Source organism: Anopheles bellator, chromosome 1 (genome assembly GCF_943735745.2).
Source record: "Anopheles bellator chromosome 1, idAnoBellAS_SP24_06.2, whole genome shotgun sequence".
NCBI lineage: Eukaryota > Metazoa > Arthropoda > Insecta > Diptera > Culicidae > Anopheles > Anopheles bellator.
This window is the reverse complement of record NC_071285.1, coordinates 1,753,178-1,969,208: the sequence shown is the minus strand read 5'-3', so window position 1 is coordinate 1,969,208 and position 216,031 is coordinate 1,753,178. Positions and strand designations below refer to the sequence as shown.

Genomic DNA, 216,031 nt, shown 5'->3' with positions numbered 1-216,031 from the left:
GGTGGACCGATCGGTGTGAAGCGGTTAACTGTGGGAGGTTTTGTAATTCCTCTGGTGGTGGGCGTCGTATCCTTCGGAACACCCTGTACCGCAGGATCAACCGGAGTCTACACCAAGATTAGTTCTTACATCGATTGGATCGAACGGGAGGTAAACCAAACTCTAACCTACGGAGGTAAGCCTAACATACAGGATAAGAAACAATGGCAAGAGCCCTTAAATTGTATTGCTTTCAGAATGTTCGAAAGGTTTGACGTGCTTACGACCCAGAAATTTGACCACAGTTGATTTTGAAAGACACACCCCGTTCCAGCGGTTTGGTTTAATCTGGGACGACACTGCGCCATCCTTGTACGAATGTGGTGCTACGCTGATCGACTACCAGTATCTGCTAACGTCCGCATCCTGTGTCACAACCGATCGTGGAGATCCAAAGTACGTGTCTTATGATGGCAAAGAACGTATCGCCGTAGAGGATGTTTATGTGTCCCCAAAATATATTCGAGGACGTCCTGAAAACGACGTCGCTCTTGTGAAGATCGTAAAGTTCACCAATCCAAAGGTACATCGCCCGTCCTGCCTTTGGAACCGCCGTACTGACGGCGAATGGAAGACGGGCCCTAGGTTTAGGGCGTACGGACCATCCGCCCCACTCGAGTTAAACAATACGTTAGTTAACAAAACGATTTCAATTGACCCAAAGAAACAAACAACTTGTCAAGCTGATGGCGGTAGTGATTTAATTCGCTGCCACCATGAAGTCAACATGGCACCTGGAGTTTGTTCGGTGAGCTTTTCCTGGTTACAAACCGTCTTTAGGACAACGTTTATGTGAACGTTTTGTGTTGTTCCAGATGGACTATGGAGCAGCAGTGACCAATGTTCGAAAAATCGAAGAGGATCCCAATTACATCTACGGCGTAATATCATCGCTCAGTAAGGATTGTGGATCCGGCTTGATCACAACGGACGTTACGCCACACATCGACTGGATTGAATCGATCATCATCCGGCGACGACACGAAATGCTCACGTTTTCGAACTAGAGCGAGACGAAACGACGCAAATAAATGAATAAGCCCGTATTCATCCTTTCGGTATGACAAATCCTCTTGTTAGCGCGCGTCCATTTTATTCCAACGCTCGTGTTAGTTGTTAACAGTTCACCCAATTTAAGGTCGGCCCGGCCTATCAACAAATGGCTCCGTTCATTTGCATAATTAATAGACATTTAATTACAATAATAACAAAATTCATGGTGAATTAAACCCCATTTTCGCACCCTCGTAACGCACCCCCCGGGGGGTTGGTCGACTCCAAGGGGGGGCCCCACGGTACGCACCTCTATTTATCTTTTACGCTGCGCTCCCCGTGGTACGGCCCCGCGCGAGGCAGCATTTGTCACAGTTTGTGGGCAGTCCAGCTAGTAATTTATTGGATGGCTTGAGTGACAGGTTCGAGTGGGAGTTGTGGCCATCCAATGGGGCCACCGGTTCGACCAAGAAGGTTCGTCTTCTCCAATCGACGGCCGTGGTTAAGTCTCCCGAGCACCGGTGCGGCTGGGCTAAAGAGGAAATTATTTACACCTATTGTGGGGCCCTTTAATTTATGCGCATTGTCCGCGTGTGACAGTGTTTTATGGTGAACACGACCGTACCGTGCCGTGACTGCTGGCGAAGGATTCGCCCAGCGTAGCTCGTAAGGTAGCCTCATTTGCATCGCTATCAGAGCTTCACACGGAAGGTGTCAAAAACTTAATTTAGCTGAAACACCCTGCGCTTGACTGCTCTTTCGCGTGTCCGGCGTGCTCGTTGGCGTAATCTTTTCACCGGTGACCACGAGGGAAGCTCTCTGACCAGCGAAAGAAGTCACCGAATGGCAGTGTATCACCCCGTTTCGATAGATTGAAACAATCGATCGAATCTCGTGCGAGTCCTTTTTGGGACCAACTTCGTTGTGGAATTTTGAATTGAATTTTCGAACTCCTATCATGGCCCTTCCTTCCTCGGTGGGGCCAACCTTCGCCGCCGCTCGGACATAAATGATGGGCCGATGTTATCAATGTATGTAAATTTTATTACCCTCGCATTATCGCACTCACTCATGCGATAGGTGAATTAAAGGAAAAACAAACGAGGTTTCCCGCCGAAACCCGGGGAGTCCACATGTTTATTGATGTGGTCACACACAATCCGGCCAAATTGAAAGCCACTGCGTGCCGTGTGTTTTGGGAGATTTCAATTTGAAGAGGCCAGCCAGGAACGGGAATAATTGACAAGTGACAAGCTCACCGGCCGCAGGCATGAAAGCCGCTTCTTCGTGTTTTAAACTGATGTCACTCGCTGGTAACGTGCGGAAAATGTTGAATTGTTACTGAAAGGTTCGATTCGATCTGTCAGGCGCTAAAACGTTGACTGAAAATTCGGATGCGTTGAAAAATGGCCTTCCCTTCACGGACTCGGATTTGATTAAGGTTGCTGGGCCTAGGCTTCCTGCCATCATTTCCTGGTGTCCCGGGGGGCCGTTTCCCGGGATGAACCAGGCGGGGGGAGGAGGCACAAAGTTCATATGCCACGGTCCGGCAAGGATTTTCACATTTCCTTCGCACGCAGCTCGAACGAAGCCTTCGGGCGTTTTGGCTGTTCGGCCCGTTTCGTTTATTTTTAATCAACCGCAAGGAACTTCATCTCGGTGCCGTGTTCAAGATGTCCTGGGGTCGTCTTCATACGTCAGCCGGAGCCCGGGCGCTGCCTTGTGGTCTCTCTTTGGACAAATTTTCAGCCATTCAGCTGGCTGTCCGAAAACAGTGTCTATTTTTTCTTATGATAAGTTAGTCCCGGGAGACAGCAAGTCAGGACGACCGGTGCCCGGTCCCTTCCCGGTCGGAAGTTTGAGCGGGGAAGAGTGGTCCACATAATTTTCATTACCATTTTCCATCAAATGTGTTTCCTGATATCATACGGCAGCGGGTCCGCGTCCATATTGATAAGGGTTTCCGGCCGTACATGACTCCTGGCTGGGGCCTGCGGACAGTGATAAATCGCTTATTTTAATGTCGTGTATTAGCACGCGGAAGGAACACGGAGGATTGCCATACGGCAAACTCATATTTGCAAAACAACGATGCTGTTTTGAGAAGGAAAATAAGCGTAGCAATTATTTGCCTATCATTCTTCATTCGTCGAACCAGAAGCGCGGTGTAGCTTGGAATCTGTCCATAAGGATATGCGGCGGACGTTCCGCTGTTCTCAAAAATTACCGTAACCGATTGGCGCAAGAACACACAGAAAGATGATTACTAACATATCTGACATTACCATACGATACTCGAGATGTCACTACGTGAACCTAGCCTACTGCGCTATCCGTCGGGCTGCGGGATACCTCTGCTTGCTACGTTCATCGACTCAGAAAGGAGAGTTTCAATTTAAAGTCCGTTTATATTGATCGCAAGAGACGACCAAACTGGACCAAACCAAACTGAGATCTTAAACGATGAAGGCACTTGCAGTGACGGTACTCCTGCGATCCAGCGAGTTTGTGGTTTTCCGGTCATAGGTGATGCCGAAGATGAAGAGTCCGAGGACAGAAGAAGCCGCACGTTTAGGTACAAGAAACAAGGTTATTCAATTAGGCTCAGGCAGCACAGCCACTAAGTTTGATCAGCGGCGGATGAGAAAGACCACTCTAACTTAATTATAAGTTTTTCATACAAATTTATGTTTCCGGCGAGGTAGATCTTACATGTCCCGGCACATACACAGACACATATGCACGGCCGACGCTGGCACAGATAACAACTCAAGCAAACAACCGGCCCGGACCTGTGTGCTATCGTTGCAATTTTTGTCAAGCCGGGCGAAGGATAACTTTCGGCTTTTCCGAAATTTTCCTCCGCAGCAGCAGTGAGCCGAGCCGAGCCGAGCCGAGTGTATATATAATTTATTTCATAATTTATCATTACTCCTACGGCTCCGGCTTTCATTTCATGCTGCTGGAAAGGTAGCCCGGGAGTCGTGTACCTCGTCAGGTACGGAGGAGTTCCGTACGAGATTAATGAAAGTGGTCGGCAGGATGGGGGTGGACCGAGGCGGAAAATTCTTGCGTCCAGAGAGGACGCCCACCCATACACACGGGGACGGGCGGGTGGACGGCGAGCCAGGACACGCCAGGCGTCTCGAATGCGGACAAAGTTATGATTATGATTATGCGGTTTCTGCCTTCGGTTTCTCGGGAAGCCAGGGCCTTGGCCCGGTTAGATTAACGAACGTTGGCCGTCCCGAGTTGGGCCGAGTTCTTGTGAAAGATAAATAGCGTGCGCGGGCGCGGGTGGGTAGGTGGAGCGCTTTCAGTTCTTTCGCAAGGACCATCGGCAGACGACGGACGGTCGGGAGGCCGCCTGATGGCTGGATGCACACAAATCAGCATTCACTTAATTTGGGATTCATATCACCCGATTAATTATTAACAAGTTAAATCTGACGTGGCATTGATGATGAACTTTGATTCTGGGCCCACCGGACCGGGGACCGAGTGGAAGGATTCTTGCTACGGCCACTTAGACGGCCGTCGCGGTTTCCCATCGCTCTGCGGGTCGATAATGGATGGGTTTGGGGTCACTGAACGCACCGCTTGTGTGTGTTCATTCATCTCCAAGGCGCTTCCTTATGATGGACTTTAATTGGGCGGACAGAGACTTTGATTTACCGACACTGATCTGATTCATCCGGAACCCGACCCAAGAGTTGTTGAAAAATTTGCCGCTCAATTAACACATTTACGGTCCCCGTCCTCGCCCTCAGATTTACGGTCTTATAATTACTGAACTTAACTGTAAAAAAATCCTTACTGGGGTAGAAAAAAGAAGTGGCCAGCAAAGCGTGCCGCACAAATTTGCGGACGCCCTCGAAGACGTTGCCAACTCGAGGGTATCGAGAGTCCGTCCGACAACACATTCTCAACCCTTTTCTAACCCAACCAAACTCCTTCCGGCTCCCCCGGGAGGAACAAAGGAAAAATTAAGAAAACACCTCCACTGGGACTTGGAACCCCGCGGCGGGAGCCCTGTTCCGGCGGACGGTGGTTAGAAAAACCTTGGCACCGCGCTGTCAGCACCAATTAGCACCGGAAACGACTTTTTGACGAGTGGTGGCTCTAATCAAATCGAGATTTCATTTCATCCCGGCCCAAGAGCTCCAGGGCCACGGAACTTCCGACTAACTTCGGTGTCGGGGATCAGCCGGCGGGGAAGTCAAAGAAGTCGCCATGAATGCCAATTTAAGTGCCCACAGTCGTTTAACCCGACACGAAGAGGACGAAGGACACTCGTGTATTAAAGATGAGTTTTGAAACTTTTCCTCGCCGAAAATATGAATAAAAACTAAAGGGCTCGGCCCCCGACCGTACTTCTTTCTTTGCCCCTTTTTTTACGTCAGCTATTGGCCGTAATGGCGGCGATAGAGAAACTTTCCGTGGTGGTGACACGCGAAAATGGCTAAACAATGGCCCAGCCAGGGAGCGTTCGGACGAGGACCAGTGACTTGGGTCGTTTACGCGCTTAATGTTGCTTACGGGACCACATTCTTTTCTACGTGTGTCGAAGGACGTCGCCGTTTGGGCGAAAAGTTTTATCCGACGCAGGCATATGAGGATCCTTTCTTATAGCCGTCTATTCATTTTTTAGTATTCTTTCCCTGGGCAAGACGTTATCAAATGGCCGCTAGCGTGTTGATAAGCGACCGCGGGCTTTAAAGTTCCCGTTTTTGAAAGTGCGAAGCCATGGTTTTCAGTAAGAAGTTCTGCCCCAGCAAAAACACGCTAAGTGACGACGTGACTCGCCAGTGTCCTTAACGGGCGGTTCGGACCGACCCGATCCCGATCCGACGACTCGCGAAAGAACGTGCGAATATGCGAAATGATTCAGTGGCTGGCCTCGGGCATCTACGGTTCGCTGTCCGCCTAGTCCTGGTCCAGCCGGAAGTTGGTGGTTGATATAATAATCCTAGCGCACACGCGTGCGTGCACCATCATCCGGCGCCGGGTTGCGCGTTACGGGCCGCCGCTGGCGACAAGGACTCGGTGGATCGGTGACGGGGACACCGTTCGACGATGGGATCGTTGTGGGAATTTCAAATCTCAACAGGTTCCTTCACTTAGGAAGGAACCGCTCTCGCTCGCTCGCCATCTAGTCAACCCGTTGTCTTCGCCGGGTCGGGCCGGTCCTGGCAACTTTATGCGAAATCCGTTCCGGTCGTCCGTTCTGGCGAGAAGATGCCGCCACACATGGCGGTGGTGAGTGAAGTGAATTTCCGTCCCGAACCCCTTTTCGACATGACGCCCTCGGCGGCGGAGGCATTCTTGATGATTTGCTTTCCTTCAACGCGGGCGGAAGATGTCGCTGTCTTTCGGATGTTACACTGTCGTGGTAAATCCCTCCGGGGGGTCCAATGCCGTTACGAAATTCGCATACATTTTGGGTATCCGCATCGTCAGCGTGTGTTCTGCGGTCACCCCAAAACCGTGGCACCACCGTTCTCGTGCATCGGATTCTTTCTTCCAAAAACATATTCGTAGGCCCTAAAAAATATATATACCTTTGCGTGAGAGAGAGGCAGGATGTGCTTTTCGGTTTCTACTTAATAAAATCAGGTTTTCTTTATGCTCGAAACTAAAACAATCCCCTGGCATCCGGCGGCGGCGGCAAGATCGGATGATGATGATTATGGTTACTGCCGTTTATTGATAGGAATCCGACCAAGGATCTTTGGCACGTCGTTACCGGCAATCATCGGCCCGGGTGGCCATTCCGGTGTCGAAAACAGGCCAACGGAGACCAATATCCGGTGTGCCTAATCGTGCCCAGCAAGAGATTAGCCATTTTCTGCAAAGATAGACACTATCGGCGTGAGCTGCTCGGTCGATTTGTATCGTATTTTGTTGGGTCAAACTCACTTCACTTTATACGGTCGCCATATTGGCTAGAAACGTTTGCAATTCGCAATGACAGGTGTCAGTGGCTCGGTTCCGATTGAATGGGTTGCTTGATTGTGTCTGAAAAAAAAACACAAACCGGCATCATCAACAGGGTGGCGTTGTTGCACTCGCATCCGACGCCGAAATTGAGAGCGAACTGATTCTTCGTGGCAATAAAATTTTGCATGCTTCCATCTGTCGCGGTTTCGAATGGCCACCGTACGCCCCTCCGATCGATTTCGAATCCCTTCGCACGGTGAACTCCTAAGCCTGCTTAGATTCGAAGTGCAGCGCAGTGCATCATCGCCAGGACGCTAACCCTCGCAGCAGCAGCAGCAGCAGCATGTCGCGCGATGTTGTTCGGCACACCCTTCCTGTGTTGGCCCCCGCTATTTGCCACCAGCCTCTATTCCGATCCGATTGCGGGCTCGCCGATGAATGGTGCGAAATTTATATCAATAAATATTATTTATTCACTTGTTCCGCGGCTACGACTGTTCCGACGACGAGCCTCACAGAGAGAGAGCGGCCAGCAATAATGTAAACCCGCAACCGATCGGGACGAGCCATCGCTGGTCGCCATTTGAATATTAATTCAATTATGTCCCTCGCAGGACCATTTTGAGAGGTTCCTTCGCCGCACTGCCTCCCTGATTTTCGACTTGTGGCTTTGCGCGGTTTCCGGAAGTCGGACGACGACGACGACGACGTATGTCGCAAACCGGTGATTAATAATTTACACGCGAAGAACGCTCGCTCGGCTCACTGGGAAAAGGACACTGGGCCAGGAGTGGGCCATACTGTACCGAGCAAACGCAATTATCTTGCGCGTACAGCGCGCACAATTTTGTGTTTATTTGACTCGCACAGAGGGCCGCAATAAAAGGTCAGAGCGGCGTGAAATTTGCCGAAACATTAACACACAACGAACCCGTTTGACACGCTAACGAGGAACCCACCCCCCGCCCGGGAGGGAGGGTCCTTTATTATGGTCCGAGAAGCGAGCAAAATACTGCCATTGTAATATTGATTTGCTGTTCGATTCGTTAGGCACATTATCTGATGGTGATTACTTTCTCGATGCTGCAGGAGCTTTTTATTTAAACGCCCAAAAGGATGTTCCAAAATGGCCGTCGTTTCAAGTCGCGCCACCGGAAGTGGAGAATGATTAGGATGAGAACAGTACATTAAAAACCAAAAAAAAAACCGGGAATAATTTATTAACACACGATTGCACGTGAGATTCATTTCGGGCTCCCCGCAACAAATGACTATCCAAATGGTGGAGTGTATTAAATGAATTTGTTGCCCTCCGAGCCGCGTTCATTCGGCCGGGCCAACCGGATTCCGGACACCGTAATTCAATCCGGTTTGCGAAGGATGGTAGATTTTTCCCGGGGAACTCTCCGCTCCCCGTATTCCGCACCATGTGTTATGATTATTGTGCTAGGAGTTCCTACTCGCGCCCATCATCATCCTTCATGAGGCCCTCTCGTGTGGCCCTCCGGTACCGGCGGTACCGGTGCACCCTTCCGGCAAGTCCTTCCGGGGGCGAACAGGAAACCAAAACGCGGAAAAAATAATGAAGACGTAACCTCAAACCTGCTACTCGCATCATCGCCCGGCTGGCTACGGGACCGGCGAGTTGGCCATTTGGCCAGGTCCGGATGGAATCACGGATGGGCATCAAATTTTTCTCGCTCCGTTTTTTTTCTGGCCAGTGTGTCCTACGCCAACTGGCCCAAGAGTATGATCATATTTTATTGTTTTTTCCTCACCCATTTCTCACTCCTGGTTTTTTTTTTTTGGTGCTGACTCCCTGTCCTCAGACAAATTGGCCATTTCGCTTCGGACTTCTGACTTCTGTTTTTTTTTGTTTATTGCCCACGCGGATGCCGGTGTGCCGGTTTCATTTTTCTCATCTGTAATCTAATTTAAACATTATAAATCTTATATTTATATGCTAACTGTTCCGATCCCGGTGCTCGGGAAGCGGAAACGGAACACCCGGCACCCGGCGGAACTCCGATTTGCCGGTTTCCTGGCACTCCATCCGGGGCCACCGTGGCGCCCGGATACACAATAAAGAATAATTTTCCTCTGAGAGTTCACAGGCCGCCCCGCGGAGTTCGTTGGTGATTATTTTAAATTGTATTCCCCAATATTGTGTCTTGGCGTCCGTGAGGAGTTCCTGGGTGACAGTTTTTAATGCATAGCTAATGATTATACGATCCGCAAGCGGTTCTCCCGCCCCGCCGTTGCGATCGTCAGGATTATTAAAGGTGTAAGGAACGGCTCCGGACGAAAGTGAAGTTGTCGTGCCGCTCCGAATGCTCCCATCTTAGGCCGCAGTGTTTTGCGGTGCCCCCCCCAGAACTCGGGCCCGAAAAGTTTGTCCGACGAAAAGAAACGCTCGTTGCGTAATTATAGCACGCGGCCACGCGGCGCGACGGGTGGACCGATTTTTATACGTCTCCGATGAAGAAGACGATGAAAAGTATCACTCTCCTGTGGGTGATTGTAATTAAAATTTTAATTTAACGACACTTTCGCTGATTAAAAGTTAATTAATGTGATGAGAAGGTGTCGCGTGTCGGTCGCCCGAGGTCAAGGAGTGAAGTTAGCGTGCAGATCGCGCTACGCAAAAACACTGTATTTGCGCGAAAAACACTCGGAAAAGCATTCGGATTTTTGGACGATGAAAAATCGAGACCACTCGCGGGTGAAAGCGGGAAACGGGGGGTAACAAAACGGAGGGCTCAACAGTGGAGACGTGCAAAATTAATTTCACTCTAGCTGAGGGTTGGTGTGCCACTGAAGGCAATATATCTTCGAAACAAAGTTAGCTAGCAAACAAAGCCGTGTGGCCAATTCCGGTTGGTCAGCCTTCAGGCGTTTGAATTTTTTTCCTCTCCGTTCTCCGAGGAAAGATGAAAACAATGCCACCGTTTTTGGGGTGGCCATAACTCAAACCGTGTTGGTCACCGCGGGAAAAAAAAAACGGCAAACTCTGATGCTAGAGTTACTTTTTTGTCGGGCGATAATTTTCATCTCGTCCAGGCAATTGGCTACACATAAATCATGGTCTCAAGTCACTCGTACGTATCAGATGGGATTTCTTTCGCTAGCCAGAATTCCTTGGAGAGTAGCAATAGTTGAAGGAAATGCCGTACTAGACGCTGAGTCGCTAGTTACAATCGGAATCGGAATCGTAGGTTTTATAAGAAGCTATTCAAAGTGTTGAAGATCATTTTTCGCATACTTTGATACCAAAATGTTTCAAATCTAACAATGCCGTTACCAGTGAAGTGAGACATTCATCCGAGATTAATGAAAAAACCGTCTCACTATGAAAGGCAAATCAAGTCTGGTAACAGTCGAGCCAAAGAGCATGTTGGACTAAGTAATTTGAACAATTAAAAGAAAAACATTAAATCAAAATTCTATTAAAAGCTGCACAAGCCTTTTGTTACTCTGTAAAATAAATTTATTGATTTTCGGTGTGCACTGTCCTTTCTTCAACAAGTGCAGCCAGAAGGTATTTTAAATGAAGCCAGCGCAATAATTAGGATTGACAGCGCCACTTAGCGTGAATTGAAATCGAGGGTGGTGCCAGTAACTAACGACCGCACGCACTAGTAGTGTCCAGAAAGGGTGTTGCACATGCAAATACGCACTTCTCTTTCTCTCCCTCTCTCTTGCTCGCTGCATTGAGTTTAAAGTGCAAGCGCAATGACCGCAGTAATGCATCCTGTCGGGCGTTTTGACAGTTGATGCGTTAATTGACAGGAACAAATGTTGTGATAATTGATCAGAGATCAGAGCAACCAACGCTGGGAGGATATGCCGGGAAGAGTCCTGGTGTCGATAATTAGTGCAGTCGCAGTGCCTCCTTGCTCCCTAGCTGAAAAGCCACCCGCCATTCCCTGGCCACGTGTCGTGCTTAGCAATTATTAGTTCGGGCTGCTGCTGTAACCAAGAATCTGTTCTTTTGCGAATCCAGAACCATATTGAGGGGAGTGTGATGGGCATCCTTATGGCCTTCCGCGTGTTGTGTTCTCCCCCGGGGGGTGGTCCGGAATCGCGTAGCGTAAAATTTATTGTTTTATTGCCACACTATAAAGCAGTCAACCCGGCTCCGGCTCCCGATGCGAATCCGGTGCGTCGAAGGAAGGAACCCCGCCGTACGTTATTTGCAGCCCATTTCCCAGGCCACCGCGGTAAGTAAACAACAAATCTTAAACGGTGTTAGCAATTGACGCCACATGCCTAGAGCGGTCCTGAGCGATGTTTACCGAGGTGAGACCGACGGCCGTTCGACGAACAGGATTGGCAAACGAGACATTTCGGCGACCCCCCGAGGGACCCTATAACCCGCCGGCTCGGTGAAAGTCGAACTCATTTGTGCTCAAGCTGCAAGAGCTTGAAAAGAAAAGACAGGCAAGGATATATAGCTGGTGCTTCCGGTGGCAAACAACAACAACAAGGTTGGACCGATATGTCCGGAGTAATGTCATCCGAGCGACGTAATTAACACGTCACAGGTTCGGTTTCGGTGCCCACAGGACTCCCACGGGGCGCGCGATCCTAGCCGGTGGCAACAATCTTCCGGTGGTTTTAACTGTCAAATTTCATTAGTTCCACTTGGCCACCTACCATCAGGAGCTATCCTGGGTCGGGGAATCGCTCCATAGGCTCCATGTTGAGGATGTTTTTTCAATCTAGCCACCAGAGCTCTGCATGCGCTCCGCTTGACACGACACTTGCCAACTGCGTTAAGAGTTTTAACCTCAAAAAACGACCGGCGACCAAAAAACACATTCTCACACTGCACACCGACCACGCGAGACTTAGAAATTCATGAAAACCCCGGGCAAAACTTCATGAATAATCAAGTAAATTTTAAATTGTCTTGCCACCGGTAAAAACGTTTCCCGCGGGACCGGCAAAACCCCGCACCATATTAGGCGCAGCCAGCACCACACACCCCCACTCACAGTGTATGTGGGCCACCAACAACAACGGAAAAAACCCCACAAATACTTACCGTTACTCGTCACTTGTTTCGCCACCGTGTAATCCGGCGGTGAGTATCACCAAAGCGCCTACTACAGAAAAAAAAACACGAGACCCAAAGCGGAAGCGTGAAGTCCATCCGGAAACTGATACTCCAGCGCCCCTGGCATCGGAAACCCGAAGCGAACCGAAAAAAAAACCATGGCCCCTCAGAAACCGCAGTAAAAAAAATGCGTGGAGTCGAACCACGCCGGTCCCGGCCCAGCCAGGATTTAATAAGTGAACGGGAAAAAGAAACTCGCCCGGCCGTGGAAAAAGAAAGTGAATAAAGTCCGGCCGCTGGGAAAGGGACCGAAAAAAAACAACGCAACACAAGAGAGCAACCAATTTCGAACAAATTGTCGGCTCCTTGTCGGTCAAATATTTGCTTTTCGCTGATTGAATTGCTTTTGTTTTTGCCTGGTGCCTCCCGTGCGCCCCGCGAAGGTCCCGTCCGGCTGGGCGAGGTCCCAGAAACACCGGGCGGGCTGGCTTCTAAATTCTAGCCCGCGGTGGCCCGAAGGAACGTCCGTCACAGCTGTCACGGGAGTCCTCGAGCGGGGAGTCAATTTTAACAAATTACGCCGCAGATTGACGTCGTCGTCGTCGTCGTCGCGGTACTCGCGGCCCGCAAGGATTCGCATCCGCCGGGGTCAGAATTAGATTGGGATTTTCGAATCGGGCACCGACCGTAAGGAGAGCCAACAAAAAACCCACCCCGAATCGACATTCAGCGCCGGCAAACGTCAGACCGCGAGACCGCGGCGCGGCGCATCCTAATTGAATCAGATCCGCGAATTGAATTATTCTTCGCCGCGGTCGGATGGGAATATTTGTCATTCTGCAGATTCGCGGTTTTACAAAATGCCTGCATTCCGGTGGCACTAGCCGCTGTCCCGGCCATCGGGATATGGTCCCATCGGGTGAGAACTATTAAATCGGCGAGCTGGCTGGCTGGCTGGCGAAGGAGTGCCGGCAAACTAGACGTGAAATTCGTGAACGGAATGGAAGAATTGCCGCCGGAAGGGTGACCCCAGGAATTGCAGCTCCCCGGGCAAGGTGAGGTAGAGTCTAAATGAGCCACTGGCGCACTGAGGCATTATCGGCGGTAAGTGAATTATGCGCTCAATCGGGCAATGAACCTTCCCAAAAACGGTGAATCGCATAATCGAGTTTTTGCATTACACAGCACACGGTTCGGAGGCAACTGTCGGAGGCAAATCGGATAATTTCCTTGCCGGATTTCGGGGTGGCCTGGCAACGATTTGCATAATTTCTTTAACCGTAATGATTTAATTGAACCGCCACGCTGGTGGAGGCATTTTAGCGGGAGAAAAGGCGTTTCGTTACCCATTGCATTGCTTAATTTATGATTGATTTTGTTATGATTGATAATTGAACTAAAAATTAACAGAAAAGTTAAAACATAATGCAAAATACGAAATGTTTTATGTTCCCTGCATATTGTGTTTAGTGAGATGGGAATTTTCACTTGGCAACTGCTACATACGAGCAGTGATCAATGTGACTTCATTTCAATTATTTGTTTCAATGATTTATTTGGCAGCTAATTACGATTTACATGTTCATGAATCATAGTCTGTTTTTTTTATTCAAGCGCCATTCAATTATTTATCGCATTTATGGGTTTGGCCCTTCAGGTTCAGGAACATTCAGCTTCGTTCCCGGTTAAGATAAGATCGGTAGCTACTACCCAATGTCAATAGTTTTACTAAAACCTTATCGTTAATCATTATTCCATAAAAGAACTAAATCAGAACTAACCATGCCATCTTGGCTAAACTTTCGGCAAATAAAACTGCTCACTCTCCTAACGGCGGACGTTGTCCTGCGACGGCCGCCATGCTTTGATGACGGCAATTTAAAATACAAATACAAATGAAATGTGTGCGGTCAAAACCGGACAACTCCTTCCCGACATCGTCGTGGTCGCCATCGTCTCCTGAAGCAATTTTCCTCTTGACCAAACAACGAAACGCCCGCAATCGAAATTGCCTTTGGGCCACCACGTCGTCTGCCACCAAAAACCCGGAGCATCTCCTAAGGAGTCAACCCGTTCCGCCGTCGCGGTTCACAGCTGCTGGCCGGCAGCCAGCCTCATGTTGTTCTGTAATTGACTTTCACCGTTCCGTGCCAAGTTTGCGTAACCCGGTGGGGCGCAGTGGGATCGCACCGTTTCACCCCGTGTGTCCGGCAGCCATGAAACGTATCCTTCAAACGGAATCTTTAACTTAACTCTTCACCCGAGGCCACCGGAGAGGCCCGGCGAGAGAACTGACCCACGGCACGGCACGGCCGCAGCAGTAGCCGGTTCCGGAGGGAATTGCGACATGGAATTGTCGAACGCCGGGACATGTTTAACTTTCGCAGCTCGTCAGCCGCCGTCGCCCAGGCCCGGGCGAAGTCGCAGGATATACAATTTATAATAAACGAGATGTCCGACGTCCGTTTGTCCGACGAAATGAGTTTTCTCCTCGCGTCACCAGGCTAATTTCCGACTGCCAACCGGTGGACACCGTGGAGTCTCGGGGCTCCCAAACACTTACCGGGAAACCGGGGCAGGATCGCAACACGTAGTGGCGCGCAAACCCATAATCCAGTTCCCCCGTTCATAAACAGGGACAGAGAGTAAATTGAGATTTATGCACTGTCTGTGGTTCAACCGGTTCACCGGATCCGGATTTCGGCAGGCGACACGCACGCACGCACGTAACGAGGACAATTTTTCGGGATTTTAGGCGACGGCCGAAAAATCCACTTCATTGACCGGCGGCATCCTTCCGAGTGGGCCCTCCGGCCGAGAGGACCAAACCCGAGTAGGAGGAGTGGGCGAAAAAGGTTATAAAATTATTTATTATCCTTATTACTTTTATGCGCCCACGAAAATGAGGCGAGAGGTCCGAGGTCCCCGGCGGTCCCTTCCACAGAACCCCACGCGAGGGCCGCGGGCCATCCTTTGAAGATGAAGGCACAGCCAATGTAAGTAAACCCTACCGAGGACGGCAAAAAGGTCACCCGCCGTCGTCGGTCGGTGGTGCTTTTATTTTAAAATAAATTTAATGTTAAAGGGTTTTGCCAGCCAAAGCCAAAGCCAGGCTTCTGAGGACCTTCGCTCCATATGGTGCGCACCACTCACACTCGGGTGGCACATTTGCGCTGCTAACGAGCAATCCGAGGTGTCCGGCCAGGGATGATACCGAGGGCCGGTGATCGGGACGCAACCGAGAAGGGACGTACCCTGGAAGGGGTTAAAGACCGGCGGCGGGCTGCGGGAGGGTTTATTGATATGGAAGGACGCGCGTCATCCATTAGGCTGATAACGAGTTTTGATGGGCGAATAAAAGGCTCGGCCCTCTGCCGGTGAAATGCGGTTATAAAGCAGCTGATTTGACGTGGCCGTGTGCGTTATTTATGTCCGCATGGAACGACGTGAAAGTGGCCCGATGAAAACGGGTCCTTGAAGATTGGCCTTTGAAGCTTTATCCACATCTGATTTAAAAGGTTCCGGCGAAAACGATTAATCCTGCGTATTGTTTTTTTGAGGGTCATTACCAAAGTCTGGAAGTCTTTATTGATTGCTTCATCCGTTTCACGACAGGGCAGGCTTTAGGAGGCAGAAAAACAGTAGCTCCAACAGTGACACCACGGAAACACCCAGCAGCAGGGCCATCAACCCACCGACGTTGGCCACAAAGTCTAGCAATCCGTACCGGACACTCCGCACCGAAGGATAGAAGTGATCCTCGCCAACGTCCACCAGCAGCTCCGCGGTGAGTGAGTCCGTTTCGTTAGTCACCACAAAGTATAGTTCCTCTTGTAGGCTTAAAGTACTCGCCTTGTAGCTGTATCCATAGTCCAGACAGGCCGGAAGACAGCTGCAGGCCCACCGGAAGTACTGCGATCGAGGAATGGCTTCGGCACGCATTTGAGCGATCGCATTTTTATCGAGCACGTCGGACGGCCGATAATTGGCACTGGCGTTGCAAAGGGCCATATCGTTAGTCCGAGGCATATACTCCAGGACACAGCCCCGTTTGTCCCGGAACATTCCTGCGTGACACTCGAGCTCGCAATTATTTTGTGTGTAGATGGCAAACAGCTTCAGTGGGTTTTGGACCTGCCGGTAACAACCGGTGGTGTGTGCGGAGAAGTACCTCAGGTACCGCTGAGTGCTAGTCAGGCTCGGCAGAACCTTCAGCTGGACCTTCGTTCCGATCACCACCGGAACGGGTTTGGTGGGCTTGAAAGGAAAATCGATCGGTGAATGAATGTGAACATCGACGGCAGGAGTCGGACACTGTTCCGTGTCATTCTGGCCATTCTGGATGAATAGTATCCTTAATCGGTACCGTCCGGAAACGTCTTGGGCAACCCGGGGGTACTGCTTCACGAGGACCGTCTGACCCGGCACTGGGTGTTCCCTCCGGAAGTCCCAGTTCTCGATAGGCCGGCTACCGTTTGTGAGATGTTTCACGTTCACAACGCTACAACGCATAATGTAAATATATCATCAGAATGATCGGATCCTTTCAGAAACGTTTTGTTTACCTCTGGACATTGAAGAGCTCCTCCCCGGTGACTCCATTGAAGGTGTAGCAAAGACCCCGCTCGGTCCGCACCGCATCCAGCACACTTTCGCAATCGCTTGTACACGCGTCCTTCCAGCAAATTAGCCCGCAAAACTCTTCCAAACGTGGTGTGGCTTCACCTGAGCAACCGCTATATCCTTGGGGCTTCCGAGGACAAATCGTGACGGCCGGAAACGGAACACTCCAGATGGGCAACGGTCTCTCGGCACGCACCACCACCACATTCGCGGCGTCCGCTGGGTCTCTAAGGCGCTCGAAGTTTACCATCACCAGGAATCCGAACAGAGCGGTCAGGCAGACGGTCACACCGAGCCACAGGATCTTGAAGGAAGTTCGCCACCCGGGCACCAACACGTACCGAAGCAGCGGGGACGAGCTGTTCCGTAGGTAGTCCACCAGAATTCCCGCGTCATTGTCCGGCTTCGCTGGAAGGGCTGGTCCTTTGGAGCTGTGTTCGTTCTCTGGCAGCGCAGCAACCTTCACCATCGCTGGGCGAGTTCCGCGGACTAGGCGCACTGTAGGCAAAAGGACTCTGCACTGCAAATGCCACAGCACAATGACACGATGATGGATGACTGGTCGACATTTCGAAGTACGAAGTTCGACCCAACACACCCATGGAACCCGGGGCGAGAGTGTTCCGAGATCTTATCTGCTGGCTCCTGGGTGACCGTGGTTCGTTCACATATAGGAGTGGTTCATGCTAATTAGGATCGTAAAGGTGACATAATCCAAAGGGGTTTTTTTTTTGTTCGGTGGCCACTTCACACAAACCCAACTTCCAGGTGGTTCCAGCGTTGCTGCTGCCTGTTCGCAAAAACCCCAAAACTGGCGGTCGATCGATAAGTCCGGCATGATTCATACCCTGCCGAAGGACCAAGACCATAATCTCTCCCCCCAACAGGACGCGGTCGGTTCTTCTGATTTACTGAATCATTAATAATTCGATCATCGATTCATTAATCAATGCTCTGACATCGGGCTGATTACCAATTTGGGCGTCCATCAGCCGTTCGGTGAACGATTGGAACGAATGAATCTCGATTTGCGTCGTTCTCGGCCATTCGAACCATTCGTTCGTAGCGAAATCTTCATTTACTCACCTGAAGTTACTTTTCGTTCGAAATTTGAATAAAGAAGAAATCCGTTAAGCAAACTGAAGGGTTCGAATTTGAAGGCTACTAGGATCACCAATCAAATAGGTGGTCCAGGAAAACGCAATCTAGTTGGCCAAGCTGACGGGACCGGTTGATGATCCCGGGTTGATGAAGTTCGTTATCCCACACCCCGGACACCACGGAACACATCATCTTGGCATCGCCCTCATCTTGGCTTCGAGATGTGGCCACTTCTTTGAAGAAACTGTTTATCTTCACCGAGTTCACCGAATCATATTCGACGCCTTCGTGATGGGCGAAAATGCAATTTCAGATCCGAATTCTTTGCGCGACCTCTGCCACGACTGACGGACGGACGACGACGACGACGAATCCTGTGCCGGTAATGAAACGATTCCGTTTCGCCTCCACAAGCTGTTGGTCGGCGAGCCGAGCTTAATTTCTTTCCCGCCTGGCAGTCATTTCATTTGGCCCGTCCCCGCTCGGGCTGCCTGGGAATTCATTTGGGGCGGCGGTTAATCCGGTGGGAAATTTCTTTGCAATTTGTTTAACGCGCCCCGGCCGCAGCCGGTGGATACGGTTTTGGTAGTGGCGGGACCTTGGCATGGGTTGGTACGGAGGTAGCAGCTCGCCCCACCGCCGTGAACCGTAATTAAAACGAGTCGGGTACGTGGCGCGTATATGGAACGCTCCATTTGCAGGATGAGCTCACACGTCGCTTGTCGCCCGGCCGTAGAAGGGGTTAAGACTTGCCAGTGAGCAAGGCGAGTTCATTCATCATTGCGAGGCACAGGGTAGGCGGCCAAGCTGTTGTGATTTTCGTACTCTTAAAGAGCGCAACCCCTTACATCAGGGGGCCCGGGGAGCCCGAGGTGACGCTCAATTCTCACTCGGATCATTTATATTAATGATGAAACCATCCATTTAAATTATTAACCAAACCGCCATTTGCTTTGCATATATACGACATGTTTAGTTACTCCGCTCGCCCGCCCGTAGCCCAAGAAGAGTCAGGGAATCCCGGGAGTTCCATCGATTTGCTGGTGGCGTTGAGGCCAAATCTCGGCACCTATGAGTGGGGAAGTTTTGGGACATCAAACTCCTGGTCTGGGCCCGGTCGGTAGTGGAGGTCGAAGTTCGTGACGATTTCAGCGACGCTCCAGTGGGAATGGAACTTGATGCAGGGATCAAGACGCTGCCACTATTTCTGGCCTTCGACAGGGAATCGATAGGGTTCCGTTTAAAGGTGCCTCCAGACTTCTGTACTGATTATTGAACGGCGATGGCTTCAGCCTTATTAGAAGATTTTTTCCAATATCAAACATAGAAAGGATGTGGAGGAACTTTAGTTTAAAACGTCGAAAAAGACGAGTAACTTCCTCCAACACTAGTATCCTTATGGGCGTGTGCAGTTGGGGACATTTTTCGAAAAAACAAGTAATACGTACCCACCTTACCGGGCAATGCTTGCGAGTTCCGAGAGGGAAAGAAAAATGTCGGACCTTTAAACCACCCGCGAGCCCGAGCCCGAGGACAGCCTCCTGAGCTTAAGACAGCCCACTGTCTGCAAGGAAGGAATGGAAAAAAAACCACGGACCGGAAGGCTAGGTCCTTCGTCCTTCGCCCTTAGTTCCTTCGCGCGGCGAAGCACATAAAATATTTAGCAGGGCGGAGATTTGTCCAGACTTCGTGTAAGGTGCCAGTGTACATAACATAGTCTCTCGTCTCTCTCGCTCTCTATCGGTCCTTCTCCGGTCACATAGAGCCCCCCGTTTGGCCCCCCACATCGGGTCCGGGCTGCTGGGAAAGTGATTGGCGTAGTGCTCCCCGAGAGCGGTCTCGTCCCGAACGGACATGCGCGCCAGCTAGCCAGTAAAAAGCTTTCACCTACATTTCCAGCCACACCACCCGCGCGTGTTGGGGAGGGCGCGGCATTGAAGTGGGATATCACACGACGCTGTTGACGGAAGTGGTGATTTGTTCCTGTTTTTTTTTGTTCTCGTTTCCACCAACCATTTAGTACAACGAGGCTCCCGGAAGGTGATAAGGAAAATGGCGACTGATTGGCACAAGTTTTAGCTTCGATTCTAAAAGAAAAATCGAAAGTATATTTGCGTCCACGCGCCCTTAGTGATACCCGTAGTTGCGGCCCTCCTCGAGAATCACCACGATCGAATCGAGCGTCTCCTGGGCCGTGGGAATAATCTGATCCGGTGGCAGAACGAACCCGTAGCGTCCGAGATCACGCAGCTCGTACGCGTAGACCAGCGGAGTCCGCAGGACTCCCTTCACCCAATCGATACTACCTCCGGAGGCAACGTCTGCAAAAAAAACGGGGCAAGGTGACTTACTAATGTGACGGCGAGTGGAGTGACCCCAGGAACTTACAAATCGCTTCGGCAATATTGCCCACCTTGTAGCTGGTACCGAATCGCTCCTGCAGCTTATTGATCGCCTTCGTGCCAATCGCCACCTGATAAGGAGTTGCGGCAATTAAGCTCTTATCATTCCAGCCACCGATAACACCGAATGGGACCTACCGTTTCGACGTAGTTATCGAGACGTGCGGTCGTATGGCCGTACGGGATGAGCAGGAGTTGCGAATAGGCATGGAACGCCAGGTAAGTGCTCATGTTGTCCAGCGTACCGATGAAGTCCGCCAGTTGCCGAGTTTCGGGCTCCGAGAATGCGCTGGGTCCAGCGAACGTGTCCGAGCATGGGACACTGGAGGCACCACCCTCTGCGGACGATAGAATTTACCGGGTTAGCCGGTCCGGACAGGAACCTATCCCTTAGCTCCAGGGTAACACTTACGCATAAAGTTGTATCCCCAGTTCCGGTTCGGATCCGCTCCACGGCACAGCGAGCTGACCTCCGAGCGCGTCTTCCGCCACTGCCGGTCGGTCGTGTGGGTATACTCGTACCCATCCGGGTTGGTCACCGGGAACACGTACCAATCGAAGTTCTCGGCAATCTGGCGAACGCTGGCATCGCTGGAGGTGAGCAGCTCGTTCAGGACCCAGGTCACCGTGGCGCCACTGACCCACTCTCGGGCGTGAATTAGACTCTCCACAAACACCGCCTTATTGCCCGACTTGTACGACACTTTCACTCCCCTGATGGGCCGACCCTCGTAGGAGTTACCCACGTTCAGCGGGGTGACGATGCCCGGGTATGCCGCCACCAACCCATCCAACCAGGCATAGATCGCATCGGTCCGATAGTACGCCGTCCACCCGAACGTATCCTTCCGGTGGTCGGCCTTCGATTCCGCGTCGAACAATTGCTGCAGGTCTTCCGCCCGTAGGTCCACCCGAAGCGCGTACTTGGCGCGGAGTTCCGAAAAGTGTCCTCGCTGATGTGGAGGGACCACAAGCAGCACTTCGGTGCCGACTTTCAGCGGCTCACTCCAGAACCGGTATCCATCGGGTTGGGCGTTGATCGCTTGCAGTAACTCCAGTTGCCGATCGGTTACGATCTGCACCGCGTACAGCCGGTAGTTGTCGTAACGGGCCTTCTCGGCCGTGGCCGTTCCGAGTAGGACACTCAACGCAACGAGGCACAGCAGTACGATCTTCATGATGTGGGGCGTCAGAGAGGACTATGCGATTTTGGACGATTGTGCCTGAGTTTAAAGCAACAACATCAATTCGCTGGGCGGATAGATTATGGGCGAGGAAAATCCGAACCGTCATTGTCTCGGGATACAGGTGGGTAATAGGCAGAGATTGTACTATCTTCGAGTTGATAATCTGGCCGCGGCAAGTACAGAGCAAGAGCCACTCAGGGCAATAATCATCGTAGCCGCGTAAATGATTGACGTCTAAACGTTCGATCGCCGATCGTAAAATGAATTCTTAAGGTGTTGAAGTCATAAAAAGAACGGAGCTGCGGAGGCACGCTAGACTTCTACGGGACAATTATGCAAAAATGTACCCATAAATTATCCGAATGTCCACAATTATCCTTCTTCTAGTCAAGTTCCGTTTTTTTTTTTCATCCGCCAGGACGTCAATCATAGGCACCTCGCAAACCAACGCCGGGACACAATTAACCCTTGATGGTGTGAGTGCGGCCAACTTCAGGTTTCATTTCACCACCCGGAGGACCACCCGGAGAGGGGGCCATTTGGCCTCACATATGTTGACTTCTGAGGGCAGACCCTCTCGAGGGGTACGTAGAACTCCAGCAAAAAAAACGGATCATTAATCATAAAAATCTTTGCCTTTTTTGCCTTTAACAGACCGACCTTCGTTGGCCAATTTATTCCGATTCCTGGTTTAGTGGTAACCCAAGGCTTTGCCTTCCTCGAGGATGACGATGATCGAGTCAAGGGTTTCCTCTGCCGTCGGGATGATCTGTTCCGGTGGTAGCAGGAACCCGTACTCGCCGGTATCGCGCAGCTCGTACGCGAACGTCAGCGGAGTCCGGAGTGTTCCCTTGACCCAGTCCAGACTGCTGCCGGAGGCTATATCTAAAATCCCGGATCGATTTAGTGTGTGGCACTTCGAAAACAATAACCGACTTCGAATACTTACAGATAATTTCCGCGATATTGCCCACCTGGTAGACGCTTCCGTGCCGCTCCTGGAGCTTTGCGATGGCCTTCCGTCCGATGTCCATCTATAGTGGCGTAAGGCTCATGAGTCCAGATAAGCATGGGAACCGCGATAAGGTAAACACTCACCAACTCATCGTAGTTATCGAGAGGCTCCCTTGTGTGACCGTACGGCACCATCAGCAGCTGGCCAGACGAGTGGAAGTCAAGGTACGTCGATAGATTCGGAATACCGCCGATGTACTGCGACAGAGTTCTGGTCTCGATCTCCGAGAAGGGCGAAGGTCCCGGCCAGGTATCGGTGCACGCAATGGGCGAGGTGCCTCCCTCTGAAAGGAAGAAGTCGGAAGATTACTGCGTGACCTGACCGAGATTACAACGAGAGCTTACGATTAAACATGAAGTCCCAGTTACGGTTCGGGTCCGCCCCGTAGCACAGGACATTCTGCTGCGAGCGGGTCTTTCGCCACAACCGGTTCGTGCTGTAAGTGTACGCGTATCCGTCCGGATTGGCCACCGGCACGATGTGCCAATCGTAGTTCTCGGCAATCTCACGAACCGTGGGGTCCTCCGAGGTAAGCAACTCGTTCAACACCCAAGTAACCGTCGCCGCACTAATCCACTCCCGGGCATGGATCGTTCCCTCGATGAAAATGGCCGGATTGCCTGTCTTGTAGGACACTTTAACTCCGTGGATCTGTCGTCCTTCGTACGTCTCCCCAGCCACAATGGCACTAACGACACCGGGATGTTCGGTTACCAGCGTCTCCAGCCAGGTGTTGATATCCTCCAGCGTATGATAGGCGGCCCATCCGAATGTTTCACGTCGACCCTTCAGCTGGCGGTCAATCACATCCTGTAGGTTTTCGAACGCAACCGAGGTGTGCAGGTTGAACCGTTCGCTGAGCTCTGCGAATTCGGCTGACTTGTGTGGAGGAACCACCAGCTTTACGGTGCTGTTCAGGTGGACGGGATCGCTCAGGAAGGTGTAGCCATCGGGCCGTTGTTCGATGAGTTGAAGCAATTCGAGTTGGTCCTGGCGGTCAATCGATAGCTTGAGGACACGATAGTTATCGTAGCGCGCCGGTTCGCCCTGAACCGACGACGAAAGGGCTGCCAGAAGGCAGATCACGATTCCGACTACACTGGACGGTGCCATTTCGGTGACTGAAACCATGGGGCCCGCTAGTGGGATTGTGAGGTAGGTCGAACGGTTCTTATCGACTTCTTTCAAGATTATTTCCCGAATGCATCTTTCATTCAATTGCTTCGCGATAGCAAGAACTAAGGCACTAAAACAGGTCTTGAGATAGTGGAACAATGGAACAGGCCATTGCGTCAGATAAGCCTTCAGGCGGATTGATTGAAGGTTTCGATGAGTGATTAAGGTGAACTTAGAATTGTTGAATGAAAGGCAGCGAACGGTCTATTACAACGGCAACTAGATTGCGATTGGCGTTAGCCGGTAACGTATTCCCGCTTGTAGTATTTCAATGACTACTAGACCATAGTTTGAAGAATCAGTGTTCAATTTTGACAGCAGTTGAATCCTTGAACATTTTGTTGTCCGCAAAAATCAGGAAAAGAAAACTCAAAACAATCTCCTTTTTGGGGTTTAAAAATGTCCCAAGACATGTGTGCTTCACGAACTCCCTACACGGTTTAATCGGCTGCTTCTTCCACATCCCTTTCCGGCCACTTATCTTATCGTCTGTGCCATTTGGAAAATTTTACAGTAAATTTTGTTTTCCCGCACACGCCACGGAATGCTTTTAACAGCAAACCTTGGTCCCGACAACATTCCTTGATGTTGTTACCCTCGACTTAATGTATTCTTTGCGTTGTTCACTCTGCATACGCAAACGCAAACAAGACACAAACGACCATCAGGGCGACCCGACCATTACGACACAGGATCATTGTTGTGCGCGGATGCTAACGCGGATGGGGCAATGAAAATGATAAGGCCCTTCGGGGGGGTGTAAGTGACTCCGAGAGTGGCCTTTTGCGTGGCCCCAACCGAACAGCGAAGAATAAAAAAATCCCAAACCGTTTACCTTGCGCCAAGCATTCGGGATGCGCGACGGGAAAATATTATCTTCCCAAGATTATTAATCTGATGAATATCGAATGTGAAAGGCACCGTGGTTCCGGTGCCAGGGCTCGCAGCGCACAACAATCAAGCGCTTCGCGGGAGCAATAAATTTTCCCACCGAGCGGCGCCTTATTTCTAGGGGCCGAGGATAAAGCATCCCGAGCGAACGCCTCGCGGAAGGCGTTTCGGGGGGGCCAACAATCTCTTCCGTAAGCTAATAAATAAATAAACCTGCCCGAACAAAAAAAAAAAAAAAGATATGTAACATCCAATTTACATACGAAAGAAATGAGGCCATCGTCTATTGCTCGTTCAACGTGGAGAACGCGAAAAAAGGGGGAAGACACGAGTCGGCGAGCGGATCACTTATGCTGTGTAGGGCATCCGAGATGAGTCCTGGGACGGCGTCCCCGAGGTTCGGTGTGGCATCGAGGCCTATTATTTTTATTCCACATGATCCCACACCGTGGGTTTATGGAATAAGACACGGGATTTTTCTTAAATGTGCTGTGTGTTGTTATCAAGCGATTTTCTCGTTGTAAAACAACCTCACACCCGGACTCGTGGTTCAGCTATTCGACTGGTTCCGTAGTTAAAGTGGTGTCAGGCCATGAAATTAAAGCGACGGGAACTAAATCTCACTGATAGCGACCCATTACCGAGATGACGCGCGCGAGGCGATAAATTATGCCACGAGTACACTCAATTTAATGCTCCATTGGTCGTTAGTCTGTGATGGAACAACAACGTTTACATACCGACAGTTTCGCCAGCCGTAAAAAGCGGGTCCATAAACCGCGTCGGCTCACTCTTGGGCCGCTTTGAACCTTTCGAATCCATCATGCCTTGTCAGGGAACCCTGTGACAGAACTAGGAAAAGGCTCATAATTCAACCATCGAACTGGACGAAAAAAGGGTCCTTCTAGTACTATCGGTCACCACGTGTGCTCCTCGGACTCCGACTGCGGATTGTCGAACTACCGAACGCGCGCATCAGGACCACTGTCGGGGCTGCTCCCCAGGGGATTCCGAGGCCGCCTTCGAAGAAGTTGCATTTGTTTCTGTAAGTGCGAAGAGGGGCCCGACGAATCCCGAATTATGCCGGCCTAAGTAACGACCTGCTGGACCAGGAAACGGTGCAGGATCACAGACAGGAGTTTCGTTGGAGGGAGATTTGCGCAATCATTGCGTCCACGCCGGGTGGTGGTCGCTCCTGTAGGGCCTGGACCCGGGCGGCGAATGATAAAGGATTTTATTGCAATCACGTAACTATTGTGATGGGAATAAATGTATTTTTCTTCCCGGTGGTCCGTCCCGAGCGCTTCGGTTCCTTCGCTCGGGCTGGGCCGTCCTATGGTCATGTTAATTTTTCATCTTCCAAACTGCCACCCAAGAGCGACCAGGACGAATGGGGCGCGACCCACCAATCGTTGTGATCTTCTCCGGGCCAAATTGTTCTATCATTCTCCGGCTGATGGGTGTTTTATTGTTTGTTGATCACGACAATCGGTTGCGAAACACACAACTCCCTGGCGGGATCGGCTCCGAGTGTCCTCTGGTTGTCTTCGTGCGGCACCCCTTCAACACCACACACATTCCCAACCCGAATGTGCACCTGAGTCGACTGGATAGTCGGTTTTTTTGCGCAACTTTTCCAAAATAATTTGTTATCCGTTTTTTTTGCTGTGGTTTGCCGCCCAAAAAATGGGACGTCAAACCCGTCAATCGTCGTCGTCGTGAGTGTAAAACTTTCGATCCGGCCGTTAGCAAATTACCAAACGGATTTGTTTGCGCGGGGTGGCGGGAAGGAGTTGGGAAGGACGCGTAATCCCTTTTACCAAAACACAAATCAAGCCGATCGAACGGTTCCGTTGTCGACAAGATGCGAACCAAATGCAAATGGAAGTGGCCGGAAAATCCCTTTTTCCCTAACCGGTCCCTACCGTCTTTGAATATGAACGTATAAATAAACGAATTTGGACCGGGGACCGGGAATGGAAAAGGAAAGGTTTCGCCTCGAACCGGCGTTCGTCAATCGACGGGGAGTGACAGGACCTGCAGGGGGGGACATTAAGGGACTCGGGCGCATATTTTTGACGACGACGAGGACGAGGCAAATTGCCTTAAACAAAATGCGTTTTTTATGTTTTATTGATGGAAGTGATAATTAATATGAGGGGAGCATTGATATTGCCGATACCGATTGGATTGATGGATTGATGGCACACCGAGAGCCGGTGACTTCGCTGTGAGGATTTCGCCTTCCGCCTTCGATCCCATTAACAAATCCAGTTTTCCCTCGAAATCCGATCCGCCGGTGCCCGGGAATATCTAATTGAACGGTGGACACCCGCTGGCTGGCTGAGGGTTGTTCCGGTCCGGCCAATGATACGGGGGACGGAACGCGTGGTTTGTTTGTTTTCGATCATTTCGTTTCAGGTGCAGTTGTGCAATCGACATAACAGACATTTATTAGACCCTCCTTCGACGCCATTGTTTGAGTTTTGAATTAACATAACCGCAAAAACCGTGTCGCCGAATCCCGAGCAGTGATGGAAGTGAATACTCCTCTCCAGGAATGAAGTGTCAATTGGCGTCCTTTTCGGACAGGCTGCTAAAGAATTCATTTTTATTACTCAACGCCGCAAACGCTGTTGGGAAATTTTGTCAAAAAGATATTTACCCAACAAAAACGGGCAACGATAAATGGTTTGCACCAAATGAACGCAGCCTTATTCTTGGGGATGGCCACGGGCGGGCTCAGCCGAGAAATGGGTACTTCCGTCAAACGGAGTCGCAGGGACATTAAAAATTTATTAGATTGAGCCCCGTGAACCGCCCCGTGGCCGTTAACAGGGCGCCCGGCGGAATGACGGCGTTTCTTTTTCATTTCTTTCAAGGCTCCGACGTTCGAGGCATTGCGTCGCGCTATGCTGCGCTTATGCTACGCTACATAAAAATATAACGAGATTGTCAACTGGGGAACGACATTCGCCAGGACATTCGGCTGACGCGGGGCCATTGCGCAACTTTTACGAACTCAAAATTGTTTAAAGAGCCGTATAATAAATTTGTTATCCCTCCAAGGAGTGTTTTAATTTTTTGCACCGGCCCCTTCACCGGCTGCCATCATTCGCCACGGTCCGCGGTTCGCTTTCTTAGCTCGCCCCCCGAAAGAGCCCGAGGGTTGGTGCAGTTTCGGTGCAGAAAGTTGTGCTTTTAGTCGGGCAAGAAAAGAAAAAAATTCGAGGACACATACTCCGAACCGCATGGAGAATGAGCGAATTGATAAACAATTGCTTTATCAAATTTAAATCTATGAACCCGAAGGAGAGGAGCAGGAAGATGCCTGGCAAGCAAAACATCTCGGAACCCTCGGGGCGTTATTTTGCGCGGGTAAAACAACACACATTAGCTTATCTTGCCCTGGCTTGGAACCTCCGTAGCATAATTCTTAATACCGGGCGGGAGCTATGTTTTGGCGCAATCCATACGGGTGCCATTACAGAAATTTGCGTAGCGCCGAGAAGGCTCTTGGCGGATGATTTGCGTAATCGTTTTATTGGAAGTCACTGCGAACTGCTCGGCAACCCGCCAAAAAATAGGGAGAGTGCGCTTCGTCGCGGTCTTCGGTAATGATGCTCGTCAATATTTAAGATTTGCACACCATAATCATTATGCGGCTTGCGCGAAAAACGAAGCGATAAATATTGGAGGAAAAGTTCTTTCGTTCGTGTCTCTTTGCGTGAGGGTTGCTTTCGAGTGGGAAAACCGCGTGCCTATTTAACTGTAGCACGCTGATTTAACAACCGATTCCTGTACGTCTCCGAATCTATTACAGATCGATGTCGTAATGGGCGCATACGCGTGAATAGATAATCCATTTTATGTATCGTTGAATGGCGTTCGAATGGTGTTACAAACAGTCGACAATTACCATGTGGGCGCACACACCGTTGGCACCGTTTCAACCGGCTATCGACGAACCCCGCACCAGGACGAGTTCGATGCCGGCAATTTCAAATGATGAACCTCGCTGCTGCTGGGGCGCCGGCCCGTGTTCGACAGGAGGTAATACACTTTATGGTGCCCCTGGGAAATAACAGATTAAAGAAATACTCTAATTTTATTCACCATATTGAACGGCACGTTCCGTCCGATCCGAAAGCACAATGCCAAAGACGGAGCAAAACTGCAACTAGAACACAACGCTCGAGTTTCTTTACAATTCACCTTACCCAGCTCCGGTTTTCGATCGATTTGGGCCCGAAACCCCGGGACGGATTGGCGCAATTATCACAGTGGAAGTGTGTGAAAATGCAAAAAAGGAAACCCTCTCCGAGCCATCGAACAGCAAAATGTTGGCAAAAAACAAGTCCCGGGCACAAGGTGTATCATGTTTAATTTAAATACACCCAACGCGACCAACCAATAACAATTACCATACAACCCGGTCAATTCTCGGGCTCGAATAAATTTCCCATAAAGTACTCACACCCCACGAACGAGCCGGTGGCCGGGTTCGGGTTGGCCGCCGTTGGGTGACCGGAAGGAAGTCGGTTCGGTTTGCAGTTGCTGTCCTGTTTAAAATTAATCACTTGCCCAAAATGGGTCCCAGCAGCAGCAGCAGCAGTAAATCGTGCCTCGTCAGGCGCGGCGTGCGTCTTGTCCAATGCCAACCCCCACGAGACACCGCGCTCCCAGTTGTATCCCAGGAACAGGAATTGCTTTTATTTGATAGTCCTGCGACCGAACGCCATCTTCCAACATCGTAACGGGACCCAGTTTTCTTTCGCCGAACGCGCAATTACCAAAATTAATAAAGAGTAATGCATCGAATGCATCGATAGGTCGATTGTTTTCGCGCCGAGTTTGCCACCCATTTTCGCGCAAAAAAGGACGAATGCACATCTTTTGGTGGGGGCCGCAACGGCCGCGATGGGAATTGCGGTGCGGTGCCTCACCCCCATCCGGCGGCGGGCCAGGATTCGGGGCCGGAAACGGAGCACAAAAATCCCACTTCATTAAATTTACGGTTTATTTATGATCGGACGCATTATTAATTATTATTTCAATTCAACCGAAGTTTGCAACTCGCCACTCGACAACTCGGGGTGGACAATTCGTGTCCGTGCCAATTCGATTGTGGGAGGCCCAAATGACATCCACCGAACGCCGGGCGGGATGGATGCAACATTATGTTTTATGTTTGGGTTCGTTTTTTGCGTTCTCTCCCCGATGTGTGTCGTGCTGAAATTTATGCGCTCGGACCAAACGAGGCTGAATTACAATTTATTTTAATTAATGGCAATTGTACCGACAAACAGCTGGTATCGGTAATTTGTTCACCGGGCGGCAATGTTTTATGGCTATCCGTGGACCCGTGCCTGAATAAGGGCGTTGTAATGAAGAACGGCCACAGAGGTTAATGTGTTGCGGTGGTGGAGGACTGCCACTACTATTTGGAGTGCCCCGGACGTGTTTCGCGAAATTAGCCAAGAGCTTAAACGACGGGAAGCAAACTAAAACAATCCCCGGTTTTCGATTCCGCTTTAATGTTTTCGACTTCCAATAATGATTGTTTCACCCAAAACAATTGGCATTGTGCTGCTGGAGCGTGTGCTATTAGTAAGATTATCAGCGAAACCCTTTTACGCTGATCGGACGCTGCCAAGGGGACATCCGATTTGGGCCATTCAATATGCAGCATGTCGGGCGCTTACATAAACAAACAAATTCGATTGTTCCGTGGTGCTCAGGAAAACAAAGAAATGGAATCCACAGCAAACCCCGAACCTGGACTTCAAACACAAACATGAAAGTCAGCTCACGGTAGCACCACATGTATCAATGGCCACCGAGTCTGCCGTGGAGGCTTGAAAAGCCATAAATAATCACTTTAGTTACGGCTCATCCCATCAAATGGTTGAAACTTTTCCCGGACGACGCTAAGCTCAGGAGGCTGTGTCTCCAGGACCTGGCTGAGTTCGAAATAGATCCTCCGAAACACCTTCTGGCCGGCCTCTCGGTATCGGCTCGCAGCTTCACCCGAAGGTCTAATCCATTGATACCCACAAGAAAAGAAAAGGGATTTACCACCTGGTGATGGTGGTTTGACCCTTGCCCGGCCCGTCCTCTAAAGCCTACGCCGCACGCTACGGCTCCTGACTTTGACACCTTCTTCTTCTTCTTCTTGGTCGGCTTCCGTGCACTGTGTACACTTCTAATAATTTGTATTTATTTGTTTAATTTCACGACTCGGCGTACTCGGTTTGTTTTCGGTTCGTTTGGGGCCCCCAAAACCGCCTTCTGGTTTCTGCGAAACAAGAAGGCGCACTTTCTGCAAAGTCATGTTAGGGTTTTTACCGTCGTGGTCGGTAAAAAAAGGTGTTAAATCTTCGCGCTCCGCCATTGTCGAATTCCTTAACCCGGTGGCCATCTCTCTCTCTCCCTGATCTGTTTAATCTCCTCGTTCCGTCCTGTTTCGCCATGTTTTCCGCTTTTCTCAGATGCGATGGTTACTATGTTCGGTGTGTGTTAACCACTCTCGGGAGTTGGACACCCGGACCGGAATGGAATATTTACGAAACATTCAATTCGAAACACGGCCGAGGTGGCCACCTCACAGTGCCCGGAGTGTGTTTTCGCATTCTGAAGCAGTTTTTACGTTCCTCACACAATCATCGTGGGTTTAGCACTTTTCCGTGGAAAAAACAAACATACACAGGTCGGTCGCCAGCATCCTCAACTTTCAATCGAAAAAGTTGGCATGTTGGTATGTTGCTATGGCGGCGCGACGATGATGACATGCTAAGCCCGGGTGGCAGCCGGCAGCATGTGTGCAGAAGCATGATTAATGGTCCAGTGTTATTGGGAAGTTTGTTGGAAATTTTCTTTCTGCCTTTTTTAGCACGCAGACACGAATTTTGCTGTATTCTGTAGCGGTGCACCGTTTGTAGCATAAAAATAAAAGTCCTATCACACGTAGAAGAGATTAGCAGCGCTTGTATCAACCTTGATAGAAGGAGAAATTCGACGACCAAGATTGTTAAAAGTAACTTAAACGACGGCCTAACGAATTGAATTTTCTCACACACTTCTCAGGGTATTCGAGGTCCTCTCGGGGAATTCTATGTCCGAATCACGCCCCCGAACGCGCTAGAAGTCTTCCAAAAAATATCCTCCGATTATGACGCTTTAAGCACGGTCGGATTGTTCTAGGCCCACTCCTTGGAACGGAAGCATTAGCTTTCCCAGCTACGTTCCATTGGCTTTGAAGCGGTACACGTGGTTCCAGTAAGCTTCCGGTCACAATCCTTCAGCACAGAGACAAGCCGCACAATTCGATACGCTCGCGCCCATTAAATGTGGGTTCCTTCGTCCAGCAACAACGAAATTCCGGCATCCTGCGGCGCTCGCATATCTGGCATATGCAACAATCCACCCGGGAGCGTGGAACGGGCCCGAATGACCAATCTGCAACCATCGCTGGTCCGTGTGCTCGTTGGTCAATTTAGAAATTGATGAATTTATGAGTCCCCAGCGGGGAGAGTGGGCCGCTTTTTTGCGGTCACCTCGGCCGCACTATCTAATGGGATTAATCAACCCTTTTTCCACGTGTCTGTGTGGGCTATCTTTTTACCTCTTGCTTTCCGGCCCGCGTGCCCCGGCCTAGGACGAACGGTTCCCACAGAGACGAAGGCGGGGCACCGATGTCCTGCAGGGCCGATGGATGCCGATCGGCCGACACGATGGGTGGTGATAATCATCGGTCGACCCAGGAAGGACACTTCGGCCGTGTGTTGGGGCCCCCTGCTCGGCGACGGGGTTCACGACATGTGTCACTGCGGGATATTTATGACCGAGGACCGGTGTCCGGTACGGGACATTCCACCGCATCGGGGAGGTGGAAACGGATTTGACCCACTGTCCGCCATGTGGAGGGATCGGAGTTTTCTTTCGGGCAACAAAAACTTTGGGAGTTTTTCTAGGGGGATTCGTTTGCATCGGGGGAGGGAAAAACGACAGGAACACTCCCCGTTTTGGGGCGAGTGGGCCCAGGATTATCTGTCAGGGAGGAGTGCGCACCCTCGGACCGAATTTATCTCAACCTAACCCATCGGTATTTAAACTTCCGGTCTCCAAAGGAATGCGAGCTGTGGAGCTCTCAAGTGGTTATCTAATTGTTTTGAAAAGCCTGCCGGGCTGATCGAGGACCCCGATACAATCTCCGGTAATTTTTGTGTAACACGTGGACGACTCCAAGTTTGTTTCCGAAATGTGCTCAAAATTTATTTTTTCTCTACAGGAATGGAGCGGGAATAAATCAATCACAAGTCATTCATGAGCAAGACTAATTACCTGATCCGCTATGTCAGCATTCCCGGCTGGGTGTTACATTCCAATCCGTTCCACCCCGAGATGGCCGCAGCCCCAAACGGACCACATTCTTGAAGTGCTCTTCCCCAAACAACCGGCTCCGGATCGGGAAACTTAAATTGCGGCACCAGAGCCGACAGCATCTCGGAGATGGTGAATTAAAAATCATACACGCCCCGGGCACGTACCAGTGTTACTAACGATTACATACGCCATTGCCCGGTCCGAGGCGTGGAGTACGTGCATTCCATGCTGTGGTAAGAAATCCACAAGCATACAAAACAACCCGACACCCAGCGAACCGAGAGGGGTCCCAACGGAGAACCGGAAGCCTCGCCAGCACCGTGTCTGCTGCAATCCAATCATTTCTTCATTAGTGAAAATGAGCAAGTGTGGCAACCGGAGAAGTGATACCGTTACGGCCAGCAAAGGAGGCTGGAGCGAAGGGCTAGGAAACAACGAAAAACCGGTCCGAGTTGCACCCAAAACCCAGCAAAAAGTAGTGCACAAAAGACACTTCTCCGGACCACCAGAAAAAGGACCCGCAAACGAGATCGAAACACGCCTACTTCGCCCTGGCTTCTCGAGTCTTGTTTTTCCCGACGCCACGAAGAAGAAGCGCAACAAGTTTTTCGCGTGAGTTTTCTTTTGTTTTTTTCACGTTTTCCTCAGCGTGAGCGTGTGTTGGTGAGCGCGAATCTGTCGAGGAAGTGGGAGGAGACTCGCAATGGTGGGGAAGCAGGCGTTCTCGGTCGGAGCGAGATAGCTAGATACCGCGCGGTGATTCTTTTTTTTGTCGCTTTCCACAGGGAAAAGCACAGCGAGTTGTACTAAAAAGTTTTCCACCAAACACTGGCACTGGGAGGAGCTTTCCGGTGGGTCTGGGTGTCTTTAAATAAATAACGGATTTGTTTTTTTCGAGTGCCTTAGAGAGTGTTAGGGTGAAATTATCACTCCGGGAAGGAGATTATCAATAATCAGGAAGGGAATGTAGTTCACACTTCGTTGCTTTAATTCGTAACTATTGCCCATCGAGAGGCTGACTTCCAGCGTTGTACTAAACGCGCGCGCACACGGGGTCAGAAAACTTATCCTGCGAGCTTACAGCGAATCGTCCCGAAAGCTTCCGAGTCACCCGAGAGACACAGACGAGGCGGAGCCTACCACAAGGGACCGATGAGATTTCACTCCGGAGATATCCTTTTCGTCCTGCTGGGACACACACGCTTAACGGTCGCCCCGGGATGGGAATAAGCCAGCATAAGCATAAGCATAAGTGTGAGCAGCACCACCGTCCGGATCCGAGGGATTGTAAATTATTGCGCTTTCCCCAGCTGACGGTGCGAGCGAGATGGCACCAGGCAGCACGGGACACGGCCGGGAGAAAAAAGGAAACCTCTCGAGTCGCGAGTCGCGCGCGGCGTTGTAACCGTTTGTTCATTGGTTCGCACGGAGCACGGGTTTTCCCGGAGTGGAGTGAGATTGGCGCGCGCGTTCGCGTCCATTCGGAAAAGCCGTCGTCGTCGTCGGCCGCCGCGTGGTGGCCTCGAGAACCCGAGAGGACGTTACGATCGTAACTTTGGCCCGTGCGGATTTCAGTTGGGGTTTAGCAGCCACACGGGACGAACGTTTACACTCTCTGGAGGGATCTCGTCGCTTCCTGTTGCCGTCGCCGCCGTGTACGTCTTCTGGTGTTGCGTATGTGTCGCGTGCCCGCCGATCGACTCCGAGTAGTGTTGTGTGTGTGCGGTGTGTGTGGTGCGGGTCCTTACCCAAATCCCGAGTCAATTTCCCGAACCGGGAATAAACGCAACCAGAGCTCCGATGCTGAATCCGGCCTGAATCCGGCCTGAATCCGTGTCCAGCTTCGGCTCACCAGGGACCCAACTTAGGAGAGACGGGCGCTGTCCAAATCTGAATGATTATCTGAACACCTGTGTTCCGGACGGGAATCGACGGTTGTGTGCGCGCGAGTGTGTGACTGTTTAGTGTGCTTAGCAATCGAATCCTGTAGGGGGATCCTGTCTTCCATCGGACCGGGCCCAAAACGGAAGAAAAATTGTGGTCCACGGTGTACGATAACGGTCTAAAGCTGCGTTCGGACGAGACCGTGCCGGGCTTTAGCTCGGCCTCGCCCTGGCCCACCCTCGAGCTGGAATGGGGCCGCAAGCTGTATCCCTCGTCGGTGCCACGGGGCGCCGGAGGGATGATGTTCGGGCTGCCCCCGTCCGGGGCCGACATGAACCAGCCGCGCGGCCCGATGACGTCGCTCAAGGAGGAACCGCTCGGGGCCCGCGCCTGGATGCAGCCGGCCGTCGATCAGGCAAAGTAATTACCCCAATCCCCGATATTAAAGCTTATTAAAGGTGGTCAGTGGCCAGTGCGGTGCGCGGTTCATAATTCATCCTGCTGGTCGATGACACTCGGTGTCGCGTTATGGTGGTGTCCGTACGCCGCGACCGCGCGCGGGACAACAATTAAGATATCAGGACGCGATAAAAACTCGCCGCGCGCGACGCGACACTTTTGGGGCCACGGCGCGGATTTATGATCGCGATGCGCGCCCATAATTTATGTGCCTAAATTTGTTCAATAGCCACAAGCTTAGCCCATCGATGACGATGCCGATGACGCTGATGACGCGGGCACCGATTCAAAAGGGTTCGGCGGGCCAAAAGAATCGCACACACCACGGTGTCAGATTAGGAACGCTTTTTTGTCGGACGAGAATCCTGACCGGTATCCTCGCACACACACACAGAGAGTGGCGTCCCCAAGCGGCCAGGATGATGGGCCTTGGGGGCCTTGGGGGCCTGGGGGCCTGTGGAATGGATACCCAGTTCCGGTCCGTTGTATTTGTGCGATCCCGTTGAGAGCGTTGGGGCAGTCAACACAAAAAAGAGCCGAACTTCGGCGAAGACGACGACGCCAGGCGAAGGATTCGTGCTAAGTGACTAATACGAATGTTTATTTTAACACCACTTAAAGCAAGGGCCACACGTCGGTGATCTGCCGGCCAGTTCCAACTTTGTGCCGTTCCCTTTTTTTCCCGAACGGAGAGCAACTTTCGCGCATCGCGAATCTGCCGTGTCAATCTTCACACCTTTTGTCGGAGGTTCTCACTTCTCTCGGGATTCCTTCTTTCGATCTGCTCCGGTTCCCCGACGGTGTTCGACGTCCGGTGGACGGTTAAAGTTTTTCTCGTTTAGAAGAGAGGGAAGATTATCGCTCTCGGGGAAGAGGATGTTGGACAGATTCACTTTGATTTGGGTGACTTCGTTTTTGTTGTACATTAAATGGCCAGATGCTGTACCAGATGTAACGGTTGATAGAGAAGCAACAAGAACAAGTGTTACACGGATCTTGATTACAATTTGTTTCGTTCGATGGATGTTTTTTCTAATGAGTTTTGTGATTTTTTTTAGTTGCTAAAATAAGAGCTAGAAATATTTGTTAATGATGGCAGGCCATTAAATGCTGTTAACATCTTCGTTAGTCCACAATTCGTCAACATATTCCCAACTTCTAAGAGTTGTTTTATTACCAGCATTATCTATGAGGCCAATTTGTGATCCACAGCACTCACGTTGGCCGTTGGTTCCCAAAATAAATTCTGTTCGTCGAAGAAAGAACGCGCCATCTTACAGGACCAACAGCACCACCATGGCAGGCCCATTATCGGATCGGAAATGAGCTCCGAATAATTAGATCCTAATTAACGCTCGATAATAAACAGATAACATCGCCCACTAATCCGCCCTCATACACGCACGGCGGATCACCAGTCCTGGCCCGTAAGACGTTTACATAATTAAAGGATTGTGTCCGGCCCCGCGAGCGTGATAGTGACCAATTTGTGTAGCTCTAATTTTGGCCACATCAAACCCATCAAGGCTAAAACGGGCCCCCGTTTGGTGATGGGAGCGATGAATGGAACGGTCTCACCTTATCAACCGTGTAGTGCCCGAAAATATCGCTCGCAGAATAGCGGCCTATTTGATGTCCTTCGTCCTTTTTGGGGGGAGCGAACTGATGCGCCCAAAATTAGATGGGGGGGGGCATTCATTAGAGATTAGGCGGATGAATTGTTTCCCCGTGATAGGATGTGGTCGTAAGTCGTCTCTTGTTCCGGGACGAAGAAGCGCAATATTTCGACTGAATTAATGAAAAACTAGATGAAAAATTGAGCATATTTCTTATTCCGAGAATGATAACTGCGTTGGTGCAACTAGGAACAGGAATTGCTCTTTAAAAGCTTTGGGAGTCGGTGGGCCGCATCAGACGCGCCCTTCAATCAACACGCTTCGAGCATCCCCCTCATAACCGACAAATTGTGTTGGGCCGATTGTGAAATTGTTGATCGGTACCACTCAACTAAACGATACTCTCGCCTCCTGGTCGCCAATACCAGGCTTTGGGCCAGTGATGATTGCATACTCAATCGCTCGCTCACCCAATTCCGGTGCCATTTCCGATGCGGAACTGTGCAAATGAACGCCTCGACACGTCATCATGTGTCGGTGATAACGAGATGACGGCGGGCGGGCGGGCAAACGATCGGCATCAAAGCAATTTCGGGTCCATAATTCGCTCGGCAGCATGATGTGTCGGTGGCCCATCAAAACCGGGCAATTTGCTCCGGCTGTTCTCGTTTAGCTTGTCTTTTTTGTGGCTGCTGCTCCTGCTGCCTTATTTTGTCGATCCAAAGTGCAGCCTGGTGGTGGTCCTGATGGCCAAACGATTAACATCGGTTGGCCATCCTTGCCAATCGATTCGTAGTCCCGGAAGCACGTCCAATCCTCTCGCGTAGCGACGAAACACTCATAAACCCGATGTTGCTCGGATGTTGCTCGATGGTAATGATGAGGTTAAATTCAAATTCAATTAATCCCACCCGTAGTGTGTGACATCCGAGAGTGGCCGGGGAGCTGTCTCCAAACCGCAGAACGGTGGTGTGTTTGGTGGGATGGCCGACTGTTTGCCGTTTGGCTTCCGATGCCGATGTCGTCGTCGGTTAATGATAAACGGATAACGGTAAACGGATTGCCGATGTGGCTTTCGGTAGTTTGTTGATTGGTACTGAGGTCAGAAGTTTATTCAGCAACGATTTGATTGAATTAATTTTCAATTTATTAAGCGCACCGCGAGCTGCATGATTTATTTTCGCCCGAACATCGTTTCAAATCAAACCGTGTCCGACCGTTTGCAAATTCAATTGTTTCCCAACAATCACTTCACAATAAGATTATGCTGGGAAGAAGAAAAAAAACACGGGATTCACGAATTTAACCTGTCAATCGATTTAACGGTCGCTAATCGAATTTCGCACCCGGGGCGGAAGTGCCGAAGAATGCACCAATCAGCGCCACACCGACCGGCGTAATCGGATTAAATGCATTGCGTGAAACCGCGAAAATAATGCCACACCAAGCGGCCGCGTTTAAATTAATACTATCGCGATCCGATTATTGGATCCGGCCAGCGAAATGTGTCCTCGCAATCGAATCATTATCGGGGACGACGCGACGAAGACCACTATCGCGCAACAATAATCGTTTCGGATTAATTTCGATTGTTTATTGGCCACGGGTTATCGGGGCCGGGTGCGCGCTGTGGTCGCGATATGTCAATCGTCGACTCAATTACTGTCACGTGTAATTAAAATTAAACCACGTGTCGTGCTTCCGTGCCGGCTTTAAATGAACCGCTTTTTTTTTGCCTTGGGTCCCTGTGTGCCACTCCGGATCCGCTTCCGTGAATTAGTGTTACACGAACCGGGGGGCAAGTGAATATTTCATCCCGCCAGCCGACTTGTCCGATTGGGAAAATTATAGCAAATTGGACAGTATGTCACATTCGGACCTCGGGCTCGGCTCGGGTGGATAAATTTTCAATTTTCATGCTGCTCCTGCTGCTGGCCGCGTTCCTGGCCGTAAGAATGTGTCACAACCTCTTGGACAGTATGTCATTCGATCACTTTCGGGGATGAGGGGTCTCGGTGAGTTATTGCACGTTCTTTGCGCGAACAGTCCCTTGCGGGTTCCCGGATCCTATCCGGTCGCTCTTGCAGCTCACGGGACCACTTCGTACACATTTTTTTTTTTGGCTCGTCTTCCACACTCACTTTCGCTTGGCCTCGGTGGAGGGCTCTGGCGGAACAATCGGAACATCGTAATTCAATTATTCACCTACCGGTGACCGGTTTCCCGCCCGCCGCTGTGGGCCAAATATGTTCCGGCCGACCGATCGGACAGTGTGCAGTGAAGGCCGGGTGAATCCATCCGTAACCCTTCCTGGCCGCCGACGAGGGCATGAGGGCTCTCGGGTGCTTTATGACTTTTATTTTCGTTTCTGATTTTTGGCACACGGCCTGTCCTTCGTCCTTCACTTTTTCCTATCCAAACCGGGGGCTGCTTCTTCGCCATTGACAGGATCCAATCAAAAGCTACGACTGCACGAATTGCTTGCAGCCTGGATAAGCCTCGTGGTCGAACCATTAGGGGTGTCCGTTCGAGTTCATGCATTATTATTGACCACCGAGCCCATCCGGTTCGGTTATGTTCCTTTGGTGCTCTTGGACAAATAACTTACGCCGTGTGGAGCCGTGTACTCTCTCTCGGTCTCGGTGTCACACAATTTATCAAACCGATAAATTTGATTAGTAACCAATTTAAATTGGCCACGGTAGAGCTCGGTGAAGCCAAAGAATCGGACCGAGCCCCCTGCTGCCAAGTCTTTCGAATTGCTCATCTCGATGCTGGTGCAACGAACGGGCAACTAACGGCCGAACCATGGTCGCCTCCCTTCGAAGGACTAACTTGAAACGTGTTAACCATACATGAGCTACGCCTTCTCGGAGACTAATTCGGGACACTGGACCGAATGCTAGGACACAACCACAAACCATCCTGCGCGATGCTCCCGCTGCAGGCTGTGGAGGATCATATTTTGTTTATTGGCCTGGACTCGGTCGGATGCGGCCAACAAACGCATCTCGAAGGGTGCAACGTTTTGTGGCCATCGACCGCCTCGGATGATGGTGTGCCGTCCGCTGGGACTCTCTGAGGCTCTCTCAGGGCTCCAGCTTCCCAGGTCCGGTTCAAAATCGCATCCATTCGGAATATTCCGATACTTTAAAATTATGCTAGAAAGCAAGGGTTATGCTTACACAAAATAATGAGAAAATTTTGTCCAAAACTTAACTAAGTTTTCTGAACAAATAAATTCTGATTTAGGTGTGTTCCCTCTCTGTCTACCGCATCGAACTATATTTTCACCGCATCACAGTATCCTGTGCCCGGCAGACGAATTCGAAGCACAATGTTCAGCCCAGCCCCCGATGGTAACGATGGTAACCGAACGGGAGCTCGTGGTGCGATTTTGTGGTTACCACCGATATGTGCAATGGAAATCCGGCGGCAGATATAGTGCCACAGTGTCACTAGTTCGATTTCCTACCCGAAGCACCGGGGATTCCAGCCGGGGCGCCGACCGGAAGGATGCTATCAATATGTCGATGAAATTTTATTGGTCGTACATTTGGAATAAATTTGCACCGTCAGGTGTTAATGAGAGTGCATCGAATCGCGGCGGCCGCGATACGCATCGTAGTGACCCGAGGACCTGTGTTTGATTTCGTGCTTCGTGGCGAATCCAGCACGGAGTGCAGTAGTGTGTGTCCGGAAAATTGTTGATAGTGGTTGAAATTCGAAGAGGAATTTACACGGCCAGAGCTAAGACACTTTCGAACCTTAAGGCTGTTGATGGTGAGCTGTCGTTAAAGTGGAGCTCGAGTAGCGAAACCGAGTGTCGAGTTCGCAGTTTCTAATTGCCCCCTGATCGCGAAGTGCTGCAGCGACAATCGGTTATCATAAATTAAATATCGCCCACGAGAGACGAGGTTCTCCGAAGACCGCCGGCCGGGTCCTCCTAAATCTCTATGCAGCCGTACGTACGCCACTGAAGCCCCGAAGGCTCGGCCCGGTGTCCGATAACCGGGCCACCACCGGGTATCGCTAACGATGTGCCGTATTTCGTTCGCAACGGCCAAACCGAATCCCAAATCCTCATCGAAGCGGAACGGACGGAGTTCAATTAAATTTTACAGCTCTCCAGCGGCAGCAGCGAACGGCTCGAACTTGGTCGAACATTTTAGCACCGTGCACTAGAGTCCTTACCGTGCATCGAAGTTTCTCGTCCTGCAGGGAAGGGATGCCGATATCGCACCGCGTGTCCTTGTGCCTGCCTGCCCGCTGTTCTTACGTTCCGTTTCTCTTCCCGTTTGCAGTTTGGGCATCGGACGGGCCCACTTCGAGAAGCAACCGCCAAGCAACCTGCGGAAGTCGAACTTCTTCCACTTTGTCGTGGCGCTGTATGATCGGGCCGGGCAACCCATCGAAATCGAGCGGACCGCTTTCATCGGTTTCATCGAGAAGGACCAGGTAGGGACCACGAGACGCAACAACCGTGTGTCCTGGAGGCACGGTCCACGCGTTAGGTCTCGCGCCACGCTCTAAACATGTATGATTCTTGCTCTCCACCTACAGGAATCGGACGGTCAGAAGACAAACAACGGCATCCAGTACCGGTTGCAGCTACTCTACGCTAATGGTAAGTACCGCAAGTGCACCGTTTAACGGAGCCAGGAGCACCATGAGTTGTGAGAGGTCCCTCCGGTTCCCCGGCACCGAGATGTAGGTAAAGTTTTAATTAGCACAACGCTTCGTTAGGCGCAGTCGTAGGCAACCTAGGCACTTGTCATGTGCAAACAGGACGCGGCGCATAATTTATGCAAATATTGCTGCATATCGCACTCGTCGTCAAAGCGCGCAGAACTCACATGTTGAGCCAACGCGGGTAGCTCCCGCAAAAAATGGCGAAGATTTGCCCAAAAACAGGACCAGAAGAACCATATCGCGAAACAAACACGAAAAAATCCGGAGCGAACAAACATCCTAGCGGTGGTGCCGTGGACACTCACCGGAGCGCAGAGCGGCGCGGAATAAAACATTATGCTCGGTTTAGCATAATTGCATAATTCATGCCGCTTTTTTTTTGTGCTGGAAGATTATCCTCGCGCGGGACCAGCGTGTTTGCAGATTGTTAACGTGCAGCGCGCTCTGTCGTTGCACAAGCTAATAGTCAGACGAAGCGGCCGCTTTTATGAAGCTGACAATGGAATGCCTGGTTTTTCTTCCGATTTGGAACGTTAATGTCACCTGAAGCTGGGCTGTAGAATTTTCGGTGTGGTTTTGAAAAATGTATCCCCGAACTTCCGCCGGATTCGAAGGGGTTGGCTCTGTATTTAATTTATAGGCAAATAGCGGTTCGGTTTGGAACCGGCTGACTTATTTACACAAAGTTACATTACTCCACGAGCGATGGAAAGGTTAAACTCCACTTCAGGATAATTATACACACTCGCTACAGACCTCCGGGTGACGCTCCTGGTGCAGATTACTGTTTGAAAAATGCACCCTTCCGGTGAGGCAAACGATGCAGGGGTTTATGGGAGTGCATAAAAGCCGGATCAGTGTTTTACCCATTTTTCATCATCGACCCCACACACTGATCGGGCGCGATTCAGCGGCGTTTTGGCACGCGTTTCCCTGGGTCGCCACCATTCCCTCGGGCAGAGAAAGTGAGAGTTTCTACCGAGCATAATGACCACCGGGCGTCCGGCCGCTGCGGTCCTGCAGCGCTTCTGTGCAGCAGCATTGCGGGTTTGTGTTTGTAATAAATCAAACAAAACAATTACGTCGCCATTTTCAAACCCCTTTCGGCCGGACCGTGGACCGCCCAGAGGTCCAGCTGGGCCTTTAAACTTCGTCCTTCCCCGGATTGACCGCCCGGGAGTCGGAGTCGGCCGCTTATGCTTCCGGCAGCGATGCTCGAAGAAAACGGTCTCACATTGCCGGACCATTTGCATATGTGTTTGTTGGGCGCAAAGTTTATCTCAAAGGAATCAAATTCAATAAAATGCCCTCTGGGCTCTGGGTTAGAGTGGGCTGAGTGTGTGTTGTGAACACGGACACCCCGGAAGTGTCGCTTTTTCTTCCCGATCACTAGGCAAAGGGAAACAGCACAGGAGCCCGGAAATGGGAGACCGTCCTGCCTTTGGTTTTATAAACAAATAAGATTTTGGCCAACCCAATACCGTCACCCAGCCCCCCGCTGACCACAAAACCCTCAGCCATTGGTGGCCAAAGTTTTGCCGCCACATCCTTTTGTGGGTTCCTGGTCAGACCGGACCGGAGAAGGAACAACTTTTTTATCTCCTTAATTTATCCAATTAAAATTAAGTGTTTTGATTCTTGACCCACACACTGTCTGGGACACCGCCACCGACACATACCCAGGCACACATACGTAAAACGGGAAGTTCCCGGTGGGATTGGCGAAAGAAAAAGCCATCCGGAACTGCGGGGAAGGTCCTTCGGTAGACTGTGGCCGATTTTATGATGTTTTCAATTATTGAAAGACACAGGACTAAATCTTATTACAACGAGCTCGGAGCTGGGGACCACCACCACCACCGGCTAGAGGAAGTATTATTAAATTTTGAACCACTTTATGGTGTCCAGCGCTGCCATATCGGTGGTTTAACCTGCGAAACAGGAACCGGTTTTGATTATTTTCTTGATGCTGTGTCCAGCAGCAGTTCTTTCATTGTTCTTTCTCTCTCGCTTGCAGGTGCCCGCCAGGAACAGGATATCTTCGTGCGACTGATCGATTCCGTAACGAAACAGGTAAGCCAACCACAGGTCGTGGGGGTCTGCGAGGATCCCAGTTTATCGGGTTGTGAAGCTCATTGAGTTTAACGTCCTGGACCAGGAACCTGCACTATAGAACCTCGTTTTACAGTTGCCTATAAAACTGTCAGTGACGGAGTAACGAAGCGAACGCGGTCAGCACCAGCCGAGTATTGCTCCGAGTCGAGTTCGCGCGGAACTTCCGACAGCAAGACAGAAACCCCGGGGCCCCTGAATAATTAAGCAATGGCCACTACACGAGCTATCCGTTTCGATAACCGTCTGCATAAACGTAAAATGCAACGCGGGGCTCAATACCATGCTCTCGAGGAGAATACTCAGTTCTGCACTTTCTGCATCTTCAATACTTAATGCGATAGTCTTCGATCTGGTGCGGTGCAACCGGAACCACCACCGGAGGCTTCCGGTACGGGAGTCAATTATTTACACTTTTCTAAACAATTTACTTCTGGACTAGATAGGTACTCCGTCCGGTTTGGCGGGCACAATGGCAGGGCCTATCAATTTCCTGATTTGTGCCCAAGACCCCATAAAAACTAACAACTTCATTCCAATCACGCGCCCGGCGGTCCTGCGTGGATCTTTCGGGGTGCGTGCGAGGATATCCATCATTCACCGGCCAGTGACACCCCCTGGTTGGCTTGGCTAACGAGTCCTGTTCCGGATGCGGAAAAGAACTCGGTGACATTTGTGTGCGAGGAGAAAGCGAACCCTCGTCCCTGTGCCTCGAGGCTACCATATGTCGGCCTAGGCGGGCCTAGCGGACTACGGACGAACCCGCGACAGTTGTTGTTTGACTGTGTCCCGGTGGCAAGTGAATCAAATCAAAAATTAACGCCTCATTTGATACAATTCGTCGGGCGCAATAAAGAGAGGGATCCTTCGGCGGTGCCAGGGCGGCCGGTCAAGTGCAGCTTCGCGTGAGTGGGGTTCAAAGGTTCAACAATGGTTGTTTTGATTGGGATGCACTTTTCGCATGGTGCAGCACCAGCAGCCTTATATTGTGAGCGGGTGAGTTCATTATTTCCAGCAGCCGTTTTCTTAATGAACTTGCTGCTGGGGACTGCGACTACAGGATGATAAATGTTGACGCGGCAACCCGATCAAAGGAGGCAAAGTGGAAGCAAAGTGAACAGTTTGTCCGTCAGCCGTCGTTAGCCGGTGAGGCGAGGCCTGCTTACGATCGGTCCATATGGTTGTAATTGTTGCCAGGACAACGTGTGGTTCCGAGCTGCTAATTTCACCGGGTTTGAGGTTCCTTTCTGCGGAGGTTGTAAATCATTCGAAAACTAGTTAAAACTGGAGTTTTCTGAAGCGATTGCCGGGATTGAAACAAGAAAAACGATTACACATTACGCGTGTAATGGAGGTTGTTGAAAGAAAGTCAGCAGATCCCCCGAAACGCCTTACGCCGTAAAGCCCACGCATTCGTTACCGGAACCCGGGGCTTCCTAATGGCCGTTCCCCGGCTGATCCTAGACTAATCCAATGTAAGACCCAAACATACATCTAAAGTACGGGCAACCTTTCACGCAAATCCCTCTCCATGCATGTTTCGCCCGGAGGGCGAATCGAACATCTGTAAATCAATTAAATTCTACTTACCGGACACTGACGATGGCACATGCTCCGCTCGTTCGGCAACGGACCGCACGGCATTATCATCGCACGTGAGGAAAGTGAGAAAAAACACACGCAAAAGGATATTTTAGAAAAATTGTGAGGATTTCCGCACATGTGGGCCCAGCCCAGCCCGTCATCATCACTGACCTACTGTTAGCGATGGTTCCCTGAACCACAAATCCCTGCGGCTCGCCCTCGCCGAGTGCAGAAATCTATTAGCCTTGGCTTACAACCACTGATCCGGAAGCTAATCCAGCTGGAAACCCGCCAGCCAGACCTAGCTAGAGACCAGACGGTAGCCGGTTTTTAATAGGCCACAGGGATGCCGTGGCCTTGCCGAAAAGCGAGGGTCGTCCGAGGGACCGGGGATGAGCTCAAAATTATGACAGCTTTCGGTGGAAACGTAACACCAGACAGACAGAGACGCCGCAGCCGCAGCCCGGGTGGGGGAATAATAAATTGGGATCTAATCTTCCCTGGTGCTGGTGGTGCCGGTGGAAGAAAGATGATCGCCCGAAGGGCACAAGATAAAGTGCTGCTGATAAAACGGCACGGCACACCGTTCGGCTAATTTACGAGGACTTCCGCATAAGGATTCACCTTGAGGATGGTCATCATCACCTCTTCGTACTGGCCCCCGATGGACTGCGTCCTGGAGCCACCTTTTTAATTGGTTTTAATCGACAACCGGCCCACACGTCCTTGATGGAGGAGAGTCCATGTAGCCATCAGTTAAATCCGCATGGGGTCGAAATAAAAGCATTTTGGCAAATGAGCAACCATCGCCCGACGTTCGGCCAACCCTCACCCAACCGGGGCCATTTGTTGTTCCCCCGAACGAGGCTCAGTCGCTACGAAAAGGTTATTATTTCCAAAGGACACTCGATACCACCACTTCTCCCCGGGCACGGTATCGCTTTTGTGCATCAGCCGGTCGGTGGCAGGATGGCGCACAAGGAGGATCGGATCATCGCCACTATGGTAAATGGTAATTTGATTCACCCCTTCTGGCAGGGACATTGGCAGGGCACCCCTCGGAAGGGACGATTGCGCCGAACTACACTTGAATGCGCTAACGCGGAAAACAAACTTCCTACCACAATTCCCCGGTCCTTTCCGGCGTGCGTTCGCCTATGTGTGTGTCCTGGCCCATCAACTGGTGGGCAACTTGAAGGGCGAACAGGGCCAACATAACTCACTTCTCGCAGCGGCGGCTCGGAACAGGAAAAGGGGTTCGGTGCTTATCGGCGAGTTTGAATCACTGCGCCACCGCCCTCGGAGCCTTATCGACCGGCGGCCGGTTTGAGCAGGTTTCAAATTTTTTAATCCGACACTCCGGCGTGCCGGGTGTGACACGCGGACACTTTTTTAAAAACGATTGGGCGTTTCCAGGGTCATTCCGGAATTTCGCCGTGCGTGCCGTCGGAAGCCTAAGAAGTGCGACGAATCGATTCGGCTCGAGCCCAGAGTTGGTCCCACGAAGATTATCGGCATGGAATGCCCACACTGCCGCCTTTAAAGGATCTAGCGTTTATGGAGGGTCACGGTTTGTGTTTTGCGTACGGGTCTTCAATCGTAATAATTAAGTTTAATCCACGCACCAATCGCTAATTGATTCGTTGCCATTTTGGGCCTCGTTTGCCTCGATTGAAGGGCCAGTCGCCCAATAGAGGTCAACCCGTTACTTCTCTTCGCGACCGTTCACCGACCGCCGAAAATGCGGTCATTCGGCAAACGCAGCCAGCTGACCGAGCTGGAAGTCATGGAACGCACTGAAATCCGAACGCCAAAAAAGTCCGCGAAGATAAACAGCAACAACAATGCTGCCCCATCAGCAGCAGCGAAAAAAAAAATGGAACGGAACAGAAATTGTTATGCCCTCAGCCAGGAAGGACGAGATTCGGTTCTGTGCTGTTTCATAATGCATGCCGTGGCACCGCGCTCCGTGGCCTCGCTCCGTTTGTTTCGCACTGTCCGGCGTGGTCCGGAGCCATAACATAAAAAGCATCCCCCGAAAACCCCCCCCAAAAAAAAAAACAACGAACGAACGAAAAGGGAGCCCGGGACGTTTGGTGACCGCCAAGTGCCGCGGTGCGCGCGCTGTCGACGACCGACCTGACCGACCGTTTCGGATCGTTTTGATCCGCCGCCATCCGTCGCGGGTCCGTCGTTTTTCATCATTCCATAACGGAATTTTTCCGGCCGCCCATAAACGGCCAGCGGGCCCCGAAATCGTTGCCCTTTCGGCCGGGCGATGGATGCGTTGTTTTTGTTGCTGGCCCCCCCCGATTTTTAAAGGGCCCGTGGACTGTGAGTGTCCTTGCCGAAGGAGGGGGAGAGCCTGCGTACCGGTGTAATCTTTTAACCTTCCGCCCCAGTTAAGCCGTGTCCGGTCAGGAACGAGTGCGTTAGAAACGGGCATTATTGAATCGCGGGACTGTTTTGTTTTCCGGCAACAATCCGACAAACCGGGATCCGGATCGAACGGAAGTGTTTCACGGTAAACAATAGTCGATGGGGCCGATGGTGAGAGTGAAACATTTATTATGCTGTAAAGTGCCACTAGAATGAGCGATTGACCGGTGAGTATGAATAATGAACTCACAACCCGGCCCATTGCTTATGTGCTAAAAATTGCCGAAAAAATCGCTAAATGTTGCCACAAACGACAAACCTCTAACCTCGGTGAATTGACACAAATTAACACTTTATTCACGGGTTCAGCGGGGCCGCAAAAGCGAAACCGCAGCGAAAAACCGGCAAAACGGTCGCGTCCTGACGATGGCGAACCGACCGGGAAGCAGTAAACAGGAGCCACAAAACACTGCCAGCCACCGTTCCGCGAGGTTTGTTTTTACGTTCACAGTTTTCCGATGCATCCGGTTTTCCACTGTTGGACGAGACGGAACAGCAAAAAGTCTGCTTTCGAAGCAGACTTTTGCATGTGCACCGATGATGACCCATGGCTTCCTGTTAAAATTTTCAGTTAAAGCTTAAGCCCCGTTTTTTTCGGACCCATTTGGCCTCCCTTCATCAAGCAAATCCGGGGGGCCGGGGACCGGGACGGGGGGGACACGGCCGTGTCGGCGGCGAACGATGTGAGATTGTTGTTTACAATTCAAATCATTCTCTCGGGAGACGCCGTTTATCCGCCGACTGTTCCGTTCGTGCGGGTTTTTTTGTTGTTCCGCTGGAGTCGTCGTGCGTTGGCCGGCCTAAATCCGGATACCGGGACCGGGACTGAGTGCTGAGCACTGATTACATGACGTTTAGGTTTTTATTTTCGGGTTCCGAACGGCGAGCCCAGCGAGCAATTAGATAAATGGAGCGCGTTTTGACGCGTTTGTTTTGAGGTGGCCGCCGTAAAGTAATCGAAAAGCGAAGGATAATAAATGTTGCGTATTGCGTTATTTTTGGGGACCTTTGATCTGAGTGGGACTTTGAATTTTTCCTTTGATCCGCACGAGTCCTGTATGCTGATCGCTGGTCGAGGGATTACGGATCAAGAGAAAGCAATCGATCACGGGCGGCTAATCACGAGGATTCATCGAAATCTCCATCGCGTTATGATAAATAGAGCAACATATTTGGTGGCGCACGCGAGGGGCCCGCTAACGACCAAGGACCTATTAGTGAGGCCCTCGGAAGTGAGGGTGCCCATTCGATACGGTATTTAAATTTGCTTCCCCTCGATCCTGGTCAGCCGTGCCGCGCGAGCATCATGCAAACAGATGCGCCGCTGCGAAGAAATGAAGAAATCAAAAAAGGAAAACTTAATTGTATTTGTTTTGCCTTACGGTTCTCGGTGCAAGGAACATGACTCGTGCCAACACGTGGTTTTCCGTGCTGGCCGCCACTTTCCCTTCCGGGGCTGAACGAGAAACCAACACGAGCCAACAAGAAGCTGACACGTGGCGTTTCGGGGGCTTCTCGGCGCGCGCGCGCGCCACCGAGCCACGTGGCATCGATAATCGGAAAATCAACGGCGGGCGGACCAAGAGTGCAATGGGGGTGTCTGCTGGATCGTCGTGGCCGAGACGACCGAGAAGTGATTAAAATTTACACAATCACTACCGCTTCCGTTTCCGTGCGTCACGTGACTACGCACACTATTCTGCGGTCCCAAGGACACCCAGGAAAAAGGCGAACGTTCGAAAAGTAAACTTTAACATGCCTGCCGAAACGCGGGCGGACACACGTGAGGCGGAGCCGGACATAATAATCAGCTCAAACGGCCCCCGTGCGCCGGGCGTTGTAATAAGAGCATAATTGATGGTTCGAGCGCTGGTCACTCCGAAAGCGATCTTCGATCTATTTGTTTTGCATTCGGCCGGGGGTTTTTGGAGGGAATTGATTGGATTTGTCAGAATGGATGAGGGCTTAGAGCGAAGAACGGGCATCGCGAAAAGGACATCGCATCGCAGCAAGCAGTGAGACAGCAAGAACAACTTCCAAGTAGACATTGCTCTGACGAAGACCGAAGTTATGATCCGTTTTAAACTGTCAACCCTTCCTGGATGTAGTTTGTTCTCAGTGCGGACTCCTGCAACGAACCTGAAATTACCGGAATTGAAGCCGAAGTGGCGGTGTAAGTTGTGTCTCTGCGTGCCAGCGAAGCGTTTGTTTCGCATCAACTGTTTAACAACTGAATTTTTTATGCTCAGAACGGCGACCCGTGATCCGTGTAGCCTCCAGGCACCAGACCACGGCACCGTCGGATGTGAAACCTGTGTTTTATCGGCCCAGCCCCGGTCACTGTTTACCTTAGATATTATTACACATGGTCAGAACAACGGTGAGGCATCCACAGCGGCCGGGCACACGTCTCGTCCGGTCTGTTTGTCTTCCAAATAGTTGAGTCGCCCCGCAGGTTGAATCCTTGCTGCACGCGCGCTCGCGCCGTGATATCGGTGCCCTATCCGCCTCACGGTCCGTAATAAATGCCCCAGTTGACAGTATTATTAATGGTCAGCAAACAGCAACTCTGGACCAGGACCGGACTGTGTAGTGTTGTGGTTGAAGAGTGGCGTAGGAAAAAATGGAGAGAAAACCTTTAAAAGAACAAGGACACTCGGTTGGGGTTGCTGTGGCCCGCCGGGCAGTCCAGCGTTCGTCCGGTGATCCTAGATAACGGATGGCCGAGGTGGCCGAGTGTCGGTCTGCGGTTTGTTTCCACTTTGAACCGGCCACAGGAGGACTAACACCTACCAATAGCATCATCGCCAGGTCGTGCAACAGTGTGCGTGGCCGTGTGGACATAAAACAGGGTTTATTTAGCCATTTAATATCGATTCTAATCGTCGAACTGCAACTGCCTTGTGTCTCTTGTTACAACTCGCTTATTTGTGCTTCCTTTTCTCCAGGCCATCGTCTACGAAGGACAGGACAAGAACCCGGAGATGTGCCGAGTACTGCTGACGCACGAGGTCATGTGCAGGTGAGTGCCAACTGCTCGTTTCACTTTATTACTGTTGAGCGGTCCTGGACCGGTCCGTTTTCTTTTTGTTTCAACTGGAAGCTGGAAGCGACCCACAGGCCCTCCCCGGTCGGTTCCTTGGGCTATCAACAGAATTCCCCGTCTGGCAGCACGAAGAGTTGGCCCCAGAGTTGACAGCAACTGCCACAGCGTAATCCGCTTTCCGTGTGCTCAGCTTCCGAAGGCCACTTCAGTCAACTGTCCTCTTCGGACGGGTCGTTTCGTCGAAAAGGTTAACTACAGCCGTCGCCGGAGAACTTTTCTTCCTGCCGGGCCGTCCTGCTATCAGGCAGGACACCCCGGGAATCGTGTCGCCATCGCACGGTGCGCCGCTTTAACTTTCTGCCCTAAAAACTTCGGCGTCGGCCCAATTTTCGTACGAAGCGTTACGAAGCGTTACGCGGGCATCCCGAGGAGGCAGCAAAAATCGTGGAAAAATGTTTACGTGTGCCTAATTTTATCGCCACCCTCCGGAAGACCGAGAACGCCGTCGTCACCACCGTGTCCGCCGTGGGCAGGAAGGCGCGGCGTGAAGATGGTGATCTCCCCAGGGAGCACGGCATCGCCTTGCGAAAAATCGAACTTCTGTCGATGAATGTCCTCGGTCCGAGGACATTTATTTCCCCTTTTTGGTCCCGGCGTAGTCCCCCTAGTAGTGCGTGGTAGGTGCGTGTTGTAGCCATTTTGTAATGCCCGAGCAAAAATCTATCACCAAATGTCGGCCATCGAAGGGCGCGGGGTTTTGTTTGCTCTTCGCTGCCCTGCCGGGCATCTTTAAGGCGTTTCGCAACGCCGGACCGGAAACGGGTCGTAGGCACAGTGTTTTCTCTCTCTCTCTCTCTCTCTCTCTCTCTCCGGCACCTCTGGTGACGCTCTGGCGAACAGGAATTGGATAAAATTCCGTGTCCCGTGCCCAATCAATATTTGGGGCAAAGTGATAAAATTGCTAAAGGACGACACTTTTCAGCAACCGGCGGCCGGATGGAAGCGAAGATATTGGATGAACGAAAGTTTATTTTTATGTCCGATTAAGCTTCCGAAACTAGTTCAAATATGTTCACCGAGCCGAACCGAGCGAGTGATGGGCGCCGATTGCCGGCCTATCGAGGATACCGAAGGATGAGCCAAAAAAAAAAGGGTTCCATAATATTGTTTATGGCATGGTACAAATCAACGTTTTCGGGGTTTCGATTTGCAACGGTTTATCGGGCTCGGTCCGGGAAGGTCTGCAGATAAAGTCTCAACTTCATCGAGGCAACGGAGTGTGAATTCAGTTAGCAAAAAATTGTTTGCTACAAAAATAGTGAAGTTCGAAGCAACCAAAATTTGAATGAAACTTACTAAATGAAAATTTGTTTTCTCTCTACTTTACCCCTTTAGCCGATGCTGCGACAAAAAGAGCTGCGGAAATCGCAACGAAACACCGTCTGATCCTGTGATTATCGATCGGTAAGCGTGCCATTGCGTGCAAAATTTATTCATGGCCATGTGCCCGTCTCGAGTCGGGACCGCGGGAACTTCAAACTTACGACCAACCATCGTGTAACGCGAGCCAGTCCTATTGCAAGCCAATCCAGAAATGGAATCAATTTACCCACACACGCCGGACTGTCCAAGGACTGTAATGGCCTTAACCTGCTTAGAACATCGTCTCCGAACGGTGGACGGTAATTGCATTAAAAATTATCCTTCCGACCGAGCGAGATCCATCAAACGGCGGAGATCGGAACGCCGGTCCCGGTTCCCGTCTAACCTCATTTTCGTGAGCGAACGGTGCCGGCGGTTCACGCACGGTCCCTTTCCCAAAAACCGTTCGGCGTGGGTGTTCCTTCCGAGTAATTTTGGCAATCCGCAGCCCGACACAACCGTCGATGTCTACATCAACCGGCCAGGCGACCGACCGTCAATTGCTGCATAATTAATACAAATTAAACCCAACCTTCCAAGCCCCTGGAGCGCAGCACCCGCCGATTGGGAGTGCCCGGGCCAGGCCCCGGAGGGCACGCGGGAGGACTCCCTGCGCCATTCGGTGGTTTGGAAAATTTGTAAAATACTTGAAATAAGTATTTCTTTTCGAGCCGAACTTCGTTGGTGATCTCCGGCGACCGCGACGACGATGGTCCCGGGTTGGTCATTGAAATTCCGTGCGTTGACGACGGCCGACGACGCGCTCTCGCGCTCCAGGATGATCCCGCGATGGACAGTTGCAGTGATTGTTTGCAATCAATTCGCAGGACCGTCCTCGGCGGTTTTCTTACGTTCGCCCCGATTTCCGACTCAATTCATCGCGGAGCGCGCGTGCGGTTCTTGCTTTATTTATATTCCCAGCCACCGCCGGTCGCCGTTTTTGCCGTGCCGTGCGCGATCCAATCAGGATCGCGCAGGAAAATATGGGAAGGACAGGTATTTTTCTGATTGACCGAGACCACACACGAGCGCGCGGCATTCGCGGCTCCTTCCCGTGCTCTTCCTCCGGGTGGACCTACACGGCGAGAGTGAGGCAAAAAAGAACGGCCAACCTCCGATCCGATGTCCGATGTGACGAAAAACGACGCGCGTCGCTTGCGGGGATCGACGGCGCAGATCGTGCACGTGCGTCGGCGCAGTTACACAGCAAACCCCCGGCGATATGACAGCCGATCAAGATTGTGACGCTCATTAGCGTCATATATTTCATCTATTTGACACTTGCTCGGCAATATTGCGGCTGCTGGCGTCGATCGGTTTCGAGAGATCGGAGCGCGAGCTTATTATCGTCTCATTAATAACCGGCCACCTGAGCGTCTCAAACGGCTCAACGCTACAAAAGGATACATCCCGGGCGTGTTGGCCACATTCCAGGTCGCACTTTATCCGCTCCACAAATGGTCACTCCAAAAACGGTAGATCACAGGACACGCGGCCAGCGCACTGAGCGGGATTCCTTAACGCACCGGCACCGTAAGAATCCTGGAAGCGATCGCTTACACGATCGATTTGTCGGCGGAATCCATACTAAGTTGTGTCGCATCATCGAAACCAATAGTGTTCTGTCGGCGATCTGAATTTGGGAAAGGGGATCGATTATTTAGTTCATAGTTTTATCCTGATGTTTAAGCTCTTATAAATTCTCTGAGAGTCCAAGAGTAGCGAAAAAATCACGCAAGGATCTTCAAAGCATTTTTATATAAAAATTGTAAAAAAATCCTCAAACTTACGTCTAAATAATTTACCCTGCTTGGAACAAAGTCGTTGCTCATGGGTGGATCTGCTCCCTTTTCCTTTCTCGGCGCAAGCCATCGTGATCCTCGGCCAGAGAGGAGGGTTTTGCTTTCTTCACCGAGATCGGCTCGGTCAGCCTCGACCACCATTCCAGCGGCTGGTAAATCCGTCCGTTCCGTCAATAACTATATCGTCAACGGCGACGACACGCAGCCGGGGCCGCCGACGTGACCGCAAGACAAGCCGCAGGACCGCAAGACGCGTGTACGCCGCCGTCGCGGCTTTATGGTGCGCGTTCGCGGAAGCATTCGCGGTGAGCGAGCAAAACAATTGGCCATCATCAAGTGCGCACCGGCCAGGGAAAAACGTGGACGTATGTGCAGTCCTTCGGCCGCGCGTAACCCGCGTCGGATTTCGCTTATCGCGCACCAGTTAAGCTTCCGCGCGCTCCTTTTCTTTGCGCTACGCGGCATATGGGGCGAAATGGCGATACATAATTCATCTTCATCAGCTTGTTTTCCGTGCACTTTGGATGCCTGTTTTTCGCTCCCGGTCCCGGTCCCGGTCCCGGTCCCGGTCTCCCTGGTTTTTGTCGCCAGCCGACCGACTGGCGGTCTCGCATCATTTTTCCCGAGCCAGACCCCCGAGAAATGGTCCGAGACGAGTCCGTGCCTTCAATATCCATATCACGTGCCATTTTTGACTTTAACAATAAACATTACAAAATTGGCATCACAATCATCGGGCCGTCCTTTATTTTTATTCAATTAGAAGACCCGTCGGCCGCCCGGCGGAACTGGAGCGAACGCGTCAACGCGTCACGACACGGCACAAAAAAGGGACTTGGGAGGGGGGCAAAAGACCGGCTTTTCTCTGATCCTACTTCATCCGGGCTCTCCGAGGCACCTCGGGCTGTCCGTCAGTGGATCGAATCGCACTCGGCCATGTGTCTTGTTGGCCGTTGCTACTTTCGACGACCGAAGGCGATGGTGACCAAGCCAAGGCGAGGCGATAGGAAAATTGTTCCGAAAAGACATCGATAACATTGTAACCGAACGCCTCCTTCGATTGTTTGTCGTGGCCGAACGTCACCAGCAATCGACAGAAAAGTAGGTTCGGAAGGATTAAAAATGGGAACGTAGCGAAGATGCACACGTGGCGTTCCAATTGTCTCCAACCGGGAACCGGGTCTTCATCCCGGGGGACTCCGTCTTGTAACTCACTCCAACCGACTAAAGTCGCGTATATGCGGGCCCATTAAAATTCTCCATCCGAGTGGCCGGGTGGCCACCGGGATCGCCGGCGACAAACGACGAATTAATTGAATCTTTCAAAAATGTCGGCAATGCAAATAGAGGTGCCACACACCGCCGACTCAGGGGCGAGCGTGTCCGCATGACTGGCAGACCCGCGACAAGAAACACGCTTCCCCGGTATTAGCATAAAATGGAGCCGATCCACCGACCGGAGGACCCTCTGCTACCTTTTGCGGATCTTGCGGCGCACGGTCCCTGATCTACCGCAATGTCCGGGCGAAGACGGAGCCTTCATGTGTCACGGTGGTGGCATTCGACTCCGGAGGTCCAATCGCTGGAAACACTCAGGACGCGAAATAAAGTAGCAAAGTGAAGGAGGCAACAGAATGCGAGCATCAGAGACCCCCGTGAGGTCGGGTTTGGTTTGCCGATGCCTGGGCTCACTTAATTTGTAGCCCCGGCAATATGGTGAAGCATCTTTCCCGCTATGGAACCCTCCGGTTCGGTTCCAGAAGGCTCGCCGGTTTTTTTTATTTTGTTGCCCCGGTTCGCCGCAGAACTCGAAGTCGATTGTATTTTAATCGGTTGGTTCAGTTGGTTCCCTAACAGCCTTCAAACGACTGGCGGCCAATGCGCCTTGGACTCTAACGAGGGTGCCACTTTAGACAAATTCTTCACCGCCGCGGTGCTTTACCGCAGCTAGACCCCGGGATGGGATGCGTGCGTTTGTCTAGGAGGTGCTGGGGCCACTCCTGACACGGCAGGCACGAAAAGCTTCCTTTTACGATGTGGACAGCAAACGCGCGCGCGCCAACGCGCTGCTGCTCATAAATATTTCATTTATGTGCCCGTGCCCGTGCCAGGAACCGGCCACCAATTTATCCACCCGCGACCTCGCTAGGAAATCGCCGACGAAAGAAGACGATGTATGAAAATCCCTCCTTGACGTGGCCATAACTTGAACTTGAACTCTGCGCGGTCTCTGCGCAAGCGAAGCCGAGCCGAGCCAAGAACAATCAAATAAACTTTAATAGGATTGATTTCTGGCGGACCACGCGGACCACGGGAAAGCGCCACAGCAGAGAGACGGAGAACCTGAATCGAAACCAGGCCATCGGCAGAAGAATGTCTTTTTGCGTAGCTTGTCATAACTTGCCTCTTCTTCGTCAGGAATTCCTGCCGAATGGCCAAAAGCGCTTCGGCGAGGGTTCGACACCGTCGAACCGGGTTCGACTCCTGCATATGCTCCAGCGACCCATAAATGGAAGGGTGTTCCGTCCACCTTCTGCGACCCATGATTTATGACTGGGACCAATCTTGCTGCTAGGGTTCGTGACGCAAATATAATAACTGAGAGTGACAAAAAAGCGCCGACGGAACGTCAAAAATCAAGTTTGTCAGATGGTTGAATGAAAATTCATAAACTTCGTCACCGCGGCCCCAGGTTCTTGACGTCCTTTCTGCTGGTTTGCTAGAGCGTAGCCACGTCCCCGCCATTAAATTAAACATTATTTAATCAAGCAATTAAAATTGATCGAAAACTGAAACTTAGACCAGAGGTTGACCACCCGACCAAATAGGGTGGGTCGTAGGTGTACCAATGGACCAGCACCATCACACGATAGGAGCTACGCATATGCGTGCGGACAACAGTTGGCCACGCCAGAAAAGGTGGAACACCTTTTTTGGACCGAGTCCCCTTGCTGCACGGCCAGCACTCCTTTTAGCGGAGCTGGAGCTGTTACATGCCAGGGCTTTGAAATCGTCGATAAGGCCTCGGCTTCGGCCCCTCGGCTTGGCCCCAGCTTGGCTTGTAAAGGGTTCGGATTAATTGGATGTCTTAAATGGGGATTTATGACACCCTTACGGTGGCTTGACGGATTTTTGACATTTTCGCACCTCCTTGAGCGGCCCAGTCGGACCAAGCCCCGATTCCGATCGTCGGGAGATTGTTGTCTTAATTATCGATCCGTTACGATCCGCGAAAGGCAAACGGATTGATATCACGGCCAGCCGATCTGCACGCGGGTTGATCGAATCGAAGGCATTTTGATTGATTTGTTAGCTCGCCTTAAAATAGCCCTCGCAACGTTTACTAGAAGGAGGTGCCATTTGCTACCATCCAGCAATGAAACAATCGCACTAAATGGTGTCTGGAAGCCGTTAACGTAGCCTGTTCCCCAAATTTTCACTTCATCTACTTAATTACACACGCAAAGTACATGCATTAATACCGCCCGAACTCGCCCGGTTGTAAGCGTAAGTGAATTCATCATCATTTAGTCGGCCAATTATCGAGTCGCGCAGCGTGGGCAGCCGCCATAATGAGGGTCCCATCGTCGGGACACGAGTCTTCTCCGAAGCCACGCAACGTTACGACACACGCGAACGCAATTAGCGTTCACGTGGACACGTATCACACGCACGTTGTTGGCACACATGTTTCGAGTTTCGAGTCGCTCCAATTTCTTTTTCGGGGGACCAAACTCCTAAATTTGCTTCCTACCCAATGTCGGGCACGAGGACGATTTATTTCACTGTTCAGAGTGTGTGTCCCTGCGTTAGGTAATGAGCCACGGGGAACTCTCTGGGCCCCGGTAATGGATATCGAGGACGCTAGTCCTATAAGTCGGAATCGAACGCAACGCAAACGCATCTTGCCCGTGGTGCGTTGCATTCCGGTTCCGATTCCGGTCCGGGTTGTCTCGATCGATTTTTCCCCGGGCCAAGATAAGAAAGGATAAATGGGCAATGCAATGGCCGCCTCGCTCGCCCGATGCCCATTGCTCCCATTTCGAGCGCCCTCTGATGCTGATAACGCAATTTCAAACTGTGCAATACGCACTGGCCAACGGCCGCCATCCGGATGTTTGGTGCCGGACCGACGGGAGGTTTGCGGACGGAGAGACCGTTCCTGGGGTGTGCGCGCCAGAGTCGTGTTCCGTACGAAAACGGACATCGCCTCAAGTCAATTTCGGAAAATATGTAAATTCGATACTATTAAATTTTTGCCATTGCGATAAATTTGCCTACGGCCGCTGGCAGTGCGATGCGATGCCGTGCGATGCGATGACCGGTGTCCTAGCCCCTGCTACTACTAGACAGCTTGTCGGCCCGGTCCCCGTTCCACCACCGAGCGGATCTGAGAGGATCGACCGGGGCGAATGGACGGATTGGCGAGAATTGGCGAGAACCAACGAGAACCGGCAGCAGGCGGCCGGGCGGGCGGGCGGTCGGACAGGCTTCGATGATGGATGACAGCTGTCCTGCGACTGCGTTCGGCCCGGGTCCGGACCTATCCGACTCCGCATCTAACGACGGCCGCCTTCGGGCGCAGACAATATAATTCAGTGCGATCCAGTTTCTCCGGCGCTAGGGAGAGGAAAATTTAAACTGTCACAGACCACTTCTGGCTGGGAGCAGGAAAAAAGCCGGAACACACGTCACCGAATGCGGGTGTCGAATGTCGAAGCGTGTTTTGTAATAAAGATGCAAATGGGCCTAGGAAAATGGAGCGGGCGAAAAAAAAAGAGGACGCGAACGGAGTGTCACGTCATTCGATTGCCTCTCGGTAACAACTTGTGGCGGTCAGATTGACTATGATGAGTTTCGCAGACCGCAAGATTAAGCACCTTGCTCACTACAAGATTCTATCCATTTCCCACCACCAATTGTTGACCTTCCGGTAGTGTCCGAATGTCCCTCCCGCCAGTTCGCTCGTCTTTCATAATCACTTTAATGTTACGTTTTTTTCTGTTGCTCTGACCGTCGTCGTAATCGAGCACCTTCGTGATCCCTTTTCTGAAGCTTTTTCGTTTTTTAATTTTCCTAATGCACGTACGACAACCTCCTCCGGACCGGGGTTCCGTTTACCGGTGCCACGCAATGACCAGGAGCATGGAGTCTATTACACACATGTAAATGATGGGTCTAGGTTCGCCGGAGCATGTATGCCAGGACCATCGGTTGCGCCACACCAGGTCGTCGTGGCGTGACAGGACCGAAAACCCGGCTTCTACCCGCGTGTATGTGTTACATAATCGGTCCGAGTTATATGAATAATTTAATCGGAGCATTTAACTAACTCGCACTCTCCTGGCCACGGCTACGGACATCGTGGACATGTCTAGCGTCCCTCTACAACGTTAGCATATTTATGGGCAGCATAAGAGACCCGGCCAGGGACTACCGGAAGACCGGACTCTCGCCTCAATTTTTTTTTGGCATATTCGACTGACGGCTGGTTGGTTCGTCAGAAAGTCAGCTCAATTGACCATGTTCAAGACGTTACATTTTCATAATTTTTAAAGTAAGACAAAATTGTATTGACGACAAATATCTTGAATTTTGCGAAAGAAAAGCGATAAAACCAACAAAAGCCATTGATTTGAAACGCGTTCAACGAATCATGACGAAATTTGCCTACAAAACAGAGACAGGGGGCCCACAGCGGGAAACGGGATCGCGAAAGATGGATGGCCGGCCGAACCGGATATTGTTAGCGTTGTGAGGGTTGTGCGGCAAACAAAACAACCCACAGGAAAAAGCTAATTTTCTGCAGACTCCTCCGAGTGGCTAAAAAGATGGCTGACTCAGTGACAAAACAAATGGCATCAAAAATCCGTTCCATCTTTCAGCGCAAACAGTCCTTTAAGGGTTTTTTTTACACACAAAACGATAAGCCGTGGCAACCGGAAGGGGATTCTGTTCATTGCTTTATGACCGGAAGAAAGCGAAAAAAATGTACTTTCTTCCTGAGCGTGGGGACAGACCGACACCACGGCACGGTACCGGGTGAGATCCTATCGTGTTTTGTTACGGCGCTGCACTCCGCCAAAAAGACACTCGCAGGCGGCGTATTTTGATATCCCTATAAAACGATAGTCTCGCTTCAGGAATAGTGAGAAAACGACACACTTTGCCAATACCGGCCTCTTCTGCGTGTGTGCGTGTGGTTCGACCGTCCACGTTGGTGTCCGTTTTGCGGCCCCTATTTTCAATCGCACTCGCTTGCGCCGTATCCTTTTCATCCGCGCCCCATTGGATGCGGCTCGGTTCAGGGGGTTTCCCACCGAAACAGAAAACAAGGACACCGTGCTATCTGGGTGTCCCTCTGTGTGCGTGCGTAGGAGGGATAGTAAAACATGCGAAACAAGCGTGAGGGTGTCAGATAAAAATGAAAGATGCATTGGCGGCCATCGACGGGTTCGACGGGAAAATGGCAAATCGGCCCCTCGGTCGATGCAACCTGCTGCTGCTGCTGCGCGTCGTAACAATTACAACAACGGGGGCCGGTTGGCCAGAAATGGAGATAGGGTGACTGGACTGCAAAATGGTGGCCAGGACGAGTTTGTTAACGAGCTGATAACGCCGTGACGCCGGCGTGCTTTAAAGCGGGTTCGATTAAACCGGCGCTAAATTGGAACCGTTTCAACCGTGAACTGCTTTTTTACTGTCTTTTCCGATCAGTTTGAAATATTTTTCCGGAACCGGTTAAAAAAGGACTCCGATCTGCTGACCGATTGCTTCCGCAAAAACAAAGGCGTGTGCGATTACGTAGCGCTCAAGTAATTTGTCCCCCATTTTTCACACTCACCGGTCGTCTTTTGCGTCGGCCACGCGAACTGCAAACTGCACCACACGCATCCTGCGGAAGTGCAGCGCGAACTCGCTTCCCTCTGGGGCCAGTGAACAAGATTAATGTCCATGCAACGGGTGCATTTTTTCGGGTTCTTTCAGCAAAAACGCCCAAAAAGCGAGTGCCCAGAGAACGGTCCGCTGTTCCCGGGGCCTTGGATGTCCTGTGGCCTCGATTGCGCGCTCCTCCTTGGGGACCATTTTGTCAGTAAATCACGACTAATTAATTCCGGTTAGTTCCCGGTAGCTCGCTGCTGCGTTCGGGCCGTGGCATCACATCCCGATTGTGTATGGTGATTCTATTTGGCCCGCCTGCCGAGGATGCGAAGAGCTTTGCTTTTTTCCCACTCTCTCTGTCGCTCTCGGTTCGACTCCGCTTCCGGTCGATGACAAATCTAACGCACCAAATCTTCTGTCTGCGCCATGTTGCCCGGAAGGGATCCCCCCAGGGACACTGGCAACCACCGTCACAGGATGCGAAGGATGCAGCACGGAGATTCGTTTCTTTCGGGAAGCAATCGAACACGGTGGCGACACCAATCACAACCCGGGAACCGGAAGCGGAAGCGAAAGCGTTGTCCGAAAAGGACGCACGAGAACACTAAGTAAAACAAAGACTTCTCGGTCGGTATCAACGGCCAACAATCTTAGATGACAAAGGATAAAAGGGTGACCTCGGAAAGGGCGCCTTCGATGCGTTCGGAACCGAACGGATTCAGCGATTCTTGCGAACCCTAATCTTGGGTAAAAAGCGATCCAGAAGCAAATATTTAAAAAAACGAATAGAACGGGCGAGGTAGGCAGGGAAGCACCAATACATGCGTCGAGAAAAATCGATCCATTTGCCATACAGAAAACAGTGGACAGAAAGTTAGCGATGCATAAAACACTCAACAAATTCAGTCTCTATCCGTTGACCGCTTCCGTTTTTGGAACGATCAAATTTCGGGATCCTTGGTCTTGCTGCTGGCCGTAGGGATGCCGTTGCTGTGACCACCAATCGCCAATGAAAGTTTATCGAAAATGGATTCAAAACAAATTTAACTTATGTTTCGTAACGCTAACGTAACGCCTTCAGCAATAGGTTCACTTCAACAGCTTCTAGCGATTGGCTTGCTGCGATGTAAACAAACATTGGCGATGGCGACAACGTGCCCTACTGAAGTCGCAAAACAAAAAAAAACCAAGCTGCCAAAGAAGCGTTGTGAACAATGAAGCGCCGCAACGACCGAATTTCGTGAAGTTGCCTCCTGCGCGTAGGCAAGAAATAAAATAAATCGCCTATAAGGCGATTTACTTTATGATTTCATGATTCCATAACCATCACCCTCCGCAGCCAGAGTGGCCTTGTCTCAATTTCGGCTCCGGTCGAGCCGGTCCCTTCCCTTCCAAGGGTTCGGGCGCAAACACCTAAGACGCGCCGACGTTATGATCCGACAGGCAATAAAGAGAGGGCCGCCGGAAGAAGACGGTGCAAAGGAAGCAAAGCGAATCATGTCGCTGCTTCGCTTCATGCTATCCATCGCCATGGCTGCGCCTACTACGACGATCTTTAACAAGGACGAAGAAAACCCGTCACGCCACGCGCGCGATGGAGACGCCTGGTAGCTTACGACGCTCTGCGGGACGGGGGGCGAACGCTTTCTGTTCGGCTGCCCCCCGGAAAATCGGATAAGCCGACTACCGACCGCACCGAACGCGGCAGGTAACGGTGCGTGAGTAAGACGATGAAATAAATTTAATTTCATTTAATTTATCCCATCCGGCTCCGAGAGAGGGTGGCCCGGACGAAGAAAGGACGAAGGTTGTTATGGAGCTGCCGGCCCTGGCGGAACAGATTTTGGAGGTTTCGAGGACCCTGTTGCCCGTCGTTATAACGGTACCCTGACTGATCACACCGTGGCAACTGGATGAGAGATAATCAGCGGCGATAGTGCGGTCGCGTCTCCATGCGTTGGAGGCCAATTTGGAATGATTATTTATTAATTCTTATCACCGATGGCTCTGATTCGGTTGCAGTACGTGTTTTCGTCCTTTGGAAAAATGCAAAAATGCTTCCTAACTACTCAAAATCACGCCGACGCCATGATTTGTGGTAATAAACCGAAGCAGAATCCTGAGATCGCCGAGTTGCCCGAAGCGGACGATAATAATCATGGCGAATGACGATGGCGCGATGAATCGTATTGATTTGTTCCCATTTTCTTGTGCCCTTTTGTCGATTGTTAAAGTTGAACCCCGGGTAGAGGGATGGAAATGGAGCAAAACAGGTTTCGGAAACAAATTCGGACGGAACCGGAAGGCCGGAATCGGGCGGCCGGGGAGGCCCCATACAAAAAGGCGTTAAAAAAAGGTCAAGATTTAAAGCCATAAAACGGCGTGAGGGAAACAAAAGATTTCAACCATTTTCCGACCGGCTATCCGAGGGTGGGTTTCCGGGTTGTTTGCAGTGCCGCCTGCCGTCTCTGTGTATGTGTTTGATTGTTTTTCTTGCCTTCTTCCGGTCGGGGACGGGTTGGGGGCCCCCCTCTTCCGAATGGCCGAAATGTGCGTTTTACTGCCCACCGACCAATTCGCATTCCTCCATTTTATTGCCTCCAATGTTGTCCCCCCACCCTGGAGGTTGGGTGTGTGGGTTTCTGGACACCCGCTGGCCACCCGAAGACGTTTGGCACCACGACCAACAATCGGTGGCCCGCCGTGGGGAAGCCTTTATCTGGAGACGAGGGTTCCGGGCGACGGCGATAAAAAGACGGAACAATACGGCCACGGCTCGGGGAAAACTCGGCATGAAAAACGCACGAAACATCGCCATCACCATCACTATCATCGTCGGCCTCCTCCTCCTTCCCGGACACACGGGCTTCATCAGTTCTTTTTCCGGATCGCTGTTCCTGCCTACGTCCTGCTGGAACGTCCGGCGAATCCTGTGCCCGAAGTGTGTGCGACGGTGCGTGACTTGTTCACCCTTTTTTGCGTGTCGGCGTTGCGTTTGTCTTGCCTTTTGCGCCCTCGAAAGCGAAAAGTGCCAGCCAGTTTTGGTCCTTTCGTTCGGGAAAAATGGCGAAAATGTCTCAAACTCTGTTTGGTTCGTAAGTTAAGATCGTTGAAAAAATGCTGGAATGTTAGAAATTTGTAATCAAACTCAAAACAAATCCTTTCGATTCGGCCCTCGGTCCTTCCGGTAACAGTTTGCCCTCCTGTGAACCCTTTAAAGTCTCACCATGCCGCTTGTAATCGCTAACTGAGGCAACAATCAGGATGAATTTCCACCAAAAAAAGGAAAGTTCGTCAGGACGCACAATACGACGCTCTAATAAACGCTCCAGAACAAGTCCTTATCCAGTCAAGGCGAGTTAAGTGAAACAACGCCCCGGGCTAATAAAAACTAACTGCACGAACGGTACTTTCGCTTTCCGGGGACGCGTTCCGAGCAAAATGGCCGGGGTTTGCGCTCCGCTACGCACATCGGGACATCATTGCTACCTTTATCAACATCGTTAGGAGAGTAATGGAGACTCGGAACAAGCACCCCCCGGAAAAGAAATCAAGTGAGACATGTAGTCGTGGAGTGAAAAAAAAACTCAGACAAGATGGAAGCGTAAGGAAGCAGGAAGTACAACTCAACATCCGCCGACCGAAGGACGGAAGGTGCTGCTCACGTCCTTTCTGCCATCGTTCATGTACCGGAAATGTTGGCTATCGCCAGGAGGAGAGCCCTTCCAACGCGCAGCAGCTGTTCCAAGGCCAGCCGGGAACCCTCCATCCAGATGAGGGGACGTCTGCATAAATGTTTGCGTAAGTGCGTCGCCGCCGTCGTGCGGTGGACACGCTGCTACGCATGTGTTTGTTCGCCACTTGGCAGCACGTGAGCCGACACGACGACGACGACGAGGACGAGACGACGAAAACAAACCATTTACCCAACAACAAGTCCCAACAGCATGGCGTACCGAAATCCCAGAGGCCCCTCCACGGCTCTCCGTCCCTGCCTTGCGAGGGTCGGCTCGCTAGACACGCGCCCGGCGGCGGCATCCCCGAGGAGCTTCTCCCCTCTCGCCGGTCGACGGTCCGGTTCTGTTGAAAGAAATGTTTCTTTCGCTACGCCCGAAGAAGAAGAAACACCCTCCGGCGGGCGCAAACCCGGAACCCGTGGGGATGGGGGGGAGGGCGGAAAGATTGTATACTTTAACACCCGCACACACACACACGTTGTGCGTTGGCCACCCTTCGGACCAATACTTCCTCACGGTTGCGCGCGTCCTTCTTGGTGGCTTCGGCGAGAAGAAAATGCCGGCAAAGCCGGAAGATCGCAGCAATAATAAAAATGTGCGTAACGCGCACATCCGCCCCCGTGTGTATGTGTCTGTGTGTGTGGCGAAGGAAGGTGTCTGACATGTCCGGCGTGGAGGGGCGGAAGAAGCCAAAAAGGAAAAGTCAGCCGAACCATAACAAAGAGCCGGGCCACCATCTTGGAGGGAAATCTGGACAAATTTCCACCACATCCCGCAGCACGGCGGCGTTTCCGCAAGGATACGCCGACCGGGGTACAAGGATTGCGCCGGGGCCGATGTCCGGTGGTCTATTGTTTGGCTGGTGTATTGGTGCACTCTACTCTCGCCTTCGGATTCCATTTTTCATTGCGAAATTCTAAGCCAACAGCACTCCCACACTCACGCAAGGAGGGGCCGGCTCGAAATGGTCAAGGAAAATCGCATCAAAAGGACCACCGATCGAAGCCGACCGATACGTTGTTACTGGCGTGGTGTTTAAAATCAATATCGATTTCACTTTTCTTGCTCCTGGATGACTTTTCACTTTTTGCGGGCCGATTTTTCCACGCAAAATATCCTAGTAATCCTCTTAATTAAAGTTACTTTTCGAAAGGAGGCTAAAAATGGGCAATTCATAATTGGACCGAATTAGGGCTGACGGAGGCGCTTGACCACCGTTGTCGTGGTTCAATTGCGACGAGTTAAACTTCCTCTTCGAAGGAACAGCGAAACATCCCGACGACGACATGTCGGCGATGCAAAACCCCGTAGCAACCGCGGCAACCCGTAGCAACGGCAACTGCTACGTGATAAGAGGATTATGGTTAGAACAAAAGGGATCCGAAGGACGCAAACACAATGACGCGTGGGGCGGGAATAAAAATGGACCGAGAAAAAAGATTATATTCCGTCCTTCATGTCGTCGGGCGCGTCCTTCATGTCAAGATCCGGCGGTGACGATAGGAGCTCGCAGGAAGTGTGTGCGACCGAACCGAGCCTTGAGCCCAGCACGGAACAAACCAGAAGTAAATTAGATTCACCGCGATAAGATTATGGTCCGCAATCCGAGAGAGAGAGAGAGCGAGAGAGAGCAAGGATGGCCACGTGCAATGGATGGAGGCTCTATTGGCTTAGGTTTTCGTTGTCAACCGCCCAAAGATTACAGTTACCAGGATTGATTTGTCCTTTCGCTGTGTAATTAACCCACAGATAATGTCGGCCATTTTTGTAACACATTCAAGTGGCTGTTAAAAAAAGTCCCGAAAAACCCATCAATTATGCACGAGTGCACCTCGCGTTGTGACGACATATGTTGTGACTTGTTCGAGTGACAGCGCGTTCGAGAGCTCGGATCAACCAAACGGATCCCGTTCGCTCAAGGATCATTCAATTAATCAAAGAAGGCTTCGAGGGTCCTGCGAGCGTGTTTGACACTTTACAATCTGTCACCTACCACGCGGTAAACCCCTTTTTCTGTCGCTGTGTGCCTCGCGAAAAGGATTACGACGATGGGTTGCAATTGTTGCACAATTACCCTTCGTTAGTTTAAAATGCGGAATTACAAGTGGCACTCGTGAAGTGAAGATGCCCACACTTCAGGGCTGACCACCGGGTTCTTCCGAGTGCGGTGCTTGTGGTTGACCGACGCTTGGAAGGAAGGATACTCAGCAACTGAGAGCTAGTCAGGAAGCTATAATTCTGTCACCAACGGCAACGGCCGTTGGGAAGTGTTGTCAGAAGTGTCAAAACTGTTGCCCCCGGATGCGCGAGCGAAACATCTGCGAAAGAATGGGCCGTAGCCGTAGTAAAAGGACACCACAATTTGTCCGCCGAACAGAACGGCCCCGTGGGATGCTGGGAACCTGGGACCGCGATGTAGTCGGGAAATGGGAACAGGAAGCGGGTTACATGCCCTCTGGGCAATAGAGACGAACATTTGCATAAGGCGGTGAAGGCTTCTGAGAACTATTCCCAAAAGTTGTAGTCACAAAACACTGCAAGTTACACGGAAAACTATAGGTTCATGTAAATTTATGTTTCATGACAGGAGCTGCTGGCGTCATATAGGGCCTGGCGTCATGTTTTGCTGCAACGAACAAGCAACGCATTAACGCCATGCAGCTTTCCAAACAACGGCCATATTTCCTGGGCCAAAATGGGCCCAGTGAGAATGGGAAGTCGGTCGAAATCCAGGCCGAGGACCTCACCTTTTTCTGACCTCTGGCCGTCTGGCCCGGATAATATATGGCATTGGTTTCAGTAATCAGGGCTCGTTTCATACACTCATCCGACCGCCTGGCCTTCTGGTCATCTGCTCTTTTTACGGAAACAAACCCCATGAAACAAAACAAAAATACAACAGGATAATCACTTGCTTTGTGAGCCGAAGCATTAAGGTCATCAACGCGCAGGCAACGAACAAAAAAAATGGCATAAAACACACATCTACGTAACAACAAACTCAAAGCCGGGCGGGCACCCTTCTCTCTGTCACCGGCGTGGCGATTTTTTAATGTCTCTTGTGTCTCTTCCGGTCCTGTGAGGATGCTGTTTTGTCGCGCCCCTCGACAGAAAGCACACATCGCGGACATCGGTTCTCAATTACCCGGCACAGATCCGGCCGAGGCCGATCCGACCCTTACCCATCATCACGGCCTCCCTACCTGCCGGATGTGAAAAGTCAACCCAACCCAGCAAGCAAATCGATCCCCACCGCCAAAGGACAAAAAGGCGAATGCGAGCGCGCACGCCACAGGAAGCGAGAAGAGATTTGAAATGAAGTGACACAAAATAAATATGGTAATTTTCACCCCACCCGGCTCAGGATCGGATGCTGCCGATGCCGGCTTTTTTGTTGCCAATTTTCTTCCTTGAGTGGTACTTCGCCGAGTGCTGCTGATTCAAACACTTTTCCGGAAAAGTTTAGCCACGATTCCGATTAATTCGTATGGCCATATGTAAGTTTATTAGTTCCCTTTTTGGGACCCCGGCTACTCCAGCTCGTTGACGGGATTTCGATCCGCGTACTAAGGCTGGCGGTGTCCACTGACCAACAATCCGATTGTCGGTTGTAAACTTTGTGGAGTTCCATCGAAGAACTGGCAAAATTAGCATATGGAGGAACGGAGCGACCGATCTTGGGTGGACCTTTCGGGCCACATACACCACCCCAGAGACGACGTGCCCTTTGCTCTTTGCCCGAAAAGGAGCAGGCCGCGGGCGTCATCCGACACCGCACAACCACGACCAGACGTGGAGGGCACGTAAAATCGTAACAGATTTCGGAGCGCAGCATACAAGTGTCAGTAATTGATTAGGGCCCAGGTCTCGCTCCGCAGGACCTTCGGATCGACGAGTAAACAGATCGCCCACTTTCGTCGCGACTCTTCGACGGCTCACGGGTGAGGGCTAGACTCCGGATCCTCCGGGTGGATGCGAAGATGATGGATGCGTTTTTGCGCCTTGCACTAACCGAACGGAGGAGGAATTGGCCTTTAAATCCGACCAGCCACCGGCCAAGGTTCATAGTTTTTTTTTTTTTTGGGCTAACGTGTGGAACGGTGGCCGATCCGGTTCCCCTTGCCAACCAACTGTAAATAACCAACTCAATTACCATGCCTTTGTAAATATTTTATTATTTTTGTACTGTTTTCCTTTATTAATAACTTCTGGTCGGGCGCTCGCAGGACATCGGGCGGCGGCCAGATCGGAAGCTGGTGCCGGCGCGTTGTTAGCGAACAGCCCTCCTCGGTAGCCTGCTCGTGGCTACCCGCTGAGTGTCTATTTAATATGTGATTTGCCCACTGGCAAACATCTGTTAGACTTTTGCGCTAGGTTAGGGTTCCCGTTTTCCTCCTCTTTTTTTGGCCCACCTCACTCGCTTTGGTCGCTGTTTTTTCTGTAGGGGTTCCGAGGCCACGCTTCTTCACGCCCTCGATGAACGGGAGTTTGTTGCTGCTACGAAAGTGAAACTATATCCTCTTGTTCTGACCACACACTCCGGATGCCCCTTCGGATCCGTTACTTGGATAAGCATATAGCGCGCCTCGAAGTGCCCAGCAGGATCCGGAGTTTGCTTCGTGCTTCGGGGGTGATGATTTGTTTCACTCAGCTCGGCAGGAGGTCCTGAACTGAAGTGGCATTATGCAACTAAATGCACTTGTTTCGCCAACTTCGCCAGAAGGAGCGACGGTGGCAACCCTCGGAAATTGATGCTAATTTTTGGCGTTCTCTGCGGCCCCGCGGCTAATGGGCAGGTATCGGATATCCTTCCGCGGGCGGGTTCGTCAGAAGGGCAGATGAGCTGCATTGTGTGGATCAGTTTCGTTTTTTTTTTTGTGGTCACAGTTCTGGATGAGCGGAGCCACGGAAATTGCTCATCTGTCGCAGATTTGGGTCGGCTTTGTGTATTAGGTTACGGCACCCGATCATTAGCGAGAGAGAGATGCATCTGGCCGATCACCTTTCTCCTCGCAGAGCGCGATTCCATTTTCTTTTACACATAATTATGCCACTCATAACTCATTCCGTGACTCTAAATATGCAAATTCCGTCCGTTTACTGTGCAACTATTGTGTGCGCCAAGATTTATTACAGGCGCTGCAGGACGACAAATTACTGTGGAAGGGCCGCGGCGTCAGGTAACGGCTTCGGCGTTAGTCCAACACACTCACGGCAGGAAAAACCGGGAAAAAGTTAACGTAAATTAGACACAAAAACTCGGGACTCTCCGGGCTCTCAGAACCGTTTATGGTAATTACGGATGCTTCTACGCAATAAATAAATCGTCCCAGGCAATTATCAGAAGCACCATTTTGAATCGGACCCGAACCCGTCGCCCCAAGACTCGCGAACCCCGACGACGATCTTGACGGAACTCCGGTGGAACTCCGCGGGGAAAGAAACTCCGCGCGTAGAACCTCCATAAATCAGGACCCCGGACGGAACTGTGCAGGCCACTTCAGTGATTTGTGAACACGCGGGGCCGACTGCTACAGGACCGATCATTTGCATACGAACGGGGAGGGCACAGAGTGTTTACACGCGGACACTTTCGAGTGCCCGGGCACACAAACAAACATCTGACACTCCAATAAACTGTGTTTGTCATCGAGCGCATCGGGCCGCCCTTCAGATGACAGAGTTCCCGACCGGGCGCGGCGATGTCCCCAGGCGATGTTAAAAATCGGTTCAAAAATGGGCCACGCTGCTTCCGGTTGGACGGAGTCGTACCCAACAAGTTGTTTTTCCATTTGAAGTTCCGTTAGGACACTCGGCGTCAGTGTTTTGGACCCCCGAGAACAATCTGCCGGCTGGCTGGCTTCCGTGGTGAATCGTTTAACGGAATTCCTCCAAATCCGATTCTCTCCGGGGAGTCCTCGACGGGTGTGTCAACGGATTTAACCTCGGGCGGTGGCGGTGGTGGGTCGTAAACTGTGGTGCGATTTTACGAGACGACACTTTCGTTGAGCGGTGTCGCCCAATTTGTACCAATCAGTGCTCCGCCTGTGGAACGTGCCACACTACGGCACCCGAGAGAGATCCGGAGCCGATCGACCAATTTTAAAACTCCATCTTCAAAGAAACTCCTTCGCCCCGATTTAACACCCTTTTTTTCTCGCTCTCTCGGCTCGTTACAGATTTTTCCTTAAGTTTTTCCTCAAGTGCAACCAAAACTGTCTGAAGAATGCTGGCAACCCGCGGGACATGCGACGATTTCAAGTGAGTATTAATCATCAACCTGTTGCCTGAAGTGGAATGAAATAGAATAAATCATAACGCTCCAGGCTCTTGAGGGCAAAGCGGTCAGAAACAAAAAGAATTTCAGCAAAGCAGGTTCCAATTTTTGAATGCTCCAGACTACGGACTTGGCCGAGTGATAAACATGTTCCCAAAAGATTAACGATGAAAAAGCAAAAATGTTCAAACAGATGTCCAGTCCGGGACCGGGACCATAAATTCGGAGGCACGACCCTCAGCAACCTTCGGTCGGTTTGCCCTCAGTTTTTGGCCTGACGTGGTAGTTCACGTGAGCAGCTGATAATAAATTGTCCCAAGATGGATGGTGGCGATGGAGAAATTAGTACAAATAGCGTCATGGCCGCCACGGTTGGGCTAAAAATAGAGCAAGGAGCTTCGTTTGCTCCGTGTTCGGGATAATGAAAATGTCACCGCCTACTTAAAGACGGTGAAAGAGCGCTCTGAACCTATCAACGAAACGAACGGAAATAAATTGTGTCCGACTCTGCATTGGACTGTCTCCCCTAAGTTTCTTTGCTTGTTCTTGTTCCGTTGGTCTTAGCACTGATGGGACTGATCTCCTTTTCTTATTTTAACATCTTGCTTTACACGCCATTACAATGTAATTTTGCTAGCGATGGCTGCGGTGCAGTGAACCAACTTCTCCGGTCACCATGGCAACCGAGTGTAGTTAGCTAAGTCGATTCGCATTTTTTGAGATCCTTGAGCCGTGTCCTTGAAGCATCTTGACACGCAAATCATAACGCGCAGCGCATCTTTTTATGCAATTAATTATATTCTTTTTGTTTGTCTCTTTCTTCCTTCCTTCCCCGCCCGCACCGCACACAACCCAAAACGCCCGCTTCCCCCGTTTCCCCCCGCAACCTTCGCGTGGTCACTCGCGGGGCCACTCCACCCGCCGACGGCCCAACGGTACCCTCCAATTACCCATATATTGCAGGTAGTGATAGCGACCCAGGTGGCCGTGGACGGGCCTCTGCTGGCCATCTCGGACAACATGTTCGTCCACAACAACAGCAAGCACGGGCGCCGGGCGAAGCGGATCGATCCCGAAGGTACAGCCAACTCACCCTTGGCAATGTCGGGCCACCATCTGGCCCCGGACAGTACGTACGACGGTCGGTTTCAAAATTTATTTCTCAAAAACAAACCCAACAAACACTAGTTTCTAGGACCTTGTTTTTTGTTTTGGAGTTAGGATTTTTGCGTTCCATAGTTAGGTTTGTGTGGTTGTGTCCTTTTTCCTTCCTTTTTGTATTTTTGTATTAATTGTTACTGGTAGAAGTGCTACTGTGGTGCTTTTTATAGTGTTTTTGATTTCCCGTTCACTCGTTTACACACAATTATTGTCCCTTAATTGGCCTCAATCCTTTCCGGCGAGAATCGGCGAGAGCCCGCGCGGTGTCAGAGTCAGAGGGATTTGCGTGATATTTTCCCCACGGCGCAATGGCCAATAAAATATCACGCACCAATGGCTCTGGCCTCCGCACCGCACCGCGGCACAGTCTCCAACCAGCCAAATCGCAAAACCCGGAAAGACTATTTCTGCGGACGTCGTTCGTACTCAGGAAGTGCACGGAAAAGCTCGTTACAAACCGCCACCGCCATAAACTATCTTTAATAATCGGGAGCGCATTCAAAGTTGGGCGCATCTTACGCGGATCATAAATTCGGCTTCGATTCGAGAACACGGAAGAAACTATCGCATAAATCAGGACAAATGATGCTGCGAGCGGGTTGGATCCGACGTTCCGACGTAATCGGAGCGTTAAAGTGGAAAGGATTTATCTGACGCTGAATTTATCACTTGGCATCTTTTGAGCAATTTTTCCGAAATTTTAGAACTCCGAAGTCTCGTTAAAATCAATCCATTGTCCCACCAAGCCCTTCAGGTTCACGGTTTGCGTCAACCCAGAATCGTACCGGTAATGAATGTGGTCCGTACGCCGTGGTCCACTCTAGGTGGAAAAGCAATTTTCCCACTTTCCTGCCAACCACGGGTCAGACGAGTACAGATTGTGTTCACTTGCAATTAAGTTTCTAGTTTTCCCATCCGGCTCTGGGCCTGGAATTGGAAAATCTGTCCAGCTCCAGGGCACGATGATGATAACTGCTCTTCGGGCGGAATGGAATATTTGGTCGCCTCTTGCTCGCGCTGATAACTTGGGCCCCCTGAGCAACATGTGGTTGAATTTTTAATTTCGCGTCCAGGACTCGGTCCGCGGTGGAGGAACTTTTCCCCAATCTCCCCAACCCGACCCCGAAACACGCGGTTACGGTTTGAGAGACAGCTTTTCCGTCCAATTCCGACACGGCCGCCTAGAAACGTGCTCCCTCAGCACCCTGTCAGCGAAACCGTACCATAACCGCTGCCGTCCACCCCGTTTGCAGGCATCTACCCGCCGCTGCCGATGGCTACGCCCTGCATCAAGGCCATCTCACCGAGCGAAGGCTGGACCACGGGCGGTGCCCAGGTGATTATCGTCGGTGATAACTTCTTCGACGGGCTGCAAGTCGTCTTCGGGACGATGCTGGTCTGGAGTGAGGTAAGTGAGCACGGCACTGAGTGGCCGGGAGCCGGGTGTCTTAATTAATTATCCCTTTTTGCTATCGCCAGCTTATCACCTCGCATGCGATCCGAGTTCAAACGCCACCCCGCCACATACCAGGAGTCGTCGAGGTAACCCTCTCCTACAAGAGCAAACAGTTCTGCAAGGGTTCGCCCGGACGCTTTGTCTATGTCTGTAAGTAGTCACCGAAGAGCTGTACGATCCAGCTTCGGCATTCTGCTAACTCTTCTCACTCTGTGCCCTCGGTAGCCCTCAGCGAACCGACGATTGACTATGGGTTCCAGCGACTCCAGAAGCTGATCCCGCGCCACCCGGGTGATCCGGAGAAGCTACCGAAGGAGATCATTCTGAAACGGGCCGCGGACCTAGCGGAGGCACTCTACTCGATGCCTCGCTCCCCGAACAGCTCGTCCGGCTTCAATTCCTACAGTGGCCAGCTGGCGGTTAGCGTGCAAGATGGCACCGGTCAGTGGACTGAAGGTAAGGCGTTTGGTCTACTAAATTATCGAAGCGGAGTTGTTTATCGGAATCCTTTTCCCCCCAGACGAGTACACTCGGGCCCAAAGCAGTAGCGTTAGTCCCCGGGGTGGATACTGTAGCAGCGCCTCGACGCCGCACTCGTCCGGTGGCGGATCGTACGGAAGCAGCAACGGGTACACAACGGCACCCAACATGACCGGGCTGTCGTCTTCGCCTGCCAGCGTCTTCAATTCCACCACAAGTGAGTGAGGCTGTCAGGCGCGATTGTGGACGTCAGTAGCTAACCGCTGACCCTGATTAACCCTTCACAGGAATCAACGGTCTGATGAGTGGCGGCAGTGGCTTCAGTCCGTACTCGATGACGACTTGCGGCACCCAAGGATACACCCCAAGTCCGCTGGCGGCAACCACCACGACCAAATGAGCCACGCAGCCAACCGATGGTGAACCGAACGATTAGTTTGTAAAAACAGTCACCATCACCGAGAATGTTTCCAGCGACGACGAAATAGACGATTTTTGATATTTTATTTTTAGTTAATGATCCCGACTTTTCCGCGTTTTTGGTTACGTGCAATAAACTGAAACGAACTAACCACTAACCTACGCAATACTTAGCAGTTCACGGTCCTGTCTGTACAGTTGTGTAAAGTATCCGTTCATCCGTACAGAGTTGCGTCGATTGTATAAAGGAACGAGTAGGGAACCGAAGGGGAAGCTTGCCGGTTATACGACGGGGGGGGAGGGCGAGCACGCCGCACTCTTGTTGGCGTGTATTATTATTAAAGTAGTTAAATTTTTGCCAAAAACAAAACCAGAAGAAAAACCGTAAGCTTAGAGCACGATGGAAACCAAAAAGTGGAAACGAAAAACTCACGAACGAATGCAACGAACTAGGCGATCAGAAGCGATTCATGTAGTGTTTTAGGAAACTGCGTAAACGGGAACGAATCAATCAATCGTGAACATATCGCAAACGAAATTAGGCCGTGGCCCACGGCGAACATATCTTTATAAACTTATAAACGAAAGCAAAATGGTACACAAATTTATCGCAGTCTAACTAATGAACATAAAAAGCATTAAATTCATACACAATCTCAATGTCGAAACTACACCACAATCTTATAGTCACCACAAATCCTACCAATCAAATCAAACCAATAACGGCCAAACACGAAATCACACAAACTTTTGATACAACCTAATACTGATTTCTTTTTTAGCGTGAACAGAGCTGCAACAAGGGTGGTTGTCTTCGCTAACTCGCAACCGGTTCCCGAACGCAACCCGCACACAAGAACCGGTACCAGCAGAATCGTATACGAGCTCGCGTGAAATAATGATTTTCAAGGTTTTGACTTTTTATCCGTTACTACGTTTCTACAAGACTTGTGATTTCGAACTCGCGACCGCTCATTGGTTACTCCCCAAACACAAAAAACCAAAAAAAGCCTGAGGACGAAGTTGAATAAAATGTCGCAGGCACCGGAAGTAATAATTTATTGGTGTGAACAAAATAACAAACGGAATAAATGTGTACAGTAAATGAGTTCATCAATTTCAGCGATTTCAGTTTTGACAGTTCTGATCCGAAATGAATTCGTGGTATTTTGAAGAGCTCGACTCGTGTACGAATCCGTGAATGAAATGAATGAAGTGAATCAAACAACTTCCTGCTAAAAAGAGTTGCAATCTAAAAGTAATAGAACGGTAAAAGCAATGGGTTTCTTTGTTCATTACGATACTAAAGAAAGATAATCCATCTTGCTAACAATTTGAACTAGTCAAATGGTCGGTAAAAACCAAATTTGAACCATCTGTCACGGCTCAGTCACTGCTGTCACTTCAGGCTGTCATCATCTGACAGCAAGATTCTGTCATCAAAGCTTCCCAAGTTTCTGCAGAGCATTGCAAAGTTAACCACGGAACGACACATAACTCAACCCGTTCGTCTCCGTTGAATCGTTTTGTATCGTCCCCGTACTGCACAAGGAATCCTTTGGGAACTTTGCAGTGCATTTCAGTGGCACTCTGCCTGTGCGTGTTTGTGTATTGCATTTGTGTCTCACCGGGAATGAATTGGTATCGTGGTGTGTGGTGGTGGTAGAGGAAGTTCCTCTTCGTGCGTGGTCCGTTTTCGTCAACCGAACGGGCCATCGTGGAAATTGGTGCCCCCAAGTGGAGAAAAACAGGGCTCGTCATCATCTTGGCCACTCGTCGTTCTTCGTCGGCATCGCTTTTCCCCCTTTGATTGGTTGTCAAAAGTTGGAAGGAAGAAAGAAAGCGGTCGGGAATCAAGGTAGGCAGGAAGGCGACGTCCCAGGGAAAAACATTAGAGCGAAAGAGAGCGCGCGACAGTGGGTGTGAGTGCGTGAGCGAGCGAGCGGGCGAATGTGGCGAAACTCGCGAGAAATGGTTACGGTTTGTTTTGCTGCGTGAGAGCGTAGAGTGAGCAGTGAATCGATTGTCGCGAGTTTGTTTAGCTCTTGTGCGGGCGAGTGTATGTGTGCGGGGCTTGCCAAAAGCCGTGCACTTGGTTTGGTGGCCAAATCGTGAAGTGCGTGAATTGCCATCTTCGTGTGTTTTCACGGTCCACGCTCGCGAGAGGGCCGTTCGCCTGTGGGGTGAATCCGTGCTCCCTTCTCGGTGTCGCAGTGAGCAGCCAAGCGGCCAGTGTGAGCAGTGAAACTCACGTGTGAGCTCGCCCATCTCAGCGGTGCACATCGCGTCCGAAGAAATGCTGTCAAAACCGGAGCCCAATCGGGTGGCTTGAATCGCTGGGGTCGAAAGGTTGCTTTTCCGGCCGTGCCCAAGCGCCCCGTGTGCCCATTCCGGAAGTGGCCGCTGCGGATCGTTGTGATTTCGTGACCGATTGCACCAGCTGTCAAATCATCATCTCATCGACGGCACAGCATATCGAAGAGGGATTACTCATCTGAATCGCATTTTGCGTAGTGCTCGGGTGATTTCGTCATCGCCTCGCGGTTTACGGGGTTTTGCTGCTGACACAACCCACGGGTTTCGTGCGGTCCGTCGTGCCACCTCCTCCGTGTCGATTCTGCTAACAAAAAGTGCGTTTTCAGATTCCAGAGCTCTGCGTAGTTCTGCCTATTGGCCATCGGTTGTGGATCATTTCTCTCGGCACCCTGCGGCCAAACGTGCAAGAGTGTATGTGAGCGTGTTTGTGCCGTGTATACGTGTGTGGGAAGCCAGCACCACTTCAACCTGTCGTCGCGTCCCGGTCCTTCGGAAGGGTAGTTTCCCTTAGTGTGTAGCATAAGGGAACCGCATCAAAGTCACCAATGCTCGACGGAAACACGTCGTTGGTGATGCATTTTACACCCATCGCGAAGGCCTGGAGCAAATTCGTTACTGCATAAGCGCAAACGTTGACAGAGCCAGCAGAGAAAAATGGATGCCCAACAGCAGCAGCTTCCGCCTCGATCTGCGTACGAGATGGAGACCCAGGAATCCCGATTTGTAAGTAGTGACAGGTTTACTATTTTATTCGAACGCGAATTCGCTCCTCTTTAACCACATTCCTTCGATACGCTGTCGCGTCACAGTTCGTCACCTTGAACAAGGCCACGGTCATAAATCTGTTGTACGCTCAAATCATTACATTCGTGGGGTGACGGGCACAGGCCATTGTTGTGAACAAAAGGGGTTGGTGTGGGCGTTTTTCCGCCCCAGCCCCAGCACGCTTTCCGTGGGCCCAAGAATGTTTTGCTGTCAGAGAAGGGCAGCGGACGGACCAATAGGAATTTTGGACCATCGACATGGTCGTTCGAGTTTGCGCAACAGTTTGGTGCGAAATGTGGAACATTCGCGTCACTTTCGGAATCGCGTCGGACTTCTCCCGTTGTGTCAACGTGAAGGATGGCCAGACGTAAGTGGGGTCTGCGGCCCGTTCGGCCAACAACAACAAACAACAGGCTTTTGTTTTATTACCCACAACATAATCTAGTAGCCGGACTTTCATTCAGTGCATCTTATCTGTTACCGATTTGCTGTGACCTGATTGCCGGGTTGAGGCGGTGATTTCTTTACCTTTTTACCTTTCTTATCAGTAGTTGAATCACTTGCATCACACTTGTGACACTGCGCTTGGACGGATTCAAAACACAGCAACCCACACCGCGTGTTCCTTCTCGAGCGGCTCCCATTTCTTCGTGTCAACGAAGTAGCCTCAGGCGGGTAACGAAAAAATGCTTATCAAATTCCTCGGTAGACTTTGGCACGATGCCCGCCACACCGCAGCATGTTCTCCAGTCCTTGGAAGGCACACAAACTCGGTATTGTTCGCATTTGTGCTTCCTTTCCAGAGGCGGCCACTTTTTATTGGACAATTTTCTCATCTATTCGGTGCGTCTTAAGGCTGTCAAAGGTGGTGTATCAAGTGCTCCTTGGCTTTGATGACAAGTAATGCAACGTATTTTTTTTCTTCCTAATATCCTCCAGAGAATCGATCGGATCCGCGCTACTGGATACCGCGGAAGTCATGCCAGCTGGATGGATGATCTGGACGGGACAGATTGAATCACTTTCGCTTTTAAAATTGTTTATTCATTCACTGCCAGCCTTTCGCTCGCGCGGCCCGCGGTGGCCTTTCGCCGGCGACGATCGCCAATGGCGACAATTGACGTTTTTCGGTTGCCATCGGACCACACCGATGGAAGCGCCGCGGCTCGAAAATCTTTCTGCGGAATTTCACTTATCTTCAGCTCGCGCTCCGCGAGGTAGATAGCCGCGTGCCGGTTTACGAAATTGAAGGCGCAAACCCCTTTCGTTGGTGAACGAACCTTCTTATCACTCCGTTGTCTGTGTGCCTCGGGAAGATTTCGGGACAGGTTTTTGTGGGACGTGCCACCGTCTTTCTCACGTACCGCGCACCCTTCCGCCGGACCGAGGCTGCAATTTTGCTTTATCTTATGCTACAAAACCGTTCCGTTTCAACCCGAGCGCCCGATGCACCATGATTCCGTTCAGTTATGCGTGTGTTGGTGTGTGTTCGCATAGCTCCAAACCCTATTAGAGCGGAGTGGCCGCACTAAGAGGAGACGGTGCCGCCTCTGGAACACCTCGTTCGCCCGTCGGTCGGTCGGTCGGTCGGTGAAAGCCAGCTCTCACGTGCTGTGCCCGGGCGGGCTCACACTCTGTGAATGTCTCACGCACACAGGCGCACCGGGCGCACGGTCCGGCACCATTTCCGTGGCAGACGGAGAGTGCACATTCACACGAGACAACGAAATTAAATTAAGAGGCAGAATTTTAATTTATTAGCCATTGAAAAGAAACCGAGCGAGGGGCCTCGCCTGCCGCCAATTGATGGAGCAGCAAATGCAATCGGAGCAGCAGGCAGGGGGGCCGGGCCTGCTGGCATCTGGCGCGTGGCGTGGCGGGATGATCCGCGGAAAGGGTGCCGTAGCGTGCCAGTCGGGTTCGGTCCGGTGGTCCGGACCTCTCTCTTCGGTCTCTTCGGCCCTCCGCCAATGATTGACTGTTCGGCCGCGATGCAGCTATTTGTCCGGTTCCCACCAAGCAGAGCTTTCGATTGCGCCCAGTTCTTATCACCCAGCTCAGTTGGTAATACAATGGCCCACAAGTAGCCACTCCCACCGTGGTTGTGGTCATTTTGCAATTCTTTTTGTCACAATAAACATTGCGGTCCGACGTCGCAGGCTCCGCAGGGTGCCAATGGTGAAAGGTGTGATGTTAATTAGTCTTTGCACTTTAAGTGCATGTTAATGTAAAACACGGCAACAGCTTAATCTCTCGGCTCGGCGCGGAAGAATGCGCTCCAATGCCTTGTCAGTGCCATTTTCGGTTAACTTTCTTTCTAACAAACAACGTGTTCCATTAGCCTCGGAATGGCTAGAGAAACATGTGTCCGACAAGGGGTTGAGATGGATCGAACCGATGTTTGATCGAACGCGATCATCATCGCGGCGGATGGTCAGCGGACCACGTTGCTGGATTGCGATCGCTGGTGGTGCGCGATCATGTAACATTAATCGGACAGTTTCCGTCGTGCGCCGGTTCCCGCGGATCTTGATTCCGTTCCATCCGCTTTTCGTTCGCTTTTCTTCCCCATATGACGTCACTCTCGATTCCACGGTGCTGCTGCTGTTAGGAATCCGCTCGACTGAAGTGATCGCACTGTGTGTCTTAAAGATTTGGATAACGCGCATAAGATTGTGGCTCATAAATGTACCACTCCGACGAGGTGCCCTCGCGAGACGGAGAGCAGATAACATCCGTCAAATGGCAACGAGGAGATACGAGTTCACGCGGGGTGGCCGGTTTCGCACGGCTATCACCCTCTCGGAGGAGAGAAATCGGGGCTCGGTTCGCAAAAGTTACGCCCGGCGACGACGGGGCCGTCCGACGGTTCGTATCACCGGCGAAAGGAAAGTGGCGGTGCCCTGTATCGGTGCAGCATAACTATCATTTTCCGCAGGCCGCCTGGGTGGGGGATTCCTCCTCGATACGGAACCGTCGTGACCCCTTCACTACTGTTATGATGATGGTGATGGGCACCAGTTCCTCGGCGTGTGGCGAAAGAGTGTCCTCCTTAGCGCGGCCCGCTCGGCCTTCACCTCGGTGGGAGTAAAATGCGTATAATTCCGGCCAACGGCAGCAGTTACCTGCACTTAGCATTCGGCAACCTGCTTTTCTCTCTTTTCTGCCGAAAATGCGCCCCGCTGCCCGGTCACTAATTGCTCCGAGTTTGTTTCGCTTCGGTTTTTCTCCACAAAGAAACGGAACAACGGTTTCATTCGGAATGCAGTTTTCGGCCACACATAATCCGCAGGTGCACGTGGTGGTACCCGTGTTTATTGAGTCGGCGGCAAGGCATGAGAAATCGGGCTCGGTTTATTGCCTGTTTCAAAATATCGCATTCCAAGCATGTTTTCGCACTCGAGCGACGTACCTGAGTCCCCAGAGGAGGTCGTAAGCTGGCTTTATTAGTGTATTACATGTGTTTTTACAGGCTCAGTGCCTCGAGGGACCTACGGCAACTAGGGTTCTTGAAGCAACATAACGGTGGACCAAACGACGAAACGATATTTCCAATCGCAACATCGATGATCATTACCTAGGACCAAAACAGGGGGTCGGTACCGGCAGGGTCGCCGAGACACCCACTCTATGTGTCGGCGGGTTTGGCCTCATTGCTAAACCGCGCACCGGTTTGTGGGTTAGTGGAGTCGCAAAAACAGAGAATGGGAATAAATAAATAGAAGGAAAGCGTGGAGTGGACCTCCCGGTGGGGGCCGGCCCAAAACGCGCGCCACCTGATGGATGGCAGCGACGAAGACCGAACCGGTGGGGGGGTGGGGACACCATAAACAATAAAATTTAAATTTATTGACCACTTCTGAGAGTAGAAAGTGCATCCCGCCGCCGACGCCAGGGGGAAGATTAGAGTTTCGCTACCTTTTTGGAGGCTTTCCCCGGGGACGCCCGGCAGGGTTGGGTATGCAAAAACAGAACCTGGGATCGAATAGGAGAATCACAGGAAAGCTTCCATCCGCAAAAGGAAAGCCAAACCGGGAAGTAGCTAATGGGTTTTGGGTGTGCAAAGCCCCCCGATGGGCCGAAGGAGAGAGTCTCCGGTGAGAGGTGAGTCGTCGATTTTTCAATCGGCTGATTCCATTTTCGGAGCGAATCCATTTCTATTTCGGTCCCACGTCGTCGCGCCCGCGATGCACAACGACCGGGACGGCGTATTGTTTCGAGTGAAGGAAAAAGAAGCAACGCATACACACCGAGAGACCGGTCGTCGTCGTTGGTTTGGTGATGTCACTTGGCGTTAGAATCGGGCATCGTCATCACGCCCGATCATTAATTCGCCGCGACATGGTTGCGTCACGCGGAATTCGGTTGATGGGCGATGGGCTTAATTGAAGGTGTCTCGTCTGGTCTGGCCGCTGGATTCCCCAGGAACGCGTGTCGATTTCGCCTCAAAAGCGGCCGCTGTTTTTATGTTTAGTTTCTGCGAATCCTGCACACCGGGGTATAAATAACACGTCTCCAAATGCCGATCCAATGATATCACTGGAAAAATGTCTTCATTTCCGTGGAAAGCACCAGCCCAGTCGGGCCCGGCGAGAGAGTGGATTTAGAGAAGAAGCTGTTGCTGCATGTTCCGAGAAAGGGAACGAAACGCACCGCGCGGATCCAACGGTGTGTTGGGGGTTGATTTCAAATCGCGCCTTTGCTCTGCTCCAGCTAATGTATACAAGGGCGAGAAAAACTTGGCCCTCGCACCCCCTCAAGTAGGTGCTAATGGAGAACCCGGGCACTTTTGATGCCGGACCCCGCTCCGCGGTGAGTTGTACTGGGGGACGGCAACATATCAAAGTCCCATGATTACCAATAAATTGTTTTTAAAAACCTAGCCCAGTAAGCGATTTTCATCAATACGCTTAATTGGTAGTCGCCTTTTGAGGCTTTATTTATTTGCCGGCCATTTTGCTTACATAGTTGGCGACGCTCGTAAAAACACGCACACCGCCTGCCAAGAAAATGTGTGGGCTTGTTGTTGGGCGGCCATGAATAAATTTCTTCCCATGTCGTCGTCTTTTGGTGGCCGCCACCGTTCGGTTATTGATTTAACATAGTAGCCACTGGGCAAAACATCATACCGCACGGTAGCTTATGCGGTCCGCAAAACAATAAGAAATCGACCATTTTTACGTAGTTCATTTTACACCAGTGTAGTGTTTTGTGCTGATTAAAAACTCTTAAAACGTGCCAACTCATTGGCCGGTCGGTTCCGGTGCGGTGCTTAACTCGGTAAAAAAACGGAATATGTCTGCTGCGTGCACCTTCCGTGGCAACCGAAACGTCAAATCATGCGCTGATGAACCTCATTCAATTAATTACTACCATTAGGAGGGATCGCGGCCGCACACGAATCAGCGTGTGAGAGTTCTTCTATTAAGTAATGAGAGTTTGGGGATGTTAGTTTAGTCCGAAAAAGAGTAACAGAAATAAGCAATCTCTGCGTGAAGGTTAAATTCTAATCAAAGTGTGCGTGCTGCCTGCGAACTCCTTTCGCCACCATCATTTGTCAACGATCCAACCACAAAGCAATGACTTCATTCATTGATAAATATTTAACACCGCTTTCCGCTTTTGGTCTTTCCTTCCCCCGGTTGGGGTGGTCGGTCCATAATTTGTCTACGGAGTTGCCTGCCATCCCCGGGTCGGTCCGGGAATCATTCCCCGGTATTGTTAAGGACTTTGACATTCTGTTTGTACTTCACCACTGTTTATCGTTTGACAGCCGATTTGACAGCTGCGCTGTTGCTTGCCGTCGGTCATAACCGCAGTAGGTGCGGGAAGCTCGCGGCTTCTCGCCCACGCGCGCCCCGTGGATGTGATGTCATGGCCGCGATCGGTCGGGTGGGGTAGTAGGCTAGGTTGTTTACCTGCTACTACTGGCACCAGTGTCACTAGGCCGCCGCCGACACCCTGCACTTTGTGTGCGCGTTGGCGCTGGCGATGATGCTGGCGAAGCTTCAATAAAGGCGACTCCGTAGGAGGGTGTTCGAGGTTCTGCGCGCTCTGTCTGGGGTCACTTTCTGGCTTTTAGCGAATCTGTTAAAAAATATATGCCACTAAAATCTGTCCCCGGTAAAGGGGTGCGTGTAGGTTGCTTGTGGCGAGATATCGAGCGCTCCGACTTGACCACCAAGCCCGGTGGACATTGTCACCGCAAGGTCGAGTTCCAGACGCGAGCCATATAATGGGTAACGTCCTGATCGGACGCTTGAGAAACGTTTATAAACATCTTAATCTTGCCTCGGTACAGCATGGTGAAATAGGATAGCTTTTAGATTATATTCACCATTTCCGTGAACCGCATTCCGACATTCGTAATTACCCACAGCAGCAGCAGCAGCCTGTTATTAGGCACGAAAAACAAAACCCAGAACAAGAATGGGCGCGCATCGGGCGAAGGCGTTGGATTCCAAGTCCGCGCAACATAACTCATTAGGGGGGTATGCTATCTGAAACCTCACCAGCCCGTAAAATCATAAGCGGAACGCTTGTTGCCAGGCACGAAGACCCCTGCAGAGCGCGGATAGACCTCGGCTTGGAGCTCTGTCGGGTCCGGGGAGGGCGATCCGATTGCGGGCGTGTTGCATTTCCTTTGCAGCATAAACAAATCACAGCTGAAAACGAAGCGTCGGGTTGTGTTGGATGTTTATGCTAACGCGGGCCACAGGCCACAATCTCGGAACAGAGACATCGAAAAATAGAAACATCAATGCGCGAGCGCGCCCTCTGATCCGAGTTCGATCGGAGTTCGATGGCTGGCCGGGGATCACTTGGTGAAAGGGCACACAACGGTTCCATCAGCCGGCCGTTTTCGATGGAGCTACTCGAAAGAAATGTCAAGACGCCGCAAGATGAGTCGTTGCAGCGACGGCGGAACTCTGGTATGTGCGTCGTCTCTTTGTTCCGATGTGATGGCGATGGCGTAACCGCGCCGCCGCGCTATGGTTGGTGAACTTGTCCGAACCGTTACATGGAACCAATGCAACTGAGTTTTTCATAGACAATCCATTCTTTTCGGTCCACCGTTCGTCGTCGTCGTCGTGATCAATCGGATGCCTTCGATGCCACAACATTAAACGGTGGGCCGTAGTCGTCTGTTCGTGGATTCGTTTTTCGATTCCGATCACTAGCCAGATGATGCAACCAGATCGTTTGTCAAATTCCGCTACGTTCTTGCCCGCCTGTTGTAGGCGGTCGCCATATTACCGCTAATTTATTTATATAATACACTTCGTTTTCGGGTAGGACAGCTTTTTCAGCGTGTCCCCCCCGGATTGCCCGTACATTCCTCGCTTGCGGCTTACGCCATCAAGGCACTCTGCAGCTCACATCGGGGCGGCGCATCGGCGGCACTGCTTCGTGAAAGCTTCCCATTTCCCCGTTCCCATCTGGCACACTTTCCCGGTTTTAGGCTGGCCATTCCGATTGCTCGCTATTTGGCTTCAAAGCGCCTCTGTGGGAGATTGAAAAGATATTAATGCTGCCACATGATGGACCACCGCTCTGGGGTCCGAAGGCGTCGCCCTTGCTGCTGGAGGGCGATGGTTTCCGCCGTGTCCAACTCAAATTCCTCCAATCCTTCGCAGAGCGACTCTTGCTGTGTGCTCTGTTGACCGCATCATTTTGTCAGGGCTTTCTCCGCTGCTCCACTCCACATTCGCTTCCGGAGAGATATCGGATCGAATCAAGTGGCCGCGACAATACATAACCCTTCGCGGGGTTTTAGTAGAGTGTGACGAATACATAACCCGTGCCTTCTGTCGGAACCGCAGGAAGATCAGGTGTTACATACTGGCTCATACCGCTAATGATCGTTGTTCGTCTTCCCAAATAACGCTACTCATCTTCTCCTCGTCTCTGGCTGGCCGGAACGGATCGAAGGGCGGGACCTAAGACCCGTCAAGTTGTTACTGGCTCTGTCGGGCGTCCCGTACTTAAGTGACCTAACGAGTAGCGTCATCTCTGAACTCTGAACGCTCAGTTGCCACACACTCAGCGTGATGCTAATTTACTTGTCCACTGTCCGGTTGCTTAAGCCTTCTTTCAGGAGGTCCCAACAACTTGTTTTGCAATTCAAGTGTTCCATTCTACGCAGAGCGTCACATGTACACGTTCGACGTCACGTTTAACGCGGAAAGGGCTGGACCACGCGACATGCTGTGGTCATGCTTCAGTTTGTTGTCCACGGCGGCCGGGCACGTTGGGAAGAAGTTATAAAACTGGCCGACCGGCCACACGAGCCGCGGGGAAAATCGTTTGTTGGTGCCAACCCCCGGGGGTGGCGCAAAGTTGCGCGTGTTCGAACCTTCACTTTCTCCGGTGCGATTTTGCCCCCCTCTTCCTGTCGCAGCTCATTTGCCTATCCACCACCACCTCGGGTCCGACGGGTTGTGTGTGTCTGGGAAAGTGTACCCTCCAAGAATGTCGACCTACAGCAGAGCCGCTAAGCAGCCAGCAGATTGACTTTCTCCGTAAATCTGGGCGCAGTTCGACCCCCGGAGGTGAGCCAGAGTACGGAAGGGAGGCCACGCAGAAGACGGTCAGGTGTCGTAATGGCACATTAACCAGCGGCACCACCGTCACGACTCTATTATCCGCGCGAACAGGGCGACCGGGCTGGCCTGCCTGCGGTGTGTCCTCCTTCGGCCCTTTCGGAAGTCACTGGAAAATGATGCATAAATAACGTTTCATATCTTGCATCTCTGTTGGGTCCCCGTGACAACATAGTTTGCTATCTACCTTAGCGTTGGCAGCTCTCTGTGTGGCTTAAGCTCATGACCTCTTGGGGTGTGCCGCCTCGCTCTAATTGTACTCGTCGTGAGTCACGGTTCAGACGTCGATAGTTTACACCTTGCTTCTCGTGCACGGCGCCGACTGTAACACCTGCGCCAATTAGTCGGGGCCAGCAGACCTTAATCCGTGCTCTGAATTTGGGTAAAACCCCTTTTTCGATTAGGATCCTTTTTGGGGCTCAACTTTATTTCTGGAACTAGCACTGGATCGGATCGAAGAGCGTAGCAAACGGTTGTTATCAATATGCAAACGAGATTGTTCCATTCCATTATCGGCGAGAGCGTGGTTTATGTGCATAAGTTTGAGTTCTCCAACAAACGGGCTGGACCTATGGAAAATAGGACCCAAGATAGAACAGCTTCGCATGTCTGAGTGTGTTGTGGCCACGTTCAGTCACGTTGTACGTCAGGATGATCGGATCGGCAACAAACTAGCGTACCCGTGATCTGAAGCACTTTGGTGTCTATTTACTGCACGCATCGCGAAGCATGTAAAATTTCGTTGAAGCCGGCACAGCTCGGGGTTTGTGTTGCTGGAGTTCTAGTAATTTGATTTGAGACTTCTTCTCGTGCCAAGGTGATTCTGTTTCAAACGCCTCCATTTTGTTACGAACGAAGCCCATCGAGACCAGGGCGAGACCGCAAGATCGGGAAGGCAAGTAAACGATGCGTCCGGGCGATGCAAGAAAATTCCATTCCGCGGACGAACGCAACATAAGCCGGCGCTGCGATTGGGCATTGAACGGGTGAACGGGCACGGGCCCTGCGCCGCCTCACACCGGTCGCGTGGCCGTTCGTCGACACTTTGTCCGCCGAGTAGTTAGTAGGTGGTTTGCAAAAATGTGCAATTGAACGGAAATTATCATACCACAACAGGAGGGCCGTGCGGTAGTGGTACGTGGCCAGGAAGGCGTGTTATCCGGTTTGCTGCAGTCACGAAGCGCTGCGCTTTCATTTCCTCTCCGGCTCGGCCGATTTTGCTTTCCACCAGCGTTTTTTGTTTTCTTTTTGGGTTGATTGATTGCCTCCATTGCCTGCGAAGGATTTGGCTCGTCGGCAGTCCGTTCTGGTGTGCGGCTCTAACGGAAGGAAGACTTTCGTGCGATTGATGGACAGCAGGACTTCCGCTATCCGCGTCTGATTTATTAGCCAATCGGTGATCTCGTCTCGTATAGAAGCGCGTTCCAGCTACAAATCTATGAGGCATTCGGCATTCAAACCACTCCAAAACTAACGCCCAAACGCATCGATCTGTGCGGATATATTATTCGGATCGTTAGTCCCTCGAGTCGGAACACGATTTTAGCATTGCAAATAACATTCGTTTTACTCGTGTCGTCAACCGGCTAGTTGATATATTTGGAAGCTTCCAAAAGTCACGGTCTTGTTCCATTGCTACGTCTTCAAAAAGCCCCCCGGGGCACGGCACGGAGCACATCATTCTTCGAGAAAATAATCCTTCGGAGGTCGCCAACGGCCAACGGAAGTCTGTTCTGACAATATTTGTATTATGATTTTGGTTCCCAAATCTCCGGCAACTCCGCGACGACGGATGGGCAACACTATCTTTGTGATGGAGCCGTGGTTGACGGTTGCCACACTGCTTCGTGACTCCTGACTTAATGATGGTTAATCCATCACCGGCGTCCCCTACGAGTACGAGAAAGATTTCACCGCACCGGGGTAAAGCCTGTGGCCTGTTGTAAAATAAACAATTGTTTCCGAGGCTCGAAAGAGAACTTTCTTTCACCGTCCCCTTTCGTCAAGATCACAATCCTTCGGAGGCCCCGGGTGTATCATCTGCCAATTACTGGCGGTTGAAATCTATGATCAATTTATCTCTCGAAGCCGCTCTACGCGCTACGATCACGCTGGTAAGCGGATCAGTTCGGTACGATCTTTTCTCTGAACCCCCTCCGGGTTGCTGATCACAATCATGCGTGGTGCCTATGGTGGACTCTCAAAATGCTCGTGTTAATGAGCAAACGGATCGGTTTCAGTCCGAGCATAATCTGTGATATCTTTTCCCCGCCGGGAGTTCGTCAGGTACCGAACGACCAGCATATAATGCGCGTGGCCACAACGAGGAACAGTTATTCCCGGACCCGGTGGTGCTGGGCCCGGTATTTAGACGAGAGTTTATTTTTAAAATAGTTCAGCAAATGCACGCGCGCATCCAGAGAAGGCAGCTGGCTCCGTGACTGGCCTGACGCATCGAAAGCGTGCGGAAAGTGCACAATTTATGCTGTGCCGACGACCGCGTGTCCCGAGACCGAGAGTTTTATTTTTGCGCACCAATCGTAAGCCGCTTACGGAACAGAGCCGAACGGAACGGACTCAATTGATTTAGCTGTGCCACCATCGAGCATATTTCTTTTACTATCTTCACCTTAGTATCGTTATGCTTCCGATGAAGCTTATCGTGTTGGTTTGCGCCGTGCCCAGTAACGCGAAAGATAGCTTAATTAAAAATAAACTACGAATCCGTGATAGTGTGTGGTCATCTAATGGTTTCCTGCCGAAGTAAGCCTGCTCCTGCTGCATGATGTCAGCGAGAGCGGTGGCCAGTCCGTCTGGTTTTTGGGGCCACGATGCATGTCACGCCGTAATGAGCGAATGGCGTAAAAACTGGCGATGTGAACATTAATAATATACAGCAGCTGAAACGACGCACCACGCACAACAACATGACTTGCTGCTGAACATAAACAAAAACGCGGGTCCGGATGATAAAAATCCGCCTCGGCCACGCATGCTTTCTTGTTGTGCACCGCGGGACAAACGTGACCGCTGACAGATGACTACAAATCGAATCGCTGGCGGTTTTCCGCCCCGAGCCGTGAAGCGACAATGAAGCGTGTAACATTTAAAAAAATGGAACCGTTTTCCGGAACCCCTCCGAAACGGCGGGAGATGCAGATAAAATGCTGCACGCGCCGCAGTTTGCTCTCTAAAACATTGGGCCAATGTTACGGATCGAACCGAGCTCGAATCGCCCGCCATCGACTGCTCGACATTGGAACTGGGTCATGCTCAATGTTGTGCCGTGAAAAACGAAACCATCGGCGGCCCCAATTACATTGCGGGAGGAGAAACCGGGCGCCCCCTTTCGATTTCAAGCTAAAGACCATCACCCCGCCTAAACTCCAATGCAGCATAAAATCGGTGAATTTCCATAATTAAATTTGGAAAAATACCGACGCCCCGCGGCGGCCACCGGTTCGGTTTGACATCCGTTTGAAATGCTTTTAAAATGCATTCATTAGCACCAGAAAACGTTTGCCGATGGCCGCCGCCGCCGTCGCCGCCGCAGACACTTTCGCCATCCATCGTCCAAGAAATGGCCAGTAGTGGGGTGCGCACTGAATTATCGATTTCTTCGCCGACCCGGACCGACCCAGAAACAGCAAACAGTATGTTGCGGCTGCCGCCTTTTTGGTGAAATGGCATCAGCTGGTTCGCGGATTGCGAATGGAAAACCAACTCACGGGGCCGGCCCCGTAATGCTGCAAGCGGGTGGGCCGCGTCTTCACGGGGTGGTCCACAGAAACCACCCCTACGTAATCGGCTGCTCCGGCGGCGGGTGCGGATCTGTGGATTTAATTGGAAAAGTTTTCTCCCACCATGCGGAGAGTAGTGTTGCAACGGAATCGGCAGTCCGGGCAGGCAGAGGACCGCGATGGGATTAATGAATTAGCACGCTAACTGGCTTATGGGATTGTGACTGGACTGGATGACCGAAAAGCGAGACAATCCCCGAAAGTACTCCCGAAAGGCCATCGTTTTTCTGCCACGTAACGACGCCCCGGACTGATACAATTCAATTCTCGTCATAGTGCTGCCAATTTGTGGTGTGGCCCCCGCCGGGTTCACACACCCATTAGGCACGATTCTGCACGCCTCTAACTAGCGTTACGGCAGGGCGTTATGCCTAACGATTGGCGTGATTAACGATGTTGCATATTAATACGGCTAAAAAGGCAAACACGGAGAGCAGCAGCATATCAGAGCCCGGCTTTAACGGGAAAGGTAAACAAACTCACCTTATCCACGACCGCCCAAAACCGGCTGCGGGTCGTCGGTTGACGGGGGGCGCCCTAGGCGCGGATCGTTCACCTTTAACCCGAACTCTTGACTTTGGTGAGAAAATGAGGAGCGATTTGAGGTCGGTCGGCATTCGGTTGTGCCGTTATTGCGTGCCGTGGCCCCAGCGCCAGAGGTCGCACCGTGGAGAGCGGGAGAGCGGCAGTGACTGCTACGGACCGGTGGACGGTGATTATGTTGAAAAACCGGTCCATAATTATGCCAATGTACATAAATCCACACGCAAACTATCGGCCGATGGCGGCGCGCTCGTGTTGTTGTGACCGGGACGCATTCGTTGGGTGGGACCGGATAACAATACAGGAACTCCGTGAGGGTGTGTGTCCTTGAAGGACCTCCAGAGCATCCCGCGGATCGGTGTGTGGGGAAAAGGAAAACAATAAAATGATACGTCGTATGGCCTCGTGGTCGACGCTTGACACACATCGGCAGAGCTCTGGCCTTCCGCGCCGAAGGGCTCAACACCTTGGCAAATCTCGTCATCTGTTACATAGGGCCTTGTCACACTTTTCTGAAGCTGTTTCGGCCACATTGTTGTCGCTTGGCAGGAATAATTGTTGTTGTTGACAATATTGTTTTCGCTGTTTGCGACCGGGATCCCTCGAGCGGTGTCGCGTAGGCCCTACGACGAAACAATGGGTAGATTAATCTTGGCCTTTTTGCAACTTTTTCTGCTTCGAATGCGCCGTTTGTAGCTGCGTGTTGCGATACGCAATGAAGTAATAGACAGGCCTCTGGTGACACTCCAAACCCACTTTTGACTGAGATGGGAAAGTTTCGTTTCGGAGACGTTGGTACATTGCTGTTGGCAATGGTTACTAGATCGCTGTGGTATACGTTTGTGTAAGGCATCACCAAGTCATTCTTCATAGTAGCATGGTTCTTATTTCTAATGGTCAAAGTAGACATATTCATCGTTCTGCTTAATATCTTTACAGGCCAAACAGAAAGCGTCCGTCAAGTGGCTGCTCTCGAAAGCGTACAACAATCGTGTGCCAGACATTCTGAAGGATCCGTTCTACCGGGACCACGAAGGCCAGGACCATCTGAAGCCACAGATCGTGGTCGGACTGGGTAACGCATCGATCTACTGTCAGGTGTTGAGTAACATCTACTCCGACCCGAACTACCAGAGCCTGAACCACTGGTCGATCCTGCAGACCCTCTCCCGGAAGGGCGTACCAATCAACGAGTCGCCCGATCAGCCGCTAACCGAGACGGTTCTGATACAGACGAATCCGCTTAGAATTGTAGGTTGCCTGCCCATCACGGAAAAGGTGTCCTTCCTTCTAACCCATTATTCTTCGTTTATCTCTCCGCAGAATGCACATATGGCTGTGATAGAAGCGCTGATGGTGTTATACGCTAAAGAGGTGGCTTCCAGCGGAAGAATTTCCAGTGCTTTAGAAAGGTACGAATCTCCCCGAAACAAAGACCAAATGTTACGCAACATTAGCCCAGATTCGGCCATCGACGACACCGCGGCGGTACACCTGCACTTGTTGAAGGCGAGCTCTGGGAACGTAAACCACATCATCTTCTTTCTTTCTGTGTGGAACGCCTTCGGAGTGGTCGCGCTAATGTATGCAGTTCGCCGTCGGATTATCGATTCCACAGCGGGGTCGGGACGGTTCTTGATTTCCATAGTTACGAGACTGGACCGCAAAGCTCTCCGTCACGCTGTTTTTAAGACCGTCTGTTCTCGGAGCAGTGCATGTCACGGCCCATGCTGTGTTTGCTTTGCTGTCCTATGCTTTTTGTCGACAGTGGGTAACTAGTAACTGTAAGGTTTAGCTGCGCCTTGTGCTGTGTGGTTCGTCTAATTACCGCGCTGTGCGTAGCATGGATTCGAAAAGGTTCACATCCACAGTTTTATCTTTCACAGTTGAGAACGTTTCTTCCGCGATTCCGCCACATGGTTGCTGAGATGACGACAAACCTGTGCTTCTCAGTTTGTGGGGCATAAACCAGTTTTCTTGTCAATAATCCAGTGGTCAGAGCAGGCCACTGGCGGCAGTGTGGGGATTGTGAACGCCGACGCATCCGAGAGGCCCCGACCGTGGCGGGTTCTTTTTAAATGGACTCAATTTCAAGGCGCTGAATAAGATTACGGTCGTGGAGCGATAGAAGACCCAGCCCGTGCAGGTATCAAGCTGGCAAGGTTAAACCCACGACGATTTTTGCACACGATTCGAGAAGTCTCTCCAGAAAGAGACCATTGTGAATCTCTCTCGCTGTGTGACCGTAATTTAGGAGGACGAAAGCAGGTTTCTACGACGTACTGTTGCGCCGGTGCCTCTACCTAGCACCGGCAAGGTTCTTCGTGCCATTTAACTACTCTTGTTTTATATTGATCTTTGCTCTTCTGCGAAACATCTCATCGGTAGCGAAAAAAAGGCGATCCCACGAACCTTCGCTACGATCAATAAACCGGGCCCATGTCAAAGCAAGGTCGTAGCTTTCGTTCCACCAGCAAACTTGCACTGATTCTGCTCCGTCATGTGCTTCTCATTTTTACCTAACTTCCGCGAGGCGGATGAAACGCTCCGCAAGCTGTGCGACGTTAGTTCCGAAGTTGGCTAATCCGCTTTCCTCGTCGTTTGGGTCGTTTCTTCCAACCTACAGAATTTCGGGCCGTAGTGTAGCGCCAACCGTTCAGCATCATGAACCTGCCTTACTGAATTGGATTTCGCATGTGATCGGTGCGCTGAAGAAGCGCATCGACTACGAAGTGGCGGCCAATGGAGGCAGCGGAGCGCTAGACGAATACGTAAGTTTACCCTCAGTTTCGGCAGTGATTTATAGAGCAAATAGATCATAATCGCCGTCCTGGGATTGTTTCACTTCTTATGAGATCTAGAAGATTTGCTTTTTAACTCATTCTTGGGCGTTCCTCCTCCCCGAAAACAGGGTCAACGGCATCAGAGCCCGGACGTTCCACCTGTACGAGACTTTCGGGAACTGTGTGACGGCGTTTGTTTGGCTTATCTAATCTCGTACTACTGTCCCAAACTAGTTCCTTGGCATAGCGTTAAATTCAACCACGTACCAACCATTGAGGTGAGTGTAAAATGCGTGTCCATATGTACCCTTTCTTCGATGGAAGAACAGATTGTATTCTATCGGTTGCGCCAGCCAAGCCACCTACCTTTTATGGAAGGTAAAGTTACGTAACGCGGTGTAGATAACCCCAAGAAAAGAATAAGTGGTTATGGCCATACCGGGCCTGAGAAACATCCGTTTTCCGTTGTTTGTTGTGCGCACCGATCTATGCTGCGACCGATTGAATACAAATGTCAACCTTTGCTTATTCAAATGTTTTATTTATCATGTCACCCATGTCGCCCCACAGGATTCAATTCACAATATTCTGATAGTTAGTAACTTTTCCGAGCGAAGTTTGCCATACAGCGTGTTTCACATGTCACCAGAGGACATCACCTACATGCGGGGGTAAGTGTCTGGCCCCCCGTTCGGGGACCGGGAATCTTTAATGCAAACCACCGATAAGATTGGATAATTTTGCAAACATTTGCTTCTCTTCTCACAGTTCAATGAAACCCAACCTGGTCGTGCTGCTGGCGGACTTGTTCAACCTTTTCGAAATCCATCCGGCCAAATGTGTCTGCTATCCGGGCATGGAGCAGCAGCCCACAGGTAAGTTCACGGCAGCGCGTCCGCTTCTCCGTTGGTCGATTCAAAGTGTGCAACGCACGATAACACGGCCGTTTGCGCAATCCTAAATCGACTTTCGCCATTCATCATCCGCGGAACATCGATATGCCCGTCTGATAGGATGTCAAATCTGAATCCAGCAACATTATCGCCACATTCATCAAATCGCCTCCAAATTATTGCATTATCAATCCATTTACACGTGTCCGCCCGCGATGCGCGTTACCTTTGCTTTTGATGGCCCATAAATTCGGATTTATCAGGTGTTTCGTGGAAAACAAACAAGTTATTAAGAAATCACGGATCGGGTCGGTCCGCCACCTCTTTATCTTTTGTGTTTTTATTGCTTTTTATGATACTAAACGGAGTCAATTAAACGTTTTCGTTCGGTTTCTTCTTCCTGGGTGTGGAAAATGTGGATTGATTATTGACTACTAGTGTTGGTTATTATTTTTACGATAACACTCCGGCAGCTTATTATGGTTTTGGGTTTGAATGTTCACGCGCCTTGGTCAGGTTTGGTTGTTTGTTTCTTCACATCTATCTGTAGCTTTGTCCATATTCCCAGACATTTCTTTCGGTTTACTGCCGCATCTTGCGTTAACATTTCTATTCCTTCCAATCATTTCCCTCCGATGGTGTCCGTAGGTTTCTTGACTGCCTGTACTCTATCTTAGTTCCTTTTTCCTAAAAAAAAGGTGGGTGTTATCAGCTGAACGTGCCCTTAGTCGTTGTATTGGCGGCTTTCAAGTAGAGTAAACCTTCAATTCGGCAACCACGCACATTCCAAAGTTAGCGCTTCCCTCATTAGACAGGCGGTAATGATAGGTCCGCGCACGTAAAAATGGAACAACAATGAGCAAATTTGTAAAACAACGGGTTCTCTACTTTGAAGTTGTTAGTAGGTACACCACTACCATTGTGACTTCTTTCGGAGAGTGTACCTCTCTTGATTCGCAAGTTTTATCATAGAAACTCCAACTCACTCATAAATAGTTATCTGAACTTTCGCTCTTATATGATTGTATTTCGTTGAACTACTATCATTATCATTCTTTTACTTTATTACATATTGTGATAATTTTGGCTCAGTTGTTATGGTTGTACGCTTTTTTATCATAACATACAGCCTACAGTCTGTACAGCTTTCTATAAATATGAGGCGCGAAAGAAAATCTTCTGTTCGAGATGACTGTGTTGGGTTTCGTTTTTCGTTCTGTAAATTCTTAATTTTCATTCAATTACCATCACACCAAATACAGCGAAAAGGGCAAACCATCATCACCACCATATCGGCATCGTGTTTCCTAGACACACCATCCTCATTCGTACGAAATTGGCCTGTCGCCAGCAGCATTCACGCCATTCTCTTCATGCGCATCACATTTGTTTGCTCTCACGGTTCCCTTTCTGGGCATACTATATTTGCCACCAAAAGCTGTACTCTAGTCTCTCGGGGTCTTGCTGAACTTTTGGTGTCCGCTATTTGGCGAATTTTCGCACGTGGTACAAATGGCTCACGACGAATGTGGTTCGATCGTTTTTCCGCCGTTCGTTCTCTTCTTCTTTGCATCGGTCCCAAAAGTATCCTGTAGGATGCTTCTTCTTCGGAAATTTCCCCTTCATTTTCCCATCTGAAACCACGGACTAAAACTGAATTTCCAACACTTCTCGTATGTCTCTCCCGTGACCCGCGCGCACCAGACGCAGCCGGAGCCGGCGCTACCAATGAGCACGGCATTGCCCATCGCAGGGGTTTCGCGAATCAACCGACGATCGCGGCCATTCCCGATTTGCGCCCCGGGCTCGATTCGCCACCGGGTAGCAGCGGCGGTAGCGGCACCAGCAGTAGTGGTGGTGGTGGCGGCGGCGGTGGCGGTACTGGCAATGGTGCCATTAATCGACCGCCATTTCAAGGTCTAATACTATTTCTTTAACTACTTTCAACCCAAAACAAAGTCCCGTTCAAAATCTAAAAAAACTACACACCGCAACGATGTACTAGATTTGTTTTTGCATTCGTTATTTTGTTCATTTAAGAGATTGTCGTTTGCTCTTTTTAATTTGCTTGTTTAGTAGGGCTCTCTTTACAGTTAACTTTTTCAGTTCAGTTTACTCCTTTGCAACATTTCATCTTTTATGTTTCGCCTATATTGTTTTCTTCATTAACTCTATTTGTTGTGTAGTTTTCATTTGTGTTTCATTTGTTTTTCATTTGTATCGTTCAACGTAGTGAGCATCTCATCCTATATACTTTTCTCTGATGGAGCCATAAGCATAAACGCCATTTTGTTTCTCGTCTGTTTCGTTGTTGATTTAGAAATGTTTTCGATTTTATCGCTTATCGTAGAGAGAAAATCCTTTGCATGAGCCCGTCCACCTGCCTGTGCGTAAAGCGCGCGATGTAGCTACATTTCCTTACATCGATCGTTTCATCCGCATCGCCTTTGGGGGGTGGTGCATTGCTTTTAATCACTTTCTCCTCTGGCCGTTATCGGTGGTTTGTAAAACGCACTTTTTGTGTCCGTTTGCTTCCCCGGGTGTCATGTTTACTGTGTTGTCTTAATCCACACGCGGAGTGTTTATTGATGCTCGAAAAATCAGCCATCGCCCCCGGGGCCCCCAAGCGTCATGTTGTATACCTGTTAATCGTGTTCAACAAATGCGTAGAGAAACGTGTGCTTCCGCCTTACGCGATCGGTGTGATGCGCCAGAGTGAACAAATTGCCTTCCTGCGCCACAAGCGAGCAATAGACCTTTGACAGTTCCTCTTTTCAAACAGCAGCTGCACGGGTGGCATTAGGCGGGAAAATGAAACACGCCTGGGAGTTGGGAGATGAGTCAGAAGTGAAACAAACCTCCAAAGACACCAGGGGCCAACAACCCAACTGTGAACAGCCAATTGATTGCGTTAACAGTGTGTTGCGCAACTGAATTCAAACATTAAACTCGATTTTGTTTCGAAATCGTTTTCTCCTAATTGTATGACATAAACTTATTTTTTATTGTACTTTATGCAGAAAGCAGCGACTGTTTCTCATGTTGCATGTGGCAAGAGCTGAGAAAATCACCTCTTCGAATGGCGGGGGCTTAAATATGCCTGATTTTTCGTTTGCTCCGTCACACCGATCCCCGTGGCGTTTGTGTCGGTCTCCGCAATTTGGAGCAACATGGAAGAATTTTAATGCTCTCCAGGTGCGAACCGTTGTTCAGTTCGTACAACAACACCCTTTTTGGGGCCACAAAACGTGTCAATCTGTGTACAAGGAAAGGAATGCGCAGCAATGCAATGCGGTTCTTGTTCATTGTTTCCGGCTTTTACCGGGCCTACGGAGCCCAGGGAACTGGAGATGATCGCTTGCCGTTTTCCTGCCTACAATGAAACACATTTTGCGGCAATTTCTCGTTCCCATTTCCCCGGTTTTGTTTTCGGACAGATCACGGATCGGATCGAAATGTATCACATCCGGTGCCGAGACACGCGTGTTCCGAGGGCCCCTCCCGAGGTAGAGCGGTCAAAGGGAAGGTGTACAATTTTGTGAACACCTTCCACTAGTGTTCGTTCGCGGCCCGCGTTCGATTCGCATTTCTTGCCAACACGATCACTTTCAACGACTTCCAACAACGACGGTCCAATAGTCAAATTGGGAGACCGCGTCGTCGGTCAGGTGGAAAGCTGTTTTCTCCACGCCTTCCAAATTGGGGCCTCGCATCGTCGCACGAATGTCACTGCCGCAACGGCAAATTTTGCAGTTCGCTGTGTCGTTTTTTGTTTGAAGATAAATTTGAGAAATCGGGCAAAGAGTTAAGTTTTCGCGCGCGAGATCTGACCTGGCTCGCTGATGATTACGGACCACCACAATAACAGGGTTGCTGTTTCCCTCCTCCAGATCACCGGCGAATTCTTCAATGCAACGGTGCGCGGAAGAGATCGCGGGACAAGCAACCCGCTCCGCTCGCCCGGGAAAATGGGAGGGAAAAAGAACCGTTTTCCCTCTGTTCGCGGTGGGCGCGACCGATTTCGTAAACGTCACCAATTTGGTGCGTTTTACAACGACACCGAGCCCTGTGCCGTAGAGTTTTGCTTTGTGTGCATTCCTCCGGTGTTTCTTTGTGAGCGCATTCCAGGCCAATATGGGAATCGCAAAAACAATCCCGCCCAATAGACTTTCAAAACGAGCCAATTCGACACTTCCGCCATCTCGTGGTGAGCGAGCGGCGGGTTTATTTATCTTTTGCCCGCGGGTCATTAACGATCTCCAGGCCACAGGTTTCTTGGTTGCTGAATGTCCATTTTCGGCAACTGGCTTGTGGGTGATCGTTTATTGCGGGCGCCAGAAATGGGCTTCCGGAATGTGTGCCAACTTGCGAAACCAAAGATACGCGATTGGTTTAGGTACTTCGCTCTGAATGCTTTAGTCGCTAGTATATGCATCACTGAATAAGTGGATGCTTTTCAGGCTCTTTGAGCTCATTAGCTTTGAACGCCGCTCCATTCTAAGCACCGGCACGTACTTACGCACGCACTTCAATTACAGTTTGGAAATTTTGGTCTAATTTGAAAAGTGGCCCCTCGTAATAGGAAAATTGGGCAGACGCCGGCGCTCCACACAAACACCGGGTTTCTCGCCCCACAGAAGTACCCCCGCCAGCGAGAAAGAGTTTTCGAGATCGAGCGTCTTCTGCTCCGCCCAATCTTCTAACCCCGGTCTTCAGCTGTGGCCTTCCGAGACAGAGCGGGAACGCGCATATGTGCCAAACCCGTACTGCCGGAAATCACCGGAGCAACCGGAGACCGAGATCGAGAAAGGAAGAAAGAAAGAAGATCATTCGCCGCGCGATGGAAAATCGTAGTTCATTTCACTTTCATCGATCCGCTACTTTTTGACCGGACCCGGGAGTGAAACTTGCGGATGTTTGCTTTCGATCGGCGGAGAGCAGGGGTGATGGTACTTCCGATGGGCGACGGTGGTCGGACCGATGAGAGGCGCACGTGCGTGTGCCTGATTTGGGTGCCGGTTGAAATACTTTAAAATTACTCTCTCCCCCCAGAGATGTGGAGCCCAATTTTCGGTTCATTGGTAGATAGGCTTTAAACGGCTCCGTATTTAGAGCGATTATTGCTCCTCCCCGCTGAGCTTACGCGGTTAAATGTTGATTAGTTTGGCAGGCCAGAAGTGAATCAAACTGCATCTCTGCACCCCGAAGCTTGGCTTTTTGCATGCATTCTTTGGCTTTTCTTGTACGCTACTTGCTTTCGTTTCATCGCACTGTTCGCCATATTCTTTGCTGACCTCTTTCCAGACCCAGTCGCCCCGTTCATTTAGTGCTTAAAGTAATCATTTATCCGTCTTAGTTTTAACCATTTCTGTTGCCGATGATTTTCTGTTGATTTCGTGTTGTGTTGTTCCCTTTTGCTTTACTTATCGTTCTCTGTCTTCTTCAACCGGATTGTGTTTGGTTTCACTGCGTGTTAGACATAACGGATGGTAGTAGATTGTGTGTTTGTGCGCGCCAAAATGGAGCAGAAATGATCGGGTGTGAAGTGCTTCACTTTTCTAACGCCACTTCTTTTTACAATATTCCTCGCACCAACCGAACCTACCGCGCAGTCAATCGGTCGCCATCGGCCAGCACACTCAGGAAGCACATTGCGAGTCGGGAAACACCGGAACAGCATCAACCGCACCAGTTGTACCAACAGCAGCAGCCACAGCCGCAGCCGCAACATCAGTCACCGTATCAGGCGGATCCTGATGAAGGTATGCGACGGAAGGTAAACTGCTTTGCACTGTTATCTAATACGTTTATGCTTTTAGGATTCGTGGTACACAGAAGCAAAGGAGTGCCAACGTTGTCATCGATGCACGAACCGCTGGTGCCGGCCAGGATACGACAAGCCAAGGAGAAAACCAACAACGATTCCAAAGCGGAAGAACGAGGTATGTAGATGGTGCAATGGACACCGTTTTCTTATGGTTCCATTTTTCTGTTCTATCGCGTTTCGTTTTCTGAATTCGTTGCTTTCGATTGCGAATTAGGAGACAAACTAGCACACTTGCGTAATATAGGTTCTTATAGCAAGAGGCACTTGCCGCCAAACATACATTCAGCTTCTTTTGCCGTTGAGTTTTATTTCCGCACCATTCCGACCGGCGCAATCACACCCATACGGATTGAAAAACAACGTTTTCGAGGCTGGAAATTCGCCAGCTTTTATCGCCCATCTGCCACTGGCTGACAATTTCTTAATAAGAGTCGTCTAGAAACTTCCAACACAGCAAAAGTGGCCAATGAACGGCCCCGTTTTCCCATTGAGGATTGCCCATAAGAGCGTAATAGGGGAGCCATTGGAACCACGCATCATCGAATCCATTGCGCATCCATTTTCTCTGTGCGTACTCTCTCAAGTTTTACGAAAATGGCACGCCGCGTTGATCGCTTATCGCTCTCTTTCTCTCTCTCTCTGCAAAATTACACATTTTTGATTAGTTTTCCTTTATGACACACCGCTGCTACGCATCTTACCTCCTGGGCCGCGTACTGTTGTAGTTTCGATTTCGTTCCATGTCTCTTTTATGACCTCTCAATCATCATGAAGGGGTTCAAGCACGGCGTGATCTCCGCCAACCGTAACATACCGGCGAACAAACGATTTTCGTTTTCGCACCAACTTATGCACCCGTGCGCGCCGATTACAGCGAAGCGTGGCGAGTTGGATGGTTTTAGAATAAAGTATGAGGTGAGCAGAATACGTTTTGCTATCATTTCAATCGCTGCAAACGAAATGAGGTTTCGCCCTTTTGCGGCCGTCCGGTGCTGCTAGCTTCTTGCGCCAAAATGGGAAAGTGGATCGCCCCAGCAGCCTGCCTTGCTAATTGCCGCTTGTAGAGCGCCCCGGTGAGCTCCCAGCCAGTGCCACACGGCGCGAGACAGCGGAATATAATAAAATGCGCCTAAGAGCGCGAAGAGAGTGGCACAAACATAAAACTATTACCCAGTACACCCCTACATTTTCGCTAAATTATCCGAGGACCTGCCAACTGACCACGGCATGCGTTCGAGCCACATACGGTTTCTTCTCTCCGCGTCTCCCTCTCTCGCTCTGCTTGCCATTTCACCTTCACTGAACCATTTCATGCGGTGAAAAACTGTATCGAAAATAGAGAAGAAAAACAATGCACCCAAACGTGAAGTTCCACCTACCTACTACTCGAGCGGCCAGTCGTAGGGGCCGTCGCGCCGTCTCCTTGTACTGCACGGCGGTGCTTCGACCACCTGTGGTCGAACGGTTGCGGTTGGCACCACCCAATAATGCACGCCAAGCTGGCCCTGCCAGTTAGTGTGCGGAAGTGGGCCCATTCGTGACGACTTCCAATTGTGTCTGGTGGTGGTTCGTCGGCCCCACGGGGGAAAACTGTGTCCGGCTCCGTTGTTGTTGTTGTTGCGACGTTTTGGTCAGTGCAAAGAAGTGCAAAGAATAAGACTGGCGACTGGCCGACGAAAAGGGACAGCGTCGCGTCGCGAGATCCGTTAGTTCTGGATGTCGTTGCGGTTCGGTGATCAGCTTGGAGAGGGGACGATATGGCGCTTTGTGATGGCTTTTGAGTGGATGAGTGGATGGCCCGGGGTAGCGTTTGAGTTTTGAGGAAAAAAAAGAAAGGGGGCAAGAACCGTTCGAAGAAGCTCGGGGCAGTAACTTGCGCCAAAAGCAGAACACTGCGAAACGCCGCCGAGTCACGATCGTCTCTCCGGATTGGCAGAGTGGTGGCTGCAATGGCCCTGTTCAATCGGTTCGGGCTGGATCAGTTGTTAAATCGGTGTATTTTCTACGTTTTCAAAACACTTCTCGTGGTGCTTCTAGGTGATAGCATCCCGGCTGGTCGGCCAAGCAACTGGGAAGAGTCGCGCAAACCCAGCTTCTCAGGTAAGGCCACGTCGATTTTTGTCCTTCCATAGCTCATCTTCACTAACTTCATGAGTGCGCTTCGCTCGCTTGGTTCAGTTTGGATAGTCAGCGATAGTGTTTTTGCTTTTCACTTGTTTGCCGTTAAATATTTCCAAATTCCCGTGAAAGCTTTTTTTCTAACCAATGTGCCACTGCCGCCCCCTCTGCCGTTTGATGATCGTGTATATGCGTCTCTCTCTACAGGGCGACGGTCGCGCAGGAATTCGTTCAGCGATGATTCGCAGCTGACGATCGAAAACTTTGGAGGATCTCAGGATCAGCTCAACACCGTGGGCCGTTTCGAGCGGGAGCGCAAAATTTCCAACACAAGCCTCACGTCGATTGAACCGGTCGTCCCGGCTCGATCCTCGTTGGCCGATGCTCGAGGCTCGATTCAGTTCGGGTACGATACGGATTCGGGCAACGAGAAGCAAGATCGTGACACGGAAAAGCCACCCGGCAGTGGCACGTTGCGGCGTCACAACAGCACCACCCTACATTCCAGCGGCAGCGGCGCCAGTGGCCATGGTTCGACGAGCGGTCGTGGTGGGTCGGTTGAGCGAGATCTTGTCGATGGAGATGCTAGCTCGACGATGGCGCCAAACGTTGTTGGGGGAATGGCTGCAGCCGCCTCCGCCGCCGCTGCTGCTGATGTGGAGCTCACCCCTCGCCGCAAGACTTCCTTCGCAACACTGCCAAACAATACTACCACCTGGCAGCAGCAGGCCATAAGCGTGCAGAAAATGGACGATGTTGGTAAGTGACACCGGGTTCGAGTTATTTTCTGAGCGGCCACCGGTTAATGTCGACTATTCAATTGTAGATGACAATCAACCGCTGGAAGATGCCACGAAAATCTCAACGATTAAGCTAAAATTGGAAGAGAAGCGTCGTTTGATCGAGCAGGAAAAACGGCGCGTCGAATCGGCCTGGTCGAAGCAGTTGCAAACGGTTGGCAAACAGGCATTCTTACAAGCTATTAACAAGGTGAGGGGATCGCACTGGAACCGAGAATGGTGGGGAAACGGGCGTTGACTAATGCAAAAGGTGGTGTCCCGCGTGAGAGAGCTGGTGTGTAGATAGCGGAAGATGGTTTGTCACTTTTGGGTTAAAGACCCTTGGTCGATGGGATCGGAGTAGACGTAGACAGTAGTACTGGCAGCTCACGCGGCGCCCGCCCCGTATTTGTGTTGATTATTATGTACGGTAGGCTCTCAGTGTCTTGGAGTGAATTCCTATGTTGCTAACTCTTTTCTTCTCGGTTCCAAGTTTGTAGCTGGCACACACCCGTGCGATCACGCCCTTGCCAAATTGGCCACACTATTAGAAATGTACAAATCACGTTGTGACTAATTGTAGTTATCTGCACCATGTAGGTTGGGCTAGTTTTCGTACAGTGAAGATGCTGTTCTTCTTTGGTGGAGAAACACGATAATGCGTTGCGTTCGAAGCGTTCCCTTGCAACATTTCCCACTGTTCCCGTGTCTCAGAACCCATCACTTGAGTTTTCTGTGTTCGAGTTCACTCGGTTGTCGTTGCTATGCTGCTTTATCGATTGCAAATTGTTTTCATTTTGGCAACAATACGCATCACGCCCTTTACTATTGCTACCACACATTAGTTTGCAGATCCATACCATTTATCTGCTGTTTTCGCTTTACCTTTACCGCTCATTTTATTGTTACAAACACACTCCGTTTCGACACAGGCTGTGTTCTGCGCATCGTGGTTAGATTGTGTGAAGCACCGGCCAACCAGTGTGCGTTTAATATCATAATTTCAGTCGGTACAAGATGTGAAAGAATCAAGTCATGATCATGCTCTCAACTACTATTACGTTTATTTTCTTTCATTTCGTCCTTTTTGCTGCGCTGCGCCTGTATGCAAAATCAAACAACCCAACAATCGACCCACCCAAACCGACCTGCGGGTACACGTTGAGGCATTATTCCTTCACCACCACCATTCCACCATCAACACCACCGACGGTGACCCGTGACATCACCGTGTATATATATGTATTGCTCACCGATATCGAAATGCCAAAAAACCTTCGCTTCCATATATCCCCCACGTGCCCGTTCGTTGTTGGTCACGGGACCAAAATTTGCCGTTGTGCAGAGTAAAAGTGGCAGTAATGTCCCCGGTGAACCGGAATCCACCTCAAAAGAATCGATCGATGATGGGGCTACGGTAGTAGAGGATGATGATCATCATCATGGTGGTGTAGTAGAAAAGGCGGAACGGCCCTGCTCTCTCAAGGTACTGTTTGTGCGTAGTTCCGAACCACATGTGGGTGTTTCTTACTTTTTACATAACATGTTTTTCGTTTAACTCCCCGTTTAGCAAAGCATATTTTTCAATTGGGCCTTTAGAGACGTAACAAAAGCGATCACTAACATTATTAATAAGTCATTAATATAAGATCTTCCAGTGCATGGGCTTATTTTAATGTTAAGTTTCAAAATTCGCCTCTTAAAACGTATAGGGGATACTTTCAACAACATTTCAAGTGCGAAGGGTGCAGCAACTAATTGTAATTATCATTATCTTTGTGTGTGTTTTTTACCGAATAATGGTAATGATACAACGCGTATAATTAGGATTTGGATGACCACAGCAGCAGCAAGTATGAGCAAAAGTGGAATGCACAAATAATCGAACCGAAGAAGACTCCCGATCTGGAGAACATGGACCTGGAGCAGTATCAAGTAAATAACGTGATCCTTTATTAATACTTTATGTTGTTTGTTTTGGTTGTTTGCTAGTCCGAGAGTACGATTTAACAATCGCCACCTTGTTAATGCCATTTCCTCCTTTTTAACATTTTGTAATATTCGCTAACAAAATTCACACAATCGCTCATTCTCCGTTTTTCTTCCATTATTCTTTCTCTGTCTCTTTTTCTCGCGCTCTCGCTTTTGCGCTCTAAATTATCAAACTCAAAACGAATCTGTTCCAACCGTCATGACGTGTGCTGTGCATCTTCCTTGATTGGCATTACTACTAACCGCTATCATCGATCCTCACGCTGCATCAACAACTCCCCACCGGCGTCTCCGGCTCCGGCATATCCTGTTGCGCTTCATTTTCTTCGCTAACAACACAACCGATCATACCAACATTTACCAAAATAAATGCCAAAACACAACACATACATAAAACAGCAAAGCATTTCGAAAATGAACAACAACTTGCACGATATTCAGGCGGACATACAGCGTCTCACGCATCAGCAGAATCAGATTCAAGCGCAAACGCTACAGGCCCAGCAGCTACTGCATGCGCAGCAGATAGCCAATCTGCTTAATCAGGTAAATGAACTGTCTTAGCATTGAGATCGGTCCTAAATTATGATACCTCACAGAAGCTTAAACGTTCAAACGTGTGATAACCATTCATGACGACCACTTTGTATTTTGCGCCAGACATGTTGCTAGTACCTTTTCGTCACGTTCACTGTTTGCGTATTATAAGCTAGAAAAGAGGATGATTGAAGGGATTGATTGGAATCGTGTCGACTAACTTATCTTTCGACCATTGCAGCAATATGGTTCCCAGCAAAGCATCCCGGCGTCGACCTACCGGCCAATGAACACCGGCCCGCTGTTCGGCTCTAGTCCTCATCTACCGCAGCAGCAATCGTCTCCGATCAACTACGGAATGCGTCCGCCTAGTCGCGATCCCTACCTTTCGCAGCACACGATGCAGTACGTGAACGAGCAGGGCCAGTACATACAGGCATCGCCGCAGCAGCAGAATCACATGCAGCCCAACTATGGACCCACCCACCAGACGCCGCCCCATCATCCCAACAACCTGGTGTACAGCCGCGAACATAGCCAAACACAGCTGATCGGTGATCAGAATGGTCAGTACCGGACCATGGGCAAAGAGAGTCATCAGTACTCGTCGAATTCCTACCTGAACATGGACCAACACCATCAGCAGCATCAACAGCAGCAGCAGCAGCAGCAGCATCAGTTCTACCACCAGGACTCAAACCACTACCGGGATCCGTATCAGCAACAACAGCATCACCACGGGCAGCAGCAGGAGTTGAAGGATCCACAACAGGCGCCTCACGGCGGTGGACAGTTTTTCTTGCACGACAGTGGTTCGACTCCACCACAAGCGCCACAGCGTCGAACGTGGGCGCAGTCGGCCGTAGCGGCCGGAGTCGTCGGTGCCGGTGCGTCACCGATCATTCCTGGTGGTGGCTCAAACAGTATGGTTGATGTAAACGCCTGGAACCATGGACCGGCGTCGAAGGGTTACAACAAATCTCCCGCCCCGAGTGGAGGCTTCTCACTCCACCACAACGGCGACGGTGACAGTGGGTACGGCGGTGGCGGTGGCCGCGTAGGAAGCGGCGGCAGCGGCGGTAGTCAACAGTCATTCCAGAACCTGTTCGAAGTGCATCATCCCCATCATATGGTTGGCCAGTCGACCGCCAGCCCCCAGCACAACAAGGTGCGCAACCAAATCTCTCAGATGATGATCAGCAGCAACGGTAACAGCCCGTCCGCAGCGGGTGGTGCGGTGCACCATGACTATCGCGATAACCGCAGCATGCCACTGTCGCCACCGATCGATGATATGGCCCCTCAGAGTATCTCCTTCATCGGCGACGAAGATTCGGGCGATGTCGAGATCAACACATCGAAGGGCGCTGCCAACGATAGTTACAGCTTACGCCAGCAGCAGCACCAGCAACAACAGCTGGATGCACTCTACGGCAGCATCAAGGGTCCGGGAGCACACAGGACGAGTGGTGGTGGCGTTGGGGGCAACGTACAGGATCTGGACAAGCACCTAAGTAAACTGAACATAACAAGCGGTAACCGTACTTACAGAATACCATCACCCACGAGGCCGAGCCTAAACTCGAACAGTTTCCATGTAAGTGGCACCGAGCTCGTTTTCGTTTGAGCGCAAATTTCCTTACGTCTCTCGTTGCATCCCCTTCGCAGGACCCGCAAGACGACGTGAACGAGAAAGGGTTCTACATCTCGTTTGATAACGAGCAACCGAAAAGACCAAAACCACCGCTCCGGACGAAGCGCTCGCCAAAGAAGGACAAACCACTCGCTGGTGTCGAGTCGGTCGATGGCGAGAAACGGCGAGACAGTCTGGGCGATAAGACCTCGTCGTCGCGAGGTATGTGATCGTTGAGGCGTGAAAAGTGGCGATCGTTTCGAGTTTTCGGTTGGCTTTTGACATTTCCGTGCCCCTCGGCGATAATCGGCGCTTCAATGGCCGAAACGTTTGATTGTCTTCCGGCAATCGACGCCTTACCCCTCGAAACGAGGTGTTGGTGGAGAAAAACAACCTAGGTCTAGTCTTAGGCGGTGGCAGTTAGTCATGCGCAACGGAAAACAGAATACGAAGGGAAAACGGAACACCCCCTCGTGGATGCACGCTGGTCATCGTAAAAATTAACTTTCTTTTCTCTTTTTCCTTGCTTCCGTGTGTGCTGCTATGCGTCGTCTTGCTGCGTGCCCGGGTCGCGATCGCGTGCCGTAAAGTAGAAACCAATGCCAACAATTTCGGTACGTTCAGTGTCAAGACGGCCAGCAGTTTCTCGGCCAACTTCAACGAGGAACACAACGCTGCGCACATGCGGAAGAGCATCATCGCGGACAACAGTGGTTCGTCGCCGTTCGAGCCGGTGATGCACAAGGTGAACGTCACCGGCAGCGGCAACAGCGCAGCGTCTACGCAGGCCGCTCTGATGATGCATCAGATGATGGACGGTGCTGGGGACCGGCGCCACACGCTGGATGCGGATGTCGCCATCATGAACAATGGCCACTATGGAAGCCACAACAACAGTAGCGACGGGTACGGCAGTGAAACGGATCGGAATGCGAAAATAGTGATCGATGTTGCGACCGATCAGGTAATGCTCGTCAATCTTATGTTTGAGAAGAGATGCATCAACTCAGTGTTTCTGTTTTCCCCCTTTCGTAGAACTCCGTGGATGAGATGGAACGCAAGAAGGAGAAAATTATGCTTCTGTCGCTGCAGCGACGACAGCAGGCCGAGGAGGCAAAAGCGCGCAAAGAAATCGAAGCCATGCAGCGGCGCGAGAAGGAGCGCGAGAAGGAGGAAGAGCGTGCCCGTAAGAAGGAAGAACAGTTTGCCCGCCGACAGGCCATCCTGGAGGCGCACAAAATCAAGAAAGCTATCGAAGAAGCGGAGAGAGAAGTATGGCCCCGGAGCGGAGCCCAGTAGCGTTGGCCATGGTGGTAACTTATTCGCGTTCCGTTGCAGGGAAAGACAATCGATCGTGAGCTACAGATCAAGCACCAGCAGTATCAGCAGCAGATACATCAAACGACACCGACACCGGCGGCAAAGATGCGCACTCAGAAGTTGAGCCGGCCGCGACCGAAAACGATTCACGTCGAGTCGGGCTCGGTTGATCTGAGCGAAGCGTCCAGCCTCAGTAGCCGGGGCAAGAAGGGCTCGAACTCAAACTTGACCGGTAAGTGGCGACCATTATTTAGTTACTAATCCCAGGCAAGCATGACACAACATCGTTGGCTTTCTACCACAATCGACAGGCCATAGAAGGCCAGCGCCATTGAGGGACATGAGTACGCGTAAATCCCGTCCATTACTCGTATTGGTGATTTTGATTCGGCCTTTTTTCGATTCCGTTTCATTTTCGCTTTTTCTGTATGTTCTTATGTTTTGTCCTTTTCTTTTTCTTTCTTCCCTTATGTGCGTCCAATCTATTGTTTGTTTCTAAATGTGTTTTATCTGTGTGTGTGTGTTCGCGTGTGTGCATTTTTGTTGACGTTCGGCACCGTCGCCGGAACGATTGGACTGGTGGACACACTAATCGCATCACAGGTCTCGGCATGCACAGTGCCTCGAACACGATGCGCCGAGACTACTACCGGGGATCGCAGGATTCGCTCGCAATCAGAGGTAATGTTTGGTCTAGTTTTGTTAAGTTTTCCTATTTTAGCCTATCAAGGGGTCCAACCCTTACTTCCGTGACGTCGTACCCTGATTGTTTGTATAGTTTTCGTCAAGGGGGTTGCGTTGGAATTGGAAGAAAGTTACCGACCACAAAGAGGTAACAGTTCCCAATACCGCGGTGGCGGATGGTGATGGGTGGTAATATGTGTAATCTCTATTGCGCGATGTGTTCATCGAAAAGTGTCGCCACGAGCACGTGAAGGTTTGTTACATATTGAAAGCCGATCACACTTTGCCTTGCTTTGCTTGTTTGTAAATAAATGACACACTCTTTGGGCCTCGTAAGATCCGTAGCAACAAAGTTGATGAACGGGGTCACCAGTGCCGATTGGCATACACATTCTAACAATCTTATGTTTATTTCTCTTTCTTTCTTACTCCACTCCGCTTCAACTTCTGCACCGATGTATCGAAATATATTCCACTAAACTTACTACCACTATCGCGCGGCGATTATTCACCATCTGTGGTCGTGGACTCGATCCATTAAATGGTGACCACCGGCAGAATCACCGGACGAGTATCCTAGCAGTAGCTCGACGCCCATTGGTCGCCGGGGATCCTACAAAACTGGAAGAGGTTGGTGATGGTCTCTCTGTCTAAGGACGTCTTTACGTTGCGTCTTTAGGCGACGTTCGTTTGTTTCAGTTTCTGTGATAAACATATATTTACTAGAATGAAATATGCTTCCCAGCAGTTTACCCGTAGTGTGCAGATAACAAAACTAACATCTTCAAACCGTTCCTTGATTCCCGTTAACAACAGCATTGAAACAACTACTAACAAAAGTGCACACATTTTCTTGTTTTGCACCAGAGATGCAGTTAATAGAAACTCCATTTTATCATCATTGCATGCTCGCTTATGTAAAAGTTGGCTTAATTCTTCTTTACTTTTGGTTTTGTCATCTAGACATTAATGAATTTCTCACGATTTTCTACAACCCAAATTCACGCGCTGCTCGAGAACCCGAGATTCGAGATTCGCTAACCAGAGCCGGAAGGTGGACGAAGTGCGCTCTTATAATCACTTTCGGAAAAGGGACCTCCCTCCCCCTATACACTGTTTGCTTTTGATACATGTGATGGCCATTTTTCTACTTTTGATTTGGCGAAAACTACTGGGCAGATGGATTTTACGCTTAGTATTATTTCCTTTTCGGTAGCACACAAATACAGATCTCAAGCACACAGCTCTTCGAATGTATCGTGAATGGTTTAACCTTCTGTTACGTTGCTTTTACGTTTCGTCGTAGTCTTTAGCAGATCAATTATTTCTAGGGGGTGCCAGAGCGCCCGCGTTTTATGCTCCCTTTTTAGTGTCGCCGTTATTCCCCGTTCCTTCCGAGAATAGTACAGCCATCCCCTGTGTTGTCGGGGCACACGGGGGAAGATCGTACTCCCGTTACCATCCATCGATCGTCACACAATTCCTTATGCCTATGTATGTGTGCTTCTTCCAGAACCAGCCACAATCGAACGGGGTCGTACACTGTCGCGTATCTCGCTAGCGAAAGGTGCCAATTTCCGGGGACGTAAATCGAACTCCCTGATGAATCTATGCGGTAAGAATCTGGTGCGCCGAAACAGGCAGCAGCAGCAGCACCATTAATGAACCTCATACCCTGCAAACAAGCCTCCTCTCTGTTATATGGGGTCACACAGATGGTTATGGTCATTGCACAGAGCCTATCGTTCCCTCACCGCCAACAGACGCCTCATTCTGTCAAATAATGGTACTTCCTTTGAGGCGTCCTAAACACCACCACCCAGCTCAGTAATGACGGGTATTACAGGGTTGTTGATTCACAAGTTATTAACGTTTATAGAAATATCTATTTTATCATATCTCTATGACTTACAGTATGGGATTTTTATCTAATCTCTCTTTCGGTTGCTGTCTTTTTATCGCTTTGATTTTGGTGTCTGTTTCTTTGATTATATTTACTTCAATTTCGTGATTTCTTCGCACACTATTTTCGGATGTTACTCTCTTTACTTTCACACACATCTCCAGGCACGTACAGATTTGCAGGACATTTGTTTATGTTTCTATGTAGCTTAAATCAATGGGTTTGGATGAGAATCTCTTGACTGTCTTTGTTTCCATCTCCCTCTTTCTCTCTGGACAACGAAGTGCTCTCCACTTTTAGTGCAATTAGATTCAATAAAGAGAGTGGCCAGTTATTGTGGCTAGCAGAGCGACCCTGAGGGCAATAAACAAATCGTTCCGCACCCAGCATGCGCGTCGACCACGTCATTTGCGTCCAGTTAGTGGCGCGTCTCTCAAACATATCATAATTTCGCTGTACGATCATCACCGCAACCGTGCTCCGTATGATCGTATGGATCGTATTTTTAGCAACCGGAAAATACCACACTGCCGCGAGAGCAAAGCCTCTCTTCCAGAACCGTCTACCAGTCAGTTGATGGTGCGCCGTGATCGTAGAGTGGTGCATTTGTTTGTGCAAAACCGACACACTTTTCTTACACAATGCTGCTATGTGTGGCTTGTGCCACAATTAGCAAAGTTCCATTGTCGCACCCGCGGCACCACGACGATGATGGCGGCGGAGATGCGATGGTTCGATCTGCCTTCCGTCGAACAGTGGCATTTCCGGCATCGTTTCGGCTCGATCAATTGGCGGAAGAAAAGGAAAATCTTGCCCATTGGTACTGTGATCGGTGCTTAGCTGTAGCACAGTGCCGTACTAGAGTCGTGCCCAGAGGTGATCGCGGGCGAAAAACGGATCAGCTAATCGAACTGGTACGGCAATCCGGCGAACGGCAGCGAATGGAAGAGGAACGGACGTTGTTGTCCAAAGCGAACCAGCGAAATTCCTCCCGGTTGCAGGAATGCTTGGTCACTGTCTTTCGTCGACTAACGATCGAAAACAGCGCTGCTAAGGCGTGTCCGTTAAAAAGATCACCTAGTGCGATCAACAAAAAACGTAGTGGTCAATCTTCACACGATATTAGTGCGACAAATCTGCGAGATTCTAAAGACAGTATTGCTGAAGGTAATCGATTTTCCGTGCTCTGGTTGAATTGAGTTCCCGTTCGTTCGCATTGTCCTAGTTGGTCGAAACGCTTATTTGCTAAAAGTAACTCCAAGAACAATCCCTTAGAAACACTAACAGTTTGGTACTAACCGCATCGATTAGCAATCAGTAGCTAGGTTTAGTAGGAAAACACTCTTAGAGGCACAACACACACTTTTAGTGGTAGGCAAAACACGTGCGGGCAGCAATTGGCAGCAATCTCGTCGAAGGTCACAGCAGGGGGTGACAGAGGATGTGTCCACTCCGCTCTCTCCGGATAAAGAATTATCGCCATTTGTTTTCGCCATTTTCGCCGTGTTACTCAAAAATCATGTGTGATTGTGGGTGTGTTTGTGAATTTGGGTTAGCTCATCACATTTGAGGTCTACATTTACTTTCCATTTTGCACTGTTTTTGATTCTTTTCTTCATTCATGGTGTTGTTAGTGTTTTTTTGTTTCCAATTTTACGTTCAATGTTTCCATTATTTTCTTTAAGTTCTTTAACAAACACTCATTATATGTTTTTGGTGTCACGTTACAAACAAATTGGGCAAATAAATCAAGCAAAATTCAATTTGCTGCTGCTTGCCACAGAAAACACCCGCCGCCGGTGCTACGAAAACAATCCTTCTATGCAACTGTCAAACTTTGGATGAATCGAGTAACCCCAGTAGGATCTAGTAACCTGCGAACGCCAGGGTCATGGAACATCCGCCACTAGATGTAACTGTGGTTATTCGATGCAGCCGACAGCCCCATAACTCTTTTACCTTCATCCTGTTGTCCTGCCTATCCTTCTGATAACACGCTTGCCCTTTAACGTTGCTATCTGCTTTATTGTGAAAAATCAAAATGGAAAAATTACTGACTCATATTTTTTACCTTTCTACCCTCCACTTCACCATCCATCTTCATGGCACACTATGAATAATTGTCTGAACAAACTCATTGCGCCTGTGTGCCTGCTGTGTACGTGCTGTGAACGTGTGCTTGCTGCGATCGGAATCGAATCGCTGTCGGATGATTGCGATCGCTACTAACGCCTCTCGACCGTGTCACGCGCGCGCTGTGCCGCAACTTTCGCATGACACCCCAGACTCCGATTCCGGACTGGGACGTGCCACACCACCGAGGCGAGCACCGTCGCCGGGAATGGGACCATCGAGCCGGCATCTGCCTTCGCCCTCCGGGCCAGGCTCGTTACCGCCCGGGTTGATAACGAAACGGCGCGGCTTCGACGACGGGTCCAGCGATATCTCGTCGAACGCGAGCTCCATGATGGATTACAGTGGTCTGTAGCGCGGAATAAGGATCATCCATTTTCTAACCCGCCCTTACCGGTGCTTTTTTATGAGGTGTCCGTTTTGATCTAACTAACCAATCCCTGGCCTTGATTTCCTCCTCTACAGGGCCGAGACTGTACAAACAACCGGCAACAAAGTCCAACCGTGGCATCATACTGAATGCCGTCGAGTACTGTGTCTTCCCGGGTGCAGTTAACCGTGATGCCAAGCAGAAGGTGCTGGAGAAGATTGCCCGGTCGGAGGCGAAGCACTTCCTGGTGCTGTTCCGCGACGCCGGCTGCCAGTTCCGGGCCCTGTACGGCTACTGGCCCGAGAATGAGCAGATCATCAAGCTGTACGGTACGGGACCGAGCCAGGTTGATGATGTGATGTTCGACAAATTTTTCAAGTACGTTGCTCTCGTCCGCTTTTGCGTGTGGTGTTCCGGTTTAATTCGCCGTCGTTTTGCGCTCTCTTTCAGATACAATTCGGGTGCTAAATGTTTCACCCAAGTGCACACCAAACACCTCACCGTCACGATCGATGCGTTCACGATACACAACTCGCTGTGGCAGGGAAAGAAGGCGAACCTGCCGAGCAAAAAGGACATGGCGCTAGTGATTTGAGGGACGTATCTCCGGCGTTCCCAGACCTGTTCCACCATCATTACCACCTCCAAGGGGTGTCCTCCCTGTGCGCGGACGGCGGCAGCACCGCCGTCATCATCCGCCGGGGCGTCACCGTAAAAAGTAAAGTCTTGTGCGTACGCCAAGGATATATTGCACTTGCCCTGCGCCACCCACCTCTGTTTTCCCTCCCCCATTTTGGTATTCGTTTAATGAGTATTGTATATGGCAGTTTTGGTATTTTCCCTCAGGGAAAAGTTTGCATGATTTACTTTTTGATGATTTTTCTTTTTCTAACTGCCGCTCGCGCCCAACACGTGAAAGATAGAAATAAAGGTAACCAACCTCTAACCGATGAAAAATAACTGATAAAAGACACAACATTTGCTTGCGAGTCGAGAAAGTGTCAGCTTTTAGGGCTCCTTGTTTTACAAATTTCGTCGTCCGACATTTCCATTGCCCACAGGCCAAGGCCCTGTCCGGATGGCACCCCAAAAATTGCTGGGCTTTCGAGTGGCAGCCTTTTGATTCCGAAGCCTTAGTAACTAAACCGTTTGTTGAACAATTTAGCCAGTTTCTGTTTGGTTAACTTCTGCGTATTATTTTCAACACTCTCCCGTAAAAGTTTTCTCTTTTCTTTTGTAGCTATAAATCATTAATCTATGGTTTAGGAATGACAGTAATTACGAATGCAAACTGATAGTTGTTGTAACATACCATATAGTGTTGTCCGCTAAAGAAGGAAGAACGTGAATGCATTACAATCCGCAGTAACTTATTAACCAACCATTATTATTAAACGAAGATGCGGTCGAGATGATGGTCGGTGGATTGAACATTAAACACCCTGATTATAATAGCGTCGTATGCTATCATTATTCGTTAATTTGTTTCATCATTTATTCTTCTCTTTTTCTCTAACTTTTGAACCCCTTTCACCTACGACGAAGGCAAGTCGTTGTAGGTTATAAGACTCATGCGCAGACTAACGAAGTAAAAGGAATAATTCGCATAGATATTAAATTAATATTATTATTAACTATTACAATAATTTGGACCGTTCAATGATCGATTCTTCGGTCCCCAAGAAAAGGTAACACGATTCCTTCTTTCGCACAGACCCCCGCTCCCTCACGGTCAGGGTCGACAGACAGAAACAAGCGCGGAGTTCGCGCAAGTAACATCGATCCCCGGTTCTTAGTGCGTTTGTTGGTGTCTTTTTTGTAAAATAGTCGCTTAAGTTTCCAATCAGCCCTATCACGGGAGGGTCACATTCGAGACCCCTAACGGTGGTTGATCACGTTTAACGAAAAATAACGAGCGCTGTGGGCGAAAGGATGATTACAGTGGAAAGAGAAGATAACGGAAACAACCGATTAGTCGACAGAGAACTGTAGTGGAAAACGCAGAACTATGTCCTTTTTATAATACTTAAGTTAAAGCAAAAAGAACAAATATAATCGTTTTTATTAATAACTTTTTTGTTGTTTTTATTTTCGTTCATTATGTTACTTTTGATTATGTTTTATTTTAATTACTTTTGTTCACCAGCAGCGTGGTGCAATATATGCTTGTAAGTGACGAATGAAGCGAGGCGCGCCGCAATACCCCACGTTTGCCAATACTAATCAAACTACACTTTGTAAGGCAAGATCCCGGATCGTACAACGTGAAAGCAGAACTGGAACAATGACGGGGACGAAGGAAGGGCGTGCAACACACAACTCTAACACTCTACTATCACTTAGCTAAAAATTTGTGAATATAATTCTCTAGCCACCATTGTTGTGCTACGGACGATTTTTGCAAGTTTTCCAAAATATTCACGATCGTGGCGAGAGAAGTATGAGGAGGAAGTAAACGTCTGGACAGCGTCCTTTTGCCCCAGTACCGATTAAGTTGTGTGTACGCATTTTTATCGACTAGCGAATGCCGGAGCGGACGGAGCGGTTAATAGAAGCCTTCGTAATTTATTCGATTATTCCTCGTCTAGCGATGGATGCATTGTAGGAAATCGATTTATTTAGCCAAATAGGTCCCCGGATGTGGGTTAAAATGATAAGAAACCAGTTTCCGTCGCACCTGCTCTCGATGTCCTCAATTGAAGAAAACAAACGCAGTTTCTAAATGAACCTTAGTCCCCAGTATATAGTGATCTTTAGGACGGCAGAAGCCGATCGCCCGGGAGACGGGAGTTACGGTGTTACTCAAAGTAATATATCATTTTTATGTCGTTACTATTGTAAAATACTCTCCGCTCTGTGAATAGTGGCAAAGAACAGGTTACGGCGTTACATTTGAGTGAAACGTTTCGGAACTTTAAACAATGTTTGGTGATTTCAATCAAAACCCCTCCGGCGAAAGTAGCGAAATGGTTATGCGCTCTATTATTTGTGCGAGTTGTTTAGCTTTTGTTTGGTTTTAGTGTTGTTTAGAGCGAGCTGTTATGTTGCAAAAACAAAAAACAATAGAGAATGAGCCCTTTATGTTTTGTGCGAATTGCTCCTGATTCTTATTCCTTATTACGCTTCCAGGATTTGAGAGAAACGTGAAAGTGTAATGAAGTGAGCGGGAAAATCTTGCACATTTTGTTGCCTGTGAATGTACGATAATTAAATCAATCAATAAAATATTTCAGTAATCCGCCTGGTGTTGTATTGGGGACCAAACATCACACTCCGTAAACGAGATGGGGGAACCTTTTTGAAATCATTATTTAAAGTCATACAAACTTTTGCCACGTAGTGTAAATGTGTTTTTAGCACAATTGTTATTTAGAACAAATTTTCTTACATGAGAAAGAGCCATATTTTTTTTACATGAAAAAAAGCCATATTTTGATATGTCAAATCGAATGGGTTCAATTTTTTCACTTACAAAAACGTGGCGTCCTGAAAACGCTGTTCAATAAAACTCATCGTGAAACAAGTTTGTAGGTTAATTGCCGTTGAAAACTTATAAACTTAGAAAAACCCTTAATTGCCGTGAAATTTACAACCTTTCTTTGTTCTGTTCTCTTAGTTCTGTTCTTATAGTGGCAGTGTAAAAATTCCACTTACGCTTACGCGCTTATTCCACTCCAGAAGGCCAATTCAACATAGAAGCCGTCCCAAATTGAGGTTAAGGTAATGTCCCTTCTAAACTAACATGTGCTCTTGCTTTCGTAAAAATGTTTTAACATGCTCCTCATCACTTTACAGATGAAACTGTTGGGCAAATTTCCACCGTATTTGTGTTCCGACCGCAAATCTCGTTTGAATTTGCTAAATATGTTTCGCTCGATCAACATCGACAAAAATCATCATCAAAACAACATTAATATCTTCATTGTCCACGAAAAATTGCATTTTCAACATAATGCAAATTTTTAACATAGTTTAAAGTATGGGGAAAAAAGTTTATGCAGAAACATGAAAATTCGCTACAAAGGACAACCCGAATAAACTTAATTGATCTTCGTTTTTTGTGACGAATAAATCGGTGTTTTGTTAAATATTCCTCCCGATATCCCGAGATGGGCAAGCGCTTTCAGGTAGACAGGTAGGTCCTGAATTTTTCTGTTCTCAGCCTCCGGTAGGCGTTGTGGCCGATGCCGGATCTCTGCAACGGCTAATCCTTCAGCGTTGTTGAATAGGTTCCCCGGGTTTCGTAGAACCGGCGTTACAGCGGGATTGGCGCAGGTAAAGCAAGGATTGCCAGTAGTTCTTTGGCACCTTTGCCGTGGTGATTCTTATCTTTTCTTCTTCTTCTTATCTTCTTAGTTCTAGTTTCCAACCCCTTTTACTGTTAGGCAACAAATCCAATTAAAGGACAATCCTTTCGTTTCCTTTATATTTATGGTCTTGATTTTGATAGTTCTTAGCCTCACTTCGTGCACGGTTTCGCAAGTGAAATAAAGTTATGGCACCGTTTTTTATCTTAATATTTTATTATTACATTTTTATTAGTTGTTTAAATTTGTCGATCTATACAAAGAGATAATTTACGCGTTTCGTAGCACTAGAACACGATGGTATAAACGAAGCTTCAATCGAATTGACAGCAGCAGTTTCGTCAGTCGTGATTGGTTCAAGGGTTGGAGGGGAAAATGGCACTTGGTCAGGTTCGTCATCAGGTTTCGAAGATCAAAGTAAGGTTCAACATCGGATGGACTCTCAAAACAGCCAGAAACCAAGTGCACAGAAAAACTGAGAAAAAAATTTGGCCGGATTCGGACGCGTTTTGTGTGCGCGCGTGTGACAGAATTTCCCGTCGAATTTAACGTAAACAGTGCACAGTGTGAAGTGTCGACGCAATAGTAAACTCTAACGAAACCGTGAACACAACCGAAAGAAGTATAAAGTACCAAGTGCTCGGTAACCCCTTTTCTCTGCTGGATGTGGAAATTGCTACCACCTGAGTGTGCGGTGGTGTGCGTGTCTGTCTGACGTGAAAAGAGTGCGTACGTGCGCGAGGTAGTGTAGGACGGTGTGTATTTGTGAAAATAACCAACAACAATAACAGCAACACAGCGGAATAAGATTGCGCAAAATGCACACGTTCAGCGAAACGGGTACGGGCGTTCCAGCGTTTCTGGCAAAACTCTGGCGCCTGGTTGAAGATAGCGAAACGAACGATTTGATATCATGGAGCACGGTGAGTGTTGTTGTTCTATTGTCGTCCTGGGGTCAATCTGCTGAGTCATTGTGCGTGGTGATTGTCGTGTGGTTCGTTGGTTGGGCAAGTTTTCACCTAACATCCGCAGATGTTGTTCCACAACGGTGCTGTTGCTAGAGCGAGAGGCGAGATGTGGCTCTAGGCAGAGTGTCGGAATGTGCGAACGAGACAGCGCAAGCTCGACGCAATAGTTAAGAGGTGGGGAAAGCGGCTCATAAGGTCGTTGGGAATAGTGTAACAAAGATGGCCGCCCGTATGTTTTTGTCGAAATAAATTCAACCGTTCAACACAGCCGGGCGTTCATCCGTTTCGCGTTCACCCAGAAGGTTCACTCGTTCATTGGACAGCAAACAGTGCTTGCTTCGTGAAACAACAACAAAGTAAACCATCGCCCAAAGGCAAAACAACAGATGACCGATCGATCGCGGGGCCCAGCAACATTGGGTGACCGGTTTTTGATTGTTTCTGTCGGCAGCAGCAAATTACCTGTTTTGTTGTCGTTGTTTTTTCTGCTGGCTCGACACCAAGTCGCCATTGACGTAGTCGCGTGTGTCCTTCGCTGAAGGTTCTTTCGCTAGGGGTGTGCGTGCGCCGTGTACAGACGGTATGATGAAATGCGTGCATGATAGGTTGGGTGAGAATTTAATGATCGATTGATGATTGTTTTTGGAATACTTAACGGAAACGAATCCAGTCCGTAGTCCGTATTTATCCATACAACAGAACCAGATTGTTGTGCCCATACTCTTATAAACAGATCAAGCAAATCTATCTTTTTCCGTAACTTTTATTGGCGACCCACTTTATTTACCCCCACTTGTGATCATTCTATGCCGTCCGCAAGTTCGTGGAATGCATACGGTTCACTCATCGGCAAATCAACAAACCTGTGTCTGTGTTTGTTACCGGTTGGCAGCTCTTTTTTACGTAACGCATCAGGCTGTGTTTTCGTTTTTTGCACCTATTTTATCATTTACAGCAACAGCAAATGGTTCCAACACCACGTCATAGGCCAACATATCGATTTGTTCGCGGCAGTTGACCGCAACTGTGGCCGTATTTGTGCGTGGTTTGTGGTGGCGAAACAATGCCGCACACCAATACCGGCCGGACGGGGATTGCGCTTAGAAAAATATAAACATTCACCCCAGCGGAGAGTGAAATCAAAATCGATCGCAAACATTACAATCCACGCGCACCGTCAACCTTCCTTAGCACAGTCACTTGGCCCCGCTACTGGAAATGAGCTTTTAACAAGAGTCCTTGAAAATGGAAAGTATGCATACAGGATCGCGAGGATCAATTTAGCACGAACACAGTAACGGTACGCGGCGGCCAAGGAGGGCATTGAATAAAACTATGACACTTGAAGGAATTGGAATTTTCCCACAGCTATAGTCTCGGGCTCGACTAAATAGTACGATCATACTGCGATTAACGGCGGTGATAATCGTCGCCGCTACGATTCTCGTTCTATTGCGTCGCGTCGTACTTTCTAACCTACACATGCAACCACATTCACCGGCCTGCGATTGCCGCGGGCAGAGAATAAAAATAGGCCCAACGGCCGCTGATTGTGGTGTGGTGGCCGACAGTCTCCACCACAGCAAAGCACCAAACATTGAATACACCTACAAATTGAGGCATTTCGATTCGCACAGGCGCGCTATTGGTTTAGGGAGGTTTTGGATATTCTTTTTTGCATTTGGCTGACAGACGATACGAATTGAGTTATTGTAAGAGAAATGGTCGTTGTCTTGTTATGTAAATTTCATAGATTTATTTTTAATTTCTACAGGCCACTATTGCCCTGTGTCATCACTCTGTTTTGTCTCATTTTGTTCGGCGTTGAACCATGCCCAACACTACTGAATAATGAACCAGAGTCAACAGTAAGGGGCCGGCATTAGCTCAACAACCTTCCTTATCAATACGAGCTTACAGTGGAAACGCACGGCATAGTTCTGCGAGGCAAACCGCAACCAACGATAATTATTGTTTGTGGGTTTTATTCTGGCTTCTTTTTGTGACTGATTTCGTTTTTCTGGTCAATGAAACGATGTAGCATCCTACTAAAAAGTTACCTCACAGATAAGTTATCTTTCTTATCGGTCGAAGGTAACCGATCATCGCAATCAATTTTTAGCAGCGCAAACTTGTAGTTCTGTTGCAAATGGGAAAAAGGACTACATTCCGCTTGTGCTTTCGGCAACCGTGTCCGATACGCTGTAATCTCTCTCAAAACTCAGTTGTGGTTCTGCGCGAATCAACGACACCAACCAACCAATTTCATGTCTCAGGCAACATAATTGTGTTCCAAGACAGCTCAAGCGCTCACTATCCAATCTAACAAGTTTGTCGCTCTTTTTGTTATGCAGGATGGTCGCAGTTTCATCATCCAGAATCAGGCACAGTTCGCCAAAGAACTGTTGCCGCTTAACTACAAACACAACAATATGGCCAGCTTTATTCGGCAGTTGAACATGTGTGAGTGTTACTCTTCCACAGTCTGGTTTCGCCCATTGCTCCTTCCGAACTGCGAATGAGATTTTTGTTGCGTTTCTGCTTCCAGATGGTTTCCACAAAATCACATCGATTGACAATGGCGGCTTGCGGTTCGACAAGGACGAGATGGAGTTTACACATCCCTGTTTCCAGAAGGACCATCCGTACCTGCTGGAGCACATTAAGCGCAAGATTGCTACCTCGAAGCAGCAACAGTTGCAGCAAGCACAGCAGCACCAGCAGCTGCAGGACGACAAAAGCGCCATGAAGCTGGAGGCGGTCAGCCGGGTGCTGAGCGAGGTGAAAAACATGCGTGGCCGGCAAGATTCCCTTGACTCCCGTTTTCAGACGATGAAGCAGGAGAACGAGGCTCTCTGGCGTGAGATTGCGATCCTCCGCCAGAAGCACCACAAGCAGCAGCAGATTGTTAACAAGGTAAGGTTGCGTAGCACGGTGTGGGCTACTCTACGTGACCCACCGTCGTCGGGCCGGCAAGTTGGTCAATGCATGTGTGAATTTATTACAAGCTCAATATTGTTTCTCTCAAACCCTCCGCCTCGGTCGTGTAACGAATCAGTTGTCGCGGTGGCATTTGAATATTTTAATTTTATGTTGATAATTTCCTCAACTCGTGCACGCACCCTCCGCAGGGCCCCGTGAGGAGGCCCGATTTTTGCAGATGCCAACTGCCTTTACCCTACAAACGATCTTTCAAAAGTAAAGTTATGTATTTATACGCACCGATGGTTGGTTTTTAACGAATAATTTGGCCTCGTGAAGTCACTCTTCCATAAACGGAGGATTGATTATTGGTCGTATAATTTCATCTGATTGCGCCCAGTCCAGTCAACGCTTTAAGCGTTGGTGACGGTTTCTTCCTCTTCCAATCCGCGGTTCGGACAGGCTTTGCAAACCAAATTTTTTGATATTTGAAACGACGGCGGGGTCGTTTCATGATATGCTGTTATGTTCAGTTTGGCTTCGTCTGTAGCAATTGTCAGCGTGTCAAACTGATGTTTTAATTCGTGCAGAACAAAGGTTCAAGCATCTGTTTCACGCTGCAGTCTTCGGAATGTTCAGAATAATCTGACATAGATCATTGGCCTTTGGCACAACATCCCGACTTAACTGTGTTTGTTCTTCAGCTCATCCATTTCTTGGTCACAATCGTTCAACCATCACGCGGAGGCCTCGGTACGATGGGCAATGGCAACAACAAGCGCCGATTCCAGCTTATGATCAACGAGGCACCACAACAGGCCAAAGTAAGTGACACACGAATGTTGCTGCGAAGCATCTGTTCTTTGTTGTTCTGTTTCCGTGCTGGCAATGTTGTATTTTCTCATTTTCAGGTTAAAAAGCAACATGACTTTACTGATAGTGCAACCATTGAGGAATTGGGCGAAGCATTGGAAGAAGTGGCCTACGCGAATCAGCAAGATCTACTGTAAGTAACATCCACAGAAGATTCTTTTGATGCACATTTTATGTTTATAACAACCAATAGCTATTATGCATTGCATAAAACCCTTACTCGCGGTGCGTCTTATTTCAGACGTGTCGGAGACGAGATAATGATTTACGTTTGTAGCATGATATCTTTAGCGATCAACTTTAGTTAGGCCAAATTATGATGGTTTATGTTTCGAATCGATCGATTAGTACATTTTTGTCGACTTTCACTGCCTCGTGGTGTATTTTGTTCACTCCAATCAACACTCCATACCGGTGATAATCCGCTTTGTAAAGTCATTTCCAGTTACCACCTATTGCGTTCTGTCCCGTTTCACTATCGGCTTGCCCTGGATTCAGTATTTTGATTTACTTAGCATAATTAAAAGCCTCTATGTATAGTTTCGCATGATTATTTTTAAGTTTCTTGACACTGACAAGTTCGTTAGAATTGAGTTAATCAAAATGTAGATCGTACTTTATTTGCTTAGTTGTAGTTTGTTGTTGTTGTACCGCAGTATTGTAATCGAAGCCCTAGAAAACTATCGTTTGACCGCCTTGTGTTTGTTTTTATTGCATTTTAATTTGTAACATCGTTCTGTTTTTTCCTTTGCTTCATTTTGGCTGTCGCTTCAGCCGAGTATCCTCTGCGTTTTATCAACAAGTATTCGCCTTGATCCAAAACTCTCTACCATTTTCTGCTCGTACCGTGGAGTTTTTCTATTTGTTCTTGCATCTTCTTGCCTACCACTCCTGTTGCAGGTCGAAACAAGACAAGAGCAAGAAAGTCAAAGTTATCCCCGTCATGTCCGGTCAAATCGTGCCCACCTCATCGTCCGTCGGCACTACGTCCGCCGTTACTGGCAAGGGGACTTCAGCTAGTGGCGCTAATAGTAGCGCAATCGTTAGGACCGTTAATGGTAGTAGCATTGTCAAGGAGAATATAGCACCGGGCGTCAAGAAAGCGAAAAGGTAATGATCGAAGCGAAAAATGGCCACCAAAACTGATCGCCACTTCACTTCCGACCTCTGGTTTTCCCGCTTCCTTTCGCTACCCTACACTATTGGCGGAAGAAACCTATTTTCGATGGAAGAATTTATATGGATTTATGAAACCAAACCGTGCTTTAAATGTTAAGTCTTTTGATTTGTTTAGGATATTTTCGTTTTTCTGCTCCTGTCCCGTTGTTTCACTTTGCAAAGTCCGTGGTTCGATGCGAGATTTATTCTGATCCTCGCGATTTTTGTGTTTAATGTTGTCTTATTCTTATGTTGTATTTCATAAAACGATCATCGTACATTTTTCATATTTTGTGCTATATACTACGTCCATTCGTTATCAGTATAGTGACAGTAGTGAGTAGCAAAAATAGCAAAACAACAACAATTCATACATTATATAAATAAGAAACAACAAGTGCGGAAACCGCGGAAAAGAATCCATAAAGCGACTCTGAGTTCCCAACAAACACTATGCTCTTAATAAGTGAAACTAATGAGTAGGGAAAATTATGTTTAAGGAACCACCAACCGATGCTTCTATAAGGCTTACCTCTCATCTTGAACACTCCTCAGAAAAAAAACAGGGCTAAATTATTTTTTTGGTTAGACTGACAGAGATTTTCTATAATTCTGTTGTGCAACAGGAATTCGGAAATACCAGAGATCTCGTCACCGATGTCGCAACAGGGACGTTCGCCGTATCGCACAGTAACACCATCGCTCTCCGCCGGCAGTCCCACTGGCAGCGTCGCTAGCAGTACCAGCGGAGGAGCCGTCTACGGTGGCAACAATGGTGGTGGTGAAGATGGTGACCTAGACGAAGAAGTGTTCTCTCCCCACGGATTGAATAGTGCTCCGAGTATGGCGAAACAACCGCGCAGTAACAGATCGAATGGCGCACGAAACAACGGTACGAATCAGGCGCCACTTAGTTTGATCGAGTTGATCGAAAGTACGGTCAATGGCGCCGACGACGATGAGGAGGAAGCCATCTACGGGGACGAAGACGTCGATCAACACGCCGCCTATCTGGTGGATCATGTGGACGAAGTAGCGAACCCAGAGATTGGTGCGATGTATCAAGATAACGGTGAAAACGACATGATGCTAAACACTCCGATGGTGCTTCGAGAGATGGAAAAGCAAGAGCAATTGAAGCAGCAACGGGAGCGCCAACGGCAACAGCAACAGTCGACTGGGAAAGGCGGAGAAAGCTTACTAAAGGGTGTGACGATGGCTACGAGAAGTGGCAGGCCGCAGCGTAGCGTCGTTGGACAGAAAAGTCTTTTGACCGCGAGAACCGCAGCACCCGCAGTAGTACCTATGAAGACGGGCAGAACTGTCCCAAAATCTACCGTAGCACCTGTCGCGGTTTCCAAAGGAGTAAAGAGGATTAGCGTTGGAGGAAGCGTCAAGAAACAATCGCTGGCCGCGAACAACGATCAACCGCAACAGATCGGTGTGGCACCAGCTGGACCGTCAAACTACAGCGGAAAAGGCCAAGGCAGCAGTAACAACAGCCCATCGCCTCCACTGGCGGCCGTAGTTGGTCCATCTTTCGATAGTGGCGATGTATTCGTTACGACACCTGCCGATGTCGTCCCGGGTGATATATTCGAGGATAGCAGCGATCAGACGATGGGGTCTGGACTAGGAGTGAAGGATGGCAATGGCAACGGTAAACGATCGCCGATGCTCGGTTCGTTCAGCCTCGTCGACGGAGGATTCTATAATCCGAACGTTAACATGAACGAAATGAAGGCCTCACTCCAGAGACAGCAACTGCAAGGACAGCAAGGTGTCCAACAGGGCGGCGTACAGCAGGTTCCAACAGCTATCGGCGATGGGCTAGACAATGGAGAAACCCACGATGATGAATTTGATGAAAATTCTCTCGATTCTAATATGATGCTGAATCAGGCCACCGGCAACCAGCAACACCAAGATCAGCAGCAGCAGCAACAGCTGCAGCTCCAGATGCAACCGCAGCAGCAAGATCAACAATTATCGAAGTTCGTCAGTAATGATGCAGACATGTCCCGTTTAAACACGGTGTTAGTACTTTTATGACAATTGAATCTGATATACTGAGCGGTGCACCGCCCTTTGATTGCCTTCGTCGTCAAAATACCAACACCGAGGTTTTACCGAGTACACAAAAGATGTCACACATTCGAGCTCTCCACGTGCTCCACTTTCAATGTACATTTATGTATTACAAATCATTCATGTCTGTATCTGCATCCCCATGCATTGAATCAGGAGCATTCACTCCTTCGTTGGGCGATCCACGATCTTCGTTTTTCCCAGTAATCATTTTGCTTTAGGGAGGGCTTGTTCTGCTTCTGTCAACTAACCATCCTCAATGATCCGTCTTACTATTTAGTTCTTTTCGTTCGCTTATGGTGGTCATTCCAAATCGTCAAATGATTATGAGTGATCGTGATCGTGATCGTGATCGTGGTGAATCATTTATGCACAAGGAATCACGAGAAAATCGTGATTAGCATCTACGGTTAAAGACTGTTGGTGGGACAATGGAGAGCTCGGTACGCCAAGGGATAGCGACGAAATTAATCGAAGGGCATTGCACCTCTCTTCTGTTTTGTTTCTTCCACTATCAATGTTCTTGTTTCTTTTCCTGTGCGTATGTTGTTTCTTTGTTGCGCTTTCGTTTTAGGGCTGAATACGGACAGCACATTGACACGGTACAGAACGATCTCGATTCATTGAGAGAGCTGCTGAAAGGAGACAACTATCAGATGGACGCGAATGCCCTGCTCGGGGTAAGTGTGATGAAAGGCTATAAAATGGGCGCTTTACTAGCCTTGAGGGACGAACGGCTGTTCGTACGCACGTTAATGCTTGTGTGCTATCGACCGTTATCGGATGATCAGTCTGCGGACCATTCAACTTTTCTTCGATTTTAATTCTGCATATTGAAAAATTGTCAACTATTTTTTTCCAAAACATTGATACATTTTCTTAATTCAACCACCTTTGGACGTTGTTTGGTGAATGTTTTTGTACAATTCATCAGCAGGCAGCTTCAATCAAATGGTCAACTGTTTTAATTGACTTGCCATTGGTTGCATATTTTCAAGGCCTACCAAGGCCGCCATTGGTTGGTGTGCTTTGTCACATAGGACAATATTACCCGATTTTTCAAACAAGCTTAAAATAAACTCCTTTTTCATGCTTGACATTTTTTCTTCTCTTCCTAATATGAATGTAAACCCCAAATGTCGTCCTAAATCAATTCACAAACCGAAACCGAAAACTCAATCAAAAAATTGACACTTTTTTGCTTGGAATTTGATATTTTGGTATAAATCAATAACCCTTGTTGTACTACACTGCATACTCCTATGGCGCTGATGATGATGACGATGATGGCGCTGTTGCTGATGATCGTGGAGCAACTACTACATCCCGAATGCCGGAATTGGATTATTAATATCTTCACAAAAACATACATTTTAAACAAAACATGAACAATCCAACCCGATCGATGATGATCGACGCACACAGACGGCAAACTCGACGACACCTCCGTACGGTCGAGTGTACTTCCCGTCATGCCCGTTTGATCAGGATACCCTCAATAAGGTTAGGACCGATGTAAGCATTAGAGACTAAGACCTTCGGTCCTGTGGCTCACGAGACGGGCGCATATGAAACGGATAGGAAAAGCAAGAACGAGAAACTTGTCGTCGATCGTTTATGTCAATGTTTAACTCCTCGTATGTTTGATTGGTTTTTATATGTGGAAATACCCAAAATGCAAAAACTTATCAACCTTCTAACCGCGAAACAAACTCAATATTTCGCAACACGTTTCAATCGATCGTTGGCGTTGTTGTCGGCCGTTTTCGACAATGTTTCCTCCTTCATCTACAGCACTTCCATGTTTGTATGTTTTCCAGCTTTTCAACAACAACAATGAAGATATGCTCAACTATGATTTCCCAATGAATCTGCCGGATTTGATGACGGACGAACAACAGCAGCAACATCAGCAGCAACAGCTACAGCAACAACAGCAAGGCAGCAATGAAAAGTCGACAACATCTGACAGCCCGGCCCCAGGTACGCTAGACCGGTAACCAGTTGCGGCGAACGGCCGTTACTGTAGTGAACGAGACATCCGTAATCAAACAGTCATTCAAACTTTTCCATGATTCGGGACTTGTTTCCCAAACTCTAGTTTGTATGCGGAAAGTTTAAAGACATAGTTTCTAGATCATTAAAATCATTGTGCTTCTTCATGAACCACGCACTGTCACTGTGCAGATGAAACCTTTCCCACTATTATCCAACATTTTACTTCCATTCTTTAATGTAAGCATCCTTTTTCTCACACGCAGCAGCGTCTATAAGAAAGATTCTGAACTGTCGATCGGTCAGTTGTTCCTTTTTCCACTTCCTTCCTCATTTCGCTTCCCTTGTATCGTTTTTTTCTAGACGCTTTTGTTCTGGATAAAATGATCTTCTTCCAAATGATAAGTTAGTTACTTTACTTGATAAGACATATGTTTTTTTTCAATATCGTTTACTGATTAGTTATTTGAGCTTTGGTTGTTTTCACCTAAAATTAAAAGCTGTCGAAACACGTTTCCACTTTGTGTCCTCGGTACTACCACCGCATTCGGTGTGTCGCGTAGGACGGGTTTTGAAGGTTGTAAGGTAACTAAACTCTAAAGCCGAAACAAACAGCCCTGCTGAGCAATCTACACACACACATACACCCTCCTCGCAAGATACTGTCCCGCCAACCTGCCTGATTGTACCCACAGTTGAACAAAATAATTCAACTTGCCTTGCCAACTCACAGAATCTCTAATCACAATCTGACCTTCTTCCTTTCCACAGGAATGTCTGTTGCGATGCAAAGATATGGTTGATGATGAGATGGGGATGATATGAAATAAAATGGTTGGAACAAAGAGCATGAGGATAGGATTTTGAGAGCAGGATTTCAATGAGAGATCGACCTCCAACGATCGCGACTGTGATCATCAATAAAAGGGTAATCCCCCGCGTGCGTGCATGTTAAAGCGACAGAGAGAGAAAGAGAGCTTCTGTGTGTGATCGTGCGTGTCACAAACTCGTGAGATCACAAGCGAACTACTAACAATAAACCCACAATCTCTCACTCTCTCTTTCTCGCTGGTACACAATTGGCCAAGGATCAGAAATGTAACCCATGAATTGTGTCATAAAGATGGAAGAAAGCTGTTTCATTTGCTGTCCATTGCTTCCCAAGCTCCGATTTTTTTTGAAAATGTGCACCTTCGATCACTAGTTAATGTATCTCTCCGACTTTGCTGTCTTTGAAAAGCTAATGATGCCATTACACAGTTATGTTGACAATGAGAATAAGAATGAAGAAGCGTGCCGGCATGCTGCAGACGACTGCCGTTATTTGAGGAGAGCTTGGATTTGGTCGGTTTGGTCGGGCTAAAGAAAGTAGAACTTGTAGGCGAATGGCCCTCCGTCGGTGATCGTCGTCCTAGTCTTCGTCGTCGTCGTCGTCGTCGTCGTCGGTGGCGGTTGAGTATAGCGCGCGCGCGAAAGGAAGAAAAGGAGAACAAGAAACCCACAAGTACAACGGTAGAAAGGAGGAGATATGGCCACGATGGTCTCTGTCATGGAACAGTTAGAAAAAAAGATACGGACACAGAACTCGAACGGTCACCTGCTGGGCACAAGGTACTGTCGTAGTATATTACTCTTTTGCATTCACCATCTAAACAAAGGGCAATTTATTATTTTGTTTAACTTTTGTTCCGTTGTACACGTTTCGTTTGATTGATCTTTAAAACTACATACTTACACAAACACAAAAAGAAACATGTATCTTTTACAACACTACATTATCTCTCCTCATCTCCTGCCATCTTATCCTTATTCCTTATCCTCATTTGTGTACCGAAAAGTGAGGTATTTTGCAGGGAGCAAAGAGATAACAAGAATGTGAAGTAAAGGGGAACACATCTACTGAAAGAGGTTTTAAAAGCAAAAGTCTCAGGTCCGTATGATTACGATCGTTTTACTTGAAGATGGTACATCAGGTATTTCCATTCCTTTCCATTTAATTGACGATCTAGAAATAAATTTCTCCTCTTTTCATCAAAAGAATATTCAAAGTTCCTAACTAAAGATTGATATGCCTGTGTGCCTCGTGTTTGGAATGAATAAATGGTTACGGTTTGAATGGTGGACAAATCAGGAAATATAGCTGAGGCCTTCCTTCATCCAGAAGCATAGGTCATCGGGTTGAACATTGCTTAAGATTGCGATTGTGTGCGGCCAACAAGCAACAGCAGTGTGTGAGCGAGAACAATGAGAGCTTTTATTGTTTATAAGGCATTTATTTTAATTAATCCTTGAACAACAACAAACAAATTAAATTCAAAACTTCAGTATCGACATCCGTAATGCGAGTTTACCGTTTTAGTGTACTTAGACATTATTAACCAATTCTGAACAATCAAACCTATATCGACAGTTACTAATTATTCATCTTTTTGTCGTTTTTTTTCCTCACATCTCCCGTCAACATTCGCGCTCTGAAACTTTTGAAATTCTGCCAATAACTGGTGACCCATCAACAGGAGGACAAATCATGGCTTACAGAAAGGGTAATTCGAACGGTAATTTGTACAACAACAACGGCGCCATCGGTCTGAATGGGCTTGCTCACAACGATACAAACGACGCATCTGGTTTGCTCGGTGGCAACAATTTGATTGGCACCGACGGAACCATCGTCAGCGGAGACTACATCGATTTGAATGAGTTACTAAACATGGATCCGAATCCTGGTGCTTACTACAGCGATGAGAACTCACTGGTTGCCTAATCGGTAACCACCTGCATACATCTCTTTATCTTGATTGATAATCATACGGGGACATTCTAAACATCATGTTCGAAGAGGAGCTCCGCTGCAATATTCAGCGATCAGCGACATGAGGCTAGCTGGATCTTTGGGAGAGCACCTATTAGATCGATGGGGGCAGAGTACAGCCTAGGTATGGACAAACCGCTGCAGTTCCGCCCGTCCAAGTGGTGTAAAAATTAGTCGAGCCCTCGTATCGAATGGATCCTTTAAATCATGGAAATGGATCGTTCAACAAGTAACCAAACGTACCAAGTTCAAATCCAACCCTTTCGATAGAAGATCAATAGATCAATGGTTGCTCTCATCATAGATATCCAAACTTACACATTACTTTAAACATTTCGTTGCGCCCTACAAAGCGCACCACAAATTTACTACGCAACCTAAAATGAATGCGTTTTCTTTTGTTTAAACATCAGACCGGGTGCCCGGATCCCCGCTGGAGCCGTCGTTCTGTAAATAGGGAAGATAGGAAGTTCGATAGAATGCAAGAAAACGTGTACCTGAGAGCAAAAGAGAGACAGAGAGGCGGCCGATTTTGTTAGTGTACGACGAGAGAATCCCGATTGAATCTGGCATCGGGCATTAGTGCGAGTGCCGTGCCGACGTTCGTTTTACGTCGCCTTACGTTTGGTAGATAGTCCGTTAGTTATTTCTCTGGTCCCCACCCAAAAAACACGAAGTAATCACAGAAAAATAACATGGTGAAGGATGCTACAAAGCAGAACAAGAACTATTATAACAAAGATATTCTATTACAACATTATCTTATACTCTTACTAAATAGGCAAATCGTTAGGCCAATGTCCAATAAGATAACCGGTCATTGAAGCGGTTGTCCTGTTTAACGTTTGTCAATTATAGTGTCTGATCTTTTTACATATATCCGTGCTGTTTGCGCGTGGCTGGTCGACCTGGCCTTTGAACAGTACGACGATCCTTCGCTCCTAACATTTGTAGTGGTACTGTAGAACGTACTGCATTTCAGAGGACAAAAAGGACGTTTCGTTTCTAGGTTAAGGTCTCCCGCGACGGCAGTTTTGTTTCTTTTGCTTGAGTTTTCGTGTTTTATTAATGTTTCCACCATTCATAAGTAAATAACGATTAATAGTATATCCCTCGTAGCACTCTCGTGCAATGGGAGTCTTTCAGTTATTATCGGCAATTCAGTGTGTCACTTTTTCGATTAACAATTTGATTGAACAAAAAGAAAAGAACATTATGTGCATTATTCAGGTAATAGACACTAGCGCGGGAACTGGAGGAGCAAATGTGTATATGCATGCGAGGCAAAGTTTGGCCAAATGGATGGCCAAACGTAAGATTAGATTATGTGTGGAAGGTACGAGAATATAATATGTACATTAAACGCTTGGACACTAAAAAGGATCTCAGCGGTCGGCTATTTATTTCATGCTGAAAGAGGACCGTCGTAACTCATCCGCATCCGGTACAACACATCCGATCAAGCGCATCACTTGCGCTTGCCCCCCTTGTTACCAAATTTGCCCTTCGAACCTCCCTTGTGGCCGCCGCCTCCAGCTTTCGGGGCTTTCTGGCCGAACGTTTTGCCCTTGTTGTGCCTGTTGAGGCCCTGCTTGTTGCGGAACTTTTCCGCACTGATCTTCACGCCGCTCATCTTGCGCTTGTCTACTTTGTCCATCTTTTGTTTCTTCGTTGCGTCGTAGCGAAGCTTTTTCACGTTCTTCGAGCCCACGTCGGTCAGATCGCGCTCGAAGTGGGTAAAGTTCTTCGACTTTTTGTTCCGCTTGCCACCAGCGCCACCTGCGCCGTTCACCGCCGCTGGCCGCCGATCATCACCATCGTCGGTGGCCGTGACGCGCGTAGGACGATTGCGAATCTTGGCAAGCTTCGCCTGCACCATCGACACCTTGCGCAGTTCCTCGAGGGCACGCTCCTTGGCCTGCTGTTTGGGCGTTTTGTTGTCAGCGGCCGCTGCCGACGCCTTTCCTGCACTCGCTTTGCCGGGACGGGCAGTCGGGGTCAGCTTCGGTTTCTTCATCCGCTCCTGGTGATATCGCACCGGATCGAAATCGTCATCATCTTCCTTGCCGCGGCGCTTCCGCTTTTTAGCCTGTCGCTTCTCTTTCTCCTCCGCCGCGTCCTTGCCCTCGAGGCGGAACTTTTCGTCCCGCTTTTCGCGTAACGTCTGGAACCACTCCCGGGGCGGTCCATCTGCGTTCGGGGCCGGCAATCCCTTCAGTTTACGCTCCGCACTGGTCAGCTGCTGCTCCGCCTGCCGGAGCATCTTTTCCGCTCGCTCCTCCGCCAGCACCTTGTCAATTTCCGACTCCAGGGCAGCGACCTTCGCCCGATACTTGTCGACTATCTCAGCCGGAATGATGCGGTTCTTGACCGGATTGGACGCATTCTTCACGATGTCCTTCACGATCCGGCGCTCGAGCTCACCGGCCAGCGATACCGACACACCTGCCCGACCGGCCCGCGCCGTCCGGCCCACACGGTGAATGTAATGCTCCATCGTGGGCGGCATCACGAAGTTGATGACCGTCGTAACGCCACTAATGTCAAGACCACGGGCGGCAACGTCCGTTGCGACCAGCACATCGATCTGTTCGTCCTTGAACGCCTTCAGGGACTCGAGACGCTGCGCTTGCGTCAGGTCGCCGTGAAGTTCGCCTGCCTTTACGCCCAGCAGTCCAAGCAGGATGCGCAACCGATGAGCGGTCCGTTTTGTCTGCACAAACACCATACAGTGGTCGTGGAACGTGCGGCAAACGAGGGCGGCCAGAATAGGTTCACGATCTGCTTCACGGCCCTCGCGCACACGGATAAACTCCTGGCGCAGGTTGAACGCGACCGTTTGGTTATTGTTGACGAATATTTTGACGGGCTTCTTGAGCGACACGGCGGCCAAATCTTTCACCTCCTCCGTCATCGTGGCTGAGAAGAGCATCGTTTGCCGGGTGGCCGAACAGCTTCGAATGATTTCTTTCATCTGCTCGGCAAAGTACTCGTCCAGCATACGGTCGGCTTCGTCAAGAATCAGGATCTGCGAACGAAAAGGGAAGCATTTCTACAGCGACCAGTACCAAATGGTAGCCCCAGTTTCATGTTGCTCTATTGTATCAGCGGTGAGACGACGATCGCTCGGCGATCGAGATCACTTCACCCTAAGGCGTCATCTTCCAACCGTCAACCGGTCGCTCTGAGCGCAAGGAATTTTCATCATTATAAAGCAAAGACGGAAGCTTAAGCCGTGCCGTTTGGCGTCATCCTTACCTCAATCGAATCCAGTGAGAAGCTGGGCGTATTTTTGATGTGATCAATCAACCGTCCCGGTGTGGCAATGACGATGTCGGGATTCGTCCGCAGCACCGCTTCCTGCGCCTTCACATCCAAACCACCGATCGCGATGCCCACCTCGACGCTGGTGAACTGTGTTAGCTGTTTGGTCACCTGGTAAACCTGCGCACCGAGCTCACGGGTCGGCACGAGCACCAACACGCGCGTCACGGCTTGGGCCGCGTTTGGTTTGTACAGTAACCGCTCCAGCGTGGGCAGCATATAGGCGGCCGTTTTTCCGGTTCCGGTAGCGGCACAACCGCAAATATCGCGCCCGAGCAGTGCGATCGGAATGGTGGCCGCTTGAATCGGTGTCGGATAGATGTACCCCAGGGCACCGATCGCTTTCATGAGCGGTCGTGACAGGTCCATCTGGTAAAACGATTGTATGTGTTCGTTCGCGCCTTCCGCTTCCTCGAAGTAATCCTTGGCGCCATCCTCCGTTTCCTCCTTCACCTCAACCGATGGGACGGTGTCCCCGTTTGCGGCAGCCGCCCGTGCTTTTTTGCCTTTACGCTCCTTCACCTTCATGTAATCGTGCTTAAGCTCGTCGTCGGACAGGTCGACCTCCGCATCCACCACCGCAGCCTTATCGTCACCGTCCGCATCGCCCAGGGCATCCGCTTCCTCCTGTGTGCGACCCCGGATCACGTCGGCAATCTTGTCGTCCACCTTACCGCGGTTTTTGCGCTTCACGAAGCGCATCAAATCGTCCCACGTGTCGTGGTTGTACTCCTTGACCGACGATACGAACTGAAACGTGCCATCAAAGTCCCCTTTCTTGGCCGTCCGCATCTTGGTCGGTTGATAGTCCACCTCAACGTCGGATTCCTCCGAAAAGTCTTCCACCTCGTCCTCCTCGTTGATGGTTTTGATGAGATCCATCTCACGATTCACGGCACCCGGTTCCGGTTCGTCGGAAACCGCCACCGGCGTCACGACTTTTTTCGTTTTCCCAGCGGTCGGTTTTTGTTTTTTCTCTTTTCTCATTGTTTTGGCACTACGGTGGAAATCTGAAATGTGAAAAACGGGAAAACAGCGGCACCGTTCGGATCGGTTTCTCTCGATGAACAAACCGCCGGAACGCACGTGTGTTTACAAAACGGTTCGATGTGACAAATGTCAGAATTTTACCAGCGATTTCTACCCGAAATCTACGGCGGCTCGAAAACCGGATCTCAGGAACTCAGTCGAGTTCCGCAAGTGCTCGAATACTGTCAGTACAGAAAGCCACTATAAAAGGTATTGTACTTTACTAATAATGGGAAATAGGTAAATCACATTCAAACAAAATTCTGTAATCAAATGTGCTAAGAAGCAGACGTATTTAAGGGAAGTATTTAAGAAGTCGAATTCCTGAAACGATCGGCTAGTGATAAAACTGTCCTACTGTCATTTGTTTCTCCATTTCTTTTCATCTACAGCATCGAAAACGGCGACTCCAGCAGTGAGAAAGAGATGGGGCGAATTAGCGTTATACAAATTCAGCTACTTTAAAAATGAGCACCCTTGAACCGTCACTTATGTGCGAAAGCGAAATAGCATGATCCAACAATCCGCCTCGACGCGACGCGTACGACAAAGCGAGACAACGTGAACGATGGTGAGTGATCGCAAAACGGTGCGCTGTGTGAAAACAGCAGTTCAGTAGTTCAGTTCGGCCGTAGAGAAAAGAGAAATATGGATGATTTAACGGTTATCATTATTTCGCGATTGTAAAAGCCCTCTTTCGCGTGGCCAGTGTGTGCAAAGTGACCGTGGGTGTGGCATTCGAGGGTAAGAATTCGCTCCGTTTTTGCAGCCTTTCGAGGTCCAGCTGACAACGGACAGCAAAAGTTGTGGCCTTTGCGGTTCCACCGAGTGTTACATGAGAACACGGGCAAAGGTGTGTGAAACGAAGCAAGCTTTGAAAGGCGTTTCTCGAAATTCGGCGACGATTAAGGGAAATAAGGTGACGAAATAGGTTGTTGTTTCAGCGCAAGTGTCGACACGGGGCAGTCGCGGGTGCCGGAAGTAAAACGTTGTGACCGGGGAATTCCTTTTGCAAAGTGCAGCTTGTGTGTCCATCTTTGTAGTGCTCTCTCTGTCGCACTCGTGCTTGCGGTCGGTTCTCTCTTGCTCTCTTTGCTGTCTGGCCGTAGCCAGAAAGTCGTTGAAACGCGCTCTCACATTGTGCGACAAGTAAAACAGAAAGCCAGAAAGAAAACACAGCTACCGTTGGGAGCGAGAGCGAGAGGCAGATAATCGATCGAAATGAGATCCATTCTCTCGCCGACGAGTGGCTCTCGTTCGTTTTCATTGTGTCTCATGTGGTGTATGTGCGGCTTTGGCATCGTTTTAGGTGGTGTGTGTATGAGGTCAGCGCTTTGCCGTTGAAAGCAAAAGCAAAAGCAAATCACGAAAATCAGTTATCATCTTCGCAGAATAGTTTGTTTTTTTTCCAACAGCTAACCGCGAGAAGAAGCTAAAGCCGGCCTGGTTTCAAACCGGTGTGCCCACGGGATGTGAAAATCTGTTCCAAAAGTGTAGCAGCATTCGGGGTTTCCCATCATCGTCTCGTCGCTCTATCCTTAGCACAGTAGGCGGAGTAGGACTCTACGCCATGGTTTGCTGGTTTACCGAATAGAGTGTTTCATCGGCTGTTCTCGAATTTTGTCGAACTCTTCGCAGACCGAGATGTCCCTCCGTTTCCGCGACAACCCCGAGTAGGCCAGAAGTGAACGCGTAAGCCGTAAGTGTGTATGGGTGCCAAGCAAACAAGGGACTGTGGAAGAGGCTGCGATAGAGCGAAAAAGCAGCAGAAAACGAGTGCCGATAATTGCTGGTGGTGATGTTGAGGTGTTTCGTCTCGAATGTGGAAATGATTGTCTTTTGAAACAAGAGAAAAATCGTTTCATTCACCTGCTTACGCATCCAACTTCCAAAGGCCGTGAGAAGTGTGCATGTGTAGTGGTGATATGATGCATGTCAACGACAGCCCGTTTTCTTACGTGATTGCTACGATCGAAGGAAAATCGAACATGAAATCCCGGTCTACGCTTTGCAATACTTCAATCATTTTATTGGCATGGAAAAGAAATCGCGATCAATGCTCACATGTTGCGCGATACCCGGCGACGGTCCAAGAATACGGCGAGTGGTTTTCAGCTTTTCAGGTGGAACTCATCCCATCTTCCTTCGGGGAGTTTCCCCGTTAAAGCAGAGCTCCTGAATTCGAGCAGATACGCACCGCGTTGACGAAAAGGTGCATAACAAAACCGACGAAAACAGCAGCCCAACCGACCGACACTGTCGCTGGGCGAAGAGCGTGAAAAAACCAGTTCGAGCCAGTTTTTTCTCCGTTCTTGCGTCGTGAAGTGAAAGCCTGTTCCTGCGCTTGTGTTCTGATGCTACGTCGCCCGTTTATGTTCTTGCCTTATCCCAATTCGGCACTGCGTGTACGGCAGACGTCAAATAGTTCGCACGCACACAAAGGGCTGCGGGAAGTGGCCAATATAAATAATAATCGATGAGGTTTTAGCCGCCGCATCAAAGGAACAGCCGCACAGTTCTTGCCGGAAATGTGAAAACCCGTTTTTAACCTTATTATCTCCTCGTTTTAGCAAACGCCACCGGAAAATAGTTTTAAAGGTAATACAAAATGAGTGAATGAGTGAATTAATACCAATTCGTGACGGCCAGTGGCCAGCGGTGTACGCGTGTTTTATGATTTTGAACGCTGAACGCCTGTTGTGGGTAACGGTTGGGCATCGGGTGACGCTGTCCACCACCAAAGAAGAAGCAGCATCGTGTGGTAGTAGTGCGTTTGTTCGACAAAAGAAACCCCGGGAACGTCGCAGTCGACGGATTGCCGAAGATGGGTAAACGGAACGCAGCAGCCGCCATTGTGGACGCAGATCGTTTGCCACAGTTTGAAACACCACCGAAGCGTGCGAAACATGCCACGGCAGCGACGGTGGCACCAGTTACGCAGCAAGCGGCCGTTCCTGTCGCAGCACCACCGGTCACTCCGGCACCATACTCTCCGAACCTCAGTGCGAGTGAGTTTACGCTCAGTAAAGAGTTTGTCGACGGTACGCTGTTGATGGATTTGACGCTTAAGCAATGGCGCATCGGCAAACCGATCGGTAAGCTTCTGACGGAACTGCGCCCTGGCGGGGGTACAACTTACACTACTGACCCGCGCATACTGTTTTGCGCCGCTCTTCCACAGGCAAGGGTAGTTTCGGTGAAATATTTCTCGCCTCGGATAACATCGAACAGCCGGTCACGAGCGAGAACGCGGAGTATGTGGTCAAGATTGAGCCCCACTCGAACGGGCCACTGTTTGTCGAAATTCATTGTCTGCTGAACACGGCCAAACGCTCCGGTAAGTTGAGGAAGGTTTGAGTTTTGTTTCCCCATGCGCTGTAACGTTTGAAATTCCATACTTTCGCTCTGGTGTTCTTTTCATTTTCGTCACGTTCCGGATGGGTTTGTTTACGTTTGTAAGTAGGGTCCCTCCATTGAAAGTCCTACATAAAATAGTCGCAAACAAGCCCCTTCACGCGAAGTGATAATACGACCATAGCTTTTGTGCCCTTGAATTGTCGCATTACTAATTAATTGTCAAGGAAATTCCGAGACCAATCATCCGTATCGTTTTACGTCTAGCAACAACGTATTGTGTTGCATTGTTTGTATGTGTTATTCATAGTTTCTATTGAACTCAGCTCGCCATTCTTGATGTAAACAATCTAGCGGCCGTTGGAAAAATGTATGTCAAGTGGAACAGCTGTTTGTAAACAGCTCTGCCTTGCGGCGCGTCTAGTCGAGCTGTCTACCGGCTGTGTGGTTTCGAGCAGTTTAAATGCTTCGCTGCCAATGGTTGCACTCACACCATGATGGTTATCGTTGATAAACATTCTATTGATGGTGCATTTTTATTGATATGTTGTTTCATGAGCAATCGTTTCTATGAAAAAAAGAAACTAAACATCCTCTTGTGCATTTCAGAGTCCTGTCAAATCCCGCCCGGAATGCCAGAGTACATTGCCTCCGGTTCACACCTGTTCAAGAACCAACGGTACCGGTTTCTCATCTTGAAGCGCTACAGCCGTGATCTGCACTCAATCATCAAGAACAAGCGCGTCGATCCGAAGAGCATCCCGGTGATCGCCTGTCAGATACTGGACGTGCTGGAGCATTTACACGATCAAGGTTACGTGCACTCCGACATTAAGGCGGAAAACTTAATGATTGGCACGGTTGTTAGCGCTAGCAGCAGCAAGGCGACAAAGAACGGTGATCACTGGCTCCATGGTTCGGGGTTAGTAGCTGGGAAACTCGGAGCACAAGGTGGCAAACAACTGTTCCACGATGAAACAGACTTTGCAAAGGTGTCGGGAGAAAGTGGATTGCAAAATGGTGGTGGCTCGCTGTATCACCACGTTCCGCAAGATCATCACATCGAGATGTGTGGTGGTCGTTCGCGCACGCTTCGTCCACTGAAAACGGTCACGTATCGCGATTTGAGCGACGACGAGGATCGCACTAATGGCGCTGCCGTACGCAGCTCCGCACGACGTGGCCGAGGTCGTCGTAGGAAGAATCCGGACGTATCGTACACCTACTCGATCTCACCGCGCCGAACGGCGAACGGCTACGAGGAGCTTAAGGCAGCGACAGAAGAGGCTCACTGGAACGAGATGTACCATCACAAGCAGCAGAGCCGAGCGGCAGCAGCCGCAGCAGCAGCAGCGGCGGCGACCGCAGGTAATGCCGGTCACTCGCATACCGCGGCACCACCGTTACGACTTTCCTCCCCAACACCGGCTCATGATCGAATCCACCTAATCGACTTTGGGCTGGCGTCAAAGTTTATGAACTCGGGAGGTCAGCACCGGCCGTTCTGCATGGATCAGCGCCGGGCGCACGATGGAACGCTCGAGTTCACTTCGCGCGACGCACACATGGGAGCTCACGTGCGCCGCAGCGACCTCGAGTGCCTCGGGTACAATCTGGTGTACTGGAGTCGCGGCTTTTTGCCGTGGAAGGACGAAAAATTGCTCAACCAGCCGGAGCAAGTGCACCGCATGAAGGAGTACTTTATGACGGATGTGCGTGAAATGTTGCGTCTCATCTACGGCGAAGACTGTCCCGCGTATTTAGGCGAGTTCCTAGCGTATGTTAATCAGTTGACGTACGACGCGCGCCCTGACTATCAGCACTGCCGGGCACTGTTTGTGAAGGAGATGAAACGGCTTGGCGGACCGGTGCCAACGCGCCACCAGCCGCTCCGGCTGGACTTGGAAGCGATTGAATGCGGGAGTGTCTCTCTGACTGCACAGGATGAAGCCGAAATTACGAACAAAATCAATCACGTCAAATCGCTCATGAAGCTGGGCGGTGCCCTGTTTCCGTACCGCGAAAGTACGCCACACAGTAAGGCGACGTCAAAAAATCTGCGCTCGAAGCGTAGTGACGTCCGAAATTTGCTGCTGGTCGGTGGAATGACGTCCGGAGGCGGCGGCGTTGCAACTCCCGGAGCGAATGGAGCTACCGAGGAAGTGGTGGCTGCGGGGGTTTTGGTGAACGGTGGCACACTTTCGCACACGCAGTCAACACCGATAGGAACCCGCAAACGGGCGGAGAAAAAGTTTAGCTGTGAAGAAATCTTCGCCACCGACGCCGATCAGATCGCGCGCGATCGCGTCGAGAAGGAGTTTGAACGGGCGGAGCAGATGCAAGAGGAAACGGTCCGGCGGTACAAGGGCAAACCGACGTACGCAATACAGGAGCAGGAGGAGCGCAAACTACGGACCGGCCACAGTGTGGGTGCGTTGGAGTACGCAGAAAGTGAGGACTACATCAAGGGCTACACGAAGCCGATGATGGACATTCTGCGCAAACGGCAATCGCAGCTGTTTCATGATATCGAGGAGGAAAGAAGACGAAAGAGAGCGGAATCGACGGAGGTGGATCAGATGAATGGGCAAGACGAAAAAGAAGAGGAGGAAAGTGACGTGGAGGACGACGTCTCGGAAGATAACGCCGAGCTGGATGAAGACGCAGAAGAAGAACAGGAAGGTGACGAAGAGGCGGAAGAGTTGGAAGAACCGGACGAGGAGTGTTACGAGTATCACTCGTCCAAAGGATCTTCCCATCGTAAAGGACACAAAACAGAGGACACCGATAGTGACTTTATCAACGATGGAGGCTGTGAGGAGGAGGGGGCAGAGGAAGAAGATGAGCAAGATAGTGATCAGGAAGAAGGCGAAGAGGACGACGAAGACGACGAGGAAGAGCAGGACAGTGATTTTAACGATCAAGAGAGCACGTACGAAAGTGACGAGGAAGAAGTAATCGAGCCTTCACGTCGCAAGGGAATGATAGCCAAGAATGGCATGCGGCGTAGCAAGGGTGGTCACAAGCCGAACGGAGGTTCGCGAAAGAGAGTGATCGAACAACATCCGGAACCATCAGTCGCTATGATCGACGTTCGAAAGCGATCGAAACACGCTAACCTGAGAAACCTGCAATCCAGTCACAACTTCCATGTCGGAACCGATGGAACCGATAGGGCGGAACCGGAAGCCACTAGGTATGGCACGGGATGCGGTCGTCGTGATAAAAGTAAATCGCGCAAGGTGCATCGAACTGTGAACGAAGATCAGCATCATAACAACAACAATAGTAACAAAGTGTACTACGATGGCGATGTTGATGACTCCTCGCACGATACGGCTCCGGCCAATCCGATAGGCGGTGGTGCGAACCGCGAAATGCAGGCGGATCGCTCTGGGAAGTATCAGTACGTGAAACGGCGCAAATCGGGTCTCCGGGAACGGATCCGACCGACGGATCGGGGCAACGATTACCAGGACAATCTACAGCGCAAACGGAAGGCTGCGATGCGGAACAAAAAGCGCCGTGAATCGGCGGCCCTGTCCGCGGGTGGTCGTATGGCGGAGGATGGATCGCAGCATCATCGGGGGGCTGAAGAGGATGATTGCCTAGACGAGTCCGGTGTGGACGATGACACCTCGCGCAGCAGTCACCATTCGGTGGAGTCTTCATCGTCAATGGCATCAGGCACAATGTCCTCTTCGTCCACGTCATCGTCGTTTTCGTCTTCCTCGGTCTCCCGCCGACGCGCCCGTCGGACGGCCAACGCTTCCCGCGACAGCAGCAGTCACCGTTCTTCCGTGCGGCGAAGAGGCAAATCCGAAGCGGCAACATCGCTCAGCAGTAACGGTAGCCGTAATGGATGGAGTCGCTCGAACTCGCAGCACAGCAATCGTTCGACGACGAACTCGTCCTCACGCTCGTCCTCGGTGTCGGCTTCGACGCTTCAGCAGCAACAGAATCAGGACGACCATCATCATCATTACTGCTACGGTGGTCGGGAGACGGATCACCATCATCAGCCTGTCAGAAAACGGCTTGCTACCTTGCCGGAGGATGACTTCTTGGGTGACGAAGACGACGATACACGCGATGTCGATTATTCGCCGATTTGCACACGCGGCAAGCGCAAAACGAAAGGTGCCACACAAAACGGTGGCCCTGAGCATAAGTCAACGATATCCAACGTTCGCCGACGGAATGAATCGAAAGGTAAGAACGCACGCACACGATATTTGAGCGAAAGGGAAAAGAATGCCTCCTCAACGGTAGACAATGTTAAACCTATTTCCAATAATTAGCCGATGTTTTAGCGAATTGTTTGTTTCTCATTTTCGCGACCACCTTTCGCGTAGAATTGACCTCCTTTTATCTCCTTGTTTTTGTATTACTTTTCTCTCTTTCCTAGGATCATTTTCCTTAACCTAGGCGTGTCGCGCGGTGTTAGTTCAGCGTTAGTTCAGAGTGTGTCAGCCTTCTCCCGTGGGACGTACAGAGCCATCGGTCAATGGATTCCTAGCTGTTGAGTGTCCGATAAAATTCCCCTCGTTTAACTTTCGAATGCCTCACCACCGGCAGGATCTGAGAGAGTTGTTGGCACCCCGTTTTTTGAGTACCGTGTTCAGGAGGGCTACCCATTTCGTAAACGTATTTGACTAGTTTACAGTGGCAAAGTGACAACGCGAATGGAAGAAAAATACTCCTCTGTACAGAATATAAGACTGTTATAGTTATAGCAACTAGTAGAAGATTGATTTAAAACTAAAAATCGTATAAAGGGGCGGAAAGAGAGCGAAAGAGCGGAGTATGTAAATATTGGCCCTAGCTGTTTTAGCATAAGCTTGTAGAAAGTGAACAAAAAACTGAGTTTGTATAGCAGCTCAAGCGAGAGAGACTCCATGTTGTCGCTCGACCACGGGGTAGAATGATCTGATGTTTTGTTGGCACTACACAAAACCAGACCCCCGTTTTCGAGAGCGTTTTTCGTGCGGTGTGAGGTTCATCCAGCCATCAATGGCCAAGGGCACCCACCTACTGTAAGGTGTTTTGAAACGAACATATTTATATTCTGCTCGTTGGATTTAAGGATTAGTGAACGGATTACAAAATCGATGCAAAGACTTACCCGGTTTCGCATTCTGTTGTTGTATGTTGTCGTTGTCCTTCTAATGGCAGGTGGTGGGCACGGTAAAGGGGCCGCCGACGCATCCTCGACATCTTCCGTTTCCTCTTCGTCTTCTTCAGCCACCCATCGGCAGGCTTGCGAGTCACGCCAGGATGTGCCACCGACGGTGCAGCAGCCTCACCGAGGTCGTCGCTATCAGCATCATCAAGCGCAGCCACACTACTACTCCCACACGCAGGACGAACAGCCTCAGCGCCACTCGACGATGTTGGTCCGCACGTACAGCCGTGGGTAGTAGTAGCGTGTGACGGCGCCGGGTACTCTGGTGTCGTTGAAGGTGTAGGTAAACGCGAAAAGTGTAACACAAGAAGAGTGTAAATATTTAAAGTGGTCTAGAAATTCGCCTTCCATGCCGAAGGCGAAGACACTTGCTTTGTGTTCGTTTAGTGGGAAAGCGGGGCCCCAAGGGTCTCTTCCTAGGTTGGTGTTGTGTGAACGGAAAAGAAACGCTGAAGGAGCAATCGGAAATAATCATTGTGGAAGAAGTAAAACTGCAGTCCGAAATGATTGCGTATGAATAAGAAAACCTTATCCTCTACACTATTACTATCAACCCATACCGCGCAGTTATTAGAATGGTTGGTTCCGCAGATGAAGCGCCTGTTGCCGCGCACTACTATTACAGATGGTAAGCAAAACGGAAAATCTCAATCTATTTGAACAGCCAAACAAAACTTTGGTACATTCGAGAGCATGGCGCAGGGCAAATATTGTTCTGGTGAAAGCGAAAATATTAATTAGGATTGGGACATTATAACAAAGGCGTCCAGTGATGAATGATATTGCATGAATGAATGTACTTCTCATGAGTTTTGGGTTGGGAAAAGGATTGAAAGGGGAAATCTCCAAAAAAAACACTGAATAATGCAGCTTATAAAACTAGTTATTAATTACACATTGGCCGAAGGCGCGGGCTGAGTGGCTGAAAGGGCCTTTGAATGTTAGCAGAAGCGCAGAACGTGCAAGGATCGGATCAGATCAGATCGGATCGGATCGGATCAGAAGAAGTGTCAGAAAGCAATGATCACAATTGATTGACACGTTTAGAGAAAGAGCGAGAGTAAAATAACTGGCGTTTCCCCCACAACTTACCCAGTCTGTTAGAAAGTGAATGAAACTTAAACAAAAAAACAATGGAATTCAAATATATTATGAAACTATCTGTATTTTAGCTGTAAAGCTCCCTCATCTATTATTATTACTACTAAGTGGATGAGCTAGCGTTCATGTGTTCAAGGAGAGCACGAGCGCCCCTCTCTGAATGGAAATTCAGGTCTCAATATCTCGCGCTGTGTGGTTGGTCCCCCGAGTGTAGTTGGTCATTCTTGAACGGTTAAGAAATAGAAAAACCAATCTGATAATAAATAATCTTGATCATTGAACGCATAACTAAGACTAAACGTAAACACACATTACACACATTCGATACACGATACGCAAGAGCCCGTCTCTGGCGCGCTAGGAATGGCTATAATGGAATAAAGAAAAATTATGTAAAAACAAGCCGCCACCTGGCCACTCTTGATACTGTTCCATCGTCGGCGGGAATCCGAAACCAACGTAACAAATAATTTTATTGTATTATTTTTTATCAAGGAACAGACGTATTTTGCACAATTTGGACGACTTGATCGCTTATGCTACCGACAATGCATTAACGGTAATTTTAAACTGCCTCCCTATGGTGGTGCGCAGTCGAGCAGTGCACGCCTTGCTCGAATTCGGGCAGCTTGTAGTGCGGTGATCTGTCAGCTGTCAGTTTGTGCTTTTGCGAATTGCGTGTTTTTCTGTCAAAGAAAAAAGTCACTCCTTGCTCCAAACGGGAAACGGGAAAGTGGCCACCAAACGCGCCCGGAATGGCCCGTTGCCTGTGGATTTATCGAACAAACAGCGCCTAGTGGTCGCACGCGAGTGAATGCTTGATGCTCGTCCGCCGTGTCTCTAAGCCGACGTGTGAAAAAGTGAAAACAAACGCCACCATGGCACGGTTTCAAGTGTTTCGCCCCCGTCGTAGGTTTTAGGCCACTTCTTCCCCACCAAAGAAAGCAATAAGCACACCAACCCGTGCGCGTATCGAAATCTTCCATCGCACGGCCTACTGCCACGGGTCAAGGTCGGCCAAACAACCTTCCCGCCACCCATTGCAGGAGCAATGGATCGCGTGAAGCTGTGCGATCAGATACTGCTGCAAAAGCTTACTTTGCTTAGTAATGCTGCGCTCAGGACGAACCGGGGAATTACGGAGCGCGAGCTGGAGGAAGCGTTCAAAAAGTCGATTGGGTTCCGGGCGCCCCGCTTCTTTCCACCGACCGATGGGACGCTACCGATCGTCTACAGCGCGCTGTTCGTAGTGGCCCTGTTCGTCGTGACTCCCTTTTTGGCCGGATTTCTCGAGCTAGCCCTCGGTATGCGCTGCATCGTGCCAAACAACTATCTGATCTGGGAAGCGACGCGCCCAGTCTCGAACTGCGACTTTTGTCGTGGCGTCGATCGGCCAATCATACTGCCGAATTTGACGCGCGACGAGTTCCAACCGTACGCGTACTCCTCGCGGCCCATCATCATCAAGCGAGCCGTTTCGCATTGGCCAGCGGTGCGGCTGCTGAACTTTACCTTCCTGAAGGACCTGTACCTGCGGCACCCGGCCGCACTCGACAGTCTGCACGAGGATTGTCAATTCTTGCACTTCAAATCTAACTTCCAAACACTGCGCGACGTGTTCCGGATGTCGGACGATCGGGCCGAGTTTCGTGCCGGCCAGCAACCGTGGTACGTCGGGTGGAGCAACTGCAACCCGGCGGTACTGCGGGAACTACGAAGGCTCTACCCAAAGCCACACTTCCTGCCGGACGATGCCGAAATGCCGAACACGGACTTTGTGTTTCTCGGCTACGAGCAGGGTGCCGTGATGCACGTAAGCAGAGCACCGAAACCTTTAAGGATTCTCTATGATTAATCGCACTCACCGTCTCTCTCCCGTCTCTGTCCACTCTGATAGATTGACTACATCCCACGGTTAATGTGGCAGGCGCAACTGCGGGGCAACAAAAGCTGGATCCTGGCCCCGACGCCCGAGTGTGATGCGGTTTGCCGCAGTTTTAGCTTCTACGTGGAACCCGGCGATGCGTTGCTGGTCGATACGCGCCTCTGGTACCACGGGACGTTCATCCACTCGAAGGGAGAGTTCTCGCTCACGATACAGTCGGAGTACGGTTAGATGATGCTCTAGTCCCAGCTGCAAGCTGCATTTCCCGGGGACACGCCAATCCGTGATGCCAATCGTGTGCAGCAAGCGCAGTCGATCCCCCGGCCGTACGATACACTCCCGGTGTGCCCTCGGCGCATCAGGGAGCTAGTGTCCGCGAGCACACGCGTGGTTATTATTATTTCGTTGTTTGTTAAGTAACTCCTCAATCGCGAGACGCGGTGTATTTCTATTCAATGTTTGATCGTGTTTTTAAATTCCTCCCTTAGTGCCATGGACCATTCAGTTATTATTTATGTTTTATTACTGTACAGTGTGTAATTCCGTTAATTTGTGTGCTTTTTTCGTGTTCCAATCCCCATTTTTATGCCCAGTGTGAATGCAACGAGTGTTTCCTTTTTCAAGAACCTTTACATTTGCTTTACGTTTCACGAACGCTGCTCTTCGGTTGTTCTGCTCTTCGGTTGTTCTGCTCTTCGGTTGACCGTCAGCCCGGCTCGGACTGATTGTAAATAGGTGTTGTTTCTTTTCTAATAGCAAGAACGATAGTTCCCGGGGAAAAAAATTTAAACACAAAAAATCAATTATTTACAAAGCAACAAACCAAAACAACGTTCGGAAAGCGATCGATGATGCTGTAGATAATTAGTCATATTAATAAAACAAATGGGCGCCTAATAATTTCTGAAAATCACTGTGACGAGTTATTCAACAAAGTTTTTACTGTTTGTGGTGATAATATTACAACAAATGATCGTTCAGCGGTGATTTTGTAGCGTAATCATCAATCAATCGATCGGCTTCCATCGGATGAGGTTCGGATTTAAATAGGTTAATTCCCAAAGTGATAGCTTCAAAGAAGGTCTGAACATTGAGCGGTTACTTGACATTCCGGTTCTTGATGGTAAGTTGCTTTCGTTTCCTTAAACATAGCCTTAAACTGTATGGTAGCACATTTTTTGGGTAGATTTATATTTTATTTAAATATTTGGTTGGTGAGTTATATATCTAGTCGAAAATACTAAATAACAATTTAATGCTGAAGCACAATTGAATACATAAATTAATTATCATATAAATCGCCCTTGCTTCTTGCCCAAAATTCTGTAAAGTCATTTCCAGCGTATGACGCGCGCTTTTATTGCTTTTGATGATATCTCTCGTCCGTCATTTACGATTAACTTTTATGAGCATGGCACCGACTAGTCCTTATCATTTGTTGCTCCAAAACCACTTATCAAGTGTTTGCATTTTTCTCCATCGTTTGTAGCACCTCATTTATCGGCTCAATCGGCCCAAATAAGCGAACTCCAACGATGCTCGGGGGTGGCTTTTGTTTAACAGCGCGTAAGTGGTTCAATTACATAACATTTTAAAGGACATACGTTATTAATCTGTTTGATTTCTTACACACGTGGTCGGCGCGTTCTACGGTCCCGCCAGTGTAACCATCAGCAAGAGAAAGGCGGCATCAAAGAGCAGCAACAATCCCAACAGCACCGTGCGCCTGTTAAATAAACACCGGCATTCGCGGTGGAGGAGGCGCAGGCCGCGCCGTCGGTCGTCCAATGCCCAGCGAAAGTGCTCCCGACAATCTGCCCCCGAAGTTGGTCACACTACAACAATCGTCCTGTCTTCCGGGCAATATCGTAGTCAACAGTGGCAGGTTGACGAGCCTCATGCCCGGATCATCGCACATATGTTTACACCCGCGGACGTCGATCATCCTCAGCTGACGGGCGTGTAGCGCAATGTAGTCGAGGGTGAAATCAGTCAGCTGATAGCATCGGCGTAGGCTGAGCGTTCGCAGACGCTTCAGGTGGACCGTGATCTGTTCCACGGCGCGATCGTTCAGGCTGTGGCACTCGCTAAGATCGAGTTGCTCGATCGACGGGCAGTTGCGAACAAGCACCCGGATGCCGTCGAACGAAATCTGCTGACACTGGGCGAGCGAAAGTTGCTGCAGCTCGACCAGGCGAAAGTTGCATAGCAACGAGACGTCCGTCAGTTGATTGCAGCAGGCGAGATTGAGGACCCGCAGTTGTTGAAGCCTGCCGATCGAGTATCCATTTGCTTCATCGTCATCAGCGCGCGCACGCAGTTCATCGATGGCCGTTTGGGACCGGCGGTTAATGACGGCCATCAGGCGCTGTTTACGTTCCGCTTCCTCGACAATTTGCTGCTCGGCTCGGCTCCGGATCGATATGCGCATCGGTGGCGCGATCGGTACATCCACCACGATCAACTCCGCTGGTTCATTGTTTTGATCAGCCTCCGGAGACTCGGCACCGTCAGCGACGTCCGGCGACGGCTTGCTTTTCAGCTCCTGCTGACGCAACAACGGTCCTAATCCGAGCCCGGTCATGGCATCGTCCGTAACTTTACGACAATTCTCCAGATCGAGCCGCGTGAGATGCACGAGATTGCGGAAGATGTGCTGCAGACACAGATCGGACACGGAGTCGAGACAGAAGCCCACATCGAGCACGTTCAGCTGGGGCAGATTCTCGGTTAACGCAATGATTGTACGCTCGCAGAGGTTGAGTGCCCGGATGTGTAGCTCGCGCAAATTGGGGCGCGGCCGGGAAGCCAAGCCAACCAGTAAACCTTCGCCGGTGATTTCCTCGCAGTACGAAACGTCCAACACTTCCAGCGCCTGCAGGTGGACCAACTCCCGGGCACCCTGATTGCTGATGGCACGACACCCGCGCAGACGCAAGACTCGTAAGCCCGTCAGCTCGTTGCAAATCTGCCACAGACAGCTGTCCGTCATGCGGTAAGCTTTGGTTAGGTCCAGTTCCGTTAGGGTTGCGGTCTGCACACGCAACAGCGTTTGCAGCCCACGGTATGAAAGCTGCTCGCAACGGTTCAACTCGAGCCGCTGGAGTTGCAGTTCCGGTTGCATCGCGGCCAGCACCTCGAGCGCCCCATCGTCGATCAGTGTTTCACTAAAGTTCAGTGCCCGTAGGGTTCGCTTTCGCTCATCGATGAGCCGTGAAATGTAGTGGAACGTAAGCACACTCTCCGACGGTTCCGTCCCATTGCTGCCGCTGCCCGGGTAGAACTTCCGATAGAGGCCCTTGTGGAACGAAATGTGACACCCCGACAGGTCGAGCACGGCTAGGGAGGGCATAATTTCGCACATCCGGTGGAGGATCGCATCGGACAGGTATTGGTTGTGGGTGAGCCGTAACTCCGTAACACCGGCGAGGGTCTTGGAAAGCTCCGCCCGTTCGGCAGGGTCTTCGAACAGCCGCACGCACATGAACAGATCGCGACACGACCGGATTGTCAGTGAGCGGAGCGCTGGCAGCGAGCGTAAAATGGCGTACAGATCGCGTTCCTGGATTTCGCACGAACCCAGCTCAAGGCGTCGGATCGCGGGTCCGAAGTGTTGGAAAAAATCCCCCACTCGCTCAACGTCCACTTCCGAGAGGCCGACATTCGGGAAGGAGCGACAGCTCCGCAGCAAATCGGAAACGGGCGAACTGTTGGCATCGAACGGGATTCGGCGCAGCATAAGCCAAAGTCGATCCCGCAAGCCAGTGTGCTGGGTTGCCTCAAGCCACCGCTGGCAGGTTTGGCCAGCTACACACCGATCGGATGCACTGAGGTAGGTGAATATCTTTACTAGGATCTACGAGAAAAGAAGTAAATGTGACATCTATTAATAGCGGTGCCAATGGCGGACAAAATCTGGTTTATCGATGTCTGTGAATGATTGGTAAAAACGGAAGAATGATTTTTCGGTTCCGTTTCATTGGAACTGCGTGACACAAAGCCCCTATTGCGATTAGCTATCAAATTAAATTACCCGATTCTGCGATTACTCTCTATGCGTTGCGCAATGATTCTTTCTTTTTCCTTGGATCAGAGTGACCCAGTGGCAGTTGCGATTAGCTATCAAATTGCTCTCTGCCTTCTTTGTTTCTGCAACAAACGGACAGTGGAACTATCGCAAGAATGCTTATTTGTGAGCCGACTGCTCTCGTCGTTTAGTTCAGGAACTCATTTCCAAGCGATGAATCACTTAAAATTATACGCCATATACTTAAATCTCCCCGATTAGGCAGGTACTTAGATAGCAACGCCCCCCCCGATGTCGTTCACCCTTTACTATCGCAGCTGAAAAAAAAACAGTCACAACAACGCAGAAAGAGAATTGTTGTCACCATTTGAAGAGCTTCTATTTTTTCACCGCAGCTGGTTTGCCGAGCCGACATCGTTATCAGGATGAAATTGCTTACGCAGCGATTAAACTCCCAGACGGACTCCCACATCGTCTATCGTCATTCACGGACCGGACGTGTGGTGCGTATTGGTCTCGTGACCAGCCTCGAAAAACATTTTAGCATCTAATGGGGCTCTCTTACCTCCATCGGCAGGTCCGCGTACGGTGGTCCAAACTCGCTGTAGTAGCTGGCGCTGCTGCTGCAGGACGATGCGAAACTACGGTCCCTGCTAGCCATGGTTACGATAATACTGCACAAGGAAATCTCTAACCCGGACGGAGCACTTCAACAGACTGGCGGGCGCGGGCGCAACCCGTTCGTGGATGGCCTTATTACTGGGAGGCCATACGAGGCCACGGCCAAAACATATACGTGTTTGGCATTGATCTGTAATGTCAAAAACATTATGTTACGCATCGTTTGTCCCCACAGCTGACGTTTGACAGTGGCTCACCCAGCTAGAGATGGCCACAACAATTCACGACGACGGAAGATAAGGTAATTTTGCTTGATTTTTCGAACGGGTGGATGATTTAATCAATAGTCGAGACGCCGAGCGTGAGAAAACGTACCCTGATTAATATTGCCGCCCCGCTGGCTTAAATTAATATGGTTTCACAGTCGGAAGCCCCATGACGCGCCCCTGACGCGTTATTAATTCTTGGTTTAACACGAAAAAGTGGGCAGGTTGCAAAGGCTCGCGGGGTGTCTTCCGTGAATCGTGTGTGCGCCACGCTTAGCTCATTATACCGCCACAGGATGTTCAGTCAGCTGATTGAACGGCGGATCCCTGTCGCAACCCGCCTCTAAGAGCTAGCTTCTGATACCCTCACAGCCTCACCACAAGCGGTCTAGCGACGAGGCGGAGAAAGTGCCGATGGTTAGTTCCCCCTTGTGTAAGAAACCAACGTTTTCGTCTCCTTATAACGTGATTATTCGCCTATTTGCTCAGGGGTTAAGCATCCGCGTGCAATCGTCGTTGGCTCCCTCGATTCTCATCCCGTGCAAGGGTGTGCTCAGCAGGCGGCGATTATGCTTTCGGGTGAATCCATGGCCCACTATGCCCAAAACAGGCCTCCGACAGGACATGTGGAGCAATCGAGAGAGCTACTTCTCCTGGAGTACCCGTAATGCAAGAGAGGAGAGAGAAGCCTGATGTCTGACGGAAGTCCTGAGTCCTTGCAGTGAACACGAGAGTAGCGCCTGAGAGCGAAACCGAAATCGGGCTCGACACGCCGGAGCCGCTCTCGGCCGGCTTTCGAGCAGTGGTAGCATACATTCCGGCGCTGAAAGCCGACCCATCGAGACCCATCGTTGCGCCGTCGTAGACACGCTGTGTGCGCCTTTCGACGGTCCGATGTGAGGCGATTGTGTGTTTTGCGTTTGTTTGTTTGGTTTGCGGTGTTATTAGTGGCAAGCGAAGCTCCTTTTCCTTTTCGTGATTTGCCACACAAACGTTTGACCCCGGTTCAGTTCGAAGGGCGAGTAACGGATCGGTTTGAAAAAGTGACGTTCCACGAAGTGTTCGGATTGCCTGGAGATGAGCTAAAAAGTGTATAATTTCAACATTAGAAACAATAACCGTGACGGTGGGACTCCTGGACACCTGCTAGTCCAACGATCTTCTGCCGTCGTCAATCACAGGACTCTGTTAAAACGGTTCTGCAATCGGATACATCGTACCGATTTAAAGGATTTCCCCCAAAAACATGTCCCGGCGCAAGCAGGCCAAACCGAGAGCCCTGAAACGTAAGTTATCGAGACGGAGCGCTATAGATATTTAAAAGGCAGGGCAGCAGGCAGTAACCTAGAATTATTAACTCACCCGTGGAACGCGTACGGCCAAAGGTTAGCGCAATAGTTCGCCCGCTGGCCGCTGGTGGCAGGTGCCCGTTGGTGGGAGTTAAAATTTTGGCGCGCATTTTCCCTGGGGAGCTACCGTATCGTACCGAGGAGGCCACGAGGCCATTGCTGTGTTGCTGGTGGTGGCTGCGCTGGCGTACCCGAGTGGCCGAGAATCAGCATCATTCATTCGATTTCGCTCCCTGTCTCTCTCTCTCTCTCTCTCAGTTGCTCTCTCGTTTCTGGCAATCCTCGAGAGACCGACTCCGTGCGTGTCTGTGTGTACGTTTATTTTGTGTTGTCCCTTCCCGCTCCACCATTTTTTATTGTCGTCAGACTTTGGAATCAACGCGCCACACGCCAACCAGAGCCAGGGTTTTGTGAGGCCAGCTGAAGGGTAGAGTCAGGCGCTGGAGCGGATCCGACAACCGATACGAACGTCACCGGGGAACCGTACCGGCCGGTCTCGGGGGATCCTCACGTTACTGGAACGTCGATATCAAAATGAATGTATATTATTATAAACACACACCAGCACAGACAACCCGAAGGAAGGATGTCTCTCTCACCCACTCTCGCAGCGCCCGCTCGCTGCTCCCCTTTTCGGCCGGAGTTCATCCATTTTCTCTCGCACTCACACAGGCACACAGCGTCTCTAGTGTTCTTCCGTTTGTTTTCGTGTTTGCTCGCTCTCTCTCTCGCTGTTGCTGTTGCGCACCGTCTCTGTCCCGCTCGCTGCAGGACCACTGGGATGTTTCGTGTTTTTTTTGTGGTGCGGGATGAATATTTTCTCGGCAAACGGCTAATCCCGGAGAGAGATTATCCTGGACACACTAGCAGCAGCAGCAGCTCGCAAATTGTGTTGCAGCATGCAAAGCGTGCTTGGATGAAGTGGGACGGCTCGATGGCCCACTGGGCGAGACAACAGTGCGCGTGGGACACACTCAGCCCACATTGGACGGAGCGAAAGGACACAATCAGCAAAAAAGGACATCGGCACACCGAGCTCCGGCGAGGAGGGCTGGGGAGCCCAACTGCCCGCCGGTCCCGCCGGTCGCCCTGCGTGCGGATCGACACCACGCGCACCACGGAAAGGAGTGAATCGAAACGAACCGAACGAACGAACGAACGGCCAGAAATTCCCACGGGAACTGGGAAAGATGAAATTGCTGAAATACACCCAAACCCCCGGCGGCGACACGGCCACCCCAGGCCACCGCCGCCGCTACCGGCGGGTATATGCAGTAGCGGTGGTGGCGTGTCAAGTCGCAGGCCGCTGCGGGTGGTGGTGATGGGTGCGCTGGCGAGGGAACTGTGGGAATACACATTTTCACAAAATCGAGAAAACCCCGAGCCTCCCGAGGACACGACCCTCGCTACACGGGGGAAGGGAGGGCCCAGCGAGAGGGAAAGGAGCGCTGCTCCACGGGGGGTTGAAGCCGTCGGGTTTCGTATGCTTCCTCTCGCCGCTGGACGTATCCTGCGATCGAGCAACGAGATAGAATTGGCGGGAGAGAGGACTGTGCTTGGGGCCAGCGCAACTCCCAGGGGGATCACAAAAGGGAGCACTCACCGAGATGTGTATGTATGCATGCGCCATGTGCGCGCGGCACCGAAAACTTTGGCCCCAAAAAGGGAGGCCCCAAGAAAATGGAGAGGACACCCAGGACCTTCACGCCGGGGTTCGCGGCGATACTTCCGGGAGTTGCGAGAGCGCGCGAAACTGAATAACTTGATTGTCATGGCAGATGGGCGGCCCAGCTCGGTCCGTGGAAGTCTCGCGGGAGTTTTAGGCCACCCTCGGGGCGCGGCAACTCCAGGAGAACCGCCGCGTCGAAGCGCCACAGTGTATTGGTATTTGGCGTGGAGTTTGTTTGCCGCTCGACACGAAACACCCAACGCAGACCCGACCTGGTGACGACAATTCCGTGGATGGCCATCCGCTGGGAAGTGCACGAGGAGCGGGCACAAAAAAGAAGAGGGATAACCCATGTGCCGGGGATGACCGTTGGGATTTGGACGATTCGTATCTTCCTTTCGGGTCGTCCCAGATCGATCTCGCCGAGAGCGAAAGAGAGAGAGAGCGAGGCATTCGTCATCATTCCCATCATTAGGACGAACTATCCCTGACCCTGAGGAACCCTTTTTTCCGAGCCCCAAGCTCCACAGACCAATTAATTTATTCATGACGCCTTGAGCGCCAAATCTCGGTGGAGTTACCCCGAAATACAATCGTTCACGAACAGAAATGACAACAGCTCTGTTCGAGAGTTAGCCAATCTCCTAAATTGCACCACGTGGACACCTTTGAGTGCTTGAAGGACACATCGATAGGTTTTAACAGATGGGCACGGGCTGGCCGATAGATAATCGTTAGGACGATAATCGCAAGATAATGTCCACCGTAGCTCCACAAATTGCCGTCTAACCCTAATCGTCCTATAAATTTCCGGGCATTAAAATAAGGGCCGTGTGGCCGAGTAAGACACCGGAGCGCCTAGAAGGTGTTGGCTGCCTCAATTCAATTAGTCCAGGGTACGGCTTTTGGCACGACTGTCTCGAGCACGACGCACGCGGGCAAAGTGGTGTTCCCACTGTTTGGAGTGTATTAATTTCTACCCAAATTGTCCTTTATGCGCGGCAACCATGTAAAACCACTTGTTAAGTCAATGTTCTTGGATTCGGTGGCGCTTAAACGACCGAACCGGGGGTCAAGCCGCCCCCGGTAAGTGATTTATCTTTTACCCTCCACCGGCGCTACCATTTATTGTGTGTGCAACGTGGTGGTGCAGCCCTCCAGCGTTTTTGTAACGTGAGATCCCCGTGGTTTATAGATTTAGGATTAGGGAATGGGCTGTGGGCACGTTTGTGGGTTTCGCTAATCCAATGATCGGCAATTTATGAAGGCAGCTGCGTGCCGGTCCAAGACTCATTGCTCGGCCGTGATTTATACGTCAGTAAGGGTTGCGAAACGGTCCAAATCTTTACGGTAGGAGAGCATCATGTGCGACACATTAGTAAGAGTTCGATTGCGAATAAACGGAACGGTGGTAAATGTTTAACATTCTTCAGGAAAGTGTTTTCCGAATGGTCCCACCACAAACGACTGTATGCTGTCAGTTTGGCGTGCTGTGACAGCATGACAAGTAGGCGCATTTCCCATGCTGTCACAACACTTCAAACTGACAGTACACAATGGCGGGACCAAAAACAAATCCTTATTTCAAAGATGCCTAGTGTTTTTAACCTTCCTAACTGATTTCCGACAGTACTTTCCTTTTGAGATTTAAGGACGTGATTTTTATGATCCCCTCAAAGATTGGCGGGATTCGATTAATGATTGATCGAAAGCGATCGAACTACTTCCCGATGTTTGTGGGCAAATAAAACTTGCCGTCACTAGCTGGCAGTCCACCTGCAGCGCAAGTAGCTAGGGTCACATCCGTAGCACACCACCGATATGGTGAAACAGCCACCAAAAACCGAATTGGCCACCACGGATGAAGTTATCATAAACATGTAATAAATGGGTCGAAAGCGGACCGAACGGAGACACCGCACAAGGCAGAGAGAGAGAGAGAGAGAGAGAGAGAGAGAGGGGCCGGGGCCATGCGGCGTGTGGGCGTGCGCGACAAACAAATCAAACGGCCTCCGGGGACACTTTTGTAAAAATTGTAAAAATTAATGGTCTCAGCTGTGGAGCGAGCGCGGAGTCGCGGCATCCGATCCGGTTTTTCCGTGGTGTCCGTGGCACAGGATACTCCGCAGGACACGGGTGCTCAGGGCCGCCCGATTTTTTTTTTTGGCCGGGTGTTTGCGGTAGTCATCTTCATCATCGTTCTAATTGGCCCTCCCTCTGTCTCTTCCGGAGCGAGTGGCCACACGGTTTGAAGGGTCCCCCCGCCGAAACCCTCGAAGGTTTATGGGTAAAGCTACTGCAGCCACTTTTTCCACGGAGCCCTCACACGTTGGGCACGCCACGTGTTAATGTGGCGAGGGTGCTGCGTTAGGACCATTATCACCCGAAACCGAAAAGTACCGCAGCGTGTGCCGGGGTCGGCAACCGGAAGTCCACAGCCCGCGGTTCTCATTAAACGTGTTGCGTATGCTGAGGCTGACGGTTCAGGAGGAGAATGGAGTGTTGTGTTTGGGGCCCTTTTTTCGCCTTTTGCCGTGGAGCTTGACTCCAATTTATTGGTTCGCGTCAAGACAGACAGAAGGACCGAGAGAGAGAGAGCGTGAGCCTACTTCTCGGCACGGTCCGGAAGAGCTCCCGCGGTTGGCTAATGTGGTGTCGCATTGGGGGGCGCCTTGGGACCACTTTCGGTATCATACTTCACCACCGAGGACTAGCCCGCAACCGCATCCGGGTTCTGACTCCGTGATTTTGTGAAGCAGACTGCGGAGTCGTCCGAAGTCGAAGTGAGATTGCGGAAGGTCCCATCGCTCCGGTACGCACGTGTGGGTACCGTACTTTATCAATTATCCTTTCGGCGCTCCTGAGTCACCGGTCCGGTGACTCTCGGCGCGTTCATCAACGCGCCGTGATGGCGCAAAATCGACGTTACACCCCACGTCCAGCTCCGTTCCGGACCGAGGCAAACTTGGGTGTGGAGTCAAGCCGATTACTTCCGGTCGGTCGGTGGTCTGTCTCACTGGAGGCCGCAACCGACAGCTATTAAAAGTACACTTTTTCACTTCAGGACCCCCGCCGGCCTCAACCGACCCGTAGGAAGGACTGGTTGTCTCAAGAAAGTGTTCGAGAAAAGGGGTGCCACCGGGCTACGGCAGGACCAACGGCAGCGGGAGCCGGCCGAAGTTTGTTAATTCCCGTAGCGAGCGGGCCAGGCGACATTTTTTAGTGTCCCCACCCGGGGTGTCCCGGGGATGACAGCTTCTCAGCGCGACATCAGACCCGTTAATGCGCCCGATGATTGACAGGAATCGGTAGACGGCAGGAGATGCAAAGCGGGCCAAATGGCGCAAAGTAAAAAAAACCCGCTTGATGGTGGCGGCCACAGGATACGGTCTCGGGACTCGGGAGCGGCGCTAGTAGACTGCTGGGTGCGCCGCGAGGGCTTTTAGTTGATTATTACACACGAACGAACGTTCGTTCGGATCCGGCAACCGTTGGGATTTCGGTTCTCCGGTGTGACATTTACCGTTTATTGAGCGGGTCTCGGGCGTAAGAAGTTGCAGTCTGCGAAAGTTAAGGTCAGCGGTCCGGCTGGCACTTGTGCTATCGAATCGGATCCAGCTTGTCCACTCAGTAGCCCAACAGGTGATCGCCTGAAAGATTAATTACGCCAAATGTCGTAAAGTCGTGTCCTCGTTGGGCGACCCGGAGCTTGCTGGCGCACGATAACGTCAACCGTGAGGCCGACTGGCTCGCGACCTGTCGTCTGCCTTTTTCGAGGTCCTGCCCGGTGCCTAGCGCTTCCCGCGGGTTAAGTGGCGTACTTTTATCACCACGCGCCCAGCCAGCATGAACTTGTTGTACTAATCTCACCGGGCGGAGTGACACTATCGCGGCCACCGTTCTGATTGCTTCATTCGCCCAGGTAGCTTCTCCGTTCGGAAGCTACCGGGATTCCGTCGCGTAATTAAACCCGTTGCTTTCAATGTATACCTTCTCCAATACGCCTTTACAGATGAAGGTGACGATGAGAACGCTGCCGAGGATGATGGTGGTGCCGCCGCTGAGTGTGAAGTGAAAAGTGCCATGGACACATCGGACGACGAAGACGCCGATCGTTGCCAACCGGACGAAGAAGAAGACGACGAGCGGAGTGGTGACGAGTTCGTGTTAGACGAGGCCAGCAGAACCAGTGGTCGCGACGACAGTGTGAACGATCGTGGTGTGATGAGTGAAAGTGACCGAAAGAAGGAAGCCGTGGTTGGTCCGTGCGCGATGGCTTCAAGTGCGGAAACGAATGGTCAACCGGAGCCACCAGGACCGACAGACAACGAAGTTGGAGAGTCGCACTGTCCGGGTCCGACCGCGAGGTTGGAATATGCTGACGGACCTGACGGTAAGTCTCTTAATCTACCACCGATATGGATTTTTATTAAATTTTTTATACAATTTGCTCTTTCGCTGGTAAATAGGTCTCATACATACCTTTTCTTTGTAGTTCAAGCGTTCTGAATTAAATCTTGACACTTCCGAAATGTCTGACAAATGACGTCAAAGATCCAGTGCCGTCCGTACGAAATTCATATGCCCGTTTTTCGGCCCAAACGATTCCGGGCGGACATCTGATTAGAGGAGATGGATTACCGACTGTCATATGGCGCCGGATTCATGGGACGGATGGCCAAGCAGAGCCAAGCAACTAGCGAAAGGATAACGACACGCGGTGGGATTGTGGAGCAAAAAAGTGGGAGAAATTGTTGCCTTTTTTTCCCCACACCTCTGTATCCGGTTACTCTATGGCCAGGCAACTACTACTACCGCTGCTAGTAGTGCTACTACCACCACCACCACTACGTCAGCTTGTTAGACGCGGCCCAAGAGGGAACGGTACCCCGGACTCCCGGAGCGCCTCTCCGCGGAGCGTTGAGGGTGGTTGAGTGGAAAACTTTACTTTGCGTTTGGTTGTTTGTGAAACTCTCATTTACGAGAGCTACTCTCGGGGGAGTTACCGCAGTAATACATTTTCCCAGTGCCCAGGACGAAAGCCGCCCCTTCCAGCTAGGCGGGGGCCCACCACTTCGTGGAACCCAGCGGCTGGTCCGATCCACGGGCGGGTGAACGTCTCTCGGGTGATCCACGCTGAAGGGCTGGCCCGGGGGCAGAGTGGTATCCTGCGCCGGTGTCCTTTGGGCTTAGTTTGCTTCGTAGTTCATCTCGAAATGATACCCAGACGCCCCCCCCGGTGAGGGAGAAAAAAGGATACCGTCCGTTTCGCTCGCAGACCGCGTGGTGGAAGTGGAAAGCCTCCCGCGCGCGTTCGTACACTGTGCGCCATTTCCAGTCCGCGTCCGCTAGTTTCTCGCTCTCTCTCTCTCTCTCTCGCATCGGTCCCTGGGGGGTTCCCGCTCTGGCGTGGATCTGGCGGCTCGCTCGGATCACCGATTCCGGCGGGAATCGAACTTTTGCTCGGTCGAATGGAAGCTTTACCGTTTCGTTTCTTATATTGGGTCCTGTGGTTACAGCGCCAACGGCAGCGGCGGACAGCCTGTGCTCGACGGCCGGCCTATCTTTAGGCGTTATTTGCCTGGACGCCGCCGCATATTGTTATAGTAACTGGCGACGACGAGCCGGTCGCCCGGTCGGTCGGTCTTCGCAGGCTGACGAACGAGGAAAGAGGTCCGTTCCATTTCGTTCCGTTTCGCTTCGACTGTGATGGTTCGGTGGTCCACCGGGAGTACTGCTGAAGATCTGTGAGAAAATGAATATGCTCCGGCCGCGGCCGGAGAGACACGGCGGGGAGACACGGTTCCCAAGGGTACCAGTCCGTTCGTTCGTTCATCCGGATACGGAGCCCGCCTTCGAAGCCTTCGCCTTGCTCGGGTCCACGGAGCGCATCTGAAGGGTACTTATGGTGTGAAAGACAGACGTTAGCCAAATAAGAAATATGCAAGATCTTCGCCAGCCGTCAGCCGCCTTCAAGGTTAGCCACCGGGCTGCGTTTAATATCTCAAACACTTTACGAAGGTTGAATCCGTTTGAAAATATTTCACAACTCGCTTCGTTTTGTGCTGCCGATGCAGCAAATATTCTACAGATGATGACCACCGGGCGGCTGTGCAGAAACCGTTGTGCAGGGAAGGCGGTCGCAAATGTGTCATGAAATTGTCAGAAGATGATGCAGTAGGCGGCGGACGAAAGACTGCACGGTTTTGCAATTATCGGTGCGACGTGAACGTCACCGGGGAATTACCGGGCAAGCCGGAGCCGGCGGAGAGGATTCATCCAGGGACTGCCGCTAGGTGATTTGCATTCGAACGTGGACAGTCGGCCGGACGGCCGGCCAATATATCCCGACTGCCTGCTGCCTGCAGGGGGTAGTTCCACTGGGGATACTTCTTCTGCCATTGCGAGCGCGCCCGTGCACCTAACTGTGTCTTCGCCGCCTTCGATGGGGCATTTAATTTGATTTTCCCAGCGGACCCCGAGGTTTGTGGGCAAATTAGTATTTCCTATCTGACTCTCCCAAAGGTGCCGACGACAAAAGCAACGGAAGGACCAAAGTATGTTGACTTCTCTGCGGCCTTTCTGGTACGGCGAAGGCGAAGAATGACGCGTTTCAAGGCAGCAACGGAACGAAAAGCAAACGTCGGTTCGATTGGTCGCAAGGGTTTTGCAAGGTCCTTCTAAACTCTGCTTACACTTTTCTTACAAATTACAGGCGCTGTGTGGTTGACGTAGGAAAATATGGAATACGAAGGACACGCCGGCCTTTGGAGACTTTCGCGAAGAGTTGTGGACCATCTCGTGGATCGCAAGCAAAGTTTAACCATTCCTCGCTGTGTCTGTGTCGCACAAATCGGCCGCTGCGAAACTTCTTCACCGGCCACCGGCAGCAGTGGGCCCGTGAGGATGTAAGATCGATATACGCGCCGTGGACGCGCGTTATGGGACACGTGTGGCACCCGGTTGCCACTTGTCAACTGCCAAAGTACGATAGTTTTGAATTTTTGCACCTTCTCACCGGGAACCGGGAGTCGGTCCCCGGCAAAGGAACCGCCGGTTGGTTGTCAGATTTTGTTCAACCCCCTCCCGGCCCCACGCTGGAACTTGTCCGCCCGACTGATTAACTTTGACTCCAAAAGACGGTTCCACCGGTCCCACCGGTGTCACTCGGTAGCTCGGTCATATAGACACACAGAACTGCACCGAACCGGAGGCGGGTACCGGAGACCCGGTAAGTCGATTTAGACGAACCAAACACCGGCCGAAAAGAAACCCCGACCAGAGAAGTGGAAGGAAGGAAGCAGTGTGTCGTCGGGACTCTGCCAGCGAAACGTCTGTTGTTGGTGTCCTGTGTCTCTTCAGCTCCAGCGCCAGCGGTTGCCAGGTTTGATATTTTTCGGTCCTCCGGGGGACACTCGGCGCGCTCCGGTGACTACCGGTGGAACCGCTGCCGCCATCTTGTTCCTACTTGGAATCTTTGGCCTTTCGTTTATGGCTGTGCCATCGGTGGGCTCTCCTGGGGGAAGAACCGGAGAACGTGCCAGGTTGTTATTATTTTCGCTTCGGTCTCTCTCTCTCTCTCGTTCACTTCTGGTCTGGATCGTACACTCCTTTTGGGTCGGTTTTCGCGCCCAGCTCGCCTGCCAGCAATCTTTGGGGATGTCAATATTGGTTGAGTTTTGTTTTGCTGACTGCCGCCGGTGGTGTCCGGGCGCGCTGAACCCTACTTTTGGGCAAGTAAGCCCTGCGCTGGGAATTGGCAATCCCCACGGGGGAGGGGAGCCACCACAGTAACGGGTCCTGGTTGAACCGCGGGCTGTATCTTATTTTTTATGCAAACGACTCGAAGACAGCGATGTCGCCGGGAGAGATGTCGCAGCGAGTCCTGTACCGCCCCATTCTGAGGCGCGTTCTCCGGGAAAATATTGTTCATATCGCAAACCCATCCCGCGGATGGTGGAACCCACTCGAGCGTGAGAGACTCGAGAAGCTTGCGCCGGAGGTCCCTCGGGAAAACTCTCCACGGCAGTCTCCGAGAGCGGCATCTTGCGCCGTCCTGCGCGGTGCGCTGCTGTCGACTCACCTGTCGCCTTCTCGGCAACTCGGCAGCGGTTCGAAATAAATCCGCTTTGACAGCTCTTTGCACACACTGGCAGCCAAAGTGCAAACGGTGCCTGAACTGGCTCCGGTTCTGGCTCTGGCATCGGGCGAGCACGTACGACCGGCGCGCTCTGGACTCGGAGGTCCCGGTGGTATACCAGAAACGGTAGACAATTGTGGCAGGTCGTGTGGGCCAAGTGTCTTGACTTGTGGCCGCCCTCACACGCAGACACACGCTGAGCTCACACTACGCCACCGACGACTGATGGTGATAAATATGCGTAATGAACGAACGAAGTGATTTGACGGGCCCAGAATGGATCGGCTGCTGGAGGGTAAAATCAAAGCCTGATCGGGATCCCCGCTCCAATCGAACTCCCGGACTTCGGTTGTTGTAATTGACTTTCGTGACCATCATTACGTCCTGTGGCGTCCTGTTCTTTTGCTCCAAGCAGCGCCAGGACCAGCGCCAGGACTAGCGCCAGGACCAGCGGTGCCAACGATGGACGCTTCCAGGAATAGCCTTCCGCGTTCGCGCCGCCGTGAAGTCCCCCCAGGGGGGAAGCTGGCACTAGACAAGAGGGTAGGCCAGGACTAGCCCAGGTGAGCGCCGTATAAAAAGCCACCACCGCACAGATGATGATGTGGACCCCGTTGGGGGGGAGGGTGCCCCCTCGGGGTACCTCGGGCGAACGAATTCTGATTAGCAAAGTCCCCCGGGGAGTCGCAGCGAAAGGACGGAAGACCGGAAGACTTCCTCACGTGTCCGGGCTGTCCCGGCCACTGGACCACTGGAACTAGGAATGACGACAACGGATGAGAGTCCCACGATGGGTTGCTTGGTGGCCCATCGTGTTCGCTACCCTATAACGGAACCGGTTACACAGGCTGTCAGTTTGCGCCCGCTAGTCTCCTTCGTGTTCCTCGGGGAACCGGCCGGGACCGACGCTAGTCCAGTGCTGATGATGATGGCGTGGCGTCAATGCGAGTGGGGATCGTCGTTTTGGGTCGCCTTTTTTACTTTGACTATATAAATATACGGTCACTGTATGTGTCCTGATGTAGGCTTATATTACCACGTTTCCGCCACGCACCGTGCCGTGCCACCGGAAGATAGACGACTCCACAGTGCTGCGTCGCGTCCACGGTACGGTAGCTACGGAGATCCGTGGAGTGTCCCTGCGGGAGTTAAATGCGAGCTAGCGAGCTGATGAGACTGGCACACACTGGAGCGAGGGCTAGGGCTAGTTGGCTGGCCGCTGGCTCGGTCCACCTGGCTGGCCGTGGGCCGTGGGACGTACAAGTATAAGCAATTTAGAATATCCTGGCGTCGGAGGAAAAACTGTGATCGAATGAAGCGAGAGCGAGAGAGAGCGGGCTGCGCGAAGGATGGATGGGATTTGTCGCTCTAATAGGGTACCGAGGGGATGATGGCCCCACGTTGGAGAACGGTTTTCGGGAAAATCCTTCGGGATAGGGCTGTGTGGCCAACTCGCGCGCCCGAAAGTTGTACCGTGCCGCGTTGTTCACTTGTTGTCCTTTGCCCCCCCCCCCCCCCGCTTTTGGCTTATCTTCTGGTCCGGTTCTCCTCAGTCCCCTCCCCGGACCAGCTTGTTGCGTCCTAGAGTCCTAGAACACTAGTGCCCGCCTCGGGTTTCTTGGGGACCAGGGTTTATGAATATATGAGTGAAGTCGGCGCAATCCATCGTTTTTTGTTTGGGCGATACTCCACTAACCTCCCCGTTAGCTAGCGGTCTAGTTTTTTGCCACTTGCCGGCCCGGCGTCCACCGGCGACGTTAACCCAAACGTCGATGGACAGAGGCTAGTAGTTGTGAGAGGCGCAACTAGTTTTGAGGTCACCCCGCGCGAACACATCATCTGCTTCCTATGTTCCTCTGAGCGGACATCCCAAAGAGTAATACCTTTCGCACTCAATTTGTCACGACTGATCCTGCGCCACGGTCACGGTGTTTGATACATTTTTGATAGGCTGCTTCTGGAAAGTTACTGGACACTCTGGAGGAAGGATCGCTGTAAAAAAAAACAGGATGTAAATCTAGAGCAAAACATCCCTCTCCTGATAGAACGATGCCGGACAACCCGTTCCGGCCAGGATTTCTGGGACCGTTGGGGGCTACATACCGGTGTTCATATCGAGCAGATGGCAATCTCACTTAGCTTACGCCTTCCAAGCGGATCCGATGGGAATTAAAAGGGCGCACGGACACTCAAGCCATAGCTTTGGCTTCTAGCTGTTTTGAGTAGACTTAGCAACCATTGCGTCGTTAAGGAGCAGTTCACTTTGATCCTCATCATTGCTACAAACGTCACTTGTCAAAATATTGTATCAAGTGTGAAGCTCCCGCAAAACATCCGATAGACCCAAAACTTGCAGCAATTCGTCGGTAATATTCTACCCTGCATGATCCACAGCTGGCTCCTGCCAATCCGTCGGCCATACCTTGGGTGCTGTTTCGAAAACTTCCAACTCTTGTCCAGCCATAAAACAGTCCATCCTTTGGCCAGATGATGGTGGTCACCGTTGACACTCGGGTCAGTGCGGTCAGTGCGAATTCAACCGTTTGTTGTTGGCTTGATTGTTTCGATTGCTCCCAAAAGTGCGTGAATGTCCCTGTCCCTGGCTTCTAAACTTCACGCGGCAACTCTCGGCTCAGCCACCGTTTATGACGCTCGCTGGGAAGAAAAGTGCCATGCATTGTCGATTGGAGCGAAGGGAATTCTCGTGCATCGCCTCACCAGCCGCCAGCCGCCTCCGGCCAAACCCGTTTGAGTGGGTGTTAAAGATGCGATAATTATTTATGCAACAAGCCTGCGCGCCGAGTCCTGGGGGGACCCCTAGCCGGTGGCCGCTTTGGCCGCCGACTAAATGGCGCGTTGCCATTATTGTCCCGCGATCCGCGGGTGCCATGTTGTCCTGCCTCCCCTTCCCCCCGGTGTCGTTCCGGTTGCGGTTCCGTTCCGAGAGCGCCAAACATCCGCATGCCGAGCCTCCCAATTCCCTAATCAATGTGTTTGGATCTCGCGGCTCGCACTACCTAAGCCTGTGCCGTTTGTTGGTTTTTCCACCGCCTGCGCGCTCTCTCTCTCTCTCTCTCTCTCACCCGGAATGCAGTTCCTGGGGCGGGATCATACGCGTTCGGACGCACGCGAGGGCTTCTCGGGACTCGGGATGCGCTGTGTCTCACAAGAGTCATCAGCTGGCGCAATTGAACATGCAAACATATGATGCTACCGGACCGCCCATACGCGCCCCCTGGGGGGGTTCTTACAGGCCCCGTGTCCTCGGCCGGGTTTTAGGTGGCGGTGATGTTTGTTTGGCGAAACCTCCGGGAGCTCTCCGGGAGACCACCGTCATCATCGTCGTTTGTCGAATCCCCCCGGTGAGGGATTGTCACCGTCCGGCTGGGTGTGAGAGAAATTATGCATTCGTGAACATTTTACACGTGCCCCCGGCAGGGGGGTCCCACCCGCTGGCGGTCTCACCGAAGGTGTCAAGCTCGTACACGTGATGGGTTCGCTGGGAGCGCTGACGCTGGCTGGCTGGGACTAAATTATCGATAACAGTATTAGTTAGTTCAGCATTTGGAATGATATTATTTACTTATTTTAAAATACCGCAAAATAGTACGAGCCTTCCCGATAACCTAATGCCCTGTGGTGGCCCTGTTTGAGCGGGACCATGCGCCTCCATCATGGCGACCACGTGGTCGCCATTTTTCCCGTTCTCCATTTTGTTTCTTTTTAGCCCCATCGCGCCATCCATTTGGCCAGCTGATAGGCGCCGTGAGAGAATCGGGCAAAAAAGGAGCAAAAATAAATTGAACAACGCTCAAATGAAGGACGGCCACTGATGAGTCTCGCTCGTCCCATATGGCCGCGAGCCCGATTACACCGCCACCAGCGGGATGAGGAGTTATGGGAATGTCCATCGGGTTCCGGGTGTTTTTGCTTTGCCTTTGCGCCATCAGCTGCATGCGTATCGTCGTCTCTCGCTCGCGCTCGTAGTAATCCGCTTGGTTTCGCCAACTTTGGCCGGAGTCCCGCGAGTGTCGTCTGGCCGAATCGGGACCGAAGTAGCCCGGCACATCGTAAAGAGAGGCACATACACAGAGGCAGAGCCCGACAGCCACCTTCGAGCGAACGGCACTCGAGCCCCGGTGCCGTTTGGCTCGCGCTCGTCGCGCACCGAAAAGGGGTGTGCCCCTGGGGATCAAATAAATATATATTCTGATATTAATATATGTAAAAAGCAATTGCCACTAATTAGCATTCATGTGGCTGCCGCGCCAGCGGGCGGCGTGGCGCAACCCCAGTGACCCAACCCCACCGCGCCGTCGCGCCGTCGCGCCGTCGGGATGCTGTGGTGGGCGGGACGCGCGGTCTCCCAAACGCCGCTTTGCAGCTTCGCCGAGAACCCCCGGGGGGAACCTATTTGTGCATAAATATCTAAAATGAACCGGTCCAGGTCCAGTGCAGCCTCTGCTTCCGGGTGTCCCGGCTCAACGAGAGAGGGAGTGAGCGAGGGAGTGTTGGACCGAAAATGATGCCGCAATCGGCGTGGGACGCCCCGCGACCGGCTGGAGGCGAATGAAGGTCCGAAGTTGGTGCCGCTGCTACTATCCGGCCCATTACGTTACTGCGTTTTCGTCGCATAATCGCCAAAATGGTCCCGAGGTGTCGCCCTACATTTGGCCGCATATTGAACTTGTTGGTTGTTCCCCTGTTTTTTGATTGGTTTCTGTTGCTGGGATGCACCTTCACAAAACATTAAATTGTCCATTTTTTCCACTTCATTCCATTCGTTTTACAATGGGTTGGTTTGGGTTCAGTTATTATATTGATTTGTTCCTTCTTTGTAATTTTTTTTGAAAATTTAGGATGATTTTTTAATGGTTCGTTTTCTGTTTTGTGTGACGATGTATTGATTTTCTTCGGGCTTTTAACTAATTTTTTTATAATTACATTAAGCTTTATAGTTATTCAGTTATCTATTGGTTTGTTTAAGGTGTTGTTCGAGTTTTCGAGAAGCGCTGCGCTTTCTACATTCTCCAGAGGCTAAACCAGACACTGGCAGAGCGAGAGAGAGCGAGGGCAAGGTGAGCCGAAAATCGATGCTTGTGGTTTGGTTTTGGAAGATTCTCACCGGGAATTCCACCGGGACCGGATAACCAATCTGTAGCGCGTTTTCTCAAGATTTTCCAATGGGCCGCCGTTTGCCGCAGGAGCCGATTATTTCTCGGAGGCGTCGGAGCGGTGGGCAGTAGTAAGAAAGCCGGAAAATATGGTCAAATAAGGACACACATATACACTCGAGAGAGAGAGAGTGAGAGAAAGAGACAGAGTGGTCTGCAAAAATTCGAAAGTTGCTCCCTTCCATAAGAAGTTCGAGAGGTTCCATAAGGCTCTCCGATGGCACCGCCGGTGGTAGGTAATTAAATTTTAAACTAAACGATGCTAAGAATTAAGAGCCATAAGCGGGCGGCCCCGGTCTTCTCGCTCTGACCCTGCGCTGACCCCAGCCCGAACCCAATTCACTTACACTTTGGATTCTTTTTAGTTTTGAACTACCAACTGTCAGGAGAGTTGCCGACCGGCCGGCCGGCAGGCCGTTCGAGGTGTTCAAGATTTCGTTTGCATCGATAACAAACGAAAAAGACAGAGAGAGCCGATGGGTCCGAATCGGGCAGAAGATGCCGAATGCTGCCGGGCTTTTGGAGGACAATCTTTGGGGAACACACACCCCACTTCGTCGGAACCACAGACTGGGTCCCCCCACCTCGAACTTGCTCCTCCTGGTGTGCGTTTTGGGCCGGCTGCACCTGGCGGCTAGGAATCGCTCCCGTGTGCCGCCGGGCGCATCTTGGCGCCTAACCTGATTTGTTTCTTTTATTGGAATTGATCGTTGAATTTTTATGAATTCCAATTTGAGACTGCAACCCGCAATTTGGGATCAAGACGACACCCCCCACCCTCGGGCCGGCTCTCTTCTTGGGGATCCTCGGCAACGGCCACCGTAAAGAAATGCTCGCCACTTCGGCCATCTATTTAATGCGTTTCGGGGCACCGGGCTTCGCCGGGCACTGGACCCAAGGCTGGGCCCGAGATCGTGGGGAGCATCATTTTTTATTCATACCTGATTTCGAGAGCAGATTTTGCGAGTGAAACTAACCCCCCCCCGTCGTTGTTCTGCTGCTGCGGGTGGTCGGATTAGTCCATCGCCCGGCCCCCCGAAGTCCTGGTGCCTCCGTCCAAATGAAAGGCACCTTTGGCTCCCTTCTCGAGTTAAAAAGAAAAGCTACGGCACCACAGGCTGAGGTCCCTTCTCTCCTTCGGAGAATCTCCTTTGGAATGTGCCAGCCTTCGCATAGACCTGATGCTGCTGCTGCAGTTTGCGGGGTTGGTGCATTGCAATCGCAATCGCAATTGCCAGCCCCGTCCCGTCCAGATTGCTTGGAACGTCTCGGGAACTGAGATTTGATTTCGCCACCCCGCCCCCCGCCAGAACAATGGAGCCCCCTCCGAAGATCTGAGACGGTGAGGCCTGTAGCTGCATGGCGGCACAAAGAACCGACAGAAAAAACAAACCCGGAACCGAAACCGTAGAAGAAATGGAAAACGACACCCTAGCGAAGCCTCCGCTCGCCGTGTTGGGTTCCGTTTGGTCGAATAAAGCAAAATAAAAAGCAATTTTATTGCAATCCACACACAGAGAGAGGCCGCGGTGCATACCGCCAGGCCACTGACTGGTGGGCGAGGGTCTGGGACTTTCTTTTGAGTCCTTTACCTTCGAGTGTCTTGGCTGCTGTGGGACGGGAAGGGGGGCCACAGGTTTCAAGATTTGGTTTACCAATTTGCATAAACAAGCTCATGGTTGTTCACCTTTCGGCCGCTGGTCGGTCGATCGCTGGAGGGGCTGGCCATCCGCCGGCTGGAAGGGAAGATTCGGACCGTATCCCTAAGCCAAAAATGGATCGGTGGTTGTTGTTTCGCTGTTTCTTGGTTTCTTGTCAATTGCTGTGATTGTGGTTTGTGATTTGTAAACAGGCTTTAATTTTCATTTTACTTGTTTCTTTTCAGCGTTCTGATTAATTTTGTTTATATCTGTAATGATTGTCTGAAGTTGCGCGCTGCTTCCATCGCGAATAGTTGGTTGCTTTGATCGTCCATCGTCGAAACAATGTCATCTGTCAACGATGAAAGGAGACAATGTTTAGATCTGTTTAGACGTTGAAAAGGATGTTCACTTTTTTAGTAGGCTTTTCGCCCGATTTGAGGCTACATCGTTTTTACCTGAAATATTTAAAATGTCTGAAACGTAACTATTAACATTCCCCTCGCATTCGCTCATCGGGGTCGTTGTGCCCTGCCATCAATTAACAGCATTAGAGGGGATCGTAATAATGAATGTAATCAATTTGACCCACTTCTCAGGGTCGACCAGGTGGGCCACCGGAGAGATCGCATCTGACAGCCCCCAATTCTCCTGCGGCCTCCGTTCTTGGATCATTTTTTTTTCCTTCTTCCTAGACACACGAAAAAGAAGATAAACTCCCTCGGGAGGGGGGGGGGGGGGAAGGGGGCTGGAGGCGGCCATGTCAGAGCCCGCAACTCGACACCCAAGCGACATCTCGGACCCCGGCACTTCATCTCGTTATCGTGTTCGTTAGTAGCGTGTTGTGTCCCGCCAACGTGTGCGGTGTCGCCGGTGCCGTTGGGTTCCGTCCTGAGCAGGACCTGAGTATATTCCCCACGGGAACACGGGTCTGAAGGATGCCCGATCCCCGGTTCGCCCGGTTCGTTGTCCTTCCGACCCCGGGGCTCCATTGCCCGCCCGGATGTTTCCGATCCTCATTCCATCCTCCGACATTTCGTTCAGTTTTATAGATGGGCTCCTTGGGGACCCGCCCGGACTCCGACTCACTGCTCGGCAGCAGAACTCCCAGAGCACCCCGAAGTACAGTACGGTGCCCGGCACACACGATACGGGTTTCTGGACTGCGCCGCTCGAGTCTCTTGGACGGCGGCGGCGTGTCCCGGACGCTTCCAAGGTGCTCCCCGGTGGCCATTTCTTATGCTTGAAAATCCGAAACACAGCTCGGAACTTTCACGATACATCTCCCCGGCCCCGGCCATTAGTCCAGTTGCCGCCTGCCACGTTGGCCATAGCTGGTGGAGACCAAGGACCTTATACCACCTGGGCGGGGTGGGCGGCGCAATAAAGCTACGAATTGAGAGGGAGCCCTGCACTTTCACCGGAACTCCGGACGGACGGACGGACGGGTTCCTCGCCGGAACGCGCTCTGGCCTCTGCGGAACTCGCCCCCGGGGGGAAACCATGCCAAGAAATGACTAGCAGCAAATACTCACGTTGTCCTTTTTTTTTCTTTTTCGGATCTTGCCCGTGGAAAGAATTTTCCGAAAATTTAGCTCCCTTTAGGAGTCGCATGAGCGGAAAATACACACAAACCGAACGGTTCTTCTGGGACACCCAAGGTCCCAGGGCCGCCGGGAGGACATCATCGCCGCCATACTTGTACAGTATAACGTCGTCTTCGACCCCAGAGTGTAGGGACCTCCATTTCACTCCTTTTCCGGTCCCGCTCTCTCTCTCTCTCTCTCTCTCTGTCGCTGTCCGTGTGCGGGAAAGCTCATCTTCACCTCGGAAAGATGCTCGGTCGGGTAGTTTTCCGTCGCATTTATACGACACCGCCGAGGGTAAGGAAAACTCAAATCGAACACCATCGACACCATTGCCGTGTGCCGTGTTGTTTGTGGTGCCCTCTGGTGGCGGCGAAAGTCAACTCTCCCCGCCAGCGTCGGTGGTTTTATGAGTGCATCGAGAGTTCCCGGGAGTTTGAAGACATTTCCGACTTCAAAACAGGAGGAGTGTCACGGGCCTCCAGGTGAGGCCCATAAAAAAGTGTAAAGGTGCCACACGCCTGACACTTCCGGAAGCGGGTCGGATCGGAAACACCTGCCTCTGAGAGCCGGTATTTCTTGGTTGCCTCTCACTCGCCTGGGTGGTGCCTCCCGCGGGATTAGCATTTTTTCCTTGGCACACGTCCCCCTGCGCTGGGTGGACGCTTACGGTGCGCGTGCTTCGGCCTTTACGCCGGGCATCCTTGAGGCGCCCCGGGAGGTGTAGTTCCTTCGGGTCACTAACGGCAGGCAGGCAGCCGTCGCGTTCAAGACTTCATTTCATTTGCTGGCTCACTCGCTCCGTACAATCCTCGGGCTCCCTCCTGTGTTGGGTACGTGGGACTTTCCGTTCGATGTTTATTTTGCACACCGACCGGAGGATGATGCCTCCACAATCATCATTACCACCCAGGGCCGAAAGAGAGAGAGCGCGAGCGAGTGAGCGAGCGAGTGGAGAGATAAATTTCCCAGCGGGGTTCACTTTTTGAATATAATTGCGAGTGTTTTTGCCTTCGACGGGTCCTGCTACCGTCTAGAACCCGATCGTGCCCGATCCCGGCCCGGCAGGAACTCGGTGCCTAATCGAAGCGTCTGAAGCTTGGAATGTGGGCCAACCCGGAAAGCCTTCAGTCTCTCGTCGAAGGACGTGCTGTGAGCGGTTTCTTCCGCCTTTCTTTCGCCATCGTCGGGTGGAAGCTCGCCATAAAGCAGGCTTCGCTTCGGCTAACTACCCCGGAGAGTATTCGTGTGCATCGTTTGTTCGTTCGTGCGGGGCACATTACGCGCGGTACATCGAGCAGGAACAATGCGCCACGAAAGCGCCCGTGAGGAGTGGCAGAATAAATTCCTGTTTGTTTTTGTCACGATCCGGTCGACCCCGGCGGATTACGTGCATCCTGTTTCGCATCCCATCTAGTAACCCTCCGACGTCGTTAGAGGTTCGTGCTGCTCCCGCGGTTTGATTTGACAGCTGTCAGTACGCATCGACACTCTGCGGCGATGCTGCTTAACATATTGTGTTCGCCGTTGTTTTTCGGTTTTGTATTCAATCCCTTTTTGGTTGTAACCTGTTGAATAAGCTGGTGTTGTTTTCCTTCCATTTCCGTTGTAGGTGTCGACGGCATCAAAAGCGAAGGGCGGTTCGAGCGAGACTCGATACACTCGGGAGAGTTTGCAGACGATGCGGAGGATGGCGGTGAAGACGACGAGTCCGACGATGATGAAGATTTGGATGACGAGGACATCGATGATGAGATGGACGATGAGGAGCTACTGACGGCCGGTCCGGACGACGACGACGACGAGCTGACGTCGGATAGCTTCTGTTCCGGTGAGCTACTGAACTGCACTCACTACATGACACTGTTTCCTGTTCCTATTCCGTGTTTTATGGCCGGATTTGCGTTATCTTCGGGCAAGGCTTTCACTTTTAGGGCCACGAGTTCAGCGGGATCTTTTCAAAACAAAGAAATGACACTTCCCCCCCCCCCCAAAGGGAGTCCTGCATGTCGCACCCTTTGCGGGGTAAGATAAGCCCAAGAAGTTGAGACGATAATTGTCCTCCGATGGTTCCAAGGGTGGTTGGACAATAAATCTTGTACCTCGCACATCATCATGCACTTGCACGGCCGCGTGGGATAAAAAGGGACCAAAACGTACGTGGCGCGATATCTAGGCACTTACCCGCAGTTCCTGTGTCCGTGTCCTGCTGCACGGCTGGGTTACCCACCGAAGAATAAACGCCGTGCGGCGTCCACCGTTTCTGGTCCATTTTACCACGACCCTGATAATTAGGATTATGCATGTGTTTGGGGAGCGTAAAAGGTCGCTCGTAGTACTCGTGGCCCTCCTCGGGCACCATACGCCATCGATGGGGGCCAAAAGGGCCAGGGTTGAGAGGCCGGAGCTGCAGCAAAAAAGGACATTGATGAATAATTAAGACGTGCCATTGTTTGCGAGACCGTTGCTTTGACGCTCTCGGACTCGGATGGATCCTCTTCTGCAAGAAAAGTTTCTGTTCACCTTCATCTCGGAAGTAGGATCTTGGGTTTTCTTGGGCAGCGGGCACGGTTCCATCAATCCCCGGCACCGTGGCCCTCGAGCCGGTGATTTACGACGAAACCGACCGGTGAGTTATGCAAATTTTATCTAAATCGTTTCATCCTCCCCAAAGCGAGCCCGACCGCTCGGCGACCTGAAGCGGGTCCTGGTGCTGGTTCCTACCGAACGGTCTTCTTCACAATGACACAAGACATGATTCTGCTCTAATTGTAGGCTAATTTCTTGCTCCGTTCAGTGACGGCGAAGGAGCAGCCTGCAGTCCTAGCGTCTAGGACTCACTCCGACGTTCTCCACGCATTGTTATTCTTTAAGAAACCGTTGATTTATGTCCTAACCCCTGCAGTTTCACTCTACGGCGCAGCGTCTGTTGGATTTTGGAGGCCACCACACGCTTATCGTTCGGGTGACTGCTAAAAAACTATTCCCTCGACGAGCGGTGACCTATCTAGTGGCCAACAAAATAAGGACTCGACTTGTGTAAAGGTTAATCTTGCGAACCGGTCCTCTCCGCAGTTGGACAACCCATCCATCAGAATCTGCTCCACATCGTTCCTGGATATTCCGGTCCATCGACGCCTGCGGCCACGTGGTTAAGATAATTGTTACGAAAGGACCTTCGAAAAAAATTCTATCGCTCGACAGCTCCGGTCGGCACCGTTGGTACCGCTGTCACTCTTCGGTCACCCATCCACCGTCCCTTCCACGTGAAGTTTAATCGGAAATCCAAATTTACTCATCAAATATTAAACCGAGTGGATCGCAGGCAGGTAGATCGTCGTCTTACGGGGGCGGCTTCTTAATGGACACCATTACTAGCAAGGGTCCTCCTTTTTGTGTGTTCCAGACTATTGCCGTGGCTTCCTCTCTAGAGGCGCCCGGCACTACGCCCGGGTAATAAATTATCCAGCAACGATTGAAAGTGAGTGGTTCCCGGTGTTCCCGGACGCTCTCGCCCCGGGCGATTCGTTTGCCTCAGGCCGCTAAATGTCCTCGCAATAGTTTCACCCATGTCACGACTCCCGACACTCTTCAGTTCAAGATCACCGGAATAAACTTTTGCGGAAGCGAACGCTTCCCGGTCGCCGGTCCTTGGTCCTTGGAACGACACGCCGAAAGAATCAATGATGGCATGTATAATTTAAAGCCCCCACCCGCCATGTGGCACCTCGACGACGCAATAAACACCGAAAACAATCACAAGGGAACGCCATTCGCCGCACTTGCGCCTAAATGTTTGCATTGTCGTTTTTATGTGCCGGGAGGCTGGCTGGCGGCCTCCCCGTGTGCAAATCTGTTGCTAAACGTTGGCTTTTTTGTCGTTTCCCCCCCCAGAATTCCCCGTTCTACGTTGGGGCACGCCATCGAAACCGGAAATCTATCGCTCGTTAACTTTATTTGCACCCACTCTCTGTCCGTGCGTCGGCCAACGACAACGGCGCGCTCACCCAGCTTCTCGTTTGTCTACATTCCGGTGGCAGCGAAACAATGGATGGGTGGACCGACCGACCGTCGTTTGGGGTCGCTTCGCCGCAAATCCTTCCCATTTTAGTCGGCAGCGACCGGCGGACGGACGGTGTCGGTTCCAAGTGAAAGCGTTTTGGCTACCGAAGAGAGAGAGAACGTGTGCCGTCGTCGGATTTCACCGGCGCAACCAGATCACGTACCGCCACGGGATGGGTGAAAGTGACATCAATTATTCAACGGTTCCGGGCGGTGGAAGGACGCCCGACGGTGGCGGCACCGATGTTGATGATGTTGTGGGTCGTCGAGTTGACACTTCATTTCAAGCCAAGCCGCCTGTTGGTGGTGTTTAGCGCTGTTCGGGTTGGCTCTTGTCGCACCAAAGGTGGCACTTCCGGAAGCGAAGGTCGGAAAAATCCACCCGGCTAGGAGGGGTGCTTGAGTGTGATTCGAGTCAAGAAGTCAAACCCAAGGGGTGGTTACAGAGACCCCACCCGACAGATAATAGGTACGGGCCATTACAGACCGAAAGAGTCGAACTTAAAACCAACAATTGATGGCCATCGCCGGGCCTTAGCCAAAAAAAGGAAAACGGACCATCCGCTCGAGGGAACCGGAATGCGCCTACCGGAGGGCTGCCACCGCAACCGCATTGGCCGCAACCGGGGCCGTTGTTACGCACACCGGGCCCGAGTGTGGGGCCACGCTGTGATAATATAATTTTAATTTAACGACCCCAAGCCGGAGGATAATTTATTTTAACACGGCTCCCCAAACGGCGATGCGCTTGAGTCCGGTTTCGCGCTGCCTGTGCCTATGCCGCAGGAAAAACCGGACGTGCCGTTCGAATGAAACGACCCCTGACCGGTCGGTTTCGTCCGAATCCAGGGGGCCCATGTGCGGATTTTTCTGGTTCTCTTCGCTTCGTCGTCCATTTGTGGGGACACCATATTAATGCCAGAGGGCCATTTGTGAGTGGGGTGCAGATAACAGCTGCGCTGTTGGATTTTGTTGGTCATGACAGCTGATTTGATTGTGTCAAATTTTACCATTTTGTATTAAAATACTTATTTTAGTAATCTCCAAACCAATCGTATTAAAACTAGCTCTTCACAACTTATTTAATGTTATCAAATAATTTACTTTATTCACCTAATTCATTAGTGTTGACTCTCGCCGAAGGACTTTCGACGAACGAAATGTCGATGTGTAGCGGTTTGCATACATTTCGGCGTTTCTGAAGAAAGGCCTCGCTACGAGTTACGGAATGCGGGAAGATTGCTCGGCTAAGACGAGATGGTTCGGTGCGGTACGGCGGCACGGATGTCGAAACGGCGAAGAAAACGAGAAAATAAACAGCCCCGCGCCTCGAAGGCCCTCGAAGGGAAAAGATCGCCGGGCCTCCGGAATACCCGGAGTACGGTGGCGTGGGCTTGGGCCGGAAATAAATTATCTTCCTGCGGGGTTTATCGGGCGGCTGCCGGGGGGCTGCTTCCAACAACAATACCCATGGCCTCGAGGAGGTGGGAGTGCAATATTGAAATCACTCCCATGCTTCAGGTGAAAGCGCACCCAAGAGTGTCGTGGCCGGCCCGGAAAGACACCCAGTACGCCGATACAGAAACCCGAATGGCGCCGCCACCGAAGCAATAGCGAGCGGCCAAGGAGCCGTGTGGGCGAACGAACGATTGCCAGAGGCCGGCCAGAGAAGGAACTGGGACATCAAAGAAATTGCCAAGACAGAGTCATCTACCGAGCGCAGGCCATTACACCCATGGCCCTGTGACGCACACATGATCCCGGGCGTTGACACCGAGGAGCGAAAGGATGGCATCGCCGTGGGAATTGTGGAACAATCGGCTCGCGCTGATGGAATTAAACAAAAATGGGCCAAAAAGGGGCTACCCGAAATTTCGATTTCGATTCCGCCATCGAGCGGCATTAGCGAAGTGAGAATCCGTTTTCGGTTCCCCTCGGTAACATCGTAATTCCTGTCCGTCGTCGTTTGCGGTTTTCAAGCCGCGAAAGCTGTCCCCGGTCCTGGATGGCAGGAAAATTGAATTTCCACTAATGTGGGTCGTTGTAAGACTAACTGAGGAATCGTTGTGCAGTTTCGCTGTCGTTGCCCCGGTAAACAGATACTAATCTGAGAACTAATCGGAACACCGGAAACCGCACCGGACTGGACTCCGGTATTATCGCTTAAAAATAGTCGAAACGATTAACCCACTCCCGGGTAACAACACGGGATCCCTCCCAAACGGCAACAGTCAGGATGCTGGGGCCAACCCTGGCACTCTGCATCAAGTATTTATGTGCCGCCCGTCGAGCGGGGGCTTCGGCTTCGGAGTAAGTCAATCTATTCAATTCCCCCGGTGTGTGGTGGCCCAGGACCGAGGTGTCAGAGGTGCCAGAGGAGGGTGCCCACCGCCACACCATCGTCACGCTGAACCATGATGATGAATCTTGCCGAATGAAGATATTTGGCTGGCTGTCCATCATGTGACTCCGTCGACCGGCTTCGGGGTGTGCGGCGGGTTTCGGGTGTTCAGGCTCAAATGGTGCCCTTGTTACCCCATTATCCTGCGCTGCTCCGGGCTTCGCTGACGGCCTGTGGTGCCGAGTAGATTTGGATACATTATTAATACGATTTTTATACACTGCCCCGGCCAGCCAGCCAGCCGGAGCATGTGGAAACAATTCCAATCTGGTGGTGGTCCTGGAGTCAAATCACGTCAGTCAGCCCCAGCCCCGGTGGTGGTCGATTCCTGGAGTGACAAAAAGTGTCAAACGACTCCGTGACTCCGTGTCCGGTTGGGGACGGTTCCGGTTCCTCGGGATGAAAGTGTCAGCACTTCGGGCCACCCTCTCTCTCTCTCTCTCTCTCTCGGTGGTAGTGGCAGCACCGGAAAACAACGTTCATTTCACACTTTTACCAATATTTTCATTTATTTATCTTTATTGCCCACCGTGGTACCCTTTCGACGGGGGAAACTCCCGGAGTTCGGGTCCCGTTCCGATGGTTCCAGTCGCCAGTCCGGAAACTTTCCTGTCACTCGCTCGCTCGCCTCGGTGCCCGGTGGATCATGCGGATCATGTGGACCGTCAAGGGGCGGTATCCTTTTGTCGGAAGAAGGATTGTCTTTGGGTCGCACCTTCCACCCCTTCGCTCGGAGATTATGGTCGGTGATCAATTGGGTAATAAAAATGATAACTCGGTGCGGTGCGCCGGTGAGGTGAGCGCCCCCCGTCCCACCGTTACTGGGATGCCCTGCCAAGAAGCCGGATCGATACACAGGAGCTGGCACCTCCCGGCCCGCCAGTACGGCCAAAGGTGCCCCTGGGAGATATTGAGCCCTGAGCGAAACCGGAGCGAGTGGCTGGCTGTCGTCCCACGTTGCGTCGGGGTTGACGATTTAAGGCTACCGGAGCCTAATATTATCTTTTGCATCTTTTGCTGATGCGATTATTTATCTGTCCCACCAGAATCCGATCCGGGGACCCGGGAAATTGGGCCATCCCTTTCGAGGTGGTCCAATTTTCTTTGCGCTCTCCGATGTCAGCCTGATGTGGGAACTGTTTATTTTGCATACATTCTTCCGATTAGTTGCCATCGACGGGCACGGTGTCCACGGGATGCCACCCGTTAATGGGTTCACCTTTGCACCGAAACTGTGGGGAGTTGCACTTGCCTCTGGACCTGAATCGGCCCGACAGGACCTCCTCGATGGTCGTGAGGGCCACTGGGAGGCCACCGCACTGAATACTGTATTCTGGCTTCGCTTGCTAACTCTCTCCTAGACACTTGTTCCGGGAGCCTACAACTGCACGAATCCCCGGGCAAGGACACAAGCGGAGCGGAGAGAGAGACCGGGTCGGTAGGGCAAGAACTCCCCGGGGGAAAATAATTTCTTGATGTAACTGAGAGCGTACTTCTTCTTCGGGGTCGGCTTTTCGGGGTCGCCGGGAGACACATACACGGGGGCACAGGCGCACCTACACATACGTCCTCGGCCTCGGTGTTAATGTGAGGTTATGTGTGCTCGGGTAGGAGGTGTCCCTACCGCCCCACCCCGAAACACGGTGTCTAGAGTCGGCTGCGGGGCGAATAGACACCATCTCTTGGTAGCTCAAGGGTTTGCTTGCATATATTACCGCCTGGGGAGAACCGTGCGCGGTCCAAGGCTCAAGAAACCCGGCGGCGGCGGCGCATTCCGGCGGGGTCGTTAGTGTCTTCCAAATACCGGTCCCCGGCATGCACGTCCTACGTCACGTGCGCCACGTGTCCGTGCGCTAGAGAACATTTCTTGGACCCCTTGGTCAATGTGGCCACTTCCGGACGTGCGGCGTTTTTGGTGAAGAATTTCTGTAAATTTTCGATAATTAATTGGTGTTGGCGAGCAGATCCTCCGGAGGTGGGACTCCCGCGGGCACTCGGCATTCTTCGGACCGATTGTCTCGTGTCGCGCTTTTGGAGGACCCCAACCATGCGGCGGCCGTAATGAACTATTTCAATATCAAATTTCACGCTCCCGGGGAATGCGCTCCCCGGGAATGGCAATGAAGAATGGGCAAACAGGTTCCAACGGCTGTATCACATTACCACGGGGACGCGCCACGTCGGAGATTCATTCATGAGCCCGGGCCTAAAGGACCCTACGCGTGTGTTTTGTGGCGGAAATCGTTTTTTAATCGCCACCACCGACATTAAGACATCAAACCGCAAACGCAAACCACCTCGAGGACCTGATTTCCGTGATTCCCTTCACCACGCGGACACGCCCCGGCGTGTGTTCTTTGTCTCGTCCAAGGATTCCAACAACAGGATTTGTCCTTCGGGATCCGTGAGCCTGGTTCCCACCGTGTGCCGAGTGGCCCAAGGAAGCGCCCTGCTGGGTCCTGTCAGGACCTGGATCTGAGGTCCCAAAATATGAGGCGTTTTGTTGTGTTACTCCTGGGGTCCTTAATTTGAAATTGGGCCACACCCCACACTCATGTGCTGAAAAAAGGATCCGTTCGTAGCTTGAAATCGATCTGACGTCGGGACAATTAGAACCCAAATCTGGACAGGTAGCACGAGGGTGCCTGAGGTTGTCTGGATGAGGGATCAATAACGAAGCATCCAATAAACTGTTTCTGGGGTTTCTGAGGTTATGTATCCTCGGTGCGTCATTATCGGACACCCTTTCGCGCCCGGGCTTTGTTTCCCGGGCTTTGCTTATCCAATTGTCAGACTCGCCTTCGGTGTACGTAGTTTACGGAGAAAAGCTATAAAAACTTCCTTGCCTGACATGTGTGCCAGCCCAGCCCGACGGCCATACGGTTCGATGTGTGCCCTCTTCCTCGCTCGATCCGGCGAGGATCCGCTCTCTCTCTCTCCGCTCTGCCTCGGAAATCCGTTTTTATGCGGCCAACTCCCGCGGGAGTCATTGAATGGTTCCTCTGTGTCCCATCAGGGGCCCCAAAAGTACCCCAAAAGGATACATAGAAATTGAAATGACTTTTCTTCGCCATTCGCTGCCACGGCCGCCCGCCGGCACGCATTCCTCCCGCTCTCTCTCGCTCTCTTCGTTTGGTGGGGGGGGCACCACCCGGGTGGACATAAAACCTTCTGTGTGTGCCGGCGGTGACGTCGCTCCGCCAGTTCCACTCCGAGAGCCGAGTTGGGAGTTGGTTTTATTTGTTTTCTCCTGGCGAGCCGTGCGTCGCCTTCGCATCCAATTCGAGCGTGAGAGGCAGGGGGTTGGTTTCTCCCGGGTGCGGTAGCGCTTCCGATATTTATTACACCACACACACCTGCGTCCTGTGGCCACGGAACCACCTTAAGGCCAGGTATTCACTTTCTTCGCCGGCGGTTTGAAGCTTCGCGTTTGAAGGTGTGATGATCACTGCCCGTTAAGTTTGGTGAGGGCCTTCAATCGATCACAGTAGTCCTGCAAGATTCAGACTCTTCTAGTGCAACTTCCAGACTGCAAAGAGCTGGCCTTGGGCGCCCTGACCATAGGTGAAGCCGAGTCTGTTGAATTGCCCACGGAAGCAACAGGTGATTCCAGGGTGTCCTTTTTTCTTGTACGCACTGCGTCGAGCGAACCGAGCAACACTGAGCCAAATAAATCGAAGCAATAAGTTTTTAATCTATAATTTTCTTAGTTCACTGTAATCTTTTTATATTTCAGTAACGAGACCTAATTGTTAACGATTCTGACATTAAACAACAACATTCAGCATATGGTCACTATGATCCCTGAACGGTTCAAAGATGCAACATTCAATTTAATGTCACTATGTGTTGCTTAGATACAGGCTCTCTAGCTATACAGTGAGGTGTCAAAATAATCGAACATCGAACCTCGAAAATTGTTTAAACTCATCTGTCAGATCCTAATCTAACACCGATTTAATGTATAACTTTACGTTTTCAACTCCTTTGTTTACTCTGTAAAGCCTAACTCGCTTGGAATGTGTAATTATCGAAGCCAACCCATTGACATTGTTGGGCTTTATTAGCGGAGACCTCATGTTTTCACTCACTCCGAGTCTTAGTCCTGGGCCCAACAAGGAACTGATAAAACATACATTAAAACCCCGCACACATACACGGTGAAAGACAGGGACCTTATTGTCACGACGTGCCGGACCCGACGATGTACTCACATCAAACCCGGATATGGGGCTCAACTACTAGGCGTAGGTGCGCCATTACAGTCCGTTTCGCTGTGGCTGTGGTTGGAAACCCGGGGTACCGACACGAAAGGGCCCCTCGCACAAGTAGTATAGTAATATATTTATGAACGAATTCCCCATTGCAACATTCACCCAGAAGTCTCGACTCAGACGGCGGCGGGCGACGGGTGGCTTCCCGGAACCCACCGGCCACCGGAGGAAGTTTTCGGTTACGTGTGTCTACAGGGTGCTGTTCCGCAAAATGGGAGACCGGGAAGGCTCCACGTGGTGGTGGAGCAGTGAACGTGTGCACAACAACCCCCGGGTGCCCGATGGCGCAGTTGGAGGCGCAAAAATTATGGCAAACTTTTATTAACAACCTTCGAGAGCCATCAACCGACGACCGGTGGGAGCCCGGGTTTGCCCGCGCCTCTCGCCCGATTTGACCAATCTCCGTCGGAACGAGAGAGGAAAAAAAACAATCCATCCACCCACCAGGAGGGAGCAGGATTCACCAGAAGTCACCTAGAATTGAGATTGACTTTTGGGCTCCTTGGGGCGCACTACACGGCGCTGCTGCAGAGCACATGATGAGATGTGGGGTTGGAAGCCTCGGCGGCTTCCAATCCCGGTGCGGGGGCCATTATTGCCGGAAGGGTGGAGCGGGAGAAAAAACCCGGCAAACCCGGCTGGATGCTGGAGCTGGAGGATTACGGATGTTTAGGAGGCAGAAAGGTTGAAAAGTTTGTGCAGATTGAGGATATAATTATCTTTCAATTGCATTATATTCTAATTTATTTTAAATTAATTGTCCTGTTGCGTTTTTTGATCAATATTCTTATCAATCTAATCGAACAATGATTAATATTATCTGTTTATTTTATAAGATGGAAATTGAGATTCTTTAAAAGTTCACAGATTGAGGATATAATTATCTTTCAATTTAATTTATATCCCAATTCATTCAAATTAACTATCCTTTTGCGTTGTTTGATCAAGATTTTCACCAATTTAATTAAACAACGAACAAATATTATCTTTTTATTTTATAAGAAGGAGATTGAGATTCTTTATTTAAAAGTTTTTTAAATCTGTTTTCAATTTAAATACATTTAGCAACTTGTTAGATTATCACAAGTATCAGGAGAAAGTATTTACAGTGGTGTACCGTTAACTTTCGACAGCAAATGGATGATTCCTTATCATTGCTTCCATGGCCCATAAGAACTTTTCGTTCAACCCATTGCCTCGTACCGAGCGCCGAGTCACTCGTTTCGGGCCGTGATTCCGTTCGAAGGAATAATTTTAATGCCGCTCCATTGCCACCCCGTTGCCGCCCCGTTGCCGCCGGCCGGCCGGACAACACCCAGGGGACCTGCAGCACACGGAGTCACCAAAAACCGGAGTAGGCCTCCGTCGGCTGGTTCTGGTTCGGCACCACCAACGATCGAACTTCCGGAGCCCGGAGTCCGCCCGGTGGCGGCTCCATGTCACCGGGCCCGGGCCGGGTTTATATCGTATTTTGTTTCGGACCCATCACGCAAGGGTCGGCGAAGATTTAATCCGAAAACCATTGTTGCACCCCCGGCCCGAACCTATTCCGGAGTGGCCACTTTTTTGTGTGGGAGCAACGGAGATGTTTCGCTTGATTGGCAAACCCACCCGGCAAAGGTGTGCAAATTTTTGTGGATGATTTTCGGGTGCCCCGTTACCCTGCCCCTTTTTTTTCCTTTATTATTATTTCGGAACATGTGCCGGGCGCTGGGCCGTTTTCCGCTACTCGAGTCTACGAGTTTTCCCACTCAGCACCACCACCGGCACCGGATCGACGGTGTTACTAATTGATTTGCATCGACAGACAGACCGGAGAGTTGTTGAAATTGATATCCGGACCGGGTTGGAATCGATTGCACAATTCCAGTCCAGCACACACACACCGATGGGAGAGAGCCGCCCTCCGTTTGATGCGAGCCGCCGCCCGGCCGGCCTCAACTCCCTTAACAGTTTGAATAAAATACCAAGAAACGGCAAGCCGGTGCCCCCGGGTTTGATCTTCGCCGCTCCAATTTGGCGCACCGGCGGATCGTGCACGCGCTCCAACTGCTCCCGTTTTGGTACGGGGTTGCGCCTTTGAAGCCCGTACGAGGAGGAGCATGCAAAGCATCGAGTGTTGCCGGCCGGCGCAACGAATGCTGGCTGATGAGCCCGGGTGAGAAGCGCGGCCACTAGAAAGCAGCCGCCGTCAGGGATTTTCTTCGGGGCAACAACACCCTGTGCCAAAAAAAAAGCGCCAACGGCATTAAAATGCCAAGTGGCCGGTGTTGGTGGTGGCCAACACGACCCGGAGCACGGCGCGAAGGTTACGGTGGGGCCTGTAACTGGCCATCAAACCGTGCGCGTGAAGGTATGGCGAGGTTGTCATCAACAGTTCTCGGTAGAAATAGGAAAACTACCCACCCAGCTTGGCTCAGGGCGCGACACCGACACTCTCCTCTCGGTTCCCTGAGGCGCGTGCCGCACGGAATGGTCAATTACCTTGGTGCATATGTCGCCGAAGGTTGTGTTTGACAGAATTCAAATGTTGCGTTGTTGGGGTCATAAAATTCGCCGAACGTGCGCGTGGTCCTCTGGCTCTGGCGTCATCATTGCTTGCGATGGCCACAGGTCACTCGTAGAACGTAGAACATGGATGCGTGCTCCTTCTCTACATTTACCGGGCTGTTAAGAAAGTTTTGCGATTCGGGTGAGAAAGCCACAGCTTGAGAATCTGGAAGGGCGGCAAAAGGGGCTTCCACAGCTTTTATGACGTCATCGTTTGATGAAAAACCTCGACCGAAACCTCGAAAAAACCAAAATTCCTTTCATATCCTACAAAAGTGATGCGAACTCCTTCTTAGCGGATTTTTTTACACGAACTCGTTACGGAGCCAAAGAACCAGGTTCACACCACTCTCGAGCCTCTTGTTTTGATTCAGGATAATGGTGATGAACTTAAGTCGCACTGCCCAATGAGATGCTAAGGGCTTCTACTAAATCTCTTTCAGTCACTGGACGTTTTTACAATTTTCCAAAAAAAAAAGATCCTGTATTTTTCCTACGATTTCAAGGCCTTTGCACACCGAAACTGAAATGAACTGAACTGAACGTAGCGTAGCGAGCGACGCGTTGTCTCGTATGGGATTCTATGGGACCCTTCACACCGGCGTCGACGTAAACTTCGTGCGGCGACGACGAATCTGTATAAAAAGACAACGCTCCTTTTGTGTCGCTTAAAAACTTTGGCCAAGGTTCGTATACTTGGTTTTTGGGTGAGTGGGGCGAAGTTTGGAAGTTCAAGACAAATTGAATTTTTGGTGCGAGAATTAAAATAGTTTCATGATGAATTTGTGTTTGTATTACAAGTAATAATTAAGTTAAAAATGTCTTGCATGCTTGTGATACAAAAAAACGCCAATTGACTAATCTTCGATTAGTTTTTAACTACCCAAGATGTCTAATTGTTTTCGCCCGAACGAGAGGGCGAAAGACTTTTCCGTTGCCTGTCGCCGCCGTTCGTAACCGGTGTGAAAGGTGCGAAAAAGCGTCGCGTGAAAACGTAATTAACGTTCCCTGTGTGTGAGGGCCTTCAAATGTTGATACTATGTTTGAACTATGTCCTTAACATGGTTCGTCTTCAATGTTTGTACGACGAATCCGTTTCTTTTCAATTCAGCAACCTATCTTTCCACTATATTATTCGAAGGCGAAGAGTCCTTATATACGTTCAACATTCGTTCATACACTTCCTTTACTTTTAGACCTCCCAAAATTAAACACGATGGAACTAAATGGCAGTTAAACAAAGAATAAATTTTTGGATGGAAATGAAACTTCACATACGTTAATATGAAGAATCTACCAACGTTGCGAAAAAATTTAGGCTAGCAACAGCGCCCTCTGTTATTGAACTGCAAAATTTATTGAACAACCCAGTAAATGGGTGCAATTTGATCGTACTTTCAGATGAATTACTGGAAATGGACTGGCGATTCAGAGCTTCAGATGATTTGCGACACGGTTCATTTCAAAAGCGCTCCATTTTTAAATCCAGCTTAGCCACTAATTAACCCACGTCTCATAAACAATATTTTAAGCGAATCACTAATAGTTAGATTACCTTTCACCAAGTACCAAAAAGGTCCCGCGTAGTTCGCACCGCGGATAAGATTAACTCGTCATCATTTTGCTCTCCCTCTCGGAGTGTCCGAATAACCGACCAAAAACACTCCACTTACGGGCGATGGGGACCAAACTACTGAGGCTACTCCTCTCCTGGCTACACTAACAAGAGGGGAGCCCTCTTTATGGCCTCTCCACTCATCATATCGCCCGCCCTAGCCCCAGCGCCGGATAAGTGTGATTTTATTGAATAAAGCCATAAACCGGGCTCTCGTCGCAACCAGCGCAGAACGTGAGGAGTAGGACCCGAGCCACGGTGCTGTTTTACGGTCTGCCCCATTTGCTGGCCGGTTTTTTCTTCCCACATACAAGGTCAAGTCGGTGCACCGTAAAATATGAGCCGAGGACGATACGTTGGTGTAATGCTGATGATGCTGCCGCTCTGGTGGTGATCATAATCAGCGATGCCGCCGTTGGTCAGGCTGGCGCAGTGCGTGTTGGCGACGCAAATTCGCGAAATTAAATCAGCGGCCACGGGATTCGCGTTCGGTGCGTGCGACTGTGCCCGGACAGACTCCCCCCCGGTGGTGGCGTGCAATTGTTTTAATACGTTTTATTATTCATAAACGTGTGAGCATAATTTCCTCGTAATCGTAAGCCCGGCGTAATGATGGGCAGCCCGGGGGCCACTTTTATGGGAGCATAAAAACCCCGAAACAACACCCTGTCCGGTCGGTCGGCCGTCGGGTTTTACGGGGGACACCGGACACCGACACATGAGCCCAGCGGGTCCCAGCGCTCGGGCGTGAGGTGTTGAAAATGGTTTGATGCCCTCCGAAGGGCCCTCCAAATACTTTCACCGTCGTTTTCTCGTAAAAACCAGAGGGTACGGTGGGCTACCTTCAGCAACAACCAATTACAGGACCAGACCCCAGAGGTGATCCTTTCGGCTCCGGTTCCAACAAACAATCGAATCGAAAAGGGCTTGCCAAACATAGGAACGTTTCGTAACTTTCCTCCTTCGGAACGAGACGAGATAAAGGCCCCGCACGATGAAGATATCACTCCCCCCGAGCCCCCCGAACCCCAGACCCCCAAACTGTCAGCGGGCGCGTGTAAACGGTTCTGTTATTGTTTTTTATTCCCCCAAAAATGACGACAACCGACTCCGCTCCGTGTCGGAACCGATCGTAAAGTGGATCGCCCGTAAAACTGGCCAACGGCGAAACGGCATGTGACACGCAGCGCGCATGTCGAGAGATCATAATCGCCCTCGTGGCCCTTGCGCGCGCGCGCGTCACCCGTCACGAAGGACCCGGCGAGGACTCCGCGTCTGGTTCCGCGAACCCGATGCACTCCGACGCGCCTCTCCGTCGGATGAAGACAGCGAAAGATGTTATTTATGAGTGATTTGTGGCGTACAGCGCGTGTAATGGGCGATTGCGCGGTTGCCACCGGTTGCCGACTCTCCCTCGTTTATGGCCCCGAGCCCCGAGTCCCCACGCCAAGTGGTCAGCTTGGCGACGTCCTGGGGACGTTGATTTATTTAGTTCACCGCCTGCCTGGGGAGCGCATTCCTTGGCCTCCTCGGGGTGAACCGACTCCGGACCCGGTGATTCGGTTTTATTTCCTTTGGCCGACGCGGTCGAGAGGGTTGCCCGCTTCAGCCAACGACCCGAGTCACTCGGTGATTGCTGCTGCGATGGCAACGGCAGACCGGGAACCTCCGATGTGCATTAGGCTGATTAGAGAGGCCACTGTCTTGGTGGCTTGGAGTTCCCGCAAAAATGCGCTCATTCCATATGTGGTCTTATGGGAATTCACTCAACGGTCGGCGTCACCCTCTAGGGCATTGACACTAGCTATTGCGCAAATCCGTTCAGCGGCACCAGGCCACAGGCTGGCGACGGAAACTGCATTCAAAGTGCGGCATCGCCGCGAGATCGTCCGCCGGTGATTATGACATTACTCTCTCGCGCCTTGCTACAGTTTCTTGGCCTGTGCGCCCTCCGCGTACGCCTCCCGGTCGTTTGTGTCGGCCGGAGATTAGCATCAGCTGAGGGACCTGGCCCCTAGGAAATCGCTAAAGAGATGCACCAAAGCGGAGCGCCCGGGCACGGCCCTAGAATGTACAATCACGGGGCGTAAGTATTCGTATCTTTCACTGATTCAATGTTGCAAATAAATTGAATTTCTAATTTCAGTGTTTAAGTAACGAGAGCCGCTCGTCCTCAGCACGATCGTGCGTTAAAGTGAGCCGTTTCCGCGAACACCGTTTTGGCAGAAACGACACAGTTCTGGGTAAGCCTCAAAGGCACCGATTCAATGCTGGCAAAACCTGGGAAGGAGAGAACGAGAGTGCGACAGAAGCTCGGTACGGGGATCAAGCAGGATCACGCGTGATTAGAATGGCATTTCGAGGCACGCTCCACAGCGCGGTCGGGGCTGTAATTTCGAAGCAGCGAAGCGAAGTTGGCGGCCCGAGCACGTGCGCGTGCCTAAATTAACCTCGAACCACGGCAGATGATTCCGCGTTTCGATTTTCCAATCCCCTTTTTCCAACGCCGCTCAGCTGTCGCCCGCTGAGGGTCCCCAACGATCGAAAGGGTCCCCTTGGCACCGAGCGTTGTAGTTCGATTGATCGCCTTGTGGTTTATTGCTGTTCAGCTGCCGAAACCACCCGCCGTGAAACAAATAGCCTTTCGATGCGCCGCCAGCACCGTGGCTAATGTAATTTTATGCCATCGGATCGGTGCTCGAACCCTCGCACCTGTTTTGGGATCCCGTGATTCGCTGATCGTGCTGAGCGTTTAATGAGTCAGTCCGGTGTTCCGATCTGATCGTTCCGAACTTAAGGCTCAAGAAGGGGCTGTTGAGATGTCGGGCGTCGATTGGTTTTAGTCACCTTTCACTAGCTGACCCCCGAAGGAGCCGAGGATCATTCTTCAGGCGCGTTCTTCGAGCTCCACGTTCGATCGTTGTTCCAAATCTCGCCCAAAGAAATTGGGGTTTATCGCGTCGTTGTTCGCGATTTAGTCGCACTTCCGAAACCGAAACTTCCATTCGTTGGCCAATGATGATCCCGTTGGGTCGTTAAAAATTATTAAGATCAGCTCCAGATCAGCATGCCAATGATGACCACCACCACGTCCTTCAGCGGCTTTGGCTTCGCAGCTTCAAGAGGCCGTATCTCACCGACGGTGTTGGCTCAACGGAAGAGGGAAAAGAAACATTACGAACCACAGGGCACAGGCCGCCACAAGAGGGGTCACAAGGGGGCCGCCGGGATGTCGCCCTATCTCCCGGTACGGATCAGCAGCGCCTGTGCTTTATGTTCATTATTATTGTTTCGGTTTTTGAAACGGCTCGTTCCGTTCCGCGTGATCCTCCGCCCCGTGACATTATGATTGCCGCTGCGCGCTGCACTCATTTATTCGGCCATGTTTTATGAGTTTTCCGAAATCTGTGTCCACCACCCGAGCGACGGGACTGAAAGAGAGAAAGAGAGAGAGAGAGAGAGAGAGAGAGAGAGAGAGAGAGAGAGACTTGATGCGAAGCTTTTTTATGTTGGTTTCAGCCCAAAAGATGACGCCGGTCGTTGATGTAGATCGGACGGAACACGGAATAAGTCAACGGGGCTCCGGCCATCGGGACGCACTTCTGCCGTCTTCTGATACTTTTTTGATTCAAAACAAAACTCTATTGTGTGTCAAACTTTCATACCAATTTTTGCACAATTCCAGAGCCATAGAATGTCTTCACTTCCTAGAAGTTAGTTGAGTTCTGAAAACAATTTCTGCTCCAACCAAAAAGGGGGCTCTTCTGATGGCCCCAGGCCCATTCCTGTGTGGCTCGTGTCATTTGCCCGGAGTCGATCGGGGAGGGTCGTCCGGCCACAAAAGGGTGGCAATTTTCCTCCGAACCGGTGGGGCGGCAGTCTCCGAAAGGGGTCGGAAACATGGCCTCGGACGCGACACGACTTCACCTTCCTTCCAGCTTTTCTTTCCGAATCTTTTCCCTTGACGACTTTTATCAACTTCGCACTCACCGTGCGCGGCATGTCATTTGCATTTCTCGCTGCACTTTGGATCCGTATTTCTGGTTCGCTGGACGCTGGACTTGGGCTGTGGTAAATTTATGGCCCCTTCTTACACCGCCAGCGCTTACAATGGCTGGAACGTTGGAACTCCTCCCTTTGCTCTGCAAACAAACAACCGAGAAAAAAACAGAGGAAAATTAAGAGAGTACCGTTTTCCGCTTGGAGCGGGGAGCGCCCCTCGGACACCATCTTGTTTTTCGTCCCACCCCGTTCCTGGGACGAGTTCGCGGTTTGTATGAAGCGAGCGCGATGTTCATTTGCGGCGAAGAATTATCCACCCGAAACAATGCACTTTTGGGGGCCGGTAAGCGATAATTTGTTGTTTCGCCGGGAAAGGGAGGCCAGGTTGTTGTAAGGAGCACACGTCCACAGTGGGTTGGAATGGTTGTTCAACCTGAGGCCAAACTTTGGCTCCGCTCGATCCGCGCCGACACATAAATCACCTTCCTCTGCTCGGCTGGTGCGGGTCTCTGTGTCCGTGTGGCCCGTTGCGGTTTTGGGTCTGTCGAGACGGCTTTGAGGTAGGGTACCTTCTTTATTATATTGTCCGTCTTCTTAGCTCGTCGAACTCTCGGAGAGATGGCCCTGTTGTTGATAGGCCAATTGCTTATCACAAGATGAAAGTCGTGTTGTGTTTCGAAAGCGCAAAAAGTCAATGGTCACTTTGGCAAGGGATTCACGAATTCGAGCTCGAATTTTTCAAATTTGAAATTCGAAAACCGATTCGACCGGCTCGATCCGTCGTAAGGTATCAGCAATCCTGACTTGTGAGAAAGTGACTTGCTTTCTTTTAAAGTAATTCTTCTCCTTCTCCAGCAATTACAACCCGCCGAGCGGTCTTGGAGACAATGCAACGGAAACATAGTTAATCTCTGTTGCTTACTGTAACGTTGTTCAAATCTCTCAAATAGTACGGTGGCTCACAGAAAAACCCCGACTCGAAAGGTGTTCCGACCACAAACTATCGACCGGTGTGTAAACTCGCTTCCCACCCCGAAACCCCCCCTCGTCGTATGATGAAGATTTCACACCTCGTTGGACAACGTATCGCACCGCTCACCGATCCGGGGTCACTACTCCGTTTTTCCAGCTTTCCGTGGCCCTGGCACTTTGAAGCTTTTCAGCTTAACCGCCGACAACGGGCTCCACTTCCGGCTCTCTCTCTCTCTGTTTGTTCTTTGGCCAGAGAACCCATCAGAACGACCGGACCTGTAGGACCCCGCGGGTCCGCGTGTTAATCCGTCCCAGGCCCCGGTCGAGCGTGTGGAGTGGATTAATTGATTCATCACTTCTTCGCCTGCGGAACGCGCCCCGGGATCGAAGCAGCGGAATCGAAGGAAACCATGAATGAAGTCTTCTTCTCTACACCGTGCGCGGCCGTCTTTGATTCGCGCTGCCCGTTTGATTTGTTTTTCGCTCCGTTCCGAAATAAGACACCTTTCTTTGGACCCTCTCCGTGCGTGCACCTGCGTGCCGATGGTGGGTTTTGTTCGCCTTCCTTCCGCTTCCTTTACGCTTGTTTCAAGTCCACTTTTTTCGATTCTTCCGCAACGGCGGCGATCCCACCGGGCCCGGGGGACGGCGTAACGAACGGAAAGCAATTGACTCGTTGGCGCGGCGAGTAAGAACCTTACCGGATCTGATGGCTCTCTCCTTCATTCTACATTCTGAACCTGGCCGGCTGAACGAACTAATCAAACATTCGGCCGAATGAATGACCGCTTGCGAGCGATTAACCCGTTGGGCTGTGGCCACGAACCTGTGGTGGGCTCCCAACAACTCCCTGGAAGGGGGATTGGAACACACGGTGAATGAAGGTCCCGGGAAGGTTCCCGGGAACTTCCCTTTCTGTGGTGGGAATGCAACCGTCGGCGAAGGAAATCCGTCGCTAATCCTAATGCTTAAACGACCCAGAAAAACGGGCGGAACAGGCGGGTGTTTGTGGTCCTCGCTCAGAAGTGGACGGGGAGCTTCCGGACCTGTCGAAGGTGAGAAGTCACAACACGGGCTTGAAGTGGGACCTGAAGCATAAGGTTTTAACCCGTTTTAAGCCTCTCAGCCGGCGTAAGATGACATTTCCTACAAGGCCCCTTTCCCGGGGCATGTAGCGCCCAGTTTTTATCCTCGATTTAATCGAATTTCGGTCGCAGCTGAAGGTGTTGAAGTGATGTTGTGGTCCTCCACACACCTTTTCCGGATTAGCTTGGGGTCGGAACTTAGGACACTCCGTCGAACTTGTCGGAGGGATGTTCCGGACACTCCACCTGACCTCGGATTCGAAGGCTGCAACAGTGATCTTCGTTTGCTTCACACTCATCAACTATCTCATGCTTAATTCACTCGAGGGGCGCGTTTTTGGCCTGACCTGATGGACACTTTTGGAGCCAGCTAAGGTTTTGTAAAACAAAAAAACAGATTGACATTAGAATACCGCTCCAAGAGTGATCGCTGAAAATCTGGTCTCATCAAACATTCATCGCCATCGTCCTTTCCGGCGTCAGTCAGGCGCACCTCACACACTGGCCGCTTCCCGTAAAGTGTCAATCTCAGCGGTTGGCATCGAAGTTACCCCACGGAAGTTGCGGAAGGATTTTTCCCCCTCATTCACGTTGACCATTCGGTCGACTGACCTTTAAATTCCATTCCGACTTACTCACGGGCGAGGGATTGTGTCAACGCGGACGCGTCAACGTTGACAGGAGCGGTCGCTAACCTACATTCCGAGCGGCTGGCCGGGATGAGCGCAACCAAAATTGGGACACCTTCTCTGATTGATTTGGGACCATCTACGGGTTACGGGCATTCTCTGACGCCACCGCCACGGAAGGATTCGTCGAAGGGATCCGTCGGGGAAGAGTAAGTCATAACAAATCTGCGGGTATCCTTTTACAGGTAACCTAACTCTGATCCCTGGCCTGCCCTGTCGCTTATCGGGTGGACAAAATCTGTCTCCCTTTCTTTCCCGTTCTTGATTAATGATGAGCTCGACCCGTCCCATCACTGGCTCCACCCGAGCCCCCGAGGACTGTCACGTAATTCGTCAACAGTCGCAGTCCTCGCTGATCCCTTGCCGTTGTTCACTGTCCGATCCCAGATCCGATCTTCGATGGTCACTTTGTCATCGGGCGATGATGTCGTGTCGTGCGTTTTTTTGTGTAATTATTTTCTAATCGTCCCAACAAAGGGACCATCATTTAGGGACACCACAGGATTCGGGGGACCTTTCCTCGGTCGGGGTATTAAGAACGCCAGAAGTCAACACGGGACGGTTCCAGTGGCGCTTCTTCGTCAGAAAATTAATAACGTCCATTTAAAGCTATTCCCTGTCGCAGACTAACGCCCCGGTAGTGATTGATCTGTCAAAGGGTCCCGTCTCATTTGGGTCACTAAGGATCTCTCAAATCGATTCGCCGTTCGTCGTCTCTTCGATTTTTTGGTAGTTTACTCTCGGCGAATCTGGACGGCGAAATATATTAAAATAAGAACCTCTTCCGGGCATTTTTTGGGCCCTCCACCAGTTCCGTTACATCGTGTATATCGTGCACGCATATCTGGTTCAAGATTTACGAATTCAGCAACCGAACCGCGGACCTTGGCGGGGCATGGCAAAATGGCATCCCAATCACGTCGGCGAATAAATTGCATTCTCCGTAGGCCGCCGTGTGGGCGCAAAAATGTGATCATTCCCCGTCCGTGTTGTCACAAATGAGACACACCAAAAATTAAGACGCCGGCTGCAGCTCCGGAAACGCACATAAGGAACGATCATAATGCTGCTGCCAGTTCGCACGTGACCTTTCGATGGGCGGCGAGCGTTGGAGGCGCACAGATTTTTCAGTAAGTATGTTCCATTATTTATTAGCCGAAGGGTACGTCGAAAGATTGCCATCGCCAGCGGTGCACTCGTGACCTGCACTTCGGTTGCATCAAAAAAGCTGCAGCTGTGAAGGGTTTGTTCCTCGCGAAACCAACAAAAGGTAATAATAGCCCAACGAACGCCACTCAGAACTGCGGTTTGCGATGTCGATTTCCATTCCATCGCGCCAAAGACTGCTACAAACAGCACACGCTGCCCCACCCGAGGGACGGGGATTTGAGTGGGCACGGATTCCGGAGAAGTTTCCGGGATTTTGCAGATAAAATCCTCCTGCTTTCAATTACCCTACCCGATGGTCTGCCGATCGTTTAATTCCTTTTGTATTTCGGCCATCCCTCGGCTCGAATCGCCAGGTCAGGAGCGGGACCCAAGAGAGGCTGTTAATTTATAGGGCTAAATATCCGGTGCAACTCGGGCCGGTTCCCGGATATCCGGCCACTCAGCACCGGTCGGTGAAATCACAAATTAGCCAGCCTAATGTCGTCGTCGCACGAAGTCGCAAAGTGTCCTTCGGGTCCTTCGCACAAAGACTTCAATGCGATTTGTGGAGCAGCCCGTTTGCCCGAAAAAGGATCGACGCGAGAAACTCGCGGGGGCTGAGCGCCGCGAAAGGGAACTCACCGGCACTCACCCCTGAGCGGGTTTCGGGTTTCGCGGAATACATATAAACACACGACGACGCCGACGCCGAGAGTGACTCCTCCCCACACATATATTCGAGGTTGTCCCAATGGACGCGAACGACACTCGCCCTCTCGCTCTCACGGTCTCTCTCTCTCTCTCGCCTCCCGGGCCCCAGTGGGCGGAGTCAAGGCAAATTTGCATTTATTTGCAAACGATGCGCAAACGAACCCGGCGAATTAGCACAGCCGAAAAAAGGACCTCAACCGGGAACACTTTTCGAAACCGGAGCACGATAAGCCACTTTCGGAACGGAAACCCCCAACGATATGTCACCGGTTGTAACGGAAAACGGTGCATTCGGCTGCAACAGCGAAGGAACGCATTTTGGCCACTAACCTTTGCCCTTTTTCCTGGGGGGCACACGGCTTGCGGTAAATCCGCGTTCCGCTATCCGGAAAGCAGACCAAACGACGATTGGCACTTTTTCCCGGTGCAGCGCACATGAGCCACTTTCTGCTGCATAATTAAACGACGCGTCGAGAGGCTTGGCGGGGTTCAGGTTGGGTTTGTGACAGAAACCGAGTGAAACAGATACGCACTGGCCCCGGAAGGGGGCCAGACTCTTGTCGCCATCAACGGCCACTTAATGAAGACATATTCGATGGTAGAACTAAAATCGGTAGCATTGACGTTCGGGTGGTAATATTACAGTTTTATAAGTTTTCCTACGAATTTTTAGGGGGGGTTTTTCGCAACAAAAGCTATGAAAGCTCCGACGAAATGGGATTATTTTTTCATCCTGGTACCAATGTTGTGTCCTTCGCCAACGATGAGTGGCACTCGGACACAAACGGCACCAAATTTTGTCCACTCCGGAACCTCGGTTTCATCCAATCCCCTCCGATTCCCGGTACGCCACATGTCACGGGGGGGAAATCCGGTGGCGAAAAACACACAAAATACATTTGCCGCTCCTGTGTGTGTCCTTCGCCGACCACCGGGCCGGACCGGGTGTTTTAATTGAAATTTGGATATGCGAAGTGAATAAATTGCTCTTTGCCATCGAACACATGGACCCGTCCCGGGTCGGTTGTGTTGCCTGGGAAAATTCATCAACCACCACCCCAGTCCCGCCCCCCACCACGGATTCGTTGATTTACGAAAATTTGCATTTTATTTCACCTATCTCTGCCGGGCGGCCACCGTTCCGTTCGCCCGCCTGCCCGCCTGCCCGCGCCCGCCCGTGACAGCTAAGTGACAGTGTGTGGCTTTAGCTCTTTTTTGGGTTGCATTTTCCGCCCTCCTGGCCGAGGACTCCCGTCCATCACCCGGTTGGTGCTGTTGCACACAGTGCACAGTGAAAACCCTGTTGACATGTTTATACGTTATGAATATTTCATTGCGCTGGCAACGCTGTCCGTGGGATGGGCCCGTGGGCCGTCCCGAAATGTAAACCGACAGTGGCCGGAAACGAGAGATGCTTTCAGTGTTTTGTACCCTGCTGATGCCTGGAAACCACTGGGCAGGGCTCTGCATGTTTTAGCAGAGATTGTTGAATGTTGTAGCCACGAAACCGGCATTTCTGATTGCGATCGAGAGTTGATCTTCTGCTTTGGCCACTCAAAGGGCCCGGCGACAATGAGGCCGACTCGCGCGTTGTTTGTACGTAGTGTAAGTAATATAAAACTATCGCGCACAAAAGGGAGCCAACTTCCTTTTATTTCTCCTCTCATTTCCGATTCGCAAACGCCCGGGGCCCGGGTTGGCCCCGGGTTTAATGAAAAATGGCAGCTCGAAATGGGTTGCTCGTGTGCGCGCTTGAGTCTCTTTGTGTTCGTCACTCGCCAAAAACCCAAATGGGTCGGGCCAGAATAATCGCCTGAAACTATCCTCCTGAAAAGGATGGAAAATTTGGGTTTTTTCGTGTGTATTTCGCACCGCGATGGTTCCACTCGGCACGGCACCGTAATTCAATCCTCGTACCCCATCGGATTTTCGGGCCCGAAGGGGTAGCGGGAACGGTTGCACCCCCGGGTGACCACGGAATCGAATCGGGCTCCCTTTTGAATCGAGGATTGTTGAAAGGAAACCCCGCGGATGCGGATGACTACAAACAAAAGCATCGGGCCCGACGAGAGAAACACAACAAAATGACGATGGTGAACTCCATGTTTTTTCTCGCCCGATTCCTGCGGCCTCGGGGTCCGATTACTCCCCTTAGCCCCCGCGGAGTTTCGTATGTATTTTAAGTTATTTAATCGGCACTATGGCGAACACACTTACCCGAGCAGTAGTAGTTATGTAGTGCCCGCGGTTCAGTAACACCCCAAAGTCGAAGGCGAAGCTTACAGTAGGCAGTGAGCGGGAAAGAGACGGTCGCCCGTCGGCACGTCCTCGGGGGGGGGGGGGTCCTTGAACGGGAAGAAAAAAGGGTGGACAGTCTATGTTTATGTTCTCTGTTTATTTCCTAAATAAGCCGAATCCCGAGGGCCCGAGGGCCGAAGCTACGCAACAAATCGCCCTCTCGCGGTCGGAGCTCACCCGCAGCATCAGCGCTCACTAGGATCGCACCAAACGCGTGCAATCCGATGCACAAAAGCGCCGCAATCCTTTGCCGTTCGGGTGCGAGAGCGAGCCAAACATAGTGGCCCGCCGGGCGCCCGTCACTCGGGTGCGAGTGAGAGCTACGGTGGGTTGGGGGGGAAATAAAAACAACAAACAAAGCGCGCTCTCACCTTCGGCTGTCACACTTCACGCGCGCGAGTGTGGGTGCTCACCTATCGCTCTCTCGGTCGCTTTCGGGTGACCGCCTCTCTCTCTCTCTCTCGCTCGTGCGGTTTTTGGGGGTTTCTGACGTAGCACTCCGGGCACTGCACGCACGCCGGAGGCCGGGAGGCCGGAGGTGAGCTTGGGAAACTCTTGGGCTCCGCGGTGGCCCGAGGTGTGTATATGTGTATTTAGATGGGCGCTCACGTCCCAACAGGCGCAGTCAATCGCTTCTCGGCCTAGCTAAGAGATGAAAGAAGCTTCCAGATAATAACAACAGGCTCAGTCGAGGTTTAGGTGATGCTGTGTTGGGTTGCCTTTCGAGTTCGAGCGGCGGCGGCGGCGTGTCCTTTCGGAGCCGTGTGCATGGGTGTGTGACTAGTAACAAAGCAAACGGTGACTTCAATGCCCAACGCTGTTTAGCCCAAGGAACGCGGTGAAAGTGTTGCCGAGAGAGAGCAGTGTGTTTTTCTATTGTTCCCCGTTTGTTGAGCGTTTTGAGTGTTCTGTTGAGACGATCGTGTGTGTGTGGATTGTGTTACTAAAATAATTGTTAATCGCGCCCGCCCCGTTTTGAGTATGTTGAGTTGTTCGTTGTTTCGTTCGGCAAGTGGGTGCCCTAAACTAGAGCGTAAACTGTGCCCCGTTCGCCTGTTGCTGCGATGGCCATGAGGATGCTCTATCGTGGACCGAGCACACGACTGGAGACGTTGATTGAGAAAATTCAGCAAAGTACGCACGGCACCGGCATGATCGCTCCCGGAGCCATCGCCGGTTTGAAAGATTTCGCCCTCGGCCGAGGTAGGTTTGTGCGACGAAGTTGCGATCTGATGTGGCCGTAGAAGGTGTGAAGAATGTGCCAAATTGCCTGCTCGTAGGCAGGCTCCTTGAGCGCCAGCCTTTAGCGGTTCTAAGCGGTCGAAAGACTTCAACGACACTCCCGGTGTGAGGATGTGAAACGCAAACCCCAATCCCTGACCCAGACAGTGCCAATCCGGATCGCTTGAAGAAGATTAATTTTCATTGCAAAGCTCGTTCGTTAATGATTTGTTTGTTCGAAAACATGTTTTAATTGATAGTTGAACGTTCACGTTTTCTAGTCCACATTATAAGTTAGATAGCATTGCCATTCTTCAGTCTTTTTTGACGAATGAACAAGTATTATTTAACGTATAAAATGCCGTCTATTGACAATTCACTCAAAATTCACAGTTGAACGACTATTTTCAATATACAGCACTACAATTTACACTGTTTTTGCGTAAATCGATCTATGGTCTAAAACGGCATAGACTAACTTTTCAGAATCTAACTGATTTTCAAAATCGGCTTAAAAATGGCTGAGTTATTTTACATTCCAATATGACTTGTCATCCCTACGCACCCTGTACAAAAATCAAAGCCCTTAATCAAAGCCTTAAGGAGTTTGCTTTTTTGGTATGAGCAATAGTTTGTTTCACAATGTTACACAATATGCTATGTACCCCCTCGAGTACCTTGCCAAGTTATGCGGCAAACCCTTATTTCAAGGGCCATTAGGAGATGGCAAAATAGGATCGACAGTGCCACTACCCGAAAGATCATAAAGTGTCCCGTCCCGTGGCGGTTTAGACCCAACACTCAATTGCTAATCTTGGCGCGGGGCTCTCTCTCTCTCTCTCTCTCGAGAATGGATCCTCAATTTGAATAAGAAAATTATCGTCTCGTCGTGGCCGCCGTTCGTCCCCCTCAACTAATTAGTGCGGGCGCGAAAAGGAAGTTCCAATTAAACGTAGCGCACATCGCGGATCGCGCGGGACCAGCTGGTGTGTCCACACTTGGGGACACACCAGCTCCTCCCCACACGCTTCTCCCGACGGCCGATGGCGCGAGGGAGATGCGCGCCGGACTACATAAATGACCCCAATGATGAGGCGTTAGGCGAGCGGATATTGTCCCGGGGCGAGGCGACGGCACACGACACCAGGACCGGGCGCGGCAGCAATTATGACATTAAGGTTTAATATCAAGATTAAAGACGATTTATCGTCACCATCGTCCGCGTCGCCACCAAGATAACACCATTCTTCATTGACCGCGGGTGATGAGACCGGGCCACTTGACCGGAAATGCTGCGCCCGCGCCCCATTGGGGCTCCTGCCGCCCGCCTAATCGAATGTGATGAAGGAAACTAAATAATAAAAAATCCCCTCACACACAGCGGCACCGGAAATACCCTGTTGACCCTCTGGGTTTGGTGGGGATTTGCCTGTCATCATCTGGCCAGGCGTGTGTCTGCCAGGCGTGAACCAAGTCGCGGGCAATTAAATTAGAAGCGATTTTCATTAATTAATTTGCCTACGCGGGTCCGGAGGGCGTCAGACACCATGGACGGCCAGCTGTGAAGTAGGAAGGTCTACAGTTCCATATTAAGTGTTTGACTGCCAGAGTTTTTAGAGAGGAACCTAGATTCGAAACACTTTGGGGTACTGATACTTTTGACTGCATTAACAAACCCAATTCTTCGCTCGATCCCGAACCGGTTCGAACCGGTTCGCTGATACGAGAAGCGTGAAGGATCCCGCCCCCCGGTGTAATTCCACTCAATCAAAATAATGCTCCTTCGCGGTGGGTGGAAAACGAAGCGCCTCTGCTTCTCACTCTATTACGTCTCCCCCTAATTGACCTTAATGCAGGCGGCGGATTAAGTGAAACTGTGTCGCAAAACGTACGCCACGCACTTCCGACGAGGGAGACACATGACGACGCCCTCATCTCGAACGGCGGGATCCGGCGAATTGAAGTTGTTGGTTATGTGTTGGCCGGACTTGGTGGGTTCTTGGGCAATTAAGGCGAAGGTGATGACGGGACTGATAATCTGCTCGAAAGTGAAGACCTTCGCACCGAGCAAGGATGTAAACATTAACGATTAACGGGTGATGGAGCTTCGTGTGGCATTGTTTAAGGTTGTGTCGTCTTTGGGAAGAGTTCTTCAATTCGATTTGATTAAATTACTTGCGGGAGGATCGATCCGAAATGTGTTCCGTTCTCGTTCCCGTGCTCCATTCTCAATCACATCTATTTCAATTAGGGGGTGTCTTAAGGCAGGATTTCCGCGAAACAGCGGCCAACTCGGAACGATGTGGTGGCCAAATGGGACACGGGGAGGTTCGTGCGCAACAGGTCGTAAATTTAAATTTCAAACCCATGTCCTCGTTATGCGAAGACGAATGCCGAGATGGGGCTCAAACGAGCCCTCACTTTGTCTTGTGCCCAAGCTCCGCACCATCTTTTTTTGCTCCATTGCTCTCCTATTATCAATCGTAAGGATTCTTTAAGGAACACGAAACAAGCAAAAATCGGAATGGATGAGCTCCTTGATACGTTGCGCTTCATATCACTCGGTTATGGTGTGTTGGGGAGGCCCGCCCAACCCGTTGCGGTGGTGGTGGGAAAACAGGGCTACGGTGCCATTAATTTTCCTATTCCAGGCACGCGTAACGACGTCCTTTTTAAGAAGGAATTTATTAACCCACTTATTTAGGGATCAGAGCCTCTCGCATGTGTGTTTCGCTCCGCAAATTGTGATTGATTACCCTCAGCCTGAATTATGAGTTCCTGCAACGTTTTCACACCTTGTGTATCGCCGTGTCCTTCCAGAGCTCTACTCCCCGCAAACGTCCTCCAGCTTTTCGCCCTCGATGTCGGACGGGATGGCGACCCCAAACTCGATCACGCACGACGGTGGTGCCGAACCGGGGCCGGATGCTGCGGGTTGTGGAGAAAAGTCCAGCTTCCGGGCTGCTGGCAGCAACCAGCCACAGATCGGGCACCATCATCACCCGCGGCATCATCATCATCATCATCTGCACTATCACCATCGGCGGTCGGGCGGCGGCGGCGGCGGCGGAGGCCACCCGAAGGAGGGCAAAACGTCGCGGAGCCTCCACCACAACAACAACAATAGCAGCAGCCAAAACAACAACAATCACACGAACAGTAACAGCAAAAACGTGGACGGCACTTATCACTGTCAGTTCTGCGACAAGACGTTCCCGCGGCTCGGCTACCTCAAGAAGCATGAACAGGTGAGCAGCAGCAGCAGCAGCAGTCAGTAGTGCCTATTGTGCTTTTTTGTGGTCCCGCCACAGGACATGCCACTCGGATTCCGCTCCGGCCTTTTTTCCGCCGGGAACTCGCACGCGTGTTTGTTGCCCGCGCCCCGTCATCGGCCCGTCATCGGGTGTTGTGTTGTGATCGATCTTTCTCTCGATCGATCGATCGCTACTGCTAGTTTTATATTTTTGTTGGATTCTGCGAAGGATCGAAGTTGATCTAATTATCTTCTATCTCATTAAACCTCCGTTAATGACCGAAAGTAATTAACGGGGATCCGTCGGGCGGCTCTCTGTACACCTTGACATTGATGTATTAGGTTGGCTAAAAAGGGAATCCATTTTTTTACGCGATTTTCAAAACTGTATTTAAGATGCTTTCAGTTGTTCGACTTGCGTCAAATATACACCGCTACCTTTCTAATGCCTCTCTTGCGCCAACCAAGGCCCCGGACTTTCAGGCGAATAACTTAAGACGTGCGTAACATTTCGTTGTCCTGATGGAACACAACACCTTGTTGGATTATTTAGTTGATTTTATCGACATTTTCGAAGACGGGTTTATCTGTGTAACGAGGTACATCTTTAACATAAAAAATAACGGGGTAACGAAACCAAAATTGCACGTAACTGGCTGTTAAAGTATCGGCACCATAAACACCATGCGCTTTATCAAAGAAAAACTGTAAAATGTGCCGAATTTTCTCTTTCAGTAAGATCGATACTTTACGAGATATCGATCACTGAAGCCATCTACCGAGAAAATAATGGATTACTTTTTAGCCAACCCAACATACGTCACCGGGGACCACCTTTGAAAGAGGAACAAACAGGATCAACAGGATGGTTGGAGATGATGATCCACAGCCCGCCGTGACCGTGACAGAAGCCGATCAACATCGTGGCCCGTGGGTTCGTCAAGGATAATTGTCCGATCGCGCCGTATCGCCGAGTGAAAAGTGAACCGATTTGTTGTCCTCCGGATTGATTACCGACAACTGACTGGCAATCGGCATCAACAATCGGAACCTTGGCCCGGGTGATTGGGTGATGAAGTCCCGCGGCTCGACCTCGGCTGGCCCCCGGCGGGTGACAACTGTCAGCGCAAAACCGGAACGTCATGTTGTGGAGCGATTTAAGGAATTTTTGTCCGAGCTCCCGAGAGCTCCGAGGAATGCCGCGTTGCGTTGCGTACTTTCTTCGGCCTGTGCATCCGACGGACGGGGTGTCGGACAACTTCACCGAGGGCGCGCAGGGTTCGGAGGCTGATGTTTGTTCGCACCGCACCGCACGATGATGGACAATTAATTAACCTACACTTCAGCGGCCAGCCGGCTGGCCAGGAGCGATCGTTCCGATCAATCAAATGCAGGGGGCACCACCGATGCCCGGCGGGGAAATGCCGATCAACAGTTTAGTGGCCGGACGTGGCTCGTCGAAACCCGTCGCCTCGTCAACAGGTGGTCACAAACCCGTGGGCACCTTGCGCGTTCGATCCCAGAGGGTTCCTACTGACTGACGGCAATTAAAGAAGGCTCTCGTGTGGAGAGAAGGTCAATCTGCCCCAGCCGTTGGAAGAATCTGATCCACAAGCGTCCGATCGATAGCCCGACTAAAGTGTCCCCGGTACAATGTGTAGAAATGGCACTTTAAGCAATCATTAGACATCTCGTCCGCGCGCCCGGAATGTCACTCGAGCCGCGCGGGATATGACAGTGACGTGTTGCAACCCCAACCCGGGACGGGTAATCGGCTAATGACCGGGCAGCCGGAAGGGAGCCAGGCCCTGTGTGCGTTCGTGAAAGAACTCCCGTGCTGATACCCCGGCCCGGGGCTCATTAATTACTATTAATTATGTTCCGTAATCGGTTCGTTTTTATCTTCGGACGGCAATCGCTTCTGATCCAGTTCTGATGCTTGTGCCGAAGTTAGACAACTTCCAACCAAAAGTCCACAGTTCTCTCGACCCCCTTGCCGGACTCTTTTTGCATAGCAGAACACAATTCTCACAGCGCGCTCATCCTCAGGCTCAGCAAACAATGACCCAAGAATCCCAAGAAAAGAGATCACTCAGAATATCGTCCGGCATAGCTAATCGACCTTCGACCTAGCCAATGGGCCAAGATGCCTGGTGCCTTTCCGGGTGTGGGGTGACCGGACGGACACGTGTTTGTACACAAGAACTGTATAATTTATAAGGCCGGACTTCCTCAGAAGTCTGGCGAAATCAGGCGCATCGTAAACGGCCGTCTTGGCGTGTACCGTTCCGTTGTCCCCGATTGTACAGTTCCACTTGCCCTGTGCAATTAAACCCCAATTCTCAGGAAACGGTCCTCAAGAAAAGGCCCCCGGTTCACCGGAGCGCAGCAAAGCCAAGGCTGCCAAGTGGACCAACTTTTTGGACACACCACAACCACCACCGGAAGACAATGCGGAAAGATATCTTTCTTACGATACGGATGCACCCCCAAGGGGAAGGGACTACCGGTGTTAGGAGAACCCGGTGGCGATGGTTCTCAAAAACTATCCAACCCAACTACCGGCCACCGGTGGAGTCACAAGAGCTGCTGTCCTGTCCTGTTTTTTGAAGCTGCAGAGGACGGTTTAAGGTGACTGCTGCTGCTGCTGGATGGGGAGTCTCATCCCGATCTAGTGCGGCAAGATGATGCGCTCGTCGTACGCCGTCGTTGGCCGAGAGCCAAAACGAAACATGCTGGTGTCTTAATGATTTCTTTATTAGGCATTGTGTGGCCGCAAAGACGGTCCGCGGTTCGCTTTTCATTCACCGTACAACACGCCGTTACCGCGAAAACCATCACCCATGTGGTTCATTATCTTTGTCCGTGCTCATACTTTTATCACTTAATGTGGTCCCCCCCCATTGGCACGGAGCGCAGGATGGTGTAAATAGTTAAACTGTGCGCTGCGAGCGAAAAAAAAGGAGCTGCCTTCTTTGGAACCACATTGGCGCACGTCTCCCGAGTCCACGAGCGAGCGAGCAAGCGAACTGAATGCCATCTGATCGGGTTCTCAAGACTGCGCATCGATCGATTTGTGCAGCATCATAATTGCCATATCGTGCCTTTCGAGCCCCCTTCCGTTCAGGTTTATGGCCGGTGACGGAGCCACAGTGAAAGCTAGCACTGAAATCGCTGTGGGTACGCATAGAATTGGGAATTACTAAGGGAAAGGAACACACTAAGGCTAAAGTGATTCTAATTTCTTGTCCTCGCCATAATTGGACATTTTTTAACAGACATTCCCTGCCGTGGTCTTCGACCTGATAAAGAAATGTCTTCCTTAGGTCGCTCTTCCTTGTGAGGTATTCGATCGGCTTCCCTTCTCGCTTCCCGGCATGGCCAAACTCACGCCAGCTGAATTTGGCTCAAATTGCTTGAAAACTATCCGAATTTCAAGAACTATGTTTTGCATTATTTCAGTACATTATTGCGTGCCAGATGTTTGGGTGCAATTTTCGGGTCCCGCGTTTGGGTACCTGTTCCCCTAATATTTTTGCGGCCCCAGACTACCGAATGTTGTCGGGTCGTTGAGAGGATTTTTCCGATTAAAAAAATGACCGATTGAAAAATGTTTTCCCAAACGTTTTCCCCGAAGCTTCCGACGGAAACTGATTTTCTTTCGTGCATTGCTACGACTCTTACCTGACTTTCCTTACCCATTTCTTTAGCGCTTAACTGTCCCGGTACGAGTCCATCGCCGACACACCGACTGACTTTGAGGAATCGTGCTCGATGCTGCTTGGCCACTGGGAAAAGAGGGAAAAAACGAAATAAGAATAAAATTACAAAGGCTGCCATTTATGCCATTGTCAATGATTCAAACTATCTTCCGACGGTATCGTGAGAAAATAATAAAAAAGGTTAAATGATGTGCTAATTTCTTCGATAAAACGTTCGAACGAAAGGTGATCAACACGTCACCGTGGCGCACCAATTAATGGAGCTATCACTCGGCGGCCAATCGCGGGCAGCGGTCCAGATAGACCAGTCTCCCACGAGGGTTTCACCCGGTAATTAGCAATCGGTCGATCTCGATCCGCTTCTCCCAAATCGAGCGAGGAAATCGCACGCGGCGCAAAAGGTGCGCCCATGCGGTGTGCTCCCCGATGGCCAATTGTGGGGCACCGGCCAACCGACCGGTTGCCGTTTCCCAATTTGGTGGTGCCTCCCGGTGGTGCCCCCCATCACACTGACCGTAGCGCGGCGGTGGCCAATAATCGACAACGATTCGCTTGAGAGATCGTTCCAAAAGCGAATGCTAATGCTCCTCTCTTGGGCAAGTAATATGGCCAAGCCGGCCGACGGTGGCCATTTTACAGCAACGGAAAGGTGCGCTCTGCGTTAAGTGCCAATTGATTGCTGGAGGGGTTCCGTCACCTCCCATTTATTGTTGTAAACCCCGATACCGATTATGCATCGAACACAGAACTCATATCGCGGACAGGGCGTTTGTGTTCTCAAATGAACGGTTATTACACGTTTAGCGCCGCCACCGTTCCTGCCAGTTCCTTTTCGATGCGAACTGCTTTCGTTCGTTCCGTCGTCATCCATTAGTCCTTCTTTACGTTAACGTTATTTTTTACCTTTAGAATGTGTGTTCTGTTCGTTTCTAAACTTCCATTCATTCACCGACAGCACACCGGAAAGGAAGCGCAATTTAAGTTGGGTCTCCGAATTCAGTCAAGATGGTGCCGATAAGAGGACATCATAAGAGGGACATGATGGTTGCGAAATGCGAAAATTTGACGACCGGGAACGACAGGGAACCGTAAGAACGAGCACAAAACAATGGGTGACAATGAGCTCTCGGGCTCCAGGTTCTTTCGCTTGAAAAGAAAGCGAAGAAGGACCCCTAAACCTGCCGCCAAGGGCAGGGACACGAACTTCCTTACACAGGTTGGGACACCGCCAGATGACTGATCAGCAGCAGCCGATAAGGCCGCGCCGCGGTGAACATTGAAATGAGATTTAATTCCTTTTTGTTGGCTCGCGGCTGGGCCCAGCACCACCACCAACCCAACGGGCGGTTCATAAGGAACCGCCCTGGCCCCGGGGGTACAGGAGCGACACACAGCCCACCACATTCCTCGGTAGCCCCGCTGATCTAAAGTGACGATAAGCGAGAGAACGCCCCAGAACGGAAAGTGCGAAACAAATGCCGGAATCTTTGGGTCGTCGCGATCTTGAACGAGCTGTTTCCGTACGGAGCGCAAAAAGACGCGGGCCCATTTATGCATTCTTCACGATCCCGCGCGCTCTCTCTCTCTGTCTCTCTCTGCCCCTTCGTAGGCCGCGTGATGAAAGATCAATATTTATGAGAGTCCCTTCACGGCAGAGTGTCCCACTCGCGGAAGGGTCTTGGGTTCTGTTCTGCGCCCGGCTGTCATAATTTGGAGCCGGGGCCCCACTGGGAGACCACGGGGAGTGCCAGTGTCAACTGGTGGACGTGCAAAAATTTTGACATGTGTGTGCCCACCAGACGAGGTCCAAAAGGACTCGGGGCCAGAAATATGTGTGTGAACGCAGAAGTGTGAATTCCATTCCGGTTCCATCCATTCAAAGGTTCGCACAGTTCCATCGCGCACCATTTGGTCTGTGGACGGGCCATTCTCACCTCGAGAGGTGCAGAATACCTGCAGCAGCCCGGGGTTCCGAACTGGGACTGGGACTTGATCATATCATCATCGCAGGTCCCGGTGGCATTCTTGATGCGCACCTTCGGATGAAGTCGGTCTCTTTCTGGGGGCCTCTTTCGATGCCACACTATGCAGTCACCAACCGGCCACCAATTTCCTTGCTCCTTCATGGGCGGCCAACTACCGACGGAGAGGCCCCGACGCGGCTAGCGCGGTGGTGGTTTGAAGAATTTTTAATAATTCATTAAAATGCCACCATCGGGAGAGTAGTGACGGGATCGGAAAACTCAACATGGCCACTGCGAACCGGAAAAAAATGGGAGACATTTCTCGAGAACAGTCTAACCATTGGGACTACCGCTGGACCCCTAAAATCATATCGGAAAGTTATTAAATACGAACGTAAAACATACCGTGGCAGCAGCAAATTCTGTAAATAAAGAGTAAACCAAATCAGATCGTGACGTCCAAAAGCTGGATGCTGGTTCACTAACTCACCTCACGCCTTGGCCGACTTTCAGAGCCACACGGAACACATGCCGTTCAAGTGCGAGTACTGCGCGCGGCTCTTCAAGCACAAGCGGTCCCGGGATCGGCACACGAAGCTCCATACGGGCGATCGACGCTATCGCTGTCTGCACTGCGAGGCCGCCTTTTCGCGCAGGTAAGTCCCCGTCGGCAGTCGCTCCTAGTACCCGGGGCAACATTCAGAAAATCTCTCTTTCTCTCTTCCGTCGCAGTGATCATCTGAAGATCCACATGAAAACGCACGACAACCAGAAGCCGTTCCAGTGTACGATCTGCAACCGTGGCTACAACACGGCGGCCGCCCTGACGAGCCACATGCAGAACCACAAAAAGCAGCTGGCGCTCACCGGGAGCCCTAACCTCACGTACAGTCCCCGCTCGACCACCAGTTCCCTGTCGAGCGGCGGAAGCAAGCGGGCCGCAAAGTTCTCGCCCTACGCCAACTCGAACCACTCCGCCGATCCGCTGCTACTTTTGGGCGGACGCACCGCTTCGAAGTTGGTGCTGGCGAAGGGCTCCATCCAGTCGAACGCGAATCGAACACCGACCCCCGGGAATGGTGGCCCCGGTGGTGGAGGAGGAGCGAGCAAGGGTGGAGGTGCCGGATCGGAGCCGGATCCGTGCGCCTGTCCGTACTGTACCCGCAAGGACTTTAGCAGCCTGGAGCAGCTCGGTCTGCACGTCCAGTCGATGCACGGTGGCCCTCTGGGCGGTGTTCTGGGTGCCACCGATGGCTACTTCGCTCCGCAGCTCACCCGTGCTCCATCCGTGGCCGGGGGACGCCGTGCTGTGACCCCCGACGGTGGTCACAGCACGACGTACCCTCCCATAGCGTGCGAGTTCTGTACGATGAAGTTCCCCACCGTGCCGCTGATGTTTGCCCACCTGAAGGCGACCCACTTGGACCGGCTGGCGGGCGGAACACCGGCAGGGCCGCATCATCATCGATTGTCACCGAACGGGACCCATGGAGCCCGATCACCGATGCGCCCGTCCCGGCTGTCCGGTTACCCGTCGCTGGAGCACCTCCAGTTTAACACCAAAAATCTCCTCAGCAGCACCTTCTCATCGCTCTACAGCGGATTGGGGGCACACGGCGCCGGGACGACTGCTCCTGCCACGACCACCATCAAGTCTGAGTCACGGTCCACGGGAACGGTTCGGAGGGAGCACACGGATGCGGAAGATGAAAGTGGGACAGAACCGGATCGAAAGCGTAGTCGAAGAGAAGCACGAAACAAGGACGAAGGCCTAAGCGATGATGCTCCCGAAGACGATGATCCACTCGATGACGATGATGAAGAGGACGGCATCGAGGACGATGATGAGGACCGTGCGGCTTCTGCGATCGGTGAGGCCTACAGTGAGGTGGCTCAAGAGCCCGAAAGTTCATCCCACGGAGGACCCGAAAATGGAACCCTCATCAAGCAGGAACGGAAGGACACTGCTGGGAGTGCCTCATCCTCATCGGCCCGTTCGTCACCGTACGAGGCGCACCTATCGCACGGGTCCGGATCTCCACTGGCGCAGTCGGCCGCAGTCCGAGAGGGCCTTCCGGCGGAGCAGCTCACACCGACCGATCTCAGCCAGCCGAAGATGAAGCGCCTCAAACTGGAAGCTCCGGACGAGCAGCAGCTCCTGGCGGAGGGTGACCCCGCTGGAGGCGCAGTGAGGAAGGGCGGCACCGAGCGTCCACCACCGAGCCAGCAGCGCCGTCCACGGGCCGGAACCGCACGGCGGGAGAGTGAAACGCGGGGCGAACCACAGTCGCTGCAGCATCACCGGATGGCGCCCCAATCGTCCGGCGGGCCGTGCCGCGACCTAGCACCCGCCTCCTCGTTGCCCCCTCCGGGAGCCTACCTTTGCAACCAGTGCAATGCCGCGCTGCCCGATTTCGAGTCCTTCCGGGCGCACCTGAAGGCGCACCTCGAACAGAACAGTGCCAACTGCCTGGCGGCCATGGCCGGCGCTAGTGGCTCCGCGTCGTCCGCGTCCGCCACCACCGCCGGGGCCCTGTCGCTCTCGACGTTCCTCTGCCAGCAGTGCGGGGCCACGATGAGCTGCCAGGCCGAGTACGAGCAGCACACGATCGGTCACTTCCTCGTCACCGCCGTCGAGTATCGGTGTCAGGCGGGCTCTGGCGGCGGCGGCGGCCCAACTTGCCAGTCCGCCCTCGGGAAGGGCGCGTTCGCGAAGGTCGAAGAACTCCACAAACACCTGTACGAGGGCCACATGCAGCTCCTGTACAAGTGCACCGCCTGCGGGGAAACGTTCGACTCCAAGGTCCAGGTGCAGGTCCATTTTGCCGTGAGCCACTCGCTCGAGGTGAAGCTGTACCGGTGCTCCGGATGCGCCGAAACCTTCCGCACGGAGCGTGACTTTCGGTAAGTGGCCGGGAACCGCCTACGGAAGAAGAAAGCGAATTAATAAATGTCCTCCCAACTTCCAGTCAGCACATTCGCAGTCGCCATCTGACGGGGGGCGCCGTGCAGTGTATGTTCTGCCGTGTGGTCTGCTCGTCGGAACTCGAGATGCACTTTCACCTCGCATCGCACGCCCGGAAATACAAGTGAGTGTCACGCGGGTTGGGGTGCCACGGGGACCATCATTGATTGACTGATAAACTCTCGCCTTCCCTTCGGCCAGATGTCCTGCATGTCCCGAGTCGTTCCACGTGGAATTTCTACTCGATCGGCACCTCCAAACGCACCACAGTCAGAAGGAACTGGCGTCACCGAACCGGCGTGGCGGGGAGTCCAACTCTAACGCTCAACAGAGCACCGCCAACAACGGCATTCCGGTGTCCACGACGGCCACGGCGACCACGACGCCCTCGACCGGTCTGGACTACCTGCAGCTACACGGCCAAATGGCGGCGATGGCCGCAGCGGCAGCCGCCGCTTCCGGGGGCTGGCCTACGCTCTACCAGACGGCCAACAAGTTTTACGGCAACCCGCTGCACGTGGACACACTGAGCCAGATGAAGCACCCGCAGCAACTTCTGCACGGGTTCTACGACACCATGCTGGGAAAGGCTGCCCAGCATCAGCACCAGCAACATCACCCGCGTTCTGCGTTCCTTTCGGAGACCGCGACCGTGACGGCCACGAACGTTCCCACCACCAGCACCAGCGCCGCCAGTAACAAATCGAACCCTTTCCTCGGTCTTTCACCTAACGCGGCCGCCAATCCGCTGCTGGGACTGGGCTATGGTTCCACCGGCCCATCTCAGATGGCCGCTTCGGCGAGCGCCCTAAATGGGTTGTATTCTCCCGAGACTAGTGCGGCCCCCAACAGCACCAACGGGACGGCGAACTCCACTTCGGGAAGCTCCAAACTTTACTCCCCAATCAGCATGCTCCACTCGCGGTACACGGCCGAAAACGGTCCCAGTGGGCCCCCGGCCAGAACTGAGTCACCCAGCGGTCAGCTGGGGCTCCCGGGGCTTGAAGGGAAACTGAACGCCCCACCAGCGTGTACCGTTGTTGCCGGGTCGGGGACGAGTAAGGGGTTGACCGGTTCCGCCTCTTCGAGTAGCACAGGGGGCGGCCCTCCACTGACTTCCGGTGGCAGCTACAGTTGTGGCATTTGCGAGCGCACCGACTTCAGCACCGAAAGTGAGGTCCAAACGCACCGCAAGATCGTGCACAACCTCAAGACGGGCGTCAGTTTGCGGTGCGCGTACTGCAACGGGGATTTCCGATCGAGGTAAGTAATGGAAGAAAATTGTGCACCCTAAAGGGTCCGTCCGTCCGACTTCAGAGCCCTGACCCGATTCTCCCGATACACAGGAACGAGCTGGAGAACCACATGAAGATTGCGCACAACACGGGCGGCGGCAAGCACAAGTGTTTGATATGCGATGAAATCTTCCCTTCGCCCGCCGTCCTGGCCGAGCACAAGCTGTCCCACTGTAAGGTCGGTGCGTCCGGCCGCTGTTCGCACTGTGCCCTGCCGCTCCCGGATGCGCACACCTTCAAGCAGCATCTCCCGGTCCACCAGGCATCGATCGGTGCTGGTTCGTCAACTCCGGCGGCTGCTGGTCCGGCGGTCTCTACGGCCAGTTCCAACACCCTGGTGGCCAGCACCGGTGGTACGGGGGGCAGTGGAGCATCTTCTGCCCCGCCCAACGGTGTCCAAACAGCGAGCGGGACGACGAGTGGCACCAGCGGTGGTTCCGGCTCGGAACAGGATCGGTTCCCGCAGCAATGCATCTGCTGCCGGCAGACGCTAAACTCCGAGTTCGAAATCAGTCTACACGCCAAGTGAGTGGTGGCAATGCACAAAACCGGCTTCAAACGTCTCTAATTGGCCTCATATCTCCGCAGATTCCACACCAAGTCACCGGACACGAACGAGCGCACGTGCGCCCTCTGCCTGGAACCGCTGCCATCGCAACCGGAAGCGTCGACTAAGATCTGCGATCCGTGCCTCAAGCGACACAACTTCCCGACCAAGCTGCTGTCGATGAACTTTCTCAAACCACCGGCCACGGCCACGTCCACCAGTGTTCCGGCCACCGCCGCCAGTGCACCTATGAGTGCTACCCCCGGTGGAACCCCAGTCGCTACGACAACCCTCGCACCGTCCCACCATGGCGCCGGCGAGCCGTACGGCGGCCATCATCTAATGGCCTCCTCGCCCGAATCCGCACCAATAATGCTTGCGTCGTCTCCGCCGTCGGTGCAGTGTAACCTCTGCAGAAAGGCGCTCCCGTCGGCGCACAAACTGCAGGAGCATCTGATCGATCACACGTTTGCCGGCTGCGAGGAGCGTGGCTACGTGTGCTACCTCTGTTCGGCCGTCTTCACGTCGTCCGCCGGCCTTCAGGCCCACCTTCCGGTAGCTCACTCGAACGCAACCGCCAAACCGTACGACTGCGAGCGGTGCGGTGTTGCGTACTTTTTCCGTGCCGAACTCGAACACCATCTGGCCGAGCACGAGCTGGGACGGCCGGTGCTCGAAGAGTGGCCAGCAGCACTGGCCGTGGGAGGCAGTCACATCAAGCAGGAAAGGGCGGACGAAGAGGAGCTGATCGAAGAATCGATTCTGGAACCGAGAAGGATCGCCGGTGAGGGATCGCTCGATGGTGAGAGGGCTGAAGATCGAAGCGTCGCTGGAGGGAATCAAGAAGATGGGCAGGACGAAACGGGTGCGGATGACGATGACACGGCTCAGAATCAGAATGAACCTCCTCCGAGCGGCAGCAGCAACAAATCCAACGATGGCGATGATCGTGATGATGATGATGGCGATGAGGATCGTCAAGAAGAGATGCTCGTCGAAGACGAAGCAGAACAACCGGAAGATGATGGCGACGTGGAAGAAGAGGAAGAAGAGTACATCGAGGTGGAGCACACGGCGCTGGAGGAAGCCCACAAGGAGTCGACCACTCGAACGCCCAACGCGATGGCGATCGGCTACGGGAAGGATCGATCAGCGATACCCGCTTCACCGTCGCTCGTCACCGTCACTGCAACGGAATAAACGGATGTGAACGGAACACGCCATTTCAGTTAGACATACCCATAGCCCAACCAGGCCAGGTTGGGTGCGCCAACCTACTACTCTCAAGTAATCATCCCTATAGGAACCAATTTCGCCTTGTTATGCACAAAGCTATAGGCATAAAGACACACGCAACCCGGGTGGGTATTACGCACAACTTACGACGCTTCTAGAACTTGGTAGACACCACACACCGTTGTACATTATTACCTAAGTTATCGTTAAACTTAGTTTGTTTGTCTGTACTTCTCTCGCCCATTCCCTAGCACACCTAGTATCGATTTGAAACAATAAAATAATAGTGGAAAATCAGTATTAAAACAAACCAAGCTGAGTTGATTGCTTCTGTGGTTGGAAAGAAAGGACAGGTACAGTGTTAAGCAAGCAATAGAAACACAACACTCACCCCGTTTCGGTTGGTTTTCGCTCGGGCCCGTTACCCTTCGGTTTCGTATATATTTCGCTTTTCCAAATTCGTCTCCCCCCGCTAGGCACTCGCTCGGGTATCGGATATGATTCAGATGTATATTCCGACACTCGTATTTGGTCGTTCGCTCGGCTACGGATGGACAGCTATGCTATTTAAATTCCTTCGAGTTCGGTAAATTTCTTAGATTGTCACACGACACCTGATGGACCTTGTTTTTCATTTTTCGATATAGGGCAACGGTTTATAAGGATCAGTAACATTTGACATGCCGAGGGTGTGCGCACCCGGTTCACACTTTAGGTAAATTCATCACGTGCGCTAAATCCCGTAAAGAAGGCACTAAACAACGAGAACGAATGCAAAAGAGCCACGAAAAAAGTTATTTCATATCGAAAGCAAAGGTATAAATTGAATAAGTTGAATGCAACAGTTATACAGTAACAGAGCTTTGCGCCTTAATGCGGTCCCTGGGGTTCGTGTTTTTTTTTTGTTTAATTTCGATTTGTCTTATTGTTTAATTCATGCGAATAAATTCTGAGAAATACCTTGTTTCACAAACTTACACATAATAATAGAGGCGTTGAATAAGCAAATAGAGACATTCGACATACATATTTGCATACTTTCACATAAAACACGTGCATTGTTATAGCGTAATTGAAGTGCCGTCGAACTCGTTAGTAAGAACAATATAAGGCAAAGTGAACATGTATATTATTATTGTCTGAACATGTATACATGGAACGACGGAATTATTGTCTGTGTCTGAAGCTTACGAACGAGTACAGAAGCTATACTAAATATAACGAATAACATAGCGAAGTGTGTAGCGTTCATATGCAAAATGTCGATAAGCTTCTCTAAATTCCTACAGTAACGCACTATTGTTGTGCAGCAACATTACTAAGTTTGTGATGTTCATGGAGAATTCTAAACAAACGCAATAGAACAATACGTCCAAAGTAGTAAACCACGAACTTTTCAATCGACAAAAGTATCGTTCGATCATTCCAATCGTCACACGCTAGCCGTTACCTTCTGCACCATTTTTTAATTCAACAACTCTCCGTTTCCACAGTGCACACGCTGCCACTGTCAAAGGGAAACAGAACGATATATCAGCTTTTTGTTTCGTTATCACAATATGTTTCTATGCGCCGGATGCAGAATGCCGATGTCACTACCATCGAAAGCACGAATTGGCCATAACCCTAAGCAGGTCATTGCTTGACTTTGCTCTAGCAGGCCGTTCCGTGCGCCTTGGACGTTTCTTCAATAAATATAGTAACCGCCCGGTCCAAGACGCTGACGCCACGGCTTGCTTTAATAAGGTCTCGTGCTTCATTCATCAGGTGATCATCGTACCTTCGCTTCTGGCATGGAAGGGAATAATGGGGTATAAATGTAGGTATAAAAATCTAATAAAAACACGTTACACTTTAACAAAGTTCATCCCCAATTCGGTTATCTAAGGCTTTAAAAAAGTTTGAGTTTTGGAGCGACGAGGAGCAATATCAACATCGATATAAGCGAAGCCATTTGCGCAGCATTGAATCCTGTACGAGGATTGCTCCAAGCGAACGCAATTTTAGAATTCATATGCACTATGAGTATGCTCCGTTGCGTTTTCTGAGGCTAACCGTAACAGGCGCTGTTTGTTAGAGATTAATAAATAATGATTTAATTATGGAATGCTGCTTATCAATACTAGAGCAAAACAAAAACGACAATCCGCGATTCATCTCTATGATAGGTCGATTTTAAAACACTCTCTGCCGATGCAAGGAGATTTGTTGTAGCGTCGTTTAAGCTACTAGAGTCGTCAATTCGATTAAATAGTGATAGCATTACTCGAAACGCGTATAGAAATCTACCGCATAGAAATCTAGAGTTATGCTACGCTGAAATAGTTAAACTAGGGGGTATTAATGTACTCATATACGTTTCCAGAGATGGTGGCACTAAAAGTAAAATGTGCGCAGTTGTTGGCAGCCTCTGTTTAAACTGCTTGTGCCGCAGTGTACACGGCCCGACCTTCGTCCACGAGGGTCTTGTTCAGATAAATATCTTCTTCGCTCGAAACATCGATCAATTCTAACTCCAGCAGCTTCTCGGCCCGATTTATCTCGTCCGCCTGGATGCCACGGACGATGCTGGCGAATTTGCGATCAACCGTCAGCCTTTGGAAGCGGACCGCATCCTCTGCCTGCCAATCCTTGTGCAGTGGTTTAACACCTACAAAGAATGGCGGAAGTGAGTGAAGATGATATTCAGACCGAGCGGCATCCAACCGCATTCGTTACCGTGCAGCTTGGCCTTGATCGCCTGTTGCGGTAGGACGCGGAAGTTCGCTGGCAGCATGCGCAACGCGCTCACATCCAGTACCCCGATGCGACCGAAATCGCAGAAAAACACATGAATCGGTGTGGGCCCAACTAAAATGTTTATGACGGACACACTGTCGGATCAAGAAAAGAATCAAAGTGAATGCTTTACGAGCGTGCGAAAATAGTACTAGGAGAGTACTAGGAGACACATACCGATACCAGTGACCGTCCGTGTTAAGGGCCGCGTACACCTCGTTCTGTCGCACGTTCTCCTTCCGAACCGGTTGGGCTTTCTGCATGCAAAAGTCCTGCAGTTCGTGCATCATTCGGTTGAGCTGCTGAGCGTTAGCGTACGGTTGGACGATGAAATAGTTCGGACTCGACGCGATCACAACCTTCACGTCGAACAGCTGACCAACGGCAGGCAGCGTCATTTGGGGCAGTTTTGCGACCTCCTTCGAATTCACAGTGGGTGAAGTGGCGGAAGACCCAGACGAACTGCTTTTACTGCTCTCCAACTTCAGGC

General features: G+C 50.9%; 14 protein-coding genes and 1 long non-coding RNA gene across 21 annotated transcripts in view; 9 read left to right on the top strand and 6 right to left on the bottom strand.

Annotated features, from left to right (window-relative positions):
- The window catches only part of LOC131206507 (uncharacterized), a 1,653-nt gene extending 584 nt beyond the window's left edge, over nucleotides 1-1,069 (top strand). The window contains exons 4-6 of the mRNA XM_058199084.1: nucleotides 3-175; nucleotides 237-787; nucleotides 855-1,069. Coding sequence (XP_058055067.1) covers nucleotides 3-175; nucleotides 237-787; nucleotides 855-1,046 — 916 coding nt within the window. The 3' untranslated portion in view covers nucleotides 1,047-1,069. The remainder of the gene's footprint in view (nucleotides 1-2; nucleotides 176-236; nucleotides 788-854) is intronic.
- A 14,568-nt stretch (nucleotides 1,070-15,637) lies between these two features.
- Nucleotides 15,638-17,123, bottom strand: LOC131206503 (pickpocket protein 28-like). Its single transcript, XM_058199077.1, has 2 exons — nucleotides 16,597-17,123; nucleotides 15,638-16,532 (listed from the first exon to the last, which is right to left on the bottom strand). Exons 1-2 carry the CDS (start codon nucleotides 17,121-17,123, stop codon nucleotides 15,638-15,640), a joined length of 1,422 nt encoding a protein of 473 aa, XP_058055060.1.
- A 2,754-nt stretch (nucleotides 17,124-19,877) lies between these two features.
- Nucleotides 19,878-21,337, bottom strand: LOC131209405 (zinc carboxypeptidase-like). Its single transcript, XM_058202474.1, has 4 exons — nucleotides 20,570-21,337; nucleotides 20,296-20,495; nucleotides 20,144-20,228; nucleotides 19,878-20,076 (listed from the first exon to the last, which is right to left on the bottom strand). The coding sequence occupies exons 1-4, from the start codon at nucleotides 21,333-21,335 to the stop codon at nucleotides 19,883-19,885; spliced, it is 1,245 nt and encodes a 414-aa protein (XP_058058457.1). The 5' UTR covers nucleotides 21,336-21,337; the 3' UTR covers nucleotides 19,878-19,882.
- Nucleotides 21,338-21,990: 653 nt separating this feature from the next.
- LOC131210486 (zinc carboxypeptidase-like) lies at nucleotides 21,991-23,472 on the bottom strand. Its single transcript, XM_058203747.1, has 4 exons — nucleotides 22,704-23,472; nucleotides 22,443-22,642; nucleotides 22,294-22,378; nucleotides 21,991-22,229 (listed from the first exon to the last, which is right to left on the bottom strand). Exons 1-4 carry the CDS (start codon nucleotides 23,470-23,472, stop codon nucleotides 22,036-22,038), a joined length of 1,248 nt encoding a protein of 415 aa, XP_058059730.1. The 3' UTR covers nucleotides 21,991-22,035.
- An 11,506-nt stretch (nucleotides 23,473-34,978) lies between these two features.
- On the top strand, nucleotides 34,979-74,328 carry LOC131213860 (transcription factor collier). Its single transcript, XM_058208063.1, has 13 exons — nucleotides 34,979-35,115; nucleotides 41,075-41,228; nucleotides 41,334-41,397; nucleotides 43,480-43,535; nucleotides 50,546-50,619; nucleotides 52,039-52,107; nucleotides 70,666-70,747; nucleotides 71,727-71,904; nucleotides 73,178-73,332; nucleotides 73,404-73,530; nucleotides 73,606-73,836; nucleotides 73,901-74,077; nucleotides 74,148-74,328. Exons 1-13 carry the CDS (start codon nucleotides 34,994-34,996, stop codon nucleotides 74,258-74,260), a joined length of 1,602 nt encoding a protein of 533 aa, XP_058064046.1. The 5' UTR covers nucleotides 34,979-34,993; the 3' UTR covers nucleotides 74,261-74,328.
- A 2,922-nt stretch (nucleotides 74,329-77,250) lies between these two features.
- Nucleotides 77,251-115,314, top strand: LOC131206497 (patronin). Its single transcript, XM_058199066.1, has 27 exons — nucleotides 77,251-77,319; nucleotides 91,247-91,558; nucleotides 91,631-91,719; nucleotides 92,934-93,078; nucleotides 93,219-93,368; nucleotides 93,661-93,761; nucleotides 93,859-93,965; nucleotides 95,688-95,900; nucleotides 99,596-99,745; nucleotides 99,803-99,925; nucleotides 101,848-101,910; nucleotides 102,136-102,687; nucleotides 102,755-102,918; nucleotides 104,053-104,193; nucleotides 104,535-104,642; nucleotides 105,099-105,245; nucleotides 105,478-106,833; nucleotides 106,905-107,091; nucleotides 107,460-107,833; nucleotides 107,905-108,141; nucleotides 108,208-108,421; nucleotides 108,793-108,870; nucleotides 109,432-109,503; nucleotides 110,387-110,488; nucleotides 113,062-113,256; nucleotides 113,375-113,657; nucleotides 113,730-115,314. Exons 1-27 carry the CDS (start codon nucleotides 77,251-77,253, stop codon nucleotides 113,872-113,874), a joined length of 5,877 nt encoding a protein of 1,958 aa, XP_058055049.1. The 3' UTR covers nucleotides 113,875-115,314.
- A 1,448-nt stretch (nucleotides 115,315-116,762) lies between these two features.
- LOC131205556 (uncharacterized) lies at nucleotides 116,763-117,303 on the top strand. The gene is made up of 3 exons (XR_009156750.1): nucleotides 116,763-116,806; nucleotides 116,896-116,999; nucleotides 117,075-117,303. It is a non-coding gene; the product is annotated as an uncharacterized LOC131205556 (long non-coding RNA).
- A 770-nt stretch (nucleotides 117,304-118,073) lies between these two features.
- On the top strand, nucleotides 118,074-131,775 carry LOC131205732 (uncharacterized). 7 transcript variants are annotated; one of them, XR_009156761.1, is made up of 13 exons: nucleotides 118,074-118,509; nucleotides 120,909-121,017; nucleotides 121,103-121,470; nucleotides 122,181-122,300; nucleotides 122,388-122,482; nucleotides 123,250-123,459; nucleotides 124,134-125,543; nucleotides 126,170-126,275; nucleotides 127,021-127,098; nucleotides 127,416-127,578; nucleotides 128,362-128,518; nucleotides 128,831-129,201; nucleotides 130,107-130,247. XR_009156761.1 is itself a non-coding variant. In XM_058197960.1 (11 exons), the coding sequence occupies exons 1-11, from the start codon at nucleotides 118,405-118,407 to the stop codon at nucleotides 130,352-130,354; spliced, it is 3,012 nt and encodes a 1,003-aa protein (XP_058053943.1). In that variant the 5' UTR covers nucleotides 118,074-118,404; the 3' UTR covers nucleotides 130,355-131,775. The 7 variants fall into 7 exon arrangements, 3 of the variants coding, with proteins under 3 accessions (XP_058053943.1, XP_058053945.1, XP_058053944.1); XR_009156760.1 differs by having other exon boundaries at nucleotides 128,362-128,582; nucleotides 128,679-129,201; XR_009156759.1 differs by having other exon boundaries at nucleotides 128,362-129,201.
- On the bottom strand, nucleotides 131,456-134,713 carry LOC131205733 (probable ATP-dependent RNA helicase DDX27). Its single transcript, XM_058197964.1, has 2 exons — nucleotides 133,661-134,713; nucleotides 131,456-133,430 (listed from the first exon to the last, which is right to left on the bottom strand). Exons 1-2 carry the CDS (start codon nucleotides 134,711-134,713, stop codon nucleotides 131,871-131,873), a joined length of 2,613 nt encoding a protein of 870 aa, XP_058053947.1. The 3' UTR covers nucleotides 131,456-131,870.
- A 2,866-nt stretch (nucleotides 134,714-137,579) lies between these two features.
- LOC131206493 (uncharacterized) lies at nucleotides 137,580-144,266 on the top strand. Its single transcript, XM_058199061.1, has 5 exons — nucleotides 137,580-137,850; nucleotides 137,937-138,092; nucleotides 138,719-139,412; nucleotides 139,491-142,321; nucleotides 143,285-144,266. The coding sequence occupies exons 1-5, from the start codon at nucleotides 137,580-137,582 to the stop codon at nucleotides 143,527-143,529; spliced, it is 4,197 nt and encodes a 1,398-aa protein (XP_058055044.1). The 3' UTR covers nucleotides 143,530-144,266.
- Nucleotides 144,267-145,106: 840 nt separating this feature from the next.
- On the top strand, nucleotides 145,107-146,960 carry LOC131214924 (uncharacterized). Its single transcript, XM_058209269.1, has 2 exons — nucleotides 145,107-146,208; nucleotides 146,293-146,960. Exons 1-2 carry the CDS (start codon nucleotides 145,447-145,449, stop codon nucleotides 146,509-146,511), a joined length of 981 nt encoding a protein of 326 aa, XP_058065252.1. The 5' UTR covers nucleotides 145,107-145,446; the 3' UTR covers nucleotides 146,512-146,960.
- A 538-nt stretch (nucleotides 146,961-147,498) lies between these two features.
- Nucleotides 147,499-150,974, bottom strand: LOC131214952 (F-box and leucine-rich repeat protein 13-like). Its single transcript, XM_058209304.1, has 2 exons — nucleotides 150,873-150,974; nucleotides 147,499-150,136 (listed from the first exon to the last, which is right to left on the bottom strand). Exons 1-2 carry the CDS (start codon nucleotides 150,966-150,968, stop codon nucleotides 148,010-148,012), a joined length of 2,223 nt encoding a protein of 740 aa, XP_058065287.1. The 5' UTR covers nucleotides 150,969-150,974; the 3' UTR covers nucleotides 147,499-148,009.
- A 1,466-nt stretch (nucleotides 150,975-152,440) lies between these two features.
- Nucleotides 152,441-173,913, top strand: LOC131206486 (nucleolin-like). The gene is made up of 4 exons (XM_058199053.1): nucleotides 152,441-152,480; nucleotides 158,225-158,605; nucleotides 172,365-172,583; nucleotides 173,828-173,913. Exons 1-4 carry the CDS (start codon nucleotides 152,441-152,443, stop codon nucleotides 173,911-173,913), a joined length of 726 nt encoding a protein of 241 aa, XP_058055036.1.
- Nucleotides 173,914-197,624: 23,711 nt separating this feature from the next.
- On the top strand, nucleotides 197,625-212,727 carry LOC131206484 (zinc finger protein 423 homolog). Its single transcript, XM_058199049.1, has 10 exons — nucleotides 197,625-197,703; nucleotides 200,433-200,446; nucleotides 200,604-201,029; nucleotides 207,234-207,376; nucleotides 207,453-209,624; nucleotides 209,690-209,809; nucleotides 209,887-210,948; nucleotides 211,032-211,505; nucleotides 211,569-212,329; nucleotides 212,537-212,727. Exons 1-10 carry the CDS (start codon nucleotides 197,625-197,627, stop codon nucleotides 212,725-212,727), a joined length of 5,442 nt encoding a protein of 1,813 aa, XP_058055032.1.
- Nucleotides 212,728-214,476: 1,749 nt separating this feature from the next.
- LOC131206481 (tudor domain-containing protein 5-like) lies at nucleotides 214,477-215,939 on the bottom strand. Its single transcript, XM_058199044.1, has 3 exons — nucleotides 215,719-215,939; nucleotides 215,482-215,636; nucleotides 214,477-215,413 (listed from the first exon to the last, which is right to left on the bottom strand). Exons 1-3 carry the CDS (start codon nucleotides 215,937-215,939, stop codon nucleotides 215,178-215,180), a joined length of 612 nt encoding a protein of 203 aa, XP_058055027.1. The 3' UTR covers nucleotides 214,477-215,177.
- Between the last annotated feature and the right edge of the window lie 92 nt (nucleotides 215,940-216,031).

What these genes read in the sequence shown, in the direction of transcription:
- LOC131206503 (XM_058199077.1), bottom strand. Translation starts at nt 17,123, where the DNA reads ATGGTGAAGGTTGCTGCGCTGCCAGAGAACGAACACAGCTCCAAAGGA. An exon ending in GAGCTCTTCAATGTCCAGAG is followed by an intron (nt 16,533 to 16,596) that starts GTAAACAAAACG and finishes TATGCGTTGTAG; the next exon opens with CGTTGTGAACGTGAAACATC.
- LOC131209405 (XM_058202474.1), bottom strand. Translation starts at nt 21,335, where the DNA reads ATGAAGATCGTACTGCTGTGCCTCGTTGCGTTGAGTGTCCTACTCGGA. An exon ending in CTGGGGATACAACTTTATGC is followed by an intron (nt 20,496 to 20,569) that starts GTAAGTGTTACC and finishes TATCGTCCGCAG; the next exon opens with AGGGTGGTGCCTCCAGTGTC. An exon ending in CAATATTGCCGAAGCGATTT is followed by an intron (nt 20,077 to 20,143) that starts GTAAGTTCCTGG and finishes TTTTTTTTGCAG; the next exon opens with ACGTTGCCTCCGGAGGTAGT.
- LOC131210486 (XM_058203747.1), bottom strand. Translation starts at nt 23,472, where the DNA reads ATGGCACCGTCCAGTGTAGTCGGAATCGTGATCTGCCTTCTGGCAGCC. An exon ending in CTGGGACTTCATGTTTAATC is followed by an intron (nt 22,643 to 22,703) that starts GTAAGCTCTCGT and finishes TCTTCCTTTCAG; the next exon opens with AGGGAGGCACCTCGCCCATT. An exon ending in TCGATAACTACGATGAGTTG is followed by an intron (nt 22,379 to 22,442) that starts GTGAGTGTTTAC and finishes ACGCCACTATAG; the next exon opens with ATGGACATCGGACGGAAGGC.
- LOC131213860 (XM_058208063.1), top strand. Translation starts at nt 34,994, where the DNA reads ATGATGTTCGGGCTGCCCCCGTCCGGGGCCGACATGAACCAGCCGCGC. An exon ending in GCAGCTACTCTACGCTAATG is followed by an intron (nt 41,398 to 43,479) that starts GTAAGTACCGCA and finishes TCTCGCTTGCAG; the next exon opens with GTGCCCGCCAGGAACAGGAT. An exon ending in CGTCTTCAATTCCACCACAA is followed by an intron (nt 74,078 to 74,147) that starts GTGAGTGAGGCT and finishes AACCCTTCACAG; the next exon opens with GAATCAACGGTCTGATGAGT.
- LOC131206497 (XM_058199066.1), top strand. Translation starts at nt 77,251, where the DNA reads ATGGATGCCCAACAGCAGCAGCTTCCGCCTCGATCTGCGTACGAGATG. An exon ending in ATTTCCAGTGCTTTAGAAAG is followed by an intron (nt 91,720 to 92,933) that starts GTACGAATCTCC and finishes TCCAACCTACAG; the next exon opens with AATTTCGGGCCGTAGTGTAG. An exon ending in TAAGACCTCGTCGTCGCGAG is followed by an intron (nt 107,092 to 107,459) that starts GTATGTGATCGT and finishes CGTGCCGTAAAG; the next exon opens with TAGAAACCAATGCCAACAAT.
- LOC131205732 (XM_058197960.1), top strand. Translation starts at nt 118,405, where the DNA reads ATGCACACGTTCAGCGAAACGGGTACGGGCGTTCCAGCGTTTCTGGCA. An exon ending in TATTCGGCAGTTGAACATGT is followed by an intron (nt 121,018 to 121,102) that starts GTGAGTGTTACT and finishes TTCTGCTTCCAG; the next exon opens with ATGGTTTCCACAAAATCACA. An exon ending in ATCAGGATACCCTCAATAAG is followed by an intron (nt 127,099 to 127,415) that starts GTTAGGACCGAT and finishes TATGTTTTCCAG; the next exon opens with CTTTTCAACAACAACAATGA.
- LOC131205733 (XM_058197964.1), bottom strand. Translation starts at nt 134,713, where the DNA reads ATGAGAAAAGAGAAAAAACAAAAACCGACCGCTGGGAAAACGAAAAAA. An exon ending in TCTCACTGGATTCGATTGAG is followed by an intron (nt 133,431 to 133,660) that starts GTAAGGATGACG and finishes TTTCGTTCGCAG; the next exon opens with ATCCTGATTCTTGACGAAGC.
- LOC131206493 (XM_058199061.1), top strand. Translation starts at nt 137,580, where the DNA reads ATGGGTAAACGGAACGCAGCAGCCGCCATTGTGGACGCAGATCGTTTG. An exon ending in GAACACGGCCAAACGCTCCG is followed by an intron (nt 138,093 to 138,718) that starts GTAAGTTGAGGA and finishes TGTGCATTTCAG; the next exon opens with AGTCCTGTCAAATCCCGCCC. An exon ending in CCGACGGAATGAATCGAAAG is followed by an intron (nt 142,322 to 143,284) that starts GTAAGAACGCAC and finishes TTCTAATGGCAG; the next exon opens with GTGGTGGGCACGGTAAAGGG.
- LOC131214924 (XM_058209269.1), top strand. Translation starts at nt 145,447, where the DNA reads ATGGATCGCGTGAAGCTGTGCGATCAGATACTGCTGCAAAAGCTTACT. An exon ending in AGCAGGGTGCCGTGATGCAC is followed by an intron (nt 146,209 to 146,292) that starts GTAAGCAGAGCA and finishes CCACTCTGATAG; the next exon opens with ATTGACTACATCCCACGGTT.
- LOC131214952 (XM_058209304.1), bottom strand. Translation starts at nt 150,968, where the DNA reads ATGGCTAGCAGGGACCGTAGTTTCGCATCGTCCTGCAGCAGCAGCGCC. An exon ending in ACGCGGACCTGCCGATGGAG is followed by an intron (nt 150,137 to 150,872) that starts GTAAGAGAGCCC and finishes CTTTTCTCGTAG; the next exon opens with ATCCTAGTAAAGATATTCAC.
- LOC131206486 (XM_058199053.1), top strand. Translation starts at nt 152,441, where the DNA reads ATGTCCCGGCGCAAGCAGGCCAAACCGAGAGCCCTGAAAC. An exon ending in CAAACCGAGAGCCCTGAAAC is followed by an intron (nt 152,481 to 158,224) that starts GTAAGTTATCGA and finishes ACGCCTTTACAG; the next exon opens with ATGAAGGTGACGATGAGAAC. An exon ending in ATATGCTGACGGACCTGACG is followed by an intron (nt 158,606 to 172,364) that starts GTAAGTCTCTTA and finishes TTTCCGTTGTAG; the next exon opens with GTGTCGACGGCATCAAAAGC.
- LOC131206484 (XM_058199049.1), top strand. Translation starts at nt 197,625, where the DNA reads ATGGCCATGAGGATGCTCTATCGTGGACCGAGCACACGACTGGAGACG. An exon ending in GAGGCCGCCTTTTCGCGCAG is followed by an intron (nt 207,377 to 207,452) that starts GTAAGTCCCCGT and finishes CTTCCGTCGCAG; the next exon opens with TGATCATCTGAAGATCCACA. An exon ending in CGGTGAGGGATCGCTCGATG is followed by an intron (nt 212,330 to 212,536) that starts GTGAGAGGGCTG and finishes AAGACGAAGCAG; the next exon opens with AACAACCGGAAGATGATGGC.
- LOC131206481 (XM_058199044.1), bottom strand. Translation starts at nt 215,939, where the DNA reads ATGACGCTGCCTGCCGTTGGTCAGCTGTTCGACGTGAAGGTTGTGATC. An exon ending in ACGGACGGTCACTGGTATCG is followed by an intron (nt 215,637 to 215,718) that starts GTATGTGTCTCC and finishes TTGATCCGACAG; the next exon opens with TGTGTCCGTCATAAACATTT. An exon ending in GATCAAGGCCAAGCTGCACG is followed by an intron (nt 215,414 to 215,481) that starts GTAACGAATGCG and finishes CATTCTTTGTAG; the next exon opens with GTGTTAAACCACTGCACAAG.